Raw genomic sequence first — 259,990 nt, 5'->3', positions numbered from 1 at the left:
GAGAGGGGAAATGCCGCGCCACTGTCGGCCCTCGCGTACGCCTGCGCCCGGCTCCACACAGCGGGTGAGAGGGAAACTGTGCAGCACTTCAGAAAGGAGGAGCCGGGGCCCCCCTAGAACGCCGTGTGTTGCGTCAGAGGAGCGGGGGCGGGGCAAAGGTCATGTCAGAGCAGTGTGATTGACAGGCGAAGGAGCCCCGGGTTTAGGGGAGTGAACTTGTCCAATCGGAGCGCGGTGCTGGGATCCTGGGCGGGCCTTCGTCCTCTCACATCCCAAAACCGCGTAATTGGTGGTTGGGGAGTCCATTTGTAGGTCCCCGAGGTTTCGGCGCCGCGGTGCTCTCGCGTGGGGCTTGGGCAAGCTCTCCTCTTCCTCTTCAAAGTAGTCTGTAAGTCCACGCCCTCTGAAAAGAAGTGTCCCGTTTCGAACTTAGCCCAATTTAACCCCTTCAGCCTGAAGACCTTCTGTAGTCACGTTCAGATTCGCTGATTCGGGATCTCGAGATCTCTTCCTTGGAGATATATATTTAAAGCCAAGGACTGTTCGTGTTAGTTTTTGTGCAGTGCTTTGCATATGTTGCTTCGGTGACCCCCAACAGTGTCCCCTTATACAGTCTCTCATGCAAGCGCCACGCTTTTCCTTTCGACAAAATAAAAACAACTGAGGAACTGGATTTGTCTGACCGAGTGGGTGAGGAGGAGGTATGCACAAGTTCAATTCTAGACCTACACTCAAAACATTTGCCAAGTTATGTAACTAACCTAGGTGTCCCACAACAGGAGAGGCATAAAGAAAATGTGGTGTGTATACACAGTCTTTTCCACGACAAAGAGCAAAGTTATGCCATTTTTAGGAAAATGGATCCAACTGGAGATAATCATATTAAGCTGATTAGGCCAGTCTCAAAAATATAAATGTTTATGGTTCCTAGATTTTTACATAGGTACATTAAATCGCGTGTTTGCAAAATGAGAGTAGACATAGGTTGTCTAAGAGAATTAAAGGGATACATGGGAGGGGACTATGATGGACAAGAAATACTTGTATGAAATTTCTAATATAAAAAGACAAGGATATTAGCAATCTTCCCAGCCAAGGAGTCTCAGACTGTTCTCATCCAGTCCAGAGTATCTTGACTCTACCTCACAGAGATTTCAAAACTTCTTTAACAGTTTGCAGATGAACCACCATCATAATTCAGGGCTTTCAAGAACACCGGCCTTTCATGAGGACACACTCACACACTCGGTATATGTATTCATAAGTATATAAATCCCACCCAGTCCATGTAATGTCACTTGTATGTGTGTGTCTTCAGGGTGACTATTTGGGATTGGTTAGTCAAGTATGCGCTCTTCCCTGGGGAGACCACTGCTCGCAGGACCTGCCACCCCATGCTCTCCCAGACAGCGGTACGCTCCTCCTAGGGAGCGCCAAGAAAGCAGGAATTGGGTTACTTACATGCTCTTCGCATCTCCTGAAATAGGCATATAGAGCAATATCACTTTCAGTTCTCAATAGCTTCTCAAAGTGTGGTTACCGGATTCTGTGTGTCAGAATCTTTGAGGGGACTATTTGAAGTTCAGACTTCTGGACCTCTAATCTGATGTACTAGATCAGGAAATACAGAGAGAAGGTTGGACATCATTTGGAGGGGTTATTTTTTTAATTAGTTAACTTGTTTATTCACTTTACATCTCAATCATAGTCCCTTTCCTCTTCTCTTCTCTGTCCTACTCTCCCTCTCTCTTCCCCAAACCCGCCCCCCCCCACCCAGCAGAAAAGGGGAGCCCCTTCCCACCTACCCATGCCAGCACATCAAGTTGCATCAGGACTGAGCACATCCTCTACAAGGCCCTGGGTTCAATGCCCAGCACCATCCACAAGTAATAGTAAATGTCTACAAGGCGGGGAAGTGCTGTTTATAATAAAGACAATGGTGTATGTGTGTATGTGTGTGTGTGCACACGTGTGTGTATGTTAAAGAGATTTGGGGGAGGGTATAAAGCATAGTGCAACACTGTCTCAAAACAAATCAAAGATCCAGGTTAATATTTTTTTATAAGCCGCTAAGTCCAGTCAGTGCTGCCCTTCTGTGCGTGGGTATGGGGCCATCCTCTGGAGCATGTGAATTGGCCCAACTTTAAATGACATCAGTGGTACAGTCCTGTCAATCCTGTCGTATCTCGCCTTGTGAGAATCCTGTTTTCCACATTCATGCTGCGGTAGGAAGGAAAAGACTGCACAGTCTTCTCAAAGGGTTGGCATGAGTTTTAAATGTGACACCAGAAGGACAATGCTTGAAGAAATGAACCTTCTACAGACAGCACTTTAACATGTAGGTATTTGCCAAAAATCTATTTTCCACCCTCTATCTTGAATAAAGTATCTGGATCTTCAGTAGAAGTTTGGTCACTGTGAACCACCAGCATCTGGATGCAATAGCAAACACCTGCACACTGAGCACCCGGGAGGCAGAGGAAGGAAGACTGCAGAGTGTTCCAGGGCGGTGTGGTCCATATAGTTTGTTCCAGGCCACCAAGGATTGCATAGTGTGACCCTGTCTTGAACAAAACAAAATTGTCTAAGCAAAGATTTTCATTGCTATATGAAAGATCTTTTGACTAATAATTTGCCATGTGAGCTGTTATGGAAATTTGGTTTTCCTAAACCACACTCTGCACTTGGTTTGGGCTTTTTGTTTGTTTGTTTTGTTGTGTTGTGTTTGAAGCAGGGTCTTACAAAATTACCTAAATTGTCTTTGAACCTGTAGTTCTCCTACCTCGGCCTCCCATAGTGGTAGAATTAAAGACAAGTACCACACGCCAAGCCCCCTCCTAGGTCTTCAAGGACTAGAATTCCATGTGGCTTATCTGAGGGTGTGTGGAGATGGTTTGCAATCCAGTGGCTTCAGAAAGAGTAGAAAGCAGGGCGAGGTGAGTTCTCAGCTTGCTCTCTTTAATTATGAACTTTCAGCTCATCACTCTAACTCAGTTTGTTATGGGCTATTGTGTTAGTCAACCAGGACTTTCCACAAGGCCAGTGGCATTCAGAATGGTTGCATTGGATGGACATCTATTTGTGGCGAGGAGTCAAGGGACCTCTAAGTGGGTTGAGCAGGAGGAGCAGTACAAATGTGCCTGAAGATCCTGCAGTGTTGTGCTGCCTGCTGATCACGGGACTCTCTCTTCCCAGCTGGGAAGGCCAGCCTCCATCAGTGTGGGCTGAAGGCCTTAGTGTCCGCTGCAGCTGCCCTACCCCATCTTTAGCCGATGTAGATGAGGAATCAGAAATGTAAAGCTCATGTCGTGTCCTTGCAGAGCGCAACGATAGAAGCCTGAGCTTGGCAAACTCCCCATGCTACAAAAATAGAACCCTTCAAGCATTCTATAGGTGTTTTTATTTTGGGCAACATGCCAGTTGCTAGAAATGAAGAGATAAGTAACGTGTGGCTCTTACAATCGGCCCAAGGAACAAAAAGCCTGTCTTGCTGGAGCATACTGCACTGTCAGCACTTGGGAAGTAGAGGCCGAGGGACCAGGAGTGCAAGGCCAGGCTTGGGTGCATAACAAGTCTGAGGGCAACATGAGACCCTGTCTGCAAAAAACAAAAAACAGAAGGAGAAGGTAAACAGAAACTACCAAAACAAAATAAGCACAGTCACAACAACAAAACCAACAAGCAAAGACTTACAACAGATGTTCTTTATGATACTGTGGGGAAAGATCTCGTTTGGTTTGGGAAGAAAGAGTCAGAGAAAATTTAACAAAAACCATGTTTGAAATAAATGAGACTGGGAGAAAACAAACACTTCAGACAACAATCAAAAAAAAAAAAAAGGAAAAATTTGCCATTTTGGAAATTAGCTTCCTGACTTTTTTTTTTCATCACTATAAGGATTTGCATTTCTTATACAACATACAGCCAAAACTGAAGATTACACTGCCACAGGAAAATACCGTACACCACATCTTGTATTAGAATTTGACCTGAAGGAAGAAGGGAGGGATGGGCTTTAGCACGTGACTCCTTTGAGCGTATTATGAAAAGCAGTGAAGTAAAAACCTGCATGTCTGCTCGGCACGGATCTGCAGCTCTTACATAAGGCCGTGCGTGGCCTTTCTTCCTTTACCTGGAAGAAGCATCTGCTAGTTGTGAGGCTGTCACTGTTCTAAAGTACACAGCTGCTGAATGTCAGCAGTCGCTCCTTGGCTTACTGCTCAGGCTCAGACTTGCAGAGGGAGAAGTCAGCTTGAAAAGCCAATAAACAGACTTTTGTCTTCAGTAGTGTGGTGCTGTCTGCCGTTGGATGAAATAACTGTTGTGTGCGGGGGTTTTCAGGAATCATTGGAAATACTCAGGCATTTTCACAGCTTCTCCCTTGACTTCCAGAACAAAAGCTATCAGTTTTCCAGAACTGCGCAAATCAGAAGCAGGTGGATCTCTGTGAGTTCCAGGTCAGTCCAGTCTACACAGTGAGTTCTAGGCCAGCCACGTAGTGAGACCCCGTCTGAAAAAACAGCAACAAAAGGCAAACAAACCCTCACTACTCCCAACAAAATGTATGAATCCAGATGCGGTGAGTTCATAAAATCTGACCGTTTAGTAGGCTGCAGCAGGGAGGTTGGATACTCAGCATGTCTAATTGAAAGGAAGGAAGGAGGGAAGGAAGGAAGGAAGGAGGGAAGGAAGGAAGGAAGGAGGGAAGGAAGGAGGAGTCACTATGAGTCTGTTAGTACATATGAGTATAGTCTCCATTATACATGCTGTGCTCCTGTGTGTCAGGCCCTTCCCATGGAGAACATGGCAGAAAGTGAGTGACGAAGTGGAGCTTCTCTTAGGGTCTCTCTTACCTGCGTGACACCTCTCTGTGCCTCCTTGGTTATTTCTGTCACATTCAGGAACATTTTTTTTGGAGAATCTTCTGAAACTTACTGTGTAGCCCACAGTGGTGTTAGACTCTCAGCAATCACCCTCTTGAGCCTCCTGAGTTCCAATGATCACAAGCATGAGTCGCCTGCTTTGGTTTTTTTGTTGTTGTTTTTGTGGGTTTTTTGTTTTGTTTTGTTTTGTTTTAAAGTATAGTATCCGGGGGTTGTGTCTTTCTCTTCTAAAACTCAGTGTTGAAACTGAAGCCTCGTCATCCATGCTGAACAGAAGTTTTGACAAAAGATGACAACAGGATGGACTGGATGTCTGCTATGGTAGCCCCCTTGTTCTTGCTTAGAATTCAGCATGCATGCAGACACGAGTGCGTGCGTGTGCATGTGTGTGTGTGTGTGTGTATTTTCGAGACAGGGTTTCTCTGTGTAGCCTTGGCTGTCCTGGACTCACTTTCTACACCAGGCTAGCCTCGATCTCAGAGTTCCACCTGCCTCTGCCTTCCTGAGTGCTGGGATTATAGGTGTGCACCACCGTGCCGGGTTTAGGTAGACACTTTAAATCTGTGAGACATGTAGTAAGTAGTTGGACAGTGAAGTCTGGCAGGAAAGAGAATTAGACTAGAGGCAGGTTTGGGAGAGGACACAGAACAAAGGGGCACTTCCTGTCGGGGCAGAGTCGGAGTGTGGGGAGTGAGGAGGACTGACAGTGAGGAAGCTGCCAGGCTTGCAGCGGAGACGAGGAGACACAGCAGATGACAGCGTGGGTCCTGCTGCTACCTGAGGTCAGCGTGGAGCAGTGAGGAGCTGAGGAACATTCAGTGGAAGATGCAGCCAGAAGCAGTGTTTCCAGAACGGCAGGCTGGGGAAGTAGAAGCCTAAGAAACTGGTTGCAGATTGCAGGTGTCCACGCAGCATGGGCTGGACGGCGTGGTGCTGAGCAGAGTGTACAGGTGCACCCACAGGGCTTCCTCAGGCTCCCGTCCCTGGCTCCCAAAGGCGGCTAAAATCATAAGGTGGAAGAAGCAAACTGTGTTTTGGAAAAACAGAGAAATCTCCCTACTCAACCGTCTCCCCAGTTCCTGAGTGACGATGGGATGGATGTAGGGAGCCGCTGCCAGGGAATCGCTAGAGAGTTCTGGTTAAAGTGGGATTTGAGGCATGTCCGGGGCTGAAGATCAGGACCCCTTGCAGAGCTTGTGCGAGGCCTGCACCACCACCACCCAAAAAACACAAGTCCAGACAAACAGTAAGCCCCAGGTCGCCTTGAGCTACACGGCAAGAACTCACATAACAAAGGGCCAAGGCCGCAGCTCAGCATGTATGCATAAGATATCTCTCTCTCTCTCTCTCTCTCTCTCTCTCTCTCTCTCTGCACACACAGTTGGGAAGAATAACAAATGATGCTGAGATTTTGATCTGTAATCAAGTTAACTGAATCCTTTTCCAAAAGGGCAGAGACTGAGCCAGTTCTATTTGGGGAAAAGGATGTCAGAGGAAGGAAGAACAAGGAAGCAAAGATGAGTCCAGGGTTAGCCATGTGGTGTTAGTAGAGCTTTTAAGGTCACTGGAGCTGGCGAGCTGGGTCTTTATTTTTAAGGAGAGGTGATGATGTATATGAACTTGGGGAAAGAAGAAGACTCAACATGGCCAGCCGCCTAGAGTAGGCCAGAGCAGAGGAGAAAACTACAAAAACACAAGCTTCTTTTTCTTTCAGGAAAAAAAAAAATCATGACAAAAACAAACAGTGCATGATTTATCATGTGCCTCAGCATTCTCTGAGTGGTCAATAGGACTGTGAGGAGAGGACCCTGGAGCCCACAACAACCCCTGATCCTCCTGTGCCAGTGGGCTGAGGGTCAGGATACACCAGTCACAGACGACTGAGAGCCGCTGTGAATGGTGTACACAAGTGTGTGTACACGACACAGTGCACACTCTCTGCCATCCACCTTGTGTTTTCCTACCACCTTACACTTAGCACTGTAAGAGTCTCCACAGTGCCTTCATAGGGCAGGTATAAAGTCTGGTCTGCCCAGCAGGCACTGTCCCCTGTTTCAGGCAAGGCCTATGTAAGATGTGAACAGTCTCCTCCCAGCATCTTGATTCGCTGTGACCTTGTCCAGGGCCCTTGCCTTGCTCTCGCACACTGAATTATAGTACTTGTCTTTCCCAGCTTCTTGGGGTCAAGGATGCGGGATGAAAGTGGAATGTGGCCATAACCTCCTCTAGGATGCAATTCTGTTCTGCGCCCATGCTGGACTGACTCCACATTGCAACATGAATTGAGTATTGGTGCCCTGAGCAGCAGGGAGAAAGTGGTACATCAACTCAAGGACCTTTGATAGCGCTGCTTCCTTCTGGACTTTAGGAGAAGCAAAGGTGAGGAGGAAACAGCTTATTGTCCTGGAATTTATAGTTCCATGGGGTTGGGGGAAGGCAAGCACACAGGGTCACAGGAAAGTTAGAGATGATAAGGGACACACAAAAATTCAGAGCTTGTGGAGAAAATGAGTGATGTTCTGATTAGGGGATGAAAAACAAGAGACAAGGAAGACCTGGCCAGTCTAGCCTGAGTGTCTGTGGGATGTCCGTGGGTAAGAAGGGACACCCAAGAGGAAGAACAGGAGCAGGCAGCTGAGTCGGCAATGTGAGGAGCTATGAGGAGACTATATCAAACAGTACAGCTGGCAAGGGCTTGGGAGGATACCAGGCAATAAAACCAGGTCATTAAAGGATGGGCTGGGAACTTGGAGTATCAAAGGTGAGGACTTTTCACATAGCTTTTTGGGTAGTGGGGAGCTAGTGATGACTTTGGTGCAGGGCAGTCCTGCATTAGAACCGGACCTAAGAGGCATCTGCTGCTTAATGCTCTGCCAATTTGATACTCGCTTGGCTCGGCTGGAAGATGGAACTTCACCTGAGAAAATGCCTCCATCAGATAGGCCTGTTGGTGTGCATGTGGGGCATATTCGTGATTAATGACAGGTGGGGAGGGCCCAGGCCGCCGTGGGCAGTGATAAGCATGGGCTGGTGATCCTAACGTTGGTCTGCAATGCTTCCCATTGCCTCTGCTTCAGTTCCTGCCTCCAGAGTCCTGCTCTGGATCTGGAAGCCAAATTAACCCACTCCTCTCCAGGTTGCTGTAGGTCATGGTCTTTCTTACAGCAAGTAAACTAACACACAGTTTAATTCTGTAGCAGTTAACTAGGAAGAATTCGGAGTGAGGAGAATAAGGGCAGAGAGAAATTTTGGACATGGTGGCCTTAACACGTCTGTGCATTCTCCGAGTGACTATGCTCACTGAGACTTGGAGAGAGGGCTTGGCCTTCAGGAGGAAAACACAGTTATAGTCTATGCAGTCCCAGCCTCTCCATCTCAAAAGCAGGGGCAGGCACACGTACTTAGGTTGTTTTGGAAAACAGACACAATGCTTTAGAAAACACTTAGCATGGCAGGAGGCAGGTTCCATAGTGATGCTGTGTTTACGCTGACGGTGGTCACACAGTTCATCCTTGTAGCCCTCTTGCTCTCTCCAGAAATCTTCTGCCACTAAACAAAGACACATGCTGCAGCCACGGTTGCCTTTTCCCTGCAGTGACCAAGGCTGAAAATTGAAACAGTTAACTGCCTCCGACTTCCCCCATAGCAGCCACACTCTAGAGCAGACACTCGGCCTCTGGTAAATGGAATTTTGCTAAATGTCTTTTTGTTTTGTCTTCTTTCTCCATGAACAAGTGTTAACCTTGGATCCATTAATGAAGAAGGTTAAAATGTGTAAAGTATTATGTATTGTTTATGAATACATGAAAAGTATATGTGTGTGTGTATATATACATACATACATACATACATACATACATAAATATACAAATTCATACACAGGAAACTTTGTTCCATGTCCCTAAGCTATAAATATAATGTACATGCGCGCGTGCGCACACACAAACACACACACACATACACACACACATTATGGGAACTGAAAACATTGATTCAAACCCAGTGAGATGATTCGGTGGGTAAAGGTGCTTGTTGCGCAGCCTTGAGACTTGACTTTGATCCCTGGGACCCAACCCAAGTAAAGGTGGAGGAGAGAACTGCCCGCACAGACCCCGCATGTGTGCTGCAGCACACACAACAGGCAATAAGGAACAGTTCCCAACACAATAAATCCAGTAAACTGGGTCCACCTATAAGAAAGGTAGGACGGGAAAGTAAACTCCATCTGTAATGTTTTGCATGTTTTTCTAGCTGACTGGATGATAATTATTCTATTCTTTACATAGTTTGTGTTTAAGGAATAATATACTGATATATATGTGCATATATATGTGCATATATATATATATATATATATATATATATATATATATATATATGTGAAAAAAGTCAGGTCCTCTATTTTTGAAATTGTGAGCTTGAGCTGGCATCTGGGCTCTGACAAAGAGGGAAACCAGAGAGGGAAAAATCCTTCACCGCCTACGTCTGATCCAGCCAGAAGACAGACTGCCAACCCTCACACAACAGAAGAGGAATTCCCACAAGAAAGAGTGGGATACCGGAAGACAGCCTCCAGTGCCTCCCGGGAGGAAACCCACCACAGAAACAGTGACAAGGAAGTGGTGGCAGCAGAGGGAAAGCCGGAGGGACAGATGGGTCGCTAAAACAAAGACAAGGGAAGTGTGGTTCTTTAGATTTCTGGGGAGAAAAAAAGCACAGAAGAGGAAGGGAGAGCCTGTTTGTGGTGGCAGAGAAGAAAACAAGAGGCGACTGTGGTTGAAGTGTGCAGAAAAATATTTATATTGACCCCATGTAAGCAGTGCAGACAGCATCTACTACGGAGACTTCCAGACACAAATGCTCACAGAGCTGGGCTTGCCTCCTCACCAGGAAACAAGGAGAAAACTGACGGAAATACATGGAACAGTTGTTTTCACTGGGCAACACACAGCATGGGGAGAGAAGTGAGGGACCTGTCCCTACAGCGTCGCTGGCTCTCTGCCTAGACATGCTGTCTGGATCACAGGGGAAGTCCTGGAGGACATAACAGTCTTACTGGGATGAAAACACCAGCGCTTGGAAGGCACAGTGGTGTCACAGCCTCCGACCTAAGTCAGATCCAGTTACCTGCTCTCAATAAGCCAATTAAAAGAGCCAAATTCAGAGTGAGAAGCAGAGAAAGGAAATTTATTCAACGTGGCCACATTGACAAAGATGGACAAAAAGACCCAGAAAACCTGACAAATGCATTTTCAGGGTCCTGAAGTGAGACTGAGGTTTAGAGCCAATGATACATACAGCTAAGCTGAGATCCTGTCCACCACTGACTGCCATTGTCCCGGCTTCTGTCTCACCCTGTAGAGTGGGCTGACAAGTTAAAGCTGTGTGGACTGTCTTTCAGGGAGACAGGTTCCCGTTCTGGCTGGCACCTGCTCCTCTCCCCAGCATGAGATTCCTGGCCAGTCAAACCAAGAAACACAGTGTCTCTTTAAGGTATCTGAGCTGCAGGCAACAGCCTGGCAGCTGTGAAGCAGAGCAGGCACTAGAGAAGGGAGAGCATGCTAAAAAGATCTTCCTGGTGGCTGAACACAAAGCCTCACAAGGTTCAATCCCGGCAACTGGGCAAAGAAACCCCTGGAAGCTCAAAACTTAACAGTTTCCTGAGCTTGGCAAGGCTGGGAACCATTTCAGTTCTAAGAAGACAGAGTAGGCAGACCTTGCAGAACCCTTGTGGTCTTTAAGAAAGACTCAAGAGTAGCCCTGTTTACCACGTGCTCCTGTCAACGCTTTAAGAGGCCACTGAAGCCAGGGCTCCTTTCTACAGACCCATAGGGACGAGGAAGCATTCTGGACTTTGGGTCTGGATTTGACTGACAGGTAAGGGTGATGCTGCTGACTGACAGGTAAGGGTGATGCTGCCGACTGACAGGTAAGGGTGGTGCTGCCGACTGACAGGTCTGGGTGGTCCTGCTGACTGACAGGTCAGGGTGGTCCTGCTGACTGACAGGTAAGGGTGGTCCTGCCAACTGACAGGTAAGGGTGGTCCTGCTGACTGACAGGTCCGGATGGTGCTGCTGCTGACAGGTAAGGGTGGTCCTGCCAACTGACAGGTAAGGGTGGTCCTACTGACTGACAGGTCCGGATGGTGCTGCTGACTGACAGGTAAGGGTGGTGCTGCTGACTGATAGGCAAGGGTGATGCTGCTGACTGACAGGTAAGGGTGGTGCTGCTGACTGACAGGTAAGGGTGGTCCTGCTGACTGACAGGTAAGGGTGCTGCTGCTGACAGGTAAGGGTGGTGCTGCTGACTGACAGGTAAGGGTGCTGCTGCTGACAGGTAAGGGTGGTGCTGCCGACTGACAGGTAAGGGTGGTCCTGCCGACTGACAGGTAAGGGTGGTGCTGCCGACTGACAGGTAAGGGTGGTCCTGCCGACTGACAGGTAAGGGTGGTCCTGCCGACTGACAGGTAAGGGTGGTCCTGCCGACTGACAGGTAAGGGTGGTCCTGCTGACTGACAGGTAAGGGTGCTGCTGCTGACAGGTAAGGGTGGTGCTGCTGACTGACAGGTAAGGGTGGTCCTGCCGGCTGACAGGTAAGGGTGGTCCTGCCGACTGACAGGTAAGGGTGGTCCTGCCGACTGACAGGTAAGGGTGGTCCTGCCGACTGACAGGTAAGGGTGGTCCTGCTGACTGACAGGTAAGGGTGGTCCTGCCGACTGACAGGTAAGGGTGGTCCTGCCGACTGACAGGTAAGGGTGGTCCTGCTGACTGACAGGTAAGGGTGGTCCTGCTGACAGGTAAGGGTGGTCCTGCTGACTGACGGTTAGGGTGCTGCTGCTGACAGGTAAGGGTGGTCCTGCTGACTGACAGGTCCGGGTGGTGCTGCTGACTGACAGGTCTGGGTGGTGCTGCTGACTGACAGGTAAGGGTGGTGCTGCTGACTGACAGGTCCGGGTGGTCCTGCTGACTGACAGGTAAGGGTGGTGCTGCTGACTGACAGGTAAGGGTGGTGCTGCTGACTGACAGGTAAGGGTGGTGCTGCTGACTGACAGGTAAGGGTGGTGCTGCTGACTGACAGGTCAGGGTGGTGCTGCTGACTGACAGGTAAGGGTGATGCTGCTGACTGACAGGTAAGGGTGGTCCTGCTGACTGACAGGTAAGGGTGATGCTGCTGACTGACAGGTCAGGGTGGTGCTGCTGACTGACAGGTCAGGGTGATGCTGCTGACTGACAGGTAAGGGTGGTGCTGCCGACTGACAGGTCAGGGTGGTGCTGCTGACTGACAGGTAAGGGTGATGCTGCTGACTGACAGGTAAGGGTGATGCTGCTGACTGACAGGTCAGGGTGGTGCTGCTGACTGACAGGTAAGGGTGGTGCTGCTGACTGACAGGTCAGGGTGGTTCTGCTGACTGACAGGTAAGGGTGGTGCTGCTGACTGACAGGTCAGGGTGGTCCTGCTGACTGACAGGTAAGGGTGGTCCCTTACTGTCAACACTCTTCCTCCTCAACCCCATCTGTCCACCAGCCAGCTTCTGCTACTCCTAAAGCCTTCACCTGTTATGACACAGCAAGAAGGACATTGCCCTTAGACTTCTCAGCTTACAAAACAACAAGGGCAAAGTTCTTCTTTATAATTTTCCTAGTCTGTTGTATTCTATCATAGCACCAGAAAGCAGGCAATGAAAACATTTTACAAAACAACGACTTAAAGCGAGCCGCGTGTGGTATGTACACTTACAATCCTGCCTCTTGAATAGTAGAAGCAGGAGGGTCAGGAGTCTAGGCTAGCCTGGGCTACATGAGCCTGTCTCAGACACTTTCAGTGAAAAGATAGCAACTTTAAAACTAATTTTTCTCCTAACAGTTAAATGAGAATCAATATTAGTTGCCTAAAACTGAAAGCAAATGGTCAGTTAAGGAATTCTTAGCAGGACCTAGCCATAATATCAGCTACCTGTAAGACGACTTCAATTCCCCCACTCAAAGGAGAGCCACTTTTAGATGACTAGGTGGCCAAAGGCATTACCATCTTCATCTTGGACATACTGCTGGAAAAATATAAGGCAAAGATCTGAGAGACAGTTTACAACTAGTATAAGCTCAGCACAGCCGTTAGGGGAAATAGTTTGGAAGTTCCTATAAAAAAAAAAAAATTAAAAGCAGAACTACCATACGGCCCAGCACTTGCCTGTCTGGGTATTGATCCAAAGGAGATGCAATCAGTGCCTTGGAGAGATTCCTTAGACTCTGCTCTCTACAGCATAGTTTACAATAACAGAAACACAGAAGCTGCTGGCGCCTGCTGGTGGGTGGATGGATAAAGAAAACATGAGATAGACAGATATATAAAGATACATGTTCATATCTGCTGGACGTGGTGGTGCATGCCTTTAATCTCACCACTTGGGAGGCAGAGGCAGGCAGATCTTCATGAGTTGGAGGCCAGCTTGGTATACAAAGCAAGTCTAGGACATCCAGGGCGATTACACAGAGAAACCCTGTCTCGAAAAAACAAAAGCCAAACAAAAAGGTTATATGTTTATATCTATATGGTTTGGCCTTATAAAGAAGGAAATACATTTCCTGAAACGTGAATAAACTTGGAAGAAGATATCATGCTACGTAACACAAGCTAGAAACACTAGAACAAATTGCTGCACCATCTCACTTACTGTGTGGCATCTAAGGAGTTAAAGAACACGGTAGTGAGCCCCAGACCTGCTGACCTAAGCCACTGCCTTTTATTTGTAAGATGAAGATCTAATTCACAGTGTAGTGCTCTGAAAGCCACTGCTACAGTGACAGTTCTGGGGCTGGGGGCTTCCTCCATGGTAGAATGCTTGCCTAGGGTTCAGAAAAGGATAAAATAATAATGTCTTGATTAGATACTGATTAAGCATATTAGATCTTAAGTATTCCTACCACTCACGAAAGGGTCCTGTGGTGATTGTGAAACCTTTGGCTTTGTTTGGTAATCAAGTCACAATGTTTATCAAATATACGCATCTTAAATATGTATGGAGGGAAAACCTGAAAGCTCTTCAGTTACTGACCTTGAACACAGAGTCTTCCTGACAACATCACGTCAAATCGGTGCCAATCCAGCTGTTAAGGACTTTCTAGCTACAGAAGAAGTCATGTGATGTCAGGAACACGCCCACGATACTTTGGATATGTTTGTTTCATAGGGTCTTTGAACGTATTTTCTTTTAAGTATTGTCATCCTATAGCTGAATATTGAAATCATGGTAAAACATTCACATATGTCACAGCACTCTGCCAGAGGTGTCAAGCATAGCTTCTGTGAAGGGCTCCTGGCGAAGGCAGACCAAGGACTGGGTTGCCTGTGATATTTCCTTGCTTTTTTCACTTAGCTTCAGTGCTCAGGCCAGGACACTTTGCATCCCAGCCAGTGCTCTGCACTCCCAGACCTTAGCTTTTGAGACAGAGCCTCTTCCAGATGTTCAAGAACTAAGCTTCTGTAGCTCCACTGGCCTTCCGCTCGCCTCCTGTCTCTGCCGTGGTCCCACCAAGCTCCACTGGACTAGTAAAGTTTCACAGCAAGAAGCTCACCCTTTACTTGTTCCTTTACTTTTGTTTTTTTGTTTTGAGACAGGGTCTCACTGTGCGGCCCAGGCTGGCCTGGAACTCAATTTGACACCAGGCTGACTAAGTTCGCAGAGACCCACCTGCCTTTGTCTCCCGGGTGCTGTTGGGATTGCAGGCCTGCGCCGAGCAGCTGCTACATGTTGAAGATGTCTGTGCTCATCTTGCCGAGTGAGCTCGTGGGTGTAGTTCTTAACGTTATCCTGAAGGTGTGCACACGCTGTGATTCATTCTCAGTGGAATGCAGAAATAGAACACAGCTATCTGCACTCTCTGCCAGTGCTCAGTGTGTGTGTGTGAGGGGAGGGGGAGAGAAAACTAGAGAGGTGATCATGAGAGAGAGGAAGAGGTCTTGAGGATGGTTGCAGAGTGGAGAGGGTGATGGAAGGCAAGGGGCACCTACCTAGTAAGAAAAGCATCTGCAGAGCGCTGGAGAAGTTTTGCAAAGATTGCACGGCTAGCGCTTCCTTAAGATTTTCTTGAAGCAAAAGGAATATTTGCTAGATGTTCAATACTCCAGGACAGCGGGTAGCTGATGTCTCTCATCATCATCCTGTATGTAAATGAGCTAGTTTGAGGCTCCAAGGAAAGCAAAGCTTATCTGCAATCTAGCTCGGTAGGCACAAAAGCTTACGTTGAAATTGAATTTTTAAATAATACGAATCAATTGTTTAGTATGCAGATTTTCATTGCAATCAAGAACACTATGCAAACAGGTTGCAAAGACTAAAGAATATGAAGCAGACTTTAAAAATTTGTGTTTTTTTTTTTTTTTTTTTACAAAAGACCCCTTTGAATTCCATGTTGGGTTTGAGCTGACAGAAGCCCAGGAAGCTCATGTTTTCTCTTGTATGTTCCATGACGGTTAGTCCTAGTTGCTAATGGGACACAGCTGAGAGTCACAGTGAAAGATTGCTTGTCTCATGTCTCCCGGGGCTCAACTGGTGCTAACCGGTGTGGGAAGACCCAGCCTAAACATGGCGCCACATTCCCTAGGCTTGTGTCCTGGGTTATATCTGAGAGGGAAAAAAAGCTGTGCACACCTATGTGTTCATCTCTCTCTGCTCTTGATTGTGGACGTCATGACCCTGCTGCGAAGGTCCCTGTTGCCTTGACAACCCCTCAATGATAGACAAAGCCTGGAACCATGAGCTAAGGTAAGCCCCTTTTGAGTTGCTTTTTGTCAGGGTGTTTCATCACAGAAACACATCAGGACGTGTGGAATCTATAGTAAAGGGAGACACAGACATGTGAGTGTATTTATATGTGTACATTTGTTGGCCATAAACTAGAGAAGTGATCGTGAGAGGAAAAAGAGGTTTTAGGGAGGTGGGGGAAGGCAGAGGATGGAGGGGACCAGAAAAGGGCAAAGTGAGCGGGAAAATGAAGACTAAACATGATTATGTGTGTGTGTGCAGAAAGTGCCATGTTGACACCTACCATTTTGTGTGCTAAACTAACAAGTAAGTAAATGAATGATAATAGTGCAGATTTATACAGAAGTAACAAGTTAACTTAGACTGTTTTGAAATCCATGGGGTTTAAAGTCAGTTCTAAAATAAAGTAACTAGACTGGAAAATGTGAGTGTAGATATTAAGAGAGAAAATTATTTTTGGTATTGGAACCTAGATATTGGAAAACTTTTAAGTTTTGGAATGTTTGGAATAAATAAGGTATGTTAATACTTTTTCAGCCATAAATTATGTGAAATATAAATACAGATCAAGTATTTATGATGCAAATTTAGCATATGAGTGGAAATATGCTGTAGGTTTAAAAATACACAGATGAATTTGGAAGAGTTCACATGAAAAAAACCAAAGTGAAATGAAAAATTTTATACTGACTATGTATGTTTAAATGATATTTTTGAGATATTTGGAGAAAGTAAATGTGTTATTAAAATTAATTTTCTCTAAAAACACCAAAAAGATAAAAGGAAAAAAATTCAGCTGTTTCTCTTTTTACTACAACTACAAGAGTATGTTCAATTCTGCATGTGACTTGCATTCGGCTTCTGTTGGCAGCTTTGCTTGGGAGGAGCCGCCCCCCCTCCCCCCAAGGTAGATGAGTCCAATCTATGACACTTTTTATTTATGCGCAATGGGAACGTTTGGGGTTTTGCTTTATACATCTCTGTGCTTTTTTTTGTTTTCTCACCCAGAACTGAGGCTAATGGTGCCTTTCCCTCGGGGGCTGTTGTCTTAGGAATGAGAGGCTCCTGCCTGGTACAGAGCAAAGGCCCCTCTGTAACCGGATCATCTGTGTGGTCCTGAGAGGGTCCTTAACCGTCACTTCAGCTGACTGGGAGAAGACAGGCCAAGCAGCTGGGAGGAGGGAGCACCGCACTGCGTCTTCCTGAACCTTCCAGGCATGGCTGCTTCTGACCCTTGTGCTCCACGGGTGGGTGTGTGACAACAGTTGTAAGATGCGTGCACGCTCCTAGTTGCTAAAGAACTTTTGTTTTGTTGTCTCCATCCGGAAGCTCCTTTGGGAGTAACTGCCTTAGACATTGCCTCTCTAACTTCTCTTGAGGTCTAGCCTCCAGCTGCACCCCCCCATCTCCTTCTCCTTACATCCATTAACCATTTCCTGTCTAGTGTGTATATTTGGCATCTGTTTCTATGTAGCTTTGTGTTGTTGGATAAGGAAATTGAGTGTATTTTCTCCCTTGTTATGTCAGGGCTAATGCTTTAAAATGTGCAGTTCCCCAACAGGGCATGGTAAGTGCTTAGAAATATATATTTAGCCAACAGCAGATGGGGACATTTGGAAAAAATAAAAGAAAGAGGAAAAAAGAATTTGACCCGGAGGCTGCAGTATTCTCTACCAGGAAAAAAAAAATGGCCACTGGAGAGAAGCTTTAGGTACAAGTTTGAGAGTCACATGAAGGACTGAGCAGAGCTGACAGGGACACAGAGGGCAGTGGCCAGTAAGCAAGTAGATGGCCACCCCGCTGTACATCCCCACACTCAAGGGGACCTCCTTTCCCTACTATCCCAACAACTATTTTTGGCCACACTCAATTTTAGAAAGTGACACGGGTCCAACCCAGTCGCTGTGACCCTAAGAGAGCTCATTCCCGGGCCCCCTTGCTCCCTCCTGCCTCCAGCAGTGAGGCATTTGGAATATTTGAAAAGCCTTCCTTCCACTGGAAGCCAGTCCTGGCCTCTGCACGTGAATGAAGCCGGGTCCCCTGCCTCTGGGCTCACCGCTCTCCCCAACCCCAACATTCTCTCAGCAGAGGGCACATCACTACCTGGGGCACTGTAGAACTTGTCACCTCCCAATGCAGTGCCTGCTCCAAGGCAGCACTGAATGAATTATTGTCACAAAGTTGATTGTTGTTTGGGTCACAGGGGCGGAAAAACCCAGCTAATGTGGAAAGAAAGAAGCCACTGTTCAACTTTGATTCATGGGCTTAATGCCCAATACAGGGTTCAGCTTTGTTTTGAACTTTTGTGGCTCCAAATTTATGGTGAATTAGGAAGATGAGAGGGAGCCAGGCAGCGGTGGGGAGCCCAGAGACACGTTTCCCTCCTTGTCACCGTCACCGACCGCAGTGTGAGTTTGGGCTGGGTGTGCACAATGCTAAGGTGACTTCTCACCTCCACATTCTGTTATTCTAAAGTTAGACTGTTGTCTCTGGGCATCGAGCACTGAGGACAGTCACACTCAGGTAGAGATGGACACAGTGCATGGAAAAGGGACTGTTAATCACTAGGCTTGGGGACATAGGATGTCTCCAACAAGGTTAGGTTAGGCATGGGACACACAGAGACCAGGGACTGGGGGACTTTGTCCTCCAGGCACTGGCATGGCTGTTGGGGTCATGGTGATTATGATTGCCAGCATGGGACATCACAAAACTGTCCTGTTGACATGAGGAAGTGGAAGGACCATTCAGGAGGTGGTGCCCAAGCGAGCTCACTTCCTTTCCTGAGAACACACACCTGGCTAACAATGGCTGCGGGGAAGACACACTTTTCTTTTTGTGGTGTAGCTGCCTGTAAGTTTTCCAAGTTCCTCTAAGAAACCCCCCAGTCACACCTACGTGAGCCACTCCAGCTAAATGCATTGGTTCACTAAGCTAGGCGTGGATGGCCATGTTGCCTTGGCCTCTGTTGCTCTAGCTGGGGTGACTAGCATTTGTCCATGGCTCCCCGGAAGAGTCAGACAACACCAGGGGAAACATGGAGACAGACAGACAGCTTGATCACTCTCATGTTCTCTCTATCCAACTATCCAACCAGGTTCAGACACCCTTCCTCTCTCTTCTTTTCTAAGTTTGCTCTTGGCCCCCAAGCCAAAATCTGATTATATAATAAGGCATACAGTAATCTCCAATGCTGATTTTTAAAATAATCTATTTGTTTTTATTTTATGTGCATTGTATGTCTGTGGGTGTCAGATTTCGGAATTACAGACAGTTGTGAGCTGCCGTGTGGGTGCTTGGAATTGAACCCGGGTCCTCTGGAAGAACAGTCAGTGCTCCCAATGCTGGGCCATCTTTCCAGCCCTCCAACACTGATTTTTAATGAACTTAGTTCCATTTTCTATTTGGAAAGTGATGAGTCTGTTTAAAAGCTGCTCTGTGCCCTGATATCTACCGTGCATTAGAATCAGAAGGGCATTTAAACCACGTTAGAGGAAAAACAAACAGCTCAAAATAGGTTAAAGTTCCCACAGCAGAAATTGCTAGCTGTTGAAAAGGGAGACAGTGGTATGAGGACATGGCTATGAAATTAAAACTACGGCAGTATCTCTGTCTGTTGCCTGTCCATTCACCCTCCCTACCTCCAGCTTACTCTAAGCTAATAGCAAACTGATCATGAGTGTCCTGGCTCTTTGTACTGGGTACCACACATGTCCCTGCTGGTTTGGAATGGCAGGTAGGAGAATAAGGCTTTGGGTGAGCCTAGAACTTGACAGCTCCAGGGAGTGCTTGCCAACTCGTCAGGCATGCCCAAGACCCCGGGTTCAACACACCCCGCCCCACCAGTGCCAGAAAAAAAGGCAAAAGAGAAGGAAAAGAAAAGGCTCTGGTAGCATCTTCCAGGCATGTGACTTGGAAGGGTGCTCTGGATAGCACTGTAGAGATTCCTGTGGGGCGCTACACCAGGCTCATAGTAGTCTTTAGTGGGAGCAGAGTCACCTCCACCATACTCTTGGCGAGAAGACTGGCCATCCCAGGGGGAAACGTTGCGAGTGGGAAGGTGTGAGGTAAAAAGGACGGACAGATAGACAGCGGGGGAGGGTGTCACATTCTCTGTAAGAGCTGCTTTCTCTTCTCACCCCGTGCTTATGACTACTTCTGCAGACTCAAGTACTTTTTTAAAAAAAATTATTTTCCCTGTCCAAGACCTTTCATCCTAGCCAGACATATTAGTCCATGCCTTGTAATCCTAGCTAGCACTTGAGAGTCTGAGGCAGGAGAATTGTCACTTTCACTGGCCCTGATCTGTGTTGAGGTAATGCACACCTACCATCTCCCGGTGCACCCTTCACGGAGGAGGAGTTGGTTTGGAATTTGGCCTTTCTAGGGTTGAAATTCACTAAAACACTAGGTCTCTCTTATTGTAAATAGAAACTATTTCAATATGCCTGTAACTCTTGGCCATCCATCTGTACAACATATGATCCTATGGATTAATTATTTATTTGAAAGATTAGAAGATCGAGATAAATCATTTTCGCCCACACCCAGTGGACTTTGCTTGAGAAAACGTTAGCTAAAGTTAGGAGTGCGCCTGTGACCTTGGCCCTATTACCACTAAACCAACTAGGATGCGGGCCAGAGGCTTGGCAAACAGGCAACTTGGCAGCAGCTCTTTTGAAAAAGAGCAGGCTACCCTGCAGATGACCAGTTATAGGTCCCTGGGGCTTCTGGGGCGGTCTCAGCCTGGTGCCTGGCAACCGGCCTCCAGCTAAATGTTTCTTGTTTGAGAGTCTGTCCCATTCGGCAGGTGGGGACAAGTCAAGGTAAGTAGATGCCTTTCAAGCAACAGGCCTGGATGGTCAGAGGAAGGCATCTGGAGTGGCTGCCTCAGCCTGAGCAGACAGTTTCACTCTCTAAACTGGTGACAAGTTTCGTGATCCCTGGGACTTGAATAAGAACATCTGAACACAAGCTCTCTACTGCGTTTGAGAGCTAGCAGCCCTTAGTGGTGGCCCCTCTTCATGCCGTGTCTGAAGTGATCGCAAGAGCAGGCTGGCGTTGGCTGTGCTCTCAGGCCACTATCCCCAGTCACTCCTGCCTTCCCCCAAGGTGACCCAGCACTGGGCTGGCAGCTCTGTGCAGAGCCAGCGCTGAGTGAGGTAGGAATCTTGGCCAGCAGCTGGCTGCCTGGGCATGACCCCTGAGCTGGAAGCTGTTGGGGGAAGGAACAGAGGGGCCAGGGGAGACATAGTGGGTGGGCCAGGACTCGGAGGAAGTGGGTTTGTGGTGGAGTGTGCACAGGATAAAAAGATGGGCTGAGCTTGGGAGTGTTTTTAACAGGAAGGAAGGCAGTTGAGAGAGAGAGAGGAAAAAAAAAAACCTATCTTCTTCTTTGGCCTCTTGCCGTCATTGCTGGGATAAATCAGAAACAGCCAACAGGTGGCTCCTCAGGCGCCCAGCCCGCTGAACAGAGGCCTGAACAGCAGCCATTCTTCCTCCTTTTCTGTTTGCTTATGGGATGGGGGAGGGGTCTCATTGCCTCACCAGTCGCTCCCCAAAGTAACAGTGTTTTACGGATGGTTGGGCTATCAGGCCGTCAAACATGACTTTTTCACCCTAAAATTTTGTTGCACAAGCCGGTATTACTTCCACAGGCAGCTGAAGCAATCTCAGTCTTGAAACCCTCATGTGACTATTTTTTTTTCCTTGTTTGTCAGCCCCATAATTAAATAGTCATAAGAGAAAACCACCACTGCCATGCCCAGTTCCATGGTGCATGGTCCCGGAGGCATCATGAGCTGGATTCAGGGTGTCTTCTCGGGCAGCCGGGAGAGGTGACAGGGCTCACCCACCCAGAGAGCCAAGGCTGAGCCCCCCACTCCATCCGCAGCTGTCCAGCTGAGACGTGCTGGACCAGACGAAGGGCTCACTCCATGGCACACCAGAAGCTCAGGGCTCCTCGGGCCTGTGGAGTCATGTCCCCCCCTCCCCTTACAGTGTCATCTGTGCACTCCTCTCCCTCACCACTCATGACATCCTTTTTCCTGAGACAGGCTTTTGATCTTTAGCCCAGGCTTGAACCTAGGACTCACTATGTAGGCCAGGTTGGACTCACACTCCCTGCAATCTTTCTGCCTCAGCCTCCCAAATGCAGGTTTACAGGCATACACCTTTATTGCTCCTTTTCTGGCAGCTTCAGGAAGAGCCACTAGCAGAGTCTGCCTAGGTGGCCTAACTTTCACGCTCTTGTCACTTTTCAGCCTGGGGGAAGCACAGCCCCTACCTGCGGCCACCCTGACCACATGAGCTTCCTGATTGTGTCATTCTCCTGTGCACAGAAGTTCATCACTTCTGAGGGCACAGGGCCTGGCCTGGCATTCTCCAGACTCCTCTGTCATCTGGCTGCAGAAATCCCCAAGCAGTCCGCCCTCCCTGAAGCCACTCACACCTGCCACTCTGCACACTGAAATGACCTCCTTCAACTCTGTACCTTCAGGGCTTAAAGGGATGCTAACACAGAGGACAGGGAGAAGGGAGGGAGGACAGAGGGAAGGAAGGAAGGGAGAGGGAAAGATGGAGGCGAGGAGAGGGAGAGGTGGGGCAGAGAGGGAGGGAGGGAGGGGGAGGGGAAGACACAGCTTGTCTCCACAGATCTTTCTCTGAGGGGCTCTGGTTCTCATCAGCACCGTCCCTAAGCCCTTCCACACACTGAAATACAGGCAAGCAGACGCAAACCCTCAGGGTACAGAGACTTCCAGCCTCACATCACCAGCTATCTGGTGTTGGTTGCAGCAGCCAGCAGGTTGCACCATACTTGTTTCTTCTTTCCCCACCTCCTCCTTCTCTTCCTCTCCTTCCTTTTTTTTTCCTTTTGTTTTTGTTTTTGTTTTTTTTTTTTTTTGTTCCTTTGTTTTCTTTCACAGTATTTTTTATTTTGAGATAGGACTTCACTAGATTGCTTAAGCTAGCTAGCCTTGAATTCACTATACTTCAAACTGTTCTTGGAGTTTTGTTTCTCTTACCTCAGCCTCCCAAGTAGCTGGGATCACGGCCTGTACCACAGGGCCTAGCCCTCTGCTCTAAGCATTGGAGACTGAATGTAGGGCCTTCCATCATTTAGGCTTTTTGTTCATTTGTTTGTTTTATTGTTGCTGTGTTTCCATTTCCTTGAGACAAGGTCTCACTGTGTAGCCCTAGCTAATTATGGAACTTGTGCTCATATAGAACTGCCTGCCTCTGCCTTTTGCATGCTGACCTACATAGTGAGTGCCAGGCCAGCCAGGGCTACACAGGAGAGAGAGAGAGAGAGAGAGAGAGAGAGAGAGAGAGAGAGAGAGAGAGAGAGAGAGAGAGAGAGGCAGACAGACAGAAAAAGGGGAGAGAGAGAAAGGAGACAGAGACAGAAACAGAGAGAAACAGATACAGAGAGACAGACAAAGAGGAGGAGAGAGAGGGATACAGAGGCAGACAGAGACAAACAGAGACAGAGATAGAGACAGCGCTAAGCATGTGCTCTAGCACTGAGCTGTATCCCAGCCATTTTTTAATCTCTTTTAAACAAAGGTTGTCTCTCATGTTTTCTTCCATGCCACTGACTAAATCAATGCATAGTAAGCAGTGTGAGTGCCCTGCCAAGTGTCCATGCTTCCGGGTTGCCTGATTGGTTCCTTGTGGCAGGCAGCACTTTCACCTACTCATTCCAGCCATATTCCCTCCCTCCCTCCCTCCCTCCTTCCCGCCCTCCCTCCCATGTCCACAGTAGTCTCCCCAGCCTTGGTTGAGTCACTCCGGTGCACAGACACCCATCAGAAGGTCCCTGCTTGGCAGTCTCTGCATTTTGACTTCACTTTTGACTCCGTTTGAATTGCTGCTTGCCAGTGAAAGAACAAGCACTCAGACAAAGCCTGTCACATGCCCGAATGTGTGTGACAAGCACAAGGGAAGCCTGTCATAAGCCAAGCCCTCAGCGTGCACCTGCTGAATAACACCTGCTGTACAGTGCTCCGGAGAGGAGTGAAAAGAGGAGTTGGTATCCCACCATTGTGCAGGGCGCTAGCTCTCAAGCCAGCACAGTGGCACATCAGGACCACCGGAGGGCTTATTAAAAATAAATTGGGCTGGGTGTGGTGGTGCACTCCTTTAATCCCAGCATTTGATAGACAGAGGCAGGTGTAAATTCGAGCCAACCTAGTCTGCAAAGCAAGTTCAAGACAGCCAGGTTTATGACACACAGAAACTCTGTCTCAAAAAAACAAAACAAAACAAAACAAAACCAAACGCAGGGCTGGGTGTGGTGGTTCACACCTTTAATCCCAGCACTTGGGAGGCAGAGGCAGGCAGATCGATATGAGTTTGAGGCTAGCCTGGTCCAGGACAGTCAAGGCTACACAGAGACCCTGTCTTGAAACAAGCAAGCAAGCAAGCAAACAAACAAACAAACTGCAAAGGCAGATAAGGGTGTGAATGGAGAGGTGGCCCAGTGGTCAAGAGCACCAGCTGTTCTTTTAGAGGACCCAGGTTCTGTGAGTAATAACTATTACCAGTTAACAAACAGCAGCTTACAACAAACTAATTCCAGTTCCAGAGGATCTGACACCCTCTCTGACTTCCACTGGATTCTGCATGCATGCAGTATGCAGACAGACACTCAGGTACACATATATACACATTAACAGTAAATATTAAAAAATGATTAGGAATGCTGAGATGGCTCAGTGTGAACTGCTTGCCAGCCATGGAAGCTGGACAAGCTGGGAGTGACCCCTGGGGACCCATGTGGAAGTATGGGAGAACTAATTCCATAGGTTGTCCTCTGACCTGTGCATCACGCCGTATGGCCCCCACCCTCCCCCCAAACATTAACACATAAAATTAAACAAGATAACATATTGAACGCTGGTTGTGGTGGCCTCTACTCCTTATTCCCAGAGCTCCTGAGACACAGGCGGGAGACATGGCAAATTTGAGACTAGCCTGATCTATGTATTGAGTTCCAGGACAGCGGGCACCTCATCTCAAAAATAACAAAACAGGTTGCAGGGATGGAGGACACAGTAGAAAAAAAAAATGTTTGTTTAACAAGCTTGAAGCCCTAGGTCCAATTCTAGGACCACAGAAAGGACTGCAGCAGAGTCCAGCCCCAAGAGTTAGGTCTAGGATGGTTCCCGGCTGCTGCTGCTGCTGGCTCTGTGCTCACTCTTGGAGAACCACTAACACCAGATGTGAACTTTAGTCTCCCATAGCCCGAGGTTGCGGCCCCTGAGAGCCTTCTGAGCTTTGGGGGAAGCCTGGTCACGCACCCTTGTGGTGCCTTTGAGGACATGTCCTCCTGGCCATCAGGGGTACAGGGATGGCTTCTTTGAATGGACGAAGTGGCCAGCCCACTAGAGTCTTCGAATCACAGGAAGTTTGCTAGAAGTAATGGGCAGCAGGGCCTTCTCCTAGATGGCTCCTGAGCGCCCCAGCGAGGTCTGTGGGTACAAGGTGTATGCCTGCCATTTTGCTGTGTGAGTAATGCTGTTCCTACCAGTGTAGGAACATCACAGGGCAAGCCACCCCCGAGGCTGCTGCCGCCTCTGCTCTAAGGTCTCCCCATCGATACGGAGAGAAGATGTTGGCAGGGTACAGACAACACGAAAGAACCTGAAAGCACTTTCTGTGTCTCCTGGGTGCAAGGGTTTTTTTTTGGGGGGGGGGTGCAAGAATTTTAAAATTTTATTTATTTTTATTTTATTTTATGCGTGTTGATGTTTTGTCTGCCAGTGTAAAGGTATCAGATTCCCCAGAACTGGAGTTGCAGACAGTTGTGAGCTGCCATGTGAGTGCTGGGAGTTGAACCTGGATCCTCTGGAAGAGCAGCCAATGTTTTAACCGCTGAACCATCTCAGCTCCCTGATTTTTTATTTTTATTTATTTATTTATTTATTTTTTGATGGAGTCTCTCTATGTCATCTTCACTGGCTGAATGTCACAATGTAGACCAGGCTGGCCTTGTACTCCCAGAGATTCCCCCTGCCTCTGCCTCCTGAGTGGGACTAAAGGTGTGTGCCACAACACCCAGAGAGATCTGACTTTTTAAGTCCTGTTCTTTTTCTCAGTGCTCTCAAGCCTTTTCCTAGGGCAGACTGTCTTTGGTAGGTAACTGCTTAGTAAACCCTGATGCTTTCTTCATAGCCATCCCTGTGGCTTATGCTTTGTGCTATGTACTTCATTCCTGGGTCAATGTTCATTTTTCCTCTGCCCTCTCACATTTGAGCGCTTTCTGTGTTCTAAACATGACATCATCTCTTCTGGCTCACATACTTTCCTTGAGTGATATTGTCTATTTTTGTAGCTTCAACTTTCGCCATATGTTTTTGCTGTGGCTCCACACCAGTACCCCAGCCCAGATCTCCCTCTTGCTCGGCTGTCCCCTCCCTGCAGGAGGTCTCACCTGCTGCCCACAGGTGCGTCGCTGTGCTGGGTTGATGCCATCTCCCACCACTCACCTCCGCCTCATCACTTTGTGCACTGTATGTTTTTATCATCTAGTCTCTCTCTGACCTCCCATCTGCCTTTCTCTGACTCAGCGCCAGTCCTTGCTGACACGCTCCTGAATCATTTTAAGGTAAGGAGAGGAGCTAAAGGTGAAGTTGTCCTCACATTTCTATAGATGAGGGCATAAGAATACTAAATAAGTTAAGGAAAAGCCCCTGCTTGTTGAGAGTAACACCTAAGAACCTTCCTTCCTTCCTTTTTTTTTTTTTTTTGGTCTTTTGAGACAGGGTTTTTTTCTTTGTAGCCCTGGCTATCCTTTTGCAGACCAGGCTGGCCTTGAACTCCCAGAGTCTGGGATTAAAGGTGTGTGCCACCACACCCAGCTGCATTCTTTTTTCCTTTGATTTTATGTGCATGGCTGTTTCGCTTGCATGTATGTCTGTGCCCCACATGACCCAGGGGCCAGAAGAGGGTGTCAGGTACCCTGGGGCTGGACCCTGGAGTTACAGACGATTGTGTGCTGCCATGAGGTTATTGAGAATCAAACTCATAGCTGGAGAGATGGCTCAGCGGTTAAGAGCACTGGCTGCTTCTTCCAGAGGATCTGAGTTCGATTCCCAGCAACCACAGGGTGGCTCACAACCATCTATACTGGGATCTGATGCCCTCTTCTGGCAGCAGGTGTACATGCAGATGGATCACTCGTATATGTAAAATAACTAAATAAATATTAAAAAAAAAAAAAAAAAAAGAGAATCAAACTCATTTATAACATACTCTGGGAGATCAGCCAGTGCTCTTAGCTGCTAAGCCATTTTCCCCACCCAAACCTGTGTTCTTAACTACTCAGATACTCACGGGCCCCATACTTGGTTGAGAGCTTTTTAGATGACATTATCCCAGACTACCTGGATCAAAGAAATCCAAATACCCTGAAGCTAGAACCCCTCGGATGATTATCCTGGGAAGTCGAGGCCATGGGCCCTTGAGGTGGTCATGGCCACTTTTCCCTGCTCCAGCCTCCACAGCTCCTGTACCTCCTACAGAATGCTGTTTAGTTCTTTTAAAACTCTGAGGCAGCCTAGTATGGAGGCACACACTCGCCATCCCAGTTCTTGGGAGGGGGAGGCAAGAGGATCAGGAGTGTAGCTAGCTACAGAGCCAGTTAGAGGCTAGCCTGGGCTGCAGACAGACGCCACTGCAACCATGCTCGCGTCTTTCCACCCCCTTTGCCTGCAGAGGCTGACCTTCTGACCCTTTGCACCCTCAGGTCTGAATATTCCTTGTACTCACAGCCTGGAGCCATACCATGCCTCTGGGAGTTCCAGAACTTTCACACTGGCTGTTTGCTCAGCCTTGCATGGCCTCGTGGCTCCCCTCCTCCCTCCTATTCCACCCAACCTTAACTCTGGCAAATATTTTCTCCTTTTGCTTGTACATGAGTGCTTGGTTTTGAGATACAGCTCAAATGCCACAGTTCCCCTTGGTGATAGTAACCCCTCCTGTTTGTTCTCTTAGTGACCTACCCAATGACTCTGACCTTATTTATACATTTATCTTCCCCTAAAAGACTTTGGCTCTAAAGATCTGTGTCTCCTTCATACTCTAACTCCATGACCTAATCTGAGGTAGATACTCAAGCGGATGAATGAAATAAGGAACCCTGAGACCTCGCCTTGGCTGCCCTGCCCACTGTACCTGCCTGTGGCTGCCTCTGCCCGCCGAGGTCAACACTAGCTTCAGTACTTACTCTCTACTGTAGTTGCCCCATTACTGTGGTAATACCCACTTCACAGAGTGGCCAAGGCTGGGCAAGATGACCTCATGTCAGAGGACCAGCACACTGCTTGCATACAGCAAGCAGCTTAGGAGCAGCTTTGAAGGCTGCCATCTTATGATATATTCCAGGTATACGTATGCTGGGGCAGAGGGGGTGGGTAAGACACATGGAAAAATGTTCTCTTGGTTGATTGGGTAGGTTTTGCTAAACTTATATTTATTTATCTTTTTCTTGATTGCTTTGATATTTCTCTATAAATATTGATTTACAAAGATAGTCACTTCAGCTGCCAACACACACACAAACATATACGCAAACACTCCAACCCCTATCTGACTATATAAACCTTGGGAAACCACAGAGATACACAGATTCCCTCAGGAGGCAGGGACTTCAGATGTGACTCAAGCACATTGAAACATGCTAGTTTAGAGAGAACCCTTGGTCCTGGGGCTATCGCTGGCTCACAGCCCATATTAGGGAGGAAGGTACACTGCCAGCTCTGGAACCAGGAAGTGACATTTTTATTCATGCCAGTGCCCAGGGACACACAGAGTAGCTGTCTGGAAACAGACTCCCTGTGAAATGGAGACCTGTGGAGAGATGGTGGCATGGACTCCTTCACAGGGTGGAGGTGACAAGGAAAGGACACATTTGGGATGCTAAGACATTACATGGGTTCCTGGCAATGGTTGCCAGAGGAAAAGGAACAATCTCCAGTCAGAAAGTGATCTCTCCTGAATCAGCAAAGTGCCTGTGTTCTTAAAAAAAAAAGAAAAGAAAAAAGAAAAAAAAAGTTTACCTATAACTGGGGAAAGCAAATGCCCACACGTGCTGCGCAGCATTTTGTCAGTTGGGAGGAGGGAACGTGAAGGAGGAATTTCCTTCACTATGTTGGCCCTCAGGTGTGTCTGTAGGGCATTTTCTTGATGACTAACTGATGTTGAGAGATTCTCAGCTCACTGTGAGTGGTTTTGCCCCTGGGCAGATGGTCCTAGGCTGTATAAGAAAGAGAAGCAAGCCATGGAAAACAGGCCAGTAAGCAGCAGTCTCTTCTCTGGGTCCTGCCTTGGTGGCCTTGATGGACTGTCCTGTGTGAAACAAATAAACCCATCTCCCTATATCCACCCCCCCCACACACACACATTGGTTTTGGTCAGCATCTTAACCGCAGCAACAGAGGTGCAATCTAGGGCACCAAAGAATGAGAGCTTGCAGCAAGTGACCAATGACCAACAGTGCACCAACCTGTAGCCTCCCCAGTCGATCAGGTATTCGGCCCCTCTACAACACCAACGTTCCCTCGCTTTCCTCCCTCGTTTTAAAAGCTGGGATGTTCCCAGATACCACAAAACATACCCTTTACGGTGTGGATCTTTGAGCTTTAGGCACCCCTCCAGGTGGTCACGCACCATCCCCCCCATCTTGTTCCGGAATATTTTCATCACTTGAAAAAGAAACGCAGTCTCTTCCCAGCTCTGCCTCGGACCATGACCACTGATTTTTGTCACTTGCCGATCCTGGCATTTGATGTAAATATAACTCTGTCCTCCATGGCATTTTGTGTCATCTGTCTTCTTAACGCCGTGTTGCGGGCACCCATGTTGTAGCATTTGTGCTCTGTCCTCCAGGCTCCATTCTGTCTTCTGGTATTCTCCACAGGGTAGGAAACCCACGTGTCAGGTGCAGGTTGGCTTCCAGCAAGCCTCCCTTCCCTCCACTGGGAGCAGATTCTACACAGAACCTGAGGACACCATCTCTCTCCCTTGATCCTGTTCCTTAGCAAGCCATTAGCCTTTAATTCCACTTTTCTGCCTGATGGCCAACCTAATCTTCATTCCTCTGCTGTAGAGGCCTGGGTTGGACCAGGTCCCAAACAACCAAACTTTCTTTGGCTAGGTCTTCCCAGAAGCCCATTAGAGAGGTTGGGACAAATGGGGGTGTGTTCCCAGGAAGAGCCCAGTGGGAGACAGGAGAGCAGTGTGGGGAATATGTGAGGGAGCAGTACTGATGGGACCCGGACTTCAGTGTGATGACAGTTATTTTCCATACTTGTCAATCGCTGGATGAGGCTGTGCTCTAGGTAGGTGATGCCTAGGCCCACAGCTCTCTGTGGCCAAGGCGAGAGCTGTCCCTCTTCCTGAGAGCTGCAGAGGTGGTGGCTGATGGGAGAAGAACAGTTCCTGCTGTATGATTCCCTCACAAATGCAGGCAGAATCTCCATTGCCATCCAGTGTGGTGCTGAGCACTCAGGCTTTGTTGACTAGCAGACAGACAGACAGACAGACAGTCAGGCTTTACAGGAGGCCTAAAACTAATTTCCTTTATGGTTATAACACTCCGTTGTTTGTGGGGGAAGGGATACATCGTGTGCTTTTCTGACCCATCTTCTTGTTTGTGTACATATATATATATATATATATATTGAAGCAGGGCCTCACTGTATAGCCAGGTTGGCCTTGAACTCATTTTGTAGACCAGGTTAGCCCCAAGCTTATAAAAGGGTCTCCAAATGTTGAGATCCCAGGTGTTTGTCGTGCCCACCCATCTCTAATTCTTTTCCATTTGTCTTACATTTTGATATATGAAAAAGAAAACAAAATGGGTCCCCTCGAGGCAGTTGACGTAAAGGAAGAAAACAGATGCCTAGGGAAGCCTTTTCCAGGCCACACCCAGAGCTGAGCTTGACCGTCAGCAAAGTGCCAGTGTTTGAGAAGCCGGGCGTTTGGTTGTAGAACACCAACAGAGGACCCTCTCCTAGGTCTGAAATGAGCCCCGCTTGCTTGCGAACCTCTTTGTTTTTCTGCTTCTTCAGCCGCTTTGCACAATTCCCGAGGTGTTGTAATAGCATGAGATAAATGGGCACGGGAGGGGCTTGAGAAGCATGGAATGTTTACAAATATAACAATTTTTAATGACCTGGGTTTCTTAACTGTGTGTTGGGCAACTGAGCAGGAAGATACAAAGAACAAAGGTCAAGCCGGGTGTGGTGGCGCACGCCTTTAATCCCAGCACTCGGGAGGCAGAGGCAGGCGTTCGAGGCCAGCCTGGTCTACAAAGTGAGTCCAGGACAGCCAAGGCTACACAGAGAAACTCTGTCTCGAAAAACCAGAAAAAAAAAAAAAAAAAAAAAGAACAAGGGTCAAGAGGGTCCCGTGGATTCTCAACAAAGTCCGTCCCAGTTCCATTGATGGTGACTTAAACCTGACACCCCACTATGGTTAGTGACTGTATTTATCCTTCAGGAAACATCTAATTGACAGGTCCAGGAAGAGCCCCAGCAGAACTAAGAGACCGGGAGAGTAGCTAAAAGGGGAATGTAAGGTGTATGTGTGGTGTGTGTGTGTGTGTGTGTGTGTGTGTGTGTGTGTGTGTGTGTGGTGTGTGTGTGTATATGTGGGTTGTGTGTGTGTGTGTGTGTGTGTGTGTGTGTGGTGTGTGTGTGTGTGTGTGTGTGTGGTGTGTGTGTGTGTGTGGTATGTGTGTGTATATGTGGGGTGTGTGTGTGTGTGTGTGGGTGAGAGAGCGAGAGAGAGAGAGAGAGAGAGAGAGAGAGAGAAGAGAGAGAGAGAGGGGATAGATAAGTGGAAACACAGAGGCAAAGAAGAGAGAGGAAATCAGATGGCCCAGCTGGAGAGAGAGGAGGGAGCGGATGCCACTGGCAGGTGCCTTTGTGACAGCCACAGTGTCCCCTCCCCGAGCACCTGGTTCTATGGCAGATACACGTTCCGCAGTCTCTCCACCCGCTGTTTCCCACCACTCAGTTATCTTTCTAACTCACTTCAGCTGAGAAGGGTCTCTGGGCAGCCTGACCTTGACCTTTATCTTTCTCTTGAAGGCTTGGGCAGAAGGTGACAGGGACAGCCGGAAAGCACAGCCTGGTCAGCCAGCAGACAGAGGGCCCTCAGTGAGCATGGCAGCCTGTAAATTGTCCTTTTGTTTTGCACGCTTTACCAACACGGTTTTATTCCATGTGACTGCTATTTCAGGAGCAGTAAATATTGCCGGCGGTCTGTTTAAAAAGGCCAATGACCTGAAATGTTGTGGGTTGTTTTTTCTTTTCTTTTCCATTTGAATTGTCTCCAAGAGGCAGGCCTGCCCAAGCATCATGTAGTTTTAACCCACTGTCATTTAGACTGAACATCCCCTTTTTGTCTTGTCAGGTGCTGGACTGCCAGATTACAGAGAGCAGGGATACAAAATACTGCAGTGTAGTGCTGACCTAGGCTCAGGGAGAGTGGAGGTGCCCATGATGTACCCGGAAGAGGGGAGGACATACTCAGCTCTGTGCTGCCTATCCTGCTTCCGGAGCTGCTGTTTGACCTATAATTACCGTCTCTTTCCTCTGATTTCCTCTGAGAAAATAGCAACATCGGGACTAAGCACAGAGGGGAAAAAAGCATTACATAAAGGACAGAGGGTTTATAAATACAGTTAAAATTATAGGATTGTTTCCCCGAGGTTCAGTTCTCTGAAAAGAGGGCTGGAAGAGAAGAGAGAGGGGTTCTTCAACTTGACTCAGGCCCTAAAATACCCAGGTGGGACTCTTTGGGGGCTAAGCCAAGCAGCTCCCCCTGCCCCCACGCCGGATGCAAAAATACTGCTTGAAAAAGAAGGAGGGTGTCCTGGCTAAGTGTTGTTATAATCATGTGATGTGTGTGTGTGTGTGTGTGTGCATTGACACACGCATGTGTACGTACATGTCAATGATCAGTGGGAGCTGGTTTTCTCTCTCCACCATGTAGGTTTAGGACATCCAACTCAGGTCATCACCCTTGACCTCAGGAGCCTTGGTTTACCTACGATCTTACAGGCTCACCTGGCCAGGTTTTTATCATATTTTTAGGGTTTCTCACTCACTATCTGATTATTCAGTCTCTTTTTTTTTTTTTTATCAAATTACCACTAAGAGGGACATAACCTTACTTTCACCCAATACCATCCAGCACCAGGGCTTTAGGGCCTTGCACACGAGGCCAGCATTCAGCCACTAAGTTATATATACCCAGCCCTTTTACAGTGTTGTGTGTTCACTAAATTTCCCAGGCTGGCCTGGAACTCACTCTGCAGCCCAGGCTTGAGAATGTAATCCTCTCCCAGCCTCCTGAGTAACTAGGGGGGTGGGGTGAGGGGGGGGGTGGACACACGCCACCTGTCCGGCTGACCTCTCAGGCCTTTGAGAACCTACATCTTCCCATGGAGCAATGTGGTATCACGGCCTAGGATGCTGGTCACCGCCAACTCATACAAGCTCTCTCGCCCTGCAACCGTGAGAGAGGATCAGCTGAGTCAGTCTGCAGTGATCGGAGAATGGCGAATGGACGGTGCTGTGGAAATGCAGACAGCTCGACTGCAACAGAGTGAAGCAAGCATAAGCAAGATGCAGAGACGCGGCAGCTTCAGAGGGTAGGCACAGAAGCCCCTGCCGCTTATGGCTCTGGGGGTCTGGGCTCTCGTTTCTCCAACCTTTGCTTAGTTTGGAGTCTGAACTATTTAATGAACCTCATCAGCTAATACATTGCCCCTGTGGCCTACGCTCACTAACACGGGGCTTCCGGTGTGTGCCGCAGAAAGTCTTGACCAACATGAGAGGCAACGCCCGCCCCTGCTAAGGCTTGTGCAGAAGCATTGACACATCTCAGGGCAGCAGCTCACGTCAGCTTCCCAGCGGGTGAGTCTCACTACTGTGCTCTCCAGAAAGCAAAGAAGGATGAAAAGCTCTGGAGGCAGATGTCGGACCAAATGTCTGAAGAAGAGAAAAGGGTGGAGAGAAGCCTGCGGTCTGGCCTCTGCCTTCAAGTGGGATGACCTCCCAGGAGCAGAACTCTGGAAGAGACATCCGTAATTGTCTTCCTGTCAATCATCAGTGTGGCTTTACTATTCAGCCCCTCCCTGATTGGCCTGTCCTCAGCACATTGCCCCTCCCAGAGTTGGCACCTCCATGCAGAAAGGTTCTGAGACCACCTGGAGGGTGTCAGACTACCTGGATGGTGTCAGACCACCTAGATGGTGTCAGATCACCTGGATGGTGTCAGACCACCTAGATGGTGTCAGATCACCTGGAGGGTGTCAAACCACCTGGATGGTGTCAGACCACCTGGATGGTGTCAGACCACCTGGATGGTGTCAGACCACCTGGATGGTGTCAGACCACCTGGATGGTGTCAGACCACCTGGATGGTGTCAGACCACCTGGATGGTGTCAGACCACCTGGATGGTGTCAAACCACCTGGATGGTATCAGTCTGCCTGGATGGTGTCAGACCGCCTGGATGGTGTCAAACCACCTGGATGGTATCAAATCGCCTGGGGCTGGAAACGTAAGGCCCTGAACTCCAGCCAGGACTCTGACCCACCCCTTACAGTCCCTGTCCAGTTTCCTCTCCTGCTTTGATTATTTCTAAAATGCCTCGGGCTCTCACCTGTTGCAGCCCCTGGATAGATCCCTGGCCTAGCGTCAGTCACTCCTGCAGCGGATCTCAACCACGGGGGTCTCGTCTCTCACGGGGGTCACATATCAGATACCCTGCACGTCAGATAGTTACATTACATTTCATAACAGTAGCATAAGTACAGTTATGAAGTAGCAATGAAATAATTTTATGGTTGGGGATCATCACAACGTGAGGAACTGTGTTAACGGGTCTAGGCATTAGGAAGGCTGAGGACCAATGCATTACAGTGTATTCGCTTTCCACCAAAAACATCAGGTAAGTGACAAAATAAAATAGGAAAGGCGTTTTGTTTTCCAACATTTTGGATCAAGTGATTCTTTTTCTGGTTTGTTTCTTCCTAAAATGTGTGTAGATTTTCAAGGCCTGGCAGGGTGCAGGAAGAAGAGCCCTCAGTTCAGAGCTCCTGGTTCCCTTCTAGGGGATCTCAGTCCGAGCCCCAGCATCACATGCGGCCCACACACTTTTAACTCCACAACCATCTGTAACTCCAGCTTCAAGGGACCCAACACTGCTGACCTCCACAGGCACTGCACTCACCGCCACACACCACAGGCACTGCACTCACCGCCACACACCATAGGCACTGCACTCACACGCCACACACCACAGGCACTGCACTCACACGCCACACACCACAGGCACTGCACTCACACTCCACACACCACAGGCACTGCCCTCACTGCCGCACACCACAGGCACTGCACTCACACGCCGCACACCACAGGCACTGCACTCACACGCCGCACACCACAGGCACTGCACTCACACGCCGCACACCACAGGCACTGCACTCACACGCCACACACCGCCACACACTTATACACAGAATTTAAAATAATAAACTAAATCCTAAAAACCCCTGAGTTGTAAAAAAAACAAAAACAAAAAAAACTAAAATAACCTCTTATTCTTCCTGTCAGAATTAGTGTCTATTAATAATGAATAATAAATTAATTTTTCTATAAGCATGCTATGGTTTAGAAATGTTTCCTGTAAATTTTATGGTTTGGAAAGTTAATCCCTAATCATGTTAATTATATTTGACAATGGGGCTTTGGAGAATTAGCATTAGGTAAGGTCATGAGGGTGGGGCCCCCACAATGCAATTAGTGGCTTTATAAGAAGAGAAAGAGTCTGAGCCCAGCATGATAGCTCAGTCTCACCATGTGACGGCAGCCTCTGTCATGTTATAACCTATCGGGAAGGCGGTACCACCTTATTGGATATCCAGAACCAGGAACTGAGTACACCTCTACTCTTTATAAATTGTGAGGCCCGTGGGATTCTGTTATTGCAGAAGAAAACAGACTGAGACAACATGTTTATCGTTTGTAAACATGCATCGGTGCCTCAGCACACATGTGCTGGTCAGGGAAAAGCTGCAGGGTTGTCCCCCACTTCCATCTCACGGGCTCTGGGACTCTAACTCAGGTCATCAGGCGGCAGCACCTTTACCCACTCAGTGTCTTGTTGGCCCTGACTTTAATGGCATGTAGAAATCTGGTGCCTCAGAGCACCTGAATTTATTGATAGATAGTTGGCTAGCCTGACCTTTCAGGACCAGCAGACGTATGTATTTTATGTAAACGTGTATGGTTTTCAAGGCTTGTGGGCAGCCAGCATCAATTCAGTACAAGGATGGGGATAGAGCTGGCGTGCTCGCCCGTCTCTGCCCATTCATGCCCCGAGCAAGCGTGTCCAGGTTACAGGGAGCCGTTTGAGTCCTCTGTGCCACCTCCCTCCTCTCCAGTCAGAACTCTAAGGATGGGTGTCTTCTACATAAGGCAGCCACCTGGAAATGCAGAAAGGGCCTCTGAGGGGGATCTCTGTTGTAGGCGGCAGGTGACAGGTGACAGGCAGGTTAGGCAGGTGTCCCTCAGGCACTGTCCTTGAGGCCTCTCAGGTTCTTTCAGGCCTAGGACAGGAGCAGGCACAGGGACACACCCATGGGTTAAAGCCCCACAAATGAAGTCACCCTGGTGTCCTAAAGAGGAGAGAGGAGGGGAGGGTTTCCAGCATCATATCCAGGAACCACCCTCCTGGCTCTAAGAAACTTAGCCCGGAAGGTGAGTGAGTGACCTTCTGGGCGAACAGCAGGTAGGAAGCCTGGCTCTGCCCTTGTTCCCATGGCCTGCTCCATCACTTCCCCGTGCCGCTTCCCCATCTGAAAATGTGAATATGGATACCCGTTCCAAAATGTTGTTGTGAATAATAAAAGGTGTGTGTGTATGAGTATGTGTGTGTGTGTGTGTGTGTGTGTGTGTGTGAGTGTGTGTGTGTGTGAGTGAGTGTGTGTGTGTGTGTGTGAGTATGTGTGTGAGTGTGTGTGTGAGTGTGTGTGTGTGTGTGTGTGTGTGTGAGTGTGTGTGTGTGTGTGTGTGTGTGTGTGTGTGTCAGAGCTGCATTAGAAGAATGAGAAGACACACAGTGGGTGTGCAATCCTGGCTTCACCTAGCCCATGTTAGGTGGCTTTTTTGTAGTTTCATCACACGTTTCTCAAATATGAACTTTGTAGATGACAACTTGGCCCAGAGAAGCAAAAGCCTAGGGAGTATAGGAGAGAGATTGTTGGCACTTAGTAGGGCTAGATCTATCAGAACCCTACACCCCTGTACCCCCTTCAGAGCTGAAAGAGCCTCACAAGTCACTGATACCTGGCCCAGCATTCATCTGGCAGGCTGGTGAACTCCTTGAGAGTCTGGGTGGTGCATTAATGCCATTGTGCCCTCTGTGCCTGGCACAGGGTGGCACTCCAACTGTGACTGGTTCTGCTGACTGTTAAGAGTGTCCTCTCCTTGCAGATCCAGCACAGCCAGTCGGGACCAGTGGAGTGAGCAGCTGGGCCAGCAGCTGAGCGCCCCTCCCCCATGGCAGGCTTCCCAAGCACTTCTCCCTGGCAAGCACAGAGCCAGTTGCTGGTAGCAGCAAGGGGACCCCATGGTTCCCTCCTACTTCTGATAGCAGCTTAGCCCATCATCCCAATAGCCAGCCCAGAGAGCTGCCGTGGTCCCTCACAGTGCTGGTCAAATGCAGGGGTTCACTCTGAGTGACAACTCCGTCCAGGATGCTTGTCTTCTTCTTAGGATGACCCCAAGTCACGCACACTGCCTTTCCTTTCTGATGTGCCTGCTGACATACCTGTGCCACAAAACACAGGCCTGGTGGCTCAGCGGTCACCAAGATACCCACCTTGGTGGGTGGAGAAAGGTCAGCTGCCCAGAGCAACTGAAGAGCAGGGAGCTCCCGGGATCTGCTGTGTGCTTAGAATTCCAGGTGCCACGGGCAGATTTTGGTCTGGTTTGGTTTCTTTAGCATTCTCCTGGGTGTGTTTTCTAATCACATTAGCAGCTGGAGTACAGCACACACCACCTGCTGATGTATAGACAAGTGTCTTAATATATATTGCCCCATTTAATTAAGGCCCATGGATGTAGGTAGCATTCATCTCTGCATTTTACAGTGGAGGAAACTGAGGCACAGTAATTTGCTCAAGGCTCCACAGCTCCTAATAGGCATTCCCAGGTATGCACATAGTTAAAGCAGGAGGTGGGCATACATATCTAGTTTCTATGTATTTTATTTAGTCCTTACTTTATTTTATTTTTTGGTTTTTGAGACAGGGTCTTTCTCTGTACTGATCTCACAGAGCTCTGTCTGCCTCTGCTTCTAAAGCACTGAGCTCAAAGGTGTATGTCTAGGTTTATTTGCTTGTTTTAATTTTGGATGAGGTTTTTGAGATGTGGTCTTTCTTACATTTCATTTTTTTTTCACTGCAGCTCGTGTGGTCTTGCTTTGGAGATTAGAAGACTGGAAGCAGGGGTTGAGTACGCTCAGGCCTCGTAGTTAACCAGTAACTCACCAGGTCTGTCTGCTCCACCAACCCCAACAGCAGAGTGAACTATAAAAGCACAGGCACATGCTCAGGGGGCCCAGGAAAGGACATCTGATGGTGGTAAATCTAGACACTCTTGAGAGCACTCCTTGCCAAACTGGAGGCCAGCCCTGAGTGCACACACGGCTCCAGTGGGAACTCCAGCATCATCTAAGGCTCCCAGTCACTTCCCCGGGCAGCTCATCTGGATTCTTTTGTCTCGTTCTCTCCCCCTCCCCCATCTATGTGTCTGTCTGTCTCTCTCTCTTTCTCCTCTTCCTCCTCCTCTTCCTCCTCTTCTTCCTCATCCCCCACCCCCGAGTTTTCTACCCAGCTTCAAGCTATCTTCAGCTCACAGTTACAATTTTAGGACTGGGAACTCCATGATAAAGGTTGGCCTTGCATGTATAATGGCCTAGGTTCAACCTCCAGTATTACAAAAGTGAGAAATAAAGAATCAAAAGACGGCTATAATCCCAGAATCACAGACCAGGAAGGAGACTTTGCGATGACCTCAGAATCACAGACTAGGAAGGAGCCTTTGAGATGACCCCAGAATCACAGACCAGCAAGGAGCCTTTGTGATGGCCCAGTGCCCCCCTGTCTGCTTTAAGGCCACCAAAGGCAGCAGTAGCCCCTCTTTGCTGTTCTCCTTGCCTAAGGGAGGTTTGCCCTTGTTAATGGGGGTGAAGGATCAGCTGGGGCACAAACCGCTTGGCATTTACCTGGAATCACACAACAGTGACAGTACAGAAGCTGCCCTTTGAAGGAGGCTTGTCTACCTCACTGGGAGCATCAGCGACTCTGCTCCATCTTTTCCAAGAGGCCTGGGAACACAGGCACAAGTGGGATCTGATCAGGTGTCCAGCTGCAAGGAAGGCAGGCCTTGCAGGGAGCAACCTGGCCACTCCTTGACTGGTATGGGACTCTAGGCAACCACACAGCGTGGCATCGCCAGCTTTCCTGGCTACCGCGTGGCTGTCTGGGTGTCTCCCCACATGAAAGAAGAAACAAATGATGGGTATAGAACAGCTGTGCTTCAGGATGATCTTCCTCTTCCTTTGCAGCCCCTGTTCCTCGCCGTACTTTCTTTCAGATTAGACAAATGACGTTTGACCCAAGGGGCAGAATCACAGAGTGAGCCCAGGCAATCCCATCCCAGCCCAGCTGTGGCTAAGGCCCAAAGTCCCCTGGATTTAGATTTTGCTACAGCGCCAGCAGGCACCTCAGGACACCAGTAATCCCAAACCCACAGGAGCCATTTCTTAATAGAAGTTAGCAGCACACAGTAATTAAATGCCCACTAAGTGCCAGGTGTGCTGATGAGCACTCTGTGCACATCACCTAATGAGTCAGGTGTGCTATTATCCCCACTCCATGGACCAAGAAATCACACTGTAAAAGATGAGGTCACTGACCAAGGTTCCCCACTGAGTGATGACTTCCACAAGACTGCCTGATTACCTATACCTCCCTAGGAGCCAGAACAGTGTAAAACACAGGGGAGCTATTCCTTAGCTGGGGTGTGACTCAGTGATAGAGCCCTTGCCTGGCGTGTGAGAGGCCTGGGCGGGCTGAGTGGACAGGCGCTAAAGGGCGAAGCAGGAAGGAGTCCGCCCTCTTGAAGGAGAATGACATATGCGGAAGCAGAGAGGGTACACTGAGGCCAGCCAGAGGAGCCAGCGTCACCCACGACAGTTCGAGCCTGCCCTCTCTTTGTTTATGTATCCTGCTGAGTGTTGTGAATGGGAACACTGTCTAGCTGCTCCGTGGGTGTGCGCACCAGTTGCTAATTCTGGAAGACTTGTGAATCCTGAGCACAATCATGCCGAAAGCTGGCGAGTGAGTCACACGCCCCACATGGAGTACACAGCATGCTGGCTGACAGGATGAACCAGAAGTCGCTCTCCTTGTTCCATGAGTTCTTCTGGGGAGGAGGGTCAGGGCCACAGTAGGCCTCTGGATCCCCTGCACTCTGTAAACCTGTAGACTATACAAGTTCTTCTGGTGGCATCCTGGAGAGGTCAGTCCCTCCCCCACAGGATGTCACTTGGAACCTGGAAGTGGTGGGCAGTACCCTCTTCTGCCTCACTTGGCCTCTCTGGGCAGCAGTACAAAAAGCTGCCGCCAGGAAACGAGTTAGCTTCTAACAAAGGATGCACCTCAGCTTGCCCTCAGAAAGAACTTAGACATTCAAGTCCCCCAGAGAGAGGAAGCTCACTGATTTAAAGCTACACAGGCACAAAGAGATGAAGCAAAAAGAAAGCAGAGTTGAAGGGCAGTGAAACAGCAGTGGAAGTGAGTTGACCTCCACTACAGGCTCCCAAGTGTTTAAAACACACCCTACTGAGCCCCATTCAACTGTGGGCTCCTCAGTTCCTTGGGTTGGCCCTGTGAGGTGGTTGATATCTTGGTTCCGTCCCTCTCACCTGGGAGCTACGTAAAGTCAAGGAGAAAAGAGAAAACCCCAACGAGGCCACTGAACCTGGTAACAACACTAGTCAGTTCTGACTAGCATGGTGTTGATGCTAAAAGTTCAGGGGAAACTCATCCCTCAGATCGAGGGGTCAGCACTGCAGTGCTCCTCTTTCAGAGGGAACAGAAAGCTGTGAGTATTTGGGAGTGTGAAGGGGCCCACTGGGCAAACAGCTCAAGGACAGTGCAGACTGAGCCCCAAGTTCCCTCATAGTAGTATTACTCTGGACCCAACTGGATAAAGCAGGTGTAAAACTAGAGAAACCAACCAACCAACCAACCAACCAAAAAAACAAAACTCTGGAGGTAGACCAGATGGCTCAGTGGGTAAAGGCACCTGCCAGCAAGTCTGATAATCTGAGTTTAACCCTTGGAATCAATATACATGGTAGCAGGAGAGACCTAACACAATAAACATGTAGTAACTTTTATTTTCAATAGCACTGATTTGAGTAGTCTTCAAATAACCAAGGATTGTGGTAGGGAGGGTCTTCTTTGAGCCTGTAGCCCCAACCAAGAGCAGAATTTAGCAAAATGGCCTCAAAATGAAAGGGCTTTGAATCACTAAGAACTCCAAAAAGTGGTGAAAGCTGCTAAGCAAAACATTGCCTTTTCAGCAGTTAAGAGGTGTGTGTGTGTGGCTTTTTTTTATATATACAAAAATTTTTTAGTGTATGCTTATTGTACAAAATGAACATGGTCTTATGTTTTTCCCAGTCCTATCCTGCACAGAGAACATATCCTTCCTCATTATCTTTTTCCTCCTACTTAACCTCTCTCTTTCCTACTAGGCCTCCTCATCCAACTAGAATGGTTTTTGAGACACAGCCTACCTTGCCGCAGAGAAGCAGAGCGAGCCCTCCCTGTTTAAAGTGTGGTCTCAAACCAGCCCAGTCAGCTGCCTGGAGGCTTGGCAGGGGCGTGCTCTGAGGCCTGCCCTCATCTATGCAGAAGAATCTTTTAGGAAACTAAGTTCTCAGATTCAACACCTGAGCCCTACAGACAGGTAGCACCGGCCTGCAGAACCCTGCAGTCTTTCCAGTGTTGATGGATCTCCCCTTGTAAGAAGCACTCACCCCCTGACACCAAGGAAACCAAGGCACACTGGTGTTGCTCTCAAGCTGTGGCACGAGCAGCAGATACTTGTTTTCTCATAGTTCTGGAAGGGGTGGCTGGTTAGTTTTGTCGACTTGACACTAGCTAGAGTCATATCTAGGAAGAAAAACCTCAGTTGAAGAGTTCCTCCATCAGACTGCCTGTAGGGCATTTTCTTAACTAATGGTTGGTGTGGGAGGGCCTACTGTGGGAAGTGCCACCCCTGGGCAGGTGGTCCTGGGTGCTGTATGCAAGCAGCATCCTCCACGCCTGCGGCTAGAGTTGCTGCCTCCAGGTTCCTGCTGCCTGGACTTCCCTCAACGATGGGCTGTGACGTGGAAGCAGAGCCAAATAAACCCTTTCCTCTTCAAGTTGCTTTTTGCCTAGAATGTTTTACCACAGCAGTATAAAGCAAGCTAAGGCAAGGAGCCAGCAGATCCAGTTCTTTTAAAGTCCTTTCTAATTGGATTATAGGTAGTTAGCTTTCCACAGTGCCTTCCCGGAACTGTCCTCATGTGCACCCATAGGGAACGACAGAGCAAGCTCTGGTCTACCTACATACACAGTACCAGTCTGGTCATCAGAGTACTACCTCAGCCCCAGGTAAACATCATCATGCTTTAGAGTAGAATGTGTGTGTACACACGTGTGTGTGCATGTGAGTGTGCATGTGTTCACATGTGCCTGTGTGTGCATGTCTGTGTGTGTGTGTGTGTGCTCGTGCACATGCGCATGTGTGAAAAAGGGGCTCGAAGAAACCAGACTAGTCTCAAGCCCACTACATATCAGAGAAAGGCTTTGAATTCCTGATCCTGCTGACCCCACCTCCCAAGCACCGGGATCACAAATAGGCACCACCACGCCTGGCTCTGAACATGTGTATTTTAAGGCACACAAATGTTCGCTCCATAGTGACTATTAAAGTAACAGACTTCAGAGAGTCAATTTTCTAGCCTGAATGCCTTTCTCCAGGTCTTGTTTTCTTTGGTATTAGTTTGAGGACACTAGATTACACACTTGTCATATGACTTTTACTAGGAAGATATAGATCTGTTTCCAATACACAAAGGCACCAAGACTCTTAAGAAGTGATTCTGTTGGGGTCTAAGTTGGTGAACAGCTGTGTTTATTGGGGTTACTTCAGAAGCATGGGTGACTGAAGGGAAGTGACACTCTTGAGGGGGTCTCCAACCCCTCAGTCCACTGAGCCTCCCCTTCCCTCCCCTCCAGGAGGGAGAGTTAATGGGTCCAGTCTCACTAAGGTCTCCTGAGCCCATACCAGCTGCTCTGATTCAAGGTGGCAATGGTCCTACCCAGCCCAGAGGGAACAGCTACACAGCAATTGTATGCAAATGAAAGCATTTTAATGGTGCTTCTCTATAACAGGAATACTGCTCTCTAGGGCCTCTTTATGCCACTGTTTCTGATGGGCTGGGTCCATGGTCAGGTCAAAGAGCAGCACGCAGAATCCCCAGTAAGGAGAAGCAATTTCAATCAGGAGCTCAGGAGTTAGAATGACCTGCTTTTCAGGGCTTTCTGTGACATTTCCAAACTTGGTTTCCTCATCTATAGAATGAAGTGGCTTAGATAGCTTGCTCAACCAGTAAAGCAGTTGCCTTGGAAATACAAGGTCCTGACAGGACAGGACAGGAACTCAGTCAGGGGAGGAACCTGGAGGCAGGAGCTGGTGCAGAGGTCACGGAGGAGGGCTGCTCACTAGCTTGTTCCTCATGGCTTGCTCAGCCTGCTTTCTTACAGAACCCAGGACCACCAGCCCAGGGGTGGGCCCTCCCAATCAACTACTTAATTTAAAAACTGCCCTGCAGCCAGAAATGATGGAGGCATTTTCTCAACTGAGGCTTTCTCCTTCTAAATGTGTCAGGTTGACACAAGACAGCCAGCACAGGTTCCCTCCACAACTTCCTCTCACCTTCTTGAGATTAAAGAATCTCTACTTAGCCAGGCGCAGTGGTACATGTCATTAACCCCTGCACTCCAGATATGAAAGCAGGTGGATCTCTGAGTTAGAAGCCCGCCTGGTCTACACAGTGAGTTCCAAGCCACACAGTGAGACTCTGTCTCAAGACAAACAAAAGTCTCATCCTTGAAGTGTTGCAAGATGAAGCCAACACTGGGCATAGGAACTACTGGGTTGCTTGCCCAACTACTGGCCCAAAGAACTCCTCCAGGCTCCTGAACTCCTGAAAAATCTTTCGATGAAAGGTAGCAGGCCAGGAGTCTTCCTCTATCCCAACCTAGCAAGCACTGATCTTCATTCAACCTTGGGGGTTACCCACTCTCTACTCCTGACGTCAGGCTTTAGCCCTGAGCACACATGCACTGCATTACTCAGGGCGAGGGATCTGGAGTTGTCTACAGATGGCGGCGGCAAGAACCTTGTATGTATGAGATGTGTTGAGAGTGTGCATGTGTGTGGTGAACATGTGTGCATGTGTGTGAGCATGTGTGCATGTGTGTGAGCGTGTGTGCATGTGTGTGAGCGTGTGTGCATGTGTGTGAGCGTGTGTGCATGTGTGTGGTGAACATGTGTGCATGTATGTGAGCGTGTGTGCATGTGTGTGAGCGTGTGTGCATGTGTGTGAGCGTGTGTGCATGTGTGTGAGCGTGTGTGCATGTGTGTGAGCATGTGTGCATGTATGTGAGCGTGTGTGCATGTGTGTGAGCGTGTGTGCATGTGTGTGAGCGTGTGTGCATGTGTGTGAGCGTGTGTGCATGTGTGTGAGCGTGTGTGCATGTGTGTGAGCGTGTGTGCATGTGTGTGAGCATGTGTGCATGTATGTGAGCGTGTGTGCATGTGTGTGAGCGTGTGTGCATGTGTGTGAGCGTGTGTGCATGTGTGTGGTGAACATGTGTGCATGTATGTGAGCGTGTGTGCATGTGTGTAAGCATGGGTGTTTCCACTCTCTCGTGTTGTAGGACTCCACTGAGGCTGATGGATAGTCCCACCATGGGCAGACTGATTCTTCCCAGGCAGTTCTCTTACACACTTGCTATTTTCCAGAAATCCTCTGACAGACACACCCAGATATACATTTTACCAATTTCCTAGGCATCCCTCAGTCCAGTGAGGTTGACTGCCACACACATCACTCATTGTTCTCCAAAGGTGACTGGCCTTCATGTCCACTTGTTTTCTACACTGGTTTTGTTGTTGTTCTATTTGTTTTTTGTTTTTGTTTTTGTTTTTTGTTTTGTTTTTGAGACAAGGTCTCATGAATCCCAGGCTGCCCTTGGACTTGTTATATAGTTACAAGTAACCTTAACTTTTTTTGTGTGTAACTCTGGATGACCTGACGCATGCTTTGTAGACCAGGTTGGCTTTGAACTCACAGATATCCAACTGCATCTGCTTCCAGAATGCTGGAGTTACTGGTGTTTGATGCCTGACCTTCTGGTCCTCCTGCCTCCATCTGCTAAATGCTGGAGTCCCGGGCACGTGCTCCCACACCTGGCTTACACAGTGCCGTGGATGGCACTCAGGGTTTGTGCAGGATAGGCAAGCACCCCGCCTCCTGAGCCTCAGCCGTGCCCCTCGTTTCTGCTTGTATTCCTGCTGCCAACCACCTGTGCCTCGATACAAGCCCAGACTTCCAGGAGTGAGTCACCTGTACTTTCCCAGAACGGAAAGAAAGGTGCGTCTGTGTTAGTCACATTTGTGCCCGTGACAAAACTCCTGACAGGGACAACTTAAGGTAGGAGGGACTCATTTGGCTCATAGTTTCTGAGGCCTCTGACCTTCGTGGCAGGGAGCACAGGAGAGGCAGCCTGGTTGACGGCAGTGGGAGTGTGCGGTCAAGCTGCCCACATTGCAGTCGGCCGGGAAGGAAAACGAGGACAGAGCCAGGGCCCAAGCTGCAATTTCCAAAGCTTCTCCCAGTGACAGCTTCTCCCAGCCAGACCCCCAGGGAATGACAGATGGGGACCAAGTAGTCAAAGCACCATAGGAGAAAGAGCAGGTATTTCAGATTCAAACCATTATTAGTACTACCCTTTCCCCACCTCTGTGCTCCTAACTCTTCCTAGTGACATCAACATGTTGTCTTCTGTGACAGCTGCTCTTGGTTGCCAACTTGACATCTGGAATTAACTAAACCCAAATGACTGGACATACCTGTTAGCAGTTTTTTGTTTTGTTTTGTTTTTCAAGACAGGGTTTCTCTGTGTAGCCTTGGCTGTCCTGGAACTCACTCTGTAGACCAGGCTGGTTTTGAACTCTGAGCTCCACCTGCCTCTGCCTCCCCAGTGCTGGAACTAAAGGGGCTGAGGGATTTGTCTCTCTATTAAAGCATCTGAACTGGGAAAACCCACTGCTAGTCTGGGTCCTGGAGGTGGAAGACGTCTCTCTAATCTGAGCCACACCTTCTGTGGCACCAAGAAGGACACTTTTATTCTTGGCCTGCCTGCTCTCACCATCCCTAGCAAGTCAGGTCTTCACTGGCGTTCACTACGTCTTCAGGGTTCAGGCATACGCTGAAGAGCAGCTGAGACATCCAGCCTTGTGGACTGAGCAACTACTGGATTCTTAGACCTTCTGTTTACAGACAGTCATTGTTGGGTTAGCTGCACCACAGCCTGTAAGCTATTGTGATAAATCCGTGTGTGTGTGTGTGTGTGTGTGTGTGTGTGTGTGTGTGTGTGTGCATGCGTATGTGTGTGTGTGTGTGCATGCAGGTGTGCGGGTGTGTATGTGCATGCATGTGTGTGTGCATGCGTATGTGTGTGTGTGGTATGTGAATGCATATGTGTGTGTGCATGCATATATGTGCGTGTGTGTGCGCGTGCACATGCTCTAAGTTCTGTTACTCTGGAGAACCCTGACTCGCACGTCTTCCGTCTTTGGCAGGTGCTCACCCCTAAAGCCCTCTACCTCATTCCCTTCATCTACTGTTCTTTTTTTTTGTTTTGTTTTCTCGTTTTTTGTTTTTTGAGACAAGGTTTCTCTGTGTAGCTCTGGCTGTCCTGGAACTCACAGCAATCCTCCTGCCTCTGCCTCCTGAGTGCTGGGATTAAAGGCATGCACCAGCACACCTGGCTCATCTACTGCTCTTAAACCACATGAGCATCTTTGTTGGGAAAAAAAGGCCTTGGGCCTGGCTTTACTTCTAGTCAGCCAATTATCTCCTTCAGGAAACTTCCCATCTCTCTCTCCCAGGCCAAGCAAGATCAGGGTCCCTCCCCCTCCCTTATTCCAAGATTTTGCTGAATTCCAAGAGGGCTGAGGATATGTGTTATTAATGTCTGCATCCTTAGCCCTCAGCACTGAGTTAGCCTGATATAACAAGCATATTAAAAGAGGAAGAAAGAAAGGAAGGGAAAGAGGGAGGGACAAAGGAAGGAAAAATCCAAACATGGCTGGGCGGTGGTGGTGCACGCCTTTAATCCCAGCACTTGGGAGGCAGAGGCAGGTGGATCTCTCTGAGTTCAAGGCCAGCCTAGTCTACAAAGTGAGTCCAGGACAGCCAAGGCTACACAGAGAAATCCTGTCTCAAAAAACCAAAAAGAGGGCTGGAGAGATGGCTCAGAGCTTAAGCACACTGACTGCTCTTCTGGAGGTCCTCAGTTCAATTCCCAGCAACCACACAGTGGCTCACAACCATCTATAATGTGATCTGATGCCCTCTTCTGACCTGCAGGTGTACATGCAGGCAGAACACTGTATACATAATAATAAATAAATCTTAAAGAAGAAAGAAAGAAAGAAAGAACAAAAAGAAAATATCCAAGCATGATGGTGCATGTCTATAATAATCCCAGACACCCAGGAAGCTGAGGCAGAAAGAGTAGGAGTTCAAAGTCAGCCTGAACTATATAACATGCATACGTGTGCGCGCGCGCGCGCACACACACACACACACACACAGAGAGAGGGGGTGGGGAGAACCATCCGGGAGGGGTACAACAGTACCCTGAATTCGGTTCTGCAGACCTCCCAGTGGCCCTGAATAGTGTCTCTCCCTTCCATCCTTCTCTGCGTTTGCTCCCTCAGCTTCCCCTCCCTAGTATTAGTATAGAAATGGAATACATTTATATGAATTCATGAAAATCATTGGCTGAGTCACCATGATGGCTCCTGGAGCCTGGGCTGTCAGCAAGCTTGTAAATGTCTCCACTGACAGCAAGACAGAAAACCATCATCAAACACAAACACTGGCCTTTTTCCTGGCCACAGATACACAATCCACTCCACGGCCAAGGTCACTCACTTCTCATAAACACAAGCTTCTCCACAGCAGCCATAAGTTCCCACACACCTTCAAGGAAGAGAACCAAGAAGCTCCTAGCAATTAATCCCCTGTCGGCAATCACTTTATGGTCAGCTCCACAAAGGGAGAGCAACAGGGCCCCGTAGAAGCACACAGAAGGACAAGAAAGCCAGGTAGCCAAGCGGTTGTCTGTGATGTGCACACACACAAAAGCTCCACAGTGAAACTCCCCAGCACACTTTGCTCAGATTAATAATTAAATCGCTGTGTGTATTTTGACTAGAAGCCAACATCTGGGCAAGGAGAGGCGACACAGCAACAAGGTTAGGCAGGAGTGAGGGTTAGCCAGGCCGGAGAGAAGCCAAGGCTTTGTGCACGCATTTCCCTCTAGTGTCTCAGTTTCTTTTTTTTTTGAGAAAAGTTCTTTATTTGTAGTCCAGACTGATCTCAAACCACGATCCTCCTGCATCAGCTTACTGTGTGCTGGGATGACAGTTGTGCATACAACAGTCAGTTAGCTTCTCAAATTTTTTCCAGGTCATCATTTGGCCCTGACCTGAAGTTTGAACTAACACTGCCAGTGTCTGGAGGGCTGTGCCCACGGCTCTGAGACCTGCTGGCTGGAAGTCCTCCCCCTCAGTGGGGCACGCCCATTTGAGATGGCCCGCCCTCTCAACGGCATGTTTATATCTCTTCAGAAAAGTCATTGTATAGAATCACGTGGAAGTCAACTGTTAGGGTGACCAGAGCAAAGGACAAGCCGGTGAGGGGTCCTATTTAGACAGTGTCAGATGCCCATCTTGTCTCAGAAACAGGGGAAGAGTATTACAGCCAGCTGAGTCTGGGGAGCCAGGGAGACTGTGCAGGAAAAAGGCAGCTGTGGTTTATAGGAACTGTCAGCTTGATAGGATCTAGAGTTGCCGTCTTAGTTACTCTTTTTTAATTTTTAATTTTTAAAGTGTTTCTCTGTGTAGCCCTGGATTTCCTGGAATCACTATGTAGACCAGGCTGGCTTCGAACTCACAGATATCTGCCTACCTCTGCCTCTGGGGTGCTGGGATTAAAGGAGTGCGCCACCACAACCAGCGAGTCTTAGTTACTCTCTGCTGTAGCTGTGGTAAAACACCATGACCAAAGGCAACTTATGTAAGGGAGAGTTTATTCTGCCTTTTAGTTCCAGAGGGCTAAGCGGAGGAGGAAGGGAGGCATGGCAGCTAGCAGCAGGCAGCTGAGAGCTCACGTCTTCATTCAAAAACAGGAATCAGAGCAAAGTGGACATAGGTGAGGTTTTAAACTCTCGAGATCCGCCCCTAATGACACACACTCCCCTCCCTGGTGAGACCAGGGTTTCCTGATGAGCTTGCCTGAGGTGGGAGGTGCACCTGGCTGCTGGACTCCACCCACTTGTCCCTACCTTCACCAGCTGACAACCTGGCCGTGGTGGGCTGCAAATTCAAGGCACCAGCCAAAATAAACAGTCTCTCCTCAAATTGTTCATGTGTTTTGTCACAGCAAGAGAAAAGGAGAGACACACCGTCCTGAGGTGAAGTGCACTCCACAGCAGGGAACCACCCTCCTCAGATCAGGGAGGTGGGGTTCCCTGACGTTAGAGCTCTTTCCTATCTGCCTACCTCTTTCCATTCACATTTAAATTATTATTATTATTATTATTATTATTATTATTATTATTATTATTATTATTATTAATTTTGAGTCACGGTCTTGTGTAACTCAGGCCAACCCCAACCTTTCTATCTAGCAAAGGATGGCCTTGAACTTCTGATCCTCCTGTCTCTATCTCCCAAGTCCTGAGATTACAGGTGTGTGTTGCTATAGCTGCCCCCTTTCCCCCTCTTTTATTGATAGATACAAGTACAGAGAATACAAAAAATACTAGAAGAGTGCCAGGCATGGTGGCGCACGCCTTTAATCCCAGCACTTGGGAGGCAAAGGCAGACGGATCTCTGTGAGTTTGAGGCCAGCCTGATCTACAGAGTGAGTCCAGGGACACCCAAGGCTACACAGAGAAACCCTGTCTCGAAAAACCAAAACCAAACCAAACCAAACCAACCCCCGCAAAACAAAACAAAACTAGAAGACATCAGTAATGGTAGTGAAACTAATAACCACCAAGTTCAATAACCCAGCTTGCGCTCCCGTGGCTCGGGGTCTGCATTAGTAATGCGGCCTCAGTTGGTGGGGGAGGTTGCAGCAAATGACTCATGCATTGGATTCAGTAATAACATGGGCCTCACACCATCTCCACCCTACACTCTATAATAACAGAACAGGTAGATACTGGCTAAATCCAGTGTAAGGGTGTCGGCTGGGTTTTCCTTGTGTGTGTTTGAAACAGGCTCTGGCTATTAGCTGATGCTAGCCTTGAACTCAGTAGCCAAGGCTGGCTTCAGACTTGAGATCCTCCTACCTCAGTCTCCAAGTACTCAGACTACAGATACCGTGCCCTGTTTTGATTGGATCTGGTTTTGGGGGGCAGGGGAACAACTTTTAGAAGGCGCTGCTGAATGTTACAGGAATATGTTCTGTGGCCTGAGAACAGATGACCTTAGATAGCTACTGTCAATGTTTTAAAGCATAGTAAACAGATGGGGAATGCCTTCATTCGCAAGAGCTGCGTATTCCCGTGTTTTAACTGATTTCCACATCTTACACTGAAATAGTTCAGAAAGTAGATGAATATGATAAAATTTAAGCAATTTTATCATCCAGCTGAGGTGTGTGGCTGTCACTTATACAGTTATTTCTACTGCACAGCTGAAATTTTTCATAATGAGAACATTTTCTGGGCATGATAGCCCACATCTGTAATCCCAGAATTTGGGATGGTGAGGAACAGCTTGGGCTACACAGCAAGAGTCTGTCCCAACAGACAAAACAACAATAACAAAAATACTAGACAAACCAAAACGAACCGTTCTCTCTACTTGCACGCTGTTACACGAAGGGCTTAATGAACAAAGCCTGCTATGTGTCCACTGACAGACGAATGATTGCAGATAACACGTGTCATAGGCCTAGTGATGCAGAGTGCAAATATGCATCCTCTCCTTCAGTCCCCATGGCAACACGGCCACCCATATGGGCTTTCCTTTACAGAACAGAAGTTGAAGACTGGTGAGGTGAAGATGTTCATCCTAAGTGATAGGAGCTAGCAGAGCCAGACCCAGTCAGGCTTTGATCTGGCTCTGTATCGCCCGCTCTTAACTGTCACCCTCTCTTTATAGCCGCTCAGAAAACCCATGAAAATTAATGTCCAGTTAAATCTCGTGACAGAGTCCATTGTGAAGGGCATCTGTCCACTCATAACAACCACCACAAAAAAGCCTTTCTGCTGGGACAGGGAGAAGCCTACTGGCTGCTGGGAGAGACAGGGCCTGGGGTGAGTGAAAAGAGGAGCAGGAGGATGTGAGGAGGGCAACGGACAACAGGCTGTGCCCTGTGGACCTACGGCTCCCGAGAGGCAAACTAAAGCCTGCAGCAGACATTTCCGAGCCCAGCAGCAGACAGAAAGGCTTTTCTGTTTGCAGGAAGGTTGCATCTGCAGGGGCTGTTCCATGCCATGAAGTCACAGCTGAAAGACACAGTGGTGTTTCTTCCCACCAGAGGCAACAGGCACAGAGAGACAGCCCCACACTGTCCCCACCACTGGTCTGAGCAGTTCTCTTAATCTTTAGGAAACGAGTCCCAGGTAACACTAAACCCTCAGTTCCAGTGCAGGAAAGAGCTTCAGGATGGGCCAGTATGGAGCAGAGGGGTGAGTTTGTTAAGGGAGTGTGAACTGTAGCTTACAGTTAGGCATCTGAGGAGACTAGGGTGTGCCCGAGAGCTTTGGGAGAATCACACTCCATTGTCTTCACATAGGTAGCCATAGCCATGAATTCTGTTCATAGTGCTGTTTGCCTTCAAAGGGTTTTTAAGGAGCCTAAGTGAGGCCACAGGGTGCATCCTGAGGGCACCAGGCAGGATTACAGTGGGGATAAAGTAGGGGTCACAGGGAGGTGGGGTATCTCCACTGTAAATGAGGTCATTTATCCTGTTAGAAATTTCCAGAACACATTTGGGAAAGCAATGAGGCCTAACCTAGGGCCTTAAGCTTGATGTTCACTGTTCTTGTCACAAAAACTATCTATATATAGAAGGACAGTGTCTCCATGTTGGGGCCTTCTTGATAACTGTGTGGGAATTCTGGCTTCTCAGCTGATGAGGATTCAACCAGATGCTGAGTGAGGGAATCCTATCCCTTCCCATGTATTGGTAATTTTCTCCTCCTCCTCCTCCTCTTCCTCCTCTTCCTGTTCTTCCTCCTCCTCCTCCTTCTTCTTCCTCTTCTTCTTCCTCATCTTCTTCTTCTTCCTCCTCCTCCTCCTCCTCCTCCTCCTCCTCCTCCTCCTCTTCTTCTTCTTCTTCTTCTTCTTCTTCTTCTTCTTTCTTTTTAAGATAGGCTTCACTATTTGTCCTGGTTGACCTGGAGTTTACTATATGGACCTGGCTTAAACTCACAGAAATTCTCCTGCTTCTTCCTCCTGAGTGCTGGTGTGTGTGTGTGTGTGTGTGTGTGTGTGTGTGTGTTATTGTTTTTAGAGATTTGGACTGGAGAGTTGGCTAAGTAATTAAGAGCACTTGTTGTTGCAAAGGTCCCAGGTTTGAGTCCTAGCACCCACGTGGAGGCTCACCACCTCCTCAAGCACCAGGATGTGTGGTGCAGACACACATGAAGGCAAAACCCTCATAAACATAAAATAAATCGAAACAAAATTCTTTATTCTAAGATTTACCTACTTATTTTATGTATATGAGTGCTCTGTCTTCATGCACAGCAGAAGAGGGATTTGGATTCCATTACAGATAATTGTGAGCCACCATGTGGTTGTTGGGAGTTGAACTCAGGACCTCTGGAAGAGCAGAGCATGCTCTAAACCCCTGAGCCATCTCTCCAGCCCCCCTTTAAAGTGTTTTATTAGCATGTACTTTTACATACTGCTGTTGTATTGTGATATTTCCATACATGCACATAGTGTATTTGATCATCTTAGCCCTCATCACCTCTCTTCCTCCTTCTTACTCTGGTGTTTCCAGAAACTTTCCCATTTTGCCGCCTCATTAAACTATTGCTTAATCAAGACCACTTCATGTCTGACCTGCCTCTCAGGACACACAGTGCAGTTTAAGAAAGTGGCCTGGGCCTGGCATGGTGGAGCACACATTTAATCCCAGCACTTGGGAGACAGAGGCAGGCAGAGCTCTGTGAGTTCGAGGCCAGCCTGGTCTACAAAGTAAATCCAGGACAGTCAGGGTTACACAGAGAAACCCTGTCTTGAAAAAACAAACAAAAAAGAAAGTGGACTGGGCGGTGAGGAACTGTCTGTACCCTTTCTCCTGGTTTCCTTTACTACCTGAACAGAAAGGGCAGAGGGCAGGGTGTGCCCAGCCAGTTGGCCTTTATAGCAATGTCATCCAAGACTGTGGCCTTAGTTGGCCTCTTGACTAATCAGCCCATGGACACTGCAGCTCAAACCCCTGCCGCCCGCTGGAGGCTCGTCCTGTAACCCCTCGGGTCAAGCTGTGCTTTGCTCTGTATGTAACAACTGGAGAGATTGTGCAAGAAATCAGAAAGACAAGAACACTCCCAGGCAGTCTTCCGGGGACGAGGTATTAGAGCAGAAGTCAGCCCTCAGTGGCCTTTTCCTCAGAGCCCAGCTTCTCCTGTGAGGACAGTGTTCTCTCTCTCACACACCCTTTGGGAAGTGGGATGGTCTGGTTAAGTGGCATTCCTGGGCATTCGTGCAGCCAGCTGAGGACTTCCTCATGCAGGATTGGGTGCCTGCTTCTCTGAGCAACTGCTCATGCCACCATGTCGCAAATATTTCCAGAACAGTCACTGTACTGCTACAATTACAGACCTCCTCTATTGCTGGAGCAAGCTCCGTGGAAGCTGGTCTCAGGAGACAAGAAGCCGGCTGTTTGTGGTGCCCGATGTTTGCGATCCCACTACTAGGGAGGCAGTGGCAGAAGGATCAAGTTTGAGGTCCCCTAGGGGCTACTGACCATGCGTCAAAACCAGATAGGAAGTCAAAGTCTACTAAAGATGCCAGCTATGTAGACTCCATCCTGACAGAGACAAAAGGAAACTTCTGTCAACCTCAGAAAGCTACAGAAATGCCAACCATTTTATCAGTCCTGAAATGCAAAGTAGAATAATGGAAAAGTGTTTGATAAAATAAACGGCTTTAAGGGACATTTTTCATAAAGGTCTCCCTAGCCCCAAATGATACTCCATCTTCAGTCTTGCTTGTCACTATTCAGTTTTGACAGGAGCTGCTGCTAACATGTCCTTATTTCAAAGCTTCTGTCCCTTGTCCCCAACTAACCCACTATCCATCCTCAACTAAGTCAAGTAACCCACCATCCTCCCTTAACTAACCCATCATCCTTACCCAACTAACTGTCCTCCCTTAACTAAGCAACCATGTTCCCTTAACTAACCCATCATCCCTCCCCAACTAACTGTCCTCCCTTAACTAACCCATCATCCCTCCCCAACTAACTGTCCTCCCTTAACTAACCCATCATCCCTCCCCAACTAACTGTCCTCCCTTAACTAACCCATCACCCCTCCCCAACTAACTGTTCTCCCTTAACTAACCCATCACCCCTCCCCAACTAACTGTCCTCCCTTAACTAACCCATCATCCCTCCCCAACTAACTGTCCTCCCTTAACTAACCCATCACCCCTCCCCAACTAACTGTCCTCCCTTAATTAACCCATCGTCCCTCCCCAACTAACTGTCCTCCCTTAGCTAACCCATCATCCTTACCCAACTGTCCTCCCTTAACTAACCCACCACCTCCCCTCTGGTTTCCCTTCTTCTGGCTTCTCTACCCAGCAGGATGCCCTTCTCCCGGGCATCGGCCCTCCAGCACCTTGCACTCTCTCTTGCCTATGACTACAGCCAGCAGGGCCCAGCTGGTCTCTGTCCTTCTCACTTGGCTGTGACATGCATGTGCATCCTTTGTTCCTGTCACTAGACGTCCCCAGATTCTCACCCATCTGATCCCTGCAGCATCCATCCATTCATCCGTCCATCCATCTATCCGTCTATCCATCCATCCATCTGTTCATCTGTCCTCGGCCTTTGCTAGCTGTTTCTTCGGGGTAGGAATCTGTGGTCCCTAATCTTCACTGTCTACTTGACTGGACTCAGAATCACCATGGAAACACAGCTCTGGGTGTGTCTATGGGGCTGTTTTTCATTTTTAGAGAGGGTTAACTGAGAAAGGAAGACCTGCCCTGCGTGTGGGAGCCACTGTATGAGCTGGGGTCCTGGCCTGAAAAGAAAGGAGAGAACAGGTAGATCAGAGCATTGCTCTTCCAACTTCCTGACTGGATGAAAACTTCCTGCTGTGGTGACTTCCCCTCCAGACCTCTGCAGTGAACACAGGGATAGAGAGACGTGTTGTACCTTCAGGATCGCATATCCAGAGTTTGCCAGCTCCTCACAGACCCTCATCATGTCCCTGCCTGCTGCTCAGCACTGACATACACAGAATGACCACCATTTGCTGGAGGGGGTGGAGGGCGGGGCTGATCTGTCTCTACAGCCACTGTCTAACTAGTTCCACCTGAGGAGCTCATTCTCCATTCTCCACACAGAGCCAGCAGATGCTTTGTTGTCCGAACTCAACAGTCCGAAAGGCCAGACTCACATCCCACCTTTCCAAATGTCTGCTACTTTGGAATCCAGCTGCCCATGAAACTTCTGTCTCACTAGATTAAAAAATCTATCATTTCCTAGGGTTTAATTTTTTTCCTGAGGTGGCTGAGGTGGTGCATGTCTGTAATCTCAACACTGGGGGAGGCAGAGGCAGAGGCAGGCAGATTGCTGTGAGTTTGAGACCAGCCTCGTGTACAAAGTGAGTACAGGACAGCCAAGGCTACAGAGAAACCTTGTGTTGAAAAAAAAAAACAAACCAAAAATCAAGCTGGGTGTGGTGGCACATGCCTTTAATCCCAGCACTCAGGAGACAGAGGCAGGAGGATCTCTATGAGTTCAAGGCCAGCCTGGTCTACAAAGTGAGTACAGGACAAGGCTACACAGAGAAACCCTGTCTCAAAAAACAAATCAAAACAAAACAAAAAACCAACCAACCAAACAAAAAAAAAAAAGTCAGTTATGCTGCCTCCTTCATCAGCCTTTGTGGCTTAGGAGATGTTGTTGACTGATTAATTAATTTGTCATTAATTAGCTGACATCAAAATAATTAAGAAATCAACACTAATTGCTTTCAAAACTCCTAATTTATAAGAAGAAAACTATAAATCTTACTCCATTTGTACCTACCTATAGGTCTGAAATCTTTATAAGATGAGCCTGGTACACTTGGGGGGTGGAGACGCAATGGTCCGTGGGTTGAAAGGTCCTGGCGTTGTGCCCTGGCCACTTTGCTCGCTGCCCATTCTTCTGCTTGGCTTCCTCACAGTGTAGGCTCCATTCTCCTCATGAGTGGGTTCTGAGGCGACCCCAGGCTTATACACTGATGTCCTCTCAGGTCCTTAGGGAGCCCTGACTCTGCTCTTGGGTGTGTGACAGTGTTACATGTCTGCTTGAGGGACTCATGGGAGGTGGGCCTCTGGACATGCCTGAGGATGATTTTCTCGTTTATTCTGTGGGAAGACCGTTCCCTGGGCAGAGGGTGCTGGGCTGTACAAAGTGGAGAAAGCCAGCTGAGCGCGTGGCCTCCTCCTTCTCTGCTCCTGACTGTGGCTGTGCTGTGAGTTTCAAGCTCGTGCTACTTTGACACCGCCCTCCCCCCCCCCCCCCCGCCATTATGTAGGGCACCCTTACATGTGAGCCAGAGCATACTGGTTCTCCTTTAAATGGCTTTTTCTGGGGTATCTCGACATATCAACAGGAAAAGAAACCGAGACACAGTGAGGAGACCTGTGGTTCTAACCTGCTGGGACGTCTGTCTACACCGGGGAAACACTGTCTACACTGGATGATATTGCAGAAGCACACTCCTCCTCCATTCCCCAAGCCCCCAGGGTTTCAGGAATTCTAAAATGCCGATCAATCTGGGAAAGGAGAAAGATACATAAAACCCCCTCCTTGGCCTCTTGCCACTTCAGCAGCAGCTGTCTGACCCGTCGATCTGCTTGAAGGCCTTTGGCTATGAAGGCTGCTTGCCAGGCAGGGCCCGGGCACCCAGGTGGAATGGGGTATTCAAAATGGCCCTGGGCTTGGAGCCACCAGCGAAGCAATGTCTTCCACCATCAACTCCGTCTTTATGTCTAGCCCCAAGGCTGCCCTCTCATGAACTAGCCCTAAGACCTTGGCAGGAGGCCAGTAGTCCTGTTCCCAGCAGGAAAGAGGCCAGATTCACAGATGTTCTGACGTACGTAAGACGTTCGTACTAAAGGCTCTCAAAGCCTTTGCAGCCGCATCCTTTACTCCCCGCCGAGTGTCCGTTAGCTGGGAACCTAAACCCATGCATCCTCACAGAGTCAAGCAACGGGCACGTGCTAAGGACATAAAAGCAAGGCCAGAGCCTTGTTACTGGAGAGGTGGGGCATAGGAACCTAGTGAGGCCAAGGTGATAAAAAACCACTGTCACGATCACCCAAACACACCTCAGAATGCTCAGACAGCCAGCACCATTTGGGGGTTTCCGGCCCAAGCACTGGTCTCAGGCTGTGGTCTGGTGGCAGCAGGGGAGATGTTGGATCTTGGAATAGAAACACGGAGTTTTTCTAGGCTGGGGCTTGGTCACAAAGCACACTGGGAACCTGGAATTGGGACCTGAAGGCAAACCATATTGAAAAGCTTGAAATTTACTTCACCTACAGACTCAGACTCAGAGTCTCTCCCTTTCCCATTTAGATCTGGGTCTGGCCTCAACTTGGGCAGGTCTGTCACTGCAGGTGCTGGCTGAGGGAACACAAGGACCTCCTAGCTCTCTCCACCCAGTGTGCCTGCTCAGGGGAAGTGTTCACTAAACACTGAATGAGTTCAGTGTACGCTGCTGGACAGAGCGGCCTCTCCCCTAGACATACAGGAACTCACCCCATCAGCACTCCAAGTCTGTGTGCTGGGCCGTGGGGCCCACTGGTTCAGGTCATGTGGGCAGAGCCCTCATGGAGATATTCAGTCCTTTCTCAGAGGACCCAGCGAACACTCGTGGTGTTGCCGTTGCCTCTCCTCTCTCTGTGCCTGGTTACCTTTGTGCTTGCTGAAAGCCGTTCACCACTGCGGAGTACCCCACAAGCATGAGGCAGTGATGGTGCCCACATCCCTGTGACCCACTCCTGTGTACATCTCTAAAGTGCAAATGAGACACTAGTTGGTGGTGTATCACCCTGTAGGATATCTGCCTGCGGCCTCCTGGGCTTTGCCACCTATGTACAACACCAGCTCTGTGTGTGTGTGTGTGTGTGTGTGTGTGTGTGTGTGTGTGTGTGTGTGTGTGTGTGCGCGCTGCATTGGCCTCTGTGCTCAACAGGACCCTGTGCTTCCTAGTTGTTATCGTGAAGTTTCTAACCATTTCACTCTTAGGTTTTGAATTTTGCACTGAGCTCTCTGGTCATCAGGTAGCCGCCTTGCTGTGCTTCTGTGTTGTTTGAAGACTTGTGTCAGTTCCCTCTGGCCAGCTCTCCTTCTCTTGCCCACAGGAATCCACCTCCTACAATCTTGGTAAATTCTTGACATTCTTAGGAGTTAGGAGAGTGCACCGGTCAGCCCCAGTCCTTTGGAGTCACTTGCTCTAATCTGTTTCTCCTGGAGCTGCTTAGGGATCTCCTTTCCTAAGTTCTGAGGGCTCAATGCTCACACCATCCCCTCCCTCTCCCCAGGCTGTGTTCACTCTTAAGTCTCCAGCTCCCTGGCACTTTAAGGATGAGATAAAGGCTGTGAAGGCTGAAGCAGGTTGTCAGCAAAGAGGGCGTGACTAAAAAAAGTGCATCTGGAAGCTAGAGAGACTCAGGTTAGGTTCAGTTACGAGCACCCATATGATGGTTCACAAACACCCATAACTTCAGTTGCAAGGATCCAACCCCCTGCTGTAAGCTCCCCAAGCACCAGGCACACCAGCACATATATACATCAAGAAAAATACTCATACACATAAAATAATCTAAAAAAGGTTTGTTTTATAGCATCCACAGCTTACATTAAGCAAGACTCAAGAGGCATGTCAGCAGGATGGCAGCTCACATCTGTAAGCTCAGCTCTGAGGCAGGAGGATTGCTACGAGTGAGTTCAAGACCAGTGTGGGTTAATGGGACCCTGTGCCAAAAGGAGAGCGGTCACTAGAGCATGTGTGGAACTTATTTACCTTTTGTTCAAATACATGAACTATAAAAGCTGTTTTGTAGACGACAGGAAATTCTGAATATATGTTAGGTAATAAAGGACACTGAGGGATCATGTTCTACTTTTCTTGGATGTGAAAAGACACTGTGTTGCATAAGAAAAGGTCCTTATCTATTTTAGAGGTGCATATGGGATTAGTTAGGGAATTATGACAGTACCTAAAGCTTTAATTTTATTTATTTACTTTGTGTGTATGAATATTCTGTTCACATGCATGTACATACACCATGTATGCCTGTTGGATCCCCTGAAACTGGGGTTATAGATGGTGGTGAGCCAGTACATAGGTGCTGGGATTCAAACCCAAGTCCTCTGCAAGAGCAACAAGTGCTCTTAACCACTGAGACATCTCTCCAGCCCTAAAGCTTTAATTGAGTGAGAGAGAGAGAGAGAGAGAGAGAGAGAGAGAGAGAGAGAGAGAGAGAGAGAGGTGGGCTTTGTGGCACATGCCTTTAATCCCAGCACTCAGGAGGCAGAGGCAGGTGGATCGCTGTGAGTTCGAGGTCAGCCTGGTCTACAAAGTGGGTCTAGGACAGCCAAGCCTACACAGAGAAACCCTGTTTTGACAAAAAGAGAGAGAGTGAGAGAGAGAGAGAGAGAGAGAGAGAGAGAGAGAGAGAGAGAGAGAAGAAAATAAAAGGAATAGAAAAGAAAAAGAGAGAGGGTGAGGTTGGTGATGGGGTCCTGTGCTTTCTACACTGTGTGTCCTTGGAAGTTTTCATAATAACAATTACAAGGGAAAGAGAGGAAGGGTAGGAAGAGAGGGGTAAGAGGGAGAGACAGTAGAGGAAAGACAGGGAGGGAGGGAGGGAGGGAGAGAGGGAGGGAGGCAGACATCACATTGGAGTGATGTCTTTATGCACTGTGTAAAGATTATCCTTGTATTATCCAACTGCTCATTTCTGTGCCAGTGCAGATCTGGTTCAATCTGGACTCTTTTCAGTCTGGACTTTGTCACTGTCATTATTATGAAGCATCCGTCTCCTGACTTAGTATTCTGTAAACATTGTTCTCCGTCACCTTCTGATTGGTCAAGTTAAGGTGGACTTCCAGGAGAAAAGAGAGGGGGTCTCAGGTGGGGACACGGATGAAGAAGCAGGTGCCAGAAGGAGCTAGGATGGCAGGTGACAGGCCACGCAGCGGGATGAAGGCCAGGCCAGGTCAGTATTGCTGGGTTAGAACCGCTGAGCGTCTGTCCGCCTATAGGGCCTGGAGTTTATAGTAAATATGATAGGTCTCCGTGTCATTATTCAGAGCTGGGTGGACATAGAAAAACCAGAGTTACAGAGACAGACAGACAGACAGACACAGAGAGAACGGACCTGTTCGGAGAAGCCTAGAGCAGAAGTTGGTCTCTAAGCAAGCTGCCTGCTGATCAGATCAGCCATCGTCTTAAGCACCATTTTCTCCAGCTGTTTCAATGGTGGCAGCAATGGCTCCACCAGACACCCCCCACACACAACCCCCACCCCCGCTCTCCTGCCACTCTCCTGGCCTTCGTAGCTTTGAGGACACCATCATAACAGGAGCTGCAGAGGGTCCCAGCATGGTCTGGACCATGGCCCTTCCAACCTCATTGCCTCCAAACCTACCTCTTCTCCTGGACCCCACGTGACACACCTTCTACCCGGCCAACCCTGACCCCTGCTTGACCCCCCATGGTCAGGTCACTCCCCAGCAGGTTCCAGCGCCCCAAGCCTTATGCTCTGAGAGCTCTATACAGGCCTTTTCCACAATAAGTACTTTCCTAAGCTCATTCATGTGTCTGACCCTCCCCCGCCCCCCATCCCCGAAGCTGTACGCCCTCTCCTTCTCCCCCTCCCTCAGCACCAAGCACACTAGGTACTGTGCTAGATGAGAGACTCAGCCTCCACTCCACAGCTCTGCCATGACAGAGGGAGAGGTGAGAGGAGGCAACGCTACACAATGTGTCCTTGGCAGCAGTGGGAGGGGCTGTAAAGGTGGGAGGGGCTGTAAAGGTGGGAGGGGCTGTAAAGGCATCCAGGGGAGATCTATCTGGAGCTCAGAAATGACTTTAGGAAAAGGTTAGAGGAACTGTAATAATCACCTTTCAAAGGAGCCAGGAGGAGCTCCCCAGACATAGCCAGCTCTAAGGGAAAGGCGGGAGGACCTTGCGTGCCAGTGGGAGGTCTAGATGGACTGGCAGGCGGTGAGGAGAACTAGACAGAGGCACCGTCTTGAACAGCCTCAGGCCTTGGGCAGCGGGATGCCTACTCTTGTCTGTGTTGGATGGTTTCAGTAACAGCTGCCTGGATATATGCTCCTTTGCACAAAGATCTCCCTGTACCCAAAAAGCAGCAGGGTCTGTTTCACTATGCTTTGAACCTGGGCACAGCTACCTGGGCACAGCTACCTGGGCACAGCTACCTGACCTTCTCTGGCCAAGGGAAGGTGACAAATGTGACAGAGGCAGAGCTACTGCTGAGAACCCTTCTGCCATTGTGGGGATAGGCCAGCCTCGCTGAGAACAAGAGACTCCGGTTACCTGAGACTGTAGACACGAATGAAGCCATCCTAACACCTGGTTGTACCTACCTAAACCTGTGCAGACCAGAACCATCCACCTAACACCAGCAAAGTTATTGTCAGGGACTGACCAACTGTGTGCACCCTCCCCCTCCCCCCGTGGTGCAGTTAGGAGGTGAGGTCTTGGGGTTTAATTGGGTTGGATGAAGTTATAGAAGTAGAATCTCCCAGGCGAGACGGGTACCCTTACAAAGCACGCTCACTCTGCCTTCCCAGCAGGTGTATCTATGAATCAGAGAGCCCACATGCTATAGCTGACATCTTGCGGACCCAGGACAACTCAGCTTCCAAAAATACCAGATAATGACATTTTGTTACTATAACCTGAGCTCACTTAGCTAGCTGTTTTATTTTTAATTTTCAAATATATATTTTGTGTCTGATTTATGCCCTAGTGTGTTGTGTGTCTTTGTGCATGTGTGGGACCAGAAGAGAGAGATGGATGTGCCAGGGCTGGGGGTGCACCAGGAACCTCCTGATGTGGATGCTGGGGACAGGGCTGGGGGTGCACCAGGAACCTCCTGATATGGATGCTGGGGACAGGGCTGGGGGCGCACCAGGAACCTCCTGATGTGGATGCTGGGGACAGGGCTGGGGGCGCACCAGGAACCTCCTGATGTGGATGCTGGGGACAGGGCTGGGGGTGCACCAGGAACCTCCTGACGTGGATGCTGGGGACAGCAATGTCTGGAAGAGCAGAGAGTACACATTTTGTTTGTTTTTCGAGACAGGGTTTCTTTGTGTAGCCTTGGCTGTCCTGGACTTGCTTTGTAGACCAGGCTGGCCTTGAACTCACAGCAATCTGTCTGCCTCTGCCTCCCATGTGCTGGGATTAAAGGCATGTGCCACCGCCCGGCACAGCAAGAACTTTTAACCACTGAGCCTTGACCTCACAGCGATCTGCCTGCCTCTGCCTCCCGAGTGCTGGGATTAAAGGCGTGCACCACCATACCTGGCACAGCAAGTGCTCTTAATGGAAGATCCATCTCCCTGCCCTGGTGAGCTACTCGAATTGACAAGTTTTGGGATGAAGAGTGAACTGAGACACCGCCCTGGCATCAGGGATTCCTGTGGACTGCCTTCCACGTTACAAATAGGTGGCATGTGGAACAAGAACGAGATCGTGGGAGCTAGAGAGATGGCTCAGAGGTTAAGTGCACTAGCTGTTCTTCTGAAGGCCCTGAGTTCAATTCCCAGCAACTCCATGGTGGCTCACAACCATATATAATGAGATCTGGTGCCCACTTTTGGCCTGCAGTATACATGCATGCAGAATACTGTATAAACAATAAATAAATCTTTAAAAAAAAAATGAGATGGTGGCCATTAGCCAGCTGGAGGAGCACTATGGAAAAGGACAGTTCTGCACTTCAAAATGATAAATTTGGGCTTGGGAGATGGCTCAGTGGTTAAGAGCACTTGTGGCACTTATAGAGGACCTGAGTTAAATTCCCAACATATTACATGGCTCACAACTGTCTGTAACTTCAGGGGATCCAATACCTCAGCCTTTGTAGGCACTTGCATTCCTGTGCTCAATCATACACAGACAGACAGACAGACAGGCACACAGACACACAAACTAAGAGCTGGAAGATGGCTCTGTGAGTAAATACACTGGCTGCTCTTCCAGAGGACGCAGGTTTGATTCTCAGCACCCACGTTGTGGCTCACAGTAATTTGTAACTTCAATTCTAAGGGATCCAATGTACAGGCAAAAAAAAAAAAATCACATAAAATAATTTAAAATAAATTTGAAGCTGAGCAGTGATGGTGCACGCCTTTAATCCCAGGTCTTGGGAGGCAGAGGCAGGCAGTTCCCTGTGAGTTCAAGGCCAGCCTGGTCTACAAAGTGAGTCTAGGACAGCCAGGGCTACACAGAAAAACCCTGTCTCAAAAAAAATTAAAATAAAATTGAAAATTAAATAAATGTTTATATTTTTTTCAAAAAGAAAAAAGTACTAAAGTGAAGTGACTGTTACCAGTGGTGCAGTGGGAGTGGAGAAGGTGAAGGGATCAAAACAGAAAACCTCTCCTTAGGACCTGGAACTTCAGTTTGTCTTCGAGGGACAATAATGTGATGTTGAGTAACTGGAGAGGGGCAAAGCCAGGACTTCCCAGATGAAAAGGGGGTGAGCACCATGTGCGGGAAGTTGGCCAGCGCTCTGACTGGACCAGAGCATAGGGCCTGAGGAAGAGAGCAATGGAGATGAAGCTGGGGTGGGGAGGCTGTAAGAGCTGGGGACCTGAAGTTAGAATTGCCAAACTGAGAGGCTGGGGAGATGGCCCAGAAGCTAACAGCACAGGCTGTTTTTCCAGAGGACCCGGACTTGGTTCCCAGCACGCCCATGATGGCTCACAACCACCTGTAACTTGAGCTCCAGAAAACTCAGTGTTCTCTTCCGGCCTCAACAGGCACCAGGCATATACGTGATACACACACACACACACACACACACACACACACACACACACAAACAAAACATTTGTAAACATAAAGCTAAATAAATCCACAACTGCCAGGTTTAATATGAGATAAATGGTGGCGCTCGCCTTTAATCCCAGCACTTGGGAGGCAGAGGCAGGTGGATCCCTGTGAGTTCAAGGCCAGCCTGGTCTACAAAGCAAGTCCAGGACAGCCAAGATAACATAGAGAAACTCTGTCTCAAAAAAACAAACAAAGATATTAGATGAAAATATGGAATATTCATCAACATTTGGGACATATTTTTACCTAAAATGTTTGCTATCTAAAATTAAAATTTAGGTGTAAGTAATGTTGTTTATGCAGCAGCTCTTACTGGTGTGAAAAACTCAAATGGTACAGGGGGCTGGGAGACAGACAAAGTGCAAACCAGTGGAGAAGCTAGGACCATTAGGTTTGGATGTGGAATGTCCCCCACAGGCACTTATGTTTGAACAGGTAGTCCCCAGTAGGTGGTGCTGTTTTGGCAGGTTGTAGACCCTGTAGAAGGTGGGGCTTCGCTGGAGGAAGTGGGTCCCGGCAGCGCAGGCCTTGAGGGCTATATAGCAGCCCTGCACTTTGCTCCCTGACCACTGACCCAGTGTCACTAGTTGCAACTGTGTTCCTTCTGTCCCAGGTGCAAGGGGCCATGTTTGTTCACAGTGAGACACTGTTGCCCCTCAAACCAAGAGCCCAGATGGATGTTTCCTCTCTTGGTCCCTTTTTGTTTGTTTGTTTGTTTTCTATTTAAGGCAGGGTCTCATGTAGTCCACACTGGCCATAAACTTGCCATCTAGTTGGGAATGACCTAGGACTGGCCCTGCCTCACCCTCCTGAATGTGAGAACCACAGGCATGTGGACCATGCCCATCCCTTAAGCTGATTCTTGTCAGGTATCTGGTCACAGAACTGAGAAAAGCAACTGATCAGACCATGGCAGAACATGCTAACCCTTGCTCTGCTGGAAGATGTCAGCCTTGGGGTGGAGAGATGGCTCAGCAGCTAAGAGCACTGGCTGCTCTTCCAGAGGACCTGGCTTCAGTGTACACCCCACCACCACCTACACACAGTGGCCCACAGCCATCTGTAACTCCAGTCCCAGGGGATCCAACACCCTCCTCTGGCCTCTGGGGACACCAGGGCGTGCATGTGGGTCACAGACCTACAGGAAGGCAAAACACCCTCACATATAAAATTTCAAACAAACAAACAAACAAACAAACAGCTCAACTTTTCTCAGTAGTTCGCACATGAAACCACAGGTGAAATACTTCCAGCTTTTCCATTTTTCAAGAGAAGTTGGAATTTTGGACTATAGACACTAATTATCTAATATCACTGAGTATTTTCATATTTTTTAAACACTGTGTAGGCCAAATAAAACCAAGTTTTTATCTAGCCTGAGGACTGCTGGCTTTCAGTCTTTACTTTAGCAGGCAAAAATGCTTGGGTGGAATTTTTTTTTTTAAGAGACAGGGTTTCTCTGTGTAGCCTTGCCTGTCCTGGACTCCCTTTGTAGACCAGGCTGGCCTTGAACTCACAGCGATCCACCTGCCTCTGCCTCCCGAGTACTGGGATTAAAGGCGTGCGCCACTGTGCCTGGCTCTGGGTGGAATTTTTAAGAACAGTAGTACATGCCTGAATCCCCATACTTAAATGGAGGGACTAAGGTCAGCCCGCTTCCTTCCTCTTGTCACCCTGCTTCCTGCCTCTCTCCTGGGTAGCCACTGTCACGTGGGCATGCATGCTAAGGATTTTTGAAATGTATTCTATAGTCTGGAGGCTGCAGTAAATCTGAACATTCTAGATACCCTAGTGGACTTTGTGCATTTGTGTGCATATGTTTATATGTGTGTATAGAAATACATACAAATGTTAGAGTTTGAGTATGACGTGTGCCTGGCAAGACCACGTGTTGAAGGCCTGGCTCTCGGCTAACGATGCTATTCTGGGAGGTCCTGGAAACTTTAGAAGGCAGGATGTACCTGGAAAAAGTAGGTCACAAAGGGGTGTGCCTTTGGAGGGTGTCTTGTCCTCCGTCCCCCTTCCTGTCACTTTCCCTGCTCTGGCCAGCACCAGGTGACCAGCCCTGCTCTAGCGAACACACTTCCCAAGCTCTTCTTCACCTCAGCCCTGGAACAATGGCGCCACTGAGTCATGAACTGAAACTCCGCAAAGCACGAAGCCAGTGAAGCTGCCTCCTCTAGGCTTTCTTAGGCATTTGCCTGACTAGCAGTGCAAGGACAGCCATTGCTGGGCACAGTTAGAAACATCCACACTTGTTTAGAGCCCTGTACAAAGAAATCATGTGACTGTCTCACGGCAACAGAGTCCCATCATCTGTTGCTAGATATAGTCATTACCAAGGATTCAAAATCATCAGGTGAGTGTAGAAAACACATAAAATGAGCTGGGCGTGGTGGCACGCGCCTTTAATCACAGCACTTGGGAGGCAGAGGCAGGCGGATCGCTGTGAGTTTGAGGCCAGCCTGGTCTACAAAGTGAGTCCAGGACAGCCAAGGCTACACAGAGAAACCCTGTCTCAAAAACAAAACCAAAAAACCAAAATAAATAAAATAAATAAATAAAAATAAAAACATGGACCATAATCCCAGCTTTGCAGGAGGTTGAGGAAAAAGGATTTGGAGCTCAAACTCAAGGCTAGCCCAGGCTACAAAGAGAGACAATATCTTAAAAATAAAAACAACCATCACCACCACAGTGCAATGGGCCAGTAGAAACCCACCCAACTTGCTGTTGGTTTCCGTCTCTGCTATAACAGATGAGCACTTACATGGCTGCTTGAAACAACATGATAATGTGAGGCAGACATCTCAGTGGGTCAGCAGGGCCATGGTCTTTTTAGGTCCCTACAGGAGGATCCTTGCCTCTCCCACACGCAAGAGGAAGCCTGGGTTTTGTTTGTTTGTTTGTTTGTTTGGCTCTTGGCTTGTGTTGTGCTAGAAACTGAATCCCAGTCCCACAGCACCGAGGGCTGGGCCTCTGAGAGGTGATTAAGTCCTGAGGGCTCTGTCCTTGTGAATGGGTTGATGCAATTAATTCTTAGATCTTCCCTTCCCTCTGCCATGTTCTCAGCATGCTTTCTTTCCCGTGACATTCTTCACTGCGGTAACAGTGATGATAAGGCAAGAGACCCCTTGCCAGATGCTCGCCCCCAGGCTTTGGACTTCCCAACCCCAAGAACTGTAAATATAGATTTCTGCTCTTTATAGATTACCCACTTACAGCAACAGAAAACGGGCGGACATAGCCATGTCATGCCAGCCTCTGCTTCATTGTCACCAGCCTCCTCCTCCAGCGCCCTGTCTTTTGGGACTCTGACCCTAATTTAGACCCTTTAACTAAGGCCCCCAAGTCCACCCAGGGAACCCCCCATCTCAAACCCTTTAACTAAGACCCCCAAGTCCACCCAGGGAAAACCCCCCATCTCAAACCCTTTAACTAAGGCCCCCAAGTCCACCCAGGGAACCCCCATCTCTAAATCCCTTGACGTGATCCTTCTTCGGAATCCCCTTGTCATGGACGACGGTGTTGGTAGAGCAGAGTAGCTCTCCTGCTGGTGGGCAGGAAGCACAAGAGGAAAGACGGAGATGGAGGACAGGACACCGATGGGTGTGCGCTGCTCATGGGAGATGGAATCTGGAGAGGAGGAGGAAAGTAGAGCCAGGGAGATAAGCTAAGAGGACTTGACTTCCGTCTGCCAGGTCTTATTTCTTTAGGAACACCCTGAGTAAAATTGTGATTTCCCTGGTAAGGAGTGGCAGGTATTGGTCATATTGTCCCCTGTTCTCTGTTGAAATTTCCCCTCCAAAAAAACTACAAGCAGGAGAAATGGGCTTAGGGAGAGAATTGGTTCCCTCCTATTTCCTATCTCTACAATACATACATGTGGGTCTAGAAGAGAGAACTTGGTTTTCATCTCAGGAGAGGGAAGGGCCTTAGTGTGTAGGTCTGAAGGGAACTGGGCCTGAGTTCCTAGACTGTTCTGGAAGCTCTGGCCTGAGCGTTACATATTTCGAAGTCATTGTGGGTACTTCAGAAACTCCTCGATCCTCAGACGGGGTAAGTAAAGCAAACTTATTCTCTCAATAAGCAATCCCACGCCAGGCATGGTGGCGTGGTGGCACACGCCTTTAATTCCAGCACTCGGGAGGCAGAGGCAGGTGAACTCAACATCTTTATGAGTTCAAGGGCAGCCTGGTCTACAAAGCAAGTCCAGGACAGCCAAGGCTACACAGAGAAACCCTGTCTCAAAAAACAAACAAACAAAAAAGCAACCTCACGACAAGGGTGTAAAGCCATTCGTGAAGGCACCTAGCCACCTCTGACCCCCACACTGCTACAACAGGACTGAATTTCATCCTGGGTTCCAGAGGAGAAAGTGAAGCCATGCTGCCTCTGTTTCCCACCCTTCCTTCACTTGTTTTCATGCTTATTATATCTGCTGGGGCTGCTAGTCTTTCCTCATGGTGGGGCTGAGACAGAGAAAGAGAGCCCAACGCTGAGATTACACAAACGGCCACTGTCACTTAGTAAATCTCTTCTTTGCTGGGTCAGGGGCCAGGCTGTCACACAGAGGAAAGTGTTGAGATGGCCCATAACTGGAAAGGCTGTGGCAACTGGCTTCCTGCAGCCACATACTCCTAGGCAACGGTGGGGAGATGAGGAAGGAGGAGATGTTTCTTGGGACAGAGCCATTCTGCTCACTGTCCTGCCTCTGGATGACTAAAGAAACTGCTAGAAAGAGCTACTAGGATGGGGGCGGGGCAATAAATAAATATTTATATTTAAAAGCAGTCGCAATTCCTCAGAGTGCCCACAGACAGAGCATGTCTGCCCTTTGGCCCCTCTGTCCTCTCACGCTTCTGTCAAAGTGTGTTTTGCTAATTCCTGAGTCTGCTTTGTGTCTGTCTGTCCTTTGTTTTACTTTCATATTTATTGCATTTCACTGGAAAGGGAAGGGGTGGGAGCCATCCCTCCTCCGGCAGCCTCTGTCCCAGTGGAGCTGTGGAACAAAGGCCATGAGCGTCCAGAAGCCCCGCCCACACTGAGAGGAACCGTGGGGCCTCAGTCAGGAGGACAACAGACCAGTCTCCTAACACTCACTTGGCAGCGTGCTGTGCCATCTCTCCTGGACACTGTCAGTTAGAGGCTTCAAAAACTTTCCCTCCACTCCCATTTCCCATTACCACTAGGAAAGCGAGGGACCTCTGATAAAGGAGGGAAGGGACACAAACACAGAAGGAGGAAGGAAGAGGGTAAAATAATTGTAAGAATGTCTGAAAAGTCGTAAGGCATTATACTATTAACTACCTATCTACAGCAGAGCCCATGTGAGAACAGCAGAGATTTATAAGACACAGGCTGTGCTGGATCGCGGCACATCCAAGGAGGCTGGGGCAGAGAGTGAGCTTTTATTAAAGACAAGAAAGGAGTCCCTATAAGCTGTTCGGAAGCCAAGACCGGTGTCACTGGAGCCTGTGGCCAGAGCTGCAGTTAGGCAAATGTCCTCGAGCGACGCCGCTCTCAGACTCTATCAGATGCTTCTATGACCCTCTTCCGTGGCCTACAGGCCCCATTTTGTGACAAGTGATTGGTGCTAGCAATTCTCTTTAGATACTGACAACGTTCACGGCCTTGCAGGGCTGGGAAGGGATCTGGCATAGCTTTCAGTCTCCCTTCCAGCGGATGCGACCTGAAGAGGAATTTGTAGCAGCTGACTTTCTGGGTCTCTCTACTCTCAGAAAGACAAAGACACGGAAAGGTTTGCATCTGTCAGACCTCACGTTTCTGCTGCTTGAGGCAATCTTTCTATTGACCCTGGGATTCCATGTGGCTTCCTGTGGCATAAATACATAGTTAAAAACAAATAAACAGCACCCCAAGCAGCCAAAGCACATGAGTGAGAGTCAACAGATCAAGAAGCAGAAGCTCTGGGTCACAAACACTTCCGAGAACAGAAGTGCCAGAAGACGAAGTGAACACAGAGAAGGGTGAAGAAAGGGAGAGAGCTGACCTCGGATTCCTTAAAAAGATGCTATTTGCATAAATAACACAATGACAGACACACGTTGTGAAGATTCAGAATGTGAGGAGCTTGGAGCCAGCCTTGGCTACGTGACACCCTGTCAGAGAAGAAAATAAGCTACTATTTTACCACAGTGTAGAACCATGTAAACAGTCCTGGTCTGTACATATTAGGGACCTTGTTCAGTGGACGCTAACAGACCCTCTCCCGCCCTAGAAAAACCAGTTTTGCGTTTGTTTCAGTATTTCTGGTCAGTATGCGTTTTCACTTCAGTTCTGTTGGAAGCCTGCTGCCGAAGCCTGCCGAAGCCTTCCTCCCAGCATCTGGAAATAGAAGCCTCACTTAGCCAAGGGCTCAGACGGAAAGCCTGGCTGCCAAGTACACTGCAAAAGTGTTTGCTGCTGCTGGGGTGTCCCCTCAGGGTCCTGGAGTTGGGGATGGCCGTGGCTCAGTTGGCAAAGTGCCCAGCGAACATGAGGACCAGAGTTCAGTCAGTCCCTGGCACCCATGTAAGGTTGTAGCTGCACAGCTTGGAATCTTAGCTCCAGGGGCACAGAAACAGGAAGAGCCCTGGCTCCATGGCCAGCTGGACCAGATGATTTGCTGAACCCTACGTCCCAGTAAGAGACCCTGCCTCAAAAGTGGACAGTTCTCTAGGAACACGAGGTTGACCTCTGGCCTCCACATGTGTGCAAACATATATACACACATACATACATACTGCACGCATGCACACTCACATATGTACACATACTCACACACCCATGCACACTCACTCACACACTATGCACCACTCTATGAGTGATCTGCTTCTTACCTCAGGAACACACATTGTGACAAGTGGTGAGTCTCAGTCACTCACGGCAGCTGAGCTTCAGTCGACCACTGGTGGCCAACAGAGTAGGTCATACTCAAATAAGCCGAGCATTGAGCTGAAACCAGCCAAACTGTCTGTGTTCCCCACTTCCTGACTCTGACCACAAAACGTTATCTGACCAGGTTGGTGTCCCCTTAATTTGTTCTAGTTTGGAGGACTGCATGGTTAGTCGGTTTTATTTGTTTGTGCTCAGATAAACGGTTAATTGGAATTTGTCTAAAGTTTTCTTCTTTTCTTTCCTCCTCTGATTTCTCCTCCGTCTCCCTCCCTGTCCCTTCCCCTCTCCTTCTCCCCTTTAATTCTGATCCTTCTGCCCTGACCGCCACCTTCCCACAGTGATAGGAGGCCACTGCCAACTGAGATACACTTCCAGCCCCAGAGGTTTTTCCGTTAATAGCACACATGCGGCCACTCCATAGATAACACAGCTTGCGAATCCTTCAAGCACTCTCGTTTGGTATCGGTAGGAAAGTGTCCATAAGGTTATCTTTTAACAAGACTTAAAATGAAATAGGCTGAAAGGTTTCCCCTGCCCTAGAGTAACCCTTGATGGCTTCCAACAAGACATAGCCAGGTCCCTTCTGTCAACAAGACAGAGCCTTCCCTCTCTCCTGGGCAGAGTCTGCGGACTGCCTGAGGCCTGCTCCCAAGCTGGCCTCAGGTCCAATCATCTATAGTGCAAGACTGGCCTGGGTTCAAATCATGACTCTGCCACCTGGATCTGGGTGCCAGAGGGTCCCCGTCTGTAAAACTGAGGAGACTAGGGAGCTGGGGCTCCATCTCGTTTGCCTAGCACACACGGGGCACTCACAGGGTTGGATCCCTAACACGTTGTCTAAGCACACATCTGTAATCCCAGTACTTGGGAGGTGGAGCCAGAAGAAATTCAAAGTCAACCCAGGCTACATAGCAAGTTCAAGGCTACCCTTGGCTATGTGAGGCCTTGTCAGAGAGAGACAGAGAAATACAGAGAGACACAAGCATACACAGGGAGAGAGACCTGGGCCAGAGACAAGGGCACTACTGCTGGGTGTCTGAAGGCAGAACGCGGGGCATGGGGAGATACTTGCAGAGCCTGTCTTCTCGGTCGGTGAGGCTTCAGGGTCCTCCTGACTTAGCTGTGAGCCCTGCGTGTGCTTTGTGGATTTAATGTTGAACACTGGACTATGCAGCACGTGCTGCCAATGCCAAAGAGACCTCTCCCTTGGCCAGGCGGTAGAACACTACCACACCAGCGCTCCCCACAGAGCTTTCCCTCCCTCCTCTACAAACATGCAGCCTAGTTGGGGATGAAATATTTATTAGGCCAATATAAGGACCCCCCCAACATCTAAAAAGAGCAACTAAATTTTTTAAAAACATTTTACTTAAGTGTGCCACCACATGCTTGTGGAGGTCAGGAGACAAGCAACAGGAACTAGTTCTCTCCGTCCATGTGGGTCCTGGGGAGTGAACTCAGATTGTCAGGCTTGGTGGCAAACCCATTACCCCCTGGGCCATCTCATGTGCCACTTTAAAAAAAAAAATTTTTTTTTTTTTAACTTTTCAGAAAAATGAACAAAACTAAGCCAGTGAGCCAGGTCTGTGATCTCAGAGGCTCTGGAGTCAAGGCAGGAGCATCAGAGTTCAGGTCCAGCCCGGGCAATTTAGTGTGACCCTGCCTCCAAATTTAAAGTAAAAAGGAAGCCAGGGGTGTAAATGGGTGATAGCAGGGAAGAGAGGAGGAGGGAGGGAGGAGGGGGGCTCTGCCTGTGGACCTTCTCCACAGCTTGCATCCCTGGTCCTCAGTGATCTGCCCACCAATGCCTAGTCTAGCAGTTCCTGCTGCAGAAAATTCAGCTCTTCGTCATGCCAGGCACATGGCTGGACAGCTCCACTGCTGCCCGGGACATTCTCTGGAGCCTTGTGTTAATGAAATGAGTCTTCCATCCTGACTCTATTTACTGAGAATTAAGACATGAGGCCAACCTAAGCAATCCTCACCCCAGAGCTTAAAGAAAACTGTCATAAACTCCACTGCAGTGATGGGGGAACAGGCTGAGACACAGCTTACAAGGGTCAGTGACAGCGTTCCCCGGAGACCTGTCTGGTGCTACAGCCTAGGTCTTTGTCCCCATGTCACTTGGCCTCTGAGTATTTTTAGCACCATTCAGATGAGCAGTTAATGTTCTGGTCCACCAGCGCCGCGGAGCAGGGGACAGTAAGATGTGTTTGTGACCCTCCCCCTCCTGGGAAAGTGAGTCTGCTCTCCCAGAAAGGCTCCCCTTCGGTGTAAAGTCTGGACACTCTTACTGCCCGCACTGGCTCTGGGTGAGGTTCCAGCAGAGGACCACAGAGTCTCAACTCCCCCATACTCTGTGTAGTTTTTGGTTTTGCCCATCCCCCAGAAAACTCTATCTGGTAGAATTATCTTTTTGTTCAGCTTTTGTGAAACAGAGGGGCCAGAGAGACAGCTCAGTGCTTGAGGAACATCAGTGTTCAGTTCCCGGCACCATAAGGGCTCTATAACTCCAGTTCCGGGGAATCTGATGCCCTCTTCTGGCCTCCTCAGGCACTGATGTACATAGTGTACATACACATGTGTGAGCAAAGCACATATACATCAAATAAAAACAAGTGAACATTTTTTAAGAGTCTGAAGCAAGGCTGGAGAGATGGCTCAGAGTCTGTTCTTCAGCCAGGCGTGGTGGTGCACACCTTTAATGTCAGCACTCAGGAGTCAGAAGCAGCCGGATAGCTGTGAGTTCGAGGCCAGCCTGGTCTACAAAGTGAGTCCAGGACAGCCAAGGCTACACAGAGAAACCCTGTCTCGAAAAACAATACAAACAAACAAACAAAAAAAAGAGTCTGTTCTTCTAAAGGTCCTGAGTTCAATTCCCAGCAACCACATGGTGGCTCACAACCATCTATAATGAGATCTGGTGCCCTCTTCTGGTGTGCAGGCACACATGCGGGCAGAATACTGTACAAATAATAAATAAATGGATCTTAAAAAAAAAAAGAAAGTCTAAAGCAAAGACACTTCAGTCAACTGTCCAAGGCGGTTCAGCCAGAAAGTGGCCAGCCAGGGTGTCAACACAAGCGATGACAGGCACAGCTGCTGTCCCTTCTGGCCGCCTACAGATGAGCCTTGCTTTGCTTTAGCAGGGTCTTTGAGAGAGCATGCCTTTTCTCTGGATATCCTACTGTGGCTAACACTCACCATGCAAGGGCCAATAGGATATTCTGAGACAAACTTCTGGCAGTTCCTTCCTCTCCTGCCCCAGATCAGATGCCACAGACCTGCCGGCTTCCGTGTGGACCTGCAGCCCGCCTGATTCTCTGCATCCTCCCTCCATCTCTGTTGCCTCAGTCTCCGGCTCCCTCGCTCCAATCCACATAACTGCTTTTCTCAAAGGAGTCTACCGCAAGCAGTGGGTGGACGGAAAGGAGAAGCCGAGGAGGAGTAAGAAGCAGCTCCTTTATTGGGAAGCGAGGGGACCGTTTTAGATCCTGAGATCGGCCCGCAAATAGACTATGCATCACGCAGATTCGACAGTCTGTGTCAACTCTGCACACTCGGACACACTGCGTCTCAGTCGATACGCACTGTGAGCATGCGCCTCCCGGAGCTCAGGGGTTATGCGTTAGATGGTGAGCTACCCACCAGACTTGAGCTGACGATCTTGGATCCTGTCTCTAAGAAATGAGCCTCAGTACCTGGGAGGAGCTGTGAGGCGGGCAGGAATACGAGGCTACCAGGACCTTTTCTCTCCTCTGCTCCCGTCCAGCCCTTAGTGATGCGCTACCTCTTCCCTCCCACACAGAAGCACCTGGTTCCCACTCTCTTCCTCCCCCAAGGCCTCTCATCCCGAGGCCTCACCTCCCTCCTTGTACGTGGGGAGCTAGCTGTGTTCTTGGCTCGGAGACAGATTTCTTAAATTGTTTTCCACAGTTGAGAGTGACTCAGCCGTTGCTTAGGGATTTAATTAGCCAGCAATAGGAGGCTTGAAAGAGGCAAGCCTCTGGGGATTTTCTTCCTTCCTGATTGGGCGAGAATGAAGTAACAAGGAACCTAGAACTGTCCTGTCCCCCGGGGAAGCTGGCAGCCACATGTGGCAGCTTCGAGCATTTAAAATGTAGCTGCTCGTATTAAGATGTACAGAAAATGTAAAATATGTACCAGATCCCAAAGGTTTACATGAAAATTAAATATCTCATTAAGTTAATATTTATTACAAGTTTAAATGACAATGTGATTGTTTTATTGGTTTCAACCACGGTTTGAAATGGGGCCGCCAGACCATTTAAAGTTACCCACAACCCTCTTGGGTATTGATGCTCTGGATTGTCCTAAATGTAATAGTGACTTGACATATCAACACTTTTTTTTTTTTTAATGTTTTCTTTTTTAATTTGTTCCACTTGCGGGGAGGGGTGCTGTGTGTGTCCCACAGCGTGCATGTGGAGCTGAGAGAAGAATTTGTCTGTGTTGCTTCTGTCCTCCCTCATGGGTCTCAAGGGTCAAACGCAGGCTCTCACCTGGGCAGCAAGCTCCTTCACCTGCTGAGTCATCTCGCTGGCCTAGTGTATAATTATTCTTTATTTGTAGCTAATATTTGCTTGAAATTCCTTTACATGCCTTTTTTTTTCTTTTGAAAATCCAAGAAGGGAGCTGGGTGTGGTGGCACACGCCTTTAAACCCAGCACTCGGGAGGCAGAGGCAAGCAGGTCACTGTGAGTTCAAGGCCAGCCTGGTCTACAAGGTGAGTCCAGGACAGCCAAGGCTACACAGAGAAACCCTGTCTCAAAAAACCAAAAAAGAAAGAAAAGAAAAAGAAAAAAAGAAAATCCAAGAAGGGGCTGGAGAGATGGCTCAGAGGTTAAGTGCTCTTCCAGAGGTCCTGAGTTCAATTCCCAGCAACCACATGGTGGCTCACAGCCATCTGTAATGAGATCTGGCGCCCTCTCTGGTGTGCTGCCATGCATGCAGACAGAATACTGTATAAATAAAGAAATATTTTTTTTTAAAAAGAAATCTACTACTGTCATTTATTAAGTGGACATAGTATTAAACTAACTCATATGAATTATCTTTAAAATTTTTATTTTTACTATTTTAATTTGTGTGTGTGTGACTGTGTGTAGAAATGTGCACTTGAGTGCAGATGCCCGAAGAGGCCAGAGGAGTTAAATCCCCTGGAACTGGAGTTACAGACAGTTGTGGACTGTCTGATGTGGGTGCTAGGAATTGAACCCAGGTTCTCTGGAAAGGAGTGTGTACTCTTAACCACTGAGCCATCTCTCCAGCCCCGTTACTCACCCTCACACCCACAGATTAGTGCATCTCTCAACCCTCATCAGAGAAGCCTCTGTTTGCAGCAGACGGCAATTCCTACAGAGATGCTCAACTGACCAGGGGGAGAAGAGGAAGCTTCGGGACGCTCTGCCCTAAAGGGGACGTATGTGCCACACTCCCTGTTCCCAAGGCTCCGCCATTGGAAAGAGTGTAAGAGCCAGAGGTCGTGATGACTGCCAGAAAGCCATGTCCTTGGGACACAGCTGGGCAGCTGTGACAGCACATGAGGCCTGGGCAAGCTCAGGGCAGAACAGAGCCCAGTGTGAATCCACCCCCAGCTGAGACTCTATTGTTATTGGCAGTTGGGAGAAGGAAAGTCGGTTTCCACTGAAGGTGCAGCCCTGGTAAGCCACCTACACTCCAGTGGAAGAATGGACGGGCATGAACACTCAAGAAGCACAAACGGGGTTTTATGGGTTTAAAAAAGAAAAAAGACTCTAACTTAAGTAGGTATGGAAGCAGGAAAGCCAGGGTGAATCTAGAAAGAATTTGGGGTGACTATGATCAAGACAAGAAATTCTCAAAGAAATAATGATAATCATCTTCATCATCATCATCATCATCATCATCATCATCTACCCTTAATCTCAGTGCTCTGTAGGAAGAGGCAGGCAGATCCCTGTGAGTATGAAGCCAGCCTGGTGTATATAGTAAAACTCTGTCTCAACAAAAACAGTGTCCTACTTCTCAGTGAGGCTTTCTTTAACTTTAAAGCTCACAGGTATTCTGTGCTTCCTGTCCATATTAGTCACTTGCTGATATACTTTTTTTGTTTGTTTGGGTTTTTTTGGTTTTTCGAGACAGGGTCTCTCTGTGTTATCTTGACTGTCCTGGACTCACTTTGTAGACCAGGCTGGCCTCGAACTCACAGGGATCTGCCTCCCGAGTGCTGGGATTAAAGACGTGTGTCGCCATACCCAGCATTCGCTGATATACTTAAGTGAGGCCTTGGACTATTCGGATTTCCCCCCCCCACACACACTTATTTGTGTGTTCAGGTGTGCTCACCCAGACATGGAAGCCAGAGGTTACTGTGAGGAGAGTGGAGGACAGAAACCATTCACACTACAGCGGGCATCCATTATCCAGCCGTCTGGAGGGCGGTCAAGAAGTAAACAACGGGATAAGAACACAGTCCCGTCCACCATATATGACATGCACAGGAAGTGGAACGGGCGTGTCAGAGACCTCTGCACGCTCGTGGTCACTGCTAAGTATTCGCAACGGCCATGACTCGGGAACAGCCTAAGTGTCTGCCAGTTTGGATCTCTCATTATCTGGGAGGAAGTGACCTGCTTCCTGGCAAAGAAACTCCCACGAATAGCTCCCAGCAGGGAAAGAGAACACACATCTGTGGCACGTGGTTTCCTTTTTACAACTGGCTGTGCTGGGCTTTCGCTAGGACCCGGCAGGTTCAGGGCCGGGAGCAGCAGAGTAGCAGGAATTCAGTCAGCTTCGACTCTGAGTGGAATTTCCTGGGGCTGGAACCCCGTTTCCTATTTACTCTCTGTCCCTGGGAAACCTTCCATGGGCACGGGCAAAGCCAGGTTAACCAGTAAATGTCTTTTTGTTTTTCTTTGTTCAAGTGAGGATTCAGGCAGGATGCTGCATCAAGCCCAGCATGCCGATGGGGACAAAGAGGGATTCGAACTTTCTGCATCTAAGAAGAAGAAGCCATATAACGTAGAGCCAGCGTGCCTCACCCCAACAAACAAAAACTTCAGTTCTGTCTGGTACACCCAAGACCTTTGTCTCAGGAACATGGAAGAGTTGGTGCAGAGGGTTAAAGGGCTCCTTCTGTGTTGTCTGGGCTACTTGGAGTTTATTGTAGTCCAGCAGTAAGTGGCAGATAAGAACATTGCTGACCTTGTGCCATCTTTAGTATTAGAGCTTTTCTAATATCCTGAATTGTACCAGCCAGTCTATATTTGAGAGCTTGCAATTGACAAAACCCCAGGCCCAGCATACCATGCCCCCAGGAGACTCAGCAGCATCCCATCCGGTCCCCCTGAGAGCTCTTCACCAGGACCATGCAGAAAGATTGCTGCTCAACTCTCCGTCCTCCCGGGCTCACTGGTTCCCAGATGCACAGCTAATCTAATCAACCCATCTGTGTGTCAGGGAGTGCTGCCTTGGGGCATGAAATAGCCTTCCTGGCTGGAAATCTGAGCAGCTGGGATTACCAGTGGAACCCTCCCAAGATCAGTCTCTGTTAACAAGCCCTCTTAGGAGAATGGGGGAGAGTCATCGGACCCTCCCTGGAGATGACAGACAGACAGACAGACAGGCGCGCGCACACACACACACACATACACACACCTGCCTTAGTCTTGGGGCATGCTGGAGGATGTAGAAGTTAGAAGAGTGACAAAGTGAGGACTCCACTGGTGTCGCTCTAGTGATGGGGCACGCTTCTTGATGACGGACATAGCACATACTCCTGTAAGTAAGCGCGTTAAATTCCCTGGTTCACCAAGATGAACTTGGTTGGCAGTCCTCTCTGTGTGAGCTGATTAGAAATAGACTGTCAGGAAAAATCACACCACACTGTGCTGCTGTGCTGCTGGCCCATCCCTTTTGGTTCCCATGAGGACAGAAGATGCTGAGATACGGGCAGCACAGGACCTCTGTCCTGGTAAGACGGCCTCGTGCTGTTCTTGACACATTGACCTGGTGGATTTTCACAGTCACAATGAAAGCCCCAGGCTGTATCTTCTAGGAACTGTCCTGTCTGAGGCAGCATTCAGGAAAGTTGCCCTGGGAGAGTGTCTGTTGTAGCTGTGACTCAATGTGCAATGACTCTGAAAGAACTATTGGCCTTTCCCCAGATGAGGTTAGGAGATGTGCTGTCCATCTGTGTCTGAAGGTTTATGCAAAGTTTCCCTGTAGGTCTCAAATATTGTTTCCTTTCCTTTTCTCTTTTGTTTTTTTTTTTTTTTTGTATTAAGCATTTTTATTACTTAAATTATTTTTGTATGTGAATGTTTTGTTTGCATCGATGTCTGTACATCACTTGTTCCTGGTGCACAAAGAAGACAGAGGAGGGCATGGGGTCCCCTGGCACTGAGTTAGAGATGGCTGTGAGCCAGGGCATGGATCCTGGGGACTTTACCTCAGTCTTCTGGAAGAGCAGCCAGTGCTGGCTCTTATCTCCTGGCCACCACTCCTCTGAGCTGCTGCTGCATGCTCTGTTAATTAAGCTACTCCACAGTACTCCTGAGGTCATCCACACTCCTATAGAGACTTACAAGCTTGGGGCTGGAGAGACAGCTCAGCACTTAAGAGCACTTGTTGCTCTTGTAGAGGCCAGAGTTTGGTTCCCAGCACCCACATAGCACCTCACAACCTGCTGTAACTTCAGTTTCAAGGGTTCCAATGCCCCCTTCTGGCCTCTGTGAGTCCAGGCATGCGCGTGGTACACACGCATACATGCATGCAAAACATTCACACATAAAATTTTTAAGAGAGTTTAAAGCAAGGAAGTTATCTTTTTTACTCATCTACTTTTTATCATTTCTCCTTTCTGGTGAACTTAAATCTTTGTGTGGTTCCAAATTTTTACATGGTATTATTTTCCTTCTGCCTCAAACAACTCTCTTCATTTGTGTATCTTCCAGTGTTTTATGTTTTTTGTTTGTTTGTGTTTTTTTTTTGTTTTGTTTTATTTTGGTTTTTCAAGATAGGGTCTCTCTTGTAGTCATAGGTGTCTTGGACTCACTTTGTAGACCAGGCTCACAGAGATCCACCTGCCTCTGCCTCCCCAATGCTGGGGTTAAAGGTGTGTGCCACCATGCCTGGCAGTAGCAAATTCTTCAGCTTTCCTATTTGTTTGTTTGTCACAGGTTCTTGAACAGTAGCCCAGTGTAGCTTTCTGCCTTGGCCTCCCCAGGTGATGAAGCAACAGGCATGAGCTGCCCCACCCAGCCTGGAAATGTCTTTCACTTTTACTTTCCAAAAGACATTTTTGTAGAGTCCAGACTTCTAAGTTGATTTTTTTGTTTGTTTTTTGTTTTTCTTTGTTTTTTTGAGAGATGATTTCTCTGTGTTGCCTTGGCTGTCCTGGACTCTCTTTGTAGACCCAGCTGGCCTCAAACTCACAGCCATCAATCTGCCTCTGCCTCCCAAGTTCTGACATTATAGGCATGCCTTTAATCCAGGAGCATGTCTACCTTCCCTTCCCTGGCAGTTATGGGTGCCGCTAACTCATGCAAGGGCGTCTGGAGCCGCCTTCCCTGTGCTGGAAACAGAGCTCCTCCACATGGACTCAGCGGCTATTTGGGTTCTGAATGCACCTGCCCCCTGGCCTGCAGGACACAGCCATCATGCCTTTTGGACTCTGGCACTCTTAGGGGGACCAGGGTGAGCTCCTTTCTGAAGCTACACCCCTGTTCATCTTCTTCCCTGTCTCGGGGTTCCTCTAGAACACCCCTGAGTCCTGCACAAGCATCCTGCCTTCCCCAAGCCTCTAGGCAACCCCACCAGTAAGACTGCCCCTCACCACAGCACTCTGTTAGACACTGGTGAGTATTATTATAGGGGATTACGTAAGCCACAGTGTGTGTGGCAGTCAGAGGGCAGCTTTGTGAAGAATTGTGCTCCTTCTACCTTTACGTGGGTTCTGGGGTTGGACTCAGGTTGTCACACTTCGGTGGCAAGCACCTTTATCCTCTGAGCCATCTTGTTGGCCCAGTCCCTCACTTTTAAAGAAACGTATGTCAAGCTGGCCAGTAGTGGTGCACTCCTTTAATCCCAGCATTTGGGAGGCAGAGGCAGTTGGATCTCTGTGAGTTCAAGGCCAGCCTATTCTACAAAAGCGAGTCCAGGACAGCCAGAAGTATTACACAGAGAAACCCTGCCTCAAAAAACCTAAACAAAACAAAACAAAACAAAATACAAACAAACAAAACATAAAGAGACAGATGTCAGATGGACTAGTGGCACATGACTTTAGTCTCAACATTTGGGAGGCAGAGGGAGCCTGGTCTACATAGTGATTTCCAGGACAGCCAAAGCTACATAGTAAGACCCTGCCTTGAAAACAAAACAACAAAAAGAAGGAAGAAGAAGGAAGGAAGAGAAGAAACCAAGAATGGGATGTCCACTGAAGACAATTAGAAATTTAGCGGGAGGGAGGGAGGAATAGGAGGATACAAGGGATGGGATAACTATTGAGATGTAATATGAATGAATTTTTAAAAAAGATGAAATCTCAAAGAAAAAAAAAAAGAAATTTACCCAGTTACCACAGTCTGTGACCTTCTGGAAGGTGTGGATGCTTGAAGACTGGATTCCTAGGTGAGTAACAAATTGTGATGTGCTATAGACTGCATGTTCATGCAAACCTTGGCCTCACGTGTAGGCTGGACACTGCTCCACAGTGTGCTGGTGTCAGCAGGTGGGGCCTCTGGGGCGGGACCAGCTAATAAGGCAGATGTGTTGCATTTTCAGGGTGACGGGGGATCCCTGGAGCCTTCTAGTCTCTTGCTACCACATGTGCCAGGAAATGGGCCCTCGTCAGACACTGCAGAGGACTCAAGTGGCCACAAGTGTAGCTGATTAGGCATAGGGGAACCTCCCAGTGGTGTGTGCTTACCTAGCGTGTTCAAAGCTCAGTGCCATAAAAGCCAAACAAGCACCAGCTTAACAGCCAAGAATGGTGGGGAGAGCCTGTAATTCCAGCTCTCGTGAGTTCTTTAGACAGCTTGGGCTCCTCACTGAAACTCAGAACCCAAAACGGAAGTAGAGAATCAACTCCTGAAAGCTGCCGTCTTGAGTTCCACTTGAGTACACAGCACCCCCCCCACAGACACACACAAAATATAATATATGTGTATTTTTTAAAACTCTCATGTGGCTGGGTCTGTAATCCTGCACTGGGGAGATGAAGGAGGGCAGGCTGGCCAGCCAGTCCAGACTTAAACTGTCAAGCTCCAGGATAACGCCAGGCCTTGTCCCAAAGGAGATGGATACAGTTTGATGAAAAACAAAGTTGTCCTCTGGCTTCCACATATATGCATATGGACATACCTACACATACATGTCCCCCCTCCATGACCATGACAATAAACACACTCAGTTTACCTCTTTCTAACAAACAAACTTCTGAAGAGGCCAATGGCCGAAGAGGTTGCAATCTAGACTGCAAGAAGACACCGCCTCACCATGGATCCTTGTCCTGCCTCCATCTAAGTCAGAACCAGAATACACAACCTGACTATGCCTCTTAGGTGCTGAGAACACAGTCTTTCCTGGCCTCGGGGGACTCGCCACATGGAGATCGTGTCCTGTGCACACTGCTGTGTCTGAGTTTTCATGGGTACAGTGATAACTAACGGCACATAAGATATTGCAGATTCCAGAATACCTTGCCTCTGTTTCTTACCTTCCACTGGCTTAATCCATTGAGAGGCTGAATGGGTTAGAAACAACAGGACATGTGCACTTTCAGGAGCCAAGGAGAATTTAGATCAATTAAGCCACTAAGTGGATTCCACGTGTGGGTCATAGGTTTCTCTGTGTCTTCCCGTGAGAGAAGGAACAAACAAGGTCCCTTGGACCCTTCTATAAAAGCACTCATACTATTATTCCTGGAGGGCAACAGGGTAGTGTCCATCAGTCAGCCCCTCAAACCCGTTCCTCTCTCACGGGGGCCCTTCCCCTGCTTGTGGGGAGAGAAGATAAAATCCCATCTTTGAACATCTTTAGGGCACAGCTTCCTGCTTCCTGGACCAAGAGGTATTTCCTTTTCAGCCAGCCTGGCTCCTTTGATGATCCTGGGGAAGCAGGCCTCTGTACGGCACGGAAGGATGCTGCATGTGTTGGCCCAGCCTTCACCCCATGCAGTCAAGTACCAGGCACGCAGCGTCTGAGCAGCAGCATTTGACCACATGGAGCACATCGCTCTCTAACCTGCCTGGGGCTCCCCTATTTGTCTCCATCTTCAACAATGCCTGCCCAAATTCTGCAGTGCGACAGAACACAGCCTCTTTCTCTCATGCCCCCAGATGAAGCATTAATAGAGAGGTTCTTAGCACAGAACTTCTAACCCATCCCAGACACACGTTAAAGGCTAAAGTGATTTTTTGGGTTTTTGTTTGTTTTTTTTGTTGTTGTTTTGTTTTGTTCTGTTTTGTTTTTCAAGACAGAGTCTCTCTGTGTAGCCTTAGCTGTTCTGGACTCGCTCTGTAGACCAGGCTGGCCTTGAACTCACAGCAATCCTTCTGCCTCTGCCTCCCGAGTGCTGGGATTAAAAGCTTACGCCACAATGCCCAACCCGTTAAAGTAATTTTTTTTTTCGAGGTAGAGTTTCTCTGTGTAGCCTTGGCTGTCCTGGATTCGCTTTGTAGACCAGGCTGTTCTAGAACTCACAGCGATCCACGTGCCTCTGCCTCCCGAGTGCTGGGATTAAAGGCGTGCGCCACCACGCCCGGCTTCCTAAAGTAATTTTTAATAATCTTTCTCTTTGGGTCACCCATGATACCTCCATGTCCCTTCACAGGAATAAGTGAGACCTGACCCAGAGTCTTGTCAATAGCTCAAGCAAACCCGCAAATCAGCCAGCAGACGCCAAGCCATAAGAGCCCTCAGTGATGGCTGGGAGGCTGTCCTGTGCCTCCTCGGTAGTGGGAACGTCTACTTCACCAGTTCTGACTCATGACAAAGCATTGCTATGATGCGGGGCTAGACCCAGCTCTGTACTGGATGGTTTCCCAAGGCAGAGTCACCCAACAGGCCCGGGAAGTTCATTAATCCTCATCAGGGTGTGATGGCTGTCACCAGCCCAAGCTATAGACAGCAGACCTGCCTGTGGAGGTTCCCAGGCTGGGAATATGGTCCAGGCCTTTGTAAAGAGGAAAACACAAAAGAGTCTCGGGATTCCATGTCCTCCAGGCTTAGTCCAAGGAAAGAAGGACGTGGATGGGGTGGCAGAGGGCACAGGGGCCAGCGTCAGGACGGGCGACTTGCCTCGGCTTCAGCAGAGTCACGCTTGAACCCCTGTGGCACTACAGACACAGGATACAGCAGCATGCCCACACATGCAGGCCTGGACACAAAGCGAACGCATCCCTTGCCGGTGATGCAACAGCTAGATTCTGCTTTTCTGTTCCCTGGCACAGAGCATAGGCTCTGGAGAGCTCCGTCTTGGTCCTCTTTGTTCTGGGGGCAGGCTTTCCTCCACAGCCCACGCCAGCTTTGAAGTTGAGATTTGTCTGCTTAGCCTTTGTCACTTCGCTCAGGCACATCTCTGGGCACAACCACACAGTGACACAGGAGGCATTAGAAACGCCCCCTCCCAGTGGCTGCTGTAATGCAGGGACGCTCTAGTCAAAGACAAAGAACTGGGAATGCATTCTAGACACCATGGAGGTGCTTAGGGGGGCTCGAGGGGGGCTCACGGTCCTAATATTCTGCCATTCCAGTTTTGTGGAGAGACCAGACATGCACACCTCAAGCCACATGTACTCCTGGGACCCTAGCGTTCAGAAGGCGCAGGAAGGAGGATCACAAATTTAAGGCCAGCCTGGGATACTAGTGAGACCCTGTCTGAAGAAATCAAAGGCTGAGACACCGATCAGTGGTAGAGAGATTGCCTAGCCAGCTCAGATTCTGGATTTGATGTGTGTGTGTGTGTGTGTGTGTGTGTGTGTGTGTGTGTGCACATGTGTGTATGTGCACACATGCACACACACATACAAAGACAGAGACCAAGTGAGACAGAGATGAAGAGATGGGGATGGAAGGGGCAGGAGAACACGTATAAAATATACAGGGATGCTAAATAGTAAGAAATGAAGTGACAAAAAATAAAAAATTAAAACAAACAATAAAAATAATTTTAAAAAGAACACCTTAAAAGGGGGGGGGCAGGCTGGAGAGATGGCTCAGAGGTTAAGAGCACTGACTGCTCTTCTGAAGGTCCTGAGTCAATTCCCAGTAACCACATGGTGGCTCACAACCATCTGTAATGAGATCTGATGCCCTCTTCTGGCCTGCAGGTGTACATGCAGGCAGAGCACTGTATACATAATAATAAATAAATAAATCTTTAAAAAAGAAAGAAAGAAAGGAAGTGACAGCCAGAGCAGTGGTGGCACATGCCTTTAATCCCAGCACGCAGGAGGCAGAGGCAGAGGCAGGTAGATCTCTCTGAGGCCAGCCTGGTCTTCAAATTGAATCCAGGGTAGCCAGGGCTACCCAGGGAAACCCTGTCTGGAAAAACAAAAAACAAACAAACAAGAAAAGAAATGAAGGGATAGAATCCATCCCTGATGTCCCACCTGGAGCACGGCATCTACAAATACCCATCTCAGCCAGAACAGCCAGCAGAGAGCGAGAGTGAGGCTAAGGCTGAAGCTAGTGAGACTGACACCAGAGAAGGACGGTGAGAAACAGGGCAGTCGGGTGGGAAGCTCACAGAGCTGGTTATAAAGGAGAGTAGAAGAAATCTCCCTCCCTCCCTCTCTCTCTCTCTCTCTCTCTCTCTCTCTCTCTCTCTTCTTCTGTTTCTCTGTCTCTCTCTGTCTCTCTGTCTCTCTGTGTCTCTGTCTGTCTGTCTCTCTCTCTCTCTCTTTGCCTCTCTCTCTCTGCCTCTGTCTCTCCCTCCCTCCGTCCCCCCCTCTCTCAGGGCTGGAGAGATGGCTCAGCAGTCAAGAACACTGGCTGCTCTTGCAGAGGACCCTGCTTGGGTTCCCAGCACCCACACGTGGCAGACAAAACACCTACAGCTCCTTGGAAAGAAAGAGTCAGGAAATCTGAAATTCAAGGCCAGCCTGGGCTTAAGAGTGGGTTCAAGGCTAACAGAGACCTTATCTTAGTGTGCAAAGTCCTAGGATGTGTGTAGCTGGCAGTAGAGCACTTACCTCACAAACTCAAGGCCCAGGGCTCTGTCTCCAATACTGAAAGAAAAGGTCTTTTTTTTTTTAAACTGGAAGTTGAATTTTTCTTCTGGGAAAGTAAACCCTGCCATCGATTCTGTCCAGATGTGAACTTTCTGGAGACTAAAAAGATGAATCTTGAAAGAACTGGAATCAGTGAGCGAAGAGCACAGGGCCCCGGGCTGGTTAGGAGTGTGCGAGCGGCGGGCACGGGGCCCAGGACTCACTAGGAGTGTGCGAGCGGCAGGCACGGGGTCTAGGGCTGGTTAGGAGTGTGCAAGCGGCGGGCACGGGGTCCGGGACTTACTAGGAGTGTGCGAGCGGCGGGCACGGGGTCCGGGACTCACTAGGAGTGTGCGAGCGGCGGGCACGGGGCCCAGGGCTGGTTAAGAGTGTGCGAGCGGCGGGCATGGGGTCCAGGACTCACTAGGAGTGTGCGAGCGGCGGGCACGGGGTCCGGGACTCACTAGGAGTGTGCGAGCCACCAGCACAGGGTTCAGAGCCGATTCCCTCCTCGTATGTGGTGTATTGCACACCCTATGACCTCAGACCAAAGCCTCAGAAGAGTCTTGCCCTACAAACACTCAGACAGGTGCCATGTGGACGGGCTGAGAACATGTCTGTGACAGGTCAGCAAATGAAAAAGGGAAATCACTTAAGCCGAGAAGAGAGGGAATGCTCTAAACGTAATCAAGGTGGTGAGGTGGCTCAGAGGCTCCCATGCAGGGGGAGGAGAGAACCGATTCCCACAAGTCGCCCTCTGACCGCCACACACATGCCATGACACGCCTGCACTCTCACACACAGGCATGTCTATATACTTGAATAAATAGTACACAAAATGAAATAAAAAGGTTAAACTAAGCAAATTCAAGCAAGGGCAGGAAGATTTTCTAGAGGAAAAAAAAATTCTGCTTGGCTCACAGAGGCGACCCTGTTGTGTGTGTGGTGCAGCTCACAGAAAGACATCTTTGTCACGCTTTCCTCAGTGGACCAGAGCCAGCTTGACTGGGGTAGGGGGAGAAGCGCCTGACCACGAGCCCACTGCCTGAGGCCCTTCACTATAAGGACCGGGAGGGAGTCTTGCCTGTGCTGGGTTTGACCACAACTTCTGAGATACGTTGCTGTCTCTGATGCTACAACTCTGGTTCCACAGAGTTGTGCTGATAAAATTGAGGCCCAAAGGCTACACTGCAATTCCCACTGCTGGATGGTGGGTTTTGTTTTGAGCATTCCTGATATGGGATTTTTTTTTTTTTTTTTGGTATAAAATAATCCCAGAGCAGGGCATGGTGGCACCCGCTTTTAATCCCAGCACTGGGGAGGCAGAGGCAGGAGGATCTCTGAGAGTTTGAGGCCAGCCTGGTCTACAAAGTGAGTCCATGATAGCCAAGGCTACACAGAGAAACCCTGTCTCAAACCCCACCCCACCTCCCAAAAAATCCCAGAAGGAAAAAATATTAGTTCAGATCTCCTGATTAAAATTTCTAGCATAAGATCGAGTTTCATTTTTATTGTCGCTTTTCAGGATTATTTGTGAATGTTCTTGGATGAGAAAATGTCTACTCAAGTGTAAATGTGCCCAATAAAAGTAAAACCAGACAGGAAGATTGGGAGCCTGCCCCAGCTCTTCCTGAGACCCTGGACAGAAGCTTTAATCTTGCTGAGCCTCGGTGAGCTCACCTGTGCAACAAGCAGACGAACGCCCCTCTCAAAGGGCTGTGGTTAGGATCAAACAGACTCATGAACGTAAGCGCCCATGATGCTTTGCGGGGGAGGTGTACAAAGCTGGTTTTTGCTTGTCAGCTATTTACTGATGGTCTCTTTTAAGCAGGTATCAACTGGGCTGTCTTCCCAGGCCATCTAGTCAGCATCCTGCAGGCCTCTGAGCTGCCGCTCTGGCCACTCAGTCCCAACAGCGGACTCGGTGAGGTCAAAGGGCTTGGGACACTTTGAGACCTCACTGCACCTAGAGCACACAGTTCCTGAGTGGCCTGCAAGGGCTGTAAGGAACAGCTTAGTGTGAGGAGCTCACCTGTTTGTCTCTCAGGACCCACACTGCTCCAGGAAAGCATGCCTTTCCCAAGGTGCCAAGAAAAAGAAGGGGAAGGTAGGGTAGGGGGAGGGGAAGGTGGGGGCGGGGAGGGGAAGGTAGGGTAGGGGGAAGGGGAAGGTGGGGAGGGGGGGAGGGGAGGTGCCAACACATGGGGAGTAAGATTTAAGATGCTGGACACTGTGGCCTCCAAGTCCCCCCAGTCACGGACTTTACATAAAACACTTTGGTACAACAAAAGAGAAATGACACTTTCACCCTCAAATTCTCTCTTTGCTCGTCCACGCATGTGCTGCTGGTACACACACACGTACATACACACATATACACACACACACACACACACACACACACACACACACACACACACACACACAAAGCCTGAAGTCATAACCATACCGTGTGAAAACAAAGACTGTGTCTCATTGCCAGCTGCTTTGATGAAGGAGGGGTGACTGACCCTTGTTCATCTTTCTTTGAGCATAACACATCTTGTCATGTCAGGGTTTGTTTGTTTGTTTGTTTGTTTTTCCCATTGAGGAATTATAAAGCCCATTAGCTGGAGAGATGTGCAGTGGTAAAGAGGACTTGCTGCCCTTCCACCTCAGTCCCCAGTACCCACATGAGGTGACTGACAACCGTTTGTTTGTTTGTTGAGACAGGGGCCCTACATAGCTCTGACTGGCCTTGAACTCACAGAGATCTGCCCACCTCTGCCTCCCGAGTGCTGGGATTTGGTTCCTACCCCACCACACCTGGCTTCTGACAACCACGTGTAATTCCAGCGGCTCTGGGGAATCTGGCCTCCATGGCACTTGCATGCACATTCACATACCTATATGTAGACACATACACATTTTTTAAAAAATACTTAAACTCCAATACCCTATCTATCCCAATGGCCGGTGTCATAGTTTCTGCCTCTTTGTCTCTGGCCCAGCATCATCTCAGCCACACTGAGAGAACAGACCCTTCAACCCTGTGGAGACCAGAACTGTAGACGCAGGGAGCCCACATAACACAAACCCACTCTTCCAAGGACTGGGACAAAGGCATGTCTTTGGGAAGCCCCGTTCCTCCATGGCAGTGGGACGGGGTCTTGGGAGTGTATATGCATCTACATAGTGCAGCTTAGTGTCACAGCCCTGAGCTTTCCCTCTGGGTTCCCAGGTGGCCGGACTGAGATGTCACCACTGTCACCTCAGATGCTCCCTGTGCCAGAGAGGGGCTGCTCCCCTTACCTTCTGCCGTGGCACACTTCCCATAGAACACTTCCCGTGGAACACTTCCCGCTTCCTTTTCCAGCATCACGTCCACCCTGGCTCCTTGGGTGGTGGATAGTAGAATGCGGGGGACAAGGGGACAAACGTGGTGTCCTGCATTGCTACTCCAGCATGTTTAAGAACCGCAGCCCTGGCTAACCTGTAGACCAGGCTGGCCTCCAACTCATAGCGATCTGCCTGCCTCTGCCTCCCAAGTGCTGGGATTAAAGGCGTGCACCACCACCTGTGCCACCACCCCCAGCTTTACCTTCACAATGGAAATTTAACCCCTCAGTTGTCTGATTCCACCAACTTGGTCCATACATATTCAGTGAGGGCCAGGGAGAGCCAGGCTCACTCACCCTACAAATAGTTACTGAGCGTGAGCCACACACCAGCCACTGGGACTCCACAGCAATCCTGGAGCTGAGCTGAGCCCCAGAACAAGATTAACAGGTGGCCAGTGTCATGGAACATTCCCTTAACTAGCATCACCTGTACCTCCAACAGCTGATGAGTGCTGCAGACCCTAGATGCTCCCAAGACACCTGCACCAAGTGAGCCTGCTTGGTTACACCTGCTACCTTACAGTTATCTGAAGAAAATGGAAGGCACCTGTGTAAGCCTTTAACACCTCACTAGAAAACAGTACACACATTTATCACAGAAGAAACCTTGAGAGCAAGACAAATGATAAAGCAGACAAAAGAACTACCCACAAGTGCAGTGCTGTGTGCTCATATGCATGTTAGGTTGTGCGTGCGTGCGGTGTGTGTGTGTGTGTGTGTGTGTGTGTGTGTGTGTGTGTGTGTGTGTGTGTAGACTGACAGGACTGCATTTCTATGTGGCCATGCTGTCCTGGGGCCCCTGTCATGGTCCTCATCTGTTTTCTACCTGTTTGTTAATTGTCTGTGACTCATCAGCTCTTAAAGTTGAAATTTCCTTTCTCTTTAGCTTTGGCAACTGGCATGGCGGGTGTTGCATATTCAACATTTAACACATATGGCGGCTGTTTTTGAACTGTAGAGATGTCCACTAACAAGGGAGTCATTCTCTTGCTATTGTATGTGGGTCTGCTCCACTGCCCTCTCCCGCCTCCGTGTTGTCCCTGGAGGAGTCAGTAGGTAATGCAGCCAAGAGCGAGGGGCTGCAGACGACAGAGTCACACGGCACAGTCATGGTAGACACAGCGTGGTTGGTGCATGGAAAAACTGGTTGCCAACCTGACACACTGGAGCTTGGAGAGAAGCTGGAAACCTCGCCACAAAGGGCATCTCACTGACATCAACGCCCAGCTTCACCAGCTCCGAGATACTTAGAGGTGGGGACCTTTGTAGGAAAACAGAGTTAGTTTCAGGGTCTTTTCTATCCAACAGGATGTTTAGATTATTATGTGCTACCAGGGAGGAAGTCTGCAGTGCCAGGCTTTTAGAATTCAACAGAAAGGGATATGGCAGAGTCCGTGTGGGGGCTGCTGATGCTATCAACATGGGGGAAAGGTAAGGTTTCTTCTCAGCCAGTGTGTGGAAAGATCAATCATTCCCCGTCAGAGACCCAGCACCTGGAGAGCAGCCGCTGGGCAGGAGACAGGCAGCATCTTCCTGGGCCCTACTCAGCAGAACCTGCAGGCACATCCAGAGCTGAGGAACACCGGCACAGACCCAACACAGAGCTCTGAAGGGCCCACCTTTGAAATATGGACCAAAGACCAGATGGCTAGGAGTCTGAAATTAAGAAGTACAAGCAGCAGCAGGAGGAAGGGGAGTCAAGCTAGGCAGTCCTGGAAGTCCGTAGGGTAGGAGTTCCTGTGAATAACACTGGGTCTGTCGGAGCTAACACACATGTATAGACTGGAGAAGGAGAGGAAGGTGGTCCTAAGTCAGACAGGGTTACAGCGTCCATTGGATTGAACACCAGACAGACCCCCTCATGTCCCACGTGGGACCCACTGCTGGTGTGGAGTGGCAGCGAGTGAGGGTGTGGCCAATGGTGATGGAAGAGGACCGACTGTCCAATCAGAAGTGTGGCCTTGCCTCAGAAACTGCATTTCCAAACATGGGCTGTGCCACTGAAAGTTGCTTCCAGTGTAACACGCTGAAAAGCAGGATGAAGCCGGCTGGTGGCCTTTGATCCCAGCCCTCGGGAGGCAGAGGCAGGCGGATTACTATGGGAGGTCAGCCTGGTCTACAAAGTGAGTCTAGGGCAGCCAAGGCTGTTAAACAGAGAAACCCTGTCTCAAAAAACCAAAAAAAAAAAAAAAAAAAAAGGGGGGGGGGAGGGAGGGTGGGAATAGGAAGATAAGAGGGAGGATGTGATGTGAATAAATTGTAGTAAATAAAATATACATTTAAAAAATGAAAAAAGCCAGGCAGTGGTGGCACACGCCTTTTGTTTGTGTTTCAAAACTGGGTTTCTCTGTGTAGCCTTAGCTGGCCTAGACTCACTTTGTAGTCCAGGCTGGCCTTGAACTCACAGCAATCCACCAGCCTCGGCCTCCCAAGTGCTAGGATTAAAGGCGTGCGCCACCACCGCCGAGCCGTGGCACACACCTTTAATCCCAGCACTTGGGAGGCCGAGACAGGTGGATCTCCATAAATTCAAGGCCAGCCTGGACTACAGAGTAAGTTCCAGGACAGCCAGAGCTGTTACACAGAAAAACTTTGTCTTGAAAAAAAAAAAAAGGAAAAGAAAAAGAAAAAGAGAGTTGAGCATGGTAGCATGTGGCGCCCGAGCCACCGTAGTACTGAGTTGAGGGTGAGGGACTGCGGATTTAACTCATACACACACACACACACACACACACACACACACACACACACACTAACACAGCGGGTCCTTCGTGTTAAGAGAGCAGCAGCCACAGCAGCAGCCGTGGCAGCAGTTTATTATTATTGTCCGGTCCCTCCAGAGTTTCAAAAAGCCTTCTTATAGGCAGCAAAACAGGACTCCTCCTCCCAGATGAAATCCCTCAAGAGGTGATTGCACACAAGAGGAAAAGTCTTGAGGAAGGGAGGGGTGCGTTCTCAGAACAGTAAACATGACTAGCTAACCAAGATAAACACAGACATGGAAGCTGCTAGAAACAGAACATGAAACAGCAAGACAGGCAGGCAGCCCAGTCGGGCCTGGTTCCTACAGTAGCATGCACTTGTAACCCCAGAGCTGGAGATGAAGCAAGAGGCGGCTCCTGAGGTGCTGAGTTCTGTTGGTGAGTCCCAGGCCAAAGGGAGACCTGTCTCAAAACAAAAAGCCAGCAGCAACCACCAAAATCAGGTCGATGCCACCCGAGGAGTATTAATCTATGTTGTCTTCTTACCTCTACATGCATGCACACACATGAACACATACCATACACACACACACACATATGTGTGTGTGTACATATACAACAAAAATCCAGGGTGAGCTCAGACAAGCCCACAGACCCGATACATAATTGTGGGATTGTACCTCACCGGATGCTGGGCAGCCTGGCACAGGACAGGGTTAGTTATTATTATTAGCATTTGGCTTTGTGAGACGGGCTCATTGTGTAACCAGGGTGGCCTTGAACTCTCCATTCCTCTGTCTCACCCCAGACAGGCACCGTCGCACCTGGCTTACAGTATCAGTTGCTCTATGTTAGACACAGACGCTTGTAAACTGGAACAAAGTGTCTTTGGGGAGAATCGGCGAACACAGTGTGAGCGTCACAATCTTTCCCCTACAATATTCTCTACTTTCTAAGCATTTTAAACAAACATGCATGACTTTTGTTATATGGGAAAGGGGTAAGTCTGCCTAAGGACGCCTTCAGGCTTGGCCATCCCAGGAAGGAGGAAGCAGGCATTTGAGTGTGCTTTGCACTAGTGTCCCAGAATTCTGTGGCTGTCCGGTCGCTACGGTTGGGAATATACTTCTTCCACGTGTGGTCCCTGAGAAAGCCAAGATCAATGTGCCTGGAGCGAGTCTTCCTGTCGCCTCCTCACACTGTAGAACACACTGAGGTGACAGAGGCCCTTCGGAGAACGCCTCATCTCGCCTCACCTCATCCAAGGGAGAGGAGTTGTCAGGGCCGGGTCGCTCTTAAAGCCCTGGGTCCTTCCTCATGGCGTAGAGAATACTGTAGGAGTTTCTGCCGTCTTTTCCACGCATTTAAGGACTTGTTTGTTTTCATTTTTTGTGTATGTGAGTTTTTCCTGCATGTATGTAAGTATGTGCATCCACATGTGTGCCTGGTGCTCTTGGAGGCCAGATCCTCTGGAACTGGAGTCACAGGCAGTGACGGACGGGCCTTCCTGTGGGCTCTGGGGGGTCGAATTCGGTCTTCTGCAAGAGCAGCCATTGCTCTTAACCACTGAACGGTTACTCCAGCCCCCACATACTTAGTACAGTGCTTTGCCCTGTCTAGTTTAACATTTTTGGACCAATAGGTTGAAGGCCTCAGCCCTTGATGCCAGGAGGAGACACAGCTACACAGGGCACCGGGCAGTAGATAAAGGTCACTGCTCTTGCTGCTGCTCCTGGTTTTAGGAAGGAACCTTAAAAAGATCGAGGGTGACTAACTGGGGAGACTGATGTGTGTGTGTTTATGTGTGTATGTATGCATGCGTGTCTGTATCCATGCATGTATGTATATATGTATCCATGCATGTATGTATATATGTATGCGTGCATGCACGGCCCAGCAGATGTCACCTCCAATGCAGCAGATGCACACACGGTTAGGCCACGATGGTGGCTTCGCTGATTTGAATCCCAAGTGAATCCTACTTCTCCTTACACGTACAGAAGTGTCGCCAGGGTTGGTAGGCCCAGCTTAGGCCTCTTTGTTCATTTGTTTTGGTGTTAATTTCCCTAATTTCCAACAGGTTTCTTAGAACTCCACTGTACCTGCTCAGGGACTCAAGAAGGCTCCGCCTCGCCCGGGCTCTCTCATTCGGACGGAGTCATTTTGGGACACAGGGCTTCACTTGGAGCCTGACATCCTGACGACTTTTGACTGGCGGCCAGTGTTCTCCTCGGTCTGCACAGAGCACATGTGCTTCCTCGGCCTCGGCTCTGAGAACTTGAATTTACTGGAGGGGAAGCACCTGTAATCCCCGTTTGGAAAAACGTCTGCTTAATGGCAGTTGTCCCGGATGTGATACACTTGACAATGGAAGGCACAGTGGGATCAGGTCTCATTGCAGCCTGTTTCATGTGCAGATATAATCAGAAATTTGGCCAGCTATTTGGAAATGGCTGGGCCCTCCAGATAGCTTAATCATTGAGGTAACAATTGTTTGATTTTTTTTTTTAATCAAGCTCTCCATTTGCTATCAGTTCCGCAGGCGTCTTGTCATGTTTTGATTCAGCATCCGTCCTGAGAGGCAGGCAGAGCCTTGGGCATCCTCAGTTACCGCACTCGCCCTTCTTCCTGCCACACCTCCTAAGCAGAGTACTAGCCCTGGGTCCACCTCCTCAGAAGGTACCAGGCTCCCAGAAGAAGCCTTCTGCTTCTATGCCAGGGACACGGAACCCCCTTTCTGTCTTCATTGATGGTTCCAGCAGGGTCTGTAGGGACCAATGGGGCTGACTCAGTCCTGAAGGTCCTGGTGGTGATTAGAAGGGCAAGGGGACCAGGAATGGCTCCAGGATGGACAAGGTACAGGCTCCTGACAAGAGGGTTGAGCAAATATATGAACATGCTGAGGGTAGCAAGGGCAGATTGTGACAGAAGGCTAAGACAGACCCTGTCCATGCACGCGCGCGCGCACACACACACACACACATACACACACTTATGTGTTTTCAAGTTTTCCCCAAAGAAAGGACAAATTTTGACTTGATCAAAAATTAGTGCACTGGGAGTGGTGGCGCACGCCTTTAATCCCATCACTAGGGAAGCAGAGGCAGGTGAATCACTGTAAATTCAAGGCCACCCTGGTCTACAAAGTGAGTCCAGGACAGGCAAGATAATATAGAGAAAACCTATCTCAGGAAACAAACAAACAAAAAACAACAAAAACAAAAACAAAAGAAGAAGAAAAGAAAAAAGGAAAAAGAAAAAAGAGATGCAGAAAAGATGGGATATATTGAAAATAAACAGCAAAACAGTGGACTTAAATTCAACTGTGCCAGTGATTACATTAAATATGACTGTTTAGTATTTGAATTCAAAGGCAAGCTGGATAAAAGGATAGTTCAGAAAAGCTTTGCTATAAAGGTGACAATTAAGGGCCAATGAGATGGCTCAGTGGGTAAAGGAGCTGGCCAGCAAGCTTGAGGTCATGAGTTCAAACTCTGGGCCTCAGCTGGTGGAAGAAGAACCAACTCTCACAGTTTGTCTTTGGCCTCAGTGCATGCACGTGTACACACACACTAAGAGAAATAAATGGAATTTAAAAGTTAATCCATTTCGCTATATAAAAAGAAAGCAACAATTGAAAAATGTTTGAAAGTGAAGAGAAACAGGTCTTGCATCTAAGTCCAGAAAGACAGAAGCAGCGTGGACAAAGCCCTGAGCAGGGAGCACTGTGCAGGGAGCACTGAGCGGGGAGCACTGTGTCCCTCAGGGGAGAGCTAGAGGTCAGCGCTGCTGGAGTGGAGACAAGGAAAAGGAAGAAGCAGACAAGTGGTCAGAGCGCTGAGGAGGGTGTGTCAGTGTGTGTCTGTGTATCAGTGTGTGTGTCTCTGTGTGAGTGCGTGTGTCTCTTTGTGTGTCTATGTGTGTGAGTTTGTAGATGTGTGTGTGAGTGTGTCTGTGTTTGTTTGTCTGTTTCTATGTCTGTGTGTGAGTGTGAGTATGTGTGTATGAGACTGATTACATAGGACCTTAAAAGCCACTGCAAGATCTTTGGGGTTTACTTTGAATGAAATGGAAAATTGTTTTTCATAGTCTGAAGCAAATATTAATTTTAATTAGCCTTGTCACAATACAAGTTATATATGATTTTTTTTGCCAGTTCAAGGGTACTCCGTGAGTTTTAGCAGGTGTGTAGCTGCACTGGGTGGCTGCCATCATCTAGAACATTCTCCGTGTGCGTTTTAGCAGGTGTGTAGCTGCACCGAGTGGCTGCCAGCATCTAGAACATTCTCCGTGTGAGTTTTAGCAGGTGTGTAGCTGCACCGGGTGGCTGCCATCACCTAGAACATTCTCTATGTGAGTTTTAGCAGGTGTGTAGCTGCACCGGGTGGCTGCCATCACCTAGAACGTTTCCACTGCCTGTTCTGGTTCCACACTGTGAAAGTCTGGATGGTGGAAGCTGAGAGATGGCTCCAGAGATTGTGGCAAGAGTCTCGGGAACAGAGAACGACGGCCACCCTGGGAGAACAGGAGGTGGGAACAGCATGAATGAGGTCTGAGCGCACGGCCAATAGGATGTGTCAGCATTTTGGCTGTAAATTGTGAAAGAAAAAGTCACATGTGACTCCAAGGTTTGGCCCAAGGGCTAGGACTGTCACTGGGGGAATGGATGGGGTGGGGGGCGGGTGGGGGGGTGTCAAGGAGGGTAGAAAGAGGAACAGGCTTTGCAGATTCTCATCCTCAAGTGCCTCCAGTTTAAGATTCTTTTTTGTTTATTTGTTTTTAAGTTTTTCAATACAGGATTTCTCTGTGTAGCCTTGGCTGTCCTGGACTCACCTTGTAGACCAGGCTGGCCTTGAACTCACAGAGATCCACCTGCCTCTGCCTCCTGAGTGCTGGGATTAAAGGTGTGCGCCACCACTGCCTGGCCAGTTTAAGATTCTAAGAGAAGGGCTGGAGAGATGGCTCAGCAGTTAAGAGCACTGGTTGCTCTCCAAAGGTCCTGAGTTCAATTCCCAGCAACCACTCCTACCCCAAATAAAACCCAGCCTGGTCTACATAGCAAGTTCCAGGCAAGACAGGGCTACAAAGTGAGATCTTTTTAAAAACAAAACAAAAGAGTCTAATCTACATTTAAGTGTTGATGGAGGAGAAACAGCTCTGAAATGCCTAGTTTATTGGGATAAACCACTCAGGAGAGTCCTGAGTGAGGGGATTTAAGGGTGTCCACACAATCCAATATAAGCTTTAGTGTTTCCAAAGAGAAGGTAACATTTCCTGGATTCCCCATGATGCAAACATTCAGGAGTATTTCTAGGATTTACACTGAGCAGTTACCATGGCCACAGGACCAAAGGAATATCCCTACAACCAGGCCAGCTGTGGTCTTGAATTGGCTTTGACTGAGCCTGCACACTTTACCCTAATAGGCCAGCCCAGACTTCGGCACTCACAGAGATTATGATAACAGAGCCACAGCGTCAGGCTTGCAGACGTCAAAAGGTCATCTCCACACTCACACACCGTCAGTATGGCTAAGAGCTCACTAGTCACATCAGAAGGGAAGTGTCTCCCATCTCCTACGGCTCTCTTCCCTGGATGGAAGGCTCAATTAGAAAGTTCTGTCTTGGGGCTGGAGAGATGGCTCAGCAGTTAAGAGCACGGTCTGCTCTTCCAGAGGTCCTGAGTTCAATTCCCAGCACCCACATGGTGGCTCACAACAATCTGTAATGGGATCTGATTCCCACTTCTGATGTGCAAGAACAGAGCACTCACATACATACAATAAGTCAAACCTTGAAAGAAAATAAAAGAAAGTTCTGCCTCGCTGGGCACTGGTGGCTGACAGCTTTAATCCCAGCAGTTGGGAGGCAGAGGCCTGTGGTTCTCCAAGTTTTAAGTTACCCTGGTCTACAGAGCTAGCTCCATGACAGCAAGGGATATACAGAGAAACCCTGTCTCCAAAAACAAAAACAAATGGATGAACAAAGGAAAGAAAAAAGAGAGAGAGATTCTGTTTTACGTGGAGCACAAACCTACCTTGCTGTTGTTCCTTTGTTTGCAGCTAAGGTGCCTGAGTAAATGCTGAACTACACTTGGTGAGTGGGACACGTGCACGCGGTTTGGCTTGTCCGTGAGGTTCTTGGCCTTCATGGTTTAACGGGGTCTGTCAGATGGTTTAGGTTTCAAAACTTAAACCCTTGGCCTCATTAAACCTTCCCGATCTCTCCGTCAAGAGGTTTCCTGGACGTTGGAAGAGAAAGTAAACCAAATGGATGTTTATTTCTCATCAGTGAAAGCGGAGCGCTCGGGAGAGGTGTGCGGCTCTATTTTTGTTCTTGTGTGGTGGAGAGTTGCCAAGAACAAGCAGAGGCGGTTTCCTGTGGCCAGCAGCAGAGTTCAGAGACCAGCGTTGGTGGCTGGGCCTCGGTGCCGGAGGAGGAGCAGGGGTAGGATTCAGAATCTGGAAGCCACCAGGAAGGTCTTCGATCCACCTTCAAGTCCAGACACCTTATCCTTCACATCCCTGAATCCTCTCCCGCCTGGGCCAAGGACTGCAGAGCATTCCGTTTTCTGCTAATAGGAAATAGATAGCAAGCCTTTGGTACCTCTTTCAGTACCGCCACGGCTGTGTGGGATGTTATGACTACTGGTGTTCTGAGCTACAAGTGCAGGCAGCAGGCCCCCTTTGGTTACATTGCTATATGTTAGGGCACAAACTTCCAAAGGGGTCCAGTAAACCCAAAGCATTTGCAGACTGTCACAGATTCAAAGGTTGAAGACAATTCAGGGGAACACGGACTCCTCAGATGCAGAGTGCAGGATTTTAGACATTCGCCCATGAGACCAAGGAGAGTAGAGATGAAACGAAAGCAATCTGGGGAATAAGCTACCATGAGGTCCTTGCGTTTTCTTTGGTGACCCACGGCAAGTGTGAATTCAGAGTGCAATTTTTTCGAGATTGATTGACTGATTAATTGATTATGTATACAGTGTTCTGCCTGTATGTACGGCTGCACAGCAGAAGAGGGCACGAGATTCCACTACAGATGGTTATGAACCACCATGTGGTTGCTGGAAATTGAATTTAGGGCCTCTGGAAGAGCAGACAGTGCTCTTAACCACTGAGCTATCTCTGTAGCCCTTCAGAGTGCATTTTTGTTTGTTTGTTTGTTTTGAGACAGGGTTTCTCTGTGTAGCCTTGGCTGTCCTGGACTCGCTTTGTAGTCCAGGCTGGCCTCGAACTCACAGCGATCCACCTGCCTCTGCCTCCTGAGTACTGAGATTAAAGGCATGGGCCACCACCGCCTGGCCAAAGTGCATCTTTTAAAAACTAATATTTTAATGCAGATTTCAAAAATTAACACAAAATACAGATTTCCCAGTAAGCCTGAGATGATTCAGAAAACTGCTAAACACTGCAGCATTAAGATAAGGGCCACGGGGCAGACATTGGGCTGCTGGTCCCTGAGCACACCACCTCACTTCAGAGCTGTACCGACAGCCTTTTCTTGCCTACAAGGATAATTTACCGCTTGGTTAGCAGCCTGTCCCTTAGCAGCTCCCCAGTGTGGCTGGCGGGAGTGGGTGAGCTAATGGTGGTGTGCTTAGTAATCACCCAATAAAAGCCGACTGTTCTCCATCTCTGATGGTGATTCCATCACATACCTGAGTGTGTGTCCCGTGGGACATGCCATTGGGTCCCCTACCTGCTCATCTCGCCTCACGCCTCCCTTCGCAAGCTTCCTGCTTGGCGCTGAGAGGCTCTGTGGGCGCCAGTCTGACTTTCTTGGGTTTGCCTTCTATTCTTTCGGCCGGCTCCAGAGCAGGTGCGATTGCCTTTGTGTTTGTTGAGAAATGCTCCTCGCTGCTCTGAGGACATAGGCCTCCGATACAGTGGTCTCTTTTGTTTCCGTTCCTTTGTGGCTGTGTCTTGGAACTGAACCATGCATCCTCTGGAGACAGGAGCACTGGTAGACATGATAACCTTCCTTGGATTTGGCGGGTCCCCAGGATGTAGTAATCTCTCTCCAGGCACTAGAACTACACAGAATGGTCGGGTTTTATTGGTAAAACTAGAACAAGGGCCGACGACATGGCTCAGCATGAGTGGGGCTTGCTGCCAAGCTGATGGGTGTTCTGAGTTCAATTCCCAGAACCCACATGGTCGAAATAGAGGACTGACTCCTGCAAGTTGTTCTCTGTCCACATGAGTGCTATGGCACACATACCCCACCCACATAAAATAAACAAATGTAAACAAACAAACAAACAAACAAAAACAGGCCTGGTGGTGCGCGACTTTAATCCCAGCACTCAGGAGGCAGAGTCAGGTGGATCCCTGTGAGTTGGAGGCCTGCGTGGTCTACAAAGTAAGTCCAGGACAGTCAAGGCCACACAGAGGGGCCCTTTCTCAAAAAAATAAAACAAAACAAAACAAACAAAAAAATCAAGCTGGAATGAGGATAAAGGCAAAATCTACTCATTCATTTGCTTCAGAAAAAAAATATTCTTTTTTTGAAATGGGGTCTCAGATGTCTCAGGCTGACCTTGAACTTCTGACCCTGAACCTACATACTTAATAAAAGTCCTGGGACTAGAGATGTGAGCCACCATGCCTACTTTGTCTGGTGCCAGGGACTGAGCCTAGAACTTCATGCATGTGAGGCAAGCACTATGCATCCCCAGCCCTGTGAGAGCAGCAAGAGCAAATGCACTAAGCACAACACTAGTGCAGGAAAGAATTAAGCAGATGCGTCCATCCTGGCCCACATTACCTTTGCCACCTCTTCAGCATCTAGTACAACACAGCCAACATGGTGGTAAGTTGTCATGGACTGTAGGAACCAGGCTCGACTGGGCTGCCTGCCTGTCTTGCTGTTTCATGTCCTGTTTCTAGCAGCTTCCATGTCTGTGTTTATCTTGGTTAGCTTGTTTACTGCTCTGAGAATGCGCCCCTCCCTTCCTCGAGACTTTTCCTCTTCTGTGCAATCACCTCTTGAGGGATTTCACCTGGGAGGAGGATTCCTGTTTTGCTGCCTATAAGAAGGCTCTTTGGAACTCTGGAAAGAATAATAAACCGCTGCCACGGCTGCTGCTGCAGTTGCTGCTCTCTTAGCACGAAGGGCCCGCTGTGTTATTGTGCGTGTGTGTGTGTGTATGAGTTAAATCCGCAGTCCCTCGCCCTCGACTCGGTACCGTGGTGACGTGGGCGCCACAATGGACAACTTGATGGAATTTAGTCCCACCATGAAGGGCTGAAGAGACGGCTCAGCGGTTAAGAACACTGGCTTCTCTGAGGACCCAGGTTCAATTCCCAGCACCCACACAGCCACTCACAGTTGTCTGAACTACTATTCCAGGGATCTGACACCCTCACACAGACACACATGAAATGCCAATATGCAAAAATAAAAATAAATAACTGATAGAATCACTATGGAAACATGTGCAGTGTTTCTAGGAAGCTTTAACTGAAGAGAGGGGACAATTCCAAATGTGGGCAGTGCCGTTCTTCATGCTGGGGTCCCAACCTGAATGAAAAAGAGACGGTGAGCTAAGCACCAGCATCCGTCTTCTCTGCTTGCTCACCACGGATGCGATGGGACCAGCCACCTCGATCCCTCAGGGACGTGCCTTTCACCCGGGATGGGCTGTGCACCTTGGAGCTGTGAGGCAGTATTAGTCCTCTTTCTCTTGAGTTGCTATTGTCAGGAACACGGTCCCACCACGGAGAAGAGTAACTGAAGCTGCCATGTTGTCCCTCACTTGCTTATGCTCCAGTTTTTTGAATGTTTAATATTTATTAGGCTAAGGGGTTGGTGGGTAAAGACCCTGTCACAGTTTGGGAATTAAGCAAGATGAGGAACACAAAAGTGTCCTGTTTGAAGCTCCGTCTGGAATGAAGGAAATAGATTTCTACCATTGGCTTAAGCAGTGAAGAGAAGATGTAACAAGCGTGTGCACAGAGGAACATAAGATTACGTTTACTTCAGTCGAGTCATCCATCCATTGACCATTTGCTGACTGCTTCCTAAACACCCATGCTGTGCTTAGAACTGAGAAGCACAGTTTCTGGGTTGTTTGTTTGTTTGTTTGTTTTGAGACAGGGTTTGGTTTGAGACATGCCCTGGAACTCACTCTGTAGACCAGGATGGCCTCAAACTGGGAGATCCACCTGCTTCTGCCTCCCGAGTGCTGGGATTAAACAGTTTGTTTTTATGGAATAGCATTTCAGAAGAGTGGGCTTCAGAGAATGAGAAAACAGACTGCAACCTCTTCTGAAAATAGAGGACCAGCAAAATGGCTCAGTGGAAGAAAATGGGGGAAACATCCATGGGGTTGCCCTCTACACACACACATGGCCCACACACTCAATATTAATTTTAAAAAATTAAAATGGAAGCTTGGTGTAGTGGCACACACCTTAAATCCCAGCACTTGGGAGGCAGAGGCAGGCACATTGCTGTGATTTCGAGGCCAGCCTGGACTACAAAGCTAGTCCAGGACAGCCAGGGCTACATAAAGAAACCCTGTCTTGAAAAACAAAAACAAAAACAAAAAATATTAAAATGAGGAAAGGATCATTGGGAATGACAGGTTTGTTTTGTTGTTGTTGGTTTTTTGTTTTTGTTTTGTTTTGTTTTGTTTTGTTTTGAGACAGGGTTTCCCTGTGTAGCTCTGGCTGTCCTGGAGCTCTCTCTGTAGGCCAGGCTGGCTTCACACTCACAGAGATTTGCCTGCCTCTGCCTCCTGAGCGCTGGGATCAAAGGTGTGTGCCACCACACCTGGCTGACAGTTCTATCTTTTAATGTTACGTTTATTAGTATTGTGGGGAAGCACATACCATGGTACACACGGGGTGGTCAGGGACTACTTTGTGGAGTCAGTTCTGGACACTTCTGTATGAGTTCCAGGGATTAAATTAAAGTCGCCAAGCTTGCAAAACAAGTGCCTTCACTGTACCTCCCGAGCCAGCGCCCCGCCTCCTGCTCCATCTCTCTGAAGAGCTTCAGTTTAGCAGCTTCGTTCCGTGCACCCTCTTGTGCAAGTGTAAGTGTGAGTTGTACACAGTTCGGCTGCAGCACTGGGCTGTGAACCTTCCAAAGCTGCGACTGTTGTGTTCCGTTTTAGTCTGCTACGACAACTGCTTGTCGGACTCACTGTCCTCAGCACGTGTTGGGTTTCAGAGTCTGTAAACTGCCTGCCTCGCCGTTGTTCCACTCCCATTTACTTGCGTTGTCCAGGGGCCTGCAGTGGACTGAGTCCCCACTGCTCGGGTGGGCAGGGACTGCCACTGATCAAGCTTGCTACTCCACTCCTGCAGGCTCCTACTGTGCTCCCCCAGTTTCCACTCCCACCCACGCCCAGGTTCTTGAACTCGCTTGCCGCCCCTCCACCCCTCCACCTGACCCCACCCTCCTCTGCTCTTTGCTGTCCAGGTTGGCACTAGCTTGTCTGCTTGCTGCTGACTTCCTGTCTGACTTAACTCACCAAATCCAAAGCCCCCACCTGTCTTCTGGCTTGATGCGTGCGCAGTTGCCTGCCTTAGAAGTGACCTCCAGTCTTGCTAATCTCTCACCTCGCCAGAGCACCTGTTGTCCTCCACCCCAACAAGACTGCGTCCCACCCCACCCTGACCCACACGATAGTTATTCACTGAGTTCTGAGAGTGCGAAAGGGTGGGCAGACGGATGGCAGGGCCTCTTCTCAGAGACATCGTCACTGTCTTTGTCCTCATCAAAAAATGGTGCTATTGTTGGGGATGGTGGCACATGATGTGTGGGCTGACCTCTGTGAGGCTGAGGAACGCCCAGTGTGTGTGTACTGGGCAGAGGCTGGGTTCACCTATAGTCAAGTGAAGAGGTGTGAAAAGACCTGGGCTGGACCCAGAGGGACGTAAGCAGAGTCCCCCAGGTTGGCTTCTTGTCTCAAGCTCTCAGCTTGGAAAGCAGATTTGACTAAGAGCTTTAAAATGCCAATAGTAAGCAGATAAGTAAGGGCGTATTCACCCATGGATTTATACTTCAATTAAAAGGCAAATCAAATATCCTTTCACAGGGCCTTGGACCCAGTAATTTTCATGAGGAATTTATGATCTGCACATACTCTCCCAGGAGTTCAAAGATGAACGCACAATGGAGGAGGGGCCCTGGAGACGTGTTTCTACTAGTTAAAAAGTAAAAGGGGCTAAGGAAGGTTCCATAAAACCTGCCACCAAAGCTGATGGCTTGAACTCAGCCCCTGAGTTTCACATTGCAGAAGGGGAGAACAGTCCCCACAAGCTGTCGTCTGACCTCTGCATCTGTACTGTGCGCGTGCGCGCGCGCACACACACACACACACACACACACACACACACACACACACACGTAATTTTAAAAGGAATGTTCTCCATAATAATGTTTAGTTTTGTGTTCAGCTGGGAGGCTCATGACACAGTGTGTGAGGTGTGAGGTCAGAGGGTGACTTTGCGGAGTCAGGTCTCTCAATACAATCTACACTCATGTGGTTTCCTAGGATCAAACGGATGTTTGATCAGGCTTACCTGGCAAGCACCTTCGCCCACTGTCTTAGTCACTGTTCCATTGCTGTGAAGAACAGCATGGCCAAGGCAGCTATTATAAGAGAAATCATTCATTTGTTTGTTTTTCAAGACAGGGTTTCTCTGTGTTAGCCGTGGTTGTCCTAGATTTGCCCTGTAGACCAGGCTGGCCTTGAACTCACATGGATCTGCCTGCCTCTGCCTCCCAAGTGTTAGGATAAAAGGCAGCATGTGCCACCATGCCCAGCTAAGAGGAAGCATTTAATTGAGGACTGGCTTAGAGTTTCAGAGGGTGAGTCAGTACTCCCCATGACAGGAAACAGACAGACATGGTGCTAGAGCAGGAGCTGAGAGCTTTGCATCCTGATCTGCAGGTAGCAGGCTGAGGGAAAGACTGGCTACGAATTTTTGAAAGCTCAAAACTCCCCATAGGGGCACACTTCCTCCAGCAAGACCACACCCCCTAATCCTTTCAAACCATCTCCACTGAGGACCAAGCATTCAAACCTACGGAGGTTTGTTCTCATTCAAACAACCACACTCACTGGGCCATCTTGCCATATATATATATATATATATATATATTTTTTTTTTTTTAGGTAAAAAAGCATAATGTCTATTTATGTAAAAAATTATTTCTTTTTTTAAATTACTCATTTATTATTTATACAGTATTCTGCCTACATATGAGCCAGAGTGGACACCAGATCTCATATAGATGGTTGTAAGCTACCATGTGGTTGCTGGGAATTGAACTCATGACCTTTGGAAGAACAGTTAGTGCTCTTAACCTCTGAGCCATCTCTCCAGCTCTAGAAAATAATTTCTTGATGGGCATGGTGCACACACCTTTAATCCCAGCACTCAGGAATCAGAGGCAGGCAAATCTTTGTGAGTTCAAGATCAGCCTGGTTTACAAAAAGAGTTTCAGGACAGCCAGGGCTGTTACACAGAGAGACCCTGTCTCAAAAAACAAACAAAACAAAATAAGAAGAAAAAAGAAAGAAAGAAAGAAAGAAAATGATTTCTCCAGTAGGCTTTTTTTTTTCCTTTTAGAAAAAGAACATAGTCCCGTAACTACATATATATAAATACTTTTTAACTAATAAGAACTGCTGTCTGAAACATTGCAAAGGTGTCTAGGAAGAAAATGCCCCATTATACTCATTTTGGACTCTTTACTGGGAAATTAATTTCAGTGTGGCAGCTCTCGGGTTGAGTCTTGTGCAGACTAGGCAAGTGCTCTAACCACTGAGCAACACGCACAGTCTTTAATTCCCTGCCATACAATTGCTAAACCCACACAACATAGGCTTGATAGCTGAAACAACAGAAATCTATTTTCTCCCAGTTCTGGAAGCTGAATATCCCAGATCAGGGTACCAAGATGGTTGGTCCTGTCTTAAGGATAGATGACCACGTTTCCTTCAGAGAAAGAGAAAAACAACTCTGTCATATCTATTCTCTCTCTCTTTCTCTCCCTCTCTCTCCTCCCCTCTTACTGTGGGCTCCTTGTTCAATCAGATTTTGGCGGCACTCTCCGAACTTCACTTAACCCTGGAGACTCCCTAAAGTCTTACTTCCAAATATAATCAACCACACGGTGGGTTAGATGTGAGCAAACAAGTGGGGGCGGGGAGACAGCCATTGCATTTCTCAGAAGAGCTTCTGGGATAATTTCAGCTGAGAACTGAGAGTCAAGTTTAAAGACGAGCTGACGTTTCAAATCTGAAAATCAGAAAAGGCTACATGGCAGCTCTGGAGCAGCGAGGCATGACATCCCTCCTTACAGTCCCTGTTCTAGTCATGTCTTCAGTTGAGGGTGGGCGTCGCATGCTCACCTGAGGTCTGCAAAGTCACATGGTCACCCCGTTCAGACAGATCCTCACAGGCACATCCAGAAAGACCCCTGAGAAAACACCGGGCACCTCACAGCCCAGTCAGGTCTACAGGCAGAAAGAGCTATCAGTAAATACAAATCTGATTGTGTAAACACATCCCTTTCAGGACAAAAGTGTGAATTTAAGGTGTGAGGGGCAGCTCAGTGGAGTCAGCTTGTCCAGGGGCCCCAGTGTAGTCTGTAGTGCAAGAAGGAAAAACAAAACTGAGGAATGTGAAAACTTGAACAAAGGCCTGAAAAGTTGAGTATACTTAAATTTTAGAAATATTTTACTATTTCTAATTGTGTGTGTGTGTGTGTGTATGTGTGTGTGTGTGTGTGTGTGTGTGTGTGTGTGTGTGTGTGTGTGTGTGCATGCACAAGTGCCCACAGAAGCCAGAAGAGGGCAACAGATCCCCTGGAGCTGAATCACAGGAGAATGAGAGCCACTTGGGGTGGGTGGGTGCTAGGAGCCCCACTCCGATCCTCTGAACAAGCTGTGTGCTTTAACTGATGGGTCCTGCGTCAGCTCTAAGTCAAGTACACTTTAAAACACTTAGTTATGGGGCTGAAGAGACGGCTCAGTGTTAGGAGCACTTATTGCTCTTCCAGAGGTCTTGTAGGAGTTTGGACTAGAACGGCCTCACAGACACATAGACACACAAACACTTACAAATAAATAAACTTTCTTAAACTACAAACTTTCCACGCAGATAGAAACAGGTGCCACATTTTAGAGAATATTTTTCTATACAGTAAACATCACTGGGATGGTAATTTCACACTAATTTTTCACTGAAGAAAAGCACCACATTTTAAAGCTTTATATATATTTTGTTTGTTTGTTTGTTTGTTTCTTCCAAGAAGGAAAAGGTTGGACTTCAGGTCACTCGTCAGACCTGCCTGAGACCAAGGGAGAGCCTTGTTTGGGGTCTGGTACTTCTGTCAAACTGCCTCAGAGGGGTCAGGTCCGAAGACCTGGTGATTTCCAGGCTTTTTTTTTTAAGTGCTGAACCTCTCTCCCAAGGAAAAGGAGGCGGTAGAGATCAGGGTCATGGGAGCAAGCGGTGGAGGCAGCTGGACTGCTTCCAGGAGTCACTCAGGCTCATTCTGTCCTGGCTTCTGCTGCCTGGGGACCTCGTCCCTCACAGTAAGGGGCAAGAGTGAGAGCCTCAACAGGGGCAAAAGGCTGGGCTAGCTTTCGTTGTTGTAGCTTGTTTTTGTTTCCTGAGACAGTTTCTCTGTCCTTGGCTGTCCTGGACTTTCTTTGTAGTCCAGGCTGCTCTCAAACTCACAGAGATCCGCCTGCCTCTGCCTCCTGAGTGCTGGGATTAAAGGCACACGCCATCATGCCTGGCCTGAGCTAGATTTTTGATTCTTTTCTTTTTGAGACAAGTTTTGCTGTGTGGTCCTGGAACTGCTGTGTAGACTTGGTTGGCCTCAAACCCAGAGGGCGCCACCTGCCTCTGCTTGTAGGTATCGGGACTATGGGTGTGTGCGATCATGCCTGGCTTCAGCTGAGGTTTTGACACGGGACAAGATGGACAGAGGGACAGATAGGGAACTTTCATATTTCATACAAAGACATACTTGTAATCCATAACACACACAAAAGAATTGGAACATGTTTGTTATTACTAGACACACACACCCCTGGTGGTTTGTTTGTTCTGAGTTAACCCCTCCTAGGTCAGATGCCTATGGAAGAGAGCAAGGGTGACTCCATTACAAATTAATGAGACTGCATTTCTAGGAAGCCTGGCTCAGACTTCCAGAGAATGATGGGAGAGTGCAAGAGGTGCTGACAAGAAAGTTCTAGAGTTCATTAGTGCCCGAATCATGGCTGACCACCTGAGAGAGAAGAAACCTCCATATAATCTTCTGGCTAGAGATGACACAGACATAGAGGCTGTGTGTGTGTGCGCGCGCATCACACATGGCTAGAGAGACAGATAGAAAGGGACAGAAAGTCTCTACATAGCCCTGGTTCTTCTGGAACTCTCTCTCTCTGTAGACCAGGCTGGCCTCGAACTCACAGTGATCCACCTGCCTCTGCCTCACGAGTGCTGGGATTAAAGGTGTGTGCTACCATGCCCACCTTGCAAAGGCAGTTTTTTTTTTTCCTTTTTTCTTTTTTCTTTTTGGTTTTCTGAGACAGGGTTTCTCTATGTTATCTTAGCTGTCCTGGACTTGCCTTGTAGACCAGGCTGGCCTCAGACTCACAGTGATCCACCTGCCTCTGCCTCCCGAGTGCTGGGATTACAAGCATGCGCCACCACGCCTGGCTGCAAAGGCAGTTCTTGATCGGCTGCCCTCCAGCTTCTCAGGCCGCCCGCTGTCTCGGGGCAGCACCACCTCACCTCGGCTCACTGGCTGCAGTTTGACCACACTGTCTGCCTCCAGAGCTGTGGAACCCCATGAACTGATGCATCCTGTCCCTCAGGCAGAACTCGATCACCGTGCTCCTTCCACATGACTCGATCACCGTGCTCCTTCCATCCTCCACATGTCTCCCTCACTCTCCACTGACACTATTCTAAAAAAGAGAGCTGATCTTAAAAATGACCTTAAAAACTATAATGTACACGAGGGTTTTGCTGTTGTCACTGGTTTAACGGTTGCTCATATCCAAGCTTCTGGATTAGCCCAGGTGGAGGCACTGGAGTCTCTGAACTGCTCTTACAAACTATTACTACAACAAAGGCTGAAAGCTGGGACACCTGCCACCTGCATGGCCAAAGCTAAGCCAGTCTGAACCAGCCAACCGGTAGTAGATGTGGGGAGAAAACATGGTTCAGTTTGCATATCAAACCCCAGGCTGTTTTGATATAACACAAAGGAGTCATTTCCCATGGGGGAGACTCAGCCCACTCCCCCTTAACTTCCTTCTGGCTTTCTCAGGGTATACAGTGCGCGACGCCAGGGCAGAACCCAGACATTCATCTAGTGGGCTCCTGTGGCCGACACCACACTGCGATCCTATGGGACCATCTGGGCTGTCAGACGCCCCTCAGGTATGATGAGGAGACTGGCTAGACAGTGCAGTGGGTGAGAATGTCCTGCAGCCCTGAGAACCAGAGTTCGGCTCCCAGCACCCATGTAATAAGCCAGGTATCTTGACCCTGTGTCTCTAGTTCCCTGAGGCGGGAGCCTTGCTGAGGATCGCTGCGGCTTGCTGGTTTCCAGCCTAGCAGAGAAAATATGAGCTCTCAGTTCAGGTAGAGAGCTCCCCTCAAAGGAATAGGCGGAGAGCCACAGGGGACATCTTCTTCTGGCTTCCATGTGCAAATTCCTACAACACACAAGTGTGCACACACACATACACATAACACACACATAACACACACACACAAATCATTTATCTTAATAATATTAAAGACACACACGTCTTTAATCCCAGCACTTGGGAGGCAGAGGAGGCCAGATCCCTGTAAGTTTGAGCCAGCCTGGTCTACAAAGTCCAGGATAGCCAGGACTACACAGAGAAACCCTGTCTCAAAAAACAAAAAACAGAAACAAAACAAACAAAAAGTCAAGAGATAGTGAGATAAGGCAAGGCTCAGAGGATTTGTAGAACTGAATGCGACTAGCAAGCCTGAGATTTGTCAGTTTAGAAGGAGAAGGAGGAGGAGGAGGAGGAGGAGGAGGGAGAAGAGCACGAGGAGGGGAGAAGAGAAGGGGGAAGGGGAGGAGGAAAGGAGGGGAGGAGGAGAGGTGAGCAAGCTCCAGCAGGTCTCCCTCAAGGGCATACCACACTTGGGTATGGATGGATGGCTTCATTTGCTCTTCCCTGCGTAACCCTTGGGTGTTGCCTTATCTTTCATTCTGAGCACCTCTTTATTTTAACTTCATGTTAAAGATTTCTTAAGATATCTATTTTTAGTTCTTGTCTTCTAAGCCGTGGATAAGCCAAAGGTAACAGATCTCTAGTCTTGCCTTCATACTTTACATCTGTAAAAGAAAGGATAATAAAATCTACCCTGTGTGACAAAAGAGCCAGGAAGCTAACGTGAGGCTGTGGAAGAAGGCTGTGCCCTCTGTGGGGTTGGTGTGCTTCTAGGAGCCAGGTGACTGGGAAGGCTCCCAGCGTGTGCAGAATATTTACTCTGAAGACAAGATTCATTTCTGGGGCTCTCTGAGCTCAGTACCACAAGTCAGGTGGCACGAGACATCCGACCCACTGTTGCCATTGGAAAATAGGAGACTGAAATCAGGTAACTATTGGGGTCAGGCTCCCCAGAACACTCTAGCGAAGGCCCCTGACTGCCTCCTTGGCTGCTGGTGACGCTAGGTTCTCCTTAGGCTGTTGCTCCAGCACACTCAGCTCTGCCCGCCTTCCCCTTGGGTGTGCCTGCTCCTCTCATCACGACAACAGACGGGTTGGGGTCACTCTGGCCAAATGGCTGTACCTCCATGCTATGTGCTCTGGCTATGTTTCTAGATAAAGCTGTGTTCTGAGGGGCCGGGTTTAGGGGCTCAGAGCAGCTTTCTGGGCAGCTTACTCAGAACACTGAGCACCTGGGAAGATGCTCACCTGTTCTAGGAAAAGCAATGTCTTCTCGCTTCCCAAGAAGAAACGCTGAGGCAGAAGCAAGGGGACAGCAGGGACAGTGTGGGGGAGGAAAAAGACAGCTGGCTAGTAAGTTCAGGAACTCCTTGGCTCTTGATGGGGCCCGTCAAACTCCAGTGCCAGACCCACATGAGAGGCGGCTGCAGGCAACGCTTGCAGCCAGAGAGCTCACCCTGGGGTGTGCTCTTTCCAAGGAGCTACAGGCTCCTAACCTGACCTGTGTGGCCCGAAGCAATAAGGAGCTGGCGGGAGCTGGGCTGCGCTCTGCTCTCTGCCTGCACATACTGGAAGGGCCCAATTGAAAGGACCCCAGCATGGTGTCTTCCCACATGGGCCTCCGCTTTTCCTCATGGAATCATGCAGTTTACACCCTGACTCAAAGTTAGTCCCAGCTGCAGTCAGTTCTCCAGAGTAGCAGGAAACCAGCACACAGCAGGCATTCTCAGAGCTTTGGAAAAACTCACACTGCAGGAGGCTGGTGTCCCCTGAAGCCTATCCTTTGAGGAAAGTGGGGCTGAATCATGGCTTCTGTCAGCCCATGACACTTCAGCATTTGTGGGTCCTTCTTTGCTTAAACAACAACAACAACAACAACAACAACTAAACCAGGTGTGGCAGCACAGGGCTTTATTTGTTTTATTTTTCGAGACAGGGTTTCCCTGTATAGCCCTGGCTGTCCTAGACTCGCTTTGTAGACTAGGTTGGCCTCGAACTCACAGAGATCCACCTACATGGATCAACACTCTGGAGGCAGAGACAGGAGGATCTCTGTGAGTTTGAGGCCAGCTTTGTCTACATAGTGAGTTCCAGGACAGCCAGAGCTACACACAGAGAAATTCTGTCTCAAAACAACCAACCACAACAATAACAACAACAACAAAATAAGCCATTCCACCTGGGCAATTCCAAAGAATGGTTGTGACCAAAGTCCATCTCTTGGTCAGTCTTTAATAATTAATAAACTTTGCTTTAAATTTGCCCCCCCCCCCCAAAGCTGGAATAAGTAAATAAGCACACATAGGTACATACTGGGGAGATGCCTCACTGGTTATGAGCACTTGCTGTGTGACCATGAGGACCTGAGTTCAGATCCCACACCAACATAACAAGCCAGGTGTGTTTTTGCACACTCCTGTAACCCAGGGCTGTCAGGGGTGGAGACAGGAGGCTGACTGTAACTGGCTGCTGTCCTAGCTGGAAAACTAGAACTAGAGGTTCAGGGAGAGACTCTGCTCCAAAGAAGGTGGGGATGCTGGGAGGAAGGAAGGTTCCCAGCATCCTCCCCTGGGAGGAAGGTTCCCAGCATCCTCCTCTGGCATCTGTGTGCGCCTGCACACACACTAACCTTACAAACTGGGTCTTGTAGGATGTGCCCATAGTCCTAGCAGCTTGGGAGACATGATCTCTGGAGTGTGAGACCAGCCTAGGCAAAATAGACAAAAAAGACAAAACTAATTAAAAGATTAGGGTGGGTGTGAGTAGAGCACCTGCTTAGCGTGAGTTAAAGTCAAGGATTACCCACACTGTCACACGATAAGGAATGATGCTAAGACTCGTATGACTGTATAAAGATGTGTATGATTCATGCTGACTCCACTAATATGTATTCAATTATTAATACACTCTTTTTGGTTTTTTTTCCTCCCTTGGCTTGAATAAAAGTTAAAATTTACATATCTTTTGGCAGGGGAGCTATGGGACTGGGAGAAGCCTGCCCAGAGCAAAAGTGGAGTTGAGGTGTGTCCCAGGCCCAGAAATCTCCTCTTGAGATTGGCAGGAGTAGGGCTGCTCGGTCCCCCCACCCCCCACCCCCACCCTGGCATGCACGTGCCCTGGTGCACGTAGGCCTGCACCCCTCACCTTTGCCCCCTGGAGCCAGGTTAAACTTCTTCTTCCCCTATAAAGTCATGTCCAGCGGCACCTGGAATTCTTCCTTATGCAGATGAGGCATCTCAGAAGCCCTGGCCCCAGCCAATGATGTCTGACCCTGAAAGCCCCTACCTGCCCCCCTCCCCCCACCAACCCTCCATTTAAATAAGCTGTCTCACGGAAGCTGCCTCCCTAGCGTCTGTCTGGAAGTGCTCACTGCAGCTGTCTCTCCCTCTCCCGGGGTTCTCTCCTCCCCTCCCCTCTCAGGATTCATGGAGGTGAACATAGGCCAATTGCCATGTTGGGGACATGGAGCCTAAATGGCACTCCTTTTTTGGGAGCTTGGGGGGTGCTTCTACGCTATCATGGACTGTGTGGAAATGTTGGCTCTGGAGAGGGGTCACAGTGTTTTAAGCAGGTGGCTGTGAGGTATTGGGGGTGTGAGTGGGCTTAGATCTAGAAGAGATGACTTTAGGGTCAAGCCAGTCTACAGTCAGGGGAGTGACTGCCATAACCTTTTGAGACTCGTAGAGGCAGGAATAAGGCTTAAGATGCCAAGTCTTCTCTCTCCAAAGTTAGATGCTCCTGTTTCTCCTACAGGCCTAAATATATGTCCAAATAAAAGCGCAAGTGTTTGTTGGGGCTCCTGTCCTCCAACTTAAACACCAGGACAACTTATCCTATATAGGGAAAAAATGTGGACGCAAGCAGAGTGACCAGTGTGGGGGGTTGGAAAGAATTCTTGGGCCATCATCTAAACAGGGACTCTGGGCGTAGAATACACCAATACTAACCCTTCCATGCTAAAGGGCAAGTTTTGTTCTGTGGGGATCATAAGTATTGGCAGTTCAGAGAACAACCATTTAGTCTTCCGTCGATCCTTGCCTTCATCTGCCTTCTCTCAAGCTAGCAAATTGCTTTGTTTTTAAGAGAGAGGGAGAAAGTGTGTGTGTGTGTATGTATGTGTGTGTGTGTGTGTGTGTGTGTGTGTGTGTACACGTAGCGTGTGCATATAGTTGTATATACCAACAGAAGCCAGAAGTAGGGAGTCAAATTCCCTGGCACTTGAGTTCCAAGAGGCTGTTCCTCTCCCAGCTGGGGGGCTGGAGCCTGAGCCTGGGTCTTTTGCAGTACATGCTTTTAATCCCAGCGCCATCTCCAGCCCAGATCGGAAGGTTTTACCAGGTCTCTTGGATCTTGGGAACACCCTCAGTTATTTTAGACTCTCTGTTTATAGAAAACTCATAGTATCCAGGGTTCCAGATCAATAGACTCAACCAAACTCTGATTAAAAATGTTAGGGGGAAAAAAAATGTGTCCGTGCTGAGCATGTGCAGGGGTGTTCTCCTCTACTCTTGAATAGAATCCAGCAGCTACTGACAGAGCATCTATACTGTGCTGTCTATACATAGTCTAGAGATGACTTAGAGCATGTGGGAGGACGTGCCCAGGTCCTGTGCACACACAGTGCCACACTCTATGGAAGGATGTTCTTCTCAGGCACTGCCATGATGTGTACACAGTGAGCACCTGATGGATGCTGCAGCCAGTTTCTCAAGGATACTGATGGGCAGACATGCATCTTTTTGTTTTTGTTTTTGTTTTTTGAGACAGGGTTTCTCTGTGTAGCCTTGGCTGTCCTGGACCCACTTTGTAGACCAGGCTGGCCTCAAACTCACAGCAATCCACCTGCCTCTGCCTCCTGAGTGCTGGGATTATAGGCGTGTGCCACCACGCCCGGTTTCAGACATGCATCTTTTAAACTTTGCATCTCTTACAGTCCTTAGCTATCCTTTGAATAAAGTTGCCCAACTCCAAACAGGAGTCTCATGTCCAAGGCGTGTTGTACTGGTATTAAGAGGTCAGGAACCTCATCTGATTATGGTCTTCAGAGGCTGTAGAGGTGTGATTGGGTCACTGGGCTAGGGCCCTATAATTGAACCTTGTTGGCTTTGTGAGGAACAAGCAGACTAGAAAAACCTCTATATGTCCCTGCTTGGTGTGACACACAAAGAGGTCATCAACATCACAGCCTTCACCACGCCGCTTAGACCTCACACCTCAGGACCATGAGCACAAACGTCATCATCATCACAGCCTTCACCAGGCCGCTTAGACCTCACACCTCAGGACTATGAGCACAAACAAACCTATTTCTTAAGCAGTCTGCTTCAGGTATTGAATTACAGCAACGAAAAGCTGACTAACACATCTTGGCTGCTATTATTTCCTCACACTGTAATAGAGAGAAAGTAGCCATTGGTAACATAGGAACAAATGGGCATGATCCTGGTCCATAAACCTTGCTTTAAAAAGCAGTAGACGAGTCAGGCGTGGTGGCTCACACCTTTAATCCCAGTACTCGGGAGGCAGAGGCAGGTGGATCGATGTGAGTTGGAGGCCAGCCTGGTCTACAAAGTAAGTCTAGGACAACCAAGGCTACACAGAGAAACCCTGTCTCGAAAAACTCGGGGAGTGGGAGGGAAGCAGTAGATGAACACCTGTAATCTGACACTTGGGAGGCTGAGGCAGAAAGACAAGGAGTCTCAGGCCAGCCTGGACTATGTAATAAAATCATGTCTCAGAACAATAACAGAACAAAGCAAGCGGAGAGACCCGTGGTGATAGCCAGCCAAACCCAGATTCAACTAACCCTTCTTTCCCGTCCTGATCACATTCTGTTTGTCTCTCCCGGAACTCTATGTCTATTATATGCTATGCCTTTTGTTAGACATGAGTCCCCTAACATTTCTGTTCTCTCTTCATTTCTGAGTTCTTTAAAATAATTTATTGAATTTTCTTTATTTATGGGGTAGAGCAGGAGTAGATGTTGGCAACTCTCTGTACCATGTGAGATTAAACTAAGGCTGTTAGGGTTGGCAGCAGTTGGAGACTCAGGGCTAGAAGAGCCCCAGGGAGTGAGGGGCATTATACAGTGGCGTTGAGGAGGCATTTCGTGTGTGAGTTAGATGTCCCTCACTCCTCTCAGAAAACATACAGGTATGGCACCTTTCTCTGCCTATTCATAAGCCTGCCTGCCTGATGAATTTTCTCTCATCTCTAGGTGTGGAGCCTCACACTTGGCACTCAAGATGTTAGGCACAAGCCAGGCATGGTGGCTCATGCCTTTAATCCCAGCACTTGGGAGGCAGAGACAGGCAGATTGATGTGAGTTTGAGGCCAGCCTAGTCTACAAAGTGAGTCCAGGACAGCCAAGGCTACACAGAGAAACTCTGTCTCAAAAAACAAACAAACAAAAAAAGAAGTTAGGCACAAGGATCATGGTGAGTTCCAGGCCAGCACAGACTACAGAGAGGGATCCAGTCTCAACACACACATACACACACACACACACACACACACACACACACACACACAGAGAGAGAGAGAGAGAGAGAGAGAGAGAGAGAGAGAGACAGAGAGAGAGAGAGACAGAGAGAGAGAGAGAGACAGAGAGAGAGAGACAGAGAGAGAGACAGAGAGAGAGAGACAGAGAGAGAGAGAGAGACAGAGAGAGAGACAGAGAGAGAGAGACAGAGAGAGAGAGAGAGAGAGAGAGAGATACACACACACACACACACACAGACATACAGACACATACACACAAAACAAAGACTGTTATCATTTTAGAAAATTCTAAGACTAAATCCATTAGGTCCTTACTGGGTCTTCTCAGGAAGAATGCTAAGGATAAATAACTTAATCCCTTCAGCTGTGTCTAGCACACTATGAGGTCTTGGAGGTCTTGTTTTCACATATCCAAGCTCAACTAAGAAAATCATTGTATGTGGCATAAACGCGAGCATGTCTGTATGTCTGCATGCCACCGCACATAGATGGAGGTCAGAGGACAACTCTGTGCAGTGAGTTCTCCCCAGGGGTCAAGTCCGGGTCTTCACACCCTTGCAGCCATCACTTTAACTGGCTGAACCATCTTGTCAGCCCTGCAGACACTTTGTAACCAGCTGCGGTTTCACATCGTTAACCCACTCACAACTGCTGGCTGCTTCTGCACCACCGGACTGGCTTCCAGCGGCAACCACACTACTGAGCTGGACAAACCTTACAGAGTATCGGAGAAGACGATTCACTTCTCTGTAGTTGCCAATGAGCACAACCCCCTCCGGGGCAGCTTGGTGTTTCTAGCTGCGGCCAGCACACCATGTTCAACAAGTGTGCAATGGGTGGCAGAACCTTCGAGAAACCCAGAATACAAGTACCACAAAACAAAGTGGGTGGGAGACGACACATACGGCGTCTAACGGAAGTACCATTGCTGGCTTCCAACCCCAAGGCCTCACACATGCTTGGTAAGCTCTTCATCAACTGAGCCACACCACCAGCCAGACACGGAGTTAACTACAAAGCTGGAATCTAGCTAAGCCCTTCTCTTTGCAAGTCCACGCTAGGCGTCCAGCGCTCTGCTCTCGGGCACCGCGTACGGCCCGACCACCAAGTGGGAGCAGTGCACTGAAGAAGCAAGAAGCCATCCTGGAGAACCAGAGAGACTCTGCTTAGGCCTCAGAAAAGAGTTGACCCTGGGTTTGGACTGAGGGTTAGGATGAGGTTCGAGGAGGCCCTCATAGTCTTATCCAACATTTTTGCTGCCACAAGGAGAGAGGACTTGGCACTTGGCCTGTGGAGGGAATAATAAAGATAAGGCCTTCCCAGCATGCTCTTGGCGTACTGGTCTCTGGAAGGACTAACAGGTAGGAGGGGTGCCTGCCGCGCCTGCCGCTAGGGTGGAGTCGCATCACTCAACCCTGTTTATCCAAAGTGCTGTGGCTGAGGGAGGAGGCAGGGGTGGGGCATGGGCTTGGCACCAGATATGAAATAGATGACGGCTTAGGAAGGACAGGGTGGAGCTGGGCAGCTCTGGGTGGGACTGCCTGTAGAAGGCAGGGACAGATCTGGGGAAGGTGCCCCTGCGTAAACCAGCCTGTGACTCTGAGGCATGACTAGGCAGGCGTCACTATGGGAGGTCTCAGGTCGCACTGTGGCCATTTGCTCTCCGTGGCCTTTCTTGGCACATCTCCAAATCAGAGCTTCTGTCTGACCTTTTATAAGACAAAAATCAGGAAATGAGGTGGGGTGACAAAGAGGGGAGGGAGGGGGCATTACCCCTCCCCCATCTCTTGTCTCTCTGGCTCTTGACAGCACCTAATACCTTAGAGGAGAGCTGTCAGGTGGGACCAAGTTGTGGGTTTCAGGGCTGGCTTTCTCCATAAGACACCCTCAGGTGATAGTTCACAGCGAGGTGGCCAAACAGGTGACAGAGCCCAAGCTGCTGTCATATATTCAGTATTACTGTTCTCATTCCCTTCTGAGTCTAAAAAATTAAAATATTCCTGTAGCTGCCTAACATACCATCCGCTCTGAGCTGTACACCTGTTCCAAAGGGCAGCGTGGCTCTGGAGTTAGGCAGTCTCCCCAGGCTCTGTCCTCCAGCCTCTTCCATTTTTGAGTCCTGTTGCAAGCCAGATGTACTGAAGTGAAGAATTCGCACACAAGGAGGCCTTTGTCCCCCAAGGTGTCCACCTGTGTCTGGAGTGGGTGACTGTGGCTGGTTACACTGTGTCCTTTCCCGCCTCCACTGGGGACTTTTCTTATTTCTGTGACAGAAACATCTGACAAAGAGGTTGCTCCTGGGCAGCTCTGGCTCCATCATGCTTCCTACAGCCAGGTGTCCGTGCGCCATCTTGTCTCATGGTGACTCCTCTCTCTGGCTTCCTCTGCTGCTCTGCTGCGTTCTCTCTCTCTCATCCCTCGGACCCAAGCCCGGGAACCTAGAACTCTGCCTGCCTCTCTTTCACCCAGCCATAGGCTTCAGCATCTTTACTCAGCCAATCAGGGATAATTGGGGAACATTCCTTATCATCACCTGGTTACAGGAGATAGTTCAGCATTCATGACAATGTCATGGCAGCACAGTAGCCAGGTCTCAAGGCTCTGAAATTGGCATTTGAAAACATAGCTGGGTCAGGCATGGCGGCACATGCCTGTAATCCCAGCATTTGGGAGGCAGAGGCCAGAGGATCTCTGTGAGTTTGAGGCCAGCCTGGTCTACAAAGCCAGTCCAAGGACAGTCAAGGTTACACAGAAAGACCTGTCTTGAAAAAAAAGAAAAGAAAAGAAAAGAAAATGAAAACATAGTTGGACCTTCCTCCAACACTCTGTCTCAAAAAAACAAAACAACATCAACAACAAAAAGATTAACTGTTGCCTGGCGGTGGTGGCGCACGCCTTTAATCTCAGGAGGCAGAAGCAGGCGGATCTCTGTGAGTTCGAGGCCAGCTTGGTCTACAAAGTGAGTCCAGGACAGCCAAGGCTACGCAGAGAAACCCTGTCTCAGAAAAAAAAAAATTTAACTGTCAAAGTACATACAGTATTTCTGCGGTTGTTTCGATCCACCAGTATTGCTGGATGTAGCTGTCTTCACTGGGGGAGGGGCAGTGCGAACACTTCAAAACCAGAGTCCCTGGAGCAGGGAGGCTAGCCGACTGAACCAGCTTCTGAGTGCTGCTTAGCACCACCTCCATGACAGCTCAATGCAAATGAACTCTCACCTGGACCACAGTAGCCTCCAAACAGTCACCTCTGCTTCAGGACTCACCCAGCTGTCCCAGGCAAGGAGCCAAGGTGGCCCTGTGAGAGAGAGCTCACATCCTTCCTCTAACACTCCCCTAATCCAGCGGCTTCTTGCCTGCTGTATTCAGTGTGGGGAACCAGAGAAAGAAAGGCATGAAGGGAGCGATGCTGGGGACAGAATAGTAAAAAGAATGGACCTGGTATTTAGTCACTGTTCTAGGTTTGGGCCTGAAGAGGTCACCCAAGTTTGGTGATGAGTAATTTAACTGAAGATACTGTGTTACTCTGATTGTATTTTGTTTAGTCATTTCCGACAAAACACCTAACAAGAACATAGCCCTAGCCTTGAGTTTGAGGAGAAGAAAGATTTATCTTGCTCATGGTGAGGAAGGTGTGATGGAGCAGGGCAGGTCCCAACATGACAGCCAGGAAGCTGAGAGACAGGTCTAGAAGCCAGATAAGCCTCTCCTCTCCCTGCCTTGTCCTTGGGGCTTACTTCCTCCAGCTGGGCTCCACCTCTCATGTTCCCAGAACCTCCCAAATAGCACCACTGTCCCAGGACCAGTCCTTCAACACTGAGCCTGTGGGGTCGGTTCATACTCAAGTCAGATTGACGCGGTGAGCAGGGCTCTACCTTCCCATGGAACAGCCTGTGGATGTGACCCCTGACAGCTCAGCATAGGGAGTGTCCCTCCTGCCAGCCTCCAGCAGCCAGAGTGCCTGAGTGACCTGGAGTCTGGTGATTGTCACAGTTTTCCACGACAAGCCACAGCCATTCCGGGCACAGGGTCACACCAAACTGCTTCTGGGACTGGGCTGTTGTCTTGCGAGAAACTCAGGGTTGGTGGGTGAACTAGCCAGTCTGTCTTCTGTCTCCATTACTATAGCCACTTCTGAGATCACACCAGTAACTGCCTCCCTCCTCAAGACCCAGTCAGAGTCCACTCTTCCCTCACTGGTCCCTCTGCTGTTTCAAGTATGCAACGTGATTGCTTGACACAGTCTTTTGTCCCTAAGCAGAGAGATACTATGTCCTCCTCAAATGAGGGCTACCCTCCTTTCCAGTCAGGAGGGGGAGCGTCTGAGATGCCTCAGTGGGTACCTTGAGTGTCAAATGAATTCTTTTTTTTTTTTAAGATTTATTTATTATATATACACAGTATTTTGTCTGCATGTACAACTGCAGGCCAGAGAAGGGCACCAGATCTCATTACAGATGGTTGTGAGCCACCATGCGGTTGCTGGGAATTGAACTCAGGACCTCTTGAAGAGAAGCCAGTGCTCTTAACCTCTAAGCCATATCTCTAGCCCCCAGATGAATTCTTTATTGCCCCCACAGTGTCAGCCAGTCTATCACCACCTGATCACCACAGCTAACTACCTCATCGAGTGTTGATCCTTAACTCCTGGCCTCGAGGCAGATGAACAGAATAGCTGTGAGCAGGCAGCAGCTGCAGCCTGAGGTTTCCTGCATCACCATACTTCTGCTGATGACAGAAGATCCCTTTTGGGAACCAAGACTTCTAAAGCCCCGAGACCAAGGCTTCAGGAAAGAGAGCACAGATCCCTCACACAGGGAGGGTGGTGAACGACCTTCCGTGGGCTTACACTGGACCCTCTGGGGAGACAGTACCTACCGCTCAATGGTTGTTGAGAAATATCTCAACTTTTGCAGGCTACCAACTCCAAGATGGGTACCTACTCCATCACTTTGAGGCCGGCAGCTTTGGGGAGCACACGGGACCCAGGCTCAGCCAGCTATAGCTTCTTGCTGAAACATGAAGGCTGCTAGTTTAAGGCAAAGTTGTGTTTGATCTCATGTTAGTGGGGAAAGGCCCTGTGACCCTTCAAGACTGGTGCTGGTCAACGCTCTGCTGTTAAAAGAAAGCAATTTCCAATCTGGATTATTAGCTAAGAACTTGTGTTTGTTTGTTTGTTTGTTTTTGAGACAGGGTTTCTCTTTGTAGCCCTGGCTGCCCTGGAACTTGATCTGGAGACCAGGCTGGCCTCAAACTCAAGAGATCCACTAGTCTCTGCTTCCTGAGTGCTGGGATTAAAGGTGTGCGCACTGCCACTGCACAGCTAGAATCTGTTATTATTTTGTTTTTTCTTGGTTTTTGGTTGTTTGAGACAGGGTTTCCCCTGTGTAGCCTTGACTGTACTGTACTCACTTTGTAGGCCAGGCTGGCCTTGAACTCTCAAGAGATCTGCCTGCTCTGCCTTCCGGAGTGCTGGGATTACTGGCATGCACCATCGTGCCCAGCCGAGTCTGTTATTTTTAAGTTAAACATTTACTTATTTATTGGCAATTCTGAATATCAAATGTTGACCTCACATATGCAAGGCCAGGACTTACCACATACTTCATGTAGGGATAGGAGGAAGCATTGAATGAGCGGAAGCCTAAGTAAATATTGCTGCTGACAGTGTGTGCAGGTATCCACCATCGTTTCTCCTCTCAAGATGCTCATGACCGGAAGACTGCTCCCCTACCGAGACTGCTCCTACCAGCACTGGCTAAGCCTGCCTGCTCGATGCACCTGTGTCTCACAAACCCCACCTCTTTGTTTATCTGGACACAACAGTCTCACTTCTTGTTCAGCTGGTGGCAAACCCCGCCTCCCTGCCAGCTCTATATAAGCATTCTGTGCGCTTCCTGAGTCCTACAGCTCCTCACACATGACACTGTCCATGTGACATTCCATGTGGACCTCACCCACTTTCCTTTTATAGTAATGCCTTCCAAAACTAGGGTTTACTGCAATCAGGATAAGGTGTACTTGGTACAGTTCCCCAGCCTCCTTAGATCACCCCAGTGTTTATCATGGGTGTAGGTCTATCTATATATCCACCCACAATCAAGGTACACATAGCTCCATTTCCACACAGTCTCTCTGTTGGCATCACACTCACCTTGCCTTCCTTTACTCCCTCTGTAGCCCCCAACAACTACTAATCAATCCCCATTGTAAGATGTCATTTCACAAACTTTTGGTAGGCTGTGGTGGCATAGCTCAACACCTATAGAGCTTGCAACAGTCCTGGGTTCAAGTGTCATTAGAACAGAAAGAAAAGCAGAGGGTTATAGTTTTAAAATAGAATCATACAACATATGACCTGTTTTGAAATGCCTTTTCAGACGCTGGGCATGGTGGTGCATGCCTTTAATCCCAGCTCTTGGGAGGCAGAGGCAGGTGAATTGCTTTGAGTTCCTGGCCAGCCTGGTCTACAAAGCAAGTCCAGGACAGCCAAGGCTACACAGAGAAACCTTGTCTCGAAAAGCAAAACAAAATGCCATTTAAGATTGGATAATGTTTCTGAAAATTCATCCAAATGCTGTGTTCATTAACAGCTCATTGGTTGGTACAAGCACACCAGTTTGTCTTACATTCACCCACTCACTGAATGACACCTGGGCTGGCTCAGGTTTGGGGCTATTCTGAACAAAGCTGTTTTTTTCCCCCGAAACAGGGTAAATGTGTCTGCTTCTGGCCAGGAGCTGTTGAAGCCTTTAATCCTAGCACTTAGGAGGTAGAGGTAAGTGGATCTCTGAGTTTGAGGCCAGCCTAGCCTACAGAGCTAGCTCCAGGACAGCCAGAGCTACAGCACCACTGTGGCCAGTGAGACAGACCAGATATCTACTGTTGAGTCATCCTGTCTGCTCCATTTTCTGGCAGATGCTTTCTGGTGGGCATCAGAGAGATGTCTTTACTTTGTAACTGCATTTACACCCCTCACTCAGCTGGCAGAAGCTGTGGTGAACATGGTTAAAGGAGAATGCAATTCAACCTTGCCCTTGATGTGTTGTGAAATTGGAAGTGCCGGGCCATCTTTGGATTCACAAAGATCTGCCTGCCTCTGCCTCTGCCTCCTGAGTGGTTTTTTAAAATTATTTTTCTTATTTTTATTCTTTTTTTTTTTTTTTTTTTGTAGATCAGCCTTCTCAGAGTTTAGGTTTGTTGTTGTTGTTTGTTTTTCAAGACAGTTTCTCTGTATAGCCTTGTCTGTAAGGCTTTAAGGGTTTAGTTTTAAGCATGTTAAACATGCTAACTTTGCTGTTGGATACATAAGCCAGGAACTCAGGTTAGAAGCCAGGCTACAAACACAAAATATCTGGGCATAGATAGTGCATAGAGCCAAAAGCCTAATTAAGATCACTAAGGAAGTAAGGGTAAGCAGAAAAGAGATCCTGAAAAAGTCTCAAATGTGTCATCTCCCACCCAACTGACCACTCTCCGTGAAGTCAGCCTACTCTGGCACTGATCTCTGCTGGCCGTTACTTTCCATGGCCATCTGGACCTAGGCTGACTCAGAAATTTCTTTAACCAGTGAACAGCCACAGAATCTTCTGGAGTCACTTAAGCTTCACCTGGCTCTAGCAGATGGCTCTTCTGTCAAACCACAGGGTGGGAATAAGGCAAACGGCCTGTAACTCTAGAATGAGCTGGACCGTGGCCAGAACCCTGTGGCAGACCACGGCGTTGCCCACGCTGGGGCCTCAGAAGAATAGAGACGCACGCTGTGTTATTCTGATACTGTCCTTGGCAATGTTCCTCTGTGGCAGCCCGAATGTTATTTCAAGTGTACACTCCAGACATCCCTAGTTTCCCTATGGTAATTAGTGATTTGCCTGTAACAACTAATATTAGTGTATTTAAAAATTATACTTACGTATTTGGGGGGGGAGCATGCAGGTACCATGGAGGTCAGGGGACCAGTTGCTTCTTTGCTTCACCACGTGAGCCATAGGGCTTGCACACAGATCTTTAGTGTTGGTGGCAAGGACCCTTAACCACTGAACATCTCACCAGACCTAATACCAGGATTTAGTCATATGCAAGAACTGTTATACAAATATTCCTCATGAAGTTGTTAATAAAAGTCACAATAGTGAAAACTACCTACTTACCAGTGATCAGGGTTGCTTAGTAAGTGATGGTATATTGACTGGGTACTCATTAAAGTAATTCTGTAGATTTACAAATACTTTGGAATATATATATATATATATATTACACACACACACACACACACACACACACACACACACATATATATGAACATTTTGATGGTCAGTTCAATATATTGTTTAGGGAGCTTTAAGTACAGACTTGAGGGCTCCTTGTGGTGAACTCCACAAAGAATGCAAGGTGAAGGATAGGCCTGGGCACGAGTGGCCAGAGGCAGAGGAACTACTAACCTCACTGAAGACACCGAAGGCATCATCATTAGCAAGGAATGGTCACTCAGTCATTCAGTAGAGTCAACGCTCAAGAGCTGAGGCTGAAGGGTGGCTAGACTACTGGATGCCTAATCTCAGAATCGTGAGATCATCACACGACATCAGGAGAGCAACTGCCAGATGCAGGGTGGTGAGGGGTGAGCGGGTGAGAGCGTAACCGGGGACCTGCAGAACCGAGTACTTACAAGTCAACAGAGACGAACGACGTCACACATGGAACATGTGTCTTCACAACTCCATGTGAGACACGAGTGTCTTTAAGCACAAGGAAGCCGGGTGTGGTGGTGCACGCCTTTAATCTCCGACTCAGGAAGGCAGAGGCAGGCAGATAGCTGTCAGGCCAGCCTGGTCTACAAAGAGTATAAGGTAGCCTAGGCTATCCAGAGAAACCCTGTCTCAAAAAACCAAACCAACTAACCAACCATGAGGTGAATCCAATAGAGAGGAACACAAGAGCTACTGCAGAGGCTGGTACAAGACAGACGTGGTGGTTTGAAAACGTCAGTGGTGGAATTGGTCTCAACTAGATGGTTTCCACCGCAGCAGGAAGCAGAAAGGGGGACGGAGTGGGTATATTTCAGCTTTTGAAACTCAAGGTGGGGTTGGGGGAGAGAGCTCATTAAGGCTGACCTCTGTGGAGTGTGAGGGGAGGCAGGAGGATCAGACACCTGGCGGAGTGGAGGGTAGAGGCAGCTACAGATAGCAGGTATATGACATGAGCAGTGTGTGAGACTTCAGTCACTGAGGATGCCATCCGGTTGGAAGGCGAGGCTTTCTTCAGGAGCATTTGGTTGGCTGCCTGGGTGCAGGCAGGAAGAAAGCGGGTACTTTGGTTCATTTGAGGAAAGGTGTTAAGTCACCAGGAGAGATAGAAGCCTTTCTTCTGTGCTCAGGGGTCTGGATAAACGCAGGTGAACAGGTGAAGGTGCAGACAGGGGACAGTGCGGAAGGGCCTTCTCTGTCTCTAAGCCATCTTTTCTTCAGCTCTCTTTCCACTCCCTTGCACTAGGACCCAGGGAGAGCCACCAACCCTTGTCATTCGGCAGACTGCACACGTGGCCCGCTCACCACTGCATGCTTGTCAGGAAGGCCCATTCTACCCCATAGGGTTGTTCACTCTCTGCTTACTGCTCAGGAGTACCTAGGATTGACAGGGGCTGAGACACTCAGCAAGGAGCAAGGTCTATGTGAAGGTCAAGTGAGGACAAAGCCTCTGTGGTTGCTTCCATCTTACTTGATACTCCAGGGCCAACACTGGCCCGAAGCAACAGTTTCTCTTTGCTCAGGCCCTCAGCCCGAGGATGACCAAATACAACTATAAACGAGTGACGTTCCTAAGCTAGCTGCTGGGGACACATTGGTGCAGGAAAGGGGCTCCTGCTGGCCAAGGAAGTGAGGCTGGAATTCTGTAAATTACAGTCAAGGCTTTTGGGGAAGCCTCATTTCCAAATGAACATATCAGACATAGCAAGGCCCACAGGAGTTTTTCGATGCTATTTTATAGACATTTCATAAATCCTATAATGCTGCTTTTCAGTAATTCCTGGAAGGGCTGGAGGTGTAGCCAGGGGCATGTGCAGGGTCCTGGATCCTCCAATCCCAGCAATGCAGAGCAAGAGGGAACGACAACTTCAAATACTCCTTGGAAAAATGTGTTTGTACATTTTGGAAAAGGGAGGGAGAAGTAAAATTAAGCACGGTGCTGAGTGACCATCAGCAACATGGTACGCTTGCCAAATCCATGTCAACAGCAAGGCCTGAGGCTCTCGAGTCTGTTCCATCAACAAGGACCGCCTGGTGCGCACTGCTGGAGGAATGGCTGCTCTGTAGAGTTGCCGTTAGCCTTTAAAGGTAAGCAGCACTGTTGACAGGATGGGAAAGTCAGCCCATACATTTTAATTTGAATCCATGTCTGGCACAACCCTTGGAAGGGGTTTAGGCAGCGAGACTGCTGGAGTACAGACAAAAGGATGCCACACTCTGCATGCTCCTGTAAATTGGAAACCAGCACCTTAAGTACACTGGTGGGACCACACCTTCTACTTGTCATGGATAGTATTTTGGCGCCCATGTGACAAATGGTAATAAATCTGACTGGCACCAGCAGCAGCCCTGGGAAGGATGTCCCTACGGGAGCAGAGCAGTCCGACCAGTGCTTTGCAGCCAGTGTGTCCATCTTCTGCACGGAGTAGAGCAGCCCTCACCCAGCAAGGGCTGCGCCTTGCACTTCACCTTCCTTTACTTGCTCATTGCCAAGCTCACAGCAGAACCAGAGGTGGGAACCAGCCCTGAAAGGCTGCTCTGCTGCGTCCTCACAAGGGCAGGAGTATCTGCGACAGGGACACCAAGCTGGAGGCTGAGTCAGGAGGTGTACAGTGGGCCGTGAGCAGCCCGGGGCATACAGCTGTTCTGATACACACCTGTAGCTCACAGCCTTACTCAACTGTGGCTCTGGGCAGCAGATGAAATCATCTCTGGAATATTTATGTGAGCATTCTGGGATGCCAAAATCCCAAGCACCTGGTGGATGACAGCTCACATCTTTGATTAGTTATAATGGTTGGGGGAGGCCTGAGCTTACGGAAAAGCTTCCATAAAATTCTTTTTTTTTTTCCCCATAAAATTCTTAGTGTCCACACTTTTGTAGATGGCAGGTGGACATAATAAATAAGCCCACTTTATAGACAGGAAAGGAAATTGCCCAGAGCCAACAGATAGGGTTTGGATTCAAAGCTAGGAAGTGATCATGTTATAAAGAACATATTATTATTAATTATTATTATTATTTTGTTTTTTCAAGACAGGGTTTCTCTGTGTAGCCTTGACTATCCTAGACTCGCTTTGTAGACCAGGCTGGCCTTGAACTCACAGCAATCCACCTGCCTCTGCCTCCCCAGTGCTGGGATTACAGGTGTGCGCCACCCTTAAATTCTAAATCCTTAAAGGGAAGAGATTGGTCCTTGACACATTGCTGCTCACAAACAAGTTCATCTAAGGGGCTTGGAAGCCTGATCTTTGTTTCTCTCAGGCACTGCCTTGAACTCCTCTAATAACTGAAAAGGTGCCTCACACGGAACTTCTACCCAGGTGACAATACTCAGGGCAGTGAGAAGGAAGGCCTTCCAATCAAGGGCATTTTGCATGTGCCACTGCTACTCCTAAGTCCACAAAATGGCTTGAATAGAGTTGAACAAACCTCTGTAATAATATAGCATCCCTCAGTTGTGTTGATGCTTGCTGTAAGCACACTCAACAGGGAGCACAAAATGCTACATTTTTAAGCATGTGTGTGTACATAGCGAGCATACATGTGTACTTTTTTCATGTGTGTATGCACATGTGTATAGAATCCCAAGGCTGCCATCAGTCTTCATCACGCCCTTCCATGTTGGCTGAGGTGGGGCTAGCCTCTGAACCTACAACTCCCCCATGAGACTAGTCTAACTAGCCAGGTTGCTCTGGGGGTCCTGTCTCTGCCTTCTTCGAGCTGGAATTAGAACAGGCTACAAACCCAGTTGGCATCTGCCAGTAACTTTCTGGGTTCTGGGGATCAGAGCGCTTGTCCGCATGCTTGAAGCACTTACTCCAGTAACGTACTGCGTCCTCTTTCCAGCCAGGTAATTGTTTTTTAAAGGCACTCCTTAGTAAGGTTCAGCAGCTGGCCCTCAAATACAGCCACACATAAAAACAGAGTTTTAATTTTTGGACAACAAAATGGCTATCCTAATGTCCTAGTAAAGCATTAAATTCATGTCAAATCCAACAAAATGTGCTCAGCTTGCCTATAACTTTTAACCAATCTCTAAATGGCTGGAACACATTATTTCAAGATTGAATGAGAAAACTGGGTGGTTGTCTGTAATATGGCATGGGTCTCCACAGAGCTCAGTGAGCAGCAGTGAGCAGGCTGAGCAGGCAGTAGCTCAGACCTTCTGCCAGGATTTAGCTCCAGCTTCCTATGCTAATTCAGAATGCAAGAGTGATTAGACCTTTAAAGGCAAAATCAGCACTAACAGAGGAATGGATTAGAGATATGGCTGATCTCATGTTTATGATGCTAATCTAATAGAATTTCTACAAGATGTAGGAAAAATCAAAATGGCAGCTGAGTTAAACAAGGCCACTTGAAAAAGGACTGTAAACAAGGTGCTCCTAGAAACAATGATTTTTCTAGAGATAATCCATGAGGATTCCAGCTTTCTGGAGCATTCACGAGCTATGGCAAAGGCAGGCATTGGACTAATAAGTGCAGATCAACAAGAGATAGGCAAGGTAACCCTTTGCTACCGAGAAATGCCCAGGGGGCCTCCTGCAGGCCCTGAAATCAAATTTGATTCAACAATTCCCTATCAGTGTAGAAGAAACTCATCCACAGAGCAATTAAAAGAGTTAATGCACATTGTTACAAACAGCACTACTCTAGAGGTAATCAAGGACACACAACAGGTTCAATAAATAGCACAAAAAAATTCAAGGGACCACAAAACAAACATTTTTGGTAAGCTGCTATAAAGGATTAGAAACCTAAGGTAAAAAATAAATGCCATTGGGATGGAAGGTTTAGTAGATACAAGAGCAGATGTAACAATAATCTCACTAAAATCTTGACATCCAGATTGGACTCTTCAGGAGGTAAATAATCAGCTTCTAGGGTTTGGAACATTATCTCAGATAAAACAAAATGAAAGATGAGTTGAATGTATAGGGCCAGAAGGACAAATAGGAAATCTTTTTCTTTTTCTTTTCTTTTTTTTTTTTTTTTGACAAATAGAAAAATTAAAGCCTTTGTGACTAATATAGGCATGAATTTATGGGGATGTGATTTGGCTTCTGAGAAAATGTTAAAAAGCCATTATCGAGAACAGTCACAGACTGTCCAGGTTGTCCATAAGCAAGACACAACAGGTGTTGGTCTTTTAAAGGCATCACTGCCCTACCTTTAAAATGGCTAACTGACAAGACTGTACGGGTGGATCAATGGCCCAAAACACAAGAAAAACTACAGGTGCTAGAACAGCTAGGATAGGAGCAGCTGAATGGTCAACACATTGAGGCATCTACCAGCCCATGGATATCCATGCTGGTTATAAAAAAGAAACCAGATATAAGAGCCATAAATGATTCAGCCAATGGCCTCTTATCAGCCTGGAATCCCATTGCCTTCTTTACTACCTAAGTCATGAACTTTGACAGTAACTAAGAGGTTGCTTTTTCACAATCTCTTTGCATGAGCACGATAGGGAAACACTTGCTTTCTCAGTGCCAACTTCTAATAACAGTGGTCCAATAAAAAGGTATCACTGAAAAGTCTTACCATAGACAGGTGTGGTGGTGCACACCTGCAATCCCAGCACTCCCGAGGCAGAGGCAAGAAGATCACTGGGAATTCGAGGCTAGCCTGGCCTACAAAGTGAGTCCAGGACAGCCAAGATAACACAGAGAAACCCTGTCTTGAAAACCTAAAACAAAACAAAAATAAAACCCAAAACAAACAAACAAAAAACCAAAAAACTAAAGTCTTACCAAAGGGATGTTAAGCAGTCCTATCTTGCCATTAGAAATAATCTGTAAACAGTTTCCTCAATCTACAATTTACCATTTTATGGATGATATCCTCCTGGCTGATAAAGATGCAGATACCTTAGACACAATTTTTATAAAGTAAAGAGAATTTTGCCTTGCTGATTATAAATTGTTCCTGAAGAAATAGAGATTCTATCAATTACCTAAGATGTAAGAGAGGTTTGCAGACACCTCAACCACAGAAAGTACAAACCAGGAGAGACCAATTACAAACTCTTAAAGATTTTAAAAAATTGCTAGAAGATATTAACTGGCTATAGCCCACAATTGGACTAATTACTCAAGATTTATTTCAAACCTTACAAGGTGTTAAGGACTTAAATACTCCAGGAAAATTATCAGCTGAGGCTGAGAGAGAACTGGCTCTGGCAGATATTACAGGGTGTGCATGTGTATTGCCTGGATCCAAAGCTAGACTATTTTTCTTATTTTGCTTTCTACTCATTCACCCATGTGAATTCTTATGCAGAGAAAAAAGTAGTTTTGTTTTGTTTTTTTTTTTAATTATTATTGGTTTTTTGAGACAGGGTTTCTCTGTGTAGTCCTGGCTGTCCTTGAACTGAGATCGCCCCCCCCCCCCAGATTGATTACACAATGCTTCTATTAACTTTGATGAATTTTAAGTTTTTTTTTTCTTTTTGATTTTTCAAGACAGTGCTTCTCTGTGTAGCCTTGGCTGTGTGTCCTGGACTCACACTGTAGACCAGGCTGTCCTCGAACTCAAGAGATCCTCCTGCCTCTGCCTCCTGAGTGCTGGGATTAAAGGTGTGTGCCACCACACCCAGCTAAAAAAGTTTTTAAAAGGATTTATTACATATATAGCATTCTGTCTATATGAATGCCTGCACACCAGAAGATGGTACCAGATCTCATTATAGATGGTTTTGAGCCACCATGTGGCTGCTGGGAATTGAACTCAGGACCTCTGGAAGAGCAGTCAGTGCTCTTAACCACTGAGCCACCTCTCCAGTACCCGTGGGTAATACTATTTCTACTGCCCCAAACCCTAAGATATAACCGACCAAAAAAGGAAACCCCCAGAGCTAGGGGTGGGGCAGGGTTTTGTTTTGTATCTTTCCAGGAGAATAAAAACATCTAACTAAGGAATCTGGAGACCACTGGGCAAATGAAACATTCGAAGAAAAAGGACAGATTATCAAGAGAAAATGGCACAAGGAGTAAATTGGCCAAGTGGTATCACCTACCTCCATCTGGTCTCTGCTGCCCTCTAAAGACTTAAGTGGTAAATGGTCTTTATGTGGTCCCAATTCAATTAAAAATTAAAGCTGGCTTTGGGGCTGGAGCGTGGCTCTCTCCTTTAAACCCATGCATGCTTGTAAAAGGAAAATCCAAAATCTGTCTCATTAGCAGAAGAGCCACCTGGTATGGGACAGGGGAAAACAAAAGGAATTGTTCTATTGGCACTGATCTTGTTTGGTGTGGTTCAGCCTTAACGCAAACCTTTAATCCAAGAGCTTCCGGTACACAGGATTTAATAAAATTAACCCTAGGTCAAGCAGCGGAGCAAGAAGTTAGCTGACAGGGATTAAAGAGTAGGAGGGACTTTGAGTTGAAGGGTATTTAAGACAGTGCGAGTAAGAAGAGGCTTTGAGCTCTGAGCTAGCCAGCTAGCTCGCTGGCTTTGGGCAGTTAACGCTTTGGCCTTTTACTTCTGAGGTCAGCTGGGTGCTTTCTCCGCCTCTTTGAGCTAGCAAGTTTTCACCCCAGCTTCTGGCTGAGTCTTTATTGGTAAAATTGAACGTTTGGGTTTTTTCTTTTTTTATTTTTATTTTCAAAAACACCTAGCACATTATCAGCAGCTTCATTCCCCAGTGGTGTGTAACTCCCGCTACCTTGTGAAGACTCAGCTACCTGGCCTTTGCTCTGACAGCAGTACAAAGGAGTCTGACTCTTTGGGATTAGGAAAGGCTCAAAAAGCCTCAAGAGCATGATAGGCTCTCAAAAGCATGTTGAGTAGACATGCAACCTTTATAAGAACATGGTCATAGGTTTAAGAAAAAAAAAAAAAGGCAGCTGGAGAGATGGCTCAGAAGTTAAGAGCCTGGCCTTCTCTTCTAAAGGTCCTGAGTTCAATTCCCAGCAACCACATGGTGGTTCACAACCATCTACGGTGAGATCTGGTGTGCAAGTGCGTATGCCCGCAAAACACTGCATACACAATAAAAGAATCTGAATAGCAAGGAGAACATATGATGGTCAGAAGACAATTTGTAGGAGTTAGCAGCTCTCTTCACTAGGTAGGTCTTAGGGATAGGAGCGCAGGTCACCAGGCTTAGTGAGCCATCCTACCAGCCCATGAGTAGCAGCACAAAGACACACACACACACACACACACACACACACACACACACACACACACACACCTCCTATCTACAACATACCCAAAACTCTTTTGTGCTTTTTTTTTTTTTTGGCTTTTTGAGATAGGGTTTCTTCAAACTAGAATGCCAAATAACCCAAACCACCCTAAACATTCAAGGTTTGATGAAGTAAGGTGTTTATTAGAACCTTTTCAGTTTGAACTAGATTATACCTTTGGAAACAAACACATTTTACTCCATAAGCAACCAAAAGGGACTCTTAGATTATTACTTCTTTTTGTGTGGATTGCTTCCAGGCCATTGTAAAGTGCTTGGGAAAGAACATCAGGTAAGATAAAAGGCTTATTATTCAACGTAAGCGTAAAGTCTGATACTGAAAAAGAGGGCAGGGATAATGACTACTTTGTTACATGTGACCTCTGACACCCATTTGTGGTACTAGTTTTCCAAGCAGAGCCTGCAGTTTCTGATAGCCACTCGTCTGCTTTACTGACCATCACTACTGGCTTTCAAAGCAGGAGATATCCAACACTATAGGCAAGTGTGCATCAATAAAAGTATTTTCTTCCTGCCTAAAAAGCAAACATCACTGTATAATCCTCAACACTCAGCTAAAGCTGTGTGTGTGTGTGTGTGTGTGTGTGTGTGTTTTATTTAATTTTATTTTATGGGCATTGGTGTGAAGGTGTCAGATGTTGGAGTCACAGACAGTAGTGAGCTGCAATGTGGGTGCTGGGAATTGAACCTGGGTCCTTTAAAAGAGCAGGCAGCGCTCTTAACCACTGAGCCATGTTTCCAGCCCGCAAAGTGTGGTTTTGACTGTAATCTGACTTCCTTTACAACCCTCTACCACCACACTCCCTACTTCCCAAAACAGGGTTTCTCTGTGTAGCTCTGGCTGCCCTGGACTTGCTTTGTAGACCAGGCTGGCCTCCAACTCAAGAGAACCACCTGTTTCTGCCTCCTTTAATTTTTTTCCCCTTGAATAAAACCACAGAAAACCAATGCTTATTACTACTTATTCAGTCTTGTAAGCTTAATTTACAATCTCAAAGGAATTAAAGTTTTTAATAAAAGATTTAAAAGAAGAAATAAGGTTTAACCAGTCCCCAAGGATCTGAATGAAACAAAATCTTTCATAGCTGTAAAGAAACACTTTCCCAGAACATAAAGTTTCTTTTCGAGAGGATGCAAAGGGAGATATAATAATGGTCATTTCATGAGGGCTGGCATGTAGCATTTTAAGGGAAAGGTTAAAGTATTCGGAATACTGTTTAGAGTTCACTGACATGCTCTCTGCACCAACCATCTAGATAAAGTGCTGTGGTGTTTGGGGTTGTTTGTTTGTTTTTTTGCTTACCAATATACTACAGAGCCAGTGCCTTTTAAAACAAATAAGCAAAAATAAAAACAAACCAAAGCTTATTTTCCAGGTTTTGGATTTTCAGTTGAGCACTACCATCTCTTATAAAAATACCAGTAAGAAATTACTTCATTTTTTTGAGACAGGGTTTCTCTGTGTAGCCTTGGCTTTGTAGACTAGCTCTGTAGACCAGGCTGGCCTCAAACTCAGTGATCCACCTTAATCTTAAAAATCTGACAACATTAAAAAACAACCAACCAAAAACCCCCACACCCCAGAGAACTACACCTAAATGTAAGGTTTGGTTTTCATTGTATACTGATTTATAAAGCATCTCTCTAGAAAGTGCTCAACTCTCCCCCAGCCTCAAGACGATGCTGGTTTGTGATAGAAATCTAGTACAACATGAGGGACCCGAGGGACCTACACAGCTTTCATGGAAACAAAGCCAGCTTTCTGTTGTTTTCTCCTTCCAACTCTGTTTCCAAAGAGTTGACATTGACCAGTGCATTTAAAATAATCATGACCTCAACTCAAGGTACTGTATTTTAACATGGAAACAATATGAATGTACACATATCACATTTTTATACAGTTTGAAAAACACAGATATAAAAGTATAGTGAGCATATATAATTTCAAATAAGATCATGCTTGTTTAAGGCATCTTCTACAGGATGTCTTCAAACTGGCCTTCACAGATGGACCGTGTGCTGGACTAGCAGATCCTGTCCACTACACGCACATTCCTTTCAGGATAACAAGAGGCACGCCTTGCTTTCTGCCTCCGTGAGCTGGATGTCATGACCACAGACTGCTAGAAAAGGCTGAGATGAGATCACTGCATGAAATGGAAAAGCACTCACCCTAGGTAGTTGCGTCTACACTGGAGAGTGGGACATGGCTAGGCCTGCTAAGGAGTGGACGGACTTTTTCCAAAATAAAAAGATGACCATTTTCCTAAAAGAATTATAAAGTCTTTTCTCATCTTTACAGACCCAAGTTCAGTGAGCTTTCATATTAGAATCTATAACTCAGTCGAGTGCTCAGGACTACAGAAGTCATCTTGAGACTTCCTACGAAAGTACGTGCAGATCTTCCTCATGGAGCTGGGAGTAATGGTGACCTACAAGAGAACGGAGAGTTAGGGCTTCCCGGTTACAGCTCTAAGTCCTCGCAACAGCGCCTAGGCTCTAACTGCCATTCCCTAGCCAGATCAAAGCCCGTCCCCTCCATTAATAAAGCAAACAGCATCTGTGTATTATCTTCCACTAAAGAGCATTTCTATGCTAAAGAAACATCAGGGTTTTTTTTGTTTTTGTTTTTGTTTTAAACTTTTCAAGACAGCCTCTCTGTGTTAGCCTTGGCTGTCCTGGACTCACTTTGTAGACCAGGCTGGCCTCAAACTCAGTGATCCGCCTGCCTCTGCCTCCTGAATGCTGGAATTAAAGGCGTGTGCCACCACCACCTGGCCTTAGAAACATCAGTTGTAAAATGGTGGCACCCCCACACTCTCAGCACCTGGGAGGCTAAGACAGGAAAACCCCAAGTTCAAAGCCTTTGGGGCCAGGCGAGGGGGCACATGTCTTTAATCCCAGCACTCAGGAGGCAGAGGCAGGCGGGTCGCTGTGAGTTCAAGGCCAGCCTGGTCTACAAAGAGTCCTGGACAGCCAAGGCTACGCAGAGAAACACGGGTGGAGGTAGGAAGGCATGCTGTGTACCAAGACGTTTGAACTGACATTCCAGATGGGGAGAAACGGCTTTAGTGAGCCAAGCAGTAAGACTGAGGAGTATGAGCAAATGAACAGTTAATGGAGTAACAGGGCTGTCAAATAATTCAGCACAAAGTCCCAGAGCTGCATTTGGTCCCTTTCAAATAGGAGATGTATGCTCGCTCCCACACAGTAGGCTTACCGGGGCTGGTGATGCCTTTCCACTCTGTCTCCTGGAACTGGGGGTCTGGGATGATGGAGTTCGAGGAGATGAGTTTTCAGCCTTCCGTTTGGCGGCCATGGCCAACAGCCAGTTCTTATTCTCTGGGGAGCTATTCTCTTTGCCTATCACTTCAGACCCTTCCTCACAAGGTCGCAGAGGAAGAGGCAGTGGTCCACAGCCCTCGGGAGCATAAGGACTAACAGGAGAAGGAGGCTCTGAGATGCTTGTGTCAGCACCTTCCATCTTGCTTGCCTTGGTAGGCCCTGCAGAGTCCTTGCTAAGGGCTTCCTGGTTGCCAGAGAGGCAGCAGAGATCCAAATGAAGACTCTCCTCCACTTGGCCATCCAGCTCAGTGACACAGTTGCAACTCTTCACACACTTTTGTTTCACACTCTCCAGACAGCTCGAGTCTAGACGCCTCTTCACTCTATTTCTAGACTCAGAGCAAGCATCTGCGTGTGACGACTTCAAGCTCACAGGAATGAGGGCTTTTCTTGGAGATGGGATCTTTGTCTCAGAAGCAGGTGGAGTGACGGGTGGTGATGAGGAAGGTGTTCGGGTCACCCAGTTTCTCAGTGACATCTTGAAAGATGAGAGTGGCTTGGGAGACACAGAGGAGGCAGAGCCTCTTCTGCTGCCTGGAGACCGGGTCTTGGCAGGAGTGGTTTTGACTGAGAAGGTAGGGGTGTTTGAAGGGAGAGGGAGGTCAGCAGTGCAGCCTGGAGTACAAGCTGCTGCTGCTGCTGGAGAGGAAGTGGACGGGCTGCTCTTGGCTCTGGGCGCTTTGGCAGGAGTGCTCTGGCTACTTGGTACGGTTCCTGAAAATGAGGAGAAACACGAAAATAAAGAAAAATATGCACAGTCCTTGAATTCTCAAGGGAAGTTATATGTAACACCATCTAACAATTGTAGTAAGCATGATGTATGATTATCCAGAGCCTCTTCTGATCACATCCCTCAAATAATATCTCCCATTTGCTAAGCTGCCCTTCTCATAAACCCTTGGTAATCAACATTGTACTCTGCTTTTTTGAGATGCATGACTGGTTCTCTTGGAGGCTAGAAATGGGTGCCCGATCCCCTGGAACTGGGTGTTAGGCATCCAGGTGAGTGCTTAAACTTGAACCCAGGTCTCTGACAGAGCAGCCAGTGAGTGTTCTTAACCACTACTTGCTGCTTTTCCCAGAGCACTTGAGTTTGTTTCTCAGTACCCACACTGTACCCGCACCTGGCAGCTTACTAGAGCCTATTAACTCCTACCCTAGGGAATCTCTGTGTGGGAAATGGCACACATGTGACATGTAAGATTAATCTGTAAGACATACAGATTAAAAACAAATCTTAAAACACAAGTTTCTAATATCTTTATGACAGAAGTAATAAGAAAAGAAGAAGGAGGAAGAGGAGACGGGGAGGGTCAAGTCTCCAGGGACAGCCTTGAGCTCTGTAGAGAAGGACTCTGAACCTTGATTCTCCTGCGTCTGTCTAACACCAGTTTCTTTAAATTCAGTGTTTTAGATTCTACATAAGAGAAACATCACGTAGTATATTTCCTTTTTATGCTTAGTTCTCTTAAAGGCTGGACTTTATTAGGGATGAACACCCCAGGTATGATGGAGCACACCTGGACTCCCAGGACTTACAGGCGGAGGCAGGAGGATCATGAATTAAAGGCCAGCCAGGATTACACAGTAAATCCCTTGTCTCAAAAAAACCCTGATTCCTTCCCCCAATCTAAAAACTGTCATTAAGTAGTATTTTACTGCTGACGTACAGTTTTCTTTATTCACCTGGTGACCTTGGATATTATGCAGAACTGCAGTGACTATGTGAATACAGGTGTCTCTTCCATGCACCAGTCCCAAAAGTGGGATTGCTGGGTCATTTGGGAGTTCTATTTTTAATTTTTTTTGAGAAACTGCTGTATCATTTTCCTACAACAGTGGAAATAACTTATAGGAAGAGTGGCAGTGTACGTCTTCACGCACACCTGTTAACCTTTTGTTTATTCGTTTTGGGACAGGGTCTTACCATGTTCCCAGACAGACCTTAAACTACAGATTTCCTCAGCCTTCTGGGATGACAGGTGTCCAACACCATGCCCTTCGACAGCTGAAGGGACTGTCATTGTGAATTTATAAAATCTGAATTTATGTCTTCCTGTTGATAGGTGGTGGCATCTGACATAGTTTTACATGCTTTTTGAAATGTCTTTGACAAATGTTTACTAAGAGCTTTTGCTAGTTTAAACATTTGAGACAAAGAAAGAAAGAAAGAAAGAAAGAAAGAAAGAAAGAAAGAAGGGAAGGAGGAAGAAAGAAAGAGAAATAAGTGGCAGCACACTAAAGAACAGATGTGATGTAACTCAGCACGTATCACAGTGCATTTTAACAGGAACGCAGGTTGTTAGTGGTATCTCAGTTAAATAAAGTGACACTGCCCTTTGTCTGCCCGCCTCTGCCTCCCCAGTGCTGGATTAAAGGAGTGCACCACCACACATGGCTGACACTGCCCTTGCTCTCAAACAGGAATGCACAGACCTAAAACGTGGCTCAATCACTCAGTATGTGCTCTGGGCACAGCCATCCATCCAACTCATCTTTTCACATCTGTGAAGTGACAAACATAATCCTTACAACAAGTGTTCCTATCAAGGTGATCAGCCTCAATGGATTTCCAGCAAATAGCTACTAATTTCTACAAGTCGATACTTGCAGACAGGTCTCCGGTATCCTTACTCCCCACACAGCAGTATTTCCTAAAAACTCTTACAAACTGATATTTCTGCTCTTTCAAACTCTAAGAGCCAATACTGTAATTTTTCATTTATTTTTGAGCTTTTCAAACTAAATAACAAGAAAAGTGAACTTAACGGAATAGTAGAACATGTAATCTGGGTTGAGAGCTGGCGCAGGGTTAGGAGCACTGCCTATTTTTGTAGAGGTCCAGGTGCAGTTCCTAGCATCCACACAGCACCTCACAACTGCCTATAACTCCAGTTCCAGAGGGTCCAACTCCCCTCTTCTGGCCATTTCAGGCACTGCATGAATGTAGTGCACATACATACATACATACATACATACATACATACATACATACATACATACATACAGGCAAATACTCATTTAAAAAATCATAAAAATATTTTTAAAAGGAAATGTAATCTTAGTTTTTTAAGTGCCAATCTTAGTATATCATCCTATCTTCTTTACTACTTTAGTCTTGCCTTGAAACAAAGTCTTTTAAAATTAAAAATAACTGTACTTCCCCCCCCCCCCCCCACTCTCACAAGTCTCAAAGGGTACTCGTGGGAACTGGTCTCTCAGGTTGTCAGGCTTGGTGGTAAGCCCCTCTACCCACTAAGGCATCCTGACAGCTCAAGACAGGAATTGCCCCCTTCCCCTGTTTCTCTATGTAATAGCCCTGGCTGTCCTGGAACTCTCTTTGTGGACCAGGCTGGCTTTGAATTCAGAGAACCACCTGTCTCTGCCTCCTGAGTGCTGAGATCAAAGGTGTGTGCCACCTTGCTTAGCTACAAGACAGGAATTTTATAAACACGTTTCCTTAAGCAAGCCCTTATACTTGTCTAAAGTGAATTCATCCTTCCAGTAAAATCACAGCTGGAATTTCACTGCCACAGCCACACATATGCTCCAGAACTTGACTATGGTCATTATGGCAGGAAGAAAGAAGCTATCATTGGCTGTACTGCTCAGGCCAGGCAGGTTGCTAGTCACTTTCTCCATTTAAACAGCCCATGTGTGTATTTGCACAGAAGTCTTTCTCTATCTGGTAGTAGAAATCAATCCCAGGGCCTTGTGGAAACCTGACAAACCAGACAAAGACTCTACCGTGAAGGAAGCTACAGCCTGTCTTGAGAACAAGCCCCGATCTGACCCTGGAAGTTAGTTCTCTTGAACTCTAGACTGCCCCAATGTTCAATAGCGTCTGTCTAGACAAGGCAGCCATTTGGCCCCAACCTTTCTGTCTTGTGCACTAGGAGACTGCTCATTGCTTTTCTCAACAGGCTATTACACTTTCCTCAGTTTACGTGTATTTTTGGCAAAATCTGCATGTTTCTAGGATCTGGTAATATTAACCCCATATTCGTAGGCTTCCCTCCCCCCAAAACAACTCTCCTCTCACAGGAGACATGGTTTCTCAGAACCCTCTTCTAGTATAGGCAGGAGCAAAGCTTACAGTATTGTTATTATACAGGCTTTGCATCTGTTTCCTAAGCTAAATAACGAGAGCAGAGGAGGGGGCTGAGGACTTAGTGTTTAGTAAGAATTATTAAACAATGTGACACTTCAAGGCTGCTAATGATAGGGTGATGAAAGGAGCATTAGAAAACCGACAATAATTATCCTGCTGCCTAATCAGAAGACAACAAACATGAGCTTGAACAAGTGAGAGTTCATTAACTCTGCAATTAGGATAATCATCCTGTCACTCACTGCCTAGACCAGAGTGTCTCTCAATCTCAGCTGGGTAACAGACCTACCTAGAGTTTTATGAAAATACAAGCAGCTAACCTCCACCCAAGGCTTACAAAATCCATGAGCAGCAAAGTCTAAATTTTTCAAAAGCTCTACAAGTGGTTCTGGTGCCTAGCCAAGACTGAGAATCTCGCCCCAACAATGCTGTGATCTCCCACAGAAGCAGTCAAGAGCAGTAAGCCATAGAGCAGGTGCTGGCTGGGAAAGCAGGTCAAAGGGAATAAGGCTAGAGCTGCAGTTAGTGCTAAGAAAGCCAGAGAGAACCTATTTGAACTCAGGACACAAGTAAATAACACGAACTTGGGAAACAATTCTCAAAACAAACAACCCAAGGCCTGTGGTTAGTAACAGCCGATCTGTTCTGGAAGCTGGCAAGCACATGTTACCATCACCTAACTCCAAGGCTGGTCTCAACTGGAACTGTACTTGCTGTGTTGGGTCCTAAAGGAGACACTTAGCAGACTAGCCTCTGCATTGCTGTGACTGGCCCGAAAGCACTTGAGCACTGGTTCTAACTACAACTTCACTTGAAAAAAGAGTGAAATAGCAAATTCCATCCAATTTAACAATGTTTTCTCCTGAACTTTGCTTTATAATAAAAACCCCTCAACAAAGTGATAATAATCAGTGTCTCATGTTTCCCCCCACTGTCCTGATGGGCCAGCCAAGTTGTTCCATAAGCTCCAGACTGCCAAAGTCAAAGGTTAGTTTATAGGTTTTCTTTTCCTTGGCACTTTGGGATCATCTGGTCAAATTCATACTTATCCTTTCCTTTGTCCACCCTGCTCCAAGTGTAACACCCTGCTGGGTCTCCTCTCTCTGCTCAGGTGGTGCCTGTGTGGCAGTCTGTGGCACTGTTCGCTCCTCCTCTAAACAAACACTAGTGTCAACAGCCCAGGCCCTTGCTCTATTGGCTTTTCTAGCTACAGCTATTTTCACCTTTATCACCTAATTAACCAAAAAATTACCCCCCCCCATTCTATATTGCAGAATTAACCCTCTAACTGCTTCCTTGACACTGCCCTTTGGGTGTAAGATAATCATTCTACATATTTCTACATATCTAATATTTCTATTGTCATTCACGAGTCAGTCTGTTTATATCTAAGATGATCTTCTGCTTTGTGTTAAACAAAACTACGAAGAGTGCACAGCACATGACAGTCCATTAGTTCATTACTGTGCTTTTCACAGACGATAAACAAGAGTCACGATCACAGTATTTCTCCTTAAGAAATGCCAAGATGGCGCCTTTCTTTAAAAATACTATAAAACAAGAACAAAAGAACAAACCCAGCCTCCCACAGCACACAGTAGGACTCAACTAATGAAACGACCGCCACCACCATAGAAAATGCATGTTATCCTTACCTGAGCTGGCTTTTGCTTCTTTTTTCTTCTGAGAAGTCCAACCCACTAATGCATGTTTATCACCCCCTGGTTTCTCATCTAGGCCTCTATTCAAGCGCCAGATTTTCAGTGTATTATCATCAGAGCAGGTAGCAATCTAAGAAGGAACCAGGAAGAGAACAATGAAGTTTCAAAATTCACAACAAAGTAAAAAGGAGGTGTGTCCTGAGGGCTCATGACTGGTGGCTTATTTTGTCTGCCAGAACATAACGCAACACAGATGATATGTGAATGAGCATCTACTTCCATATTTTGTTTTAGAGATTCTTTCTAAATTTCTAATGACACTTTAGTTTCTTTTTTCCCCTGTTTTTTTGAGGCAGGGTTTCTCTGTAGCCTTGGCTTGGTTTGTAGAGAACAGAAAAGAGCATTAGATCCTACGGAAATGACTTTATAGACGGCTGTGGGTTGTCAGGTGAGTGTTGGGAAGCGAGTCTGGGCCCTCTGCAGGAGCAGCAAAGGGCCGCTCCAACACACTCTCCTCACCTCTCCTGCAGCTTTACAATCCCAGGCTCATCTCCTTTTGGTCTCTACAGGAGATGGGCAACTCACCCTGTTAACGTGTTTTATGTAACTATTATGTGGTTAAGAGTCCCTTTTATTCTCCATCTGTGAAATGATCAATCGATACCTATCACTATTCCATTTCAACAAGTTTCTCCTAAATTCTACATGCTTTATCTCACTGCTGAAGCAACGGGAACATCTCCCAGATCAGACTAGCCTGCGACTGCAGCAGGCCTCACAAGTACAGAGCCATTCCTTGGAGATGCTTTTTCCGATAGGTAAAGGAGCAATCTGGAAAAAAACAAGTTCACTAGGCTGAAAGAAGTTAAAAATAACCTTTGCCCCTTTAAAAATATCTGACCATTCCTGATCTTGGTCCCAAGCCTTTTATGGGAGCAAAAACCCAGCTTGATGAGCTAGAGGCAAATGGACACTGATGCCAAAGCTATTCCCCAGCACTTGTTTATACAATTTCTCTATTTCAGTCACTAAACAGAAAGGAAAAAAGAACACACGTTCTCTTAAGTCATGGCCCCCAAGAGACTGGCGACTTTTTCCTTCCCTTACTGGGAGGCCAAAAGAAGACAATTTTCACTTCTCACCCCACAGCTACTCTGCAGTGGCAATATTTTTACTTATAGGCACCAACTGTACACATGCTCCTTCACATTCTTTTATTGAGAAACCCTTGAAAGCTGGACATGGTGATATATACCTATAAGCCAAGCACTGGGGAGGCTAGAGCAGGAATACACAAAGTTCACCCAGCAGCAAAATGTTCTCTATCAAAAACAAATAAAAATAAAACAACCTTCCAACCTGAACAAACAAAATAAAAATTTCTATTATCCTGGATTTTTTTGTGTGTGTGCAAAGTATCATCATAAAATGGAAAAACTGGAATTTAAACCAAGACTTCTCCTATTCTAGAATTTAGAGTTTAAAAAGGAGTGGAAAACTTTAAAAGAACAGTGCAGTCAGTCTTGCTGGCCATTTCTGAGTCTTCTCTCATAGCAAATGATAGTTGAGAAAAGTTGGCATAATCAACCGAATAATAAAAAGCAGCTCATCTTAGTTCATGACAGTGGTAACCATATAAGAAGCAGGCACTACATTAGAAATTAGATGGAATCCTGGAGAAAACGCCACCAGGGTCACAGCTGTAGTAACGACTTAGAGAAAGGTCTGTATAAGCAAGGAACAATGCTGTAAGTGCACAAAAGCCTGTTCTTGTACATGCTAATAAAGAAGACCTTACATGAAGCCAACCAAAAAACTGCAATAGGGAAACAAACAAGCAAAACCCAGGAGAAATCCATAGCAGCTCTGACACGCTAACATAACTTCTTGTTCTTTTCTTTTTTAAAGACAGGGTCTCTTGGTGTAGCCCCGGCTGTCCTGGACTCACTTTGTAGACCAGGCTGGCCTCAAACTCACAGAGATCTGCCAGCCTCTGCCTCCCGAGGGCTGGGATTAAAGGCCTGCACCACCACGCCTGGTCCTGCAATTTCATTCTATATTTAAGAAAGGGAATGACAGCTAGGACGCCTTTAATCCCAGCACTCGGGATTATCTCTATGAGTTCAAGGCCAGCCTGGTCTACAAAGCAAGTCCAGGACAGCCAAGGCTACACAGGGAAACCATGTCTTGAAAACGAAATAACAACAAAAAGCAAATAATAAATAAACAATTTTTTAAAATGAAGAGGAATGACTTAGTGAACTAGAAATCTAACTTTACTCTTTAGTATATAATGATTTCTCATCTTGGTGTGAAAAGCAGGGGAAAAGTGTGTGTTGTGTGTGTATGATACATGTGCGATATACATCCTGGATTCTTTTAAATGACCAAAAAGTCTGTATCATTTTCAAACAAACCTTGGGAAAATGTACAAATCTAGGACCCACTTTTTAAAATCAGTTTTGGAGATCCAGCCACAAACCTTGGTGAAGTCCGATGGACACCAGCACACAGACGTGACCTCCTGAGAATGACCCAATAGCACAGTCGGAGGGTGCCAGGGCATGGAAACCTGGCCAGACCAAAGAGAGCAAGTCAGCACACAGTGTCAGGGGCCCCATAGAGGCTGGAACTGTCCTATCTACGTCTCAAAGCTTTAAGGTGGTTTAAAGAAGTAGAGAAACATAAGTTCAACAGTCAAAGTCAAGCCTAGGAGTTCAACCAACAGGACAGCTCTTATTTCAATTAAAATGCAATTTTGGTGTTGTCCCTGAGCCACTGAGCTTTCTGGATGGAAGTTCAGTTCTGGGGAACCAGCATCTTAATACAGCCAGGAACAAACAGGAAAACAAGTGGATCCTGAAGGTCCCTGAAAGGGGCAATCAGCTCTTTTAGGATGAGAAAAGCCCCCCCAACCCCCAAGACATGCTGACTATGACCAAAATGCAAACTACGGTCCTTTCATTTTGAATTGTATAACCTTCAATTTTAATGAAGGAACATGAGCTGTAATTTACATTTTTTCATTAAAACTTTTCGGGGGCTGAAGAGTGGCTCAGAAGTTAAGAGCACTGATTGTTCCTCCAGAGGTCATGAGTTCAATTCCCAGCAACCACATGGTGGCTCACAACCATCTGTAATGTGAGCTGATGTCCCTTCTGGCCTGCAGGTGTACATGCAGACAGAACACTGTATACATAATAAATCTTAAAACAAAACAAACAACACCCCCCCCAAAAAACCTTTCAGTTAATCTGTTTGAAGGACAATATAAAATTTCCAGCAATCTCGACTCATTTTAATAAGTCTTTAGTTAGTTAAGAGAGCTCAGATTGTGAAGTACTGTATTTCCCATCACTTACAGCCAATTCTTTCTTTGTTTTGTTTTTTGAGACAAGGTTTCTCTGCGTAGCCTTGGCTGTCCTGGACTCACTTTGTAGACCAGGCTGGCCTCAAACTCACGGCGATCCACCTGCCTCTGCCCCCCAAGTGCTGGGAAAAAAGGCTGCCCTAGCACACCCAGCTTTACAACCAGTCTCCCCAGCGCTATCAGTGTCTTTTACAGCATGCAGGAGTGCCAGCATAATGAAGAGCACAAGCTCCCACTGCTATTATTAGTCCATGCATTTGAAAGCAAGGAGCTTGGCGAACACATCCTCTATCTTCCTGAGGCTCTGAATCATACATCATTTGCATCAAGGGGAGGCAACTTTGGGAAAACTATTTGTGACAATGACTAAGTCAGCTTAATAGATTCTTCAGATTACAGGTGAGAGATGACACTGGTTCATGAGGTTATCTAACTCAATCATTACCACTCTTATCTCTGCTACAAAGCAAATTACAATGATTAAAATGGAAAAAACAAAGAACACAGCCTAATTTGCCTTGTTAAGTTAAAGTTTAATCAATGTATTAACAGATAAGGCAGCCTTCCCTAATCTACATAGACCGTATTGCTTATTCCTACAGTGCCATAAGTCATTCTTCCACAGGAAAATACACTTTAGAAAACTTTAACAGATGGTTTCTTACTATCCCAGCAGTCAGGAATTCTTCCTTTCTGTTTGTGATAACCCTAGTCCATTCTGTTTCTTTTTACCCAAGACTCAGATGAAAGGAAGAGGAAATCCTCACGTCCTTGTGAGCATCTCCGGTAGAACACTATTTCTTTCTGTCACTCTATGATCCCCCCATTTCCTGGTTTCTGTACCACATTATCTAGGAAAGCTTAACTGTATACACAAAGAGTTTTAGGAAAAACCAAGTACGTGCCAGCAGATTGCACCTCGTTTTGTGCTTTTCTACACGGCCTCAAAGAAAAAGGGCCTTTCCAAAAACTTAGGTAGTAAAAAACCAGCATTAAGAGCAATAAAGTCAGTATTTATTCATTGAATTCATAAACCAGGTACTTTATAAAACATCAAGAAATAGGTGAAAGGCACCTCAAAAAAATTCACATGAATAATTAAGCATGCGACTTACCAATTTTATTCTTTGGGTATATACTGGGAGAACTTAAAATATGGTCCAGCAAAAACATACAAATGGTGACAGCACATTTTTAATAGAGTAAAAATTCCAAACATTTAAAATGACCACCAATTGATAAGCAGATAAAATATATGGTTTGCCTATAAAATAAATTATTCTAGCCAGGCATGGTGGCGCACGCCTTTTTCCCTAGCACTTGCGAGGCAGAGGCAGGTGGATCGCTGAGTTCGAGGCCAGCCTGGTCTACAAAGTCAAGGCTACACAGAGAAACCCTGTCTCTAAACACCAATAAATAAATAAAATTTCAGCCTTAGGAAGTAACAGGCAACATGCCTCAAACTGGAGAATGTACTAAATGAAAGCAAGGCACAGAATGCCACCTATTATGTGATGCTATTTATATGAAATGTCTCAAATAGGCAAAAATCCACAGAGAGAAAAAATGCAGCGTAGCAACTGTTAGGGGTGTGACATTGAGGAATTAGACAGTGGTGAAGCCTGCACAACAGTGATAACACTGAGCTGCATTATTTAGTGATGCAGGAGTTCCCACATGCTAGGCAAGTACTTTAACACTGTACTACACTCACAACTCTCAAGAAGACTATTTTCTCATAAATACTGAAACGTGTCCTGCCTAGGCTCACCTCAAACTTGAGATCCTCTTGTGTCTACTTTGTAGGTGCTGCAATTACAGGTGTGTACAACTATACCTAACTCCTAAATTGTTTTAATAAAATGGGGAAGGGACAAAAGCCAATTGTTGGTAAGTCTTTTGGGAACTTTGGTAAAGGCTTCTGACAGCCCAGGACTATCTTGAAGTATAATACTTACTCTTTGACTACTTTAAATAGGATTAACTTTTTTCTCATGAAACTCTAATGGCTTTGAATTAATTTTCATTCCAGTAAGTTTTAACATCAATTTATTATAAAAACCACTACCATAAGTATTTAATTTCATTTTTAAAAAGCTTCCTTTTTGAGTATGAAGAAAACTTTTAAAATTTAAAAAAAGAACCTCTACATTTTGGGTGGTCAATACAGAAAACTGTCCTCTTTCATCCTACTTTTAATGGAATGTTTAGGACACAAGGAATCTCAAGAGTTAAAATCATGAGGCACCTCTTGAAATAAACGGCTCTGACCTTTAGACCTCATAACGCACTTATGGTATTTAAGTGTACCAAAAAAATCCATCAGCACTTTACTCAAAAAAATCTCCTTCCTCTGCTCAATTGGAGACCAAATCTAATCTTTATTTCTGCCGTGAGATCATTTACGCTTCCTAAAGTGTCAGGCTTAGTGTTCTGCCAGTCAGTGGTAGAACGGCCATGCCAAATCAGTTTATTTATAGCCACTTCAATACTATTCAGTGGCTGTATTTGAAACAGAGGAAGAGGGGGTGGAACAAGGGGTAGGGGAAAAAAGGTAGATATGTTCAATGTTTGTATTTTTAGGCTGTTGGGCTTTCATATCAGAGTCCACAGATACTACTTTTCCCTTTTAGTGAGGAACGAGGATTCTATAAAAGGTCATTTTTTTTTTTTTTTTTTGCCTGATGATACAAAACTCTTTTCTTTTGTTCTTTCCTTATGCAAGGGCTTTAGCACAGGACAGATTCAATGTGGAAAACATAATCTAATCTAACCCATTAGAGAAGTAGTAGCAGAGTTAAAGGACACGGCAGTGGCAGCAACACTCAGCTTACATGGAGTGCTACCTGAAAAGAGAAATTGAGCCATCTCACTGGGCAAATTCAATTTTAGGGACAGCAAGCTTGCCAAGACCTCAAGTATCAGGGCCTACACAGCGAGCTATGTGCAGACTGAGAGGAGACTATCCCGTCTGAACCATGTCACTCAGGGACGACATGGAACCAGAAAGCCTGGGAATTCAGTAAGGGTCACCCATGCATGTGGTGGTCACAAATGAGATTTCTAAGAATGGGCTAGGAACATCACCAAGTACATTTATCAAAGAGATTTTAAAAGGATTCTGTGCTAGAGAAAATTCAGGAATTGGCATGAAAATTTGTATGTATATATTTGGTTACATATATAATCGTGTATATTTCTAATTAAATAGCATCTAAAATGGCAATAGTTGGTATATATTTTCTTTATGCATGAATACTTTAATCTAATATTTACATGGACCTGGCCATTCTGCTATTTGATGTCTATAATTTCAGTTGGTGTTTTTCTTTCAAGAAAGAAACCTCAAATGACAGACTTGTGGAATGAATAAAATTCTGTAACTAAACTGGGAGTTAAAAGTAGAGAAACAAATGTAGTAAGAGTGAGGGAAGAAAAAACAAAGAGCAAAACTTTGGAACTCAAAAATTTAAATATAAGAGGAACATTTGTACTAGCAATACATATACAGTTTAGAATCCCAGGAAGAGTAAGGAAAGCAGGTAAAAGCCATTTTTAAAGACGGTACTCTCGAGTATACAATCACAGTAGAATTTTCACTAAAACTCCAATGAACAAAGAAGCATGCACACTAGAGCCAGGCCTGACACAAGCGCCTTGGCTGGAATGGCATCTCCACCTTGTGCCCACTGAGGAGACTGTCAATAAAAGCCGTCTGGCCATCTTTGCAACTCCAGGTATAAGAACCATTCTTGTGCACTTCCTCTAAGACTTTTTTCCACTAAGATCATTTGTTTCTTAGCTTACAGCACTTGCTTTAGAATATGGATATATATATATATATGTATGTATGTATGTATGATGTGGTTTTAAAGAAGCATACATTCACTTAACAAACAGTGATGGACAATCTATAAAATAGTTATGTTAAGATACGTGTCAATAGTCTGCGAGCTAGACATCGCTATAAGAAAAAAGAATAAGAACATAATCAGACCAAGAGTTTTAAGTTCAGGAAACTCTATGGAAGACTTAGTGTGGGCTCTGAAGGACTGACAGCCAAGGAGGAGCCTGACACTAGGGAGCAGGATGGCAGTGTGTGTAAATCAAGAAGCAAGACAGTGTTGAAGGCTCTGACTGACTTTTCAGACTAATTCTTCTCTTGACTATCTGTGAAGCAGTCCATGGTGTTCATAAAAGGAAATGCACAGCAGGAAGTGACCTTGCAACACAAATGCAGAAAGTCAGCAGTTGTGTGCTTGTATTAAGTGGACCTTGCCCTGGACCACAGGCTTGTACAGGTGTGTGGGAGGGGGTGGGAGGGGCGGGCAACTCACCTTCCAAATGTAGGCAGCTTCATCACTGGAGCCGCTGATCAGAAACTGGTCATCTGGACTGAGACTTGATTTCACATAAAAGGTTGAGTTCTGGTGTCCATTGAAGACTGCCACTGCCAGAGGAGAAGCCCAAATTATTTGGCTCTTATAATTTCCAGTATTACAGCAAAGGCAAACGACACACACAAAACACACAAGTGTTATCACTGGCTCAACTTCAGTTTCCAAATGATAGGGAGCTAACTGCTGAAAACACAACCTAAAAGTAAGGCATGTATTAGACTCAATCTACTGACCTCAACATATATTATTTGGTATGGAAGCAACCAACTGTCAAATGACGTCATATAGACTGTGCTCATCTCCTTACCTTTGCTACAAGAGGCCTTTCTCCATTGATAGCAAAGATCTTACCACTGACTGTGAGCTTCTTGAGGATACATCTCACTTTTTTTTTTAAAGACCGTAGTACTTTAAACAGAATAAAACTTTAAATATTTGTTGCATTAAAAGATAAAATGAAAAGAATCTTCTGAATTCTGGTTGAGATGCTTAAGTTTATTTATTTGGCCTTTTCAAGACAGGGTTTCTGTGTGGCTCTGGCTGTCCTGGAACTCAACTCTGTAGACCAGGCTGTAAACTCAAGCCCAAAGATCCTCCCAGCTTTTTCCCCCCCTCAATTCCACTTCTTTTAAGAAGCTGACGATAGATGGGCCTAGTGAAGGACAATGTACGTTCATCATTAGGGTTAGGATTTTCACTATCCACAGTGAAAGAGCAAGAGACCACATCTTGTACAATGTGTTCCCGAGACTGCTGGCATCAGAATGCTACTAGAAAGTTTAAAAGACGGCACTTGGGAGGCAGAGGCAGGTAGACTGCTATGAGTTCAAGGCCAGCCTGGTCTACAAAGTGAGTCTAGGACAGTCAAGGCTACACAGAGAAACCCTGTCTTGAAAAAACAAACAAAAACAGAAGAAGAAGAGGAGGAGGAGGAGGAGGAGGAGGAGGAGGAGGAGGAAGAAGAAGAAGAAGAAGAAGAAGAAGAAGAAGAAGAAGAAGAAGAAAAGAAAAGTAAGTAAGCAAGTAAGTTTAAAGGATAAAGCCTACTTACCAGAGAATTTAAAGATAAAGCAGGGAAAAACCAACACATTTGAATGCATACCAGAGGGAAAGAGGTAGGAGCAAAACTTTAATGACTTTTGGAAGTAAGTGCTCCCAGTATCCATTCCACTTTTAGAATACATTGGAAGAATCTTTGTATTTATACCTTTTAAAGAAACAAACAAACAAACCCTAGTTCTGAAGAGAAGGCTCAGTGTCAGGAGCACTGACATTGCTCAGTTCCCAGCACCACGTGGTGGCCCAGAACGGTATATATAGCTGGGTTATACTCGCAGGCACAACACCCACACACAATTCAACACTCAACACGCAAATATCAAATACTCTCCACACCACAGATTCTTACTATACAAGTCAACTTAGATACAGCCCAGGCTGCAGTGCACAACTTTAAGCACTCGGGAGGTCGAGGCAGGGGCAGGCGATCTCTGATTTTGAGGCCAGCCTGATCTAGAGTTCCAGGATAGGCTACGGAGAAACCCTGTCGTCTTGAAAAACCAAAAACAACAATAAAACAACCACCACCAACAAAACTCTATTGATAAAGACCTACAGAATAAAGAAGCTCCTTCATTCCGAGTACTGCTCCAAAATGGAATTATTCATCTTCTGCACTCAACTATGAATGGAAAACTATAAACTGAATTTCCCACTAACCCTGTTTTTATTGCCCTCTGCTGGTCTAGGAGAAGCTGATATGAAGCACACCATGAATGTTTCAGATATGGCAAAACCTCTCCTTTAATACCCAATAGCAGCTTTCATTGTAACTGAATCACTTCGATTTGCTGTTGTTCTGGGCTGAAGGGTCATTATGCAGCCTAAAGTGACCGTGAACCCCTGACCTTCCCACCTAGGGCCCCAAACTCCAGGACTGTAAGAACGGGCTTCTCTGTTGAGCTGGAAATGGGGTAGCTACTACTCAGGACATTACAATGTTGTGAATTAAAAGAAAAAAAATCACAAGCATGAAGTCTTTGTCTTTTCCAAAGTCTTGAAAGGGCAAGTAATTACCAGATAAAATTTTATACACACATTTGAAACACACATACACCCCTCTTTCTCTATTACTTTTTGAGACAGGGTCTCTTTATTATGTAGCCCTGGTTGTCCTCAAACTCTAAATATCTGCCCACTTCTGCCATCTGAATGCTGGACTAAAAGCATGTGCCAACAGTCCCGGTTAGTGTTCTAAAACAAAGCTATCCATGAGAACAATTTTTAAAGGGCAGAAAAGAGTTATTAAATTATTACTACTAAGTGTTTAGTGGCAGAATGGCAAACTAAACCCAAGACCTTTTGGTGCTACATTATAGGAAAATATACATAAAATAGTATATGCCTGACAAATGAATCAAGATTACGTTTTTATCTTGTGTGTGTGCCCTGTGTAGTGTATACACACTATGTGGAGGCCAGAGGTTGGAGGTCAGGTGTCCTCCTCATTACTCTACCTCCAACCCAAGACAAGTCTTTCACTGAACCTGAAGCTCACCAAATCCACAAGATTAGCTGGCCAACAGGCTCCAGGATTCTCCCATCTCTGCTCCCCCAGTAGAGAGCACAGGTGTGTGCTGCAGGGCCCCTTTGGCACAGGGCAGACTCAGGCCCTCATGTCTGAATGGTGAGCACCTTACCAAGAGAGGCCTGCTCTGCAGCCCCGGCTATCCTGGAACTTTATTTAGACCAGCTGGCCTTGAACTCAGGGTCTGTGTTCCTGCTTCTGGCCCCCGGCTGCTGGGATTAAACCTGTGCACAGCTGTGCCTGGGTCCTTGAAAGGTCACACCAACCATGGCACTGCTGTAGATCACATAACCCTAAGATAGCTGGGGAGATATTTGGAAACCCTCTAAGAGCACAACCGAAGTGACCCAAGTCCATAGGATTTCCAGGTTTCTTGCTTATCAGCTCGTTTGGGAACTAAGTGGCTCTGGGAATGGGATGTGGAATTCACAAAGATTTTTTGAGACAGAGTTTCTCTGTGTAACAGTGTTTTGGCTGTCCTGGACTTGTTTTTTGTAGACCAGGCTGGCCTCAAACTTACAGAGACCCGCCGTCTCTGCTGGGATTAAAGGTGGTTGCCACCATGGCTGGCTGAATTCAAAGTTGTTTTTTTTTTTTTTTAAACAAAAGTAAACTTGAAGAACCATAGTACTAGTCCATATTTAGATGGCTAAAGTAGCTGATTATCTTAAAATAATGCAATCCCTAACCCACAGTGTGCTTTGAAAATGGGCTTCTTTTAAAATATTTACTAGTCTTAAGTTATATCCTTTAAAGCATATTTACTTATTTTTGTTATATGTACACGACTGTTCTTCTGCCTATTTGTGTACCATGTGCACGCCTGGTGTCCTATACCAAGGCCAGAAGAGCGCACCTGATCTCTTGGAACTGGAGTTAAGGCAGATGTGAGCTGCTTTATGCACTGGAATTGAGTCTGGCTCCTCTCCAAGAGTAGCAAGTGCTCTTGACTGCTGAGCCATTTCTCTAGCTCCCCACCCCCTAATTTTATATTCTCGAGGGAGAGAGAAAAGTTTGTTTTTGTTTTTGTTAAAAAAAAAAAAAAAAAAAAAAAGGTACGCCTGGGAAGAAACTCCTCAGGAGATAAATGTTTTCCTTTAACACTGAGAAGTCGAAAATGATCAGGGAAGTCTAAACAAATTTAATCCTCTAATTTTAACAGGATAAAAGTTGAGAACAGCGTATTAAATAGGAAATCAGAAAAGATCATCTTAGGGGCTGGAGAGATGCTCAGTGGTTTATAGCACAGGTTCTTACAGAGGACTTAGGTCTGATTCCCAGCACCCATTTGGTGGCTCTCAAACCTCTGTAACTAGTTCTAGGGGATCTGATACTTGTTTCTAACACTCAAATACCAGGTGTGTACTTGATATATATACATGTAAGCAAAAAAAACTCATACATTAAAAAAAAAAATTAGAGCTGGGTGTGGTGGTGTACACCTTTAATCCCAGCATTTGGGAGTCAAGGCAGGCAGATCACTGTGTGTTCGAGACCAGCCTGATGTACAAAGCAAGTCCAGTACAGCCAAAGCTACACAGACCCTGTGTTGAAAAACCAAAACAAAACAAAAACAAACCCAAACAAACAAACAAAACAACAACAAACAAAAAACCCACAACAAAAAATAACTCTAAACATAGGCCAAAATGCATGATTTCAGGAGACCATATCCCATACAAAGTAGGATTCTGTTTACTTGTGAGATGGTCATAGGAACATATACTCATGAAAACACCACAGAAACTAACGACAGATGGCAGAATCCTCATATGGCTGATGTTTATTTTAGAAAAACAAAACATTAGCAAAAGTGAAAACCAATATTAAGTAACAAGACAGCAAGCACCAGTTTCCTGGTAAGTATGAATAGCTAATGAAGACAACTTACCGGGAGAAGTCTTGAGGCCAGTCATATTGAACATATAGATATTGTCATCTGTACAATTAGCAAATATAGTAGAGCCAGAAGAGTCTAAAACCAAACTTGAGTATCCTGCAAAAAGGTAACAAAGTATCAGTGAGGTTAAAGTGTGGGGGAAAACCAGTACATGACATAATTGCTTTAAAAAAAAAAATCCCCCTATATATGCTCTTAGAATATCGAGTCTCTTCTTGGTAACTTGCTATCCTTCCTCTGAGTGCCGCCAGGCCTCCCCATCCAGGGGACGTGGTCAAAACTATATTGGGATTTTGTCTTTTTTAAACTATCTTTTCTTTAAAAAAAAAAAAAAAGCCACATTAAAAAAAATTTGTTCTGTATATAGTGCTCTGCCTGCATGGACACCTGCAGGACAGAAGAGGGCAGATCAGACTGTAGATAGTTGTGGGCCACCATATAGTTGCTGGGAACTCAGGACCTCTGGAAGAGCAGTCAGTGCTCTTAACCTCTGATCCATCTCTCCAGCCCTAAATGATTTATCTTGTTTATCAAGTTTTTGCTATAATTAGCCTGATATTAATTTTTTTCTTTTAAATGAAAATGTACATTTCATCCCCAAAATCCTATGAAGCAAAGGCTTACCTAGTTTTCGAGTGCTGGAACCTGGGTACAAGAAATACTTAGATGCCATGGGTTCTTGTCGATAAGCAGTATAATTCTTTCGCAAATCCCATACCTTGATTATCCTAAAATCCAAGACAATATTTTATAGACCGCCAAGACCAGTGGTTTTCAACTTTCCTATTGTCACGTGACCCTTTGATATAGTTCCTCATGTTGAGGTGAGCCCCAACCATAAAACTATTTTCACTGCTACTTTCTGTCATGAATTGTAGTGTAAAAATCTGATGTGCAGATGGTCTTGGCGACTCCGGGAGAGGGTGGTTTGACTCCCGATGGTTCACAACCCTGTGGGTTGAGGACTGCCAGTCTAGACCTATTGCAACAACTTTCCTTACTCAAATGTGAAATGACTGTTAATCTATCTCCTCTGGCATACTGCCCAGGTACACTGAGGACATCTTACTGTGAATTCAATTTAACTATTTCATTCTATTGTTTCCAATGCTAAGCTTATAGTTCATACAAAACGGAAACAGATGTGATCTGACCCAGTGATGAATCACTGGCACTTACTCCAGGGCAGCGGGAAAAGGAAGACAGAGGTTAGATGTGGATAGTCACTGTTCCATTGTTCTAGAAAAAGTACTTCCTAAGCCTGGCTCTCTGCATATATCCCCTGAAACAGAGCGTGCACACCCCAGGCTTTATTTCTATACAGAACCCCTTAACTAAACACTGTTTCCTGCCAAAGGGGAAAACGTTTCTCATTCCGACTGTTGGGATAGCTGTCCTAATCCTTGCTTCTACTTTGTGGGTGATCTGAACCTACACCTCCATCATAAAATGGCAGGATCTTTAGAAATAAATGGGGCAAACTTTCCTAGTCATTCACAAACACAGTAGTGACTCTTAGGTAACGCCTCGTTCTTGCTTGAGAACTTGGGATTCATTTAAGGATTGTAATGCCCATAGGAAAATAATAGAAATCCTAATTAGTAAGACATTTTTTAAGTTAAAAACTTGAATACAGAATTACATTTGGAAATATAATAGGCAAAAAGGTACTTTAAGTAAAGAGTGTCTGCACATAAACAATCTATTGTCTACAGTACTCTGCAGAAAAAGGAACAAATGACTAAGCAGCACAGACTTACTTGGCCATCGGAATGCAGACCAATCAGAGATAACATGTACATAGAGCCATGTAGGCCATAACTGTACTGGTATAAGCCAAGGAGGCTGCCCAGCATGTAGCAAATGCTGCTCCTACAGGAGCAAACAGCACACGTATCATCTCAATTAGCATCACTGTGACTAGGTACTAGTGTACCTCACAAAAGGAACTGGGGAAAAGCAGAAGAAATAGTCTTTTACCCATCCACGGCTCCTGCTGAGACTAATGTATTCTCATCCTGAAAGAGGACCACAGTAACACTCTGCTGGGAATCCTAATAGCACAAGAAAGAAAAAAGAAGGGATTCTGTTTGGGCATCACAGCCTTCAGAAGTAAAAGAACAAGGCACTTAAAACTAGCTTTTCTGAAGCTGCTGTAAGACTGTATCTTCCAGAACCGCCAGAAGCCTGACTGATACCTTAGTATTGTTAGGCTGCTAAGTAAGACCCTAACACAACACTAACAGACATGCGAACACGAAAGAGGGAAACCTCACAGGCCTCACACAAACAGTCACAAGCAATTAAGGAATGCTGAGAGCAGGAGGATGCTGCACACCCTGTTATTCAATACCATGTAGTCAGGCCTGAAATCACATACACTACACAACTGAGCAGGTTATATTTACTTCTTTAGGCATGTATGTACATGTGTGTAGGCAATAATAACAAAGAAAAGAAGCCATGACTTTGAGACTGAGGGAAGGGTAAGAGGCAGGAATAAAGGGAAGGGGAAAAAGAACATCATATTCTAATAAAAAAAAAATATATATATACACACACACATACATACATATGTATGCAGGGCATGGTGGCACATGCCTTTAATTCTAGCATGTGGGAGGCAGAGGCAAGTAGATCTCCTTGAGTTGAGGCCAACCTGATGGACATAGTAAGTTCCAGGTCAGCCAGGGTATGTAGAGATTCAGTATCAAAAGAGCCCAAAACCAAACCAACCAAACACCCACAACATTTCCTGAGGTTGGTAAGATGGTTCAGCCTGGAAAACTGAGTTCAATGCTTAGGACCACACGGTAGGGAGAACTAGGCTCCCTGCGCTGTCCTCTGAGCTCTCTGTGCACGCCATGGCGCACGTGTGGGGGGTCAGTGGACAACCTGCCAGTCAGTTCTCTCCTCCCAGGCTGTGGGTTCCAGGGACCAACTGCAGGGCACCAGGAATAACAAACCTTTTCCCCCACTGAGCCATGTTGACGGTCCCCAAGTAATTCTAGGTATGTGTTACTAAGACAATAACCCAAACATTACTGTTCTATATGTTACCACTGACTTGTTAGCAAGATGGCTCAGGAGCTGAAAAGGCACTCACTGTGCAAGCTTGATCACAAGAGACTTTGCTGGAGAAATGGCCTCTCCAGGCTGTCCTGATTTCCACATGCCTACCCACCAACATGTGCACACACACACAGGAATAAACTCAACAAGGACTTGTGCAGTCTGCTCAGAAGCTTCCTACTCATGAGATGCACACCAGAAACTGCTCTTCCCTGTGTCTGATTCACCAGGACATGCTGCTGTACACATCCAGTTACAGGCACAGACAAGGTGCTGACTAGGGGAGCTGTATCTCCTCACAAGTTTTCTTGGAATCCAATAAAATGTGACATTTTAATGCCATGTGGTCTCCACAGACCACTGTCTCTATTCATGGATGTAGGGTACGGGCTGAAGAGCACAGCCTTCAGTCGCAACAGCTCAGCAGTTACACTTCCTCCTAAATATTTATTCAGACCTTATATACCAGGAATACCAGAAAACGGCATTAATGAGATCAACAGCCATTTCTTAGGAAAAAGATGTGCTAATGGCATTTTTTTGAGCTTCTGCTACAGCAGCACATTCCACAGCTGTGACGTATGGGTGATATAGTGCAGCTGTATCAGGGTATAACATGGTTATGTTTGCTGGTATGCCTGAGCCATATAACAAAAGGGCTCGGCTGGTGGGGGGCAGGGGTATCTTATAAGTCGAACTTGTCTTCCCACATGCCTGAAGCTGCCCTCAGTCCTGCAAGAAGCACCCACTCACTTTCCACAAGCACAGCAATTCCCTCGGTCCAATACCACCAGCTACTGAGTGTCTGTGAGTCACCCTCACTAGGATACATCCAAGGGAACTGGGAATACCAGGCACCTCAAAGTAAGTAACAGGGAGCTGCTGGCCATCCTCAAAAGGCTAGGGAAAAGAGATCAGACCTACACCCTTTGTAGGGAGTAAGAGTGGCAGAGGAGCTAAAACAAGGCATCCTGCACACAGAGGATGGGTTCTGGGGTCTGTAGCTGAAACGATACAATGTTTGCCAGCCTCACTGTTAGCTCTGAGGCTCCCATCTTTCTACAGGACCAAAGGGTACAGTTTCCCTCAAATACTGAGATAAAGTGCTTTGAAAGTGTGACAGCTTATTCACTTTTTCTGGTTAATTAAAGCTCTGAACTCACATTCTTTAAGACTGTGAAAAAAATTGCAGTTAAGATGCTAGTTTAGGGAGCTAGAGAGATGGCTCAGTGGTTGAGAGCACTGACTGCTCTTCCAGAGGTCCTGAGTTCAACTCCTAGCAACCACATGGTGTCTCACAACCATCTATAATATGATTTAATGTGCACTGTATACATAATAAATAAATCTTAAAAAAAAAAAAAGAAGAAGAAGATGCTAGTTGAAAGTAGTTGGTAATGGCTGGGTGCTAATGGTGCACACCTTTAATCCTAGACTCAAGGAGGCAGAGCCAGGCGGATCTCTAGGAGCTCAAGGCCAGCCTGATCTACAGAGGGAGTTCCAGTGGTTATAAAAAAAAACCCCTGTCTTAAAAAAAAAAAAAAAGAAAGAAAGAAAGAAAGAAGCTAGTAATGACTTGGTTTATTTTTATTTTTAAATCATTGATTTAAAGCAGTGGTTCTCAACCTTCCTGATGCTGAGGCCCTTTAATACAGTTCTACATGTTGTGGTGACCCCCAACCATAAAATTATTTTTATTGTTACTTCTTAACTGTAATTTTGCTAGTTATGAATCGTAATGTTAGGAATTTGATAGTGCAGGACTCTCAAAGGGGTCTTAACCAAGAGGCTGAGACCTGCTGGCTTAAAGGCTGCATGTGCTTTTACTCCATAGCAAACCACCATGCCCTGAACACCAGGGTTCTCTTAATGTTCTGAATATGTTTCTATCACTCAAGGTGACTTGCTCCTTTCCCCAAGTCCATGCGACTCTGAGGTGTTGGTATGGATCTACAGTGCGTAGGCTAGCCTGCCTACCAGTGTAGTTTCTGTTTAATAGTCTTTGCTTAAACATTTGCACGACTGAGTATGCTCAAAAATCATACAAGTCATTATATAAAAGAACAATCTACCAAATCTAGGAAGCACCCCCGAAACTTAATACTAAGAAAGCACATCCCTCTTTTACGACCAACAAATTCCTTAAGAGATATTTGCTTCTCCCCTATTGTTAGGGTCCACCAAAGTCGGGCACAGTGGCACACATCGACAGTCCCACACTTGACAGAAATACAAACATCATGTACTCCAGGCCAGCCTAAGCATACGCAGAGATCTTGTCTCAAGAACAAGCAAACACAACAACAAAGCCCAGTGTTTACACATGTGCTTCTCTCAAACCTTACCACAGAAGGAGCGAGCCCCTTTGAATTGTGCTTCTTCTTGGGTTTTGAAGGCGTTTGCTTATCTGCAGTATTGTGAGCTCCACTGATTTGATTCACTTGTCTATAAAATCCATCTGAAAAGGTCCAAGGACACTGATTTTTAGTGTTTTCTGATTTTAAGCTGAATATAACATTTGGACATTTTTACATAGAACCCTAAAGTTACATGAGATGACTGAGTAGGTAAAGGTGCCGTGGCCAAGCCTGATGCCTGAGTTCAGCTACCCTAACCCACATGTTCAAATGAGAGTGGATGCCTGTAAGTTGTCCTCTGATACCCACGGGTGCTGTAGCATGTGTATATAAACAATAAAAAATAAAATAATAATATCCCCCAAGGAACCAGTTTATCTCCCATGGGGAATTAATAACATACAAAAAGAAAATCAGATATAATTCATAGCGGTTTTATTCATAATGGCTAAAACTTGGAAACAACCAAGGTAACCTTTAACGGGTGAGTGGATACAATGTGGTATATCTGGACAACAGAATTTTAATTTGTGCTAAAAGTAAGTTATGACTGTGATTATGAAAATCTGGAAAACCATGGAGACAGTTAAAAAGACAATCAGTAGTAGCAAGGCTTAGTGAGGTAATGGATATGAACGGCAGCGCACAGACTGTTTTAGGGCAATGAAACTATTCTATGTGCTAATGGCAGGTACACACCATCTATTTGTCAGTGTCCATAGCACGTGTAACATGAAGATGAAACCCTACTACAAACTATGGATTTGAGGTGGTCAGGCGTCGACACCTACCAGCCGAATGCAGAGAGCTGCCGGGAGGCTGTGCGTGTAGGTGTCAACCATGTATGAAGTCTGTACTTTAATGCTGCTATGAAACTAAAATTGCTCCCAAAAATGGTTTAATATTTTATAATCAACTCAGAAATTAATGGTAAATAAATCACTACCATCTGCCTTAATACCACCATGGTGTAATACAAGCTTAAATTTAATTTAATCTGATTCTTTAAAACTAAAAGGCAAATTTTTAGGAGGAGAATGTATCCCATGGTGGCAGAGGTCAGAGGTCAGAGAACAACTTGAGAGTTTGTCCTCTTCTACCACGTGGGAACTGAACTCAAGTAGTTAGGCTTTGATGACAAGTGCCTTGCCCAAAAAAGGAAAATTAAAAACAAACAATATCCAAAACAAACCTTTATTCAGTGAACCTATGCATTAGTAGCTTTAATTCTATCAATAATTTATGTAAATAAAATTATAATTCAGAGGAGATTAAAAGTACGAATAGCTTTGCAATAATCATTATCTTGAGAGTTGAGCAGTGAACAAAATTTAGTGTGAACTAGTGCCCCCTGCTGGCACCCAGGTGGAATCACTACCATTCCCATTTTAGCTTGAGGATCTTATTAAACATAGGGCGATTGTACACTTTATTAAAAATAAGGCAGAATTAGCTTACCTTTTTTGTTGCACCTGGTGTCCCAGATCATAATGTTGCCATCTCTCCCACCTGTACAAAATACAGCTGTGGGAAAAGTTAACCAAGATGTTAGCAAAACCAGTCAAAGACACATTTCCATTTAAATTTCCCAGAGAATGCAGTCCCTGAAAATACTGAATTTGGCAATAGAGATTATAGTGAGAAAATGGTAACACCAAGCAATTGTTAACATACTGGGAAGCTTTCTATCTTTTTTTAAAAAAAAGATTTATTTACTTATTATGTATACAGCATTCTGACTACATGTGTGCCTACACACCTGAAGAGGGCACCAAATCTCATCATAGATGGTTGTGAGCCACCATGTGGTTGGTGGGGATTGAGCTCAGGACCTCTGGAAGAGCAGCCAGTGCTCAAAACCTCTGGGCCACCTCTCCGCCCCAGAAGCTTACTATCTTAAGTGATATATACTACTCTACATGCTTTTCACACATGATCTCAAAATGTCCGGTCAGTCTAGTAGGTAAGCACCACTCTTCCTGTTTTACAGATGAAAAACAGGCAGAGAAAAGACATCTAAAAATATTCTCTAGTGCACCAGCCAGGTAAAGTAGGGCTCAGTCCTCATCAAAGCAGCTTCTTTTTGCAGCAGATGGAAACTCTTTACAGAGACCCAAAGCTGCTCAAAATGCAAGTAAGTCATTGTTTTGCGCCCCCCCAGCTGTGTTACAGCCCTGCTGTTGCAGCTATGCTCTCCTCCTGCCCTCCCTCCCTGTGTCCTGCTCCTGCTTCTCTCAGGGCCGGGGCCAGTCGGCTGCCCTGGTCAGTCTACTTTCTCTCTCAGTTTTTGGGTAATCAGAGGCCCCGTCTCAGGAAAACAAACAAATAAAAATTTAGCTTTGCCAAAATAGTCTAAACCAACTCAATAGCTTAGTTTAATATTCCCGAGTATTTGTGTGAATAAATGCAGCTATTCCTTATAAAAACAGGGCATTTTTGCCAACTGTAGTGGCATCTGCTTTTAGTCCCAGCACCTGGAGGCAGAAGCAGATGAATCTCAGTGAGTTTAAGGCCAGCCTGCTTTACAAAGCAAGGTCTACAAGGCTACAGTAGTGAGACCCTGCCTCAAAGTTGCAACCGTACTAACTCATCTTCAATGGTTTCAGATAAAAACCAAAGTTGCCCTAAATCATTAACTTCCCAGGACAAGCTGGAGATAATGACCTAAGGATGGACACGGGGCTGGAGAGATGGTGCAGAGGTTAAGAGCACTGAGTTTCCTGAGGGCCTGGTCGGGGTCCCAGCACCCTCATGGTGGCTCACACCCTTCCTAACTCTCGTTCCAGGGACTCACTGCCTTCATCTGGCCTCGGCAGGCACTGCACACATGCGACACACAAACATATATGCAGGCAAAAGACCCATACACATTAAAAATAGTAATAAAAATAAATTAAACGGGCCTTAACTAACTTAACTTCATTAAGATTTTCAGTTATAATAACTTCTCTACCACCTAGTTGGGTAAAGTAACAACTTGGAGAAGGCAAAGACAGAAACAAACACAGCATGGCATCTCCCCACCACTAAAGAGATAAAATGATGAACACAAACCTACCTTTCTGAAACTTGGAAAAAGCTACGGACTTGAGGCTGCACTGGTGGCCTTTGCATGTTCCCATCAGCTCACCAGCTTTTACATCCCAGAATTTGGCTGTTTGATCACCTGCTGCTGTAACCTTCCAAGAGTAACATAGGAAATTTAACAAAGAAACTCTTTATCAGCACCTACCCAGACCTGATAAAATGAAGTCACTTACAAGTTTAAGTTCACCAGGGACCCAGGCCAGGTCAAAGACAGCATTCCAGTGAGCCATCCACTCTAAGCAAAAAAAATGTAGACGTGACATTAAACACCTTGGGTGGTGGTTTGAATAGCAATGACCCCTTAGACTCATGTGTGTGAATACTTGGCCCACAGGGAATGGCACTACTAGGAGGCGTGGCCTTGTTGGAGGAAGTGTGTCACTGTGGGGCGGGCTGTGAGGTCTCCTACATGCCTAGCGTGGCACACAGTCTCCTTCTGCTCCGTGCAGATCAAGATGCAGAACTCTGGGCTTCTCTAACGCCATGTCTGCCCGCACGCTGCCAAACTTCCCACCATGACAATGGACTAACCATCTGACACTGTGAGGCGGCACCAATGAAGTGTTTATAAGACTTGCTATGGTCATGGTGTCTCTTCACAGCACTGAAATCAAGACACCTTGCAAGTTTTAATTATAAGACAGTGGCTAGTACTCTGTCAACAAGCCAACGAGCATTAGGGAGTCAGATACCACTCATCTCCACGACATATGCGAGAGCTAGCATCTAAAGTTAAATGAGGGCTGGAGAGTTAGCTGAGTGGGTAAAGCACTTGCTGCACAAACAAGAGGCTCTGGGTTCACATGCCCAACACCCAAATAAATACCAGGTCCAAGTATAGTAAGTTCAATGAGAGACTTTGCCTCAAAAAGTTAAGGCAGAGCATGACTAAGGAAGACACCCCAATCTGGGCTCCACACTCACATATACTTGTGTGCATGCACTTACCCAAAGCCCCCATCCCCAAATAAATAAAATTATTTTTTGAGTATCAGAAGTAGTCTCTAAAATAGGCTCTTCTTGAAACATTCTGTAGGTCAAAACCTTCACAAGGCCCTAACAAGGGAACGACGTAGGTCTGACTTTACTTTGTGGCATTCAAGGTCCGGCATGCGCTGACTCCTTTTCCTGTGGAGGGGCTCACCTCTACCAAGCTGGACCATGGACATAATGCCGCTCACTACATTTGTATGAAGAGTAATTGACCAAAGGCTTTCTGAACTGAAGTGTTAAGGACGACACGTACCCTTGAAGCACGTCTTCTTGCTAGCCTGTGACTCTGTGTTATAGAGTCTGACGAAGCCTTCCTCATTGGCAACCGCTAAGATGTGCTCCATGCCGGGAGCTGAGAATAAACACAGAACACACAGGATTTTCCACTGAGCACAGAAGGGCTACATGACTCAAAACGGGGGCGTATTGGCTGCTCTTACAGAGGAGTGGCGTTTGAGTCCCGCACCCACATGACAGTTCACAACTGTCTGTAACTCCAGTTCCCTAGGATCAAAGGATGGCCTCTGTGGTAGACAGACATACACCGATACACATAAAATGAAAAATTGACTCAAAACCACTAAGAGTCTTCAGATACTCCAAGTTGACCAAGTCAAGAGTTGTACTGGCCAATGGTGACGAAAGCATGATACAGACCCCCAGCAGGTGGAATCTATTGGTTTTAAACTTCTCTTTTATAACCTTTCCTCAATTAAACTGTAAGACTGGAGGCAAGAACTTCTATTTCTATTCACATTTTAAAAATGATTGCTAAAAGACTTCATTAAAAAAACATATACCTGTACTAGAGAGGTGGCTCAGAAGTTAAGAGTGCTGACTGCTCCTAAAGAGGTCCTGAGTTCAATTCCCAGCAACCACATGGTGGCTCACAACCATCTATAATGAGATCTGATGCCCTCTTCTGGCCTGCCGGTGCACATGCAGGCAAACACTGTATACATAATAATAAATTAATAAAAAAAAAAACCCCATATACCTTGTAAATCATGAGAGAACAGTTATAAGAATAATCTTAACATCCAAGTAACTTTTCTTTCAAAGTGTATTTTCCCTCTAAGTAGGAAATACAGTTGTTTACGCTCAGGGCAGTCACTTCCTTACCAGTACAGAAGGTGCACCCAAAGGGAGGGACAGGGACGCCCGCGTCTCCGTAGGACGTGTGCTCGTCATTGCAGCTGCACTGATAGCCTCGTAACAGGGACTGCAGAGGGTACCGTGAGGACCTCCCTAAAACAAGACACGCCCTTCAAGAGTCAGAACGGAACGTCATGCTTTAGCACTTCCTACTGATCTACAGATAAACATCTTCAGTTTTGCTGTCTGTCTTTTGATCCTGCTTCTGCCCCACCCAAGTGATAGGGATCAAAGTTATGAGCTACCATACCTGGCTAAATAATTGTTTGTACAGAACATTACATATTTAACAAACTACTATCGATGGCTCTCCAGAATACCACGTTTGGTATTTTCTTTTCTTTTTTTGCTTTGAGACAGGGTTTCCTTGGCTGTCCTAGAACTCACTCTGTATATATACCAGGCTGGCCTCAAACTTAGAGATCCGTCTGCCGAGATTAAAGGCCTGCAGCCACCATACCCAGACATTTCTGGTACTTTCTTAAGCAGTTCTAAGAAAGAAATAAAAACATCCCCAATTGTTGAGGCCACTTGGGTTATGCCATACATATGGTTTTTCGAGACAGGGGTTCTGTGTAGCCTTTGCTGTCCTGGACTCGCATTGTAGACCAGGCTGTCCTCGAAGTCAGTGATCTGCCTGCCTCTGCCTCCCAAGTGCTGGGATTAAAGGCGTGCACCACCACGCCCAGCCCATACATATGTTTTTTGAGACAAAGTCTCATTATGTTCAGACAGCTCTGGCTGTCCTGGAACTCACTCTGTAGCCTTGAACTCAGAGAACTACCTCTGAACTCCCAAGTGCTGGAATTAAAGGGCGTGTCCTACCACATCCAACTTGGTTTTACCATCTTAAATATAGAAAATTAGTGATTATGATGAGCACTAGTGCCCTTGTACATAAAGAACTCTGCCTCTTCTAGCAAACAAAGAGCCTAAAGCATCACCAATTAAACTGTTACCCCGTTCCACGAAAAGCTTGCTTTGGGAGTCTCTATGAGAAACTCTCAAGTAAATAGCAATCATCACATACACGCAAATGCGGCATGGTGGGCCACACCTTTAATCTCAGCAAGTTCCAGGAGAGCCTGGGTTTCACAGAGAAACCCTGCCTCGAACAGCAAAGCAAAGCATATATAATCAGCATTCAAAGGGTTACTGCATCAACCTTCGTACTGAGTGAGTGACACATTCACTAATATCTAACGTCCACTTTCCTAAGAGGGCTGAAATTCTAGGATCCTAAAATTCTAACAGGAGCCCAGTCATAGTATCTTAGCTGCAGAAGAGTTTTAATTCAGAACATGGCTGCTCTGGCAAAGACCTTCTAGGTCTATGTGATCCTGCTAGAATACAAACACACTTTTAATCCAGGAGACAGAAGCAAGCAGATCTGAGTTCAAGGCCAGCCTGGTACAGTACAAGTTTCAGGTAAAGAAAAGCTTAGGTCCAGGCGTGGTGGTACATGCCTTTAACCCCAAACAAAGGTAAAGTTAGTTTGTAGAAGGAAACACCTGTGTTTGAAAGTGATGTATAACTGAATAGCAGAAAAAAAGACAAACCAGAGGAAGATTTGGCAGACTAGGATATGCCCGGCTCTCAGGAGGAGAGGAAAAGGGAAGCTACTTAACAGGCAACGCAAGTAGGGGGAGGAGGCAGTTTTCCCAGGAGAGGTTGAATATGAGAACAAGCCAGGCACAAGTGAAGACAGAATAAGCCGGAGAATGAGGAGCCAGGAGATTAGAGCAGATTGCTGAGTTAGTTTGAGGCCAAGGCGAGGCTGAGAAGCCAGATTGACTCAATCGGCTGGGAGAGGAGTTTGAGCCAGAACAGCAGAGTTGAACCAGCCAGCCCAGAGCTCAGAAAGAACAAGTAAGGGCGAGCTCATTAAGCAGGACGCCTCAGAGGGTGAGAACGTTCTAGGCCTAGGTTAGCAGACAGAGGTAGTAATCCTCTGAGAGAACAACTAAATCAGACAAATAAAAGTTCATTTTGCTTTTAACATATACAAAAATAACTTAAAAGTGGTATGTACCTGCCACTAAGAAATTAGGTAAGAGAGGTTTTAGAGAGCAACTTAAATTTTTGTTTATTCAGAAAGAAAGCAACGTTCTAACGTACATTTGTAGATTTATATGCTCAGCTTCAGTAAGAGAAACATTCACTCAATAAGTAACCGCTAAGGATCAGATCTAAGTAATGATCTAACAAGTTGAGAGCACTGCAAACAGTTAAACAAACCAACATCTTAGGGCATACCAACTCTTACATTCTTGTTTATTTACAAATCTGTAGAGCAGCCAAAGGTTTCTATATCTGGAGACAATGCCTTCCTTTTGCAAAATAGAAGAAAGGACGTGACAAAGATGATGAGAAAGGCAGCCCCTCTTGGACAGAGAAGACACTTTAGCCCAACAGAACCTCCACCAAATCTAGTTTGAGAAGGAATGCGAAGAAAGGAGAAAAAGAAATTAATCTAGATTTAAAATTGCTCATGGGGACACTGCTCCATAATTTCAGTATTAAGTACCACTATAAGTAGTCTGTGAAAGACCACTAAAGGAACATTAGGTTCACAAATACTCATCTAAAAAAATTAATTTGAAAACAAACGGCCACATCTGAAAAGATGCAAACGTGTATGATGTGGGATTTTTAAAGTCAAATTACATCAGATGGATGCAAAGAGGAATCATATGCCCTGGATATTTTCACAATTAAGCTATTGCTCAACTCTGCCTCTTTACACCCGCAACTAATATTTAAGAGTTTAAAGTGACTCACTGAGTGCTCCCTAGTTACCCCGTTCTTTCTGCAGCTCCCCACAACACACGTGGGTTCTTACTGTGCTGTGAAGATGAACCTGCAATGCTCCCCAGTCCTCAACTGAGGAACAGTCCATCGTTCCTCAACAGACAGCTTAAGGCCGGCGCTCACACATAACCAAGGCTTCACGTTTTCAGAGTATCAACACCCCGACAGCCAACAACCCCCACACGGCACTACTTCCAAAGCTGCTGTCTGAGGTTGAGCGCCCCCTTCCTTCCCTACCATCTTCATCACCTCCTTTCTTCTTTTACAAAAGGAAGGTATTCTCATGTCCCCGGCTTACATCTTGCATTGCCGAAAGACATACTTGTGTCCATTATATGTTTTTAAATAAAAATAAAAAATTAGTGAGGTCCTAACTATAAGACAAACTGAGAACATAAGACACCATGTACCTAAATCCATTTCTTAAAATTCATAAAAATTTTGCTTAAAACATTATAAAAAGTTATTCAGCTTCTAACAATTGCCCACTATTAATAGCTATGGTGATAATTCAGCCCAAGGAAAGCCTTCAGGACTCACAGGCATTAAAGCCGCGGAAAACAGCACCTGGCATGTTTTTGACAGGGCATGACACAGTAATAAGAATTTTTCAAGGATACATTAAATTACGATGGGATAAATTTGGGGCAGGAACAAAAAAGCGAAATAAATTCAAAAGATAAGGCAACCATGTAGAACACCCAACAGTTATTGTGTTTGCTTACATTTAAAAAAATAGAGACCATGACTACCAAGTTGCTACAGTGACTGTTTATACTGTCAGATTTATTTATTTTGGTTTTTTGAGACAGGGTTTCTCTATGTAGTCTTGGCTCTGAGATTTGCTTTGTAGACCAGGCTGGCCTTGAACTCACAGCAATCAGCCTGCCTCTACCCCCAGAGTGCTGGGACTAAAGGCGTGCGCCACCACACCCAGCTTGTCAGATGTATTTAAAAGGTTATGATAACATTTTTAATCTCAAGATGCTAACAGTCTTAATAAGGCTAGAAATTATATTGTTGCATGCTTAAGCTTATTCTAAAAACTTTTAGATGCACATTTTGGAGGCTTGTTACACTCCAGGGAGTAAAGCATCAGGGAAGTCTAGTGAAGTGTGCGAGAAAATGGAGCAGACGCAGTGTGTGGGATGAGGGGGCTGGTGGGGATGAAACAGCGACCTAGACAAGCAGCTTAAGGGAACGTGTGAACATGCAGTGAAGCCATGGAGCCTTAAGCGACTCTCGGTTTTGGCTGGGGATATCCACTTTAAAGTAACGTCACTCCCCAAAGCAGAGAGCAGATTTTGGGGGGAAGCCAACTCAGTTTGGGGCATTACAATGTAAGATGCTTGCGTGCTTGACTGTCTGAAGATCAGCCCACACAGCTTTTATAGAAATTAATTTGCTGTGTTTAGGCAGCAGTAGATGCCTGCAAGTGGCTGTAATTATCCTCAGGCGTGTGCTGAAGTGACCAAGAGTGGCCCAGCATCCCTGGAGGGGAAAGGAGACTCACAGATTTCAGGAGTAACAAGAAATGGATTCCAATGCCTATCACTGGCCAAGTATCTGTAAAGAGGAAGAAAGACAGGCTGAAAGGTGGACAGATGGACAGAAAATGTATCACATAGGAAGTTTCAATAGCCTTCCTTGGGCATATTAAAAAAAGAGGTGGAATTGAATCTCAGGTGCTTAGCTCCAAAAACAGCTCCCAACCATCGTGCACGGCGGCCATTCCTAACTCAGGGGAAGAAGTTACTTGTGCAAAGTTCTTGGAAAGAAAGAAAAAGGCAGAGTGTAACTACAGCAGTCCCAAGGAGAGGATACGAACACAAACTTCTAGAAGGGAGCAGGGCGTTAAGGCGTTTTTCCATCTTCTCAACATTGTTTTCTCAGGCCTACTCTTCAAAGATCTAACTTAAGGACACATAAACATAATCGCGTCTCTGACTATGTTCTGTAAGACTGCCTAGCGAACTGTAGGAAACGAGCCAGCTTCCTATATGCTATCATAAGAATATGGCCGAATTCCACCGTTAACTGAAAAAAAAAATTAATCCCATTTCTGAATATACCTCGGGCCATCAAAAAAACATGTGGAACAATACCCTTCGATGTACTACTCGTGGTCACCTCGTGGGAGCGGCTATGGGCATCTTTTAGCCTGCTACTTAGAACTTTTCAGACTCCGCAGAGACGGGGGAGGGGGCTTTGGCGCCCTGAAAGCAGATGCCTTCTCCCCCTGACCGAGGAGGTCCTCACCAACAAACCTGCAGGGATCGCTAGGGCTCTGCAAGGACGGCGCGTCCCCCGCCCCCAACCACACAGGCATGCCTTCGCTAGTTAACGCGCGAAACTGACGTAAGCAGCCAGGGGTCCCGGGGCGCCGCTCGACTCCAACGTCCCAGCTTCGGCCTCCGTTCCGACTTCGCACGCTCGACTACGGCGAGCAGCGACTGGAGGGAGCCCGGGGGCGACCCTCTTCGGCGGCCCTCGTTCACCCGGATTCCCAATTACGCGGGAAATCTGGAGGCCCAGGGTCGGCAGCCATCCAAGGTGGAGCGCCTGGGGGGAGGAGGTTCCCGCCGCGGCGAGCGCCGTTAGGACCGTTACTCACCGCTCCGCAGGGCGCCGAGCTGGGGCTGGCGGACCACCGAGTTGAAGAGCATCTGGGCCCGAGGGGGGAGGCTCAAGCTGAGGGAAACGGCGAGAAGACCGCCCCGAAGTTCCGCAGGAGCCGCCGTTCGCGCCCTCCACGACGCGGCGCGGCTTTGCCTCCGACTCCCGCCACCGTAAGCCCCGGCCGCCAAACTCCGCGCCAAACTGACGTCACGCCCTCCGATTGGCTCCCGCCGCGGCGTCGCGCCGCCTCGGAGGCCCTTCCCCCTCCTAGGCCCCGCCCCCTTCCCGCCCGGCCGCGGGAACCCAGGGTTCGGGAGCTCCCTGAGCGCCTGCGCGGGGCCCCGCCGAGGCGCCGGCGAACCGCGGGGCGACCGGGGCGCATGCGCACACTGCCTGGCGGCGCGCGGAGGAAAAAAAAAAATCCGCGAGACCGCGGCGGGGGAAGATGGCGGTGCTGGGCAAGAGTTTGCAATCTCTGTGACTAGGCGAGTCGAGTAACTATCCGGGCCATGGCGTCAAACTCAAGCAAGTCTTTCCTGGCCGATGCCGGCTATGGCGAACAGGAGCTGGACGCCAACTCTGCTCTTATGGAACTGGACAAAGGTACTGGAAGGAGGGGAGCGGGCGAAGCGCCTAAGGGGAAGTGGCGCCACCTTGTGGCGACAGCGGGAGCCTAGGCAGGCGCATGCGCCGAGGTGCGGGGCGGGAAGCGCCGCCGCGGGCACTGGCAGGGCTGCTGCTGGGTTGGCCTTACCCAGCTGTGCTAGAGGCCCGCGCTAGCCCGGACGCTTTGACCACTGGGGGGCGCAGTCTCCCTACTCCACAAACAGTAAAAGAGATAACTCCTAAAAATACTGAATTTTGACTTTATGTTTTAAAACGTTCAGTGAAGATGAAATCTTCCATCCAGACAGCCAAATGATTTCATGTTTCATAACGATTTGTCTTGTGGGCTGTCAGCTTCGAGTTCTAAAACAGGTTACATATGGCCGAGACCATCTGAAGAGCATGGCTGGGTGCGCTCATTCTCTGCAGACAAGTTCCACGAGTTAGCTTCCTTGTACAGGTAGCTAAGAGAGGAGATTTGGGGCTTAGGAGTTTAGGTCCAATTCTGCTGATGTGATTGTGGAAAGAGACGTTACCATCCAGTTTCGATATGTCCGCAGAGTGCGCACAGTATGTCCGAGCTGGCAGTAGTATTGCAAATATTAAGTGGCAGTGGTGTGCAGAAGATGCATTTATAAAATGCTGAAGAAGATCGTCTTTGTTGCCAGACAGGACAGACGGGTATCCATATTATTGTGGAACCTTTGTTCCTGTTCCGTATACTTTAGAGATTTTTACAGCCGTTGTACGCTTCTTGTCAACTGTAGTCGGTGTATAACCTGTGGAGACTGGATAGAAACCAAGGATCTGCCCTCAAGGTTTCCTGAACATGTCTGTTTGGTTGGGGTTGCGACAGGTAGGAGTTTGACACTTTTTACAGCAAGGTCTCATCAAGTCCAGGTTGGTCTGGTACTCCTTAAAGCCAATGATGACTTTAAGCCTTTTTGTTGTTGTTGTTGTTATTGGTTTTTTGGTTTTTCAAGACAGTTTCTCTGTGTAGCCTGGCTGTCCTAGAACTCACTCTGTAGACCAGGCTGGCCTAGAACTCACATTGATCCACCTGCCTCTGCCTCCCAAGTGCTGGGATTAAAGGCGTGCGGTGACTTTCAACTTTTTATCCTCATTCTCCAGCTTCTCAGGTCGTATGACAGGTGTGCACCGCACCTGTTCATTCAGTGCCAAGCGCTATACTAATTGAGCCACATCCTCCTCATTGTTAGATTCTTTTTTTAAAAAGTCTTTACTTTCTTTTGATATAAAAAATGTTACGGCACATGGATCAACGAACAGGCTGGACCAGCACGCAGGCCAGAGACACCTAAGGACCCGTCCCGTGGAACAGATACTAGAAGGTTTTTCGAGACAGGGTTTCTCTATATAGCCTTGGCTCTCCTGGACTTGCTTCTGTAGACCAGGCTGGCCTTGAACTCACAGTGATCTGCCTGCCTCTGCCTCCCAAGTGCTGGGATTAAAGGCGCATGCCACCACGCCGGGGTTGCCTTTACACTTCCTGCCAAGCCTGACAACCTGAGCTCAGTCTCAGGAGAGACCAGTTCCCTCCAGTTGTGCTCTAAACACCACACAAGCACTGTACATAGTGTGTGTTTGCTTGCTTGCGCATACGCACATACATATCCACAGGCAAATAAAGAAATAAATGTAATTTTAAAATGTTACATCTGAATTGGGTATACATACTCATTAATCAAAAATTGATATTTAGCTGTTATTTTGGTTTTTACTCTTACCACGTTACACATCTTTTTGCCTCTGAAATATAAAGTTATAATAGGAACTTTATTTTTTAAATAGTGTATAATAATTTTCTTCTCACAGTTATTTTTATCACTCTACTGTAGCTGATCTTGTGCCATGTAGAACAGCGATCAGAGTATGGGGCACAGAAGAAGAAAATCTAGATTTAATCTCTAAAAGTGTGCAGTTGTGAGCCGGTGAGATGGCTTACCAGGTAAAGTGGCTTGCTATGCAAGCCTGAGTGCCTGACTGACCCTTGGCATCCACAGTGGAAGAAGAGAACTGACTCCTGTGGTAATCCTATCCCTGCATTCGCACACATGCACATGTGCACATAGACACACAGTGATGGGATGAGATTTACGCATTTCAAAAGTTGCTGGGGCTGTCGGGGTGGTGTGGCCTCTAAGAGGCTGCAGGGCTCTTGGGTGGGACCAGAGTTCAGTTCTCAGCACTCACATCCCAAACCACGACTGCCTGTAACACCTTCCCCACCTCTACATACACATAGTTAAAAATAGAAATCCTTAAAAGGTTGCAGTTGGGAGGGGAAAAGTTAATACATCCTTTTTTGTAAGAAGAGTTGATATAAAAATACCTATGTGTAAGAAATAAATAGATGGCTGGTGAGCGATTTACAGATGAACCTCTAGCACAAAGAGATACACTGTATAAACCAGAGCAGAACAGTGTGATACACATGGGTATTTCTGGGCCCAGGAGACATTACTGCAGGCGGCCTCTCACATATTAGGCTAATGAGCTTACAGCCTTCCCTACTGTACACTGTTGTCAGCAGGCCAGGGCTTCTCCCCTCGGCTGATTGGAAGTAGTCCAGGTGAAAGTAGGCACACCAACCAGAAATCCACACTGAAACCTCAACCTCGTTTTCATGTGATTGCCGCTCATTCTTCTAATTTACAGAGGAAATTGTTGATCGTCTCAGGAATTCTTATTTGTTCTAAACTGTGTTTTCTCATGTGCAGTCTATGTTATTGTATGTCAGCATGTTCCTTTGCACTGGTTTCTGAAATTTTGGCAAAGGATATGTATTAGTGATGCCATGAGTTGCCTGCCATTTCTACTCTGCCTTCCAAATATGAAGTGAATCTGTTGTTGTCCTGTCTGCTAGGCTGTGGCTTGTTGGTGGCTTTCCATTCTGTGGGTATGCTTGGTTTATTTCTTTGGTGCTGAGACTTTTTCGTTTGTTTGTGTTGGGATTACAGGTGTGAGCCGCCACACCGGGCTCCCTTGGTGCTGAGACTTGAACAAAAGGTCTTATTCCTGCTGTGTTGCTGCTCTCTGGTTGAGCTGTATTCTAGCCCTGTGTGGTGGGGCCCTTATGAGCCCCTCCTCATAAACGTGGAAGCAAAAAACTCTAGCTCATCTTTCAAGAATAGCATCTCACTTACTAGGCCCCCCAGTCAGACACATGCTTAGATTTAGTAGCTGGAGATGGTGAAGAGAAAGCTCGGAGTGCTCACAGTTCCTGTGGTAGCAGCAGGGCCAGCTGCACTGGTCCTGAATGACGGAGCTCACTGCAGCGTCTCTCGTTTCTTAGCAACAGCAGTTGCTCTCTTCTAATCAATCTGACAGTCTAGTGTTAGGTATTCTTAGAAGTTTAGCAGTCTTAAGTGCCAGGAGCAATGACTCACCCTGTAACCACAGGACCTGGGGGCAGAACAAGGTAGCCACTCCCAGTTTGAAATCGTACATAGTGAATTCCAGGGCAGCCAGGTCTGCATAGTGAGTGACGGGACAGACAGTGTTGAAAAGCAAGACTGTGTCTCAACAATCAAATAAAACCCAAGAAGTTTAGTCTTAAAACTGTTTAAGAGAGGGGAAGCCAGGTGAGGGAAAAAATGTCTACGAGATTATCTACACAGTCAACCAGGTAAGACATCCCAACACGAGTAGCTGAGATGTATGTTGTTTTGAAAACAGTGTATGGGGCTAGAGTGATGGCTTAGCAGTTAAGAACACTGGCTGCTCTTTCAGAGGACCCTGGTTCAGTTCTCAGCCCCCATATGGCAGCTCACAGCCTTTACTGTCAGGTGATCCAAGGTCTCCTTGTGGCCTCTGCGTGCATTGCAAGTACATGTTTATACATATAGGCAGGACACCCCCACAGTGGCACTCCTCCTCCACCAAGGCCACACCTCCATTAACTGGGGACCAAACATTCAAACATACTAGCTTATGGGGGGGAGGGGTGTCACTCATTCAAACCACCACGGTTGTTAGATTTTAGTGGATTATTGATTGGAATCTGTTGTAGAATTAATTATTCTTTCCATATTAATCAATACAGTAAATTATTAAGGCAGTAGTTTCCTTTAACCAGCTAGTTCCTCAATGACTGATACACAGAGACTGATTTATTTTTAAGCTGTAAGCACTATGCTGGGCAAATTCTGAGTTACTCTAATTTTAGTACCTTTAAAACCCACATAAAAAACCAATCATTTGCCAATCTGACGGCTCCTGCGGCAGCTTCTGCTCCATCAGTCTGTTCCTCGAGCTACGTGCTCAGCCACCACCTTGCCTCAGCCACATAGCCAGCTATCCTCCTGGTGCCCAAAACACATTTGTCTTTCTCCACATCTCCTGGCAGGAAAGCCTTTCTCTCTTCCCTTTCCAGAGTTCTTGTCTCCCTACCAGGAAGTCCCACCTTCTACTTCCTGTCTTTCTGCCTAGCTGATTGGCCAGTCAGCCCTTTATTGACAGCGCTACATTCCCACAAGACATTCCTCTTCCTTTTAGTCTAAAAAAGATCTCCTTTACATATACATCTATATTATTGTTACATAGATACAATAAATTACATACAGCAAAAAGAACCCTGAAACAATTAGGAAAGCCATATATAAAAGTTACATTCATGGGCTAGAGAGATGGCTCAGAGGTTATGAGCACTGACTGCTCTTCCAAAGATCATGAGTTCAATTCCCAGCAACCACATGTTGGCTCACAACCATCTATAACGAGATTTGTATACATAATAAATAAGCAAATCTTAAAAAAAAATAAAATAAAATGCTACATATATTTTAAAAAAAGTTACATTCATAGTGCTTTGCTTATTTGTATTTGGGAACCTTGAAGAAAACATATCTTTCCTATGTTGGTGAGTTTAAAATTCTGAACCTAAATCAATCTCTATCATACATGATATCTATCAACCTAAAAAACATCTATCTAGACCTTAAAACATCTTCCTAGCTCCTAAGCAGCTAAGCTTAATTGTGAAACTATAACTATCTGGTCTTCAGCCTCATCAGAGACTTGAGAAGGAATCCAATTAATTACCTGAGTAAACAGGAAGTTCAGGCTAGCCACTTCCAAAAATAAAAAGGATAGAGACAGTCACTGCCTGCCGCACAGCCACCCCAGAACTGTAATGGTAGGGAGTCATCTTCAGCCTCTGGCTCCGTGTATCTGACAGACATATTTGTGAAGCAGAAACTGTTAAGGACTTGCTTACCTAGTTTTGGTAGTTGACTCAGCCTGCATCCAAGCTTGTCCATTTTAGGCAGAATTCTGTCTGTGGTAGAAACTAGGGTATTTCTTTGCCCAGGTGGCTGACATGCCACATTTGAAACCATCTCCATGTGGAGGATCTTTGATGTTCATCATCTTCTTTGGGGTAGGTTGGGGATGCTGCCAGGAGCCGACATGTCTCATTGTCAAAGAATGCTTACATTAATAAAAACACCTTTAAATGCTGTTTTTACATAATCTATCTATAGAATCATATCTATAGCTGTTAAATCTAGGGTGTATATTCCTATGCCAAATTAGATTTGTTTCCGACATGACCATGGGTTGATCAACTAACAATTAACTTGTATTACTTAGTTCTTCTAAACAGTTTGTAATAGCAGCTTTAAAAATCATGGAAGTAAGCTGGGCGTGGTGGTGCACATCTGTAATCCTAGCACTTGGGAGGCAGAGGCAGGTGAATCACTGTTGAGTTCAAAGCCAGCCTGGTCTACAAAGCGAGTCTAGGACAGCCAGGTCTACACAAAGAAACCCTGTCTCAAAAAACCAAATAGTAGTAGTGGTGGTGGTGGTGGTGGTAAACCTTGTATTATAAATGAGTTATATGGGTACCATATCTCATACCACAGTACGGGGGTGGGTGTGTGCACACGCGCATTTTCTCTCTGAATAAGATCATTAATAACTTGTAACCAACCCCTTTAAATCAACAAGTATCTATTACCCAAGAAAACACCAAAATCTAGCTGCCCCACCTTAGTGGGAATTGGATGTCATTCTTTTAAGGTTGCTTCTACCTGATTTTGGGTGCATAGGATACACTAGCAGTAACATTTGTGGTTCAGTCTCTAAATGTTTAGAAATTCCAGACTTAATAGAAGTTTTGTTTGGAACAGTCTGAACTGCTGGACAGGTTGAGATCAGCAGCTTTCTTTGAAGCTGTCCTGGGAGCAGGCTCTGATGAGGAACAGCAACCAAAGCACTTGTTGCTGGACCATGCAGTATGCTGGAACTGATGTGTCAGCATCTCGGTACGCTGGAAGATGAGTCCTGTCACATCTTTTCCAGCATCATCAGTGTCTGGCTCTTTTGTTCTAAAAACATTATTTCTCACAAGCATTATACAGCCCTGAAATTATAAATGTATGAGATGTGCAAGATACACAGATCAATTAAGGCTGGTTCTCTGCATTCCCCCCCCCCCGTTTTCATTTGCAAATAGAATTTGTTATTCAAATTGTTCTGTATTTCCTCTATCCTTGGATGAAAATATGTTTACAATCTGAAAAGAAGGTAGTATTTTACAGATGTAATGTTTCACTCATCTTATTTGAGCATCAGTGACACGGCTCAGTGTGAAAAGCCTGTGATATGCAAAGCTGGCAACCTGACCTTGATCACAATATAAAGATGAACAAAAGTAGATGAGGAGAACTGTTACTTAGTATCGACCTGAAAGGGTTAACTAAGGATTTTGGGGAAGAGCTCAGGGGCTGCCCCTCCTGGAAGGGTTGGGTGGCTCTGGCTCTGCTCCCAGAAGTCTTGGCAGTAGCTCCTTGTGAACTTCTTGATAAAGTGAAACAGTTGTTGGTTCAAGGTGAGGGAAGGCTTATAGTTATCTTCTTTCTTGTTCGTGAAATTTTCTCCCTTGACTGATTCCCAGAGTGTGTTTAGTCTAATAGGTGTGAGAACCAAGTTTGTTATTGGTAATATTAATGAATAACTAATGTACGCGCCAAGCCAGAATATGCTATTCTAAAATAGTATAAAAGCTGTACTTAAGAAATAAACCATTGCTATTTGCCACCGGAGCAATAGTCCGCCCGTTTCTTAAGGCTACTTGCCACCAGAGCAGTAGTCCGCCTGTTCAAGGCTACTTGCCATCAGAGCAGTAGTCCGCCTGTACTCAAGACGTTCGCGGAGCTGGTCTCCGTCAAGTAGAGCCCACAAAGTCATCTTCTAGTCTCCACATCTCTGTGTGCCTAAAAACCCATAATCACATTGCACACACAGTAGAAAAATTAAGACATTTCATTGCTTTTACATAATCTAGCGTGCCTAGATAATTCTCTTAAAAGGCAGTGGTTGTAGAGGAAGCACCAGATGGACAACTAATGGGGAGATGAAGACGCATGGGACATCAACTAAAACACACACATCCATAGCACATCAAGCTATGTTGTGAGATGTGGCCCGGACTGGCCTCAAACTTGCTCTGTAGCTGAGGTTGACCTTGAACTGTTGGTTTTGCCTCTACTTCCCATGTGATGCGATTACAGGAATATGCAACCATATCCAGCTTCCAAATAACTATTATATATGCCATTTTTGTTTATTCTCGTTGTTAACTGTTTTGTTTTGTTTAAATTGCAATCTTCCTGAGTTGGCCTCCTGTGGTTAGGCTGTCGGCATGTGCCATCTTGCTAGCCAGCCATTTGTAGTTTTGAACAGGAGTCATGGAGGTGCTACTTTTAATTGTTGACTAACTGCTGTCCTACTGTGTGATATGTCAGTATTGAACGACTCTGCCTAGGGCTACAAGTTTGTAATTAGCTCCTCCTATGCTTTTTCAATAGGCCTGAGGTCTGGCAAACTTGGGGAGCAGTGTGAAGCAGTTGTACGATTTCCCAGGCTTTTCCAGAAGTACCCATTCCCGATTCTCATCAATTCAGCGTTCCTAAAGTTAGCGGACGTTTTCAGAGTTGGGTAAGTGTTGACGACTCCTCAATGTCCTAAAGGAAATGCTGTTGTGTCCTGTCTTATACTTCGTCTTTCCTTCTGGTCTGTTAGGACTTCTTGCCACTAAGTTACTCTCGATGGATGCATACTGCTTTGCATGTTTAGTCAATTAATGACATTTTCAGCAAAAATGAAAGGTAAGGTAATTACTTCTTTAGGGAACAAGACAAAGTAAGTCAGATGAACCTATTCTACTGCATGTATATTTTGTAAAACTAAGGTTTGTTTGGTTTTTTTTACAGGTTGTTTTAAGACTTTCCCGATTTCAATTAGTGACTTGAACTATTTCATGCACATGTGTAAGCCCTGAATAGATGCCATCTCCTCCTTCATGCACATGTGTAAGCTCTGAATAGATGCCATCTCCTCCTTCATGCACATGTGTAAGCTCTGAATAGATGCCATCTCCTCCTTCATGCACGTGTGTAAGCCCTGAATAGATGCCATCTCCTCCTTCATGCACGTGTGTAAGCTCTGAATAGATGCCATCTCCTCCTTCATGCACATGTGTAAGCTCTGAATAGGTGCCATCTCCTCCTTCATGCACATGTGTAAGCTCTGAATAGATGCCATCTCCTCCTTCATGCACATGTGTAAGCCCTGAATAGATGCCATCTCCTCCTTCATGCACATGTGTAAGCTCTGAATAGGTGCCATCTCCTCCTTCATGCACGTGTGTAAGCCCTGAATAGATGCCATCTCCTCCTTCATGCACATGTGTAAGCTCTGAATAGATGCCATCTCCTCCTTCATGCACATGTGTAAGCCCTGAATAGGTGCCATCTCCTCCTTCATGCACATGTGTAAGCTCTGAATAGATGCCATCTCCTCCTTCATGCACGTGTGTAAGCCCTGAATAGATGCCATCTCCTCCTTCATGCACATGTGTAAGCCCTGAATAGATGCCATCTCCTCCTTCATGCACGTGTGTAAGCTCTGAATAGATGCCATCTCCTCCTTCATGCACATGTGTAAGCTCTGAATAGGTGCCATCTCCTCCTTCATGCACATGTGTAAGCCCTGAATAGATGCCATCTCCTCCTTCATGCACGTGTGTAAGCTCTGAATAGATGCCATCTCCTCCTTCATGCACATGTGTAAGCTCTGAATAGGTGCCATCTCCTCCTTCATGCACATGTGTAAGCTCTGAATAGATGCCATCTCCTCCTTCATGCACGTGTGTGAGCTCTGAATAGATGCCATCTCCTCCTTCATGCACATGTGTAAGCCCTGAATAGATGCCATCTCCTCCTTCATGCACATGTGTAAGCTCTGAATAGATGCCATCTCCTCCTTCATGCACATGTGTAAGCCCTGAATAGATGCCATCTCCTCCTTCATGCACGTGTGTGAGCTCTGAATAGATGCCATCTCCTCCTTCATGCACATGTGTAAGCCCTGAATAGATGCCATCTCCTCCTTCATGCACGTGTGTAAGCTCTGAATAGATGCCATCTCCTCCTTCATGCACGTGTGTAAGCTCTGAATAGATGCCATCTCCTCCTTCATGCACATGTGTAAGCCCTGAATAGATGCCATCTCCTCCTTCATGCACGTGTGTAAGCTCTGAATAGATGCCATCTCCTCCTTCATGCACGTGTGTAAGCTCTGAATAGATGCCATCTCCTCCTTCATGCACGTGTGTAAGCTCTGAATAGATGCCATCTCCTCCTTCATGCACATGTGTAAGCCCTGAATAGGTGCCATCTCCTCCTTCATGCACATGTGTAAGCTCTGAATAGATGCCATCTCCTCCTTCATGCACATGTGTAAGCCCTGAATAGATGCCATCTCCTCCTTCATGCACGTGTGTAAGCTCTGAATAGATGCCATCTCCTCCTTCATGCACATGTGTAAGCTCTGAATAGATGCCATCTCCTCCTTCATGCACGTGTGTAAGCTCTGAATAGATGCCATCTCCTCCTTCATGCACATGTGTAAGCTCTGAATAGATGCCATCTCCTCCTTCATGCACATGTGTAAGCCCTGAATAGATGCCATCTCCTCCTTCATGCACATGTGTAAGCTCTGAATAGGTGCCATCTCCTCCTTCATGCACGTGTGTAAGCTCTGAATAGATGCCATCTCCTCCTTCATGCACGTGTGTAAGCTCTGAATAGATGCCATCTCCTCCTTCATGCACATGTGTAAGCTCTGAATAGGTGCCATCTCCTCCTTCATGCACGTGTGTAAGCTCTGAATAGATGCCATCTCCTCCTTCATGCACGTGTGTAAGCTCTGAATAGATGCCATCTCCTCCTTCATGCACATGTGTAAGCTCTGAATAGGTGCCATCTCCTCCTTCATGCACATGTGTAAGCCCTGAATAGGTGCCATCTCCTCCTTCATGCACATGTGTAAGCCCTGAATAGATGCCATCTCCTCCTTCATGCACGTGTGTAAGCCCTGAATAGATGCCATCTCCTCCTTCATGCACGTGTGTAAGCTCTGAATAGATGCCATCTCCTCCTTCATGCACGTGTGTAAGCTCTGAATAGATGCCACCTCCTCCTTCATGCACATGTGTAAGCTCTGAATAGATGCCATCTCCTCCTTCATGCACGTGTGTAAGCTCTGAATAGATGCCATCTCCTCCTTCATGCACATGTGTAAGCTCTGAATAGATGCCATCTCCTCCTTCATGCACATGTGTAAGCTCTGAATAGATGCCATCTCCTCCTTCATGCACGTGTGTAAGCTCTGAATAGATGCCATCTCCTCCTTCATGCACGTGTGTAAGCCCTGAATAGATGCCATCTCCTCCTTCATGCACGTGTGTAAGCCCTGAATAGATGCCATCTCCTCCTTCATGCACGTGTGTAAGCCCTGAATAGATGCCATCTCCTCCTTCATGCACGTGTGTAAGCCCTGAATAGATGCCATCTCCTCCTTCATGCACGTGTGTAAGCCCTGAATAGATGCCATCTCCTCCTTCATGCACGTGTGTAAGCTCTGAATAGATGCCATCTCCTCCTTCATGCACATGTGTAAGCCCTGAATAGATGCCATCTCCTCCTTCATGCACGTGTGTAAGCCCTGAATAGATGCCATCTCCTCCTTCATGCACATGTGTAAGCTCTGAATAGATGCCATCTCCTCCTTCATGCACATGTGTAAGCTCTGAATAGATGCCATCTCCTCCTTCATGCACATGTGTAAGCTCTGAATAGATGCCATCTCCTCCTTCATGCACGTGTGTAAGCCCTGAATAGATGCCATCTCCTCCTTCATGCACGTGTGTAAGCCCTGAATAGATGCCATCTCCTCCTTCATGCACGTGTGTAAGCTCTGAATAGATGCCATCTCCTCCTTCATGCACGTGTGTAAGCCCTGAATAGATGCCATCTCCTCCTTCATGCACATGTGTAAGCTCTGAATAGATGCCATCTCCTCCTTCATGCACATGTGTAAGCCCTGAATAGATGCCATCTCCTCCTTCATGCACATGTGTAAGCCCTGAATAGATGCCATCTCCTCCTTCATGCACATGTGTAAGCTCTGAATAGATGCCATCTCCTCCTTCATGCACGTGTGTAAGCTCTGAATAGATGCCATCTCCTCCTTCATGCACATGTGTAAGCTCTGAATAGATGCCATCTCCTCCTTCATGCACATGTGTAAGCTCTGAATAGATGCCATCTCCTCCTTCATGCACATGTGTAAGCCCTGAATAGATGCCATCTCCTCCTTCATGCACATGTGTAAGCCCTGAATAGATGCCATCTCCTCCTTCATGCACATGTGTAAGCTCTGAATAGATGCCATCTCCTCCTTCATGCACGTGTGTAAGCTCTGAATAGATGCCATCTCCTCCTTCATGCACATGTGTAAGCTCTGAATAGATGCCATCTCCTCCTTCATGCACGTGTGTAAGCCCTGAATAGATGCCATCTCCTCCTTCATGCACATGTGTAAGCCCTGAATAGATGCCATCTCCTCCTTCATGCACGTGTGTAAGCTCTGAATAGATGCCATCTCCTCCTTCATGCACGTGTGTAAGCTCTGAATAGATGCCATCTCCTCCTTCATGCACGTGTGTAAGCCCTGAATAGGTGCCATCTCCTCCTTCATGCACATGTGTAAGCCCTGAATAGATGCCATCTCCTCCTTCATGCACGTGTGTAAGCTCTGAATAGATGCCATCTCCTCCTTCATGCACGTGTGTAAGCTCTGAATAGATGCCATCTCCTCCTTCATGCACGTGTGTAAGCTCTGAATAGATGCCATCTCCTCCTTCATGCACGTGTGTAAGCTCTGAATAGATGCCATCTCCTCCTTCATGCACGTGTGTAAGCTCTGAATAGATGCCATCTCCTCCTTCATGCACGTGTGTAAGCTCTGAATAGATGCCATCTCCTCCTTCATGCACGTGTGTAAGCCCTGAATAGATGCCATCTCCTCCTTCATGCACATGTGTAAGCTCTGAATAGATGCCATCTCCTCCTTCATGCACGTGTGTAAGCCCTGAATAGATGCCATCTCCTCCTTCATGCACGTGTGTAAGCTCTGAATAGATGCCATCTCCTCCTTCATGCACGTGTGTAAGCCCTGAATAGATGCCATCTCCTCCTTCATGCACATGTGTAAGCTCTGAATAGATGCCATCTCCTCCTTCATGCACATGTGTAAGCCCTGAATAGATGCCATCTCCTCCTTCATGCACGTGTGTAAGCTCTGAATAGATGCCATCTCCTCCTTCATGCACGTGTGTAAGCCCTGAATAGATGCCATCTCCTCCTTCATGCACATGTGTAAGCTCTGAATAGATGCCATCTCCTCCTTCATGCACATGTGTAAGCTCTGAATAGATGCCATCTCCTCCTTCATGCACGTGTGTAAGCTCTGAATAGATGCCATCTCCTCCTTCATGCACATGTGTAAGCCCTGAATAGATGCCATCTCCTCCTTCATGCACATGTGTAAGCCCTGAATAGATGCCATCTCCTCCTTCATGCACGTGTGTAAGCCCTGAATAGATGCCATCTCCTCCTTCATGCACATGTGTAAGCTCTGAATAGATGCCATCTCCTCCTTCATGCACGTGTGTAAGCCCTGAATAGATGCCATCTCCTCCTTCATGCACGTGTGTAAGCTCTGAATAGATGCCATCTCCTCCTTCATGCACATGTGTAAGCTCTGAATAGATGCCATCTCCTCCTTCATGCACATGTGTAAGCTCTGAATAGATGCCATCTCCTCCTTCATGCACGTGTGTAAGCCCTGAATAGATGCCATCTCCTCCTTCATGCACATGTGTAAGCTCTGAATAGATGCCATCTCCTCCTTCATGCACATGTGTAAGCTCTGAATAGATGCCATCTCCTCCTTCATGCACGTGTGTAAGCCCTGAATAGACGCCATCTCCTCCTTCATGCACGTGTGTGAGCCCTGAATAGATGCCATCTCCTCCTTCATGCACATGTGTAAGCTCTGAATAGATGCCATCTCCTCCTTCATGCACGTGTGTAAGCTCTGAATAGATGCCATCTCCTCCTTCATGCACATGTGTGAGCCCTGAATAGATGCCATCTCCTCCTTCATGCACATGTGTAAGCCCTGAATAGATGCCATCTCCTCCTTCATGCACGTGTGTAAGCTCTGAATAGATGCCATCTCCTCCTTCATGCACATGTGTAAGCTCTGAATAGATGCCATCTCCTCCTTCATGCACATGTGTAAGCTCTGAATAGATGCCATCTCCTCCTTCATGCACATGTGTAAGCTCTGAATAGATGCCATCTCCTCCTTCATGCACGTGTGTAAGCCCTGAATAGATGCCATCTCCTCCTTCATGCACGTGTGTAAGCTCTGAATAGATGCCATCTCCTCCTTCATGCACGTGTGTAAGCCCTGAATAGATGCCATCTCCTCCTTCATGCACATGTGTAAGCTCTGAATAGATGCCATCTCCTCCTTCATGCACATGTGTAAGCTCTGAATAGATGCCATCTCCTCCTTCATGCACATGTGTAAGCTCTGAATAGATGCCATCTCCTCCTTCATGCACATGTGTAAGCTCTGAATAGATGCCATCTCCTCCTTCATGCACATGTGTAAGCTCTGAATAGATGCCATCTCCTCCTTCATGCACGTGTGTAAGCTCTGAATAGATGCCATCTCCTCCTTCATGCACATGTGTAAGCTCTGAATAGATGCCATCTCCTCCTTCATGCACATGTGTAAGCTCTGAATAGATGCCATCTCCTCCTTCATGCACGTGTGTAAGCCCTGAATAGATGCCATCTCCTCCTTCATGCACGTGTGTAAGCTCTGAATAGATGCCATCTCCTCCTTCATGCACGTGTGTAAGCCCTGAATAGATGCCATCTCCTCCTTCATGCACGTGTGTAAGCTCTGAATAGATGCCATCTCCTCCTTCATGCACGTGTGTAAGCTCTGAATAGATGCCATCTCCTCCTTCATGCACATGTGTGAGCCCTGAATAGATGCCATCTCCTCCTTCATGCACGTGTGTAAGCCCTGAATAGATGCCATCTCCTCCTTCATGCACATGTGTAAGCCCTGAATAGGTGCCATCTCCTCCTTCATGCACGTGTGTAAGCTCTGAATAGGCGCCATCTTCTCCTTCATGCACATGTGTAAGCTCTGAATAGATGCCATCTCCTCCTTCATGCACGTGTGTAAGCCCTGAATAGATGCCATCTCCTCCTTCATGCACGTGTGTAAGCTCTGAATAGATGCCATCTCCTCCTTCATGCACATGTGTAAGCTCTGAATAGATGCCATCTCCTCCTTCATGCACGTGTGTAAGCCCTGAATAGATGCCATCTCCTCCTTCATGCACATGTGTAAGCTCTGAATAGGTGCCATCTCCTCCTTCATGCACGTGTGTAAGCCCTGAATAGATGCCATCTCCTCCTTCATGCACGTGTGTAAGCTCTGAATAGATGCCACCTCCTCCTTCATGCACATGTGTAAGCTCTGAATAGATGCCATCTCCTCCTTCATGCACGTGTGTAAGCTCTGAATAGATGCCATCTCCTCCTTCATGCACATGTGTAAGCTCTGAATAGATGCCATCTCCTCCTTCATGCACATGTGTAAGCCCTGAATAGATGCCATCTCCTCCTTCATGCACGTGTGTAAGCCCTGAATAGATGCCATCTCCTCCTTCATGCACGTGTGTAAGCTCTGAATAGGTGCCATCTCCTCCTTCATGCACGTGTGTAAGCTCTGAATAGATGCCATCTCCTCCTTCATGCACATGTGTAAGCTCTGAATAGATGCCATCTCCTCCTTCATGCACATGTGTAAGCCCTGAATAGATGCCATCTCCTCCTTCATGCACGTGTGTAAGCCCTGAATAGATGCCATCTCCTCCTTCATGCACGTGTGTAAGCTCTGAATAGGTGCCATCTCCTCCTTCATGCACGTGTGTAAGCTCTGAATAGATGCCATCTCCTCCTTCATGCACGTGTGTAAGCCCTGAATAGATGCCATCTCCTCCTTCATGCACGTGTGTAAGCTCTGAATAGATGCCATCTCCTCCTTCATGCACATGTGTAAGCCCTGAATAGATGCCATCTCCTCCTTCATGCACGTGTGTAAGCCCTGAATAGATGCCATCTCCTCCTTCATGCACATGTGTAAGCTCTGAATAGGCGCCATCTCCTCCTTCATGCACATGTGTAAGCTCTGAATAGATGCCATCTCCTCCTTCATGCACGTGTGTAAGCTCTGAATAGATGCCATCTCCTCCTTCATGCACGTGTGTAAGCTCTGAATAGGCGCCATCTCCTCCTTCATGCACGTGTGTAAGCTCTGAATAGATGCCATCTCCTCCTTCATGCACGTGTGTAAGCTCTGAATAGATGCCATCTCCTCCTTCATGCACATGTGTAAGCTCTGAATAGATGCCATCTCCTCCTTCATGCACGTGTGTAAGCCCTGAATAGATGCCATCTCCTCCTTCATGCACGTGTGTAAGCTCTGAATAGATGCCATCTCCTCCTTCATGCACGTGTGTAAGCCCTGAATAGATGCCATCTCCTCCTTCATGCACATGTGTAAGCTCTGAATAGATGCCATCTCCTCCTTCATGCACGTGTGTAAGCCCTGAATAGATGCCATCTCCTCCTTCATGCACATGTGTAAGCCCTGAATAGATGCCATCTCCTCCTTCATGCACATGTGTAAGCCCTGAATAGATGCCATCTCCTCCTTCATGCACGTGTGTAAGCTCTGAATAGATGCCATCTCCTCCTTCATGCACATGTGTAAGCCCTGAATAGATGCCATCTCCTCCTTCATGCACGTGTGTAAGCTCTGAATAGATGCCATCTCCTCCTTCATGCACGTGTGTAAGCCCTGAATAGATGCCATCTCCTCCTTCATGCACATGTGTAAGCCCTGAATAGATGCCATCTCCTCCTTCATGCACATGTGTAAGCCCTGAATAGATGCCATCTCCTCCTTCATGCACATGTGTAAGCTCTGAATAGATGCCATCTCCTCCTTCATGCACGTGTGTAAGCTCTGAATAGATGCCATCTCCTCCTTCATGCACATGTGTAAGCCCTGAATAGATGCCATCTCCTCCTTCATGCACATGTGTAAGCCCTGAATAGATGCCATCTCCTCCTTCATGCACGTGTGTAAGCCCTGAATAGATGCCATCTCCTCCTTCATGCACGTGTGTAAGCTCTGAATAGATGCCATCTCCTCCTTCATGCACGTGTGTAAGCTCTGAATAGATGCCATCTCCTCCTTCATGCACGTGTGTAAGCTCTGAATAGATGCCATCTCCTCCTTCATGCACGTGTGTAAGCCCTGAATAGATGCCATCTCCTCCTTCATGCACATGTGTAAGCCCTGAATAGATGCCATCTCCTCCTTCATGCACATGTGTAAGCCCTGAATAGATGCCATCTCCTCCTTCATGCACATGTGTAAGCCCTGAATAGATGCCATCTCCTCCTTCATGCACGTGTGTAAGCCCTGAATAGATGCCATCTCCTCCTTCATGCACATGTGTAAGCCCTGAATAGGTGCCATCTTCTCCTTCATGCACATGTGTAAGCTCTGAATAGATGCCATCTCCTCCTTCATGCACGTGTGTAAGCTCTGAATAGATGCCATCTCCTCCTTCATGCACGTGTGTAAGCCCTGAATAGATGCCATCTCCTCCTTCATGCACATGTGTAAGCCCTGAATAGATGCCATCTCCTCCTTCATGCACGTGTGTAAGCCCTGAATAGATGCCATCTCCTCCTTCATGCACATGTGTAAGCCCTGAATAGATGCCATCTCCTCCTTCATGCACATGTGTAAGCCCTGAATAGATGCCATCTCCTCCTTCATGCACGTGTGTAAGCCCTGAATAGATGCCATCTCCTCCTTCATGCACATGTGTAAGCCCTGAATAGATGCCATCTCCTCCTTCATGCACGTGTGTGAGCTCTGAATAGATGCCATCTCCTCCTTCATGCACATGTGTAAGCCCTGAATAGGTGCCATCTTCTCCTTCATGCACATGTGTAAGCTCTGAATAGATGCCATCTCCTCCTTCATGCACATGTGTAAGCCCTGAATAGATGCCATCTCCTCCTTCATGCACGTGTGTAAGCTCTGAATAGATGCCATCTCCTCCTTCATGCACATGTGTAAGCCCTGAATAGATGCCATCTCCTCCTTCATGCACATGTGTAAGCTCTGAATAGATGCCATCTCCTCCTTCATGCACATGTGTAAGCCCTGAATAGATGCCATCTCCTCCTTCATGCACGTGTGTAAGCTCTGAATAGATGCCATCTCCTCCTTCATGCACATGTGTAAGCCCTGAATAGATGCCATCTCCTCCTTCATGCACGTGTGTAAGCTCTGAATAGATGCCATCTCCTCCTTCATGCACATGTGTAAGCCCTGAATAGATGCCATCTCCTCCTTCATGCACATGTGTAAGCTCTGAATAGATGCCATCTCCTCCTTCATGCACATGTGTAAGCCCTGAATAGATGCCATCTCCTCCTTCATGCACGTGTGTAAGCTCTGAATAGATGCCATCTCCTCCTTCATGCACGTGTGTAAGCCCTGAATAGATGCCATCTCCTCCTTCATGCACATGTGTAAGCCCTGAATAGATGCCATCTCCTCCTTCATGCACGTGTGTAAGCCCTGAATAGATGCCATCTCCTCCTTCATGCACATGTGTAAGCTCTGAATAGATGCCATCTTCTCCTTCATGCACATGTGTAAGCTCTGAATAGATGCCATCTCCTCCTTCATGCACGTGTGTAAGCTCTGAATAGATGCCATCTCCTCCTTCATGCACATGTGTAAGCCCTGAATAGATGCCATCTCCTCCTTCATGCACATGTGTAAGCCCTGAATAGATGCCATCTCCTCCTTCATGCACGTGTGTAAGCCCTGAATAGATGCCATCTCCTCCTTCATGCACGTGTGTAAGCTCTGAATAGATGCCATCTCCTCCTTCATGCACATGTGTAAGCCCTGAATAGGTGCCATCTCCTCCTTCATGCACGTGTGTAAGCTCTGAATAGATGCCATCTCCTCCTTCATGCACATGTGTAAGCCCTGAATAGGTGCCATCTCCTCCTTCATGCACGTGTGTAAGCCCTGAATAGATGCCATCTCCTCCTTCATGCACATGTGTAAGCTCTGAATAGATGCCATCTTCTCCTTCATGCACATGTGTAAGCTCTGAATAGATGCCATCTCCTCCTTCATGCACGTGTGTAAGCTCTGAATAGATGCCATCTCCTCCTTCATGCACATGTGTAAGCCCTGAATAGATGCCATCTCCTCCTTCATGCACATGTGTAAGCCCTGAATAGATGCCATCTCCTCCTTCATGCACGTGTGTAAGCCCTGAATAGATGCCATCTCCTCCTTCATGCACGTGTGTAAGCTCTGAATAGATGCCATCTCCTCCTTCATGCACATGTGTAAGCCCTGAATAGGTGCCATCTCCTCCTTCATGCACGTGTGTAAGCTCTGAATAGATGCCATCTCCTCCTTCATGCACATGTGTAAGCCCTGAATAGGTGCCATCTCCTCCTTCATGCACATGTGTAAGCCCTGAATAGATGCCATCTCCTCCTTCATGCACGTGTGTAAGCCCTGAATAGATGCCATCTCCTCCTTCATGCACGTGTGTAAGCCCTGAATAGATGCCATCTCCTCCTTCATGCACGTGTGTAAGCCCTGAATAGATGCCATCTCCTCCTTCATGCACATGTGTAAGCCCTGAATAGATGCCATCTTCTCCTTCATGCACATGTGTAAGCTCTGAATAGATGCCATCTCCTCCTTCATGCACGTGTGTAAGCTCTGAATAGATGCCATCTCCTCCTTCATGCACATGTGTAAGCCCTGAATAGATGCCATCTCCTCCTTCATGCACATGTGTAAGCCCTGAATAGATGCCATCTCCTCCTTCATGCACGTGTGTAAGCTCTGAATAGATGCCATCTCCTCCTTCATGCACGTGTGTAAGCCCTGAATAGATGCCATCTCCTCCTTCATGCACGTGTGTAAGCTCTGAATAGATGCCATCTCCTCCTTCATGCACGTGTGTAAGCCCTGAATAGATGCCATCTCCTCCTTCATGCACATGTGTAAGCTCTGAATAGATGCCATCTCCTCCTTCATGCACATGTGTAAGCCCTGAATAGATGCCATCTCCTCCTTCATGCACGTGTGTAAGCTCTGAATAGATGCCATCTCCTCCTTCATGCACGTGTGTAAGCCCTGAATAGATGCCATCTCCTCCTTCATGCACGTGTGTAAGCTCTGAATAGATGCCATCTCCTCCTTCATGCACGTGTGTAAGCTCTGAATAGATGCCATCTCCTCCTTCATGCACGTGTGTAAGCCCTGAATAGATGCCATCTCCTCCTTCATGCACGTGTGTAAGCTCTGAATAGATGCCATCTCCTCCTTCATGCACATGTGTAAGCCCTGAATAGATGCCATCTCCTCCTTCATGCACGTGTGTAAGCTCTGAATAGATGCCATCTCCTCCTTCATGCACGTGTGTAAGCCCTGAATAGATGCCATCTCCTCCTTCATGCACGTGTGTAAGCTCTGAATAGATGCCATCTCCTCCTTCATGCACGTGTGTAAGCCCTGAATAGATGCCATCTCCTCCTTCATGCACGTGTGTAAGCTCTGAATAGATGCCATCTCCTCCTTCATGCACGTGTGTAAGCTCTGAATAGGTGCCATCTCCTCCTTCATGCACGTGTGTAAGCTCTGAATAGATGCCATCTCCTCCTTCATGCACGTGTGTAAGCCCTGAATAGATGCCATCTCCTCCTTCATGCACATGTGTAAGCTCTGAATAGATGCCATCTCCTCCTTCATGCACATGTGTAAGCTCTGAATAGATGCCATCTCCTCCTTCATGCACGTGTGTAAGCTCTGAATAGATGCCATCTCCTCCTTCATGCACGTGTGTAAGCCCTGAATAGATGCCATCTCCTCCTTCATGCACATGTGTAAGCTCTGAATAGATGCCATCTCCTCCTTCATGCACGTGTGTAAGCTCTGAATAGATGCCATCTCCTCCTTCATGCACATGTGTAAGCTCTGAATAGATGCCATCTCCTCCTTCATGCACATGTGTAAGCTCTGAATAGATGCCATCTCCTCCTTCATGCACATGTGTAAGCTCTGAATAGATGCCATCTCCTCCTTCATGCACGTGTGTAAGCCCTGAATAGATGCCATCTCCTCCTTCATGCACATGTGTAAGCTCTGAATAGATGCCATCTCCTCCTTCATGCACATGTGTAAGCTCTGAATAGATGCCATCTCCTCCTTCATGCACGTGTGTAAGCCCTGAATAGATGCCATCTCCTCCTTCATGCACATGTGTAAGCTCTGAATAGATGCCATCTCCTCCTTCATGCACATGTGTAAGCCCTGAATAGATGCCATCTTCTCCTTCATGCACATGTGTAAGCTCTGAATAGATGCCATCTCCTCCTTCATGCACATGTGTAAGCTCTGAATAGATGCCATCTCCTCCTTCATGCACATGTGTAAGCTCTGAATAGATGCCATCTCCTCCTTCATGCACATGTGTAAGCCCTGAATAGATGCCATCTCCTCCTTCATGCACATGTGTAAGCCCTGAATAGATGCCATCTCCTCCTTCATGCACATGTGTAAGCTCTGAATAGATGCCATCTCCTCCTTCATGCACATGTGTAAGCCCTGAATAGATGCCATCTTCTCCTTCATGCACATGTGTAAGCTCTGAATAGATGCCATCTCCTCCTTCATGCACATGTGTAAGCTCTGAATAGATGCCATCTCCTCCTTCATGCACATGTGTAAGCTCTGAATAGATGCCATCTCCTCCTTCATGCACATGTGTAAGCTCTGAATAGATGCCATCTCCTCCTTCATGCACATGTGTGAGCCCTGAATAGATGCCATCTCCTCCTTCATGCACATGTGTAAGCTCTGAATAGATGCCATCTCCTCCTTCATGCACGTGTGTAAGCTCTGAATAGATGCCATCTCCTCCTTCATGCACATGTGTAAGCTCTGAATAGATGCCATCTCCTCCTTCATGCACATGTGTAAGCTCTGAATAGATGCCATCTCCTCCTTCATGCACATGTGTAAGCTCTGAATAGATGCCATCTCCTCCTTCATGCACATGTGTAAGCTCTGAATAGATGCCATCTCCTCCTTCATGCACATGTGTAAGCTCTGAATAGATGCCATCTCCTCCTTCATGCACATGTGTAAGCTCTGAATAGATGCCATCTCCTCCTTCATGCACGTGTGTAAGCTCTGAATAGATGCCATCTCCTCCTTCATGCACGTGTGTAAGCTCTGAATAGATGCCATCTCCTCCTTCATGCACGTGTGTGAGCTCTGAATAGATGCCATCTCCTCCTTCATGCACATGTGTGAGCCCTGAATAGATGCCATCTCCTCCTTCATGCACGTGTGTAAGCTCTGAATAGATGCCATCTCCTCCTTCATGCACATGTGTAAGCCCTGAATAGATGCCATCTCCTCCTTCATGCACGTGTGTAAGCTCTGAATAGATGCCATCTCCTCCTTCATGCACATGTGTAAGCCCTGAATAGATGCCATCTCCTCCTTCATGCACATGTGTAAGCCCTGAATAGGTGCCATCTCCTCCTTCATGCACATGTGTAAGCTCTGAATAGATGCCATCTCCTCCTTCATGCACGTGTGTAAGCTCTGAATAGATGCCATCTCCTCCTTCATGCACATGTGTAAGCTCTGAATAGATGCCATCTCCTCCTTCATGCACATGTGTAAGCTCTGAATAGATGCCATCTCCTCCTTCATGCACATGTGTAAGCCCTGAATAGATGCCATCTCCTCCTTCATGCACATGTGTAAGCCCTGAATAGGTGCCATCTCCTCCTTCATGCACATGTGTAAGCCCTGAATAGGTGCCATCTCCTCCTTCATGCACATGTGTAAGCTCTGAATAGATGCCATCTCCTCCTTCATGCACATGTGTAAGCCCTGAATAGATGCCATCTCCTCCTTCATGCACATGTGTAAGCTCTGAATAGATGCCATCTCCTCCTTCATGCACGTGTGTAAGCTCTGAATAGATGCCATCTCCTCCTTCATGCACATGTGTAAGCCCTGAATAGATGCCATCTCCTCCTTCATGCACATGTGTAAGCTCTGAATAGATGCCATCTCCTCCTTCATGCACGTGTGTAAGCTCTGAATAGATGCCATCTCCTCCTTCATGCACATGTGTAAGCTCTGAATAGATGCCATCTCCTCCTTCATGCACGTGTGTAAGCTCTGAATAGATGCCATCTCCTCCTTCATGCACGTGTGTAAGCTCTGAATAGATGCCATCTCCTCCTTCATGCACGTGTGTAAGCTCTGAATAGGTGCCATCTCCTCCTTCATGCACGTGTGTAAGCTCTGAATAGATGCCATCTCCTCCTTCATGCACGTGTGTAAGCTCTGAATAGATGCCATCTCCTCCTTCATGCACATGTGTAAGCTCTGAATAGATGCCATCTCCTCCTTCATGCACGTGTGTAAGCTCTGAATAGATGCCATCTCCTCCTTCATGCACGTGTGTAAGCCCTGAATAGATGCCATCTCCTCCTTCATGCACGTGTGTAAGCTCTGAATAGATGCCATCTCCTCCTTCATGCACGTGTGTAAGCTCTGAATAGATGCCATCTCCTCCTTCATGCACGTGTGTAAGCTCTGAATAGGTGCCATCTCCTCCTTCATGCACGTGTGTAAGCTCTGAATAGATGCCATCTCCTCCTTCATGCACGTGTGTAAGCTCTGAATAGATGCCATCTCCTCCTTCATGCACATGTGTAAGCTCTGAATAGATGCCATCTCCTCCTTCATGCACGTGTGTAAGCTCTGAATAGATGCCATCTCCTCCTTCATGCACGTGTGTAAGCTCTGAATAGATGCCATCTCCTCCTTCATGCACGTGTGTAAGCCCTGAATAGATGCCATCTCCTCCTTCATGCACATGTGTAAGCTCTGAATAGATGCCATCTCCTCCTTCATGCACGTGTGTAAGCTCTGAATAGGTGCCATCTCCTCCTTCATGCACGTGTGTAAGCCCTGAATAGATGCCATCTCCTCCTTCATGCACATGTGTAAGCTCTGAATAGATGCCATCTCCTCCTTCATGCACGTGTGTAAGCCCTGAATAGATGCCATCTCCTCCTTCATGCACATGTGTAAGCTCTGAATAGGTGCCATCTCCTCCTTCATGCACATGTGTAAGCTCTGAATAGGTGCCATCTCCTCCTTCATGCACGTGTGTAAGCCCTGAATAGATGCCATCTCCTCCTTCATGCACATGTGTAAGCTCTGAATAGGTGCCATCTCCTCCTTCATGCACGTGTGTAAGCCCTGAATAGATGCCATCTCCTCCTTCATGCACATGTGTAAGCTCTGAATAGATGCCATCTCCTCCTTCATGCACGTGTGTAAGCTCTGAATAGATGCCATCTCCTCCTTCATGCACGTGTGTAAGCTCTGAATAGGTGCCATCTCCTCCTTCATGCACGTGTGTAAGCTCTGAATAGGTGCCATCTCCTCCTTCATGCACATGTGTAAGCTCTGAATAGATGCCATCTCCTCCTTCATGCACGTGTGTAAGCCCTGAATAGATGCCATCTCCTCCTTCATGCACGTGTGTAAGCTCTGAATAGATGCCATCTCCTCCTTCATGCACGTGTGTAAGCCCTGAATAGATGCCATCTCCTCCTTCATGCACGTGTGTAAGCTCTGAATAGATGCCATCTCCTCCTTCATGCACATGTGTAAGCTCTGAATAGATGCCATCTCCTCCTTCATGCACGTGTGTAAGCCCTGAATAGATGCCATCTCCTCCTTCATGCACGTGTGTAAGCTCTGAATAGATGCCATCTCCTCCTTCATGCACGTGTGTAAGCCCTGAATAGATGCCATCTCCTCCTTCATGCACGTGTGTAAGCTCTGAATAGGTGCCATCTCCTCCTTCATGCACATGTGTAAGCTCTGAATAGATGCCATCTCCTCCTTCATGCACGTGTGTAAGCTCTGAATAGATGCCATCTCCTCCTTCATGCACGTGTGTAAGCTCTGAATAGATGCCATCTCCTCCTTCATGCACGTGTGTAAGCCCTGAATAGATGCCATCTCCTCCTTCATGCACGTGTGTAAGCTCTGAATAGGTGCCATCTCCTCCTTCATGCACATGTGTAAGCTCTGAATAGATGCCATCTCCTCCTTCATGCACGTGTGTAAGCCCTGAATAGATGCCATCTCCTCCTTCATGCACGTGTGTAAGCTCTGAATAGATGCCATCTCCTCCTTCATGCACGTGTGTAAGCCCTGAATAGATGCCATCTCCTCCTTCATGCACGTGTGTAAGCCCTGAATAGATGCCATCTCCTCCTTCATGCACGTGTGTAAGCCCTGAATAGATGCCATCTCCTCCTTCATGCACGTGTGTAAGCCCTGAATAGATGCCATCTCCTCCTTCATGCACATGTGTAAGCCCTGAATAGATGCCACCTCCTCCTTCATGCACATGTGTAAGCTCTGAATAGATGCCATCTCCTCCTTCATGCACATGTGTAAGCCCTGAATAGATGCCATCTCCTCCTTCATGCACGTGTGTAAGCCCTGAATAGGTGCCATCTCCTCCTTCATGCACGTGTGTAAGCTCTGAATAGATGCCATCTCCTCCTTCATGCACATGTGTAAGCTCTGAATAGATGCCATCTCCTCCTTCATGCACGTGTGTAAGCCCTGAATAGATGCCATCTCCTCCTTCATGCACGTGTGTAAGCCCTGAATAGATGCCATCTCCTCCTTCATGCACGTGTGTAAGCTCTGAATAGATGCCATCTCCTCCTTCATGCACATGTGTAAGCTCTGAATAGATGCCATCTCCTCCTTCATGCACATGTGTAAGCTCTGAATAGATGCCATCTCCTCCTTCATGCACATGTGTAAGCCCTGAATAGGTGCCATCTCCTCCTTCATGCACATGTGTAAGCCCTGAATAGATGCCATCTCCTCCTTCATGCACGTGTGTAAGCCCTGAATAGGTGCCATCTCCTCCTTCATGCACGTGTGTAAGCTCTGAATAGATGCCATCTCCTCCTTCATGCACGTGTGTAAGCTCTGAATAGATGCCATCTCCTCCTTCATGCACGTGTGTAAGCTCTGAATAGATGCCATCTCCTCCTTCATGCACGTGTGTAAGCCCTGAATAGATGCCATCTCCTCCTTCATGCACGTGTGTAAGCCCTGAATAGATGCCATCTCCTCCTTCATGCACGTGTGTAAGCCCTGAATAGATGCCATCTCCTCCTTCATGCACATGTGTAAGCCCTGAATAGATGCCATCTCCTCCTTCATGCACGTGTGTAAGCCCTGAATAGATGCCATCTCCTCCTTCATGCACGTGTGTAAGCCCTGAATAGATGCCATCTCCTCCTTCATGCACGTGTGTAAGCTCTGAATAGATGCCATCTCCTCCTTCATGCACATGTGTAAGCCCTGAATAGATGCCATCTCCTCCTTCATGCACATGTGTAAGCTCTGAATAGATGCCATCTCCTCCTTCATGCACGTGTGTAAGCTCTGAATAGATGCCATCTCCTCCTTCATGCACGTGTGTAAGCTCTGAATAGATGCCATCTCCTCCTTCATGCACGTGTGTAAGCTCTGAATAGGTGCCATCTCCTCCTTCATGCACGTGTGTAAGCTCTGAATAGATGCCATCTCCTCCTTCATGCACATGTGTAAGCTCTGAATAGATGCCATCTCCTCCTTCATGCACATGTGTAAGCCCTGAATAGATGCCATCTTCTCCTTCATGCACATGTGTAAGCTCTGAATAGGTGCCATCTCCTCCTTCATGCACGTGTGTAAGCTCTGAATAGATGCCATCTCCTCCTTCATGCACATGTGTAAGCTCTGAATAGATGCCATCTCCTCCTTCATGCACGTGTGTAAGCTCTGAATAGATGCCATCTCCTCCTTCATGCACGTGTGTAAGCTCTGAATAGATGCCATCTCCTCCTTCATGCACGTGTGTAAGCTCTGAATAGGTGCCATCTCCTCCTTCATGCACGTGTGTAAGCTCTGAATAGATGCCATCTCCTCCTTCATGCACGTGTGTAAGCTCTGAATAGATGCCATCTCCTCCTTCATGCACGTGTGTAAGCTCTGAATAGATGCCATCTCCTCCTTCATGCACATGTGTAAGCCCTGAATAGGTGCCATCTCCTCCTTCATGCACATGTGTAAGCCCTGAATAGATGCCATCTCCTCCTTCATGCACATGTGTAAGCCCTGAATAGATGCCATCTCCTCCTTCATGCACGTGTGTAAGCCCTGAATAGATGCCATCTCCTCCTTCATGCACATGTGTAAGCTCTGAATAGATGCCATCTCCTCCTTCATGCACATGTGTAAGCTCTGAATAGATGCCATCTCCTCCTTCATGCACGTGTGTAAGCTCTGAATAGATGCCATCTCCTCCTTCATGCACATGTGTAAGCTCTGAATAGATGCCATCTCCTCCTTCATGCACGTGTGTGAGCTCTGAATAGATGCCATCTCCTCCTTCATGCACGTGTGTAAGCCCTGAATAGGTGCCATCTCCTCCTTCATGCACGTGTGTAAGCCCTGAATAGATGCCATCTCCTCCTTCATGCACGTGTGTAAGCTCTGAATAGATGCCATCTCCTCCTTCATGCACGTGTGTAAGCTCTGAATAGATGCCATCTCCTCCTTCATGCACATGTGTAAGCCCTGAATAGGTGCCATCTCCTCCTTCATGCACGTGTGTAAGCCCTGAATAGATGCCATCTCCTCCTTCATGCACATGTGTAAGCTCTGAATAGATGCCATCTCCTCCTTCATGCACGTGTGTAAGCTCTGAATAGGTGCCATCTCCTCCTTCATGCACATGTGTAAGCCCTGAATAGATGCCATCTCCTCCTTCATGCACATGTGTAAGCTCTGAATAGATGCCATCTCCTCCTTCATGCACATGTGTAAGCCCTGAATAGATGCCATCTCCTCCTTCATGCACATGTGTAAGCCCTGAATAGGTGCCATCTCCTCCTTCATGCACATGTGTAAGCTCTGAATAGATGCCATCTCCTCCTTCATGCACGTGTGTAAGCTCTGAATAGATGCCATCTCCTCCTTCATGCACGTGTGTAAGCTCTGAATAGATGCCATCTCCTCCTTCATGCACGTGTGTAAGCTCTGAATAGATGCCATCTCCTCCTTCATGCACATGTGTAAGCCCTGAATAGATGCCATCTCCTCCTTCATGCACATGTGTAAGCTCTGAATAGATGCCATCTCCTCCTTCATGCACATGTGTAAGCTCTGAATAGATGCCATCTCCTCCTTCATGCACGTGTGTAAGCTCTGAATAGATGCCATCTCCTCCTTCATGCACATGTGTAAGCTCTGAATAGATGCCATCTCCTCCTTCATGCACATGTGTAAGCTCTGAATAGATGCCATCTCCTCCTTCATGCACGTGTGTAAGCTCTGAATAGATGCCATCTCCTCCTTCATGCACATGTGTAAGCCCTGAATAGATGCCATCTCCTCCTTCATGCACATGTGTAAGCTCTGAATAGATGCCATCTCCTCCTTCATGCACGTGTGTAAGCTCTGAATAGATGCCATCTCCTCCTTCATGCACGTGTGTAAGCCCTGAATAGGTGCCATCTTCTCCTTCATGCACATGTGTAAGCTCTGAATAGATGCCATCTCCTCCTTCATGCACATGTGTAAGCTCTGAATAGATGCCATCTCCTCCTTCATGCACGTGTGTAAGCCCTGAATAGGTGCCATCTCCTCCTTCATGCACATGTGTAAGCTCTGAATAGATGCCATCTCCTCCTTCATGCACATGTGTAAGCTCTGAATAGATGCCATCTCCTCCTTCATGCACGTGTGTGAGCTCTGAATAGATGCCATCTCCTCCTTCATGCACGTGTGTAAGCTCTGAATAGATGCCATCTCCTCCTTCATGCACATGTGTAAGCTCTGAATAGATGCCATCTCCTCCTTCATGCACGTGTGTAAGCTCTGAATAGATGCCATCTCCTCCTTCATGCACGTGTGTAAGCCCTGAATAGATGCCATCTCCTCCTTCATGCACATGTGTAAGCTCTGAATAGATGCCATCTCCTCCTTCATGCACGTGTGTAAGCTCTGAATAGATGCCATCTCCTCCTTCATGCACGTGTGTAAGCCCTGAATAGATGCCATCTCCTCCTTCATGCACATGTGTAAGCTCTGAATAGATGCCATCTCCTCCTTCATGCACGTGTGTAAGCCCTGAATAGGTGCCATCTCCTCCTTCATGCACGTGTGTAAGCTCTGAATAGGTGCCATCTCCTCCTTCTCCCCACCCTACCTCTCCCACTTCTTCCTCCTGTTCTTGGTTCACTCTTGTGCCCGTATATATGTCAGGTGGAGGAGGGTCACCTGACGTCCCAGGCTTGGTCACGTAGTGATTGCAGAGGTTAATTCTGTTCTGTAGCTCTTCTTGTGTCTGGCAATTAGGCATCTTGCAGCAGGGCTTGTTGTTTTAAAAAAATTAAAATCCCACCTGTTTGATTTTTACCAATAAAGACTCTGGTGCCTGATGCTGGGGTGAAAACCTAGCTCAGAGAGGCTGAGAAAACACCCAGCTGACCTTCCTACTCAGCTCCCGTTTCAGGAAAAAGCCCAAAAAACTCATTAGCTCGGCTGACAGCCCTGGAGGAAAAGGCTAAGAAACCCAAGGCCAAACCAAGGCTGGCTGGCTCAGAGCGCAAAAAGCTCCTTTCTTATCCACGCTGTCTTCAGCTCCCTTCTACTCCAAGTCCCTCCTACTCTTTGATCCCTGTCAGCTGCTTTCTTGTTCGGCCTCTTGACCTAGGCTTAACTTTATTCAATCCTGTGTGCAGAAAGCGCTTGGATTAAAGGTGTGTGCTAGGACTCAACCACACCAAACAAAAGACAGATTCTCACAGTCTCCAGGTTCATAGTGGGATCAGTTACCCTGCAACAGCTGCTTTTGTGCAGGATCTACCACATGCAGAGTTTAGTGGCTCTTAGCAGGAAAAGCTCGGCTGTTAGTACTGCTCTGATCCCAAGTTACACAACACTTTCCTAGAGTGAGCTAATTTCTTTCTCCTTTTTTTTTTTTTTTAGGAACAACTTCCTGAGGCTTTGTGTTCTCAAAGTGACTCAGCAAAGTGAGAAGCACCTGGAAAAGATTCTAAACGTGGATGAATTTGTGAAGAGAGTTTTCTCAGTGATTCATAGTAACGACCCTGTGGCGAGAGCCATCACTCTCCGGTACTGTGTCGCTGTGTGACTCAACACAGGCTGGTTAAGCTGTCGTTATGTACCTAAAAGGACTTGTTTGTCACTAAGACTGCAAAAATATGGGCACCATTCTCCTCTGTAATCAGGGTAACCTCTGTAATGCTACTCTGTTTGTCGGTTGCTTTGCCTGTGCTTCAGGCATCCCACTTCGTAGGAGCTCCAATCTTAAGCACTGGGTGGACTTCGCTACAGTGTAGCCTTGGCTCCTTCTGAACTTCTGAAGCTCCCCAGCTAGGCATTGGACTTGGAGGTCCTGCGTTCGCCTCCCAAGCAGCTGAGATTGCATGTCTGTGCCACCATGCCCGGCTCCATTCTCTTTGCATTCTGCTTGTATAATTGGGGAGGAACTTTTGAAACTCAGTTAATTAAGTTATTGGTCTTCTTCCTAGCCTTTCCTGCCCACATAGGTCTCCCTTAACCAGCAGATGCAGATGATCACTACTTCCTTGTGTTTCCTTTTTTCTGGGTCCAGCATCAGTTCAGAATTAGTTGCTTTGTCATTCTTCTGCCCTTTGATTAAGCTGAGTATGGTGTGGTATTTAAAGTCGGTTCTTGGTGCGAGGGATGCAGCTGATTTGGTAAAAAGGCTTGCCCAGCACTGCTGACGGTCCCGGTTCAGTGCCCAGCGCTTCAGGACACTGGGTGTGGTGTGCATACCTGTGAGCCCACCACTTGGAAAGCTGGGACAGGAGGTTAAAGGTTCAGCACCACTTTGGCTACAAGTAAGTTTAAGACCAGCCTGAGCTATATGAGACCGGTGAGAAACTTAAAATTAAGACATCTACACGTACATTTTTTTTTCAATTTTTTACATTTTTTTTAATTGTGTGCTTTTGCAGAAGACAGATTTGGGGATTCAGTTCTTTTCTTCCACTGTATGGGTCCCACAGACTGAACTCAGGGTGGCTGGCTTGGTGGCAGGTATCCCACTGAGCTGTGTCTCTAGTCCCTGTATTTTCTAGGCTTTTCTTTCCTCACTCTTGTAGATACTGGCATGAGCTGCAGGGGGCATCCTCCACCTCTGAGAAAATCTCCTCTTGGTTTGGTAGATTAAAAGAGCATCATGCTGGTATTTATTGATGTGGGGAAAGCTGGGAAGGCTTTGTACTTTGTGATTCTGCTTAAGAGTGGGTGTGCTGTACTCCTAGCGCTTTGTTAAAGTGAGCTGCTCTATGCAGCATCGATGCTGGGATGCTTTGATAGTTCAGAAGCTCTTTTCTGAGCTCTGACCCTCAGCTGTATGTACTTCAAGGTGGTTTTTAAGAAATGTAGCTTGTATGTGTCCGAGGCAGTGTAGAGATGGGTTGTAGCTCTGTGGTGGCACACTTGCCTGGCACGTATAAAGCCCCAAGTTCAATCCCCAGGGTGGGGAGGGAGGTAGAAAAGGAAATTTAGCTTCTGCTAGGGGAGCTATTTTAATATTTCCCGCTACAGTTAAGCATATAGATGTGCTTAGATTTGAATCGCTGCTAGAGTTCTTTTATGTTTGTTTGTTTTGTTTTGTTTTTTGAGGCAGGGTTTCTCTGTGTAGCCTCGTCTGCCCTGAACTCACTCTGTAGACCAGGCTGGCCTCAGCCTGCCTGCATCTGTCTCCTGAGTGCTGGGATTAAGGTTTCACCGCAACCGCCTGGCATTCTTACCCTGAAATGTGTAGAGTAACCTAAACTTCCTGGGTTGATAATCTAGCTTGCCTTCCTTTTCCTGTGCTGACTGTGAGCTAACTGTGTGTCCACCTTGGGTCTCTGTTTGTGTAGGATGCTGGGAAGTCTGGCGTCAATCATCCCTGAGAGGAAGAACGCGCACCACAGTATTCGGCAGAGTTTGGATTCCCATGATAATGTGGAAGTAGAAGCTGCTGTCTTTGCAGCCGCCAACTTCTCTGCACAGTCGAAGTAAGCATAAGCCGTCTAGTCCTTGGGCGCGCAAGGGAACGTCTGAAGAGTAACTTATCAATATCTGTGAGGAATAGAGAGAGAGGTCATGAGGGGTATTGTCCATGTCTCACAACATGGTGGGGGAAGAAAATACAAATGGTGGGCCCAAAAAGACAAATTCTTCATAGCCTGGTTTGAGGAAGCTGCCTTTGGTAGCTTTGGTGTCTACTGAATAGCCTTCCAGAAAAATATCCATGATCCAAAATTGCTACTTTCTGATTGTGTTTGGCACAGCTTGCCAAAGATAATAACTTAAAATAAAACTGACTTTGATGTATTCACAGTGTTGTATGCTGCACTGCTATCTTAGAACTGTGTGTGTGTGTGTACATACACACATATAGGTGTGTACATGCACTGGTCTACAACTTAACAAGCTGGCCAGCCAGTGGTTCCAGGGATCCACCTGATTCTGCCTTCCTGGATGTTTACTACTCTAGTCTGGAGTGAACATGGGAGAGCAGGGCTTCAGACTAAAATGCAGTAGCCAGCTTTATTCAGAGCATCAGATAGTTATACTCTGAGGATTAAGAAGAGTCACGTGAGCAAAGTATACAATCACAAGGAGAAGCCAAATGTTGTAAACACGTGTTTCAGTTGAGACAGGGCATAACCGCAACTGAAGTAAACTCACTCCTATGTGCTAGCCCTAGGAGGAGCACAGAACCACATTCCAAGAACAAGGCTGTGTTTTGAAGAAACTGAGGTTTCTCACAAGCACTCGGAATCCCCCGGACTACCACATTCTTGAACTGTGTTTTGACACCTGGCCCTGGCATTGTAGGCATACTGTAGCTGACATTGTAGGTATACTGTAGCTGGCATTGTAGGCATACCGTAGCTGACATTGTAGGCATACCATAGCTGGCATTGTAGGCATACCATAGCTGGCATTGTAGGCATACCATAGCTGGTGTGTGTGTGTGTGTGTGTGTGTGTGTGTGTGTGTGTGTGTGTGTCTGTCTGTCTGTCTGTCTGTCTGTCTTTTGGGGATTGAACTCAGGTTCTCAACCTAGACAGTTACTGACTGAGCTACCACCCCAGTTCAGTGGTATTTATTATTTTATTACTGTGTGTATATGCTATATACATGTATTTACCTGTAGAGCTAGGAAAAGGGTATCAGATCCCCTAGACTGAAGTTAAGGCAGTTATGAATTTCTGACATGGGTGCCAAGAACTGAACTAGAGTCCCCTGTGAGAGCAGGAAGTGCCTCTCTGTCATCTCTGGTCCCATGTGTTGTTGTTGTTTTCAGGGCAGGCTATCCCTGTGTGGCTCTGGCTGTCCTTGAACTCACCATGTAGACCAGCCTGGTAGAGATCCTCCTGCCTCTGCCTCTGCCTCCGCCTCCGCCTCCGCCTCCGCCTCCGCCTCCGCCTCCGCCTCCCCAGTGCTGGGATTAAAGGTGTCGGTCACTATACCCAGCCCAGCCCATAAACTTTCAAATAGAATGTTGCTTTGTGGAGGCCATTTTTTTGGTAATCTGTATGGAAGGCCATAAACATGTGCTTCCATGTGACCAGGGACATTACCTTCTGAGACCTTAGCTGAGGATGAGCAAGGCACTGATGCCTTCAAGACGTTCACCTGGCATTGTGTTTATATACAAAGGTCTGTCTCTGAGCTTTTTAAAAAATTGTCCTCAGACAGCTTCAGACATGTGTATAATGTGTCTGATCATATCCAGCCCACGCATTTCCCCCAGGCCCTCAGCACTTCTCTGTCCCACTCTCACACCCTCTTTTAGGGACTTACTTGACTGCTCTTCCCGAGCACGAGCAACCGGCACTAACTCCTCACCTAGGGGCTGAGCCTCGGGAGCCCCCCTCCTCCACGTTAGCATGCTGATGGCTTGTCCTTGTGCAAGTCCTGGGCAGGCCTCCTTGACTCCTTTGAGGTCATGCTTGCAGTGGCGTGTCCAGAAGATGGCGTGTCACCCCGCTCAGCCTGTCCTTTGGCTCTGACATTCTTCTCGCCCTCTTCCTCCTTCCTCAAGCCTGCTGGGTTTGATGTCCATGTCTCATACAGGACTGAGCATGTGTCCTGCCAGGAGACTTATAAATATTAACAGTTTGCTTAAAATTTGAAATCTTCAATGTTTCCCAGCCTTAATTATATATATGTTCTCTTCATATATTCCTATCAGACCTTTAAAATTCTAGAGTTACTAACTGCAAAAGTTGAGAACAGTAAGCATGCAGTTTTAAACTTTATTGTTCAAAATTTGTGTGTGTGCGCACATGTGTACATCTGTGTGTGTGTGCGTGCATGTGTGTGTGTGTATGTTTGCAGAGGCCAAAAGAAGGGTCAGGTTACACTGAGCTGGAGTTAGGTGGTACTGTGCTGTCCAACCATGGGTACTAGGAATCAGATCGGCCCTTTGCAAGCGCAGCACACGCTCTTAAGTGCTGAACCCTCCCCATTCCCAGGTTTTGTTGTTTGTTTTTTGTTACCAAGCGTGAGTTACTGATACAGAGAGAACTTGTATTACATAGGACTGTACTGACTGACACCGTCAGGGTGCTGTGTCCATCCAGTGGCTCCCAAAGCACTTCTCTAAGTATGAGGATTATTTTTCGTTCATTTCTTTTTGCTGTTATTATCAACAGCTGGTTTTATTTCAGCTGTGGAATTTCTGTCCATCTGGGAAATGAGATACATATCACAGAAACTGCTTGTTCATTTATGGATCTGCTGACCAGTGACACGCACAATAGTAGTGTGTGGAGCTGGGGAGACAGTACGGTCCTTGCCCAGCAGGTACAAGGCCTGGGTTTGATTCCCAGGAACACATACACAGATCTGTTATAGAAACAGTGTGTTAACATATCTGCAGACATGAACAAACATATATTCACACCAGATAGGACACTGATCGCAGACAAAAACATGTTGCACTGGGTGGTTCATTGATAATTGCCTATAGGAGTACGAGTGAGGGATTGCTCAGAGGAGCATAGGTGGCTCACAGCTGACTGCATCAGCCCAGCATGGCCATGATTCAGGAAAGCTGCGTCTCTGGAACATCCTGTACCTGAGCCAGTGACAGACTCAGCAAGTTCTGCTTTGTGACCTTGATGTGAAGGGGTGGCTTGTGAAGTTTCTGGGTTTCAGGAACTTCCTGACTCTTGTCAGTTGTGTGCCTCCTGGGCTTTGTAAGTTTTACTTACTGGGTCTTAAGTCGTCTTAGGGACAGTGTTTCATTTTAGAGGAAATTACTATACAGCACTATCCTGGAGTAAGATATACTTGTGTTTGCGTTACATAATACCAGGTCAGTCTAATAGGAAAGCCTGAAGCACTTACGTGTCGACATGTAAATTAAGAAAATACATAATTTTTAGATCCATTTTTAGCTTTTCTTGAAGAAATAAAGACCTTGCTGTGAGATTGTGTATCTCCACCAGCATTGGTGGATTTCTGTAATTCCTGTCAGTTTACGATCTTGCTAAAATCAGAGTAACTGGCCAAATAAAACTTAAGTTTTTTTTTAACTGGGCATGGTGGTGTATGCCTTTAATCCCAGCACTCAGGAGCCCTCCAAGAGTTTATTGCTACATAGTGGGGGGGGGGGGGTTGAGAGGAGGAGAAAGAGAGAGAGAGAGGAGATTGATTTTTAAACTTTGGAATTGTTATAAAATGTGTTGATGTAGTTACTGAATGTCCACTGTTGTTGCTCTAAAGGCAGTGGGGCCTAAAAGAATGGAGCCCACATATGAGGTAGATGAAAGTCTCATGCAATGGCCAACTTCATTCAGAGCTTCACGCCCGAGGGTTAAGAAAGATCACCTGAGTAAAGTTCTCATGCGTTCAAGCCATACATGGCAAAAGCAGGTTTTCCCATAGAGGCACATAAAGGGTAGCTTAAGTGTTTAATTGAGTAACAGTGGCAAGCAATAATGAGTAACTTCAAAGCAGTGGTTTTTCCTTTAGTAGAACAAAAGTGCTTTGCAGACACAGTAAAAAAATGTATTTACAAGCAGGTATTGTTATACAAACAAAAGTTGGAGAAAGAGCTCCAAGTTTTACCAAAAAGCACAGTATGCTCATGTGTAAGAAGTTTCTGCCTGGCCCAGTGGCAGCGGACAGCCCAAGATCTATATGTAGCCCCCAAGCGTACGCTGTAGTCAGAGCCCGCGTGTTAAAGTGTGTCCCCAAGCGTACGCTGTAGTCAGAGCCCGCGTGTTAAAGTGTGCCCCCAAGCGTACGTTGTAGTCAGAGCCCGCGTGTTAAAGTGTGCCCCCAAGCGTACGCTGTAGTCAGAGCCCGCGTGTTAAAGTGTGCCCCCAAGCGTACGCTGTAGTCAGAGCCCACGTGTTAAAGTGTGTCCCCAAGTGTACGCTGTAGTCAGAGCCCGCGTGTTAAAGTGTGTCCCCAAGCGTACGCTGTAGTCAGAGTCCGCGTATTAAAGTGTGTCCCCAAGCGTACGCTGTAGTCAGAGCCCGCGTGTTAAAGTGTGTCCCCAAGCGTACACTGTAGTCAGAGCCTGCGTGTTAAAGTGTGTCCCCAAGCGTACGCTGTAGTCAGAGCCCGCGTATTAAAGTGTGTCCCCAAGCGTACACTGTCATGGCCACCTTGGTTCTTTGAGTAGGGCTGCTGCGACTCAGACGGAAGCAGCGCCCACTGATTAGCACCTTTCCTCAGCGCAGGAAGGACGCTGCAGAGTCTTAGTTGTAATGGAGTATTGATGCTGTGGTAACTGTGTTGTTTGCTCTTACAAACCTTAATCACAGCCAGGCGATAGTAGCATATGCCTCTAATCTCTGTAAGTTCGAAGCCAGCCAGGTCTACAGAGCTGGTTCTTGGACAGCCAAGACTACAGAGAAACTGTTTCTCAAAAAACCAACCCCGCCCACCCACCTTAATCACATTTAATCATTTGGTTTTCTATGTTGTAGCCAATTGTTTTAATTTTCTCTTTCAAAGGGATTTTGCTGTAGGAATCTGTAACAAAATCAGTGAAATGATTCAAGGTATGTACATTTTACTTGGTCATGGGAAAAGTCTTGTGAACAGTGCTTGTCCTGATTATTAGGTAGTTACTGTGTGCGAGTCATTATTTAAAATAATACCAAGTGTCTTCTGTATGTCAGGCATGCCTGAGGTGCCCTTACTCTCATGTAACCTGAGTGAGCAGTAGGCAGGTGCAGACAAGGTGGGTAAATACTACAGGGAAAACGTGCAGAGGACAGGCCCACGTGTGGGTGACATGGTGGCAGGCGGCAGGGCTTCTGCTTTACCTGAGGTGATCACAGCCCTAATGAAGTGAGAGATGAAGGAAAGAAAGGACGTAGTGTACAGAGAGGGGACAGCGGTGCCAGCAGGTGCTCGGGGGCTCTGTCTGATAAAGTCCCTTCTGGAATTTCCTCTTGCAACTAAAATCAGGCCCCAGTCGTGAATCACAACCTACAGTTTTCCCTACGTGATGGCGCGAGTGTTAACCCCTTACTATCTGGGCAGCGTGTGTAAAGGGCGCTGTCCAGTTACTAGGAGCACTGCGCCTTTTGCCTTCTGAGGCATTGCTGTGCCATGCAGCTTGGTGATGCGCACAAAGGAGGCGGGGCTCCGTGATAGTCAAGGTCACAGGGCCATTTGGTGTGGAGTCTGCAGCTCTTAATTCCTCCGCTGTTCTGCTTCTTTAGGAGCGCTGGGTTTTATGTGTCAGTGAATGGCTCACTCAGAAGATGCAGCTTCAGCCTGCTCCCTTTTATTCCTTTGTTCTTCTTCATCTTTTTTTTTTCTTCACCAAAAATGGTGCTCCTGTGATGCAAGGTCTGTGACACTAGGAAGAACATCAGCCATTCATTGAGCAGGTTTTTGTGTTGTTGGGGTTTTGTTTTTTTGTTTTGTTTTTTTTTTTTAATTTTATTTTATGTGTGAGGGTGTTTTGCCTGCATGTATGTCTGTGCATCGTGTACATGCCTGGTGCCCAGGAAGGCCAGAAGAGGGCATCAGATCCTGCAGCACTGGAGCCACAGGCGGTTGTGAGCCACCATGTGGGTGGTGGGAAGCAAACCAGGTCAACTGGAAGAGCAACTAATGCTCTTGGCAGTTGAGCCATCTTTCCAGCCCCAGGGCTGGTATTAACTGAATGCCTGCTGTGTTCCGTATGACCTTATCTGGAAAGAGGCGCACACTTTTTCAGTTACAGTAATTCAAGGGTGTTTTTATAAAGGAAGCATTTACGAAGGGATAGGAAGCACATTCGAGGGTCTGATGTAGCCCAAGCCCCAATAGCTCTTCAGCTCTCTGGGGCCCAAGGGCAGGGACTAAGCAGCAGAACTGTCTCGCTGTGCCAGACATGGCATATGCCTTAATTGGGAGGCAGGTGCTAGCACAGTTGCAGCCTGGCAGTTCCGGGCCAGCCTGTGCTACATACGTGTCTCTAAAGATTTACTAACAAAGCATTTTTTTACTACCATACTTTCTGATAAGCCTACTGAACTTACTGATTAGATATATTATAATGATCTTTACTGTTATAACCATTATGATGTATTATACAGATTGTTTTTAAATGAAACTTTGCTAATTAAATCAGACGTTTATTTTTAATTAAAGAAGAAAACAGCTGAACTGTCCTTAAGTACTGGTCAGACATGTGAACCCGCGTGCTGTGTTTAGGTTTAGCTACACCAGTGGACCTGAAGCTGAAGCTCATCCCCATCCTGCAGCACATGCACCACGATGCCATCCTGGCCTCCAGTGCCCGCCAGCTCTTACAGCAGCTGGTCACATCCTACCCCTCCACCAAAATGGTCATCGTGTCTTTGCATACTTTCACTCTGCTTGCAGCCTCCTCATTGGTTGACACACCCAAGCAGGTAATTTCCATCTTCTTTACATATCTAGTTTGTAATAAAAATAGTAAGTGTTAATAATGTTAAGGCCCCATTGATAAGGGTCAGCTGACTTTCTCTTGTTTTTATATTTATAGTTCTGTTCTTGTGAGCCATGGAGGACAAAGAGGCTTTAGGAATGTGTTGTTGGTAGGAAAGAAAGGTGCCAGGTCTCTGCTAGAGCCTTACAGGTTAAATGGTGCCATTTGTGTATAAGGAGAAAGGTCCAAACCTGCATGTGTAGGGGGTGAGAGCCCTGACTTAGCGGAAGCCCCTTCTGTGACCTAAGCCTCACTAGGAAGCACTGCCTGTGGGTTCAGGACTGACCGTCCTCAGAGTGGCCTTGCTGTCTAAGCCTCACTAGGAAGCACTGCCCGTGGGTTCAGGACCGACCGTCCTCAGAGTGACCTTGCTGTCTTGCAGATTCAGCTTCTGTTGCAGTCCCTGAAGACCGACCCCAGGAAAGCGGTGAAGAGGCTTGCCGTTCAGGACCTGAAGCTGCTGGCTAGTAAGACACCACACACCTGGAGTAAGGAGAACATTCAGGTGCATAGTGCTTACGAGGTTGAAATGCTCGGCCCTGAGCCAGGGTGGCCCTGTGGCCAGGTGGGGTTCTGCCCTTAGTGCCTCACAGCGAGGCTTCAGTTTCAACAACTGAGACCTCAGAAGGACCAAAGCCAGAGTGACCACCTTATAAACGCGTGTCTTGCCATGTCGTCAGACAGTTGTCTTGCTTACTTGGCATCCGAACATGTTCTGTGAGCGCAGGTGCCGTCCAAGGCCAGAAGGCAACAGGCTTTCCAGGAAGCTGTGAGCTGCCGAGTGTGCAGGCCCAGCGCAGTTCCTCTACGGGTTACTCTCAACTACTGAGCCACCCCTGTCGCCTCTTCCTCCTCCCACCCCATGATACACGTCTTTTAAAAAGAAAAAAATAGAGAGCTGAAGAGATGGCTCAGAGATTCAGAACACTAACTGGCTGTTCTTCCAAAGGTCGCGAGTTCAATTCCCAGCAACTACATGTACATAACCATCTATACTAAGATGTGGTCTCCTCTTTCTGACCTGCAGGCAGAGCAATGTATAAATAATACATAAGTAAGTCTTTTTTGAAAAAGAAAAGAAAAGTAGCTCTAAGACAATGGTTCTCAGCATGTAGGTCCCAACTTCTTAGGGGGTCGAATAGCCCTTCCACAGGGGTCACCTAAGACCATTGGAAAGCCTAGATATTTACATTAGGATTCATAGCTTTAGCAGAGCTGCAGTTATGAGGTACAGTGAAAACACCTTAGGCTTGGAGGTGAGCAGTACATGAGGAGCTGCGTCAGAGGGTGTCGGCGGCAGGGAGCTGAGAGGCCCTGCTCTGAGAGCTTCGCCTTCCACAAGTGGAGTCATTAGAACCAGTCCTCCCGAGTCTCCTCCCCTGGAGGGTGAGGAGTAGGCGGTTGAGATGTTCTGTATACGACCTGGCCAGCGCGGTCACGGCACAGCAGGACACGAGAAGAAGTTCAAGAAGGGGAGCTCAGGGAGTAGGGGGAGCCTAGGAGAGGCTGGCAGGCACGTCTGCCCACGCTATGTTGTGTGTATGCATGAAATTATCCAACACTAAGAGAAAAAAATCCAAGGAGATGCCCAGCTGTGCGTGCCTGTAATCCTCGACTCGGGAGGTGAGAGGCAGAGGACCAGCGTTGGCTACAGTCTGGGCTGCACACACAAGACACTGGTGGCAGAGGAAAAGCGCCCAATCGGAGAAGTGAGGGACAGTCGTGTCTGGTTCTCCTAGCCGTAGCTGCCTTTGGTCTGTGTGTAGACGGTGAAGGTGTAAACCCGACGTGAAGCACCACAGCCTCAGTGCCTGTTCTAAGTGAACAGTCGTTGAGACGTGCGCACCGTGGGTCTGACTGACGCAGATGGATGGCTTTTATTTGGAGGCTCTTCATGATGAATGTTCAATAGGCTAAAGTAAGTCATGGAGCCAGTGCTGCTTCTGGCCTGTGGGTTGCGAGTGAGAGTGCAGAGCCACACCTTACTACAGTCTCGCTCCTCCCCCCAGAGGACTTCGCCAGAGTGAGGGGCTTCTGCTGCTTGTTGTCAGCCTGCGGAGGGGATGCCCTGCTTCATGTTGACGGTGGCCAGGAGAGGTGGCAGATACAAGAGCAGTGTTCTGGAGTAGATGAGCCTGGAAGGGCTCAGTGTGCATGCGGGTGGTGTGGCAGGAAGAGGACAGGGTGATGCCCTAAATAGGTGGGTGTCTCGGCCAGTGGTACCAACTTAAAAAACAACTTGTGGTTTTATTTTCACGTTTATTTATCTGTTTGGTGAATGGACATGTGTGTGCACATGGAGGTCAGAGGGCATTGACATAAGGGAATTGATGCTCTCCTTCCGCCGTGAGGGCTGCAGGGGCTGACTCCGCTCTCCAGCTTGATGGCAGTGTTCGGAACCCCTGAGCACCTCACCAGCTCTGTTGACTCACTTTAGTTAGTTAGGGAAGAAATGATTGTGGGTGATCAGGACAGAGGGTAAGAGAGGGTTGCGGGAGCTGACAGACCTGAGAGCAGCAGTGTGTGGTGATGTGTGCAGAATGCTCTCAGGGCTGCCCGAAGAGCTGCAGGATGGGGAAGGCCGCCTGGCACCTTTCCTTTTCCTGGATATTAGGGCATTTTAGACTTGGGGCTACAAAGTCCTCATAAAATGAACTGAGCACTTTCTCTTCCTGCTCTGTAGCAGCTGCTCACAGTACAGAAGTTCCCTTTTTCCTGAGGGCATAGCTAGTGTGCTGTGAGTGCACCTGAGTCTGAGGGTTCCTCCAGGAAGTGTGTATTCTCAGCACTTCGGTCATTACGACAGCCATTGCTGTGCCATTTCCTGCCTGTGAGTCAGTTGGATGTCGTTGGCATGAGCATCGTCTCATCTCTCTGAGCTCAGGGTTCAGCTTGCAGTACACCGGCTGTGCTCACATCAGTGTGCACGCCTTCCTGCTGCGTCCTTCCTTCTGACTGGTTTGTTTTGACACAGCTGGGTTGGGTTCAGCACGCACTCCCATTGCCCTGCCCTGTGCTCTGTGCAGTTTGCACTTGGCAGAAACTTGGATTTCTTGTGCTTCTCAGGTGCTTTATTTTCATTCCTCAAGCTTAATAATGAAAATACTAAAAGCTATTAATTTCTTGTTTCACCAATTGTCCATATCCCATAAATTATGTTGTGTAATGTTATCATTGCCATTAATTTGGAATGTATTTTTAAAAGACTATGTGGTATAATTTATTTATAGAAACTTTCTAGGTCCAGTTTGATGGCTTTTTACATGCTCATTTTTCTAAACTCTGCCACAAGTTGAAATACAGGACATTTTCCTCACCCCAAAACTTGCTCAGATCTGTCCATAGCCAGTCTTTCTCCAACCCCTGATAATACACAACTTGACTTCTGCCCCTCTAATTGTGTTATATGGGGCTGGAAAGATGGCTCTGCGCATAAATAGCAATAGCCTTGCAAGCTTAACAACCTCCTGTGTTCAAGCCCTAGCACTCACATGAAGGCGGAAGGAGAGAGCGGACTCTACCAAGTTGACTGCTGACCTTCACATGGGTGCCATATGTACACATACAATGAAGTTAAAACAATTTTGTTACGTAGACTATATAAATGGGGTTATAAGAAATGCAGCCTTTTAAAAACATGTGTTTATTGGCGCAGGAAGGGAGGCTCAGGTGCATGGCAGGATGTGGAAGTCGGGATAGCTCTCAGGACTCGGGTTACCTGCTTCCACTGTTTGGGTTCTGGGATTGAGCTCAGCTCGTCAGTCTTGGTGGCAAGACCTTTACTTCCTGAGCCGTCTCACCAGCTCTGGCTGGTCTTTTATGTTTCTGGAGCACATCCCTAGTGGCCGGTCCCCTTCAGGATAGAGAGGAACCCTGCATTAGAGACTGACACAAAGAACAACAAGTGCCAGGCAGGGCCTCTGCTGCACAGGGGGTTAAGCGAGAGCAGTGAGAACGGAAGCTCTGTTTGAAGAGGCTCCGACCCCTTTGTGGGTCCTAAAAAAGAACCATGCTGCGGCATTGAAGTGATGGATGCTCGATGACTTGCTCTGTGAAGCTTTAGATTTGGATCAGTGAAGCTTCAAATCATTTTGTACTTACTGAGACCGTGGTAAGTGTCTGATAACATGCTACACGATAGCTCAGATATTGTAAGAAACTTTATCCCAGCATAATATTTTCTCATGTTTGCTTCAAACCATTTTTTAAATGGTAAAATTCTTTTTAAAACTTAATATTTTTAGACCGGGCATGGTGGCGCACATCATTAATCCCTGTACTCAGCAGAGGCAGGCACATCTCTGAGTTCAAGGCCAGCTCGTCTACAGAATGAGGTCCAGGATAGTCAGAGCTACACAGAGAAGCCCTGTCTCATTCGTGTGTGTGTGTGTGTGTGTGTGTGTGTGTGTATCTTACATAAAATACCTCACTTGTCATGTTAATAGTTAGAAAAGATTAAATGTCTTCCATACACAGACAAAACTTGGATACATATAAAAACAAGGCATAGTCTGTATCTTCTGATGCCAGTTGATAGTGGATTAGTCCTAACCTACAACTATTGAGTATTATAGGACAGGACAGTTTAGGCAATTTTTTTAAAAAGTGGAAATGGCCTAAGAATAAATAAAAGCTATAGTTGTAAGCAGTGATCACTTTTAAAAGTGTTTTCATTTGGGCCTCAGAAGCAGTATTTGTAACTTCATTTTTCCTCTTTTATACGTTTGCATTTAGATCTGTTTCCCTGGCTGTTAAGATACTTTAAAAGGCCACCAAATGTTGATAGTACTGACTCCTTCTCCTACCTTTGTCATTTTAGATTTTCAGTGCATGTGACTGACCCTTCCCTTCCCTGAAACTGAACTGTGACTTCTACTCACTTTTCCCATCCTGTGCAGTGTGCGCCCTGTGTGAGTTCTGTGGCTCTGATGGGTCGTCACACCAATGTGTGGAGCCCCCGGGTGCTGCCGGCTCCACTGAGCTCAGCCTGTGTGTTGTCTTGGATCATAGTTTCTCAGGGTGCAGAGCACTGTGGCTTTAGTCCTACAGACATTAGCTGTGCCCTGCTTTTATCCTGAGTTTTAATTGCATTTATTTATTCAGTGTTGACAGCAAGCACTCACCACTGAGCCGTGCCCCTGCCCTGATTGAGTTTTTTTCTAATGCTAATGTGCTCATGGAGGAAGTCCTAAGCTCAGAGTGTGTTCAGTGATGGCTTCTGCTGTGTTCAGTGGCGATCAGTGTCTGATTTCCTGCATTTCCCACAGATGTTTAGCCAAGTTCTTTGTAAATGTTTACTCTCACATATAGGTAAAGAAGTTGAAATTAAAAGATTTCAATGATTCAGACCACAGGCTGGCAAACAGAAGAGCCAGAATTGTGATTTGTCTAAGTCTCGTACTTCTTAGATTCCGAGTGTCTGGGGCTGCTGCATCCTGGATTTCATCTCTGCTGCCTTCTGTCTGTCCTATAAATCGGCTTCTCCCCTAGATTGTTAGTCTGCAGACATGGGTTCCACCTTTGGGCAGCAGGTGTGTAATTCTGTAATATTAATCGACTCTTTCTAATGTAGTCAGTGCACAGTCCATATGTGGCCCATGCCCAAGGCCCTAGATTAAATTCCAACCACTCCCCTCCCAAAAGCCCCAAAGACCTCTCATCTCCATCCCGTGTGAGTAGTGAGTCTTCTCGCTGCCTGCCTGGGCCACGTCTGTCCTGATCTCGGTCTGGGTCTCAGTGTGCCAGCTGTCTCTCACCATTGCCGCAGTGGTCTTCTCGAGCTCTTTGGCAGCCTTTACTCCTCTCAGTGGCTCCCTTCTGTCCTTTTCTGTTCTATTTAAATTTCTCTGCCTAACTCTTAAGGCTCTCCACAGTTTGGCCTTGTCCTCCCAGTCTCTTAGTGTTGATCCTTTCCCCATGTCTCGTAGGCACCGAGAGCACTGCACCGTGTGCTGTGATTGTCAGCGCTGTGTGCTCACCTTGACTGTCTTCCTCTCCCACTAGCTGCAGCCTGCTGCACCTTCTTAGTCCTGTGCCCGATTTCACAGAAGCTGTAGCTCTGGCTGTCCTGGAACTCCCTGTGTAGACCAGACTGGCCTCAAACTCACAGAGATCCACCTGCCTCTTCCTCGCATGCACCACTACACTGGCATCTTATTGACTCTTAATACTTTTTAGAGTTGTATTTTTCATTAGCCATACAAAAAGGAACAGGGATTTAATTTTATTATATCCAGATGACTGGTCAGTTGTTCCTTTGAGTTTATTAAGTGATTCTTCTGATTTGAAATACCATTAGCATGCTTTAAAATTCTAGTATTTATTTGCATCTGTTTCTTACCATAACTTTTCTGATTTAAAAGAAGAAAAAAGCCATGTCAGTTGTGGTGGTGCACACCTTTAATCCCAGCACTCAGGAGGCAGAGGCAGGCAGATCGCTGTGAGTTCAAGGCCACCTTGGGCTACATAGTGAGATCTAAGACAGCCAGAGTTATGTAGAGCAACCCTGTCTTATATATATATATATATATATTCCCATGTAATATTTGTAATTAGATGTTCTAAATCACATCTCTCCTCAAATACTGTTAGTGGTCTTAGTGAGATCCTACTACATTTATGATTCCTAAATTTTTCCCTGGAGGTTAGTTTCATTCAACAAGACAGTTGTCCTGTGGTACAGGCGCACATTACCCAGAATGCAGTAGAGTCCCTTGGCTCTGAGCACATGCTCCTAGTCCACCGCAGTGAAAAAGACCCACCTTATGTTTATGCAATACCTCACGCTGCTGCTGTCAGTGGCAAGTGACCAAACCACCAGAGTTTACATGTATTGAGTTATTGAGAGCTAACACCCATACCCAGTTCCCCTTTATTGGTCATTCACATTAGTACAGACAGCATATCTGTTGCGAGGGGCTACCATGAGTGGGAGTCAGAACTTGGTATACTTGCTTAGATAAATGACCCTGAGTCTGAGCCTCAGCACCAGGAAGATGCAGTAAGGAGGAGAGAAAAGATGAAGTAATGCTGAGCACTGTCCCGGCTACACACTGCTCGCTCTGGGCTGCTCTGCTGTTTACTCTTTTCTGCTCTAGAACACATTCCTCTGGTCACTGTGTCTTCTGGGCTCCTTCAAGAACTCTGATAGTTTGTCCTGTTTTGGTTTTTATCATGGAAAAAAATACCTTAAGGTTTTTTTTTAAGCTAATAAACTTAGGTAAGTTTGATAATATAGAAATCTGTGTGTTGTTGATGCGTCACATTCTATGTCCATTTCTCTTCTGCATTTCAGGCACTCTGTGAATGTGCCCTCCAGACTCCTTACGACAGCCTGAAGCTAGGGATGCTGTCTGTCCTCTCCACGCTGTCAGGGACCATCGCCATTAAACATTACTTCAGTGCGGTGCCAGGTAAAGACAACGTGAGGAGTCCTTGTCTGTGCCCCTGTCTCGGGCTGTTTTCTTTAGTAACCTGTCATGTGCTGGTGGAAGCTCTGAGGGTAGCTTCTTAATTAGTACCTGTGGTGATAGAAGCTCATGCCCTGGACAAAACTGCCCTTGTAAGCTTGCTTATCCAGTAGATTTAAGGCTAAAGTTTTTTGTTCTTTTTTTTCCTTAAGACTTATTTATTTATTATGCATATAGTGCTCTGCCTGCATGTGTGCCTTCAGCCTAAAGAGAGCACCAGATCACATTATAGATGGCTGTGAGCCATCATGTGGTTGCTGGGAATTGGACTAAGGGCCGTTGGAAGAGCAGACAGTGCTCTTAACCTCTGAGCCATCTCTCCAGCCCTTTTTTTTTGTCTTTTAATGAAAGTTGTATTTCATCTCTGTTGCTGCCTTTTCCAATCAGTTAATTTGAATTAAACAATTCTAATGTGTGTATATTTGTTCTTTTCATGACCACATAGCATGAATTTGTTGGGTAAAGGAAATCCCTGCATATGTCTTGCTAGAAGCTAGAAAGCGTGTTTCTGTTGCTCTCTTAGAGTCTCGTCTCGTTGACGTGAGGTCCGTATGTGGCCTAGAATAACAGTTCCCGTGACAGACTGCATTGGGCGCCAGTAATAAGGTGGTGATAGGACAGTGACTGTGGGATGTTCGGCTCCTATATGGTGCTGCCACAGAGGCTGTGTGCCACAGCTGGTCCCAGTGCTGTCATCTGTGTACACTGACCTGGAACCAAAGCTGAGGCCACAGTGTGTTCGGTGGATTACATATGTGTCTGGAGGCTTTGATCTAGCTGCTGTTTGCCTCCCCTCCAAGGTGAGAAAGCCCCAGTGTTGCAGTCTTTCTAGTAATATTCCAGGAGCTGCTTGCTATCTGCTACCTACTCCATAAAACAAGGTTCGCACGGTTTTCTTTGCTCTTGTTTGTCATACAGCAGTTTCGCTTGGATTCTGCTAGCAGTTCTGGTGCCTCCAGAGGTCGCTCATGGCTGCCGTCCCCTGGAGCCTGTGGCTGGAACTGCCTGGCCAAAGGTCACCCCAGTCATGGTCTAGAACAGCCCTTCTCAACCTCTGGGTCACTACCCCCTTCGGGGTTTGTGATATCAGATATCCTGCATCTCAGACACTTACATTACGATTCATAATGTAAGTAGCAAGATTACAAAAGCATAGCTATGAAGCTGCAGTGAAGTAATGTAATAGTGGGGCGGTCGCCATAGCTAAGGAGCTGTGTTAAAGGGCTGCAGCGTCAGGAGGCTGAGAGCCTCTGGGGCGAGGCTTTAGCTGAGGTGTCTTCTCCTTGGTCTGACTCAGGCATCTAGTACGGTTCTCAGGGTGCTCGCCCTGCCAGGTGAAGGCCATTCTGTTCCATCTAGTGTCGTAGTGGCCAAAGCAGGTCGCATGGCTGAGCCCAATAAGGTGTAAAAAAAATGATGAAAGGAAGCAGACAAGTCACATGGGATGGGAGAACCATGTGGCTTTGTATTAGGAGAGTCTTCCTTCCTTCCTTCCTTCCTTCCTTCCTTCCTTTTGGTGTTTTCAAGACAGGATTTCTCAGTGTAGCCTTGGCTGTCCTGGATTTCCTTTGGGGATCCACCTGCCTCTGCCTCCCCGAGTACTGGGATTACTAGCGTGCACCACTGTGCCTGGCTATAATTACATTTTTAAAAATCACAGGGCATGATGGTGCACGCCTTTAACCCCAGCACTTGGAAGCCAAAGGATCTCTGAGTTCCAGGACAGCCAGGGATAGAGAGATTGTCTTCAAAAACAACAAAAACCCAGTAATAATAAAGAAATAAAGTTAAAATTTAAAAATCTTATGCCTTAAAAATACAGTGTTGGCCACTGTTTACAACCCTGGTGGTGTATAAAATGTCAGACTGCACTGATGTGCGTGGACAGACACAAAGCCACACAGGGCTGTTCTAAAAAGCCAGCAGTGAGTTTCTGCTGATGTGTCAGACTTGGAAAAATCACTGCTTCCTTCTGGCTTTTCTGCTCCCTCCCCAGCAAATTTTCTTAGAGTAAATCTTAATTGAGGAAAAAAATATCAAGTCATACAACATCATGCGAGCAAGAAAAGGCATGGCTACACCCTAGGAGTTCATTTTCCACAATTCTGAAGAGCCTGGCTGTGTAGTTCACCTGAATAATATTTTGTTTATCTTAAAAAGATCTTACCTAACTGGTATTGGCACATCTAAGCAGGACTCAGTAGATGGGTCTGTACCTTACACCAGCTGCAGCGTCTTGGCTCATGCCTGTTGCATCCTCAGATGTTGACTTCATGCTCAAGAATTAAGATCCTCTTAACGTGAGAGACCAGGGCATAAGAGGGGCAAGAAGGCAGCGATCTGATCCTTCCTGGGGCTCGCAGGCTTAAAGCCAAGGCCTTCTTTCCTACAGTAGCATATCCACGGCAGAGGACTCACATCACAGACTTGGAAATCTGTCTTGTTTATTTGTTTGTTGTTTTTCTTTTTTTGGTTTTTCAAGACAGGGTTTCTCTGTGTAGCCTTGGCTGTCCTGAACTCACTTTGTAGACCAGACGAGACACTATAGAAGAGTGCTGTGGTCAGCAGGGTCTGTGACCATGATCACGAGCTACTGAAAGCCTAGTACTGGTCTCTTCTGTAAAAATAGTCAATTCACTAAATCCCAGTATTCTTGATAGCTGTGCTTGTGGATTCTTCCGTGAGCCTTTTGAGGTATAACATCAGCAACTTAGAGCAGGGAAAAGCAAGCTAAGTGTTCTTCTTTGACCTTGCTTGATCTGACAGGAAGGTGACAGTGGCGTCATCCAACTGGGCAGGAATCCATCCGCTCCTGAGATGCAGCCTATAGGAGCAGTCTTGGCTCCTGTACTGCTTCTCAGTCAATTTTCATTAATGTTTGTATGGGGAAAGTCCTATATTGATTTTAAAATACAGTCACTGGAAATGGAGGGCACACTCCTCCGTTACCCCAACCAAGAAAGAGGAAATGGTGCTGCTTATCAATAGAGTCAAAGTAGAAAACACTGTTAATTTACTAGAGATTTTCTCATAAAACTGACAGACAACAGGGAACCTCCAAGCTGATCTGCTCTCATGAACCGGATGGATTGTAATCTTGTGTTCTTTTCTCTGCTTGTTTAGGAAATGTAGGTTCTTCTCCCAGTTCTTCCGATTTAGTCAAATTAGCCCGAGAGTGTTGTTACCATAGCAACAGGGGCATCGCAGCTCATGGAGTGAGAGTGCTAACTAATATAACCGTGTCTTGTCAAGAGAAAGGTAAGTGCACCCAGGACTAGCTACGGCGTGTACGGGTATGGAGTACAGCAAGTCAGAGCTCTGCGGCTGGGTGTTCAGCCCGTTACTCTTAGCCCGTGGGCGCTGATCTGTAGCTGCAGCCATCTAGTGTTCTGATGCAGAATGTCTTAGGGCTGCCTAATCTGTGTGGAGCTGAAATGTCTTATGGGGTATTGCCTGTTTCCCGCCTCTGTTCACCATGGCGTGTGTGGTGCTGGGGACATAAGATAGGCACTCGCTTATACATAAGATAGGCACTCACCTATACGTAAGATAGGCACTCACCTATACATAAGATAGACACTCACCTATACATAAGATAGACACTCACCTATACATAAGATAGACACTCACCTATACATAAGATAGGCACTCACCTATACATAAGATAGACACTCGCCTATACATAAGATAGGCACTCACCTATACATAAGATAGACACTCGCCTATACATAAGATAGGCACTCGCCGATACATAAGATAGGCACTCGCCGATACATAAGATAGGCACTCGCCTATACATAAGATAGGCACTCGCCGATACATAAGATAGGCACTCGCCGATACATAAGATAGACACTCACCTATACATAAGATAGGCACTCGCCGATACATAAGATAGGCACTCGCCTATACATAAGATAGACACTCGCCGATACATAAGATAGGCACTCACCTATACATAAGATAGGCACTCGCCGATACATAAGATAGGCACTCGCCTATACATAAGATAGGCACTCACCTATACATAAGATAGACACTCACCTATACATAAGATAGGCACTCGCCGATACATAAGATAGGCACTCACCTATACATAAGATAGACACTCGCCGATACATAAGATAGGCACTCACCTATACATAAGATAGGCACTCGCCTATACATAAGATAGGCACTCGCCGATACATAAGATAGACACTTAATCTATACAGCAGCTGGAAATCACTCATGTTATCCATGTGCGGAAATAGTAGGTGTTTTTACTTAATGACAGGTGAGATACATGTAACACTGAACTGAGTTGCACAAACAAGGAGGATATATTTTATTATCTTCCTGGTATCTTTAAATGTAAGACTTGAAAATTTTCATACCTGCATTCAAGAATGGGAAATGCATTTTGGCCAGTATATCTGCCTCAGTGCTCACGCTGACCTTCATGGGGCCACAGGTTCAGCAGTCATCCCCCCTTCCCTCATGCCTCAGTGCTCACGCTGACCTTCATGGGGCCACAGGTTCAGCAGTCATCCCCCCTTCCCTCATGCCTCAGTGCTCACGCTGACCTTCATGGGGCCACAGGTTCAGCAGTCCCCCCCTTCCCTCAGCACTGTGCTGCTCGTCCTGCTGTTTCTTCTTAGGGTGGACATGTGATTGATTTGAGTACTTGAGCCTTGTAAAAAGAATATTTCTTGCATGTGGTATAGGAAGTTACTATGTGTTCTCCGTGACCTAAGGTACCTACGGCATGCACAGCCCCAGGGAGCGCAGGTGTTTGGCAGCACAGTGCTGCAGCTGCAGGACACAGCGCAGCTTGCTTCTTAGGGCTAGTACTTTGCAAGAGTGGCTGGCTTTCATGAGAAGCTGAGGCTGTTAGACCAGCTGAAAATGCACCTGCATGGTTTGTGTCTGTCGGGCAGGTTTCTGCTCCTAGTATTTTTCTTAGCTGAGCTGGTAGTAAGATTTCAGCTTTTCTTTATAGCTTCCTGACTTGACCTGTTGATTTATCCTGACTCTTTTATATCTTCAATAATGGGGTGGAGTTGAAGAGAGCATCTGAAGATAGCCTTGACAGTTCAGAGACAGCATGGCATGTGCTTTCATCAGGTCGTTTTTTTAAAGTTTTCATACATGGTGCTCATATTTTGATCAATCTTCCCCTCTTTAGGAAAGTTAAATTTGCATGTTTGTTTCCTTTGTATCTTTCTGTCTGTGTTTGTGTGTTAATCTTCCCTGACCACCCTAAAACCTAATGTTTTCTTCCAGATCTCTTGTCACTGGAACAAGACGCTGTCTTCGGCCTGGAATCCCTTCTGGTGCTTTGTAGTCAGGATGACAGCCCAGGTGCTCAGTCCACTGTGAAGGTGAAGACAACACCCTGCTGTGCTGCCTGTTTCCATAGCCTAAAGTGGGATAATGCCAGGGTGCAGGCCTTCTAGTTTGCTGTTGCCCCTCACTTGCACCATTATAAGGCAAAAGCATCCGTGGACAAAATGTAATATCAGGAGGGAGGCTGCCACTGCTCTGACACAAGTAGGGGCATAGACTTAGCCCAAAGGCAATAGTTTTTCATCCCCCGGTTTAAACATTTCCCCTTGACCTTCATTTTAAAAATTGTCACTATGGTCCGGGCAGTGGTGGCACACACCTTTAATCCCAGCACTTGGGAGGCAGAGGCAGGAAGATGTGAGTTCGAGGCCAGCCTGGTCTATAGAACAAGTTCCAGGACAGCCAGCACTGTTACGAGGAGAAACCCTTGGGGAGGAGGGGTCACTATGTAGCCCAGGATTACCTCGAACTTGGGACAGTTCTTCCACCCCTGCCCACCAGAGTGTTGGGATTACAAACGTATCTACCATGCGCAGCTTGAAAACTGGCCTCTTCGCTGGATTTCCTAAAAGGAAAACAGAAAAGATCTGAGGCTTGGTGCAGAGGTTCTGCTGAGCTGTCTGTTTATTCAGTTACGTGGCCTCCTGCAGCGGCCATTGGCAGTATACACAGCAGAAGCCCGGCAGCGGCCATTGGCAGTATACACAGCAGAAGCCCGGCAGCGGCCATTGGCAGTATACACAGCAGAAGCCCGGCAGCGGCCATTGGCAGTATACACAGCAGAAGCCCGGCAGCGGCCATTGGCAGTATACACAGCAGAAGCCCGGCAGCGGCCATTGGCAGTATACACAGCAGAAGCCCGGCAGCGGCCGTTGGCAGTATACACAGCAGAAGCCCGGCAGCGGCCGTTGGCAGTATACACAGCAGAAGCCCGGCAGCGGCCGTTGGCAGTATACACAGCAGAAGCCCGGCAGCGGCCATTGGCAGTATACACAGCAGAAGCCCGGCAGCGGCCATTGGCAGTATACACAGCAGAAGCCCGGCAGCGGCCATTGGCAGTATACACAGCAGAAGCCCGGCAGCGGCCGTTGGCAGTATACACAGCAGAAGCCCGGCGCTCTTACACGGCTCAGTCTGCGATGACCCTGATGGGATCATGAGTTGAAAACCTGATAAACTTACTGGGCTGAGTATTCACTCATTTCCAGAGGGTGGGAGTTGTAGTTTCTAAGCAAAGGGGAAAATTGCAGTTAAGAATTTTCACCTTCAGGGGCTGTGGAGATGGATTAGCAGTTAAAAGTGTTTGCTGTGCAAGAAAGAAGGTGGATCCCAGAGCTCATGGGATGCCAGGTGGATGTGGTGGCCCCTGTGATCCCAGCTCAGGGTGGAACCATCCCTGTAGCAAGCTGGCTAGAGAGCGAGAGTGAGGAGATGGCCTCACGGTGGAAAGAGCCACTGGGGCAGATCCCTCAGATGGATCACCTCAGGCACTCACACATGCAGACACAGTATGCACACATCTGCATGTGAAGAGAAGAAAGGTTTGGTTTCTTTGTGGTTTTGGTTTTGGTTTTGGTTTTTGGTTTTTTGAGACAGAGTTTACCTGTGTAACAGCCACTGTCCTAGACTCACTTTGTAGATCAGGCTGACTCTGCCTCCCAAGTGCTGGGACTAAAGGCATGCACCCCCACACCTGGCTTGATTTGTTTGTTTGTTTTTGTTTTTTAAAGAATTTTCACCTTCAGCCTGGCAGTCTCAGTACTGTTGGGGAAGAGCAGAGACGAGGGGGGGGGGATGGATTATTATGAGTTTGAGGATGGCCTGGGCTATGAAGTAAGTTCTAGGCCACACAGACTACAAAGTAAGATCCTACCTTTGTTGTTAATTATTTTACTTTTGAGATTATAATATAATTACATTATTTCTCTCTTCCCTCCTTTCAGACCCTCTCATATACCATTCTTTGTTCTCTTTCAAATTTATGACCTCTGTTTTTCATTAATTGTTATTACATGCATGCGTGTGTGTGTGTGTGTGTGTGTGTGTGTGCGTGCGCGCGTGCTACCTGCTCACTCTATAATGTCACTTGCATGTTTCTTCCGGCCGACCCTTTGGTACGGGGTAACCAGCTGGTGTGCTCTTCCCTGCGGAGACTTTCTCTCCCTCTCTCAGCATTGCTTAGGTGCCTGTGTGTTTTTCTGTAGAGCTGAGGCCTCCTGGGCTTCATGTTCTTGGGTCTTGTTGTTGACCTCGCTCAGGTCATGTCTAGGAGCCATGCAGGTGGGCCTTCCATGGTGTGGCCCCCGATGCTCTTAGGAGACACATGCTCACAGCAGCTCCCTCCCTGACCCTCTGTCACTTACTTAAATCTCGTCCTGCCCCCTTCCACAGTGTTCTAGGGCCTAGGTACGGTAGTTGTAGATGTATCTGTTCAGGCTGGGCTGCACAACTCTGCATTCTGACGGGTGTTTTTTGTTTTTTAGTTTTGTTTCTGTAGTGGTCTCCCTCTGTGGCAAAGAGAAGTTTCCTTGCTGAGGGGTGAGGGCTGTGCTTATCTGGGCCTGTGAGGCTCATAGTGCAAGTGTGGCTAGAGCTTGTGCTGGTTCTCCAAGCTTGCCTGGGACCATCTGGTTCTCAGAAGGAAGCTTTCAGGTCAGTTCCAGCTCGGGAGCCTCTGCCCCTGTTTCTGAAGTGCCAACAATTATACATTGTAATGATACTGGACTTTGTAGAGGGCTGTGTGTAGAGATCAGGAAGGTTCCAGTGTTAGAGGCTCTTCCATATGCAGTAGGCTGTTGACGTTTCAGTAAGGAACTGTAACATCTAGACAAAAGCAGGAGGTCTTACTGTAAACAGAGGTATGGTGCTGATTTGAGCAGAGTTGAGAGTGGCTGCCTTATGAGCTGAACCTTGAAAAAGGAATTTTAGTAATTAGGAAGGGTTATTTGAGCCTAAGCAAGCAATATTTATAGATAACTCAGGGCCATAAATGTGCTGTTGATACTGAGAGGATGGCATCTGAGGATGGAGAAGTATGGAGGCCGTCAGGAGCGGGCAGCGAGGAGATGTTACAGTTTTAAAATAGTAGATACAGTCTCCCTATATGGAGGCCGTCAGGAGTGGGCAGCGAGGAGATGTTACAGTTTTAAGATAGTAGATACAGTCTCCCCTTTGTTATACTTACCTGTTTGTGTAGTATGTGCCAAGTTGCTGAAGATGCAATATATATATATATATATATATATATATATATATATATATATATATATATATATATATTTCTTGAAATGTGTTCCCCTCAACTGCTTAGAGGGAGAAAGAGACTTGTTCACAGCTGCCCAGCTACCGAGCATGAGGTGACCAACTCTGTGTTCATCACATGTGCTTCTCATCACACTGTAGTTTCTGGGTTGTCGTATGAAGGAAAGACTAGGAAGCCCATTTTTTTTCTAGAGATTAAAGATTAGAGCCAGGGAGATGTTTGTGTCATGTGAGGGAGGGAGGGTGAAGTTTAGACACATGGCAATCATCTAGGGAAAGTGAGATGCTTCCATGTTGTTAGTTTCATTAGCTGGCCTAATGGACAGGTCAGAAACTAGGCCTGAGGGAGAAACTGCAGCCATCGTGTTTTAGATTTCAGTTGAGAGAGAATTGCAGGGGCTGGCGAGATGGCTCAGAGGTTAAAAGTGCTGACTCCTCCTCCAGAGGTCCTGAGTTCAATTCCCAGCAACCACATGGTGGCTCACAACCATCTATAATGTGATCTGATGCCCTCTTCCAACCTTCGGGTGTACATGTAGGGAGAGCACTGTATACATAATAAATAAATAAATAAATGCATCTTTTAAGAGAGGGAGAGGGAGAGAGAGAAAATTGCAACGTCTTCCTACACTGATGCTCGCAGTCATTGAGGGCATCTGAAACCAAGTCATGGGTCAGCTGAACATGCCTGTGCAGAGCAGTGCGCTTACAGGCGTCTGCAGCCCGTCACCACCCTGAGATCTACCGTGGGGAGTTTAGACACCACTCTTCAGAGCACGTCCTGGGGGCTGCTGTCGATTGGCCTCTTTGGGTTACTCCTGTGGTTTTCATCTGTCTTGTGAATAGTCTTTACAAGGTATTCTCCTTTAAAGCTTCGTATGCGACATTAAAGCATAGCTAGCGTCCTCGCGCCCCTTGCGCAGTATGGCCTGGAGCTCGTGCACAGGAGCCACAGCCAAAACCTGGCTGTTTTCTCTTTTCGTACAGATTGCTCTCAATTGTATGGTGAAGCTGGCCAAGGGCCGGCCTCATTTGAGCCGGTCAGTGGTTGACACTTTGCTCACTCAGCTGCACAGCTCTCAGGACGCTGCCCGGATCCTCATGTGCCACTGCCTGGCGGCCATTGCCATGCGGCTCCCGGTGCTGGGAGACGGAATGCTTGGGGACCTCGTGGAGCTCTACAGGGTGATCGGACGATCAGCCACAGACAAGCAGCAGGAGCTTCTGGTAAGAACTGCCTTTGAAACCTGCTGGACATGACTACGTGCCGGGCTGCTGGGGGAAAGCAGAAGCCTCTGTGGAGGTCTGCAGAAAGGGTTGACACCTGAGAGTGACAGCATGCAGTGACCACAAGGATCAGTGACACAAAGGAACATGTAGCCAATTTTGGTTTTTTTCCTTTTATTGAAAATAGATTTTTTTTTCTCACATAATATATTGTGTTTCTGTTTTCCCCTCCTCTACTCCTCCTAGTTCCTCCCCCTCCTCCAATTGAGATTTTTACATTAGAAAACAAACAGGCTTCTAAAGGATACTAATGTAATTAAGATAAAACAAAAATAACACATTGGAATTAGACGAGACAAATGAAGGAAAAGAGCTCCAGAGAGGACAGGAGAGTTAGGGACTGTCTTGCTCACACACTCAGGAGCTATAGTCATATGCAGAGGACCTGATGAGACCCTGAGCAAGCTGCTCAGTCTGGTTCGTGTGGTCCTGGAGGGCCTTGTTTCCAGCTGCTCTCCCTCCTTCTGCCTCCTTTTCTGACCCTTCCTGAGCCCCAAGGGGAGGGGCTTGATGCAGACACCCATTTAGGGCTGAGCAGTTCAAGGTCTCTCGCTCTGCATACTATCTTAACTACATTTGTCTTTTGTTGAAGTGGCATTTGATCTAATGATCCCTGTCTTTTTTATTACTATTACTAAAGGCAGTTTTAAAATGTAGAACATGAGGGGTGTTGTTGTTGTTTGTTTTTTAAATCTAAGAAGGAATACAGTAAAATGTTTGCATCTGTAACTTTGCTGGGAAAAACAAACAGTGCTATGCTGGGCATGGTAGTGCATGCATGCCTTTAATCCCAGCAGTAGGGATGCAGAGCAAAGGCAGCCTGGTCAACATAGTGAGATCTAGGACAGTGAGGGCTACATAGAGACCCTGCCTCAAAGGAAAAGAAACCAGTATTGGCTATACAGTTAAAACCCATCCATCTCCACCTGTCTTACTTACCTTTCTTGTTGCCATGACACAGTAAGAAGCAGTTTAAGGAAGAAGGGTTTATTTGGGCTCACAGTTTAAGAAGCCACTGTCCATCATGGTGGGGAGGGCGTAGCTACAGCTATCCATCATGGTGGGGAGGGCGTGGCTACAGCTATCCATCATGGTGGGGAGGGCGTGGCTACAGGAGCCTGCGATTGTCACATCAGATGAAGCCAGACAGCTAAGAGTGGGGAGGGCCAGTTGTTGTCTTTGTTATTCAGTCCAGGACCCTAGCTCAAGAGAAGGTGCTGTCCATGTTCAGGACCAGCTGTGCGCCTCAGTTGAGCGTCTCTGTAAACACCTGAGTTGTGACTCCGCGGTGCTCCAGGCAGGGGTTCTACTGCTGCTACAAAACACCATGACCAAAGCAGGCTGGGGAGGAAAGGGCTTCTCTGGCTGACACTTCGTCATCAAAGGAAGTCAGGGCAGGAACCCAGACAGGACAGGAACCTGGAGGCAGAGCTGATGCAAAGGCCGTGGGGGGTGCTGCTTCCTGGTTCCTCAAGGCTTGCTCGGCCTGCTCTCTTGTGGAACCCAGGACCTCCAGCATAGGGGTGTGTGGGCCCTCCATCATCGACACTAAGTAAGAAGATGGCCTACAGGCTGTCTACAGCACAGTGTTACAGGGGTACTTTCTTAATTAAAGTTCTCTCTTTTCATATGACTTTAGCTAGACATAAAGCTACACAGCCCACGTGGTAATTTTAAATCCAGTCAGATTATAGTAAAGGTTAGCTGTCACATTTCCTGTGGTAACTTCCCCCCATCCCCTGGAAACAACCATCTTGAATGTGATGTTCATCATTTCTGCCTGTGCTATACTTGGACATCCTCAGTATGTGCCCCAGAATAACGCACGCATTGCTTTGCATCTGTAGCTCTGTGTAAATGTTATGCTACAAGTCGGCTTCCGTGGTTTGCCTGACTGGCTGATAATTTATATTGATGTCTGATCTCACTGATGGATTTCACTGTGATCCTATCGTCAGTCATCTGCCCTGAGTTGTGAGCATTTTCTCTAATTAGTTCTTTATACGCAGGACTCGAGTTAAAGGAATAAGTTGCTTAATGACTTAAAAATGATAAATGAAATGAATGTCATAGAAATCCCCTCTTTTTTCCTTTTCCTCATGCCTTTTTAGATATTTTGTATAGATGTGTGTGTGGAGGTCCCAGGACACTTTCAGGTGTCATTTCTTTTCTTCCGCCTTGCAGGTATTGACCCAAGGGAGTCAGGCTTGGCAGCGTTCATGTTTACCTGATGGGCCATCTCATGGGCCCTGAATGCTTGGTCTATAACTTTTATCTTTGTCTTTGAGTAAGATTACATGTCTTCTCACTTGCTGTCTGTTAGGTAAGCTTGGCTACTGTGATTTTTGTAGCCAGCCAGAAAGCATTGTCTGCGGAGGTGAAGGCGGTCATCAGGCAGCAGCTCGACGGCGTCTCCAGTGGGTGGACCATGTACCGGATTGCCAGGCAGGCCTCCAGGATGGTACGGGCTCCCTTCTGAGTGAAGGTGGTGGTGGGTGGGATGTCAGAGCATACACCCTAAATGATGTGGTCCTTATAGTCAGAGCCCAAAATAAAGATGGAAGACACCACGACCAAGGCTACTCATATAAAAGGAAGCATCTTACTGGGGACGTCCTTACAGTTTAAGAGGCTAGTCCATTGTCGTCATGGCAGGAGGGATGGCTACAGACAGGAAGGCACTGGAGAAGCAGCCAAGAGTTGTATATCCTGATCCACAGGCAGCAGGCAGAGGGAGACACTGACCTGAAGTCTCATAGACCATCCGCATCGACAGACACATCTGCTCCAGCACGGCCACACCTCCTAGGCCCTGGGGACTAAGCAGTCACTCATGAGCCCGTGGGGCCATTCTCAAGAATTGCTTGTTACTCGTGGGCTTTGGAGATGGCGAAGGGGAGGACCTAACTTTCCCCATTAGCAGTGCTCTGAGTTCTTGCTTGCTGGCATCATAAGAAGGTGGCACCGCACACTGCGTCTAGCCAATGCCAGGATCACTTACTTTACTGTGGGTTGTTGTACCCAGAGCCACTTCCCCTGCTGTTTGGGTCACTGGTTATCAGCAGACATTTGCTTCTCATTCTTTCTCCAACCTGATCGTTGAGTTTTCCTTAAGCAGCACAAACCCGGTTAGTACAGGAAGCTGGAGCATGAGGCGGCGGCTCTGGAGAGGGAAGTGGGTGCTGTTCAGTGTGGTGGGGCAGCCAGCTGCACTGCAGGGTCTTGGGCGGCTCTGCCTCCAAGGTGTTGGTGGCATCCACCACCACCCCTAGGTAGCTCTACCCTGGGGTTCCCTTCACCTCCTAAATAGCTCCTGCAAAATGATACACAGGTGCTTACATTTTCTGTATTTTAGCTAGATTCTGACGTGAGTCTCCTTATTTTCCGTTGGAACTGTTTTGGTAATGGACCTGAAGCATTGTTATAAAAGCAACTTGGCATACTTTTTTCTAAAGAAATATTTAGACTGTGTCAAACAGTTATGTAATGTGAGATGTGGTGTTTGGGCTTGCACTGGGTTTGTCTTTGACTTGCTGGATGTAGGGCCTCACCCTGGCCTTTCTCTTTTTTAGGGCAACCATGACATGGCCCGAGAGCTCTACCAGAGTTTGCTGACGCGGGTCGCATCAGAGCACTTCTACTTCTGGCTGAACAGTCTGAAGGAATTCTCCCATGCGGAGCAGTGTCTGGCTGGGCTGCAGGAGGACAGCTTCAGTTCAGCACTTTCCTGCATTGCTGAGTCTTTGAAATTCTACCACAAAGGGATCGCCTCCTTAACAGTGAGTCCTCCCCAGCAGTGGCGGTGGCTGGGACGCTGTCCTCTTGTTAGTGTCCTTAGGCTGCTGAAGCTTGTGTCCAGACGATTGCTGACTCAGTCAGGAGTGCATGGTGTGGAGATGGCCTTTTCCTCCAGATTCTTACTGGGTCAGAGGCCAGCCAGGTGCGCTGCTGCCACCAAGCACAGCCCCGTTCTCTCTTGTCTGCCTGCTCCCTGAGTAGAGGTTTTGGCAGGGCATTTAGTAATGGTGAGGATTGAACCTGGAGCCAATTGCATGCCAAGTGCGCGTTCTGCCATAGCATCCCTGGGACTTTTACTTTATAACTTCTAGTGCTGGGACCCTTAAATGCAGCTCCTCATGCTGTGCCAGCCGTAACAGTGTTTCCATTGCTACTTCACAACTGTAATGTTGCTACTGTTAGGAATCATACTATAAATATCTGTATTTTCCCATGGTCTTAGGTGACCCCTGTGGAAGGGTCATTTGACCCCCTAAATGGATCACAACCCACAGGTTGAAAGCCACTGCTTTATAATATGAAAATCCTAACGTGCCACTGTTTAACCCTTGTGGTTTCCGAAATAACAATCAGTCATGTACAATTCTTACTGTGCCAAGAAAGGAATGCACAGAGGAGACCCTTAATTTTTCTTATTTCTTGAAAATTTTACAGTCTTGGCATGAGCTGTATCCCTCAATAAGAGCTCCTTCCTTAAACAGAGCCCTTTCTGTGTTAGTCAGAGGCGTTTCTCCCCTAAGTGACGGGTTATGTACTCAACAGTAAACATTTTAAAGCATTGTGACCCGACTTAAAGAACTGTATATGTTGAGCTGGGGCCTCTTTATAACATTTTAGATAGTTTTAAGCCTGAGCCATCCCCAAAGCAGTGTTCTACAGAAAACAAAGACTAAATGTCAGAGAGACTAGCTATGCGGACAGCTGTGGTACATTGGAAATCCTGCTAGAATTGATGGGCAAGGCAGCGCTGAGCGCCACTTTGCTCTTGACTGTTCTGGAAAAGGAAAAGGTTGTTACGCTTATATCAGGCCAATGAATGCCAGAGAAAATTGAAAGCTACAGTTACTGATTTGGATCAATAAAGTTATTTGGTTTCTAATTTATGTAGAATAGGAAACTATTGATCATTCAATGGTAAAAAGTGCCAAGCAGGGCCTTGGTGCTCCGCCCTGGCAGCTACCCCGAGGACCTAGCTGTGGCTCCGACACTCAGACAGTGGCTCCCAACCCTGACACTGTAGCTCCAGTGGATCCAGTGCATGCGGACTAAATACTTGTTCACATAAAAATAAAAATAATTTTTTAAAAAAATAGCTAGGCAGATAGATTCACATAAGTGAGGCAGGTGCAAATAATTTTGTGAAATTCTGTTGAGTATTTAGCACTCTTCTGCTTTTTGTAGTGTCTGTAGTTGGTTAGGCTTGCTAGAGAGTAAAGATGGAATCTACATAGGAAAAAAGCAGGTGGCTGTCTCGTGAGCTCCTTTGATGTGCGTAGACTTGCCTCTGTTGATTCAGTACCCTGATGTATGACTTTGGGCTGCATTTTTTTTCCTGTTGAAATTCAGCACATTACAAAAAAAAGAGAGAGAAGTGAGAAGGGTTTGAAATCCTGTTTAATTCCAGTGTAGCGCTTTATAATAGAGGGGTCTTGCTTTGCAGAAATAAAGATTGTATGTGTTTAGGAGATGGTCTGAGATCTAGCTGAGGTGTTGCCTGGCAGCTGCTTAACCCTGGTCCCCTCCCCCCTTGTTGCAGTGGGTGGGGTGGGGAGCACACGTGCTTTAGTTCACAGAGATAGTAATATGGTGGTGCCAGGGTTGTGAGGCAGGGGAAGGTGTGGGTAGGAATACAGTGTCAGTTCTACAAGGTAAGAAAGGTGGCTGTACCTACACAACCAAACACAGACTGGAAAGCAGCTAAGATGACAACTTTGTTAACTGTTTTTATACATCAATTTTCATGGCTTTGTCAGTTTTTTTCTATTTTAGCCTAATTAATATCTGTAACACAAATATGACTGTTTAGCAAACAAAAACAAAAAATAGAGGTTTAGGATATAGCTGCTGAAGTGAGATGGGACTGTGTGATTTTGACTATTCATGGTACATTTTGTATCTGCTAACCCTAGAGCCATCTCATCCAAGCATTAGCCCCAGCGTTGAGAAGAGTAAACCATGTGCCATTGTTATTGTCTCTGACACAGTGAGACTCACAGTCTAGGCTGTGTCTCCCAGACAGCCCCCACGCCCCAGTCTTTTAGGCACTGTGAGCTGTTAGCACTGGTCAGGTGAGCGCTGGTCGCTGCCTCCTTGCTGTGTGTTCCAATGCTGCCTTTCCTTCAGAGTGTCCTTAGGGCTTCCTGGGATGGCGTCTTACTGATGATTTAGCAAGTGTAGGCAGTGAGGAACCTCTGAATGTCAACAAGACGTTCGGGTTTTCAGGCAGTACTACCAACAGTGAGTTTCTCTGATGTCGCATGATTCCCATGATTCCCATGGTGCTTTAGGTGTTCCCTGTTGGTGTCATGACTAAGGCTCAGGCACAGGGGAGGCACATCCTTGCATGCTAGAGTCCCTCAATAAAAAGAAAGGCACAGCTTTCACATGCACCCCTCCCCCTCCTCTCTGATGCTCTAAGTCACTGCAGGTCAGACCCTAGTGCCACCTACTCGCTGTGTGCTGCCATGCTGTGCTAAAACATCCTGTGACGTTTGTGGAGAAGAGATAAGAGACTGTCCGTTCATGTTCCACTCAAGTGCACTTTCCCCCTCAGCGTTTTTTAATTAGGCTTGGTTGAATCGAAAGAGGCAGGTTACTCTGTATCAAACTTTTCTTTATTCCAGGCTGCCAGCACACCACTGAACCCTTTAAGCTTTCAGTGTGAGTTTGTAAAGCTCAGGATTGACCTTCTCCAAGCCTTCTCGCAGCTTATTTGTACTTGTAACAGCCTGAGGACCAGCCCCCCGCCCGCAATCGCCACAGCAATCGCCATGACCTTAGGAAGCGACCTTCAGAGGTGCGGCCGCATCTCCAACCAGGCACGTCTAGCTTCTCTCCCTTGCGCGTGGATTTACACTGAGAGAGTTTCGAAAATGGAAGGTTGTACCAGTGAAAGCCAGTGGTGTGTGTGTCAAACAGTTACTCATCTGCTTGGCTGATAGGACGAGGTGTTGTTTAAACAGCCTCAGCGATGCACATTATACAGAAAGGATGGCGTGACAGTGAAGGGCGGGGGACACTTGCAGCAGTGTTGGCTGTCGTGGTGAGGCGAGAGGACACCTGTGACATACATAACCTCATCAGCCACCTTTGTTGATTTTATTAATAAAGTTAGGAAAATGACAACTTGGTTTTTATTTGAGTTGTTATTGAGGATGAGTTTTCTGTGCTCTGATTTTTGTTTTCCACTTCTTTGTAGATGAAGCAATCCATGGAAGAATTCCGAAGCCTGGCTTCCCGGTACCGAGACCTCTATCAGGCCTCCTTCGACGCTGACTCGGCAACTCTGAGGAGTGTAGAACTGTATCTTGTATTGCTTGGGATTCCTTGTTCTTGGGAAATGTAAATTTGCTCAACTAAAAATATAGATTAGATAATCCTTATTTATTACAATTAATTAGTAATTTCTTACTTTGAAATTAGTAGGAGCAGCTGGGCCAACCTGGTCTACAATGCAAGTCCAGGGCAGCCAAGGCTACACAGAGAAACCCTGTCTCAAGAAAGGGGGGAGGGATTAATTAATAGGAGCAAAATAACCTTGTTCTTTTTGTTGTTCTTGTTGTTTGGTTTTTTAAGACAAGGCTTCTCTTGTAGGCCTGGCTGTCCTGGACTCCATTTGTAGACCAGGCTGACCTCAAATGCACAGAGATCTACCTGCCTTTGCCTCCCAGTGCTGGGATTAAAGGCCACTGCTACCACCCAGCTAACTTTACTCTTAAACATAAGCCAATCTTTTTTAACGGGATTACTTTAAATGGCTGGTCTTGCCACAGCCCCGACCCCCCATCCACCCCCAGTTTTGCCTAGGGCAGTGAGACACAGCCTGTCATCCCAGTACCAAGGAGACCGACACACAAAGATTGCTTGAGCCAGGAGATGGAAACCAGATAGCAATTCAGCAAGGCCTTTCTCAGAAAATGCAAATCCAGCCGGGCTGCAGCAGCCTGGAGCCTTGTGCACAGCACAGCAGCGGACAGCCTCAGTTCTGTCCTTTGCTGTGGTCACTGCTGCCCTTCTGAGGCCATCTGCATTTCTTATTAGCAACTCCCAGTCTCATTGGAAAGAAGGAAAAACTGTTCTGAAGCTGTCAGGCCTGGGAGCTAGTTCCTAAATTTCTGGTTGCTGGGTGGGCTGAAGCTCAGGGAATGCTCTGGGTGTGCTGCCGTGCAAGTGTGTGCACACAGGCGAGTGTGCATACAGCACACTCAAATCAGAACAGTGAGGGTGGCAGACCGCTTCCTGAGGAGCCGTCCCACCATCCACAGCTGGCTGCCCTCACTTTGCCTTCTTGCCTCCTCCATTCTCTCCTCCCCCCTGCGTCTCTGTATCAGTGAAACTTTGCTGTTGTTCCCTTGTTTGTTTGTTTGAAACTGCCGTGGAGTGCTGCCGTCTCTAAGGTGAGAAGTCAGCACAGTGGCAGTTGGACATGAAGAAGCATGCCTGTGGCCCTAGCTACTTGGGGGCTGAGGCAGGAGGATTTTACGTTCAGGGCCCTGCTAGGCAACTTAGTGAGACCATATCAAAAAAAAAATTCTTTTTGGTGTTTTAAGACAGGGTCTCTATATATCCCTTGCTGTCCTAGAACTAGTTATGTAGACCAGGCTGGCCTCAAACCCAGCTCCTTCTGAGGACTGGCATCAAAGGTGTGTGCCTCCATGCCTGCTTTTCCAAATTATATGGCAGTGATTTAAAGGGAGGTGATAGTTTTGTAGCTCTGTGGAGGACGCTCGTGCAGCCTGTGCAGGTCCTGGGTTCAGCCCCTAGTTGTGGGGAGGAGAGGTTGCTGTGAGTGACTGAGCGCTGCGTTCCCCATTGCACTCTGAGAGACGCTGCATCCTGGCGTGTCCAGCTGTGGAAGTGCGCATGCTCATGGTCACTCATTTGATGGGAGGAAGAAGTCTGGGCCCTTGTGTTCTCGATGTGACTTAACCCAACTCTAGACAGCAGCAGAGCTGCTTGCTGATCGCCCATGCCATCGAAGCCCTGGTATTGGATCCAGAGTCTGCAAGGTGAGTCGGCTTACACTTTGTAAAGTTTCAAGTGCTCTCACCTGAGCGTCCAGCAGTGTTGGGAAGAAAGGAAACCCAGAGTGCTCTTCTCGGTTGCCTAGGGCCACAGGGCTGGGACAGAAAGGCAGGGAGCGCCCTCTTCCCTCTGCACCCACACATCGAGCTAGAAAGATAACCGAAAAAGAGTTGTTTGAATACGAACAGTTCCTTTTGTGAGTGAGCTTTGGTGAGGAAATTAGTTAATAACTCAAACTAAACTTTTTAATTTCTGGTTTCCCAAACCAAAGGGTACTCCCTGTTTGCTTTATGACAATTTGCCTCCCTTCCCCAATAAGTAATTATTGAGAGTAGTTGTATTCACTGAAGACTGACAGCGTGTGCGTTCCACTCTGCAGTTCCCTCTTGTCTGAAGCTAGGGAGGCCGGAAGCTTCCATACAGGCTGAGGCTCAGGCTCTGTATCAGGCCAGGGCTGAGGTCTCTGTCACCTACGCTGTAATGTCAGTCTCAGCTCCCATCCATTGTGGTGTTTTTATTTCTCTTCTTCTTTTTGTTTTGTTTTGTTTTGTTTTTCTTTGTTTTGGTTTGGTTTTTGAGACAGGGTTTCTCTGTGTAACCTTGGCTATCCTAGACTAATTTTGTACACCAGGCTGTCCTCAAACTCACAGAGATCCACCTGCCTCTGCCTCCCCGAGTGCTAGGATTATAGGCGTGTGCCACCACACTTGAATATACTTTTGTTTCTTGTCTTAACGAAATCTGAAGTGTAAAACAGCGCCCTGGAGTGAGGAAGATGTAAGCACAAATGTGTTATCACTGCCAGCTCTACGAGTGTGTTTGCTGTGAGTGAGGCACGGGTGTGCTGTGTGAGTGTAGGCACAGTTCCTTCTCCCCAGGCAGTGACGACTGCACGAGCAGCTCACGTGCAGTGCTGCGGTACCTCAGCACCACAGACGCTGGAAAGGGTTAAAGGACTGTAGTGCCTGCATACACACACTTCCAGACAGCCCTTTTCAGGTTTACTTGGGAGTCAAGAGCTTTGCTTCTTATCTCTGTTAGAGGTGTTTTCAGAAGAGGAGACAGGAAGGAATCTAGGCTAAGGTTTCCCAGCATGCTTTGTCCCAGCAGCCATCTCTTCCCAAGTCTGACAGCATGCTGACCTAGTGCTTTGTTAGCGTGTTCTTCTGTGTGTGTCCCATCTGCTGCTTATATGACGTCATATAAGGATGTTACTTGCTGGCCCCTTCTCAAGTGCCTTTTTCCTATATGGTGACAAATGTAAACCCCTTTTGTGAGTAGTTAAGAATTGCATCTATTGGGGAGCCGGGCGTGGTGGCGCACGCCTTTAATCCCAGCACTCGGGAGGCAGAGGCAGGCGGATCGCTGTGAGTTCGAGGCCAGCCTGGTCTACAAAGTGAGTCCAGGACAGCCAAGGCTACACAGAGAGACCCTGTCTCGAAAAACAAAATAAAAAAATAAAAATAAAAGAATTGCATCTATTGTAGTGGGATCTGGGTTTAAATTCCAGCTTGTCACTTAGTAGTCAGTGAGTGAAGGCGGATTAGGCAGATTACCCTTCCGTGCCCCAGTTTCCTCATCTCTGATTGGAAAGAGCTTTCTTCTTTAAGAGAGGAAGTGAGGCTATGGAGCTGTTGGAGGAATCACTGCTTGCTTGGGCTAACTGTGCTGGTCTCTTCTTAGCTTCCAGGAGTGTGGATCCGGCGGGGCCACCCATGCTGGCAGTGAATATGAGAGGAGAATGATGTCCGTGTACAGCCGCGTCCTGGAGGAAGTGGAGTCGCTCAACCGGAAGTACGCCCCCGTGTCCTACATGGCAAGTGGCATTTCTTTTCCCAAGTGTTTATCATTGAGGAAGTGGATTGTAGTGTTTATTAAAACTTCATTATAAAGAACATGCGCATTAACAGCATCATCGTATAGTATCGTATAACAGTATCATAGAAGGTGACTAGGTAGACGCGCGTTCTGTAGTGTCGGTGGCAGCTGCACTTAGCGCAGCCATTCTGAAGGTGCAGAGCCCTGCGCTGATGTTACATCTTCACTGCTGAGTGTTTCTGCGCACTTATCCACCAGAAATATCAGTGATAAGGAAAGGGTTAAACAAACCAATCCTTGGCCAAACTGAGTCCACTCTTGACTGCAGGGCCACCCTGAGGTAGCAGGTCTAACTGGGCAGGTGCAGTCAGCAACCAAACTGAAGCTCTGGTAACTCACTACTCACTCCAAACAGCGTCACTTCGGGAGCTTTGTAAAAACTACTTCAGGAACCAGTCATTCCCTCCCGGGCCCAGCACCCCAGAGACAGCTGCCTATCAGTCTGAGCAGAGGCCTGGAACGCATGCAGTGATGCCGGGAGTTAGAGCTGTCAGCCTCACAGCTACAGTGAGTGCTGCAGAGGGAGCACAGCCCATTTCATAATGGGACAGGAAATAGTACTTTGTTCTAAAACAGGCCTCCTGGTAGATGACTGGTTATGTCCGGATAGAGGGCACAGTAAGTGTCTGCACTGTGAAGGAGCTGGTGTTAGCTCAACATCATGTTTCTGTGTTTAAACATGCTGAACGCAGTGTGGCGTACAGTCCCTTCTGTCCTAGTGGGTCTGGTTAGCATTAACCCTGCCAGAAGCTACTGCATATCCTGGGAATCGAACCCAGGTCCTCTGGAAGAGCAGCCAGTGCCTTCACTGCTGAGCCATCTCTCCAGCTCCACTGACTGCATCTGTTGACATGGATGATCGTGCTCTGTGTGGTTGTGGGTGTTGTGCCTATTGATGGATGGTGTGTGCTCTTGGACGCATGTGTATGAGCATGTGTGTCCAGCTCTGCACCGAGCATGCTGCTTGTTGGTAAGTTGGTAGGGTTTGGTTTTGTTTTGTTTTGTTTTCAGCTGATTTCTCTCTCTCTCTCTCACCCCCAGCACACAGCATGCCTCTGCAACGCCATCATCGCTTTGCTGAAGGTCCCTCTTTCATTTCAGAGACACTTTTTCCAGAAACTGCAGTCCACCAGCATCAAGGTATGGCAGAAATAATACAGGTTTAAGAGCCAGCTAGGTGGGGTGCTTGAGTTCAGTCCCCACGACCGCATGGTAGGAGAAGACAACTATGGCTACAAGTTGTCCTCTGACCTACACGTGTGTGCCCTGGAGGTCTCTCTGCAGGGTGGGGCCAGCACAGTGAGGTCATGGGCACAGCTTACTGCCAGAGACAGTCACAGGAGTGTCTTCATCTGTTGGCAGTGATCAGCAGGGCCAGGTTTGTCGATGGGAGCTTGGTTTCGGTTGAGTCCTTACTTTACTGTTGTGTTCCAGCTTGCTCTGTCTCCCTCTCCTCGGAACCCTGCGGAGCCCATTGCTGTGCAGAATAACCAGCAGCTGGCACTAAAGGTAGAAGGCGTTGTTCAGCACGGGTCCAAACCAGGACTCTTCCGCAGAATTCAGTCTGTGTGTCTGAACGTTTCCTCCACACTACAGAGTAAATCCGGCCAAGACTACAAGGTAATTCACGTGAGGCCGAGCTGTGTGCAGCTACAGCCCCAGGTGGGGCTCACGGTCTGCATTCTCGCAGCTTCACCTCCACGTGGGTCAGGGGGTCACAACTTGGGCTTGGGGAGACCGTTAATTGGTGTTTCTTTTTTTTCTCTGCTTGGAACAGCAGACACAGCCTCCCAGCAGAGACCAAAACATGAGTCCTGTGACTCTTAGCACAGTGTGGATCTGTCTAGGTCCACACAGCAGGAACTACCTATCTCGTGCCTCTGACCAGGTTTCCCATCCCTCCTAGTGTTGCGCAACTCAGAGATCCTGGCCCTGGGCTCCTAGAGGGAAAGCAAGGGCTCACCCCTCAGGCCGCCTCCTGCTCCAAAACCTTGTTTGTTAAGACCCTAGTGCTCTGGAGCCGTCTCAGGGGCCTCACCTCCTCATTCAGGGGCTACCTCCTGTGGTGCCCAATGTACAGTGCAGGCGCTCTCACCCTGTCCCACTTGGGGATGCCTTTCCTCTAGATAGCCTGAGGTAGGTGAGTGGTGGCTGGCATCAGTCGGACTGATGTTGCTGTCTAAAACCAGGACACTGCGTATGCGCCAGTACGATACCCCTGTCTTGGCTTAGACATTTCTTTCCAGCTTTCTGGTGAATTAGTGCACAGTATATGCCCAGCTAACTCTGGTGTGTTTGAACTAAGTGCAACGAGATGCGGTAAAGGCTTAAAAGGGGCATTTCAGGGCTGGAGGAGGATGCTCAGTGGGTAAAGTGCCTCCTTGCAAGTGTGGGGACCCAAGTTTTAATCCCCACAACCCATGTATAAAGCTAAAGGTGGATCCCTGAAGCTCTCTAGCCTCTGGCCTCGTGTGTGCGTGTGCGTGTGTGTGTGTACACTTGCATGCCCACATGCACATCACACTTACAAGTATATAATGTGTTCAGTTGTGCTGGTGCACACACACACAGACACACACACACACACACACACACACACACACAGCACTTCATTATCATCATGGTTTTAAGTGCCGAGCTGAGGGAAGGGCTGCTGTGGCCACCATCAGTGCTTGGCTTTCTTTGATGGTGTCCTCTCACCATGCACTCCGTCTGCTCTCTGACAGGGCTCAGCCTCCATTCTCTTCCTTTCTGTGATTCGTGGGAAACCATGCTGCTCTTAGCCACTCCATAAGCACTTGGTTAGTGGTGAGTGAGGGCGTGGACTGTTTGGAATGCCCGTTTCGGTTGAGTGCTCTGCATGGTAGCTGGGAAGTGCGGCAAGGACTCGGTGGCTTCCGCAGCCTCGCCCAGCACCCCAGACGGCGCTGGCTCCTAGAGAACACTGCGTAAGCAGCCCCTGCTGATACTTAATTCCTGTGTTCCAGCTTCCCATTGACAGCATGACCAACGAGATGGAGCAGAGGGTTGAGCCACACAATGATTACTTCAGCACCCAGTTTCTGTTGAACTTTTCTGTCCTTGGAACACACAGCATTACAGTGGAGTCATCAGTGAGAGATGCCAACGGCATCGTCTGGAAGACTGGCCCCAGAACCACCATGTTCGTCAAGTCCCTGGAGGACCCCTATTCCCAGCAGATTCGCCTGCAGCAGCAGCAAGCCCAGCAGCCTTTGCAGCCGCAGCCACAGCCTCGCAGTGCCTACACCCGATTTTAACTGCCACCAGCACACTGCACACTGCACAGCCGTCAGGCTGCAAAGAGAGTCTGGATCTTCGTGTGCTTGAGGTGTAAATGTTACACTGTGAAAGCCCTCACTGTTGTCTGTAGTTTAGCTTTCTGGAGATTGTTTTTCCTTAAAGTTAATTTTAAAAATAACCTGGCTCTCAGCCAGAAAATTGCCTTTTCCCCCCCCCTCCTTTCTGTCCTACCCCAGCTTTTTAATTGTATTATCATTCCTGGTTGGAGCTTTTCTTCTTCCAAGAATAGTCACAGATCATTGGTTAAATTTGACTGTGTCTCTACCAAAATTATTGTACTGACCAGCGGAGACCTGTAGTTCTGAGGTAGGCAGTCCATGTAGGGTTCGTCCAGGGCTGGAGAGTGAGGCCTTCATAAAGGGCTGAAAGTCTGCGGCCCTGCCCTCTGTCTGTGGTCTACAGCCACCTCTTACCTGCCTCCTGCCCTAAAGCAATATTAGTTTACTGTTTTGGTCTTTAATTGACCCACAAAGCAGCTACGTGGAAAAGTTAGACATGAACAGTGTGTTGTGTTTTGTGGCCTGAGACTGTAATGTAGTTTATACATTGTTTCTAGAGTGGAAAGTGGTTCACATGAGTCTTTGTGTTTGACGTAAAGGGGACAGATCCTTCCCTCTGGTCCACACTTGATGTCTAGACAGCAGCCTCCATAACATAAGCTCAGCGGGGACGCTCAGAGCACAGATTTCTGACCAGAAAAGCCCCTTTTCTATTTCAGTCATGGTTGAAAACTATATGACAATGTACTTCTTTAACTTTATGCCAGGTATGATTTAACAGTTGGTTTCTCAGTGCTTGGAGACCACAGTAGACAGGATGACCTGAGCACCCAATAGTGCCATGTGTAGTCAGTGGGGTTGGGTGCAGTGCAGCTAAGGGTGTGAGCTGAAGGTAATTTGCCTATGCAAATAAATCTCCTAATTTCTTTGCTTGTGTTTTACTTTTTTTTCTCTTCAAAGTCATACTAACTTAAAAGAGGACTTGACTTTTTTTTTAATGGTGTTTGGGGTTTTGTGTTTGTTTTTTCCTGTCACATTGCCTCTGGATTGAGAAGTAACTGACAGTGTAGACACTCCTTGAGGTCACTTTGTTTTATGAGATGTTGCCCCTGCATAGCAAATCCTGCTTGTCATAACATGTGCAGGTCTGCTGTCACTGTGACATCCCTAAAGCTACCCAGTTGCACAGTCTGCACTTGGTCAGCATCTGGGGACAACCGCCAGAGTGCCGGGGAGACCTGTGTGGAGCCCGCCAGCCTCTGCTGGATGTGGGAAGAGCTGAGTCAGTGTTCTACCTCGGGCTCTGCAGTGAGTCGTCCTGTCTGTCTCCGTAGAGTCAGACTTTAGTCTCTTTGCAAAATGACTGAATTAGGCTATATCTCTCCAGTCTAATTCAGTTTTATCAGGTGACTGAAAAACTAAAGACAAAAAAATTGGGGGGAGGGAGCTGGGCGTGGTGGTACTCGCCTTTAATCCCGGCACTTAAGGAGGCAGAGACAGGTGGATCACTGTGAGTTGGAAGACAGCGAAGGCTACACAGAGAAACCCTGTCTCAAAAAACAAACAAAAAAAAAAATGACAGGAGATTGAACCAAGGGCCAAGGATCCCCATCCCACTTACTCTGTCACCAGCCTGACCTAGCACCCTGGGGGAAAATAAGTCCTTTGTTTTTTCCATCCCAAAGACAAGGTCTCTCTGTCTAGCTTTGGCTGAACTGGACTTGCTTTGTAGACCAGGCTGGCCTCAAACTCACAGAGATCCACCTGCCTCTTCCTCCCAAGTGCTGGGACTATAGGCGTGCACCACCACGCCCAGCTTAAAAGATGTTTCCATAGTTGTGGATTTTGGATTTTGTGTACTGAGGTGACCCTCTCCCCCAGTACAGAATAGGAAAGCTCGGAAAGTAAACGCAAGGCCTGAGAGTTGGGATGTGACAGTAACTGCAGCAAGCTAGACTCAGTACATCCATCTGAACCAGCAGAAGGTCTGGCTTTGCGTTCAGTCTACTGTGCACTGTGGATTTTGTATCAACCTTTAAATAGTTGCTCAAGGCAGGAGATTGTGTTTATAATTTGGATACCAATGAATGAAAAGAATTTTTTTTAAAAGGATGAACATGCTAGTTAGGAAATAAGTATGTCCCAATTTAAGTGTGTGTCCCAATTTGGTAACGAGAGTACTAAAGCACATTGCCTCTCCAAAGGCAGGCCTGCTTTTTTATACTTACTGAGTATTGTGTGAGTGGATGAGGGCCACACTGCCCACGTTCAAACTTATTTCACCTATGTTTGTGACCTTAGAAAACCTAAGGACTGTGTGCCGTAGGGTCATTAATGCTGTGATGAAACACCATGAACAAAAGCAACTGGGGAGGAAAGGATTTATTTGGCTTGCTTATGAATTACATTCCACTGAGGAAAGCCAAGGTAGTAACTGACAGGGCAGGAACCTGGAGGCAGGAGCTGCTTGAGCCATGGAGGGTGCTGCTTCCTGGCTTGCTCCTCAGGGCTTGCTCAGCCTGACTTCTTTTGGATCCCAGAACCACCCACAGTGGGCTGAGCCCTCCCCTATCAATCACTAGTTGAGAAAATGCCCTGTGGCAGGCTCTTACAGGAGCATTTTCTCAATTGAGGTTCTTCCTCTGATGACTCCAGTTTGTGTCAAGTTGACATAAAGCTACCCAGCACCCTTTCTCCATTAAGACAGTTTTGCCTTATGAGCAGATGGGAGGACTGAGTGTCTTACAGTGTTGTTACCTAACATCACAGGGACATGCGTGCCGTGGTGGGGGCATCGCTCACTAGTGTTACTACTGTTGTTTTCAGTGTTGGTTGTTTTGTTCTTTTTTGAGAAGATTCTCAAGTAGCCCAGGTTGCCCTTAAACTAACTTAATGTCTGAGGCTGGCTCTAAAGTACTAACTGTTTCACATCTCCTATCGAGTTGCTGACCCTGTAGACATGCGCCTCCCTGGCTGGGTCAGGGTTAAATTTCCTACCAACATGCTTCAGCTTACACTGAACTAAGAGCCTGGCCCAAGTGGGATTCCTTACAAACATCAAGATATTTGAAAGCAAATGTATAACGAATATTGTGCACTGCTTCAGCTATGATGCCGATGGTACGTTGACTATGCTAGTGTTAATGAGCTCTTCCTTGGTGACCTGTGCAGCTTAGCGTGTGACTTGTGAGACTCTGGATTCCACCCTCAGTATAGAACTACAAAGGGGGTTTGGGGCGGGGTGGTTCAATGAAAAGAGCCAAACCTGGTCAGCCAGCGAGGGTCCCAGGCCCTCCGGCAAGGCACTTGGTCTCTCTGTGCCAGGATCTGCCAGCACACTGGAGAGTAAGGTGACTCCGTTGGCCATGGCGATGGTGGGAATGTTCTCGGTGTGCTGCAGCAGCCGCACTAGCTTCCCGGTGTGAGGGGCTCAGGCTTTGTTTTTCTTCATTCCAGTTCCATTTAACAGCCTGCTGCTACAGCTGCGAGAGTGAGGCGAGGCCCCCTCCTGAGGTCTGTGTACAGTCTATAGCTGATGGGAGAGGTCAGCATCTGGCTGTGCTTCTGGTAATTCTCTGCCCTGCTGCCTAACAAAACCTGCTCGCTCCACAGTGCTGCAGATGGAGCCTGTCAGTAACACAAACGTTAATGTGTGTTGGGATGTCGTGAGAAGTCCAACAGTGAGGCGGCGCGGACTTGCTCCTGAGCTCTCTGCAGCAGTTCACCTTCTCCCTGCTGCCTGTGAACACAGACTCACATCTGAGCGGTGTTTCCTTGGCTCTGCTGGACCCAGTTCCACATCCTGTGGTGTCTCAGTCTGAAGTGCTGCAAACGGCTGAGCTTTGAGTAGTAGCTGGGATGGGAACAGAGCAGCTGGCATTTTCCTCAACACCTAAGACCTGTCACCACTGGTTTCCAAAGATTACCCAAAAAAAAAAAAAACCCTAAGTATTGTGAATTTACTTTTTAGAAAGCTTTATTACAGCCATGCTGGAGAGATGGATGGCTGAGGGGTTAAGAGCACTTGCGTTTCTTGTGGAGGATCTGGGTTCAGTTCCCACAAGATCGATAACCCCCACTATCATGGATCTGGCCACTACAGTCACCACATGTATGTGGTTCACGTGCAGACAAAACATACACAGAAAATAAATCTTTGCAAAACTTAAAAACAAAAAGCCCTACAGCTACAAAACAATTTTGAATCTAGGTCTTCACTCATCCCTGCCAATTTGTTTATCTCCCCATGACAGTTCTTTTACATGGGCAAAGTTTTTGTTTGGTTGTTTTGTTTTGTTTGAGACAGGGTTTCTCTGTGTAGCCTTGGCTGTCCTGAACTTGCTTTGTAGACCAGGCTGGCCTCCAACTCACAGCGATCCATCTGCCTCTGCCTCCCAAGTGCTGGGATTAAAGGCGTGCTCTGCCGAAGCCTCACCCCCCCCCTCCCCCGGCTTTACATGGGCAAAGTTTGTTGTGCAAGAAATTTTGTTTACACTTAGTTCTGTATAAAGACCCTTGGTGGGGTAAGGTTGAGGACTGTCTTCCTACAGGGCTTGTCTGCAGGCCTGGCCCTTGTACACTTCTGGCAAACTTAGACTAAAGCTACTTTTTTCCTATTTCCAGGTAGGTCTTCTGTGGTTGGATTGTTGCTACTCTTTGTTTCAGTAAAATTATAATACCATGAGTTGAGAGAATCAGGGCTGTGAGCCGCCCACCACCCTCCAGAGAGGACAAAGGGCAGTGGGGTCCAGAGGAAAACTCCTGCAGCCCTCTCTGGTTTCCTCGGTTACGTCATTTGTGAGGCTTGTTGTTGGGTTGGTTGTTGTAGCTAAAGCTCATGCTCCCCTGCACGGCTTCTGCCATCAGCAAGAGCAGACGCAGTGCTGGGCCGTGGGAGAAGCGGGCGCTGGAGGAGTTCACAGCCGACTGAGAGAATAGCCAGGGCTTATGCTGGAGTTCCGATAGCGGGTGTGGAAGGCGTGCACAAGTGCCACTTCTGCAACTCGCTGCTTCGTGTGCACTATGGAGGCGTGAAGAGGGCATTGGCGTCCCCTGGAACTGGAGCTACAGGCAGTAATGGGCCGCTATGTGGGTGCTGGGAAAACTCAGGTCCTTTGGAAAAGCAACCAGCTCCTGACCATTGGGCCATCTCTTCAGCCCTTGTTTCTGAAATCTTAATAGGTGATGTGTAGGTCATTGGGGAAATTGGCCACTGCTGGCATTCCCTCCTTTTGCACCACTTGGAAAATGTGTCCCTTTACCTAAGACAGCTGGGAGCCTCTCCTGTGATGCAAGACCTGCCGCTCCTGCAGGCTGCAGGGTAACTTAAGATCTTATGTCACACTGCAAGAGACTGATATCACAGGATCATATGGGCATCAGCAGGTCTGTCTGTTTACTGTGCTGCTGGGTACCCAGGAGTATATTAATCAACCCTGGCTAGGATTGCAGTGTTGGGAGAAACTCCTGGGCCACGATGAGGGCCGTCCACGCTTAGCACTGCCCCACCTCCACATCTCAGTGACTGATGGAGGCACCTTTTCTCCCACTAAGTAGGGACATCCCAACGATGCTGCTTAGGCAGCAGCTTTTAGCCAAACAGGCTTATGGATTCAGATAGTGCCAAGGCTTGGCCAGTATTCACTAGTTCCTGGTGCTGGAAGTACATTGGTGGACTAGTCTTTTCTGTTGGGGGGCCATGTCATTTCCTGTTTCTCACCGTGGATACCCTCTAATGTCCTGTGTCCTACAGCAGCCCCTGGCATGACTCCCTTCTTGTCACACGTGGACTGTTGGTGCTATATGTCAAGTGGTGCTAGTAACTACCCTGCTACATAATATTGTGCAGATTCACATGATAGACATCACACAGAATAGTTATCCCCTCAAGTCACCTTTCTCAGACAAAGATGATGTGGGCCTGGCTGTCCAGGAGGTGTTGTGGAAAGAAACATCAGCCACATCAAACCATAGTGTTGCAGGCCAGCTCTGCCTCTGAGAAGAATGTGCTGGGCCATGGGAGGACCAGAGGTTAAAGAGGAATTTATCCTCTCCTCTTGGAAGGAGGGTATTTCCATCCCTTGGGCTATCCTGTGGGCACGGCCCTGGGTGGAGCAGGTTGCAATGGGTGCTTTCCCAACACAGCCAGCTAACTGGGGCAGAGGGATAAATCATGACTTTGGCCCCATACCTTCAGCAGGTCCACATGGAGGCTCCAGCTGAAGGCTCACGGCCCAGGACTGCCTGGGGAGATTGTGGTCTCCACAAGCTCCTGCCTTCCAGAGGGTTCTGGCTTACAGACATAATCTGCGAAACAGCTAGTGCTGTGACTCGGAAGGAAGGACCCAGAGACCCAGAGAATATGGACAGTGAACATGCCATGGCGATGGAGCAGTAGGGAGGGCCCCTGACAGCTGAGATGTGCCCTGGCAGGGACTGGCCTGTTCATGAGGAGAAGGGGCTGTCCACAGCACTCCCTCTCAGTCCCAGAGCGCTAGTTCACAGCCTCATGACTTCCTGGGCTGCTGACTTTTTGCTTGTTTCAGCCTCTTCTTAACAAAAGACTTTCTATTTCTTCCAATGTGCTCCAGTTTTTTGTTGGGGCGTGGGGGAGGGGGGGGATTCCTGCCCGGTAGGTTCCTGGTGTAACCCAAAGACACGTTTTTGAAGACCCTGCACACTCAGGCACCAGCACAGCCGCCACATTAGGCTCTTGACACCCTGTGTGTATAATCCAGACCTCAGAAAAGGCACATCCCGGACTTCCCATGTGTTTGGCTTGCACATGCTACCAGCTTTGTTCAAATCTTGCTTCCACCTCAGAAGAGGAAGGCTGTCTATCCATGCCATTTCTCCTTGTTTCTCCACAGCCTCCTTCATTCACTCTTGTCCTAAATAGTCACTGTGTGGTCCTTGACTGGAGAGAGCGATAGCTAACAATGCTATTTTCTGTTACTAGGAGCAGACTCCTCTGCCTTTCCATTCCCCTCCCCCACTCCTCATGCTGACTGTCTTACATGAGCTGCCTGCTACCTCCCCTCACAGACAGAGGTAGAGACAGACTTGCTGTGTGTCTCAGGATACCCACAGGGTGAAGACAAGTGCATGGCCAGCAAGTATCAGAGAGGCCAGTGTGGTCCTAGTGTACCATGACTCTGGTCTGAGTCTGAAATGGGAAGGCATGGACCATAGTAAAGCTAATGCTTACAAGAACCATTTCCCTGGGGCTGGAGAGGTGACTCAGAGGCTAAGAGCACAAAGGTCCTGAGTTCAATTCCCAGCAACAACATGGTGGCTTACAACCATCTATGAGATCTGGTGCCTTCTGGCCTGCAGGTGTACATAGTAAATACATTTTTGTTTTGTTTGTTTTGGCTGTCCTGGACTTGCTTTGTAGACCAGGCTGGCTGGCCTCAAACTCAAAGCAATCCACCTGCCTCTGCCTCCCAAGTGCTGAGATTAAAGGTGTGCACCACCATGCCTGGCTCTAAATAAATAAATAAATCCTTTTTTTAAGGGGAGTGGAGGCTGGAGAGATGGCTCAGTGGATGAGAGCCCTGTCTGCTCTTCCAAAGGTTCTGAGTTCAATTCTCAGCAACCACATGGTGGATTACAACCACCTATACTAAGATCTGGTGCCCTCTTCTGGCGTGCAAGCTCACAATGCAGACAGAATACTGTATAAATAATAAATAAACAAATCTTTTTTAAAAAAAAAGCCAGGTGTGGTGGTGCTCGCCTTTAATCCCTAGAAGGGAAGAGACAGGTGGATCGATATGAGTTCAAGGCTAGCCTGGTCTACCAAGTTAGTCTAGGACTATACAGAGAAACCCTGTCTTAGAAAAAAACAAAAACAAAAAACAAACAAACATGTTGACACAGTTCATTCCCAGAATGAGTCCTGGGTCTCAGTGTGCAGGAATTTTCTCTACAGAACCCAAAGTCCTCCCCGGAAGCCATCCCAGAAGGCCGCCTCCAGCTGGTGCTGTCCAGCCCATCTCTCCCTTCTCACTGTGTCCTGGCCTGGCCTACCCACCCTCCCCCGCAGAGCTGTTGGGCGTGCATCTTTGCATTCTTGGGAGCTGCAGTAAAGCAGGGATGTTGATAGACGTCAGATTCAAATGATCTAGCTTTAATAATAGTTTCTGGTCCTCTGTGCCAGGCCTGACAACTTGACTATAAATGTGAGAGCTATTATTACCCAACCATTCTCTGGGTATTGCTCTGCTCAGTCTTCAAGCCAAAAGCAGCTGATCCTAAGCAGGATGCAAAGCATATTGTCCCCTGCTGTGGGCTGCTCCTCAGGAACAGCTGCAATGGGCTGGTCTCCCATGTGACCAAGGGGCAATCTGTCCTGCCTCAAGGTTTCAGTACCTCCTCTGTCTGAGGTTGTGGGTGCTAATTAGAAAGCCCTCAGAGAGCCCTGGAAGCCCTGGCGTTGTGCTGTAATGTCACAGAGGCGTTAAGAGTGAGGCAGTTAGTGTGAATGAGGAAACACTAAGGGCTGTTTCCCAGTAGGGCATTGATTTGAACCACAAAACCTTGGGACAAGGCTGAGAAATCAGCCACCCCGAGGGCAGAGAGCCCTGCCAGCACTGCCTTAGTCCACTCTGTCCCTGGTGGCTGTGTTGTCCCTCAGGTGCTCTTGGCGCTAATGGCTAGTGTTGCAGAGTTCCCGGAGCACGATTGTAACTTCCCCCCTCCTCCCCCGCCCCAGAAATAGCAAAGAATTGGATACCCCACCACTTAATTCATTTTTTCATTCTCTGCGGGGTGAAATCATCTTTGGGTAGAGAAAGCTCTGCCACCATGTTTGTCTCTGAAATCTGCAGAGCAGACATCAGTTCCCACACTGCCCAGCAGCTAGAGAGCCACTCAAGTGCTCTGTGTCTGTGTAAAATATAATTCACCTTAAAAACCCTGTCACTGCCGGGCGTAGTGGTGCACGCCTTTAATCCCAGCACTTGGGAGGCAGAGGCAGGCAAATCTCTGTGAGTTCAAGGCCAGCCTGGCCCACAAAGTGAGTCTAGGGCAGTCAAGGCTACACAGAGAAACCCTGTCTCGAAAAACCAAAAATAAATAAATAAAAAGAAAGAAAATGCTTTTCTAAAACAACAATCAGATTTAAAAATAAAACCTGAACTATTAGTATAAAAATTGGGGAGAAAAAAAAAAGCCAAACATGATGGCTCATGCCTTTAATCCCAGCACTCAGGAAGGAGAGGCAGGCAGATCTATGAGTTCAAGGCCTCTACTTAGTGACTTCCAGGACACTCAGGGCTACATAGAGAAACCCTGATTTAAAAAATAAAAAAAAAAACTAATAGGAAAAACCATAAAGTTTTGCTTGGTTGGTTGGTTTGGTTTTTGCTTTTTAAAGTCAGGGTCTGGATCTGACCAGCCTCGAATGGACTATGTAGACCAGGCTGGCCTATGATCCTCTTGCCTCTCGGCCTTGAGGGCTGGAGTTACAGGCTTCGTATCTTCACAGTGTACTTTTCAGGATAGGTACAGAAGGAGAGGACTGGAAAGCCTATCGCAATAGCCATGTGACCAGGCTGCATGTGTTGCTCTGCTGGAGGACCCAGGTTCAATCCCAGCCCTCCCAGCAGCTCGTGGCCACTGGTAACTCTGGTTGCAGGGGGTCTGATCCCCACACTCTTCTGGCCTCAGTAGGCAGCACACATACGTGGCACACAGACGGGCTGCAGGCAAAACACACATATACTTAAAATGCTTAAATGTGGTTCACAGTGGCACATGCCTGTAATCCCAGCACTCAGGAGGCAGAGGCAGGCAGATCTTTACAGCCTAGTCTACATTGTGAGTTCGATAACAGTTGAGAATATCTAGAGAGACTCTGTCTCAAAAACAAACAAAACAAGTAACTAGATAAATAAATTTTTTTTAAATAAGTAAAGAAAATATTCAAAAGATTTAATTTTTAAAATAGGCATACTGTAAAAAACGGACTCACTTCAACTGCTTGCTTTCTGAGATAAGTCACAAGGATGGCAAAAGTGCGTGTGTGGATTTTCTTATCACTAACACCCTGCAACATAAACAGAAGCCCACAACGGCAGGTGCCCTTATATGCAGCAGGGCATTTAGCAGAGCACACAGGCCAAAACAGGCTTGCAGACAACTGCTCAGTGTGTCTGGGGCTTCCCCTTCTCCTTGGCCCAGCCTCTTCCTGGGAGATGTCAGCAGGGAAGGCATTTGGAGGCCACAGTCCCCAGCCTCAGCTCTGTCAACACCTCCCAGCTGTGCTCTGGGTCAGCTGACAAGGGAGCTGTGCTGTGAGAGGCACCAGTGTGACAGTGACTATGGACACTGGGTGTGGCCAGCCCTGCCTGGCTGCTCTGAGCATGAGACTGCTAGTTTTAGAAGACCTGTCCTTCTCTCCAAGACTATTGCCCAGAACTTCCTGACTGCTTTTAGGGAGAAAAGCTCCATAAACAGAAGCTGCTTAGAGCTAAGCAGTCACCAAAGAGCTCCACAACAGGCCTGTGGGCTGAGCAGCCACTTCTCTGGCCTTCTGTACTCCTCGCATGCTCCATGCTCAGGTGGTCCTTTGTAATGGTTGGCATAGCTGACCCAGCCCTGATGGTCGTCTGCTCCCTGTTGAGGTGTCTGAGGATGTGACCTTGGGCTCCCCTCAGCACCCTTAGAACAGCATCTCAGAGTGCCCGTGGCTCAGAGGGCCTCAAGAGGGCACTGCCTGGAAACGGATGCGTGAGGCATGGGAGAGTGCTGGCCAGAGAAAAGGCACTAAAACCAAACACCAAACGGAAAGAAGTGGAGATGAAGAAATGTCCCAGGGGAGTCACCTCTCCATCCTCTTCCCCCTGTTTATTTCCTTGTTCTGGTTGCAGGGGACAGAACCCATGGCCTCACACAACTAAGTTCTGGCACTACCACTGACCAGCACTGCTAGTTCTTACTTTAAATTGTAAATAAATAAACACCAAGCTGGAGAGGTGGCTCAGTGGTTAAGGTACTTATACTCTTCTAGAGGACTTGAATTGGTTCCCAGCACCCATGTCAGGTAGCTCACAACCACCTGTAAACTGCAGCTCCAAGGGATCCAACTCTGTCGTTTGGCTTATACGACACAAAGGTCTGGGATCCCCAGCACAGCATAAATGGGGTCAGTACTGAGGAGGTACAGATACCAAGTCAGGAAGGAGTTCAGGGTCGTTCTAATGAGTTGGAGGCCAGTCCGGCCCACAGGAGACCCTGTCTCAAAAACAAAGCTAGCTTGCTAACTAGCTACGTAAACTACCTCACACCTGCTCTCTAGGCCATGGCAGCCTGGGTGCAGAGAAGGTGAGTGGGCTGCAGACTCCAGTCCAGTCACTCCAAGACCAACGTTGGCAGCGCCTCAGCAGTCACGTGCAGGGAGAGCTAGGCACGAGTGAGGCCTCTAGCAAACTGAGCAGTGAGGAAGGCCATCGCATGACAGTGACAAACGACCTTGGCCTCCCAGCTAAGTGATGGGGCAAATGAAGGCAGAAATGTTAGCTGGAGACAAACAAGGGTCAGCTTCCCCAGCTAGCAAAATCCATAAGGTTGCCTCCAGGCCTAGACGCCATGACTTCTCTCTGTGAGTTCACATGTGGGCTTGGGCTTCCTTCCCTGAGAGTGGTTTCTAATTGGGAATCAGGAATAGGAAATAGCCAGGTGCTGCTTTCTTCGTATCTTCAGACCACCAGCCAGAAGGGGATCAGGAAGCCCCATGAAAGTGGCCCAAGCGCAGTCAGAGGCTGAGGAGCATGGACTGTGCACACATACATGAGGCGGCACAGCCCTTCCCCCAGCACAGAGAGGAGGCGGCTGGGGGATGATGGATACAGAAGGCTGGTCCAGGACCCACCCAGTTCTGCCTGCATTAGTCAGCACTGAACCGTGGGAGCAGAACCTGTGTGCCGCCAGGCAGTCGTTAGGAATTAAGGGATTTGGTACACAGTGAGCAAAGCGACGGATGCAAAGGTCTACAAAGGAGGTGAAGAGTCACAGAGCCATCATGGCCAACATTTCCCAACAGTGAGGTAGGGCAGGCAGGACACCCTCATGGCCTCCTTGGGAAGGATGTGGTTGCTGCCTCTGAGAGCTCCTAGAAAGGCTGTGGCAGTGGCTGTGGGCTCACTGTTGGTGAGCAGAGTGGCAGACGAGGGTGAAGATGTGCAGAAAGGTATGCATGTCTTTTACCTCCTCTCACCTAATAACATGGACACGCCACACCTGGCTTCCTGCTGCTTCCTGTCACATGCCCTTCATCCTCAGACACCTCACACTCCAGGCAGTCCCAGAAGATGTAGCAACTGTGACAGACGCTCATCAAGGGAAGAAGCCATCTAGGTTGGCAGAACTCTGGGTTGGTAGCAATTCTAGAATCGGGGCAATGGGAAGAAAGAGAGGCAGATGTGACTTCTGGGTAGTTCTGGAAGCTCAGAAAAACTAGGCAAGACATGGGGACCTGATACCACCAAACGTCTTTCCTTGTGTCCATGTTTTTCTTTTTCTCCCCTATTTCCTTTTCTGTTAAGACAATATCTCATTGTGTAGCCTAGGCTGACCTCCAATTTACAGCAATCCTCCTGCCTCAGCCTCCTGAAACAAGTCACCAAACCCAGCTTCTTTTTTCTGGGTGGTGCTTTATGCTTCCAGGATCTCATGCAGCAGTAAACTCATACAGCTACTTAACAAAAAAATAAAGAACTTTTCCCACAAGCTTTGCTGAAGAATAATAATTTTTTTAAAAACCCTTGCTCTTTTCCCCTTTGGCACTGGCCCTTGGCCAATCACTGTGTCAGGTAAGCAGAGTGTTGTTATGGTCATCAGCGATGCCCCTCCTACACACATCAGAAGGAAGGGACCAAGGACTTTAATCAGCAGCTTCCTCAGAACAAATTGGAAGAGAAAGCAATTTCTTCCAAGGAAAAAAATATTGTCCCCAAAACTATGGCCACAGCAATTTTCAGGTAATACCCAACTGTTAGTCCATAGAACTGTTCTAAAAGGAGGAAATCTCCTTGTAGGTGGTGATGTGAGAGGCCTGAGTCTAAGCGACCTGGAGAGAGTGAGATTCATTCTGGGTCCCTAGATTATTAAGAAGGAAGACTAGGACTCTCCAAGATTATCCCCATGGAATAAATTAATAGTCTGGCTCACAGGCCTCTCAGAAGACTTGAGCTACTGTGAATCTGTTGTCCAAGGCACAACCAGACTGTTTTCCTGGAGCAGCAAGAACACACTGGGACCAGAGAGATTTCTCTCAGAGGTTAAATGATAAAAGACATGACTTGGAATCTAATAAAACCTCACATACAAGAAAGAAGAGATGATAGGGGGTGTGTGTGTGTGTGTGTGGAGAGAGAGAGAGAGAAAGAAAGAGAGAGAAACAGAGACAGAGACAGACAATGTTTAGACTGCTAGAGAAGAGAAACCACAGGAAGTAGCACGCCTCTGAGGATTGGTTTGACCTTGGTCTAACAGTGTTTTGTGTACCCTGGATGGGTAGGGAATTTCGTTTGCCTTAGTCCTTTGCTTCTATCCCATTTTTTTTTCTGGATGGCCTGGAGATCCTTCTCTCAAGCTTCCCACCATTCCAAGTCCAATAGTCCTTGGCCACTGGTACCCTGACTGTATGCAACACTGCCATTCGCCTGGCCAGCCTGGCTGCAGAACATGGAGGCCAAGAACTGATTGCAAAGAGAGACACACACATGGAAGAAGAGATCAGAAAAATCAGCGCCTACACACACACACACACACACACACAGACAGACAGACAGACAGAGACAGAGAGAGACAGAGAGAGAGACCTTCAAAAATACATGGGGCAAAATAAGCCCATGGATCATGTTCAGACCTGGAAAACGCGATAGTCCCACAGCTGAGGAACAGCATTGTGTGAACAAAAGCCAACAGAAACCATTCAGCTTTTCAGCTCCAAAGGCCACGCCCTCTTCTCACTTTTGGAGGGACAGCAAGCCTCTGACTAGTTAGGCTGAGCTCAGCCAGGTGCAGAGTGAGTACACATGTTCAGTGAGGAAGAAGAAGGAGGAGAGACGTCTCTTCACGTCCAAGATGGTGAGAAAGGTCCTGAGAGGGCAGGATCAATTCAACTCAACTTAACCCAAGTCAAAGGCCTTTGTGTTCAGTTCCCTAGAAACACTCATGGAAACTGAGTGCAGGAAGTGTTTGCCATGCCCTTGATATTCTTACAAAGGAGCAGAGGGCCAGGGTAACGGATTGTGCTTCAGTGAGAACCAATGAAGGTCTCAGGTGAGTCTCATAGGACAGCTCTTTAGAAGTGTCCCACTTAGCCAGGCATGGTGGTGCACGCCTTTAATCCCAGCACTCGGGAGGCAGAGGCAGGTGGATCACTGTGAGTTCAAGGGCAGCTTGGTCTACAAAACAAGTCTAGGACAGCCAAGGCTATACAGAACTCTGTCTCGAAAAACAAAAATAAATTAATTAATTTTTAAAAAAGTGTCCTACTCAAGGGCTGAGTGTTGGTAAGTCCTCATCAGGCAGAGACTGTTCACACTTTAGTTCCTGGGGATGGCAGAAGGTATTTCACCCGTGACTGTCAGTGCCCAATACCTCTAAATAGGTGCAGAAATGAAGGAATCAGTGGTAAAGAAGGGCGGTGGGGGGGGGGGGTGGCATGTCAGTTTACCATGGCACCACACATCCGCGCGAAGATGGCTCAGTCTCCTTTGTTGACACTTGTTTTTTTAAACTCTATTTTATTGGAAGTATTAAAGGTTCTACCTCCCTTCCACCAACCTCATAACCCTAGATAAGAGAGAAAGAAGGTCAGTGAGGAGAAGGAACCAGACCTCTTTACTTCTCCTGGCTGTTTAAGGTCAACTGGGTTCTTTTGGGGCAATACCAATCTCTGTCAACAGCAAAGGCAGCAAGCAGTCTCCTCTGAGCTGCTGTGTGGAAACGTTTCTCTCCATCTGTCTCCAAGCCACTACACCTTCTGTTACTGGTCTCTCCATGCTTTCTCTCTCCAGGCTCTGCTATTTATCCTCCTCAGAGTCCTAGACCATGCCCTCCCCATGATGCACAAGGCAAGCCATTACCAGCTGTGATTAAAACAAAAACATATTTACATAACATAACTGAGTTTACAAAGAAACAAAAACTTCCATTACACTCCCTACTGAATACATGGAAAGGGCCCAGAAAGGACACTGTAAACTGGTTAAGGGCCAGTGATTCCCAAATGTTTACCAGAGGATTTAATAGCCTTAGCTTACTTGGAAGTTGGTCCAAGATTTGGCAGAGCTGTTAATATGGATAAAGACAAGTGGAAGTTAGATTCTGGCCTATCATCAGAACCACATAGAAGACAGAAGACAGAGTCTGGGGCCCTGTTTCAGGAATTTACTACTTTAGGGCCTGAGGCAACACTCTAAAAATCTACTTAAGTTACTAAATAGTTAAGTTACTACTATTAAAATTAAATTATTCATATATGCTCATCTAGTGACCAAGATGGCAGACTAGTCTGCAGACTGTCCAGCAATCTAATTAAAGAGTTTTGCCACCAGACATGTAGTATTCAAATGCAACCATAGCATTTAGGAGGCCAAGGCAGTAGAATCTTGAGTTTGATGCCAACCTGGTGATTTGGAAGATCTCAGGTCAGTCCCTAATGGGGCCCACTCCTATGTTACTACTGTTTAAACTTTTATCAATAACTTGAAAACATTAATAAAAAGTAAATTCCCTGAAAGTAATCCTTAAAGTGAAAGCAGTGATACTACCAGGATTTATTTTTGTTTGGATGGTTTTTGTTGTTGTTGTTATTGTTTTGTTTTTTGAGACAGGGTTTCCCTATGTAGCCCTGGCTGTCTTGGACTCACTTTGTAGACCAGGCTGGCCTCTAACTCACAGAGATCTGCCTGCCTCTGCTTCCCTAGTGCTGGGATTAAAGGTGTGCACCACCACCAGCTTCAAATCAGGATTTCAATGGATGATTCAGCATCTTTGGTGTTACAGAAAGGGTCTCACTATGTAGCCCAGGCTAGCCTCAAACTTGAAATCCTCTTACACAGCCCAGAGTGCTAGGATTATAGGAACACACCACTATGCCTGGCTAGCTTGATGTTTATTGACAGTGGAAGTTGTTTATAGTTTTTATAGTATTTTCTTTAAAAACATATGGGTATGAGTATTTTACCTTCATGTATGTCTGAGACCCGTGTGCACTCAGTGCCCAGAGAGGCCAGGAGAGAGAACAGGGTCTCTTGGAACTGGACTCACAGAGGGTTGGGAGCTGTCACATGCATGCTGGGAACTGAACCTGGGAGCCTCTGTAAGAACAGTCAGTGCTCTTAGCTGCTGAGCCATCTCTCCAACCTGTTTATGGTTTCCTAAAAGAGTCATTTGGTATTGTGGTTTAGAACACAGACTTTAGATTCTAATAAGCTGTCCAAGTTAAAAATCCTAATCCATCACTTACTACATGGCCCTAGGAAAATTTGTCAGTTCCCTCTGTCTCAGGTTCCTCATCTGTAATCTGAGGATCCTGGTATATACACAATCAAGGTCAAGTGTAAGAGTTATTCAAGCACTTGGGAGGCAGAGACAGGCATATTGCTGTGAGTTCAAGGCCAGCCTGTTCTACAAAGTGAGTTCAGGACAGTCAAGGCTACACAGAGGAACCCTGTTCAAAAAACCAAAAACCAAAAAAAACCCCCAAAACTTTGAAAGTTAAAACCATGATGAACACATACTAAGCCCCATATAAACATTCTGTGGGTTGTTTTGTGGTTGTTGTAAAAACGCCCTTCAAACATAACAGCCTAAGATGTGGTGGCTCTCTCGGGTCTCATGTTGTTCTAGGTCACCTGGTATTACCTGTGCCCTGTGGCAGCTGGCAGGTGCAAAGGTCCTCACATGCATGGGTGATGCTTGTGGCTGGTCATCGTATGTGCTCAGCTGAGCACCCGCCTAGCTTTAGCCCTCCGTGTGGGACCCCCTGTGTGGTTACAAGCCTCCTCATGTGGTGATTGGATTTCATTAAGAATCTCGTGTGTATGGCTCAGTCTTAGAAGTTACCCAGGGTTCTTGCCACTATCTTTTTTTGCTGTTGTTGTTGTTGTTGTTTGTTTTTTAACACAGGGTTTCTTTATGTAGCCTTGGCTGTCCTGGACTCGCTTTGTAGACCAGGCTGGCCTCGAACTCACAGCGACTCACCTGCCTTTGCCTTCCATGTGCTGGGATTAAAGGCGTGCGCCACCACGCCAGGCTGCTGCCACTATCTTCTACTGACCCAACAAGCTTCAAACTCACCCCAGATAAAATTGTGATAGAAGTGTGCCCCACCTTCTACTGACAGAGGTTGTAGAGCATATTACTGTCTATCTGTACTTAATACTGCTTTTGTAAGCGTGTATAGTGGGTGTGTCTTCATGAAGAAAATGATTGAATATATATTATTAACTGAATAAATAGTACATCAATAAGAAGAAAAATAAGTAACTTTTCAGTCCTTTCTTCTTTTGTTTTTTGTTTTGTTTGCTTGCTTATTTTGTAGGTGAAGTCCCTGAGTAACCTGGGTGTCTGAGAACTCACTACAAAGACCAGACTAGTCTCAAACTTGCAGTTATCCTCCTGTCTCCGTTTCCCAAGTGTCTGTGCTCAGCCTAGTAATTTTCTTATTTTGAAAAATTACATGAAGATTAAAAAGCTTAATGAGTCCACTCTGATAGTTCTACCAAAAGAAGGAAGGAAAGAAAGACAAAAAAAGACAGAACTAGCTCAAATTACATGAAGTTTTGGGTCTAGAGAGATGGCTTAGTGGTCAAGAGCTCTTCCTGTTCTGGTAAAGGCTCCCAGCACCTGCGTGCCCAGTCACAGCCACCTGGAATTCTGGCTCCAGGGACTCTGATGTCCTCTTCTGGGCTCCATGGGCTCCTGTACGCATGTGCTGCACCTAAACTCATGAAGGTGCATGTACATACACATGCATGTACACACATGTGTAAACATAATAAAGAAATAAACAAGGGGAAAAGACGCTGTAGCACTAAGTCTAGAAGAAAGAAGGAGGAAAACCATGACCGTCCTGCAGTTGCCTGCTCACTTCAGACCGCACCACATGAAGCGCTGGATTTGAATGCTGAGAATCACGAAGGGCAACAGGACAAACCAAGGCACAGGCAGGTTTCCCGTGGAGAGGTTTCCACGGAGAACCGAGACAACGTACACGTCCCTTGTTCCATCTCAGGAAGGGCTGCGCTGGGAGAGACGCATAGGCTCCCGTCCTGATGACCTGAGAACATGGCAGGGGAGGGG

The 259,990-nt window shown here is 47.2% G+C and overlaps 2 protein-coding genes and 2 long non-coding RNA genes across 8 annotated transcripts; 3 read left to right on the top strand and 1 right to left on the bottom strand.

The window, feature by feature from the left end:
- The first annotated feature begins 88,468 nt into the window (after positions 1 to 88,468).
- On the top strand, positions 88,469 to 95,180 carry LOC311601365. Its single transcript, XR_014780549.1, has 2 exons — positions 88,469 to 88,649; positions 94,728 to 95,180. It is a non-coding gene; the product is annotated as an uncharacterized lncRNA (long non-coding RNA).
- Positions 95,181 to 116,731: 21,551 nt separating this feature from the next.
- LOC311601368 lies at positions 116,732 to 245,410 on the top strand. The gene is made up of 2 exons (XR_014780550.1): positions 116,732 to 116,771; positions 243,252 to 245,410. It is a non-coding gene; the product is annotated as an uncharacterized lncRNA (long non-coding RNA).
- Positions 133,414 to 170,935, bottom strand: DTL (denticleless E3 ubiquitin protein ligase homolog). 5 transcript variants are annotated; one of them, XM_084788535.1, is made up of 15 exons: positions 170,782 to 170,934; positions 165,324 to 165,449; positions 164,455 to 164,553; positions 163,382 to 163,443; positions 163,180 to 163,300; positions 161,580 to 161,645; positions 160,110 to 160,222; positions 156,673 to 156,746; positions 155,317 to 155,420; positions 154,684 to 154,788; positions 150,143 to 150,255; positions 144,918 to 145,007; positions 142,430 to 142,565; positions 136,539 to 137,377; positions 133,414 to 135,750 (listed from the first exon to the last, which is right to left on the bottom strand). In XM_084788535.1, exons 1-15 carry the CDS (start codon positions 170,831 to 170,833, stop codon positions 135,652 to 135,654), a joined length of 2,199 nt encoding a protein of 732 aa, XP_084644661.1. In that variant the 5' UTR covers positions 170,834 to 170,934; the 3' UTR covers positions 133,414 to 135,651. The 5 variants fall into 5 exon arrangements, with proteins under 5 accessions (XP_084644661.1, XP_084644663.1, XP_084644662.1 ...); XM_084788537.1 differs by lacking the exon at positions 170,782 to 170,934 and adding an exon at positions 170,526 to 170,700; XM_084788536.1 differs by lacking the exon at positions 144,918 to 145,007 and having other exon boundaries at positions 170,782 to 170,935.
- Positions 171,206 to 242,599, top strand: INTS7 (integrator complex subunit 7). The gene is made up of 20 exons (XM_084788524.1): positions 171,206 to 171,389; positions 179,225 to 179,354; positions 201,093 to 201,239; positions 203,024 to 203,161; positions 208,131 to 208,177; positions 209,829 to 210,028; positions 210,467 to 210,589; positions 217,379 to 217,496; positions 220,677 to 220,811; positions 222,819 to 222,916; positions 227,130 to 227,369; positions 229,753 to 229,890; positions 231,002 to 231,208; positions 234,071 to 234,265; positions 234,646 to 234,749; positions 236,387 to 236,455; positions 238,155 to 238,287; positions 239,391 to 239,489; positions 239,784 to 239,969; positions 241,337 to 242,599. The coding sequence occupies exons 1-20, from the start codon at positions 171,296 to 171,298 to the stop codon at positions 241,625 to 241,627; spliced, it is 2,892 nt and encodes a 963-aa protein (XP_084644650.1). The 5' UTR covers positions 171,206 to 171,295; the 3' UTR covers positions 241,628 to 242,599.
- Positions 245,411 to 259,990: the final 14,580 nt, after the last annotated feature.

This window comes from Acomys minous (assembly GCF_964271855.1).
Source record: "Acomys minous genome assembly, chromosome: 1".
Taxonomy (NCBI): domain Eukaryota; kingdom Metazoa; phylum Chordata; class Mammalia; order Rodentia; family Muridae; genus Acomys; species Acomys minous.
Note: the sequence above shows the minus strand (reverse complement) of the source record. Positions and strands in the feature narration are given on the sequence as shown.

Coding starts and splice junctions, on each gene's coding strand:
- DTL (XM_084788535.1), bottom strand. CDS start 170,833: ATGCTCTTCAACTCGGTGGTCCGCCAGCCCCAGCTCGGCGCCCTGCGG. Junction 161,646..163,179: donor TTTTTCCAAGTTTCAGAAAG/GTAGGTTTGTGT, acceptor CTTTTCCCACAG/CTGTATTTTGTACAGGTGGG. Junction 137,378..142,429: donor AGAAGCAAAAGCCAGCTCAG/GTAAGGATAACA, acceptor CCTCATTTTCAG/GAACCGTACCAAGTAGCCAG.
- INTS7 (XM_084788524.1), top strand. CDS start 171,296: ATGGCGTCAAACTCAAGCAAGTCTTTCCTGGCCGATGCCGGCTATGGC. Junction 217,497..220,676: donor TTACTTCAGTGCGGTGCCAG/GTAAAGACAACG, acceptor CTGCTTGTTTAG/GAAATGTAGGTTCTTCTCCC. Junction 227,370..229,752: donor ACAAGCAGCAGGAGCTTCTG/GTAAGAACTGCC, acceptor GCTGTCTGTTAG/GTAAGCTTGGCTACTGTGAT.